Below are 238,002 nucleotides of genomic sequence, written 5' to 3'. Positions count from 1 at the left end.
GGGGCAGTTTAGAACAGAGTTGAGGAGGAACTTCTTCACTCAAAGGGTGGTGAATCTCTGGAATTCTCTGCCCGTTGTAGTGGTGGAGGCTACCTCGCTAAATATATTTAAGGCGCAGGTAGATAGGTTTTTGGTAGGCAAGGGGATTAGGGGTTATGGGGAGAAGGCGGGAAAGTGGAACTGAGCCACTTCAGATCAGCCATGGTCTTATTGAATAGCAGGGCAGGCTCGAAGGGCTAGATGGCCTACTCCTGCTCCTATTTCTTACGTTCTTATGACAGTTTGGGCACATTCACCTCTGTAAAACACTTAATCCGAATGTCAGTGACCAGCAAGTCTATACTGGTATCAAAGCTAAAGGAGATCCTAATTTTTTAAATCATGGAATCATTGTGCTGGTCTTTCCCACTGGTGGACATGCCTGCTTAACCGTTTCTAAACCTCTCTTGCACTTCCCTCTCCTCCTCTGCTTAAAACACGCTTCTTTTTCCAAGTTTCAGTCACTCTCTCCTACTATCTCCGCCTTTAGTTCAGTCTTATGCCTCTGTCAAGTGCTTCAAGATTACAGGTACAATATGAGTGCAAGTCATTGTTGCAGATAAAATAATTTCAACATTATAGTATTTCCCTTAAAGTAGGAGAAAGAAAGGAAAATATTCCTGCAAAAGCTGACTGATACCCGAATGACAGGATGAGCTGGATGTTTGGAATATTTTATTTGTTCTTTGCTTCTTGTATTCAGACTGGAATAGCCAGCTGGTTGTTTGCCCATGGGCCTTACAGGCTTTTGAAATTACACTGGCTACCAATTTTGTGTTGTATGAGCTGAGTTCAGCAGTGGGGTAGCAGCTAGATTAGAATAATGGACTTTACTATTTTAGGGGGGTTGGGGCTGACTGCAATTCTCTTTATGTTCACTGCTAGATGTGAACACTTGTGAGCTTTGATGGTGAATATCACAAGAACATAAGAAATAGGAGCAGATAGTCCTTTGAGCCTGCCCCGCCATTCAATAAGATCATGGCTGATCTGAAGTGGATCAGTTCCACTTTCCCGCTTTCTCCCCATAACCCTTAATTCCTTTGTCTGTCAAAAACCTATCTAACTGTGACTTAAATATATTTAGTGAGGTAGCCTCCACCACTTCAACTGGCAGAGAATTCCAGAGATTCACCACCCTTTGAGTGAAGAAGTTCCTCCTCAACTTCGTTCTAAACTGCACCCCCCCCCCCCTTATCTTGAGGCTGTGCCCTCTAGTCCTGCTATCCTTTCTAAGCGGGAAGAATCTGTCTACCTCGACCCTATCAATCCCCTACATTATCTTATACGTCTCTATAAGATCCCCCCCCTCATCCTTCTAAACTCCAACGAGTACAGACACAGTCTATTCAGTTTCTCCGGTATCAGCCTAGTGAACCTTCTCTGCACGCCCTCCAAGGCCAAAATATCCTTGCGCAAGTGTGGCGACCAAAACTGCATACAGTACTACAGCTGCAGCCTCACCAGTGCCCTGTACAGTTGCAGCAAGACCTCCCTACTTTTATATTCTATCCCCCTCGCTATAAAGGCCAACATTCCATTCACCTTCTTGATCACCTGCTGCACCTGCAGACTAGGTTTTTGCAACTCGTGCACAAGGACCCCCAGGTCCCTCTGCACTGTAGCATGCTGCAGCTTTTCGCCTTTTAAATAATAATCCCTCCTACTATTATTTCTGCCAAAGTGAATAACCTCACACTTGCTGACATTTTACTCCATCTGCCAGGTCCTCGCCCACTCGCTTAGCCTATCCAGATCTCTCTGCAGACTTTCCATACCCTCCACACAATTTGCTTTTCCACTCATCTTCGTGTCATCAGCAAATTTCGTCACCCTACACTCAGCCCCCTTCTCCAGATCATCTATATAAATGGTAAACAGTTGAGGCCCCAGCACCGATCCCTGCGGCACTCCACTTGTCACCAATCGCCAACCAGAAGAGCACCCATTGATACCAACTCTTTGCTTCCTATTAGACAGCCAATCCTTCATCCATGCTAACACCTTATCCCCAACTCCGTGCACCCTAACCTTCTGTAGCAACCTTTTGTGAGGCACCTTATCAAACGCCTTTTGGAAATCTAAAAACACCACATCCACCTGTTCCCCTCTGTCTACTGCACTAGTCACATCCTCATAGAAATCCAATAAATTCATCAAACACGACTTCCCCTTAACAAATCCGTGCTGTGTCTGCTCGATCAAACTGTTCTTTTCTAGGTGCCTCGCTACTTCTTGACGACGGCTTCTAGCATTTTTCCAACTACAGACGTTAAACTAACCGGCCTGTTATTCCCTGCCTTTTGTCTGCTACCTTTTTTAAACAGCGGTGTAACATTAGCCGTTTTCCAATCTTCTGGCACTTCCCCGGAGTCCAGCGAATTTTGATAAATAATTACTAAGGCACCCACTATCACCTCTGCCATTTCTTTCAGAACCCTGGGATGCATTCCATCCGGTCCTGGGGACCTTCAGTCCCATTAGTCTATCAAGTACTACCTCTCTAGTGATAGTAATCGCATTTAGGCCCTCATCTTCTACCCTCCTTTTATCTTTAATATCCGGCAAACTATTTGTGTCCTCCTCCATGAAGACTGAGGCAAAAAACTTATTTAAAGCCTCAGCCATCGCCCACCGCTAACCACCCCCCCCCAATCCTCCAAGGGTCCAACGTTCACTCTAGCCAGCCTCTTCTTATTTATATATTTGTAAAAGCTTTTACTGTCCTTTTTTATATTTAGTGCTAGTTTAGCTTCATACTCTTATCTTTATCACCTTCTTAGTCATTCTTTGTTGATTTTTAAATCTTTGCCAATCTTCTAATCGCCCACTATTTTTAGCCATTCTGAACGCATCAGCTTTTAATTTAATACTCTCCTTTATTTCCTCCGATAACCACAGCTGGTTATCCCTTCTCCTACAGTCCTTCTTTACCATTGGAATATATGTCTGCTGAGTACTGAAAAAGATCTTAAAAATCCTCCACTGTTCCTCAGCCGTCCTACCAACCAATCTGTGCCCCCAATCTACATTCGCCAATTCCGCTCTCATCCTATCATACTCCCCTCTGTTCAAACAGAGGACACAGGTTTGGGACCCAACTTTCTCATCCTCCATCTGCACCAGAAATTCAATCATACTATGATCGCTCGTCCCAAGAGGATCCCTCACAAGACGTTCCCTAATTCTACCTGCCTCATTACACAACACCAGCTCTAAGATAGCTCGCTCCCTCGTAGGTTCCGTCACATACCGTTCAAGGAAACTATCCCGAAGCATTCCAAGAACTCTTCCTCAAGCCCACCACGTCCGACTTGGGTCATCCAATCAATAAAAAGAGTAAAGCTAAAATCAAAGAAATCCCAAAGATCTTTTTCTTTTTAAAGAAAAATATTTATGGGATGCGGGTGTCGCTAGCAAGGTAAGCATTTATTGCCCATTCCTAGTTGGCCTTCAGAAGGTGTTTGTGCCTTCTTGAACTGTTGCAGTCCCTGAGGTGGGGGTAGGTACATCAACTGTGATATTAGGGAGGGAGTTCTGGGTTTTGACTCAGTGACAATAAAGGAAGAGTGATATATTTCAAGTCAGGATGGTGAGCGACTTGGAGGGGAACCTCCAAATGGTGGTGTTCCCAAGTATCTGCTGTTCTTGTCCTTCTATATCGTAGTGGTTGTGGGTTTGGAGGGTGCTGCCTAAAGAACCTTGGTTGCTTCCTGCAGTGCATCTTGTAGATGGTACACATGGCTACCATTGTTTGTCAGTGATGGAAGTATTGAATGTTTGTGGAAGGGACAGCAATCAAGTGGGCTGCTTTGGCCTGGATAGTTTCAAGCTTCAAGTGTAGTTGGAGTTGCACTCATCCAGTCCAATGGAAATTATTACATCATACTCCTAAGTTTTGGGGCGTTAGGAGGCGAGTTATTTGCTGCAGAATTCTGAGCTGTTGCTTGATCTGGTAGTCTTTGTATTTATATGGCTAGTCCAATTTAGTTTCTGGTCAATGGTAACCCCAGGATGTTGATAATGGAGGATTCACTGATGATAAATGACATCGAATGTCAAGGGCTTTTGAGCAGACCCTCTCTTGTTGGAGACGGTCTTTGCCTGGCACTGTGTGATGTGAATGTTACTTGTCACTTGTCAGCCCAAGCCTAGATATTGTCCAGTCTTGCTGCATTTCAACATGGTTGCTTCAGTTTCTGAGTTGTGAATGTCAGTGGCTAGACCAATATTAATTGCCCATCCCTAACTGCCGTTAACAGGATCGTGGTAAGTCGCCCTCTTCAACTGCTGCAGTCTATGTAGTGTAGGTACACTCACACTGCAGTTAGAAAGGAAACACCCATATGAATATATTCAGTTAATACAAAAAGCATAATAGTACAGATTTGTGACCTAGGAGATAATTTACGTGTTGCATTGGAAGATCTGGACATGGTTCTTCATATTTTGTGTCTATCTTAACAAAATGAAGTGCACACCCTAGTTATAAGTGGGAGCAGCTTTTACAAACCGGGAGGTCAGGTTGGGAGGGAACCTGTACCAATGTTGTTTGGGTTTGGTGAATAAATTTATGCCAAGATTGGCTCTAGATTTCTCTGTTACTGGGGTGGCATGGTAGCACAGTGATTAGCACTGCTGCTTCACAGCACCAAGGTCCCGGGTTTGATTCCTAGTTTGAGTCACAGTCTTTGTGGAGTTTACATGTTCTGCCGTGCCTGTGTGGGTTTCCTCTGGGTGCTCTAGTTTCCTTCCACATTCTGGTCTTTTAGGTGCATGGACCTGAGCAGGCGCTGGACTGTGGCGACTCAGGGAATTTCACAGTAACTTCACTGCAGTGTTAATGTAAGCCTACTTGTGACTAATAAATAATAAACAAAATACTCAGTGAATGAACAATGGGTTGTAACAAAGATAACTGCAGACATTATAGTTGAGGAGTGTGATATGTTGATGGAATATATATAACAAGGGATGAAATATTAAGGGGTTTTCTAACTGTGTAATTGGGCTTTCAGCCAGTCCTCGTGAAATTAATCCCAGGCTCTCAAGAGAGGCAAGGCAAGAAATTGCAAAGACTCTGACCATCATTTTCAAATCCTTTCTGGCTACAAGTACGATGTACACCGGCACATCCACATTACAAGTATGATGCCAGAGGATTAGAAAACTGCTATTTTTTTTCTATTCATTCGTGGGACCTGGGCGTCACTGGCTGGCCAGCATTTATTGCCCATCCCTATTTGCCCTTGAGAAGGTGGTGAGCTGCCTTCTTGGATCGCTGCAGTCCATGGCTGTGGGTTGACTCACAATGCTGTTAGGGAGGGAATTCCAGGATTTTGACCCAGCGACTGTGAAGGAATGGTGATATGTTTCCAAGCCAGAATGGTGAATGGCTTGGAGGATAACTTGCAGATGGTAGTGTTCCCATTTATCTGTTGCCCTTGTCCTTGGATGGAAGTGGTTGTGGGTTTGGAAGGTGCAAAGGATCTTTGGTGAATTGCTGCAGTGCATCTTGTAGATAGTATTCACTGCGTCTACTAAGCATCAGTGGTGGAGGGACTGAATGTTAGTAGATGTGGTGCCAATCAAGTGCATTGCTTTGTCTTGGACGATGTCAAGCTTCTTGAGCGTTGTTGGAGCTGCATCCATCCAGGCAAGTGGAGTGTATACCAGCACACTCCTGATTTGTGCTTTGTAGATAGTGGATAGGCTCAGGGGAGTTAGGAGGTGAGCTATTTGTTGTAGTATTCCGAGTCTCTGATCTGCTCTTGTAGCTACTATGTTTATATGGCGAGTCCAGTTCAGTTTCTGGTCAATGGTAACCCCAAGGATGTTGACAGTGGGGGATTAAGTGATGGTTACACCATTGAATGTCAAGGGGCAGTGGTTAGAGTGTCTCATATTGGTGATGGTCACTGCCTGACATTTGTGTGGCGCAAATGTTACTCACCGCTCGTCAGCCCAAGCCTGGATATTGTCTTGATCTTGTTGCATTTGAAATTAACTGCTTCAGTATCTGAGGAGTTGCAAATGGTGCTGAACATTGTGCAATCATCAGCAAACATCCCCACTTCTGACCAATGTCGTACCATTGATTGAAAGGGAGGTATAATTACCAGCTGAAGCTAAAAGAGTAGGTGAGATTTTGGGGAAAAAAATCCATAATTTGAAAGGGAAGAACTGTCAACATGCATTTAAGGCAAGATGTCTGAAAAACCGAGGAATCTAGAACACGGGGCAAATTTCAGGATAAGAGACAGGTCACTTCTGATGAGGAGAAATTTCTTCAAAGGTCATATCTTTTGCGAATTCTCGACCCCAGATATTTCTGAATGTTCCATTTCTGAATATATTTAGTGCTGCAGACAGATAGATTTTTGGACTCAGAAGATCAAAAAATGTGGGGAGTGGCCGGGAAAGCAGAGTGAAAGCTTAGAGTCAGCTGTGATCATATTTAATGGTGGGGCAGGCTTGAAAGGCCACATGGTTTACTTTTATTTTATATTAGTTTTAAAGTTTATTTATAAATGTTACAAATAGGTTTACATCATCACTGCAATGAAGTTACTGTGAAAATCCCTTAGTCGCCACACTCCAGCGTCTGTAAATAGATTGTATAGAAATGTAAACAGATTTAATTTTTCTTGAGATGGCAACAAGCAGGGTTAAAGAGGGTAGCACATTTCCAATTCCTTTTTGAAAACCACCTCTGAATCTACCCAAGCTGTAGTTTCTCCTGTCTCCCACTCACTCACCATCATAGTCTTGATTATCTTATGATCTTACCACCTGGAAGCATGGATAATGTTTCCAGACAATATTAAGGCCACATGTCTGGGACCAAGATATTGGGCAGAATTGTGGCCAACAAGGAGGTCACTATGACAAAAACTAGTGCAAAGCAGAGAAAATTACCAAGATCTTGTGAGAGCTGACCAACTCTCACTGAACCATGACATCAGCAATGATCTGCTTCATTACACAATAGGACCAAGATTATAAATTACTTCACGACCTCTCACTGAACAACCACTCCACTAACTAATACTTGAAGTCACATCTGATACTAAAATGTTCACAAGTCTCTCCATCAATTAACTAATCAGTGGATTCTCAAAAGATGTTTTCAGGGAACGTACTGAACATTATAATGAAAAAGTAATTGGATAGAGGCAGCGGACAGTCCAGGTACTTCACACAATGGAGTGTTACAGATTGAGGCTGCTCTGACTGTCATTACAAGCTGTGACATTTCATGTCCATGACATTTCTTCAGAGCTGGTAATATAATAATTACTGATGCCACTGCTCATTATAAAACCCTTTACTCCTGTAACAAAGGACAAAAGAACTCCTCTGGTGATAAATTAAAAAAGCATTTCTTTTCACATCTAATAACCAGGTCACCTTGAATCTCTTCATTCCCAAAGCAGATTCAATACCAATACTATCTCCCTCACATGGCAGTTGGTCTGCATATTTGTACCAAACTGGGCGGCAATAGGATTGTAGATCATCTTGAAGCCTGATCTACCATTTAACGAGATTATGGCTGGCCTGAAACCCCAATCCATGTTGCCTTTGCTCCATATCCCAAATCTACCACTCTCAAATTTAAAATCAACTGTTCCAGCATCAATTACCATTTACAGAGAAGAGTTCCAAACATTTATCACCCTTGGTGTGTTTTGTGATTTCATTCCTAACAGGTTTAAAGTTTATATTACATACCATATGCCAAGACTGCCCCACTATGGATATAGTTTCTCCTGAGATACTGGATTTGTTTCCTTTAAGAATACAGAAAATTGGGGCAGGAATAGACTGCACAGCCCATCAAGCCTGCTCAGTCATTCAATAAATCATGGTTGCTCTATATCCCTTAATTTCCTGAGACACCAAAAATCTGTCAACCCCAGCCTTAAATATATTCCACAATGGAGCATGCATAACCCTCTATGGCAGAGAACTCCACAATCTATTGAGTGAAGTAATTTATAATCTTGGTCCTATTGTGTAATGAAGCAGGATCATTACTAATGTCATGGTAAAAGAACCTCCGGGAAATAGTGATCATAATACCATTCAGCTCCATATTAAGTTTGAGGCTGCCATGTACCAACCACACTCAAGAATCGTAAGGTCTGAAAAAAAACAATTACATAGGTTGAGGGAGAACTGGCTAAGGTTAATGGGATAAATAGACTAAAAGATATGGAAGTAAATGAACAGTGGGAAACACTTCAGATTCTTCAACCAAAATACATTCCATTGAGAAACAAAAACTCAATAAGAACTACCTGTGGCTCACTCAGGAAATTAAGGATACTAGGTTAAAAGAAGGAGCTTACAATGTTTCAAGAAAACAGGACCAAGTCTAAAGATGTAAGGATTGTTTTAGAAACCTGCAGAAATTGATGAAACAGGGAAAAAAAAAGCATGAATAAATAAAACAACATAAAAAGATTGTGAGTGCTTTTATAAGTATATATTGAGCAACAGCGGCATAGATAGGGTGAACAGTTGGAAGATCTTTCCCAGGGCAGAAATGACAATTGCAAGAGGCACAAGTTTGGTTGGGGGGTGGTGGTAAGAGGAAGTTTCAATAGAGATGCGCGTGGCGGTTGGGGGGGGGCGGTTGTAGAGGAAGTTTCAGTAGAGATGCGTAGGGAAGTTTTTTATTACAGTCTGTGGTAGGGGCCTGAAATGCACTGCCAAGTGAGTTGTTGAGGCAGACACGTTAGCGACATTTAACACTGATTTGGAAAGACGTACGAACAGATGGGGAATAGAGAATACAGGCGGTTAGTCTAGGTAGGACAATGTGATTGGTACAGGCTTGAAAGGCTGAAGGGCCTGTTCCTGTGCTGTTAATGTTGGTGCCTTAGAAGCAGAGATAGGATAAATCATCATGGAGAACTAAGAAATAACAGACGCATCGAACAAATGTTTTGTGCCTGTTTTCACAGTAGACACAAGTTTCTTACCAGAAATAGATAGTAACTTAGGGGCTAAAAAAAGCTGAAGAAATAAACATCAGCAGAGAAAACACACTAGTGACAATATAAGGAATCAAAACCAACAAATCCCCAGGACGCAATGGTCGACACTCCAGCATTCAAGAAGAGATAGCTTAGTGATACTGGATACATAAGAACATAAGAAATAGGAGCAGGAGTAGGCCATCTAGCCCTTCGAGCCTGCCCCGCCATTCAATAAGATACAATGGCTCTGGGTCTCCAAAATTCTTTAGATTCAGGAATCATTCCATGACATTATATAGGGAACTCAGAAGATATTCACTTTGGTCATAAGAATACAAATGAAACTTGTAAATGTTGATGTTCAAAGAGACTTGGGTGTGCCTGTAGACCACAAATCTGGCATGCAGGCACTACAAAGAATCACAAAAATAAAACAGCATGTTAACCTTTATTGCAAGAGAATCAGAGTACAAGGATAAATGGATCGTACCACACTTGTACAAGGTTTTGTTGAGACCACAATTAGAATACTATTTGCAGTTTGGTCTCCACATTTAAAAGATATACTTGTATTGGAGACAGTACAGCAAAGGTTCACTAGATTGGTACCTTGGGTAAGGAAGTTGTCCTATGATAAAAGGACATGTTGGGGCTTTTATTGAGTTTAGAAGAATGAGAAATGATCTCACATACGTTGAGATGGTTTCTGCCTGTTGGGGATCTAAAAATCAGGGCAGTCTCTGGATAAAGAGCTGATCATTTAGGACTGAGATGAGGAGAAATTATTTCACTCAAAGAGTTGTAAAATCTCTGGAATTCTTTACTGTGGAGGGTAGTGGATGCTCTATTGCTGAATACATTCAAGGCTAGGAAAGACAGACTGTTTGGTCTCTCAGGGAATTAAATGTAGGAAGCAGGCAAGAATATGGAGTTGAAGCCCAAGACTGACCATAATCTTATTGAATGGTGGAGTTAGCACCAGGGCCACATGATCTATTCCTGCTCCTAATTCTTAATTCCGTGAATGTCTGTATAGGCTGTTGTATGTTTATTGATGTCTCTTTTTGACATCCACAGGCGATTTGGTCCGCCTTGTTGGCCAATAAGGGGCATACACGGGGTGGGTTGTGCGAGGGCTGCTCTTGGATGTTGCTTCGAGAGTTGCCTAGTGTTCCATATTGTTAGTGTGCGCTTAAACTGGACCAATTGACGGGCATCATGACAACTCAGTGACGATCACTGTTTGCTGCGCAGTTACAGGGACTTGGGTCGTTGTCTGTGGGAGTTTGCACATTCTCCCCGTGTGCTCCAGTTTCCTCCCACACGCCAAAAACGTGCTTTTAGGCTGATTGGTGTTAATAAATTGTCCCTAAATTGGATCTCCCTTAATCTGGCACACATATAATTCTCTAAATTTGCACCCTTTTGTTGTGGAGACTATAACATGTAGACAAAAGTTGTAGGTAGAAGGACTGGAATGAGGCATTCACAGTGTTAAAATGGGTGGCATGAGCTTGTGGGGCTAAAGGGCCTGTTTCCTGTGCTGTGTTGTTTTTTGTGTTCTCCAGTTTTAAATGATTGGCTCCTTTGGTGGCATGGTAGCACAGTGGTTAGCACTGCTGCTTCATAGCTCCAGGGTCCTGGGTTTGATTCCCAGTTCAGGTCACTGTGCGTGTGGAGTTTGCACATTCTCCTCATGTCTGCATAGGTTTCCTCCCACAGTCCAAAGACGTGCGAGTTAGGTTGATTGGCTATGCTACGAAATTGCCCCTTAGTGTCCAGGGACGTGTAGGTTGGAAGGATTAATGGGTATAATACGTAGGGATATGGGGGTAGGGCCTGGGTGGGATTGTGTTCAGTGCAGACTCGATAGGCCGAAGGGCCTCTTCCTGCACTGTAGGGTTCTATGATTCCTTGATTTTTATCCTCAAATCACCCCAAATACATCACTGCAGAACGGTTAGCACTATTGCCTCAACAGCACCAGGAACTACCCTCAAAGATTAAAACAAAAGCACCAGGAACCCAGGCCTGATTCCCAGCTTAGATCAATCTGCGTGGGTTTCCTCCAGGTGTTCTGGTTTCCTCCCATACTCTGGTTAGGTGCATTAGCAATGTTAAATTCTCCCTCAGTGTACCTGAACAGGCGCCAGAGTGTGGTGACTAAAGGGGGGGGGGGGGCATTTTCACAGTAACTTCAGTGCAGTGTTAATGTAAGTGTACTTGTGACACTAATAAATATTAAGCTTTGAATAATAGACCCCTAATCATCAGACCGCCCCCAAATAGTTTGTAACTTAAATTATTCTAAATTGCACAGAATTCATCCCATATTTAGGAAATCGCACTTTGGAATTTAACTCTTCCAGCCCCGGTATCGTGTTTAGCAAATTCACCGCTCTCCTTCCAACATAATGCTTCTTAAGGTCTGGTGCCCGGAGTTACTCCACAGGATTCTAAGCGTGGTGTAACTCAAAGCTAAGGGAACCAAGTCAGGCATTGGAGACTTTGAGTTATATTTTGAAGAGGCCGACCATTGTGTCTCCGCAGCCCGCCAACAGCCTCACTCACCTGCTCTCTGCAACCGCTTCACTCCTAATGGCGGCCGTCGCCGGGAGCCCGTCAACCCGAGCGGCGCGCGCACACAGGAAGTCCCGCCTCCCACGCGCGCATCAAAACCCGATTCCGATTGGCCAACACCGCGGCCAGCTGTTGGGCACCTTGACTCCGATTGGCTGGCGGTGCTGTCACTCCGGGTGACGCCAGGGCGCCGTTGCTAATGGCCGCCACCATCCAGGTTTGGTTGGTCCTCATTTCCTGCGGTGAGGGGTTGCTGTGAGAGCGCTCACCCAGAGACAGGCAGAAAGAGAGAGGTAATCGAGGGAGGAAGAAAGCCAGACTTAACGGTATGGGGGGGAAGGAGGAGGAGGAGGCGGCAGGCCGGCTGTTCAATCACTGCAAGTGCTAGGCCCGGTCCTGTGCAGCTACTGATGCACCCAGGGTGAATGAATCTGGAGTGATTTTGCATCCCCCCCCACCTCACCTTGGGTTCTCCATTTAATATAATGCGGCTGGCTCCCTTCACCCTCTCCTGCCATTGAGTCTCCTGGAAGGGACCTGGAAGATGCCTCTCCAGTGTTTCTGCCTGGCGGCACAGGCTCGTTTCGACTCAAAGTGGCTGAAGACGGATTTGCAGGTATGAAAATTAAACAGATAATTATTTCCATTCCAGATGGAATCCGTAATCGAGGTTAATGCAACTGTGATGATATCTACACACCCAGGTCCAGGGATGTAAAATAAGGATAATAAGGATAATGAGATGATGTGTGTGTTTGGTTGGGTGGGTGAGGGATGCAGATGAATGCAGCGGGATCATATTCTTTAGTTTTTCCTGCAGGCAGGCAGCCATGGATTTGGATGGCTCTTTTCTCCTCGTTACCAAATCTCCCCCCTCCCCCTCCTCTCCCCTCCCTCTCCCCTCCCCTCCTTGCTCCTGTCAGCTTCAATGATGGAAATATGAATTGTGATTGAGAGGATTTAATATATAATAAATGGGCACTTATATTCTCTTGCGTCTTGTATGGGCTGTTGTATTGTTCTGAGTTCAGATTGCATCTGCTTCGGGGTGTGTATCACCAAACACTGCAAGCAGTTACCAGGACTGAAACATTATACTGTATTTAAAAGATCAGTATGTACTTTCACTCAAATGTCCGTTAGGATATTTAAACAATTACATTAATATCAACAAAATATCAGTTGCTGCACGTTATCCTAATTTTTGGATTTTAAGTAGACCTCCATTAGATGGAGGTAGCAAGGTTACAAGCAGTTTTTTTTAAATGTGTTTTCTGTAGAAGTACAACTAACAGGTTGCCCTCTTTATCAGACATTCTTTGTGGAAGGTGTATTTATTGTGTTGAATTGTTTGCATGCATTGAAAACATTCAGAAGGTATTCTGTTTGTGGCCCCTGAGTGGGAGAAAAGGGATGGCCAATGTTACTGAGGTGAACAGCGAATGGAGTGAATTTGTGATGTGAATAAAAATTAGCAATTTGAAGCATACAGTAGTAATGTAGCATGTGTTACACATTACTTTGCTATGGAATATTAAGGTATAGATTTGTATTTGCTCTTCCCCATGTATTGAATTTTAGTGAAGGAAAGGCTTTTGGCAGAAATGTACTACAGGGAGAAAAATTATAATTGAAAGATGAGTTTATTTTTTTTTCTTCAAAAATTTTGCTGCTTTAGTTTATTTTCTGGCATTTAATTATAACAGGGAGAAAGGAGAGGAATGAGAGCAAATCCTGTGTGCAAGACAGATGATGCACACTGAATTATAGTCAGAGTTATATTGGAGTTTGCAACATGGAAGTGAGTTGCTTTGACCTAACCAGGCCACGTTGTTGATGCTTATTAACATATCTTTCTTATTCCTCTTTCCTGGCTAAACTATTTGTACATTTTGACAGGGGCTCTGTTTTAGTCACTTATTCTAGTAATGCATGGAGTCTTACAACCCGTTGTGTAAAAATGAGCAGCACGGTGGCACAGTGATTTGCACTGCTGCATCACAGGGTCCCGGGTTCAATTCCGGCTCAGTGATTGTTTGTGTGGAGTTTGCATATTCTCCCTGTGTCTTTGTAGGTTTCCTCTGGGTGTGTTCCCTCCCACAGCCTGAAAGACATGCTGGTTAGGTGCATTGGCCATGCTAAGTTGTCTCTTAATGTCAAGGGGATTAGCAGAGTGAATATGTGGGGTTACGGTGATAGGGCCTGGTGGGATGTTCTGTCAGAGAGTCGGTGCAAACCCAATGGGCAGAATGGCCTCCTTCTGCACCGTAGAAACTCTTATTAAAATAAGTGAGGTTTCGAATGCATGTTTACTCTTGTGCTTCACTTGAAATCTCTGTCCTCTTGTTTTATTCCCCGCAATCACTACAAATGATCCTATTATGTGGGAAGAACTGAAAATGTGAAATGGGATATGGAGAGAATGTGGAAATATGGCATTGAGATCGAGGATCAGCCATGATCATATTGAAAAGTAGAACAGATTTGAACGTATAGACATATGAACCAGGAGCAGGAGTAGGCAATTTAGCCCCTCTAGTCTGCTCTGCCATCTAATGTGGTTGTGGTTGATCTCATCTCGGCCTCAACTCCACTTTCCTGCCTGTTCATCATAGCCCTTCAAAATGTTAGTAATTAAATCTCTTCCTTAAAAGTCCTGGCATTCGACATGCTCTGGCAGAGTGAATTCCACAGTCTCGCAGCCCTTTGAGAGAAGTAATTTCTTCTTACCTCTGTTTTAAATCTGCCACCTCTTATTCTAAAACTATGACTTCTAGACTGCCTGCCAAACATCCTCTGTATGTCTACTTTGTCAATGCCCATTATCATCTTGTATACCTCAATTTGAACTTATCTCATTATTCTAAACTCCAGGGAGTACAGGTGTAAACTGCCCAACCTCTCTCCATAAGACTAACCCCATATCTCTGGAAACAATCTAGTAGAGAGCCGAATAGCCTGCCCCTGCTCAGATTCTCTGTTTCTGTTGAAATTTGGCGGGGCAGGTGGTTTCTATCATTGGTTCTATTCTCCAGCAACCACTGAATGTGCAGACTCTTTATAGTGCAGTAGAATATCCCAAGAAAGAGATATTGGATGCTGGCAGGTATTGAAAGGAGTGTAAGGAGAGGTGACTGAAAGCCAAGTCAAAGAGCAGATTTTTCAAAGACTTTTGAAAATGGGGGAAATTGTGGCAAGCTGAGGGTGATTTTGGGGGACCGCTTCAGAGTGGAAGGCCATGATGCAGGGGGATGGTGAAGTGGAGCAGTGTTTGCTGGTGATGTCTGGCGATAGTAAGTTTGCGTATGTAAGAGATGGAATGAGGTAATTAAGTGGTTGAACAACAGGGATAAGTGGTGACACTCGAGAATAACAATGGAAGAGGATCTTGGGAACGAATTGAAGTATCAGAATCCTTACATTGCAGAAGGAGGCCATTCAGCCCATCAACTCTGCCCCCACTCTTTGATATAGGATCCCACCCAGACCCTTTCCTGTAACTCTATGCATTTGCCCCACTAACCTAAACATCCTGGGACACTAAGGGTAAATTTAGCATAATTCATCCACCTGTCAGTCTTGACTATAATAGATGAATGATGAGATCCTAGAGGAAAATATTCCTGGAAATGAGCAGGGTATGGATGAGTATTTCAGTGACGGGATCCTGAGACTGATGTGGAAAATTCACAATGTTGATGATGACTGGATGTTTGAACAGGGATGAAGGATGTTTGGTTCAGTCCAATGTGGGGTGGGATCTGGGTACTAGCTGATGCCTTAGAGGTTCAGAAAGAGTCAATTGAATACATTGATTATGACTGACCATTTATAGATTTTATAGAGAAATGACCATGATATTGTCATGCTTTGTTAATTTGTCTTTACAAACTTGGTGTAAACTGTTTTAAATGCATATTGATGAACTTAAAAACATGAAGTTAGTTGATTGTTGTTGTATTTGGAATAGCTGTTGTTGAAATAAACAAACATTTACAGAAAGGTATTTTAAACAAATGACATTTGCTGCGAATGATCTTTTCCTGCTTGCAGTCTGTCTGTAATAAACTGGGTTTCGTCAGAACCCATTAATAGACCTTCTGAACTTGTGGTCCCTACAGAATTTCCCTATCACAGAATAACTGTTTTTGTTGCTCAATTCTAATGCGAAACAAAATAAATGGTCCTGAAAAGTGAAGCTTGCTCATCCTTTGTAAGATTCATAAAAGAATGTTGATTATGTTTTGACCTGATTGTAATGGGATGGAGCAGATTCAACTGACGTGATATGATTTTTTTTTTATTTTCGACTCATTTGAATAAAAGACTGAGAGCATTGACTTTGTTGTCAGGTGGGATTTTTTGGAAAACAATATCTCTTCCAAAATTCTAACTTGTTGCAGAAAGTTAAATTATATTACTTTATTTAAAATTTGATGGTATTCAATTTAAGTATGAAAGCAGTGTTCTGTGGGAAATGAACGTATTTTCTTGGAAACTGAAATGCTCCATTTATTTGTTTTTCTGTTCCCATATTGTGCATTGTAAGTAAGGCAGCACCATCACCTGAAACTCAGCCCATTGTACCCTTTTAGTATAGGGTTAACCACTGGGCAGCATGGTGGCATAGTGGTTAGCAATACTGTGTCACAGCGCCAAGGACCTGTGTTTGATTCCCAGCTTGGGTCACTATCTGTGCGGAGTCTGCATATTTTCCCCATGTCTGTGTGGGTTTCCTCTGGCTATTCCGGTTTCCCCTCACAGTCCAAAAGACATGGTGGCTAAGTGTGTCGGCCATGCTAAATTCTCCCTCAGTGTACCCAAACAGGCGCTGGAGTGTGGCGACTAGGGATTTTCACAGTAACTTAGTTACACTGTTAATGTAAGCCTACTTGTGACACTAGTAGATAAATAGACTCGGCTGTGGACCATCTTTGATCTGCTCAGTTGCTTCCCACTACAGTTTTGTTGTCTTTTAATAGACCCCACAACACACGTCAATTTTGTGTGATCTGTTCTTGCTATTGCATCTGCTATGCCAAAAATTTCATTTTGAGAAATCTCTAATGGTAACTAGCAATGCAGTAATACATTTAAAAAGTATTTGATATACAAACTGAGGTTTAGTCCTTGTTGATATTAGTTTCCTGAGCCCAAGTTTTCATTTTGTTCAAACTGTACAGATACCTTTACTGGTCATTTTGCTTCTGTAGCCTTGTTTTGTGAAGGGGAGAGTTTTATTCTTACAGTCGATGATCTTTCAACATCAAAGTACAAGTATGTGATTTTTCCCTTTGAGGTATCTTGGTGGAAAATGTTGTAGTTAAAAAATGTGACTGATGTTGTTGTGATTTCCAGCTGGTCCAACTCAAAAAAGAATTGTTTTTATTGTATCTTAAATATTTTGTCTTCACAAACTTCCATGATGGGTTATAAATTCTAACTGAAGGGGTGGCACAGTAGTTAGCCCTGCTGCCTGACAGCACCAGGGACCTGGGTTTGATTCCTGGCTTGGGTCACTGCCTGTGTGGAGTTTGCACATTCTCCCCCTGTCTGCATGAGTCTCCTTGGGTGCTCTAGTTTCCTCCCACAGTCCAAAGATGCGCGGGTGAGGTGGATTGCCCGTGCTAAATTGTCCCTTAGTGCCAGAGGAACTAGCTAGGGTAAATGCATGGGGTTAGGGCCTGGGTGGGATTGTGGTTGATGTAGACTTGATGGGCTAAATAACTCATTCTGCACTGTAGGATTCTCCAAGTATGTTACTGATGCACTCACAAGAGCTACTTTGAGGATTTCACCAGCATGGTTTTTTTAACAGGCACCTTTAGGATTTCACCAGTTCTTCTTTTGTACATACACCATGTAGGTTTACCAATCTATCCTGTAGGATCGCTCATCAGATCAGCAGTGCTGGGCTACACAACGCATTGATGTCACAGACTGATGAGTATAGTTGGGAGGTGAACCTGCAGCATTTGATCTTCAGAGCTGCACAGGTGACTCTTGGATAGCTTGTCAGGGCACAATGTTACCAGAGTTGTCCACTGTTGTTGAGCTACCCATTGCGTATGGGAAAGAAGGTGAGGAATGGTTCCACAACGTGATTTCAGTCTATTGTGATTCAGGGTTAAAAAAATCCTAGAGAAAATCCGAATATTTTGAGAGACATACAGTGGCAAGGAAATCTTGAAGAGCTGACAGGTATGCTTGAAAAAATACCTTTATTGGATACATAATTTTTTTGATAAATCTTTATCTGTATGCCATCACAGCTCAGATGTGCTTCGTTTAACATAGCTCAATCTTGAGGAAAATATTGAAGGTGGCAATGAAGGACCAGGAAAATCAAGTAGAACATCAATCACCAGGGAATATACCAACTATTCTGAACTTTACGATATTATGAGGTAACGCCCTTCCAGAACTGAGCTATTTAACAACTGCAGCTCAAGCAAGCGTTGCATTTTTTTTTTATCTCCTTAGAACTTCTGGTGAGCCATTGTGATTATGTAAGGCCTACAGTGTAACTAGTCCAGTTCAATTATGCTCTACGGGCATTCGCCTTTCCCATTTCACATTGTCAGCTACTTAAATTGTCAACTTGCATGTTGTGAAAGGAAACCTGATTGCAGAGAGAGAGAACAAATATTTAACTTCCGCCATTGGCCAATTTCTGTTTATATCTGTAAAGAGACAACTGAGCCCATGAGAACAACTGGAGAAATTATACCTAAGTACTCAAGTCCCTGCCAAAGATTATTGTGACAGTTGATGTGAGTCTGGCCCGTTGTCTTGCCTGTGAACTGCTTTTTATCAGGCCTGGGGATCTGGCTCCGTTCCAGAGTGGTTGTAAAAGGAAACCAGATTTTACTTTACAAGTGTTAGCATTAAGCTTGTGGGTTTATTTCAGTCTCAGTATCCACCTGAGACCCGTAGCTGAAAGTTAGCCCCTCAAATGACTATCTAGCTTTTCTTGAATAGTTCTTATATCAATACAGTACCAGTAAACTAGAGAAGCATCTCAAAATTGTTATGTGGTCTGGTCTGGAGAGATAAGCCTTGGGTAATATGTTGTTGTTTTTCCAGAATGCCTTCCAAAGCTTGCTGAAATCCTTGGAATAGTGAACATAATGATTCATGGACTTTTTTGAAGTCAGCAAAAGTTACAGAAACCAGTGTCCTATGTGTTGTAAACAAGCCCATGAAAAATGCTATTGTGTTTTGGATCACGTTAACGTTGAGTCAAAAGATCATGAGGTCAAAATATTTTTAAAAAGCTGGAAAAAACCCAGCAGGTCTGGCAGCATCTGTGGAGAGAGAAACAGAGTTAACATTTCAAGTTTGATATGTTCTCAAGAACTCCATGGGTTCAAGCCTGACTCCAGAGACTTAACCATGTATTCTGACAATTAACTGCAGCATTGGGAGTGTGTTGGTGATGGTGCTGTTTTTTGGGTGAAGCCCCCATTTGATGGTTCAGTTGTGCTTACGTACACCACCAAGCATTTGGAGGGGGGCAGAGGGGTTTGTCTTGTGTCCAATTGTTATCCTGCACTGGCAGAAAAAAAAGTTAGTTGATTATTCATCTAATTATTTGTGGAGTTTTGCTGTATGCAGAAAGATTGCCCGGAAACACGTTGTCTCATTCTGCTGGAAACTTTGACACCCAGCTTTCGACCCTGTCACCCTGTATCCTTCCAACTGGTCACCAACTTCGTCCCTTTCCCTACCAGCTAAATGAGGCTGAACCAGAGTATTCATGAGAGTTAAACCTGAGATTGCTTCTGACCGCATATCCATCCCCAAGACTGCCCAATTCCACATCCATCACATTGTCCAATCACCTCATTTGCTGCTGAAAGTGTCATCCATTCCTTTGAACATGACCATTTCAGTACTCTCCTGGCTAGCCCTCCATCTTCCACCTTCCATTAACTTGATTCATTCAAAACGCTGCTGTCTGTATCTTAAGTCATACTTCAGAAGTATTGTCTGTAAAGCATTATGTGATGTTTTGAAGGTGTGAGACCTGCTTTATAAAAGCATATTTGGAAGCTTCCTCTGCGTAAGTTGTAGTCTGGCCCTCACCATTATTGAATAGATCACAATCGAACATATATTTGCATTTTGGCTAAATTTATGAGGTATGGGTGTGTGTGTGTGTGTGTGGTGGGGGGGGGGAAGGGGAGGGGGGTTGGCTGGCACAGATGGGAAGCAAAAGGTAGGAAGAGAAGAGGTCTTTGTCTATTATATAAGAATGTACCTGTCTCTGAGGATAAGGTTGAAGTTAATAGCAAATACCTCACACGTTGCTTGAAGAAGAATCTTGTACAGTTTTTATTTCTCTTGATCCTGTTTGTACCCAGTCTCTAAACAAAATATTCTAATGAGCTAATATTCTAATTAAAGGCAGTCTGCTTATGAGAGAACTACTCAAACTTTGCGGGTCACACCAGTGTACCCACTAATTGTTCACGTGCCTTTCAATCTGCTGATGGCAGATTCTAATTTGGGATGCGTCCTGGACAGAGGGTGTATTGGTAAGGACAGCTCCTTCGAAGTTTTCACCTCCGTGCAATTCAAATGGAATGCCAAGAAGTAAGAAACAAAATGATACAAATAATGTTTAAGATTTATTGGCTGGCCTGATGGGTCTTGTGGTTTGGAGGTGGCTCACATTCATCACATTGCCACATGACTTTCTGCATTTTATTGAAGTGCATCTGATCTTTAAAAGTTGCTCAAAGCAATTTGTAGTTACATAATCATTACTTCTTGAATGAGCTGTTCCATGTAGAAATAGTGTGAATGAATTGATTAATAAATGACAGTATGTTCCCCACCACTTTATGCTTGCTTCAGGCCACCGCCACAAGTGTCAGGCAAATACACTATTTGTCATTGCAACTGAAGTCAATTGCAAAGATGTCATTTATAACACGTTTAGGCATGCTGGTTATTTTGGGCTTTATGAGAGGTAGGATCTTTGTCACAACAGTCACAAGTTGCCACCAGCCTGCTTTAATGGTGAATTAATTCAACTGTATAACAAAGATAAAACATTTACTGTTTGACTCTGATGCACTATAGCAAGAAATTGAGTCTGCAAGGGACTCTGAAGCAATAACAATTAAAGATAGTGACCTGGAGAAAATCCACAATTTTGGTTTTTGTATGCAGACTTGGAGGGTACCATCTTTCAGAATAGATTGCTACATGAGTAATTGCTACTTTTTCAATAGTTAAACTGTATTGTCACATATGTATGAGATTATATGATTAAATAATGCATTTGAGATAACTATCTCAATAACTGATTTCATGTTATAAAGTCAATATGCAATTTATCTTTAGTTTTAAATGACACAGGGGGGACTGCAATTTCTACCTTTAAATGTGAAAATTCCTCTCCTGAATGGTCAGTAATTTTTATTCCAAGTTTAACTATGGCAGATGGGAAAAGTCCCAGACTTGACCCTGGGGACCTGTTGCATTGTCTGACCTCAGTCTGTGGTATCTCGGGTGGCATGGTGGCACAGTACTTAGCACTGCTGCCTCACAGCTCCAGGGACCCGGGTTCGATTCCCGGCTTGGGTCACTGTCTGTGGTGTTTGCATGTTCTCCTCGTGTCTGTGTGGGTTTCCTCCGGATACTCTGGTTTTCTCCCACAGTCCAAAAACATGCAGGTTAGATGAACTGGCCATGCTAATTTTCTCCCTTGGTGTACCCGAACAGGCGCCGGAGTGTGGTGACTTGAGGATTTTCACAGTAACTTCATTGCAGTGTGAACATAAGCCTAGTTGTGACTAATAAATAAAAATAAAGTGTGTCAGAAAGGTGCAACAATTGATGCCTGTGCCTCTGGGTTGGTGTGGGAAAGTTGGCCGGGTTTCCAGTTCCTGATTTCACACAACTGATCCGTGTTATATGTTGTTGGTGATGATCTTGGTAAAGATAATATTCAATTTGTACATGATGAGAGTACTGATTTGTTTCCTTCGTATTCATGTCCAGTGTTTAACCTGAATCCCCAGGGCTTTAAATTTAATGAATAGCATGCTATTTTATCCAAAGCCTTTTGGAAGTTCGCACCTCCTATCATAATGTTTCTCTCAATCCATTTGGTTTGTCAGCAGAATAGTCAGGCAAGATCTTTGTGAATACACGTTGGCTGCTGTTGTTGATCCTTAAGCTTATTTCTACTAATCACTTAATTTAATCTATTATAAAAAATAATGCAAGCTGATGGGTCTGTGGTTGCTTATGTCAGTTTGGTCAATTTTGAATATGGATACCACGTTAATCTGTTTTCAATTGAGTGAAAACTTGCCAATGTCCATCTACTCCCTCATAATGATTCTTGATGCCTTGCGTACCTCTCTATCTATTTCAGCACACTGAGATAACTGCAATCCCTCCAATATGATTTCTTTGTTTTGAGTCCCCTTGTCTGCCTGGGACTGATGTTCCAAATTTCTGTACTTTAGGGATTCTGTGATGCTAAAATGGGGGAGTCAATGATTGAACCTGATGTATGTTGACAAAAGGGCATGTGGCTGATACCTTCCCTTGTGTTTCATGCGTATTTTATGGTTTGTGCTTCTTCTGTAATGGCTGCTTTCCTGTAATGCTTAACTTTAGCTGCTGTTGCCTTTTTCTGGTCCTTTTACCCCAGTTGTATTGTGCGTGTCTTCTTCAATGCCGAGGCCGAGTACAGGAGAGAGATAGAGAATCTGGTGAAATGGTGCGATTACAATAATCTCTTCCTCCATGTCAACAAAACAAAGGAAATAGTTATCAACAGAATATGTTGGAAAAACTTAGCAGGTCTGACAGCATCTGAGAAAGAGACTAGAGCCAACGTTTCGAGTCAGCTTTGACGAAGGGTCATCTAGACTCAAAATGTTGGCTCTATTCTGTCTTCACAATGTTGTCAGGTCTGCTGAGTTTTATCAGCATTTTCTGTTTTTGTTTCAGGTTCCAGCATCTGCAATATTTTGCTTTTATTTATTTGAGACAGTCATCGACTTAGGGAAACGTAGTGGAGGACATGCCCTTGTCTACATCAACGGGGATGAAGTGGAAATGGTTGAGAGCTTCAGGTTTCTAGGTGTCCAGATCACCACCAATCTGTCTTGGTCCCTCCGCACTGACGCTATAATTAAGAAAGCCTACCGAAGCCTCTACTTTGCTGGAGGCGAAGGAAATTCGGCATGTCTGCTACAACTCCCTCCAATTTTTACAGATGCACCATAGTAAGTATCCTTTCTGGATTTTTCACAGCTTGGTATGGTTCCTGCTCTGACCAAGATTGCAAGAAACTATAAAATGTGAACATTGCCCAGTCCATTATGCAAACCAGTCTCCCATCCGTCTACTCTGTCTATGCTTCCCGCCACATTGGAAAAGCAGCCAGCATGATCAAGGACGCCACGTGGCTCCGACATTCTCTTCCACCTTCCTCCATCGGGAAAAATATGCAAAAGTTTGAGATCACACGCCAACCGACTCAAGAACAGCTTCTTCCCTGCTGCCATCAGACTTTTGAATGGACCTACCGTGTGTTAAGCTGATCTTTCCCTACACCCTAGTTATGACTGTAACACTACATTCTGTACACTTTCCTTTTCTATGTATGGTATGCTTTGTCTATATAGCACACAAGAAATAATACTTTTTGTTGTATGGCAATAAATCAAATTAAATCTATTGTAGTCATTTCAATTGTGCTTGCCTCGTGAGTGCCTTTGTGTTTTGGGAATGTTTTTATCCTGTGACTGAGAGATGTTCCGCTTGTTCTCAACTAAAGCATCATTGGGCAACGTTAATTTATTTGCTGCCACATTTAATTGCACTTTAAAAATGATATACTTGGCTCCTTTTTAATTCTTTCATGGAAAGTGGATGTCATTGGCATTTAGTGCTCATCTCTAATTGCCCTTGAGATGGTGATGGTGAGCACACTTCTTGAACTGCTGCAATCCATCTGGTGCAGGTACATACAGTGCTATTAAAAAGGGGGTTACAGGATATTGATCGAACATAGTGAAGAAATGGTGATACATTTCCAAGTCAAGATAATGGTAGCGTGGAGGAGAACTTCCAGATGGTGGTGTTCCCATGCATTTGTTGCCCTTATCCTTCTATGTGGTAGCGTTTATGGGTTTGGACGATGCTGTTGAAGGAGCTTTGGAGAGCTGCTGCAGTGCATCTTGTAAATTGTACACGCTACTGCTACTGGGAATGTTTAGGTTGGTGGATGGCATATGATCAACTAGGCTGCTTTGTCCTGTTTGTCAAGCTTCTTAAGTGTTGGAGCTGAACTCATCAAGACAAATGGCGAGAATTTGATCACACTCCATACTTGCAGCTAGTAGATGTTGAAGAAGCTTTGGGGAGTCAGGATGTGAATTAGCTTTGTAGTCATAGTATTTATGTGACTGATCCAGTTCAATTCCAAAGTTCCTTTTGGTTTTGGAACTTTGACTAGGGTTAATTGTGTGGACTATTCTCAACAAGCTTCCTTTACAATTTAGTCTGCTGGTAAGATCATTAGTTTCCCCAGACAGATCTGGGTGCTGGTGCTGGTGCTGGTGGTGGTGTGGTGTGAGCACTGGTCTATTGCTTCCATCTGGAAAAACTCTCCCACACAAGACTTCAACTCAAATCCCACCTGGACAAATGAATGTGAATCATTGGACACGACAAACAAGTACCTTGTCTCAAATGTGACCCAACAGATGCCTGGTTTCAATCTTCCAAAGAAAGAGTGGTCCACCCTCAACAGGCTCAGGACTGGCTACGACCCCTCTTTGGCTAACTTCCACATTGGGCTGTTAGTGGCAGCCCCCGATGTGCTGTAGGAGAGAGCAAACTGTGTGTCATGTCATTAGAAGAGTGTCCAATCCACACCCAATACAGCGGGACCAGAAAAAAACTGCTTGTTTTGGGGAGTTTGCATTCACCAAATAAAAAAAAGTTCAATTTCTGATTAATGGTAACTACAAAGCTGATAATGAGGTATTCAGTTATGGTAATGTAACTGGGGAGAAGGTTGGATTCTCTCTTGTTGGAGATGGTCATTACTTGGCATTTACGTGGTGTGAATGTTACTTGCCACTTATCAGTTCAAGTCTGAATGTTGTCCAGATCTTGCTGCCTATAGGCATGGACTGATTCAGTATCTGAGGAGTCATGAATGGTGCTGAACATTTGCAGTCATCAGTCAACATCCCCACTTCTGATCTTTTTGTTCGAAGGAATATAGCTGAAGACAGTTGGGCCAAGGGTAATAACCTGAGCAACTTCTGCAGTGATGTCCTGGCACTGAGATGACTAACCAACAACCACAACCAAATTCCTTTGTGCTAAGTATGACTCCAACCAGAGTCATACTTAACTTTCTCCTGATGCCCATTGACTTCAGTTTAGCAAGGGCTCTTTAGTATCATGCTATGGCCAAATGCAGCCTTGATGTCAAGGGCAGTCACTGCCTCTCACCTCTGGAGTTCAGCTCTTTTGACTCACGTTTGGTCCAAGGTTGTAACACCTTAATGAAACCAAACAACATCGGTGAGTAAATCCATTGCTGTGTTAAGTGCTGCTTGATAGCAACATCTTCCCATCACTTTGCTGATGATTGAGAATGGACTGATGGGGCAGTAATTGACCAGGTTGGATTTGTCTTGCTGGGCGTAACTGGGCAATTTTTCACGTTGTTGGGTAGATTCCAGTTTCATAGCTACACTGGAACAGCTTAATTTGGGGTGGAGCTGGAGCGTGAGTTTTCAGTAATGTTGCTGGGATTTTCATGGCTTTGAAGTACCCTGTACCTTCAACAGTTTCTTGTTACCACATGGAGTAAATCAAATTGATTGAAGGCCAGCCTCTGATGCTGAAGGTGATTGCAAATGCTCCTGTATTTGGGTATTTCTGATTTGCAGACATTAACCATTGCCTTTTGTCGACAGCTTTGACAAAGGGTCTTCTCGGCTCGAAACGTCGGTTCTTTGCATGCAGATGCTGTAAAAAGTCTGACAACACCAGGTTTTAGTCCAACCTATTTATTTGATAATATACTCACAAGCTTTCGGGGTTAGCCCCTTCGTCAGGTGAATGGAGAGTTCTGGCCTCAGGTTGGACTAAAACCTGGTGTTGTCAGACTTTTTACTGTGTTTACGCCAGTCCAACGCCGGCATACCCACATCATGCAAATGCTGCCAGACTTGCTCAGATTTTCCAGCATTTTCTCTTATGGTTTCAGATTCTAGCATCCGCAGTAATTTTGCTTTTATTGGTAAGGCCACATTTGGAGTACTGCGTACACTTCTGGTCTCCCTGCTCGAGGAAGGATATTATTAGACTGGAAAGGGTGCAAGAAAGATTTATGAGTATGTTACCAGGACTGGAAGGCTCGAATTGTAAGGAGAGACTGGATAGGCTAGGACTTTTTTCCCTGCAGCATAGGAGGACAAGGGGTGATCTTAAAGAGGTTTATAAGATCATGAAGGGCATAGATAAGATGAATGGCCAAGGTCTTTTCCCTCAGGATTGGGAAGTCCAAAACGAGAGCGGAACGATTTAGAAGGAACCTGAAGGGTTTCGCCCAGAGGGTGATGCGGATATGGAGTGAGCTGCTAGAGGAGGTGATAGAGATGGATACAATTACAACATTTAAAAGGCATTTGGACAGGCACATGGATGGGAATGATTGAGAAGGAAATGGGCCAAACATAGGCAAATGGGATTAGTTCAGTTTAGGAAACCTGGCTGGCATGGATGAGTTGGGCTGAAGGGCCTGTTTTGTGCTGTGTATCTCTGACTGTATAACATATCTGCCACTGCAAATGTTTTACTTGGACAGATTTAAAAGCAGGTTATAGTAAAAATTGGAATGTTATAATTTTTCACTGAAGTAACATTGAGAGTTTGCTGTTCTTAAACTTAATTGAATTTCTTTCAAAGTAATTAGAATTGTTCAAAGTAAGATTCCGCTTTTTTGCCCTGAAACATTTTCCAGTCAGATTTTAGTACCGATGACAATATTCCATGGACAATTTCAGTTTTAATTGCAACTTTCATTGATTTGATAGCTGCTCACAATCTCTGGTGGAGTTGAGATTGTCTGCCCATAGTTCAGTTGTTAACTTTAGTAGCTTGCTGAATGCCATACTTTTCTAATATTGCAGAAATAATAAAAACTGAATACCAAATTAAAAAGTGCACAATTTACTAAGTTTAGGATGTGATTTTTGGGTGTGTTCAGTCAGATTATACAAATAGACTAATGAGATATTAATAGAAAAAGCTGGGAATACTCAAGGAGCAAAGAACGCTTGCATTGATATAGCACCTTTCACAGCCCCTGGGCATCCCAAGGCACCTTAGAGCTCAAGAACCACCTTTTTAATGCTTAGCTATTGATGTGATGAACAAAATGTAGCAGCGAATTTGCACGAAAGCATCCACAAACAACTAGGGATGATAACTGGGTCATTTGTAACCATGATGTTTCTTCAGGGATAAATTCCAGGGTGTTTGGGATAGCCCCCTTGTCATAGAATCATAGAACACTACAGTGCAGAAAGAGGCCCTTTGGCCCACCGAGTCTGCACTGACCACAATCCCACTCGGGCCCTACCCCCACATTCTTACATATTTTACTCGCTAATCCCTCTAACCTAAGCATTTTAGGACACTAAGGTGCAATTTTAGCGCGGCCAATCGACCTAACCCGCACATCTTTGGATTGTGGGAGGAAACCGGAGCACCCGGAAGAAACCCATACAGACACGAGGAGAATGTGCAAACTCCACACAGTGACTCGAGCCAGGAATCAAACCCAGGTGCCTGGAGCTGTGAAGCAGCAGTGCTAACCACTGTGCTACCGTGCCGCCCCATTGTCACGCTTTAAATTAGTGCTTTGGGCTTTTTTGTGTTTATGTGAGAAGGTAGACAGGGCCACTGTTTAGCATCTCGTCCAAAAGGCGGCACTTTTGACAGATCAGTACTGCTCAAGCCTCTGGGATGGAAGTTGAGCCTATAATCTTGTGCTTCAAAGGCAAGATTGAACCAAAGCTTTTGCAAGACAGAGCAGCGGCATCTCGGGGAGAGAGAAACAAAGTTGACATTTCAGCTTTCTAGGCTTTGGAAAATGTTACAGATGTAACAGGTTTTAAATGAGTACTGGAGTAGGAGAAGTGGAGAGGGAAGAAAAGAACCAAAGGGGAGGTCTGTGATGAAATGGGATGCAGGGCAAACTCAGCACCTGTCTGTATAAATGAGAGCAGTAGTTATGAGCTGAAATATTTGAACTTAAGAATCTGTAAGAAGGCTGTAAAATGCAGAATCAAAATGAGGTTTCTGCTCCTTGAGTTTCCTTTTGAGCTTCAATGGAGCAGGTAATGAGGCCCAGATCAGGGTATGACGGACAATCAAAAATGGCAAATGATGGGAGGATCATTGTTGCACTTACAAATTGAACAGAGATGTTCTGCAAAGTGATTATCCAATGTGTTTTTTTTTCCCCAGTGTAGAGGAGACCGCAATGTGATTAGCGTGCTAAATTGAAAGAAGTAAATGGCTGCTGCTTCATCTGCAAGGAATGTTAAGAGTCTTGGATGATGGGAAGGGATGAGGTGAAAAAAGGACAGGTATAGCACCTCCTGCCCTTGCGTAGGAAGGAGAGGTGGTGTTACAGGTGATGAAGGAAATGGACCAGGGTGTTGTGAAGAAGAGCGTTCCTGTAGGAATGCTGGGAGGGGTGAACAGGCAAAGATGTGTTCGGCAGTAACATTAACATGAGACTCACTTTCAAACATAATCATGTAATATTGAGATAGATCTGTGGCCTTGTTTAGGACTATTAGCTTCAGAGTTAAACAGTTTATTTATTAGTATCACAAGTAAGCTTACGTTAACACTGTAATAAAATTACTGTGAAAAACCCCTCGTCGCCACACTCCGGTACGTGTTTGAGTACACTGAGGAAAAATTTAGCAAGGCCAGTTCACCTAACCAGCGCGTCTTTTGGACTGTGAGAGGAAACTGGAGCGCCCGGAGGAAACCAATATAGACACGGGGAGAATGTGCAGACTCCACACAGACAGTGACCCAAGTGCTGTGAGGCAGTAGTGTAACCACTGATGCCACCGTACCTCTCCTGTTGGAGAGCTGCTTGTGAAATTGGGTCGATAGGAACTGAGAGGATCTCAAAGGGATGTGTAAATACTCTGCAGGAACCCAAATAGTGCCTCTCAAAGACATTCCCAAAAAATATAAATGTCAAAAAAGAGCAGACACACTGTCTTTTTCTCCTTGTTTGGCCAATTGTGATGCTTCAGTTTTGAACCTTGAATTTTTGGTCTGTGCACCTCAGTAACATGAGTGAAGCTTAGATCCAAGTTTTTTGTATTTTTGTTTTTAATGTCTGCAGCTTAGGTATCTATCTTGTTCTTAGAACTCAAGCAACATGGGTTTAATTCTAACCGATGGAGGTAATATGAAGCCTGTGACTGTGAATATTTTTGTAGGTATTTGCTGCAGGATTATGGTGCTGGTTTCTTAGCTTTGGCAGATGATATCTGTTTTGCAACATAATAACTTGTTGCCAACCAACAAACTGATGAGCGGGATGTGACCTAAAATGAATGCAGTGCAGTAACCGGTAAAGAAGTTTTGGTGCAACGTTTTATAATTAGTTTTAAACATGTAATTGGTAGATGTTTTAATTTCTCTTAAATTTGTAGCTACAACCCAGGAATGCGAGCTGAGGCAGTTCCATTGGTAGCACTGAACTGTAAAATTGGCATTGTTGTGTGGTGTGTTTTTGACGTAGCAGTGATACTAATGAGTTACACATAGTTCAATAGCACAACATAGTTAAAGTTAAAGGTCGAAGATAAGCACGCAGATGCAGCAGACGCTAAAGAAGGCAAATGGTATGTTGGCCTTCATTGCGAGATATTTTGAGTACAGGGGCAGGGATGTGTTGTTGCAGCAATACAGGGCCACACCTAGAGTATTGTGTGCAGCTTTGGTCTCCTTTTCTGAGGAAGGATGTTCTTGTTCTCAAGGGAGTGCAGCGAAGGTTTATCAAGCTGATTTTGGGGATGGCGGGACTGATGTAAGAGGAGAGATTGACTAGGTTAGGATCGTTTTTGCTGGAGTTCAGACGAATGAAGGGAGATCTCATAGAGACTTATAAAATTCTAACAGGACTAGACAGGGTAGATGCAGGGAGGAAATTCCCAATGTGGGGGTGTCCAGAACCAGGGCTCACAGTCAGAGGATTCAGGGTAGACCATTTAGGATGGAGGTGAGGAGACTTCTTCACCAAGAGTGGTGCGCCTGTGGAATTCATTACCATAGGAAGTAGTTGATGTCAAAACATTGAATGTATTCAAGAGATGGCTGGATATCGCACTTGGGGCGAATGGAATCAAAGGTTACGGGGGAAAAAGCAGGATTAGGCTATTGAGTTGGATGATCAGCCATGATGGTAATGAATGGCAGAGTGGACTTGAAGGTCCAAAAATGGCCTCCTCCTGCTCCTATCTTCTATGTTTCTATGTTACTTGGATTACTGGTGTGAGAAATGGAATAAAATGGTTTTGTCTATTTAGTAGGTGCTTACTTTTGAATTGTTGCCAAGAGGTGGAAGATTAGATGAAACATTCAACCATAGAATCCCCACAGTGCAGAAAGAGGCAATCCTGCCCTTTGAGTCTGCACCAATTCTCAGAACATTCAATCCAGGCCTCCCCTCTGCCCTGTCCCTGTGTATTTGCCATGGCCAATCCATCTAGCCTGTACATCTTTGGAAGGTGGGAGGAAACTGGAATACCTGGAGGAAATCCACGCAGACAGTGGAAATTGTGCAAGCTCCACATAACTTGTGGAGGCCAGAATCGAACCTGGGTCCCTGACTTTGAGAGGTAGCAGTGCCAACACCAGGCCTACTGTTTATATAACTTGCACTTTTACAGGAGGTTACTTTCACTGCTCTGTATCTGCTTGCAGTCACGATGTGGAGATGCTGGCGTTGGACTGGGGTAAACACAGTAAGCAGCCTCACGACACCAGGTTAAAGTCCAACCAGTTTATTTGATAGTAAACCCACAAGCTTTCGGAAACGCTGTTCCTACATCAGGTGTGTATAAATTTACACACACCTGTGGGTTTACTATCAAATAAACTGGTTGAACTTAACCTGGTGTTGTGAGACTTCTTACTCTGCTTGCAGTCCTCAGACATAACAGTGAAAGCCCCTTGTGATCCAGATTGGACCTCTGTCTTAAACACATTCATTGGAACCTTATCTTTTCTCCATATTAATGACATAACTGGAGATATAAGTCTCTACTCCCTTTTGTAGCTGACACTGAGTTGTGTAAATGGCGATGGAACAGAACGTTTTTAAAATTACATGTTAGGATGCGGGTATCACTGGCTGGGCCTGCATTTATTGTGATCCATCATTGCCCTTTAGAAGGTAGTTGTGAGGTGCTTTGAACTGCTGCAGTCCCTGAGGAGTAGGTACACCCACAGTGCTGTTGGGGAGATCCAGATTTTGACCCAATGATAGTGAAAGAACAGTGATATATTTCCAAGTCAGGACGGTGAGTGACTTGAAGGGCAACATCCAGGTGGTGGTGTTCCCAATTATCTACTGCTGTTGTCTTTCTAGATAGTAGTGGTTGTGGGTTTGGAAGGTGCTGCCTAAGGGACCTTGGTGAGTTCCTGCAGTGCACCTTGTTGATAGTACACATGGCTGCCACTATTCGTCGGTGGTGGAGGGATTGAATGTTTTTAGAAGGGGTAGCAGTGAAATGGGCTGCTTTCTCCTGAGTAGTGTCAAGATTCTTGAGTGTCGTTGGAGCTGCACTCATCCAGGCAAGTGGAGAATATTCCATTGTACTCCTGACCTATGCCTTGTAGATGGACAGGCTTTGGGAGTTTCAGGAGGTGGATTACTCTCTGCAGGATTCCTAGCCTTTTGCCCTGTTCCGGTAACCACAGTATTTTATATGGTTAGTTCAGTTTTGTTTCTGGTCAATGGTAACCTCCAGCGTGTTAGAAGTGGGATATTCAGCAGTGGTATTGTCATTGAATGCCAAGAGGCGATGGTTAAATGCTCTCGTGGAAGATAGTCATTGCCTGGCACATGTGTGGCATGAACGTTACTTGCCACTTGTTAGCCCAAGCCTGGATATTGTCCAGGTCTTGGTGCATTTGAATGTGAACTGTTTCAATATCTGAGGTGTCACAAATGGAGTTGAACATTCTACAGTCATCTTCAAGCATCCTCACTTCAGACCTTCTGATGGAAGGAATGTCATTGATGAAGCAGCTGAAGATGGTTGGACTCTGAACACTACCCTGAGGAACTCCTGCAGTGCTGTCCTAGAGTTGAGATGGTTGACCTCCAACCACCACAACCATTTCCCTTTGTGACAGATATGGCCCCAACCAGTGCAGAATTTTTTCTGATTCCCGTTGACTCAGTTTTGCAGAGACTCCTTGATGCCATACTTGGTCAAATGCTACCTTGGTGTCAAGGGCAGTCACTCACACCTCATGTCTGGCATTCAGCTCTTTTGCCCATGTTTGATCCAAAGCTGTAATGAGGTCAGGAGTCGTGACCCTTCTCAAACCCAAAGTGAGCATCCCATGAGCCAGGTTATTGCTGAAATGGATGTAGACAGATTGAGTGGGAAAGATCCACTTAGATCTTGGACAAACCAGATCTTGTTTAATAGTGAGACGCAAGGAGGAGCAAAGAGATTTCAGTGTCCAATTACATTAGAATGGGGTAGGAACTGGATTTTGTAGTCAGTGATGAATGAACAGTCTTTGCTTTTGTTATGTTTACACTTCCTATGGACGTTTTATGGGGTTTTGCAGTGGAACTTGTGATTAGAAAAGCATTTTGGCATAGTGCCTTCATTTTGGGGTGGTGGTAGTGTTGCAGTACTGTCACGGGACAAGGAATCGAGAGACCCAGTGTAATGCTCTGGTGACCTGAGGTCAAAATCCTACCCTGGCAGACAGTGCAAGTTGAATTAGATAACAATCTGGAATTAAAATCTAATGATGACTTATGCATCCATTGTCGATATTTGTAATTTGGGTCACCTAATGTCCTTTAGGGAAGGACGTTAGCTGGCCTGGCCTACATGTGACTCCAGATGCAAAGCAATGTGATTAACTCTGACATACCTCTAAAATGGTCTAGCAAGCCACTCAGTTCGAGGCCAATGAGGGATGGCAACAAATGCTGACCTCACCAGTGATGCCCACATCCCATGAATGAATAATAAAAAAAACTGTGACCTGCATGAGCAGGATAAGCAATTGTGTATCCCCATAGCTGATCAGATTGAAGAAGCACGTTGGCACAGTGATTAGCACTGATGACTCACAGCGCCAGGAACCTGTGTTCAATTCCTGGCTTGGGTCACCTATCTGTGCGGAGTTAACACATTCTCCCCGTGTCTGTGAGGGTTTTGTCCAAGTGCTCTGGTTTCCTCCCACAGTCCGAAAGACATGCTGGTTAAGTGGCATTGGCCATGCTAAATTCTCCCTCAGTGTACCCGAACGGGTGCTGGAGAGTGATGACTAGGTGACTTTCACAGTAACTTCATTGCAGGGTTAATGTGAGCCTACTTGTGACAAGAGTAAATAAACTTATAACAATAAACGTTAATAGATACAGAGTCTGAACAAGGAAGTTTGGCTGCAATAGTTAATATCAGTGTATGTATGAAATGAGACTTGCAAAAGTTAATTTTCAGTGAAGGAGAAGCTGTTTAAAAGTAAAATAGCATAATTGATTTTAAGAATGTACTTGCATTGGAGTGGGTAACCCTAACAGTTATTTTGTATCTATTATATGACAGCAGCAACATTATTGCAGTCCATGTTTTTAAATGTCAAGTCTCTGGATGAGTTAAGGTTTATTTATTGGTGTCACAAGTAGGCTTACAATTACACTGCAATGAGGTTACTGTGAAAATCTCCTAGTTGCCACACTCTGCTACACCGAGGGAGAATCCAGCATAGCCAATTCACCTAATCTGTACATCTTTGGACTGTGGGAGGAAACCGGAGCGCCGGAAGAAAACCCACGCAGACACAGGGAGAACGTGTAGACTCCACACAGACAATGACCCAAGCCGTGAATTGAACTTGGGTCCCTGGCAGCAGTGTGCCACTGTTACTGTTATAGTAAAATTTCACAATGAGCAGGACAATTCAGATAACAGCTTCCTGATTTCTTTGTTTAACTCCACGAGTTAAATGGGTGGCATGGCAGCACAGTGGTTACGGGTGGCACGGTAGCGCAGTGGTTAATGCTGTTGCTTCACAGCGCCAGGGACCCGGGTTCAATTCCAGCCTCGGGTCATTGTCTATATGGAGTTTGCGTATTGTCCCTGCGACTGCATGGGTTTCCTCCGAGTGCTCTGGTTTCCTCATAGTCAAAAGATGTGCAGGTTAGGTAGATTGGCCATACCAAATTGGCCCTAGTGTCTGGGGGATTAGCAGGGTAAATATGTGGGGTTATGGGGAGAGGGCTTGGGTGGGATTATGGTTGGTGCAGATACGATGGGCTGATTGGCCTCCTTCTGCATTGTAGGGATTTGAAGAAACTATCTGTGTGTGGGTGCTGAAAATTGCAGTCTAATAAGGGTGACTGCTAATTTTGTGGCAGATTTTGCAGTAATGTTACAGTGTGTAGGTATATTGAACAGGGAACCAAGTTAGCAGTGGAGTGTTATCTGGTTTGACATAGTTAAATCTGGCTTTTCAGAAAGTGATTTTGAAATGTTAGATTTGAAAAATCTGAGTTTATAATGATGAGTGGTATAAATATCAAATTAGCAGGCTGTTTTGTGAATCATCCTGGCAGTAAGTAAAAGGTGATGATAAAAGGATGCAGAAGACCATTATAACAGATTTGCCTTTCTGTAGCTTTCACTGCGGCTATTGCGCGTATCACACTTGAAATGCAATATTCAACAACAAATTACAGCTGAAGTGGTAAGAAGTGTGTGGATGACTGAGCCATAAATGAGAATGAAAACAACCAATCAAGAAGTTCAAGCACTCGATAACAGTGAGCAAGTAGCTACCAATGGGTAGGAATAGAAAGGAAACTGAAGAGAGCTCTTCAAATATTTTTTAAAAACTTTCCATTTTGCTTTCTCACTAAACTGAGAAACATAGGTTTAAGCTGAGCATCTTTGATTACAAAAAGATGAAATAATACATAGTTCATGGGAAAACAATTCAGTGAACCATTTTCCTTTGTGTTTAAAATGTCTACAACGTTCTGTGTTAGAGGTGAGTTACTCGTTGGGGCTGCAAATCATAGAAGAGCTCAAAAAGAGTACAAACAATTTCCAGAATACATTATAAAGAAATGGTTAGTACTGTACAAATCCTAGAATCTAGATAAATAAAACCCTTCTTTCAAACTACCTTGTTTTGGAGTTTATGGGCATATTATATGCTCAAATGTGAACCAGGACGTGCGCTTGTAAATCTCTCCCTTTCCGCCAATTCTTCTGTGATGGATAAGGTCTAATAACAGGGGTGAACCAGGATATTAAGCAGACACCTGAATTGTTTCCTTCAAAGCAGGTATCACACAGGGAAACATGAACTTTCCAGGTAGCTTTAAGAGGAAAAGCGATGTAGATAGTTGTAAAAAAAAATGTTTTGGGGCTCGGGGTGTGGGGGGGGGGGGGGATCTCTCTATTTAGAAACACAGGATCCCTACAATGCAAAAGGAGGCCATTCAGTCCATCAAGACTGCAATGACAACAATCCAACCCAGGCCTTATTCCCATCACCCCACGTATTTACCCTGTTAGCCCCCCTGACACTAAGGGGCAGTTTTAAACACCTTTGGACTGTGGGAGGAAAGTGGAGCACCCGGAGGAAAACAATGTGGACATGGGGTGAATGTGCAAACTCTACCCAGACAGTGACCCGAGGCTGGAATTGAGTCTGGGTACCTGGTGCCGTGAGGCAGCAGTGCTAACCACTGTGCCACCATGCTGCCCTTGAGTTGTAGCACCGGAGGTGTCCATCATGGGACTCTAACTCTGGTGATCCAAAGATCAATTTAATTTATTTGTTTTGAAAGAGGACACCTAAAACTGTAGGTAATATCCCAAAGCACAGTGACGTATAGAAAGTAGCTCAGCAAAGAGCAGTAGTGATTATGCCCAAAACGTTGCAGGAAAAATGAATGAAAGACAACATGTTCAAATATTTAAAAAGTGAGATAATGGCTTAGAGAGCAATTTAATAATCAGAGGACGCTTGAGCTTCAATTAAAACTTGGCAATAAAAAGAATTTGTTTTTTTCCCCCAACATTAATTCTAGATCTGGTATTGGCTTTTGAAAATAGCTCATCTTGCTTCAAAGTTGCTGTTTTTTTAAAAAGAGGAGAGCTTTATAGAACTTGAAGAATGAGACTGAAGGTTATAAATCATGAAATGACCTGAACACAAACAGTGAATTGTTATATGAAGGAGCAAGCAGTTGGCTTTTATTTATTCAGTACTTAGCAGCATAAAATGGTGCTCAGACTTTGCTTCAACCTTATCTCTAATTCAGTTTTATTACATTTTTTTTAATATTTGGCAGATGGCATTGTATTCATAGAGGTTCTTTCAACTTATCTACGTATCTTCTGGTCGGCTGAGACAATTGGCATATGACCGCATTCATCAAGTGGGCAGAGTGAATCCATCACCCACTCAGTCAGGTTCCCCACTGGCCCAAGATTCCTGCTTTGTGCTGAGTTGTGAGTTGTGGCAACAGAAATGAAGATCTATAATGGATCTATTTAAATTAAAAAAGCTGCCATTCTAAAAATTCCTGCATGGCCCGGTGGCATAGTGGCTAATGCTGCTGCCTCACAGCTCCAGGAACCTGGGTTCGATTCCCAGCTTGGTTCGCTGTCTGTGTGGAGTTAGACACATGGAAAACGTGCAATGTGAGTTTCCTCCAGGTGCTCTGGTTCCCTCACACGGTCCAAAGATGTGTGGGTTAGATGCATTGGGCATGCTGAATTGTCCCTTAGTGTCAAGGGATGCATGGTTAGAGGGGTTAGCAGGGTAAATACGTGGGGTTACGTGGATAAGACCTAGGTGGACTTGTTGTTGGTGCAGGCTTGATGGGTCAAACTGCCTTGTTCTGAACTGTACGGTTTCTTTCTATACAATAATGTGTCGGTCAGGTTGGCTGTCAGTGGTGCTGCTGTCAAGTTGGGCACTCAATTTTGTGATAATACTGCTGAAGTGGGATGTTTAACATGTACACCAAAGGATTGCACTATCAACACAATGCAATGTGTCCTTTGTCGGGCATTCCATTGTTTCTGAGCATTCATTCGAAGGATAAGTCTGTCAGTAAAAAAAGTTTAACTTTCTGGATTTAAATGAACATGATTTCATGTGGGGTTATTCTCGTTTATAATTTTGGGGATGGGGGGTGGGGTGCAGGACCAAATTATTGTCATAAGGTCACATCAGTGAAGAATGGCGGATGCAGCACTGACCTCTTTCTTGTTCCCCAAAGCCATAACACTTTCCATGTAGAATCTTTCAAATTATAAAAAAAATGCTTCTTACTAATACAAAGGGTCCCAGAGATTAGTTTCATTTTAGTTGGGGGGGAAGGTATGAAGCGTAAGAATTCATTTTTGGGTCATTTCTAACTTACCCTTCAGTATTGCAGACTCTTCTGTCTTGACTTGTGAAATTGAGGGATGTTAAACTATTAAAAATGTATTACTTAGTCACCTTTTTTATCTTACTTTTTGTCTCAGCTTGCCTTCACCCGAGATGGACTCTGTGGACTTTGGAATGAAATGGTCAAAGATGGTGAAATTGTTTATGCTGGCCCTGAAGCAATGCAAAATCTCAATGATTCATTAACATTGAAAGGTAAGACCTTCAGTGTAAAACTAATATTTTTCAAATGACTGTCTGTGGTATGATGCTGCTCGATTTTCAGTTTTCTTTCCTCCACAGATAGGATTTTGGGATTGCTAAACATAGAAAGGTTGCCAATGAAATTGTGCAACATTAAAAATAAGACTGCAGGAATTGGGTAACAAACGTGCTAAAGTCAGATGTGAAATGTCACAATGTTTGTTTTCAGACCGTTGGAAGTTATACAGTGAGGTTCCTTGGGTTGGTCGCACCACTGCTTTCAAATCAAATCAAAATTAAGATATTAATGTTCAAGACTTGCATGCGAGGGGCACAAATTGAAAATTTGCACCTGCCACAAAACTCGGCGATACTGTGGACTATGAGGAAGGTAATGGTATACTTCAGGAGGACATAGATATGTTGGTACATTGGGTAGACACATGGCAGACGAAACCCAGTTCAGAAAAGTATGAAATGATACATTTTGGAAGGAGGTGTGAGAATAAGTGATATGAAATAAAGCGTACAATACTAAAGGAGAAGGAACACTGCTACCTAAGGGTATATGTGTATAAAGCATGGAACTGGCACTAGTTAAATGTGCGGGATTCTGGGCTTAATATATTAGGACATAGTGTATGAAAGCAAGGTGAACCTTTCATAAAACACTGATATGGTCTCAATTGAAATATTATGTCCATTTCTGGGCACCGTTATCTAAAAGGTTATGAAGGCATCCGAATGGGTGCAGAAAAGATTTGCAAGAATGTTAGTAGAAATGAGGGACTTTGGATATGTGGATAAATTGAAGAAACTGGGCCTTTTCTCTTTGGAGAAGAGATGGCTAAGAGGGGTTTGATAGAAGTGTTCATTTTTTTGTTTGTTCATTTGCAGGATGTGGGTGTTGCTGGCTAGACGAGCATTCATTGCCCATCCCTAATTGCCCTTGACAAAATGGTGGTGAGCTGTGGCCTTGAACTGCTGCCATGTGGCGTAGGTACACCACAGTGCTGTTAGGGAGGGTTTTCCAAGATTTTGACTCAGTGGCAATGAAGGAATGGTGATTCTAGTTCCAAGTCAGGATACTGTGTGGCTTGGAGAAGAACTTGCAGGTGGTGGTGTTCCCAAGTATTTGCTGCTCTTGTCCTAGGTGGTAGAGGTTGGGAGTTTGAAGATGCTGTCAAAGGAGCCTTGGTGAGTTGCTGCAGTGCATATTGGAGATGATGTACACTGCTGCCACTGTGCATTAGTGTGGAGGGAGTGAATGTTTAAGATGGTGGATATGGTGTCAATCATGTGGGCTACTTTGCCTTGAATGGTGTTGATCTTCTTAGGTTGTTGGAGCTGCACTCATTTAGGTAAGTGGAGGATCATCTATCACACTCCTGACTTCTGCCTTATAAATGGTGGGCAAGCTTGGGAGTCAGGAGGTCCGTTACTTGCTGCAGAATTCCCAGTCTCTGACCTGTCCTTGTAGTCACAGAATTTATATGGCTGGGCTCATTCAGTTTCTGACCAGTGGCAGCTGCCAGGATGTTGATGGTGGGGGATTCAGCGATGAATATTTAATATCTAAGGGGGTGGATAGATTTTCTCTTGTCGGAACTGGTTATTGCCCTGATTGTTGTGTGGTGTGAATGTTACTTGCCTCTTACCAACCCAAATACGAATATTGTCTTGGTCTTGCTGCATTTAGATATGGACTGCTTCAATAGAATATAAGAGCTGGAGTCTAATGTTGCAGTTGTACAGAACGTTGGTTAGGCCGCATTTGGAGTACTGCGTCCAGTTCTGGTCGCCTTACTACCAGAAGGACGTGGAGACTCTGGAGAGAGTGCAGAGGAGGTTTACCAGGATGTTGCCTGGTATGGAAGGACTGGGGTATGAGGAAAGATTGAAGAAATTGGGGCTCTTTTCCCTTGAAAGATGCCGACTGAGGGGGGACCTAATAGAGGTATATAAGATTATGAAGGGTATAGAGAGAGTGAACAGAGGTAAGCTATTTCCTATAATACAGACACATAGGACAAGGGGCCATGGACTTAACATGAGGGGGGAGAGGTACAACAAAAATATTAGAGGGAGGTTTTTCACACAGAGAGTAGTGGGGGTATGGAATGCTCTTCCAAGTGAGGTGGTGGAGGCAAACACGCTAGAGTCCCTTAAGAGTAACTTAGACAGGCACATGACTGAGTTGGAGATGGGTGGATACAGGAGATACTTTTAAATAAAGGTCATTAGCATTGGGGCGTCCCTGGTAATGTAAATGGGTATAGTATGATAATAATGTTTTTTCTCTTTTCATTCACAGGTTTTAAGTCGGTCCACCTCGTGTCCAACGAGGGGCATACACACGATGGGTCATACTGGGGCTGCTCTTGGTTGTTCGAGATTGGCCTAGTGCTTCATGTCGTTAGTGTGTGCCTAAACTGGACAAGATACTGGGCAAGACGACAGCTCAGTGACTATCGCTGATTGCTGTGCAGACACATGGATTTGGGCCGGTGTCTGTGGGAGTTTGCGCATTCTCCCCGTGCTTGCGTGGGTTTTCTCCGGGTGCTCCGGTTTCCTCCCACACCCCAAAGATGTGCTGTTAGGCTGATTGGCAGAAATAAATTGTCCCTAAATCAGTTTCCCTCAATCTGGATGGCCATAAAACAATAGACAGGGGTCGTGGGTAGAGAGGTGGACTGGTGGTGTTGAGATGGCGGCGTGGGCTCGTTGGGCCAAAGGGCCTGTTTCCCGGGCTGATTTTTGTCCTTTGTTCTTTGTTCAATATCTGAGGAGTCATGAGTGGTGCTGAACATTGTACAATAATCAGCAAACATTCCCACTTCTGAAATTTTAATGGAGGGAAGATCAGTGAGGCAGTAGAAGATGTTTGGACCTGGGATACTACCCAAAGGAACTTTTACAATGATTTCCAGGGACTGAGGTGATTGATCTCCAACAACCACACGTATCTTCCTTTTATGATAGGTTTGACTCCCACCCCCAATTTCACTTGACGCCAGTTTTCCTCTGGCTCCTTGATGCCACGCTCAGTCAAATACTGCCTTGATGTCAATGGCATTCACTTCCGTCTGTCTTCTTACATTTAGTTGTTTGTCCATGTTTGGACCAACACTGTAATGAGATCAGGAGCTGAGTGATCCTGAGGAAAACGATGAGGAGTCTGGATAGAGTAGGTAGGGAGAAACTGTCCCCAGTGGTGGAAGGGTCAAGAAACAGAGGGTACCAATTCAAGCAAATGCACAAGAACTAAAAGTCAAATGAGGGAAACCATTTTTAGTGCAGCGAGTGATTCGGATCTGGCATTCTCTGTCTGAGAGTATGGTGGAGTCAGACTCGATCGTGACTTTCCAAATGGTAATTACCCAAATAGAAAAAAAAATTATTGGGCTACAAGGAAAAAGCTGGGAAGAGGGATTAGCTGAGTAGCTCTTGCACAAAATTGGTATGGACAGGTGAACCAAATAGTCGCCTCCTGTGCTGTAACCATTTGATGATTCTAACTTGGTCTTTCAAAAACTAGTTCTTTTCATGTGGGAACAACTGAGATAGCTGTAAAGTACATCTGTCTAAAAGAGCAGATAGATAGTCAAGTCGACTGCTAAATCCCTGTACCGGAGTACGCCAGAGAGACTGTGCTTCTCTTCCCTTGAGACAAAAAGGACTTTGATGCATAACTCTTTTTGCCTTTCTTTTTGGAAGGTGTGAAATTTGTTTTGATTCTTATGCCTTCACTTGGTATTGACAGTATTAAACAACTTAATGATTTGTGCCTTGGCTAGTTCTCAAAGTGCTTATAGGCCCACCTTGAAAAGATTGGAGAAGCATGTGTGACAGTGATTGCAGAAGACACCAAAGTCCAGTTCTGATTGCTCTAGATTATGCTATTGTATAATTAGATACTCAGTAGTGCTGACATACTTCAGACGCTCAGACTATGTACAGGTGTGGCGAGCACCACTGCAACTGAGAGACCTGACAGATTCTGAAGTAGTAACAATGTGTCATTGGCTATTTAAAAGTGAGGTAGCTTATGATATGTGAACCTAGTCCAAACCTTTGTTTTTCCACATCTTGTACCTTTTTGAGATTGTAGGAACTGGCTCAAAGTTGGTTAATATATTAATCAAATTACTCTGCTTCTGGCATGCAAGTCTCAAGCAGCCAGTGAAAACATCAATCTGAACTTAGCTGGTTTGTTGAGATCAGATGCTAGCAGACCTCCTTAACTTTTACTGTATTTTAAACTTGATCTTTTGAACTAATGCTAGTCTTTGGGTTTAAAAGCACTGATTCATTGTCACAAAAATGGGCTGCACCCATTATGTCAATCCATAATAGTAGCACAAGAGGCATGTAGATGGCTCTTTATGTGCTTAAAAGACCTTTGTTGGCAAATGTGCCAGCATGGTGTACTGGTGCCATATTTTTACTTTGTACATGATACCAGATACCCTGTGAATGTAAACCTGGAAGAGCTGCAAAATGCAGCTGTCCCATTGTGACCTAGCTTTAGAATGTGGTAACAGGAGTTTTCAGGGTATCTGAGGTGACTGAGACTTGGGCCATTGCCCTATGAAAAACATCTGAAAGTAATGTGGCCTGCCACAATGCTATTGTTGCAATTGGGAATTCATTGCTGTTGTGCATTCAAGTTGTTCCTCGTTGGACAAGGAACTGACCATGTGACATTCTGATGATGTTCTGTTCACCCATCGATTGAAAAAGGAGGGGTGTTGGTGTGTGGTTGTGGGGTGGTGGGTAGAACACATGGGGTGGTCACTGTCATACATGATAATGGAAATTTTCCTTAAAGCATTTTGCGATGTATGAAAAGTTTAAATGTCAGGAAAGTAAGGGCAAGTATACAAAGCAACTGAGGACAGCCAACTTGTACAAGATGTCAGTGAATAACCAAGGCTGTAAATACCATTTTGTGGGACTCGCACAGCAAGTATGGAGATAACAATATGGCCAACAAATGAAAGAACTTCAGAAGTTATCTTAGCTAGGATTTAGTGTGCATAAAATTACTTATACTCAAGGACTTGATGCCATTTACCCTGCAGAATTTATCCAGAAGTCTAGAAGGTCGTATGAGCCAATGGTTCAGTAACTAGTTAAGATCCAGGTTGATTACCATGATAAAAGGTGAATTACGTGCTCTATTATTGGATCCTGAAACTTAGGTTTGTGTATTTTAGTTTGGAAGGGAGAACTGGTTGAAAAATTAATGTGATATTAGTGGCCTGGCACCACAATTGTTAGTGCTGCTGCCTCAGCACCAGGAACACTGGTTCGATTCCCAGCTTAGGTCACTGTCTGTGCGGAGTCTGCGCATTCTCCCTGTGCCTGCATGGGTTTCCTCCGGCTGTTCCGGTTTCCAAAAGATGTACTGGTTAGGTGGATTGGCCTTCGTGTACCTGAACGGGTGCCAGAGTGTGACGATTTGGAGTTTTTCATAGTAACTTCATTGCAGTGTTAGTGTAAGCCTACTTGTGATGCTAACAAAATATATCTAAACTTTAATTTTTGACAGTTATTTTGGATACCTAATATGTTTTTAGGCAATATAGGCCCTGTTTTAAACCAGTTGCAATCTTTGAGGAAGTGACCAGACAAGTGGGGGTGACAATGCTTTGGTTGATGTTGCATCACTTGCCTCACAAAAACATTTAATGATGAAACATTATTAGCTATTGGTAAAAATTAGATCTCATGAGATAATAATATGCTGCTTAGATTGGATAGTTTTCTGGCTGAAATCATGAAAGCCAAAAATTGTTAATGGAAATTGCTCTTGAAGAAACCAGAAGATGACTGGAGATCCCTACTGATTATCAGTAATTATCTAGAGGAAGCCTTCAATGCAATGAGTCATAAAATCGTGGATGATACAATGAAAGGACCGTAGGCTGTTCTCCCCCATTTTAAGAGAGAGCTGACTGGAGGTGATTTAACCTGAGGGTCACCACAGCTCAGGTGAGGGGCAAGGTTGAGAAAACGGGCCTTCAGGAATAACCTCAACCAGTACGGGAATTAAACTTGCGCTGTTGGCGTCACTCCGCATCACGAGCCAACTGTTTTACCAACTGAGCTAATGAACACAAAGATGTGAATAAAGATTAAATTGCCCCTCTCAATATCTCCTCCAGTGTATCTGCATCAATCTTAGTGTCTTGTCATTTCTGTGTGAAGTGTTGTGGGCATAATGGCACTATATATTGTGAGACACTGCTTCTTACCTGCACAATCCCTCTATGTTTTGTATTTTAAGATTGCATTTTTGAAGAGGAGAATAAGTAAACACGTTTCAAATTGGTTAATCTTAAAGGCTCCTCCTCTTACTTTAGTTATTGTGTTTTGTTATAATCCACTAAACTATGGTGCTTTATTCCACCATCATGTATAGTGAATCTGCAGGTACATTCTGAGCCTTAAAATTTGTTTTTTCTTTCCCCTCCCTACCAGAGGACAATAATGAATGTCAGACTGGATCAAAGAAAGATGAGCAAAACGACAAAGAAAAAAAAGATGAGGAAGAGACACCGACATCCACATATCGAGCCAAATCAATTATTGAGTCGTGGGTTTGGGGCAGACAACCAGGTAATAAACAATCTGTTCTAAAGAAGAGATGTACTAAACTTGAAATATTAACTCTGTCTCTCTCTCCACAGATGTTGCCAGATCTGTAGAGTATTGTCAGCACTTTCTGTTTTTATTTCAAATCGCCAGCATCTGCAGTGTTCTGTTTTTAACTAATAAAAATTTTGAAGGCTCCTCCAGTGCGTACAATACATTCTTAATTATACTAGATATTAATTATACTTGTACATTCAAGTTTTAATGCTTTTGGAGCATGGCATTGCTTTGTGTTTATCCTATATCTCTGTTGCAAACTTATGATCGTGAAATGTCTTGCTAATTTAAGGTCTGCCAGCCGACGGAGTCAGTGTTACTGTGCTCAGAGTTAATTTTTTGCGAATTAAGTTTGAATTTATTCTGAATTTAGAAAGTATATTACTGCGGTTACTTGAATATTTGCAATCCATTACTCTACTTGATCCCGATTCACTATTGAAGAATCAATTTTAAAATGTACTTCTTCCTCTCCTTTACTGTGGAGGCACAGCATGGTGGCACAGTGGTTAGCCTCACAGCACCAGGGATCTGAGTTCAGTTCTGGCCTTGGGTGACTATCTGTGTGGCATTTGCATGTTCCTTGTGTATCTTCGTGGATTTCTTCTGGGTGCCCTGGTTTCCTCCCACAGTCATAAGGATATGTATGTTATGGAGATTGGTGGGGTAAATACGTGGGTTATGAGGCGAGGGCAGGAGGGTAAGATGCTTTGTTGGAAAATTGGTGCAGACTCAAGCGGCCGAATGGCCTCTTCCTGCACCACAAGTGTTCTATTTTTCTATTTTAATTCTGTGGTTTGGGTTTTGAAAAAAACCTAGCATCCCATATCTGTTTTGACAGTTTTAACAGCATGCTCTCTTCGATCGGATTTATACATTGCTTATTGTCCCTGACATGTTGGTGGGTCAGGGCCGAGGAGTACTTCTAACGCTTAGTTGTTAAAACTGCTTATGAGAGAAAAATCGCTTTACAAGAGCGGAGCAGATCTGCAATGTTGATTGCTTCCTCTCTGAGTTATGTGCCTTTGCTAACCCACATGACCGGCAGGCATGAGACGTGTCTTTCTTATTTTGGTTGGATGCCATCTGTTCAGCTGATTTTTGTGACAGGGTTACCCTGGGCAACAGTGTGTCTGGTAAGGTCACTGCTTAGTTCATGAAAACATTGAGATCTTCCAAATGCACTGTGCAGGGCTGATAATGCCGTGGAGCAGCTGCTTGTTGCATAGCCGAAATTGAGTCACAAGACTAGTCTAGCTGACAGATCTGTTAAAAGAACATTAGCACGTGATGGGTGTCAACTTGGTGCTATTGCCAAGTTACTAGCTGTGTACAAATTAACAGAAGACCATAAACTTACATTTTATGCTATGTTATATGCTGTTTAAAAGAAAAAAAAGTTTTCTATACAAGTTAATGCAGTTGGTAGTTTCTGGAGGCAACTCTTTTCTAACCTGATTCCTTTTTATTCATTAGTATTTAAACTTGCTTTTAAAATTCTCATCAGAAGATAAAAGTTCATTTTAAATTCTTAAATTTTGAAGCTAAATACATTCTTATTATGATACAGTTTTGTAATGTTCTTCTTGCATAACAAATTCTTATTGTAGATAAGAATTTCAAGCAGTGTGTCAAGTGTCATACAGGCTAGTTCCTGGAAACTGCATTGCAGCAAAGTTATGACTTGGCTCAGATGTGACAAAGTTGACAGGATTAGGTAGCTGAACTCTGGCCCATTAACACTTAACTATTGAGAAACTGAAGGAACAATTAAGAACCAACATAATATTGTATTTCTGAAATCTATATATATTAAAAAAAGGAGCTTGTAATACAGTGGCATTGTATAATTTTTTTATTCATTCGTGGGACACGGGCATCGCTGGCTGGCCAGCATTTATTGCCCATGCCTAGTTGCCCTTGAGAAGGTGGTGATGAGCTGCCTTCTTGAATCACTGCAGACCACGTACTATGGGTTGACCCACAATGCCATTAGGGAGGAAATTCCAGGATTTTGACCCAACAACTGCAAAGAATGGCGATATATTTCCAAGTCAGGATGGCAAGTGGCCTAGAGGAGATTTTGTTCCCATGTACATTGCTGCCCTTGCCCTTCTAGATGGAAACAGTCATGGCTTTGGAAAATGCTGTCTAAGGATCTTTTTTGGTGAATTGCTACAGTGCATCTCGTAGATATACACACTGCTGCTACTGATTGTTGATGGTGGAGGGATTGAATGTTTGTAGATGTGGTGCCAATCAAACTTTATCCTGGATGGTGTCTTAACTGTCGTTGGAGCTACCCATCTATACAAGTGGGGAGTATTCCATCACACTCCTGACTTTGCCTTGTAGATGGCGGATAGGCTTTGGGGAGTCAGGAGGTGAGTTACTTGCTGCAGTATTCTGAGGCTCTGACCTGTTCTTGTAGCCACTGTGTTTATTTGGTGAGTCCAGTTGAGTTTCAGGTCAACGGTAACCCCAAGAATGTTGATGGTGGAGGATTCGGTGATGGTTACACCATTGAATGTCAAGGGGTGGATATTGGGTGTCTCTTATTGGTGATAGTCATTGCCTGACATTTGTGTGGCGCGAATGTTACTTGCCACTTGTCAGCCTAAACCTGGATATTGTGCAGACCTTGTTGTATTTGAACATGGACTGCTTCAATATCTGAGGAGTTGCGAATGGTGCTGAATGTCATGCAATCATTGACAAATGTCCCCCCTTCTGATCTTGTGATGGAGGGAAGGTTATTGATGAAGCAGTTCAAGATTGTTGGGCCTAGGACGCTATGCTAAGGGATTCCTGCAGAGATGTCCTGGAGCTGAGATGACTGACCCTCCACAACCATCTTCCTATGTACCAGGTACTCCAACCAGCAGAGCGTTTTCCCCCTGATACCCATTGATTTCAGTTTTGCTAGGGATCCTTGATGCCATACTCGGTCAAATGCAACCTTGATGTCAAGGGCTGCCACTTTCACCTCACCTCTTGAATTCAGCTCTTTCATCCATGTTTGAACCAAGGCTGTACTGAAGTCAGGAGTTGAGTGACCCTGGCAAAACCCAAACTGGGCGTCGCTGAGCAGTTGCTGCTTGATAGCACCTTCTAACATGTTACTGATATTGGAGAAATGAACTCCTGTTTATAGATTGAATCGGTAGTTCCGATAGGTACAAGTTACTGAATGAACAAGAGTAATGTGATTTGTAAATGACACTCTGTCTGGCAAACCTTTCTGATTCATAGAATTGGTATGGCACAGAAGGAGGCCATTTGGCTTATTGTGAATGCACTGACTTTCTGAATGAGCAGCTCACCTAGTCCCATTCTCCAGCCTTCTCACTCTAACCCTGCATGTTCATTCTTTTCAAATAATAACCTTGCCTCTACCACACTTGAGGCAGAGCATTGCCAATTCAACCATTTTGCATGAAAAATTTTTCCTTAATATTAATATTATTTCTTGCTTAATAAAAGCAAATTACTGTGGATGCTGAAATCTCAAACCAGAAGAGAAAATGCTTTTACAAAAGGTCATCTGGACTTGAAGTGTCAGTTCTTTTCCTACAGATGCTACCAGACCTGCTGAGATTTTCCAGTATTTTCCCTTTTGATTACTTCTTGTGAATTACGTGAAATGTATGCCCCGTTTTTCTGGACCCTATCTACTCTGTCCAGACTCTGCATGATTTTGAACACCTCGATAAATCTTATTTTGACCAAGGAAAACATTCTCCTCCGATCTGTCTTGATAACTGAAGATCCTTATCCCAGTAAAAGCAATTATTATTGTAAACCTTTCTGCACTCTGTCCACTCCCTTCACATCCTATCAGTTGATAATTAAGTTGTTCTTCCTCATTACCGAAAATTCAACTTGGCAACATTTTTCTTCTTTTGTTCGAGCTGGAACTCTTCCTCCCAATCTTCTCACTCTGCCCTTCCTCAGTATGATGTTTCTCTCTCTTTTTTTTGTTCTGCTTCATTTCACTTTATTCCCCTTCTCTATCTGTGTCTGTCTTCTCCTCTTTGCTCCAGTTTGCTGACAATTTTGGGGAATTTGTCTTTTGATCTTTTCTGTCCTCCTTTCTTAGCACCTCATACCATCTCATCCTCTCATTTCTTTCTGTCCTCTTCTCTATTTTACCCATTTTCCTATCTTGCTCATCTCGGTCTCTTATCCCTCTGGTTCTCTTTTTCCTCTTAATCCCCTCTTTTTTTCAAAGTTGTCCGCCATTGTGAGCCTGAAATTCAAATTTTTTATTATTCCAATATACAATTGAAATAAATAAGATGTATCTATTTGCTGCTTATTTTAATTTTTGCTTATTTAGTGTAACCTTATTCTTACTATTCTGTACTTCACACTTCAAAAAGTGCTTTATTTGATATAGTATGTAATACCAGCCAAAGAAAGGAACAGGTAGGTGGTTGCTGTGTCCTGGTCCAGAAGAGAACTGGGAAGCTTCTTCCGAGTCGAGGGGGAACAGGAATGAAGTTTGTGAGAATTGGTCCCTGGTTAGTGGGGAAACAATGGCTGGAATTTTACCGCCATGTGCACCCCAGAATCGGGGAGGGCGTGGCTCACAGAATGGAATTCTCTGTTGGTCTTGGGTTGGATTTTACGAGCCTCGCCCGAGCTCCAGCTCCTAATTTACATATTCATAGAATCATACAATGCAGAAGAGGCTTTTCGGCCCATCAATCCTGCACCAGCTGATCAGAAACACCTCCTGTCCCTCACCTTGAACCTATGTCCTCTCATGACTGACCCTTCAACTAAGGGGAACAGCTGCTCCCTATCCACCCTGTCCATGCCCCTCATAATCTTGTAAACCTCGATTAGGTCACCCCTCAGTCTCCTCTGCTCTGATGAAATCAACCCAAGCCTACCCAACCTGTCTTCATAATTTAAATCCTGGTGAATCTCCTTTGCACCCCCTCCAGTGCAATCTCATCCTTTTCATATATACTTCAGAGTCCTATGGATTCAGATTTGTATCCTTGTGCCCGATTCTCAAATGTGCTAGATATTATTGAAGGTATCTGTCAATTTGGAATGATGCATATTCAAAGCATCACTTAAAGTTTTGAGTGGAGGCAGGGAATGAGGGGGAGAAAATTATTTTTCTGTCTTGGTTTGTCCTGGGTATTCTTTTCTTAGTAAAAAGTCTGACAACACCAGGTTTAAGTCCAACCGATTTATTTGATAGTACACTCACTAGCTTTCGGGTTAGTTCCTTCGTCAGGACTAACACGAAAGCTAGTGAGTGTACTATCAAATAAATCGGTTGGACTTAAACCTGGTGTTGTCAGACTTTTTACTGTGCTTACCCCAGTCCAACGCCGGCATATCCACATCATATTCTTCTCCTGGATGAACATGAAATAGGTTATTGGAACAACCTGTAGTGTTACTCTTATGTCAGGCAGCGTTTGGTTGTAAAGCTTTTGTAGGGAAGGATGCAATAGAATAACCTAGTGAAAATTTTGTACTTTAATATCTCATTCTACAAGAAATGCTCATCTCCATTTGTAATTTACAATGATCTCATTCTACAAAATATACTGATCTCCCATTGTTATTTGCGATGATTTTTCTTTTATTTCTTGGAAGTAATGACTATGATTGAATTTTCTTTGTAGATGTGAGCGAATTGAAAGAATGTCTACATGTACTTGTGAAGGAGCAGCAGACGATTGCTGCACAAGCTGCAACCACAACACTCTCCGGGATAAGACTGAAGCAGAGATTGGCAGTGCTTGAACGATACTTCATTGCACTGAGTAGAAGCGTACTCTTGGAACAAACAAATGTTAAATGGAAGAGCATTAATGTACCTATGCCCGTTGCAGACAAAAAAAGGTATATTTCAGGGCTAACATAGTCTCAATCTTACGGAAAAGAAGGGACAGTCTATTTAGCTGCATTTGTTGCTAACCCCCTTGCTCATGCTAGCTCTGAGCCCACATCATTGTCTCCAGTTTTCTCATTTTGTTTTGCAGCTTACCTTGTTCATGAGATTCACCATTGTTCCCTTTACTCTGTTCCCTCTAAACCTTTCACCATCCTGTTTCTCATTCTGGCTCCCATGTGAGTTGGTGTTACAGATAATTCCCTCTCATCCAGAACTGACCCCCTCATTCAGAAATTTAGAACATAGAACATTACAGCGCAGTATAGGCCCTTCGGCCCTCGATGTTGCGCCGACCAGTGGAACCAATCTAATGACCCTCTAACCTAAACTATTTCAATGCTATCCATATGCCTATCCACTGACCATTTGAACGCCTTTAAAGTTGGCGAGTCCACAACTGCTGCAGGCAGGGCATTCCACGCCCTTACTACCCTCTGAGTAAAGAACCTACCTCTGACATCCATCCTATAATTATCATCCCTTAATTTAAAGCTGTGTCCCCTCGTGTTAGCCATCACCATCCAAGGAAAAAGGCTCTCACTATTCACCCTATCTAACCCTCTGATCATCCTGTATGCCTCAATTAGGTCACCTCTCAACCTCCTTCTTTCTAACGAAAACAACATCAAGCCCCTCAGCCTTTCCTCATAAGACCTTCCAACCATACCAGGCAACATCCTGGTAAACCTCCTCTGCACCCTTTCCAATGCCTCCACATTTTTCTTATAATGCAGCGACCAGAACAGTATGCAATAGTCCAAGTGCGGCTGCACCAGAGTTTTGTACAGTTGCAACATGACCTCACGGCCCCGAAATTCAATCCCTCTACCGATAAAAGCTAACGCACTGTACGTCTTCTTAACAACCTTATCAACTTGGGTGCCATCTTTCAGGGATCTGTGCACATGTACACTGAGATCTCTCTGCTTGTCGACACCACCAAGAGTCCTTCCATTAGCCCTATATTCTGTACTCCTGTTACTCTTACCAAAGTGAATCACCTCACACTTTTCCACATTAAACTCCATATGCCACCTCTCAGCCCAGCTCTGCAGCTTATCTATGTCCCTCTGCAAACTGTAGCATCCATCCTCGCTGTCTACAATGCTTGTTGTTATCTTCTTCCTCTTGATCCTTGTGTCCTTTCAGTGTCTGCATGGGTTTCCTCTGGGTGCTCTGCTTTCCTTTCACTCGCCAAAGATGTGGAGGTTAGGTTGATTGGTCATGCTAAATTGCCCATTAGTGTAGGGGTGTTAGCAGGGTAAATATGTTGGGTTATAGGGGTATGGCCTGGGTGGGATTATTGTTGGTGCAGGCTTGATGGGCTGAATGATCTCCTTCTGTACTGTAGAGATTCTATGATCCATAAGTTATCTCATCATCTCTAATCTCTCTTTCTTTTGTTGAGTCTTTGTTGCCTCAAATATGTATCCATCTCCCTATAACTTCACCTTTTGAATCTTTCCAATCAGGCTTTGAGCCTTGACCCAACACAGGGTCACAAATGCACTGACTGTGGTCACAGTATACCATTCCACCTTGACCTGTCTGCAGCTTTGGCGCATTTGATCCCACCAGCATTTTTCAGTACTCCCCCCCCCCCCCCCCCCCCCCCCCCTCGCCAATAGTACTGTTCTGGTTGATTCCATTCTTAGCTATCTGAACACAGCCAGAACATCAAGGCTCCGCTTTCAAATCTTGCATTAATGTCTTTTGGAGTTTCCTAAGCATTTGTTGTTCCCCCATTCCTCTTCCTCGGCTATATGTCCCTTGAGGACATTATCTGTAAACATGGAGTCAGCTTTCATATGTTTGTTGACAAAACCCAATTCTACCTTTCCACCATTGCTGTTGATCTTTTTACTGGCTCTATCTAACATCCAGTATTTTGAAAAAAATACAAATTAAGTATTATTTGATTTATATCTTTAATTTCAAATTCACTGCTACTTACACAGACAGAAAGATGTTTGAAGTTGGATTGTTTTCCACTATTCCCATTTGATTCTAGACCTTCGGTTAACCCCTGGGAAAAGCCAATGTTGCCTACATTATACAGATGGAGGGTCATTTTTAACCTTGTTAACTTGGATTTCCATTGGAAATTAAATTTAAATTTCATATTTCAATGGAATTAAAATTGAGAGTTCTAAAATGAGCTGCTGACTTTCCTATTTGTCTGTTTTATTCTCTTTTGAACTCTTCTGCTTTGCTGATGGTTGAAATGTCTGTACTGCTGAAAATATGGCCGTACAGCCATCTGCAGGTCAGCACTTGTGAACTGAATTTGCATAAGATTAATTGCAAAGCCAGATGCACATTGCACCTCCAATTGCCTTACATTGAGTTGGAGTAGGACTGAGAGTTTGTATCAGTGCCATTAGTTAAAGGGTCTTTGGATTTTTAAAAGATGTGTTTGCAAATAGTTGGGTATAATGTTGATTCTTTCCTTTTGAGAATTTGTACACAAATATTGTTCATAGTTTCAAATGTTTCAGGCTGAAGTAGCTGTATTACTAGTTTAAATTTGCAGGTACAGTTTTAAAAATTCATTATTGGGGTGTGGGAATCTTTAGAAGGAAATGCATTCATTGCTCATCCCTAGTTGCCCTGTTTATGGCCTCTGAGTGCCTTGCTAGGCTAATTTAATGGACTATTCAGAGTCAACTATGTTGAGCTGAGACTGGAGCTACATCCAGGCCAGGACGACAGATTTCTTCCCCAAAAAAAATTAGTGAACCAATTACAACAATTTGCAAAGAAGGTAACATTCGAATAAGAGACCAAGAACAGAATAAAAGAAAATTAAAAGTAACGTTGAAAAAAAAATAAAGCAGAGCAATGAAATGAACTAAACTTAATAAAAACTATTTTTGTCTAGCTAACCTGATTTATACATTATAAAAACCCATTAGAACGCTTTGCCTAATGTATTGTTAGGTTCTACAGAACGGATGAATCTGTTTTTTTAGTCTAAACATTAGCTGAAATCATTTGGGATATTACGGTTGACCTTCATGGTTTCCAGGTTATAAAGTAGAAAATTGGCCAGGGTTCTTTTCCTGATTGTTACCATGACTGATAAAAAGGGGGTATGGAGCGTGATGGTTTCAGATTAACGTAGCCTCAGATTTATTAGTGAAGCGCTGCATCGTAGGGTGGCAGGCTGATATTCTAACTAAGTTTACATGCGATAAAAGGCCATGTTAAATAATGGAGGCCAGTTGCTCTTTGATGGGGAGTACCATTGACACTCATGGAACTATACTGCCATGAAAAGCTGGTGCGTTTTAGGAGGCAATTGAAGGAAAAAATGGCTTAATTTGCTTTGATGCCAAACATTTAAAAATTTTTGTGCATGTTGCCACTTGTCATTTTAACTTTTTTTTAATATTAGTTCTAGGCCAGTTGGGAAAGGTGTTGAAGGACTTGCCAGAGTTGGATCTAGAGCAGCACTATCGTTTGCCTTTGCATTCCTTCGTAGAGCTTGGAGATCAGGTAAGGGCATGTTGTGCTGCATGATGTTGTAGAGCCATTTTTTTAAACAGGCCTGAATATAGCCTTTGCCTTTGTTTGTAAACTCCCTGAAGAGAGTTTTCTGTCTGTTTTGATATGAAGGTGAAGATGCAGACCTGTGCAGTGAGTTACTGCAGGAATCTCTCGATGCACTTCGTTCTCTCCCGGAAGCATCATTATTTGATGAAGGCACTGTATCCAGCGTGTGGCTTGAAGTTGTAGAGAGAGCAACAAAATTTCTCAGGTCGGTTGTCACAGGGTAAGTTGGTATGAATTGGCAAGCTAAGTTTGATATTTTGACGAGAAAGGAAATTGGTTTTTGTGGTAGTTAATATTTGCCTTAAAATATCTGTTGTTCTGCAGTGATCTTCATGGAGCACCAAGTTCTAAGGGGTCAGGGAACATTCCACTTCAAGACCAGCACTTAGCTCTTGCAATACTTCTAGAACTGGCAGTACAAAGGGGAACACTGAGGTAAGAAATGCAAACTAGTGTATTGTTTATGGCCAAGTTGCCTTCCAGAATCCTGCAGCTGACCGTTTTATTTCCAAGCAGTTGGTGACCTAGTGCTGTCTTCGTACTGAAGTGGGAAGCAAGGTCTGAAGTTAATATGGGGCACTGGCTGACAATCTCCTAGTTAGTTCCGTCTGTTGAAAGGACTATACATAACATAGGCTTTAAACATTTGTTGTGGCCTCTATTTGTGTGCATGACAACAGGGTTTGCAACGTGTCAGGGAGGCCTGTGGGGTTTTGATAATCAGGGAGATCTGCTGGCACCTGTCACTTACCCATCGCCACGATTACAATCTGGAGCCATCTGCCGTACCAGCAACAGGCTTCAGGTGAAACCTGGGAGAAGTCAATGGGAATGATCACAGCCATGTCTTTTCTCCAGTGGTTTGTCAATGCTAATTGTTGCTTGGGCCATACAAACTACATTTGTTAAATAAATGCTCAGGATTCTTCAGTGAAGTCCCTAAGATGACTAGTTTCATCCCGTCCTGCAAAAGTGATTCCACCTCAAAAATACTTGCTCAGCTTCGTGTGTCTTGCAACAGCCTGAGGCTGCGAAAGATGCTATAAGAATGGAAGCTGTTTCTTTTTCTTCCTTGCTGTAATTTGATTTTTGGCCCCTTGTTCTGGATTTTCTTGATAGAGGGAAGAGTAATTTCCTGTCTCTTCTAAAATTCCTATATTATTTTAGCCATCTTATTCAAATTGTCTTGTAATAGTCTGATCTTTAAGCCTACTTCTTGGGTATCACTCTGGTGAGTTGTTGCTGGACTGACTTCAAGTCTGTCCTTCCTAAGGTGGAATGTCCACAGTAGTTCACAATATCCCAGTGAAGCCTGACCCAGCTTTGTGTATAATTTCAATAGTATTTCATTAATTTTATGACAAAGCTTGGCACCCAGTTAGTTTTTTTCAGTTGCCTTTCGGTTTCCTTCGACCAAGTTATGGATCATTGTTTCTGTTCTCTGCTTTGGCCTGTCATTTGTGAAGTACCATGGGGTGTGTTCTATTTTAAGGCTGTTATATGAATGCAAGTTGTTGTTGTTGTTGTTGTTGTTGTTGTTGATGATATACAGGCTTAAGTGTAAGGTGAGAATATGAGGCAGCTTGAATGTGACAATTTCTATGGTTGAATGGCCAATTAATGCTTGAAATCTAATCTCACTTGAAATGACCACTTCGGTCGTACCTCTGTACCTTCAAGACAGAAGGGGAAAAAACACGCTTGTATAGTTTGCTGGTGTTACAACCCAGTTAGGGACCAGGAAAATTTTGTTTAAAATATCTGTATCTATCTACAATATCTATCTTACATTCTAAACATTCAGAATTAACAAGAAAAAGGTAATTGAATACACCACACTGCAATTAAATGGTAGGTATTACCAAGGTGGATTCTGTGGGTTTCTCAGCAACCCAATCAAATGTCAGTGACAACTTTTGGTCACAAAATCTAGTTAAAACACTTTTTCCCTCACCTGGAATTTCTGCTCTTCACGTTTAACAATCTAACCTCTGAATTTCCTCAAAGGCTGCCTTGCTTTGGACTGCCTCAATGACTGCTGACCTCCCAATGATTCAATCTCTCCTCCTGAGACTGCATTACAGGAAATTCACAAAACTGTGCTACCACATCTAATTACCAGCATGCTTCCAGCTCTTTCACAGATTGTTAGCATCGCTAAACTGGCACTAATCCACGGTTTTTCCGAACTCCAGTCTTCTGGCTGCACCAGGCTATTATTAGTACTTAAGACTTCTCTGTGAGCTGCAAACCACATGAGATCCAAACTGTAACAAACTCCCCTGCCAGCAAACACAAAAAAAACCTCCTTGAACTCCACCCATTTCCATGACGACTAGTTTTTCAGAGTTTGCTGAATGCTTTCAAATTAATGTAGCTCTAATTTGTAAAACAGTTCCACTCTCTGGGTTTCGATCATTGCACTGTTTCAGGCCTCTGTTTCTATATTCTACTTCTATTAACTAAATTCGGATAATGTTCTAAATTGCCATTTTCTTTGGGTGTTCTGGAAATCACTAAAGCCCAGCATTTTAGTTGCTTTACCTTCACAATAATTTTCCCACAACTAAACATTACCTCTAAAGTATTAACATGAACCATAAACTATATATTTATAATACAGAATACCTGACTTTTTGTTGAACCAAAGACTTAAGCAAAATAACATTGATGTACAAGTTAAGACAGTAAATGTAGACTAAAATTAAATTGGTTTTAAATTGTGGAAAATTAAAATGTTTTTATTTGTTCCTGATGAAAAATGGAATGAGTGAATGATGCTTGATCTATAATGGCTATTCAAATTTCATCTTATTTTTTGAAGTATTGACAAACTATATTAAGTGTGAGAGAGAACATTGTCTTGAGTTTATTGAAATTTTGTTTCCTTTTATAGCCAAATGCTGTCCGCAGTTTTACTACTCCTGCAGCTTTGGGAAAATGGAACCAGAGAAACAGACAATGAAAGATCATCACAAGGCACCAGCGCACCACTTTTACCTCTTCTACAGAGATTCCAGAGCATACAATGCAGTAAAGATTTGCCAACTGCAGATGAAGAGGTACAGGTACACTTGTGAAGATGCTTTTAGTGACATGTCAGCCAAGTGTTTCATGCTTTTGCCTTACACGACTGGTATGAAATATAAAGAGCTCCATGAACCCATGTGTGCGTTTTTGAGCATTGCTTAGAATATGATCATATCAGGCTTGATTGTTCATCCTCCTCACTCCCAGTCTCTGTTGATGGCTGAATGTAACATTTGTTTCATTTCATTGACTCCAGTGGTTCAGAGCAACATGAAATATCAATGAAGTGAAATGCATCCATTTGAATTTACACCGGGGAATCCTGGATTAGAAATGCATTTAAAAAAAAATTAAGTCCCAAGTTAAATCATGGATACTGGGGAGTAGAACAAACGCTGCATTTAAAGTATTCTTGCAAAATTGAGGATAAGGCAAACGGAATGTTTGTAAGCTTGATTCCCGCAGCTTTTGTTTGGATATTAAATTGGAAAAGGAGGATACAGATCATAGGTATCCAGCAACATATTCCTTGGCTCAGAAACGTGAAAGTATTTTTGGGACATGGAATTTATTGACCACAGCAGTTAATTTAGTGCTGATTTCAAGAAACACCAATTACAGAATTCTGATGTTTGCTATGTTTTGTTGTCTTTTTTCATCAGTTTTCATTTCTGGCTTCTAAATGAGCCAGTCATTGACTACAGTTTTAGTTGTGAAGGTGTTAAGTGTGAATTTTATAATGCCTTTCAGCAGTGTTAGTTGTCAGGTGATGCAGCTATTGTGTGATACAGTGACTGATATCCAATATTCCATTTCTAAGCAATCAGTCCTCTCCTATATCATTTCATTCCGCTTGACAGCTTGGTCTAAAATTGTGTAAATGCAATCACAGCAATGGGAATCAAGCCTAAATGTGCAGTGCGGAGACTTGAGTTTTTAACTGTTGGCAGGTGAATCATTACGAACAATCCCTAAGCCATGAATTCCTTCATAAAGTCAATGTCACTGGCATATTGTTTAATGGCATATTAGATTCATTTATTAAGACATTTACTCCGCAGCTTGTTGTGCTATACCTGGTCTGGAGGTGCTTGTTAATGATTGATCATGAGTTCCCTCCCAAAAATTCAGGGGTTTCTGTTTTGAGTTCTTCAGCACTTTGTAACATTTGAAATGTAGAGTCATAGAGACGTACAGTATGGAAACTGGCTCTTAAGCCTAATGGGCACACTTGGTAGGTGGCATGGTGGGTAGCACTAATACCTCACAGCATCAGGGACCCAGATTCAATTCCTGGCTTGGGTCACTGTCTGTGTGGAGTCTGCATGTTCTCCCCATGTTTGCGTGGGTTCCCTCGGGTGTTGCGGCTTCCTCCCACAGTTCAAAAGACATGCTGGTTAGGTGCATTGGCCATGCTAAATTCTCCCTCAGTGTACCCGAACAGGGGCCAGAGAGTGGCAACTAGGGGATTTTCACAGTAACTTCATTGCAGTAGTAATGTAGGCCTACTTGTGACGCAAATAAACCAAACTTGTCCCTGCCAGTTTTTTACCATTAAGCTATGATGTTTAGTTGGAACTCCTGTCTCAGCTACTTGATAATTCTCTGGTGTTTTTAAAAAAAAGTTTCTCTTAGCCCCTCTCAAACTCTTTCATTTACTTATTTATGTGTAGATTTTATGGCATTATTGATGGCACCTTGTTTTGGACCATTCAACTACTGGAAATGGTCACTTTTATGTATTCTGTGTCATTCTTTTAAAATTTTAAACTTTTCTATCATACTTCCCTGCAATGATAAAAATCCCAATTTTTGAAATCTCTTTTCGTATTTGTTTTTAATTCAACTAGGCAGCATTCTTCAGAATCTGTGTTGAACGAAGCCCTCATATATGAGATTCACACCATAATAAGCTCAAAGCTACATGTGGCATGCTAACTGAAGTCAGCATTACCTCTTGGCTTTATACTCTAAATCTCTGCCTAAAGCAAGAATAACCTTAGCATTTTTACAGCATTACCAACCCTTTAATACTCCAAGATCCTATTATTCAAAATATAAGCACTGCTGTTATTTTGGCAAAATGCATCATCTCACATTCATCTATCACTTCTTAACCCATTTCTCCACCATATCACTATTCCTTTTTAGCTTCTTTTAGTTTATCGAATAACTAACCATATCACTTATTTTAGTATCAGCTGTAAATTTTGATAGCACTTCAATGTTCAAATCATTGATATTCACAGTAAGCAGACTAGTGTCCAAAACCAAACCCTGTGGGACATCAGTGTGCTTAAACCACTCTGAGAAATGGCCCTTAACTCCTACTGCTTTTTACCTTTTGAAACTGTTTTTAAATTCAATTTTCAATCCTGCTATTAATTTAATTCCCCTTCATTCTTCTTCAGTAATCTTGCATGTGGCGTTTTGTTAAAAGCTTTCCTAATGTGAGTGTCCATTACATTGGTTGCATTTTCCTGTCTGCCATACCAGTTAGCTTTTAGAAGAATTCTAAGACAACGATTAATCATTTTGAAACTTGTACTGTCTGCTAATTATTGTTTCTTTATACAAATACATGAGAAGAATGAAATTTACATGTATTTGGATAAAGAAACAATAATTAGCAGACAGTACAAGTTTCAAAATGATTAATCATTGTCTTAGAATATTTTCACTGCTGCATTCATTAAATTTACTAGTCTTTAATTATCCGATGGACTCCATCTTTTTTTAAAAAGAAGTAGGACATTGGCCACAATCTATGCCTGTGGTTTGCAGCTTCTGAAAAGAGGCCTGAAATACAATATCTGCAGCCAGTGCCATTTCCTTCCTCAGGACCAAGGGACATAACCTGCAGAGCCTGGATATTTTGTTTCCTTTAGCCCAACTAATTTATCTAAAACTTCCAATTATTCACAGTAATGTTGCTCATCTCACTCACAACCTTTTCGGTTTCATCTTTTTTTTAATATCCTTCACATTTAATAAAGAGTGATGCAAACCACTTAAATACTTTGGTATTTTTAATCATAATTTACAGTTGTCAGTCCTCTCTTCTTATAGGTCCCACTTTGCTTTAGAAATTCTCTTTGTATACTTATAAAATGTTTTACTCTTTTTGATCTTAAACGATGTTTCTTCAGATTCCCACTTGACCTTCGTTATTCTGCTTACTTTTGTGTATTCTGTAGGTTTTTGGGGATTATTATTCCGCACAGCTTCTTCAATATTAATTGGTGTCTAAATTCTTTAGTTATCCACAACTTCACGAATGCTACTGGTCTTTTTATTGGAGATGGCAGAGGGGGAGTTTACTCATTTGGTATCTTTGCAGTCTCCAACAGTCGCAATACAGTCTTGGCGTCAACATTTCTTTCCACATTATCTAACCCAGTCTTCGTCTTAGATTTTCTATGGTAGTGACTTATTCTCTTTCTAATTTAGTCTTTTAAGTCTTCTTTTGATATTGTGGTGCTCAGGGACATTTAACTCATCCCCTAGCATTGTTTGTTACCCAGAACAAGTTTTAACATCACCTGATGAAGGCGTCCTCAGTATACTTTAGGAATCTCATTTTTCCATTTGATTGCTCAAATGAGCTTGTAATCAAAATTTAGTTCTGTACTTTTGCCATGCAATATGTTTGAATGATAAATGCCATTAATGTGCTTAGTATTGAAAATTCATGAAGTAAATAAGAATATTGTTGTTTATTTGCTTCCAGATACTGGGAAATCCTTTGAGCCCAAATGAATGTTTTTTGAGGTATCTTACTTTACCCCAAGATAATGATTTGGCCATTGATCTACGGCAGACAGCAGTTGTGATTATGGCTCACCTGGACCGTTTGGCAACTCCCTGCATGCCACCCCAGTGTAGCTCTCCTCCATCTCAAAAGGTAAAAATATGTCTAAATAACGTCAAAAGTCTCAACCAAGTTGTATAGAAGCATCCAATTCAAATTGAATGTCACACATTCTGCAATCCAATCTGTAATTTTTTTTATTAATTCATGGGTCATGGCTGGTCAGCATTCACTTCTGATCCTTGTTGCCCGAGGGTAGTTGGGAGTCAACCACATTGCTGTGGCTCTGGAGTCACATGTAAGGATGGCAGATTTTCTTCCCTAATGGACACTCGTGGACCAGATGGGTTTTTTCTGACAACAGTCACCAGTAGATTCTTCCAAATATTTTTATTTAATTCAAATTCCACCATCTGCTGTGCTGGGATTCGAATCTGGATCCCCAGTACATTAGCTGAGCTCCTGGATTAATAGTCTGGCGGTAATGCCACTAGGCTATTGCCTCCCCCTGATTTTATAACTAACAAATGAAAGTGCCCAAAGAAATGGAATAGAACAATCTTTTTGTACACCTTGATGATATTTCTGCTGAGGTTATGCAATAGATTCAAGGAAGTTGGTCTTCAATCCCTGGAGACTCTAGGCACCCCTGGAGTGTCTGGAACCCCAAACAGTAGTCATGATGTGGATGTGCCGGCGTTGGACTGGGGTAAACACAGTAAAAAGTCTGACAACACCAGGTTTTAGTCCAACCAATTTATTTGATAGTAAACGCACAAGCTTTCGGGTTAGTCCCTTCGTCAGGTGACAAAGGGACTAACCCGAAAGCTTGTGCGTTTACTATCAAATAAATCGGTTGGACTAAAACCTGGTGTTGTCAGACTTTTTACTGTGTTTACCCCAAACAGTAGTCAGTTCCTGCTATGTACTCCTGGTTTCAGGATCTGTTCTCAGACTGCCTGAAGTTATGCTTCTCATCAAAATGGGCAGAGCAGGTCCAGGTTGCAACCAACTCCTTGTTATTGTAACAAACATGAAGGGACAGTTAAACATGAGAAGATTTTTTAATGAAACTGCACAGAAAATACTGTAAATATGTAGTAATTGAGTCAGCATCTGTGGAGAGTAAAGATGAGTTAACATTTCTGCTAAGGCTTCTTTCTTCAAAGCAGTTGCAGTTTTTTGCTTTTTATCAACACTTCGCGCTTGTTAGACTTAAGTTCTGTTATCAGACATTGCTTGCTCTTAACTTGAAATGAGAATTTGTGAAGAAAGGCAAATACTAAGAAGGTTTCTTCTGTTGATTTTTGTGGCAGGGATCTTTGCAAGAAGTTCTTGGCTGGGGGCTGCTTGGCTGGAGAAGTCAAACAACTGTGATTTGTCCCATTCAATGTGAAGGTATTGCTAATCTTGGAGTGATGCAGATTGCCTGTGCTGAGAAATGTTTTATTATTCTGTCGAGGAATGGAAGGGTTTACATGCAAGCATACAGCAGTGATACACTGGTAAGTTAGTGTTTTTATTTACTGTTCAATACTGGCTTTGACGTGTAGTAGCTCAAATGATGCAGTCCAAAATAGAGATGAAATGTGATGCATGTTTAAGGTGCGATGATTACCGAAAGTAATTCCTGTGGAATGTTTGTTTGAGAAAGTGTTGTATGGTTTATTTTGGTGGGGCATTCTTTCGCGAATCTTGTTTTGTTGCAAAAGAAAATCATAACCATTGCAGCTGCTTTCATATTTACTGAGAGCTGGCAAGGCAAAATTCACGTGATGTAATTTCTTTTGTTAAAGGAAGAACTTGAATTTTATTATAACACCTTTCATGTCCTCAGCTAATGAATTATTTTTTGTTCTAAAGGCAAGTGTAATATGGCACACTACAATTCCCCAGAAACAGCAGCTGAGAGAAATTACCAGTTAATTGGTTTTGTTGGTTGAATCAGACATTGAGAACTAACCCTTCTTTGGGGGAAAAACAAAAACTATAGTAGTATCAGATGCATGAAAAACTGTTTCGTCCAACTGGCCCAGTTAGGTGTTCACCTGAAATTCTAAACACGCTCGGGCTTCCATTGTGTGAGATAAAGAGAAGTAATGTTATTCTTCCAGATACTCATTCAGACTCGCTCTCTCCAGCTTCCTCCCAGGGGATGCTTAATACTTGTTCATGAATAGCCAGTGATAGCTTTGGGGCCTTGCAGGAACTACTCTTTAGAACCAAGTCTCCAATTGGCAACCAGTTCAGTTGGATGTACGAAGAAACGGTACCCAAAATGACAACCAAATGCACTCTAGTACAGTAAATCCAAACTGCACAATAACATTTGCAAACGTGCAGACTGGAGGGACTGATTGTGGACAAGTCCCCAGGACCGGATGGAATGCATCCAAGGGTTCTGAAAGAAATGGCGGAGGTGATAGTGGATGCCTTGATGATTATTTTCCAAACCTCGCTGGATTCCGGGGAAGTGCCGGAAGATTGGAAAACGGCTAATGTTATGCCGTTGTTTAAGAAGGGTGGCAGGCAAAAGGCAGGGAATTATAGGCTGGTTAGTTTAACATCTGTTGTAGGTAAAATGCTAGAATCCGTGATCAAGGAGAAAATAGCGAGGCATCTTGAGGAGAATTGTTTGATAGAGCAGACGCACGGTTTCGTTAAGGGGAAGTCGTGTCTGATGAATTTATTGGAGTTCTATGAGGATGTGTCTAGGGCGGTGGATAGAGGAGAGCTGGTAGATGTGTTTCTTGATTTTCAGAAGGCGTTTGATAAGGTGCCTCACAAGAGGTTATTACAGAAGGTCAGGGGGCATGGAGTTGGGGGTAAGGGTGTTAGCGTGGATAGGGGATTGGCTGTCAAGTAGGAGGCAGAGAGTGGGGGTCAATGGGTGCTATTCGGATTGGCGGTTGGTGACTAGTGGAGTGCCCCAGGGGTCGGTGCTGGGGCCTCAGCTATTTACCATTTATATAGATGACCTGGAGGAGGGAACTGAGTGTATGGTGTCAAAATTTGCTGATGACACCAAGATTGGTGGAACGGCAAATTGTGCGGAGGGTGTGGAGAGTCTGCAGAAGGATCTAGATAGGCTGGGCGAATGGGCCAGGAACTGGCAAATGGAATTTAATGTTAGTAAGTGTGAAGTTGTCCATTTTGGTGGGAATAATGGTAGGAAGGACTATTACTTACATGGCGAAAAACTGCAGCATGCAACGGTGCAGAGGGACCTCGGGGTCCTTGTGCATGAGTCGCAAAAACCCAGCCTGCACGTGCAGCAGGTGGTCAGGAAGGCAAATGGGATGCTGGCCTTCATAGTGAGGGGGATTGAATATAAAGGTAGGGAGGTCTTGCTGCAACTGTACAGGGCACTGGTGAGGCCACAGCTGGAGTACTGTGTGCAGTTTTGGTCGCTGCACTTACGCAAAGATATTTTGGCCTTGGAGGGAGTGCAGAGGAGGTTTACTAGGCTGATACCGGAGTTGAGGGGGTTGAACTATGAGGAGAGGCTGAATAAACTAGGCTTGTACTCGTTAGAGTTTAGAAGAATGAGGGGAGATCTCATTGAGACGTATAAGATGATGAATGGGATGGATAGGATAGAGGTGGAGAGACTCTTCCCGCTCAGAAAGGACAGTAGGACTAGAGGGCACAGCCTCAAGATAAGGGGGGGACAGTTTAGAACGGAGTTGAGGAGGAACTTCTTCACTCAAAGGGTGGTGAATCTTTGGAATTCTCTGCCCGTTGAAGTGGTGGAGGCTGCCTCGCTAAATATATGTAAGACGCGGGTTGATAGGTTTTTGATAGGCAAGGGGATTAAGGGTTATGGGGAGAAGGCGGGAAAGTGGAACTGAGACACGACAGATCAGCCATGATCTTATTGAATGGCGGGGCAGGCTCGAAGGGCTAGGTGGCCTACTCCTGCTCCTATTTCTTATGTTCTTATGTGATTGGCCCGCATATGGCATGATCAGGCCTCTGACTTTCAGGAACACATCCAAACAGAATTTCCAGCCCTTTTGGGGATTCGGGGATCATATTTGCATAGATTCTCTAATTTGTCGATTCACAATTCCTGCAATTAACTAGACCTTTTGAGTGCTTGGGCCCAGCACTTAAAGGGTGAAGCAGTGCTTTCACTTTTCCTGCTGGTGTCCTCAAAGCTCAAAGTTTATCTAAAGTTTATTTATTAGTGCCACAAGTCAGCTTACATTAACACTACAATGAAGTTACTGTGAAAAACCCCTAGTCACCACACTCTGGCGCCTGTTGGTGTCTACTGAGGGAGAATTTAGCATGGCCAATGCACCTAACCAACATGTCTTTGGGAGGAGACTGGAGCACCCGGAAAAACCCAAGCAGACAAGGGGAGAATGTGCAGACTCCGCACAGACCCAAGCTGGGAAACAAACCCGGGTCCCCGTGAGGCAGCAGTGTGAACCACTGTGTTGCCCATATGATTGGAATCACAGTACAAGGCATGTGCATAAGGTCATAAGATAGGAACATAGAAGAAAAGAGCAGGAGAGGCCTTTCAGCCCTTTGAGTCTGCTCTGCCATTCATCACAATCATGGCTGACCATCCAACTCAATAGCCTAATCCTGCTTTCTCCCCATAACCTTAGATCCTGTTCGCCCCAAGTGCTATATCTAGCTGCCTCTTGAATACATTTAATGTTTTAGCATCAACTATTTCCTGTGGTAATGAATTCCACAGGCTCACCCCTCTTTGAGTGCAGAATATGTAAGATCATAAGAAGCAGGGGTAGGGCATTAGGCCTATTGAGCCTGTTCAATAAGATCATGGATCATGGCTGATCTTGTTTTGGCTTTAACTGAATTTTCTTGCCTGTACCCCATAACCCTTAACTCATTGGTCAAAAACCTAACAGTGCTTTGAATATATTATGACCCAACCTCCACATCTCCCTGTGGAAGAAGGTTCCAAAAAAACTAGCGACCCTCAAGAGCAGTTACTCATCTTCATCTTAAACCCTTCATTTTTAAACTGTGTTCCCAAGTTCTCAAATCCCTACAGGGAGAAATATTCTCTCAGCGTCTACTGTGTCAAGTTCCCTTAGAATCATGTATGTTTCAATAAGATTACTTCTCACTCTAATGAACTCAAATGACTGTAGCCTCAACCTGCCAAAGTTTCCTCATAAGACAGCCCCTTCATCCCAGGAATCAGCCTAGTGAACCTTCTCTGAACCACAGTTAATGCAAGTATATCCTTCCTTAAGTAATGTTAAGAACCTCGTTTGAAATGCAAGGGCATCTCAAATCCCAGGAAGGAAACTTGGAACACTGGTTCTTAATTATTTAACTATTTATTTTTGGAAAAAATGTGAAAAGAAGAGATGAAATGTAGTGAGGAAAAGGGTCAGTCTTGTAAATTAATCAGATAACAAAACGTTTATTAAACTTTAAAGCCTAAAGAAAAGCAACAGTAAAGAACAACATCTACAATTGTTGTAAGTAATGGTTAACCAGCAGTGTGCTTAAATTACCCTCCAATCTAAAACTATCACTTTGTTAAACTCGGAGAATACACTGTCCGGAAAACAACATCCTATAGGTTTTAATACTATGAGCCAAATCCAACAAATAATTGCCACACCGGACCTGTAACTTTGTTTTGGTGTCTTTGAATTTAGACTAGAATATATGGGGTCTGACACAGACAGATTTTCTTCTGCTTGCCTTCATGCCTTGATTCTTGCCTTGATTCTCAGAGCTCTGTTTTGCAATGGGGTGTGGCTATGATCTAGGTCCCTAGGTTGCTTGTCCTGCTACTAGGCTCAACAAACATAAAAATAAGAATGTTAAACTCTAGTTACACAGGACATTGGTGAGGCTACATTTTGAATACCATGTGCAGTTTTGGTCTCCTTATTTAAGGAAGGGCATAAACGCATTGGAGGTGGTTCACAGGAGGTTTAATAGCTTGATGCCTAATTTTTAATGACCTATGAGCAGTTTGTCTTGAGGAAAGGTTAGACAGACTGGGCTCGATTCCACTGGAGTTTACAAGAGTGAGGGATAACTTGATTAAGTATATAAGATACTGAATGATCTCAACAATGAGAACTTAGAAAGGATGTTTCCTCCTGTGACTGAGTGCATTCTCCATTTAAATAATACTTGTTTTATTCATCCTGCCAAAGCAAATAACTTCATATCTTCCCACAATATGCTCCAATTTGCCAGATTTTTGCCCATTCATCTATATCCGTCTACAACCTCCTTATGCTTTCACAGTATACCGACCTATCTTAATGTCATCTGCAAATTTAGCTACCATGCCTTCACTTCACTTACCTAAGTCATTGAGATAAATTGTGACCCCTGCGGGACTCCATTTGTTGCATCCTGCCAATCAGAAAAATACCCATTTTTGCACACTGTTTTCTACAGCCAGCCAATCTATCCAGGTTAATATGCACTACACCATGAACTTTTTTTTTGCAATAACTTAGACAGATGACAGATCCTAAAGTTTCTCTTTTTTTTCAATCCCTTTCACACTGGGAATGATTTTGATTTTTTTGTTGCCATTCTTAATAAATTTATGTTTCTTATTAATCTTTTGCAATATTGATATCCTTGCAGCTTTATCCTATCGTAAACTGATGGGCGTATGTGGTGTTTGGGTTTGGTTCGGTTTTCAGAAATACACTGGTATGCTTGCTGTTTTAGGAATAGTAGACTTGTTAAAGGTACGCTTAAGGGTTACTGTGCTGGTCATAATTTCTCTATTTTTAAACAGGCACCTCAGTTGGTTCAAGGACTTGCCTCAAGGAACATTGGAAAAATTGCAGCGCACCCAGATGGTCAACATTTTCTGGCTTTGTCTGCAGCTGGAGAGGTTTTCTCTTGGGGCTGTGGTGATGGTGGAAGACTTGGCCATGGCGATACTGTGTATGTATTAGAAAACCTTTCAATTACTTTGATACGATTGCCGTGAATAACTGAATAGGTGTTGTGAAAGAAGTTGAGAAGACCTCAGATGATTGTGTTTGATGGTATTCATTAGTGTGAATTTGTGTGCTTGCCAAAGTGAACAATGCTCATGCCAGGCAATGTTACTCTTAATGAATTGGCGAATCCTGTGCCAACCGCTGCAGAAGATGCAAAGTGAAACACCACCTACTCAGTGCCAACAATATGTATCAGCCGCAGTTTGTTTTAATTGTATTAGAGAAACACCTTCCTATTTCTATCGACATCAATTCTATGTCCTCTGATATTGCCAACTTGATGCCAATTAGTGCCAAATATGGAATATTTTTGTGTTTTTTAACCTACACCTCTTGGAAACTGGCATGAAACAGGAAAAGTTTAGTTCACACATTTAACACTTAGTAAAGAGGAAGGATTGGGTTAGAACTTCATAGAGCTGAAAATCACAATTGGATTGTTAGTTCACTCCTATTTGCACTGGAACGTAGCTGCACCTTTATCTGACCTGACTCTGGCAGGGTGTGAAAAGTGCAGTGCTACTGTTCAGGAATTCTCTTGGTCAAGCACTGGGGCAAGTGAAGCCACATGGCTTTTTTGACAAGATTAGTTGCCATTAAGTAGTTAAGTTCAAAGGGCTCCACCACTTTAAGAACGTAAGGAGAAGATAAAGCATGTACGTTGGTGAGAGGTGGGGGGGTGGGATTATTTGGAAGAGTAGTGAGGAGCTGGGTGGTGGCATAGTGGGTTGTCAGGTGGAACAGCAATTGTTATAGGTATCCAGGTGTTAGAACTGGTTTCAATACTTCTACCTCTCCTGGGTAACTATTCTACTAAGAGAGTAGGAACCATCCAAAATCTGTGTTTTAAATTGGGGTATTAGACAGTTTCCAGTGCAGGGTAATTGCCCATTGGACTTTTGAACTTCCCAGATAAATCCTGTGGCATACTTATGTGGGAATCTATTGGGGTATCTTCTGGTTACAACCACCCCCACTCTGAGATCACAAGTCATGTGCCATTGATGTTTGAGTCCAGAGGTGAAAGGGCAGTATCGTTTCCATTAGACTCCAGACCAAAACAATTTTTTAAAACTTAAGGATTGCTTGAGAAGTCAAGTTGGCTCTTTATTACTTGTGTAATTTAGCCACAGAATCCCTTCAGTGCAGAAAGAGGCATTTGGCCCATTGAGTCTGCACCAACTACAGTCCTACCCAGACCCTATTCCTGTAACCCCACACTACTGTTACCCTGCTAATCCCTCTGATACCAGGGTCAATTTAGCATGGCCAATCAACCTAACCCACGTATCTTTGGACTGTGGGAGGAAACTGGAGCGCCCGGAGGAAACCCACGCAGACATGGGAGAATGTGCAGATTCCACACAGATAGTGACCCGAGGCCGGAATTGAACCTGGGTCCCTGGTGCTGTGAGGCAGCAGTGCTAACCACTGTGCCACCATGCTGCCCTGTAATCATGTAAGTTCAATGCGTTTTTAATTTTTCTTGAAATTTGCCCTCCTCTGGCATCTCCATGTTAACTGGATCAAGACACGGATTTTCTTTATTGAGAGAGTATATTGACTTGATTTTCTTTATTGAGAGTGTTTATTGACTTGTTCAGTCATGCAACTCCCCTCCCAGATGCCCAGTGCCCCAGCTATCCCCTATCTATATGTGCTCAAGGGCAATTAATACCCATCAGGGTTTCTCTTAACCGTAACAATGTAATTGACATAGCAGTCCAGGAAATGCTGGACAGTACGAAATGTCATCCATTACATTGTTAAGGGTTGTTAATGTCAATTACATTGTTAAGGTTAAGAGAAACACCTGATGGATATTAATTGCCTTTGATATTCTATTTTCAAATTTTTGTCAATGGTAATCTGATAATTGCTGTCGACTTGAAATACAACTCCTTCCTCCTTAAATCTAAGGTTGACTGGAAACCCTACCTACTATTTTTCATGTTGTGACAGAATTAAACACTACCAGGCCAGACGTTATGTATGGTTCCATATGATAAAACATGCATTCCAGTGACAGTGAACAGTTCTTTATGTATACAGACAGGTTTAAAATCTTGGTAAATTGGTTCAACTACTCGATAAAGTCAGTATAGATTTGTCAATATAAGAGTGTGTTAGAACAAAAAAAACTAAAATTAAACTCTGATCTGGAGCTGACAGTTTACCAGTACACTAAAATTATTATTTAGTTGTGTTCTAGAACATAAAATTATACAGGAAGTGCTTTAATATTCGCCTCATTGTGCTCTTTTATACTTTGTTACTTTCATTGAGAGGTATTAATATTTGGTGTGTGTTGCTATGCTAATTGAAGTCATTAACAAACCTCATTTATTTAAAAACTTGTAAATAATCTATATTTACGAAATAACTTTTTTTGCAGTGTGTTGAATAAAATGAATTTTGTTTTATTACGTTTTTGTGTGCTGTCAACAGCTCCCTTGAAGAGCCAAAAATGGTAGCTGCCTTGTCAGGAAAGCAAGTGGGAAAGCATGTTGTTCATGTCGCCTGTGGAAGTACTTACAGTGCAGCTATAACCTCAGAAGGAGAACTGTACACATGGGGAAGAGGAAACTACGGCCGGCTTGGACATGGTATGGATGCAATTTGTCTGCTGGAACGTTTATTCTTATGGTGACAGATATGACACAGTGGCACAGTGGTACTGCTGCCTCAAAGCTCCAGGGACCCTGGTTCAATTCCGGCCTTGGGTGACTGTCTGTCGGAGTTTGCACATTCTCCCTGTGTTTACGTGGATTTCCTCTGGGTTCTTCAGTGTTTCTCCCACAGAGATGTGCCGATTCGGTGGATTGGCCATGCTAAATTGCCCCTTAATGTCAGGGGATTAGCAGGGTAAATATGTGGGGTAAAAGAGAGAGGGCCTGGGTAGGTTTGTTGCAGGCTTGATGGCTGAATGGCCTCCTTCTGCGCTGCAGGGATTCTGAGACATATTTCCTCTTCTCAATCGTGGATATTGCAAAAGGCAGCATTTTGGTTTTCACAGTACCGTGCCAAATGCTTTAATTATTCAAAACCAAAAGTTGTTTTGGATGTTTCTAAATTTTTAATATTTTTGGACATTGAATATCTTCATAAGTTCTCTTTATTTGGCAGAGGAGTAAATGAGTTCTTAAGGAAGTCGCAGTGTCATGTTGCAACTGTACACAACTCTGGTGCGGCCGCACTTGGAGTACTGTGTGCAGTTCTGGTCCCCACATTACAGGAAGGATGTGGAGGCTTTGGAGAGGGTGCAGAGGAGGTTTACCAGGATGTTGCCTGGTATGCAGGGGAGGTCCTATGAGGAGAGACTGAGGGATTTGGGGTTGTTTTCACTGGAAAGAAGGCGGCTAAGAGGGGATCTTATAGAAACATATAAGATGATTAGAGGTTTAGATAGGGTGGATGGTGATAGCCTGTTTCCTCGGATGGAGAAAGCTAGCACGAGGGGGCATGGCTTTAAATTAAGGGGGGGTAGTTATAGGACGGATGTCAGGGGCAGGTTCTTTACCCAGAGGGTGGTGAGGGACTGGAATGCCCTGCCTGCTGCAGTTGTAAATGCGCCTAGTTTGGGGGCGTTTAAGAGATTGGTGGATAGGTTTATGGACGAAAAGGGATTGGTTTAGATTAGTGGGTCAATGTTTTTTTAAAAATAAGACTGGTCGGCGCAACATTGTGGGCCGAAGGGCCTGTTCCGCGCTGTAATGTTCTATGTTCTATGTTCTATGTTCTTAAGTCTTTTCAGGATATATATGTATTCTGTGTTGGTGCAGGCTTGATGGGCCAAATGGCCTCCCTCTGCACTGTAGGTGTTCAATAAGCTGTGAGTAAGCCTGACAGTTGCATCAATCAAAACTGACTTCTGTAAACCCCTGCAGTATGAAACACCTAAGAAGGCAGATATTCTTGGGGGAAAAATTTCTGTTGGCTGTGACAGCTTTGTAAATAGGTTTTGTAAGTGTGTTTGACTTTGCTGGAAGTAATATCTGATGAAAATCTCAGCCTTTAGTTTATGTCAATCTCTGGGGAAAAATAAGGAAGAGTTTTGCATGAGCTGGTTCTCCTTTCTTTGATGGCTTAAACAGAATCCATTAAAAATGTTTGCGTTACTTTTAGCAGCAAAATTGGAAAGGTACTCTTTATAAATATGTTTATGGTTTTTGCTAAACTTGGTGAACAAGAAAAATCTCCCTCATTTTAAGAGTTTTATTTTTAACATGTGATTCCTGTTTTTGTAATTTCAATTGAGAAAAAAAAGTGTAAGTGTTCAAATTTTTTAAGCTTAACCTTAACTATCTATGTCTTCTCAGGGTCCAGTGAAGATCAGACCACACCCTTACTGGTGACTGGATTGAAAGGGCTGAAAATTATTGATGTTGCTTGTGGCAGTGGGGATGCCCAGACACTAGCAGTGGCTGAGAATGGTAAATAACACAGGTTAATTTTCAGGCACAATTCAAGTTTAACTGCAACTACCATACAAAAGGCTGTAGGGACACAAGAGAAAGTGTTAAAAGGCAAATTCAAGGCTGATATCACAATTTAAATACTTTTTGCAAGTAACATTCATGCCAAGGTAATGATTGTCTCTAAGAGAAAATCTCGCCATCTCCTTTTGACATTCAGTGTGGTTTACCATTATTGAATCCCCCACTATCAACGACCTTGGGGTCACCATTGACCAAAAACTGAACTAGGCCAACCATTGGAATATAGTGACTAGAAGAGCACATAAGATGCTAGGAATTCTGTGGCAAAGCTCTCCACTGCTCAAGTGTTGTCGGAGCTGTATCCCTGGATGAGTACAGCACCAACAACACTCAAGAAGCTCAATACCATCCATGACAAAAGCAACCTGCTTGATTAGCACCCTATCCACTTCCTTAATCACCCTCTACCACCAGCCACAGTAGCCAAAGTGTGTGCCATCTACAGAATGCACTGCAGCGAATCATTGTGGCTCTTCCAACAGCACCTTCCAATCCCGCAACCTCTACACCTCGAAGGACAGGGGCATGGAAACATAGCCACCTGAAAGTTCCCCCTCCAAACCACACAGCATCCTGACCTGGAACTATTACGCCATTCTTTTAATGAAGCTGGGTCAAGATGCTGGAACTCCCTGCCTAACAGCACTGTATGTGTACCACATAGACTGCAATGATTCAAGAAGGCAGCTCCACTACCTTCTCGAGAGCAATTCGGGGTGGGCCCTAGCCAATGATGCCCACATCCCATGAATGAACAAATTTAAAAAAAAACCTACTAATTATGCTTGTGCATTATGTTACTGGCTGCAGAAAATACATTTAACAACATGTGCTGAACTTTCTTGTGAAGGTTTGTCAGTTGTCTGGAAGGGTACTTTTTAATGATATGATCCATTACTGTGTAATTGAATCATTCTCCTGTTTCATCAGCAGTTTTGGCAAACAGGAGTAGCTACTTGTGATAAGCAAACATTTGATACTGTGGTGTATCCCTTGCAGCTGTTATTATGTTTCATCGTTGATATCCTTGTAAAATAAAATTGAACTGTAACTTGATAGTGCATGATGCTTCTTGAACAACTTGTTTCAAGAGGAAGACGTGAGCTTAATGTGTGCTTTTAATTTCTGTGCAGGCCAAGTATGGTCCTGGGGAGATGGTGACTATGGGAAATTGGGCAGAGGTGGCAGTGACGGCTGTAAAACGCCTAAGTTGATCGAAAAGCTTCAAGACCTTGATATTATAAAAGTGCGCTGTGGCAGCCAGTTTTCAGTTGCAATTACAAAAGATGGACAGATTTACACCTGGGGGAAGGGTGACACGCAAAGACTTGGACATGGAACTGAAGAACATGTGCGATATCCCAAACTATTGGAGTGTCTTCAGGGTTAGTATTGTTTAGCTTCAGCTCATCTGATGCTGAAAGCCTCATTCATTCCTCCTTTACCTCTAGATTTGAATATTTCAATGATTTCCTGGCTGACCTCCCATCTTCCACATTCTGCTACCTGTGTCAACTCGCATTGAATATCAATCGCTCATTACCTTCTTTTTGCCAGCTTATATTAGGTTCTGGCCTGGCAACGCCTCGATTTCTTTGTTAACTCTTACCCTCGTTTTTAAATCCCTCCATGACCTCACCTTTCCCTATTAATGGCAAGCTCCAGCCCTACAACCCACTGAGATCTCCACACTTACAATTTCAACCTCTTGCTTATTCCCGATTTTTAATCACTCTTCTATTGGTGGCCACGTCTTCAGCTGCGAGTGCCCCAAGCTCTGGAATTTTGTTCTGCAAGCTCTCTGCTTCTCTCGTCAAAGACTGACTTCTTTTAAAGCTTTTGGTCACCTGTTCTAATATTTTCCTTATGTGGTTTGGTGTCAAATTTTGTCTAATAACACTCTCACGTGGCACTTTTTTTGCTGATGGTACAATGTTGGTGGCTATATGCATGCAACTTCTTCTTGTTATATAGAATCTTCTCAAAACTTGAGAATACGCTTGTACTCCTGAAGGCTGAAGTGGACAAATTGGTGAGTAACGGAGCATCAAAATCCCAGCTTCAAGGCCGGTCTGTATTGAAATATGTAATCTCACTAGTAGGTGCAGTTCACCGTAACAGGTTTGTGGGAGTGGTTTTGCTCCTTGACCGTTGTTCAGTCCTTCCTGTTAGAAATGATATGATATAAATATTGGGTGAGGAAAAATATCACCAATCAAAGAGCCTGTTGTTTCAGTTACCCCATACAGAATGGTGACTGGCAGGGTCAGTATATTCAGTTTTGAAAATCACTGTTTTTATGCCTGCAGCGTACCAGAAGCATTCAAAGCAATAGTTCATTCTAAGTAAGTAAATCCACAAAATAATGTTCATTCAGCAATGTTACAATGCTAATTCGCTGAATTCAACTTTAGCTAATGTTCAACAGACTGTGGAGGTTGGAAGGAAAAAATCTGTCAAGGTTGGTAAGAAGGCCAGCATAAATCCCATTCTTCCTTCTCAGTGAAATAAATTTATAAATGATCCCGTGTACCATTTGAAGAAGAGCAGGGGAGTTCTCCTATTGATCTAGTCAATATGCACAGTGGATAGCACTGCAGCCTCACAGTTCCCGGGATCTGAGTTCCATTCCCGGCTTGGGTCATTGTCTATGTGGAGTTTGCACATTCTCCTCATGTCTGTTTGGGTTTCCTCCCACAGTCCAAAAGACGGGCTGGTTAGATGTATTGGTCATGCTAAATTCTCCCTCAGTGTGCCCGAACAGGCACTGGAGTGTGGCAACTGGGAGATTTTCACAGTAACTTCATTGCAGTGTTAATATAAGCCTACTTGTGACTGATAAATAAACTTTAAATAAACTTTAAATAAACTTTTGATGTGCATTCCTCAACTGAAGTTAAATAGATTATCTGGCTGTTTATTTTATTGGTATTTGTGTGCTTTTGCCATGTGTATTTTGGCTACCGCATTTGCCCAAGTGAACGGTGGCTGTAAGTTAAAAGTATTTAATTGATCATGAAGCACTTTGGGACCTGTTGAGGTGCTATTTAAATATTTACATTTGTTATTCTATTTTCTTTATGCAACTGAATGTTATCCTGAGTGATTGATTGAGGGATTAAGCTAGAAGTGTTCCTGATTATTTAACTTGATGTCACAACACATGGTATATTTTTGTATTTAATAAAAAAGCATGCATGCCAATCATCTTTAACTTGTTAGCTCTTTGGTCCTCATGTCCACACGCTTAGATCCAGCGAGGGGGAAAGAACAAGGTGTAGATCAATTGCACGCAAATCTCTCATTTTTAAATCAATGGTTGCAGCAATTTTTGTAAAAAAATTAGTGTAACTTGTTTATCTATAAAGCGTGGTGTGGCTTGATCTAGAACATTTATTCAGCATTGTATCAGCTGTGCTCATTTAGTTCCCTTTTTGAACAGTTTTATAAGAGATGGGGCTGGGATTTTCTTGTCCCGCCTGCCACTGATAACTTCTGGTCCCACTGAAAGTCAATGGACTTACCCATCAAACCCCCTGTGGTGAGTCCCACCATGGCATGGCTGGAAAATCCCAGCCAAGAAAACATCCAGCGTTGTCCAAGTTCATGATTCAATTATTTGTGGCTTAGTACAGAACCTAGCAGAAGTTATTTGTAAATGTTTAGTCAGGCAACTGTTTCTGATTCACCGATTTGTACTTGAGTTATTTGTGCAAATCTATGTATTTATAATTGTCTATGCTTTTTCATGTCAACAAGCATAGTTCCATTTGGATGCCTAACCTACATGAGATGGTGGCTAACTTGTAATTTTGCTGGACAGAGACCCAGGATTATGTTTTGGGGTCATTTGGTTTAAATCCCAGCATGGCAGCTGGAGGAATATGAATTCAATTAATAATCCTGGAATATAAAGCTGGGCTCAGTAACCATGAAGCTATCATAAAAACTCATCTGGTTCACTGATGCCTTTTAGGGAAGGAAATCTGCCTTCCTTACCTGGTCTGGCCTCATGTGACTCCAGACTCCCAGCAGTGTGGTTGACTCTGAACGGCCCACTGAAGTGGCACAAGAAGTCCAGGTTCAAGGGTATTTGGGGATGGACAACAAACTGTGAAGCGGTGGCATCATGGTTAGCACTGATATCTCACAGCGCCCAGGACCCGGGTTTGATTCCCGGCTTAGGTCACCGTCTGTGTGGAATTTGCACATTCTCCCCATATCTGTGTGGGCTTCCTCTGGATGCTCCGGTTTCCTCCCACAGTCCAAAGATGTGTGGGTTAGGAGCATTGACCATGCTAAATTTTCCCTCAGTGTCCCAGGATGTGTAGGTTAGAGGGATTAGCGGGATAAATATCTGGGGCTGCAGGGATAGGGCCTAGATGGGATTGTTGTTGGTACAGACTCGATGGGCCAAATGGCAGCCTCCTGCCCTGTAGGGATCCTAGGAAATGCTGGCCTTGTCTACATCCCATGAATGAATGAAGAATTTATTTTTACTCATCGGACTTAGGTGGGCAGCTCCTTTTGACTTCCACTGAGCATGTCTTCAAAGTTTTAACATGTAAACCTAATATGGTTTCTTCTCTATTGAAAGTATACGGGTACATGTAGATCCTCTTCAGATGCTGAAAAATGTGTTTTATGGGTTATTGTGTTTGATTGCAGGTAAAAAAGTAGTTGACGTAGCTGTTGGATCCACACACTGCATGGTACTGACTGAAGATGGTGAAGTTCATAGTTGGGGCAGCAATGATCAGTGTCAGCATTTTGATACTCTGAGGATAACCAAACCAGAACCATCTGCGCTGCCAGGCCTGGATACAAAGCACATCGTTGGTATTGCTTGTGGGGCTGCTCAGGTAAAATGTCATTGAATTTCAAATATACAACTGTCCCTTAAGTGATATATTTAAAAGAAAAGTTTCAATTACACCCTCTTTCGTATTGGCAGTGAGATTTCAGTATCGGTGAGAGCAAGACGTTTTCATGCAGTATTCAGTTGAACCATGGGAAAAAGCATTCATTAGTGGCATAGTGGTATCATCACATGACGAGTACTCCAGAGACCCAGGGTAATGCTCTGGTCATCCAGGTTCGAATCCCACCATGCAGATGGTGAAATAAGAATTGAATAAAAATCTGTAATTGAAAGTTTAACGGTGATCACTGAAACCATTGTCGATTATTGGAAAAACCCATCTGGTCTTTTAGGAAAGGAAATCTGCCATCCTTACCTGGTCTGGTCTACATGTCTCCAGATCCACAGCAGTATTGTTAAATAGCCCCTCAAAGGCAATTAAGGACGACAGTAAATGCTGGCCTGGCCAGCGATGCCCAGATCTCACGAATGGGTTAAGAAAAAGTATCAAGACATTAATTCAATGATGTAGTACTGATAGCTACGATTTCTTTTGTAGTGATCGTGGTGGGATCAATTTCAGGAAATGAATAATTTCAGTTTTTTCTCATTCATTCAGCTGGACCAGATTCAGGTAGATAGCCAAGCTATCATGTCTTGGGAGAATAAGGAAAGTCTGTCGTGACGGACCAAAGAACAAAGGAAGACTCATTTGACCATGCCCTAAAATATTTAAGCAATTCTTCCTGAATTGTTTCCACACTTTCTATACTGTCTGGCCTATATGCTCACCATTGAGTTCTGATGAGACAGAAGGACTGGAAACATTGGCTGTTTTCCCTCCCTGTACGTGCTGCTGGATCTGCTGAGTTTTTCCAGCATTCTCTGTTATTTTGGATTCTCACAACACCAGGTTAAAGTCCAACAGTGGTATTTCAAATATACAACTGTCCTGTTATACTTTAATCTGGTGTTGTGAGACTTCTTACGGTGCTTACCCCAGTCCAACACCGGCATCTCCACATCTTGTTTTGGATTCCAGCATCCACTGTATTTTGCTTATTTTATGTTTCAAATTTTGAGGTGTAAGAATTATGTCTTGTTTCTGTGTCAGTAAAATAACAGTATTGCAGCTGCACAATTTGGCTTTATGTATAAAAGCATTTTCTGTTGCTTTAGAGCTTTGCTTGGTCTTCATGTTCGGAATGGTCCATTGGCCTTCGTGTACCGTTTGTTGTGGATGTTTGCCAGATGACATTTGAGCAACTGGATTTGCTGCTGCGGCAAGTATGTGAAGGAATGGATGGTAGTTCAGATTGGCCTCCACCACAGGAGAAGGAATGTATGGCCGTAGCAACACTCAACCTACTCAGGCTACAGGTAATGGGATGTCTGCACCTAAATCCAGAGTTGTGCATTTTAGTTCACAAGTGTTTACCATTTTATTAATGATAAAGGTAGCTCATTAAGATTGAAATTACTCAAGAGAAAACAATGATTGCTGAATTCAATTGTAAAATGTGATTTTCTTCTAAAAATTAAATTGTGTTAGGATTCCTATAGAAACAAGTAATCATTTCTGGAAAGAAGGTGAATTTCCCAGTAATTGGGGAAGGAAATACAGGACAAGATTTTAAATTGTAAGACTTGAATTGTAGCAAACAAACTAAAATTAAGATGATATTACTTAACAAGCAACTAATGCACCAAGCTAAAGGAAAAGTACTTTAGTGTTATCTGTCTAAAGCAACTTAAATGTGTTCTGAAACCATTTTACTTCGTGCTAGCTCCTGGTAGATGTTTTTGTATGTAGCATTAATAGCCAAGTTCCAAGTCCTAAGTTACTCCGAGTGTACCAGCAGACTCCCTTCTCCCTGCCATGCCAGGTTGAATCTTCCGCTGTCCTTTGTAAATTACTTGATTCGGCCTGAGTATCCCAGAACTGACTTCCACCTGAAGACATATCTCGATGATCCATATTCCATTAAATTTCCAAAAGTTCCGTCTTCCATTTTCTTCTCTTCAAAGGGAGAGCTAAGTCTCACCAGCCTCCTACTTGATTGCTAGCATAAAAAGTGTTTCCCTGCTTTTGACAAACAAAGCTTCCTTTTTGCCAGCCCATTCACTAGCCCTGTTGTGTGCATTGTTCCTTCCCTGGACCATTTTGTCTCCAAAAAGCAGATTCTTTTCTTCCTGTGTCATGGCATGAAAACTTCCACTTTATTTTCAGTAAAGTTCTGCCAGGGTTACTTTCTCACAAATTTGACTGTTTCCTGCCTCCATTCGCAGTCTGGGAACTTGTGGGATAATACACTGTTCTTGTTCGCCAACAAAAGAAGCTCCAAGCACAATTATGCCAGCCTGAACAGAATAAATTAAATGCTTTTACTAAAATAAAACAGTTGAGGGGAGGCAATGGCATAGTGGTATTGTCACTGGACCAGTAATCCAAAGACTCAGGGCAGGATCTGTGTTCAAGTCCCATCAAGGCAAATGGTGAAATTTGAATTCAATAAAAATCTGGAATTAAAAGTCCATGGTGACCATTGTCGATTGTCGTAAAATCTCATCTGATTCACTAATGTTCTTTAGGGAAGCAAATCTGCCGTCCTTACCTACGTTTGACTCCAGACCCACAGCAATGTGGTTGACTCTCAAATGCCCTCTGGAATGGAGGGCCCTTAAGGACATGTAATAAATGCTAGATGCACATCCTGCAAAAAAAAACAGGATTAATTTTCCTCTACTTTTCTTTCTTTTCTTGCAATCAGGGTATGCATGGTCTTGCTGGATAACTGTCCAGAGTGACAAAACTGTAGACAGATCTACCAGCATTCTTGTCCTTCCTCCGTAGTGAAGCACAAAGCAACACTTGGAGATACTGGCCCTTCGACCAGGCATTAGTTAAGACTATGGCTCTGAAATATCAGTAACAATATTCTAAAAAATTTGAGAACTATCTGTAATTTGCTGGGATAATATTACTAGCACCTGAATCGCAATATTAGTAAAGCATTATACTGTACCTGTACTGTAAAATACTGGTCAGGAGTTACTGTACTCTGTAAATCACTGTAACCCATGTGGAGGTCCAGATGCCACATGTGCAATGTGCGCTTCTTACTGCAGGAAACGCACCACAGAAATCTCTGCTTTTCCATCTTCTAAATGGCACTTTTTCTTTATTTTGGGTACAGTACAGGTATAAACTTTTCAAGTTTAAATAGATAGGTGAAGATTTGGGGCTGCAATGTATACAAGGACCTTTTTGCAGGTAAACAGATTTGCAAATGAAGAAGTCACGAATGGTGGGACCGTGCTTGCAGGCTTTGGTTTCTTTCTCTATGACAGCCAGATTGCAGGGTTTAGCTCCATGCAGAAGTTTAGTTTGAGCACCATTTTCTCTCTCTTGCCGCCCGCCCCCCCCCCCCCCCCTCCCCAAACACACACACACCACCATCAACAACATTCTTGTTTTACCTTGGGTTGAAGGAGACATCTTTAAACGTAACTATCTTGTAAAATGACAAAGCGGCATCTAGACTCGAAAGGTGGCTCTATTCCCTGTCTGCATGTGCTGTTAGACTTGCTGAGATTCTCCAGCATTTTCTGTTTTTGTTTCAGATTCCAGCAACCGCAGTATTTTGCTTTTAGTTTTTGTCTTGCAACATCATGCATTTGTAAGCATGATATCATGTAATCTCAGTTCTTAGCTATGCATTGCCTTGACTATATATTGGACAAATGGTCTGACCAGAATTAGTGTTTTTAAAAGAAATATAATCTTGTCTTTTAAAGTTGGGAATGTACGAGTAGGGGAGGGAAGGAACAATAGCCTAATTCTATAATTTATTTTTATTTTCTATTCTAGCTTCATGCTGCCATTAGCCATCAGGTTGACCCAGAATGCCTTGGTTTGGGCATTGGCAGTGTTTTGTTGAATAGCTTGAAACAGACTGTGGTGACTCTTGCCAGCAATGCCGGAGTACTAAACACAGTCCAATCATCTGCACAGGCCGTGTTGCAAAGCGGCTGGTCTGTGCTGCTCCCTACAGCAGAAGAAAGAGCTAGAGCCCTTTCGGCATTGCTACCTAACGCAGGTAAGGCTGTCTTTTTTTTAAGGAATATTGGTACTGAAACGAAAACAGTTAATTTCCTAGCAGTGGTCGGATAAAGCATGTTCTAATGTACGATGAAACTCTCATCTACTTTGCCTCAGCAATACGCCTCAACTCCCAATTCCACTAATGTACCATAGGGTTACTTTGACAAGGTTGCCAATTGTTGCCAAACTGGGGACAGGATTTAACATCCTACAGAACCTTGGTGAGATTTGCTTTTTGGGTCCATTTGAACCGAAGTTGCAATGGGCAAAAGGTCAACATCTAATTTGCTGGACCACTACGCAAATACTTGAAAATTTAAACCTGTGAACATTTTTATGCATGCTCAACTCTATTTTCATTTTATCGCGATTAAGTTTCAGGGAATGAAATGAATGTAAGTCCGGGCCGCCGATTTATGATTGATCTTTTGGTGAGCAGTCTGATGGCAGATGGAGGCTTGGAGTCGGCACTAAATGCTGCAATTACAGCTGAAATTCAGGTAAAATAGCCCATTAAATTTAGAGTATTCCTGTATGCAAACAGTCATTGATTATTTTGTGACAGGGAGTATGTTAAAATAGTGGTTATGTTACTGGTCTAGAGATTCCAAGCCTTCCTGGATTAACGATTGAAGACATGGGTGGCATAGTGGTTAGCACTGCTGAGTCACAGTGCCAGGGATCTGGGTTCAGTTCCAGCTGTAGATGACTGTCTGTGTGAAGTTTGCACATTCTCCCTGTGCTCGTTTGGGTTTCCTCCAGGTGCTCTGCTTTCCTCCCACAGTCCAAAGTGGCACGGCACAGTAGCACAGTGGTTAGCACTGCAGCTTCACAGTGCCAGGGACCCGGGTTTGTTTCCCAGCTTGGGCCACTGTCTGTGTGGAGTTTGCACGTTCTCCCTGTGTCTGCGTGGGTTTCCTCCGGGTGCTCCAGTTTCCCCCCTCATTCTGAAAGATGTGCTGGTTAGGTGCGTTGACCTGAACAGATGCTGAAGTGTGGCGACTAGGGGAAATTCACAGTAACTTCATTGCAGTGTTAATGTAAGCCTTGCTTGTGACTAATAAATAAACTTCTTAAAAAAAAGTGCAGTTCAGGCGGATTGGCCATCCTAAATTGCCCCTTAATGTCTAAAAATGTGTAGGCTAGGGGATTAGCCATGGTAAATGTGAGCTTATGGGGATACAGCCTGGCTAAGACGTTCTGTTGTAGAGTTGGCACAGACTTAATGGACCGAACGGCTTCTTTCTGCGCTGAGATTCAATGACATGAGTTCAATCCCTATCCTGGCAGCTGGGCAATTTAAAATCAATTAATAAGGATGCAATTAAAAAAGATAGTATCAATAGTGGATATGAAACTAATAGAATGTCATTAAAATCCATCTAGTTCACTTAAGCCTTTTAGGGAATGAAGTCTCCTGTCCTTACCCAGTCTGGCTTTCATATGATTCCAGACTCTCGGCAATATGGTTCCCCTGAAATGGCCCAGCAAGCTGCTCAGCCATATTCAAGATGACAACTCACCACCACCTTTTTATAGGGTAGTTAGGGATGGGTTAATAACAGCTGGCCTTGCCAGCAAGCCCTCATCCCATAAATAATTAAAAAAAAATATACAGGATAAGTGCAATTTGTGCTTTTCTGTGTGAGACACTGTCATGGAACTGGTTGTGGATGAATTAGCATAATCATTGAGTGAATGATATTTAAATAATTTTTCTACATAACGTGCAATCTGAAGATGTCACTTTGCTTCATTTCTTCAGAATCATCTCCATTGACCGTCCAACTAGACAAACCATATTCTGCTTTAAAATAGTTTTCTTTATATGCACATCACTTTCTTTATTTCTCTTTGAGCTATCTTTTCCTTTTGTGTGTGTCTGGGTGTCTGAGATACTATTCTTCTTCCATCTAAAATAAACGGTGTCATCCGACGTTTCACCAGCCAGACAATAATCTCTCAACCAAAATTTCTGATGTTTCTCTAACACGAATTGTCACTTTACCAGCTGAAAGCACTTGCAAAGTTATCCAGAATCTATACATATGTACTGTTAGTTCATGTTTTAATTTGTGTTTTGGTGTATTATTGAAGATTAGAAGTAAAAAGACTACTGTTCACAGAATCCCTACAGTGTAGGAGGAGATCATTCAGTCCATCAGGTTTGTATCGACCACAATCCCACCCAGGCCCTATCCTCATAACCCCACTTATTTACTCTGCTGGTCTGCCTGACACTAAAGATCAATTTAGCATGACCAATCAACCTAACCTGCGCATCTTTGGAGTGTGGGAGGAAACTGGAGCACCTGAAGGAAACCCACGCAGACATAAGGAGAAGGCAGAAACTCCACACAGACAGTCACCCGAGGCTGGAATTGAACCAATGTCCCGGGCGCTGTGAGGCAGCAGTGCTAACCATTGTGCTACCATGCCACCCAAAATTCTCTTTCTTTCTGAATACTTGAATTTTACTTCATGCTGCAAATATTGCCCTGTATTCCACTGATAAACTTTCAATTAACTGGCATTGCCCATTCCCCTGCTGGTGCTGAATAATAAAAATTTTACTCTATATCTCCTAGTTGTTGTTACTCAAGCAGGTGTGTCTAAATTATAGTTCTGCAGCAAATGTTTATTTCTATACATGAATATGAATCAATGGGTCACTTGCTGCAATTACACAAGGTTTAGTGAGACCATACCTGGAGTTCCATGTGCATTTTTGGTCTCTCTCCCTAAGGAAGAATAGACTTGCCTTCCCTGGGGTGCAGCAAATGGTTCACCAGCTCGACTACTGGGATGAGTGGGCTGCTCTGTGACTAGAGATTGTGTTGAATGGGCCTATACTGTTTGGATTTTAGAAGAATGAGAAGTGACCTTATTGGAAAAATGCAGTTTTTGAGAGAGCCTGACAGGGTAAACTCTGAAATTGTTTCCCTTGGCTGGAGAGTGTGGAAATAGCCTGCTCCATCTCAGGATAATGTGGCAATTATTTCAAAGCAAGATGAGGAAATATTCCTCTGCTCAGAGGGTTGTGAATCTTTGGAATACTGACTGAACATCAGTGGCTCTCTGGGATGTGTTGAGTGTATCCAAGGCTTTGATTGGTAAATTCTTGGAATCTGAAGGAAAAAAGAGACATGGAATTTGGAGGGAAAGTAGAGCTGAGGTTAAAAATCATCCATGATCTTATTAAATGATGCAGCAGACTTGAAGGCCTGTAGAGCCTGCTTCTTCTATTTCTTATGTTCATATGTCCTTTTTGAAAACACTTTTAATATCTCAGAATACCAAAACAAATGTTTTTGGATTTCTGTTATAAATTATTCATAGGAAACTGTTGTAACGTGTTAAACTATTTCCTGACATGGCACATTCTCCATGTGACTGCTTGGGTTTCCCCTGTGTGCTTTGGTTTCTTCCCACAGATCAAAGATATGTAGGTTAGGTGGATTGCCATGCTAAATTTCCCCCTTGTGTCAAAAGATCACAGAACCATTGAAACCCTACAGTGCAGAAAGAGGCCATTTGGTCCATTGAGTCTGCACTGACCACAGTCCCACCCAGACCATATCCCTACATACTTACCCACTAATCCCTCTAAGCTACCCAAGTTGGGACACTAAGGGGTAGTTTAGCATGGCCAATCAAACTAACCCGCACACCTTTGGACTCTGGGAGGAAACTGGAGCACCCGGAGGAAACCCACGCAGACATGAGGAGAATGTGCAAACTCCACACAGACAGTGACCCAAGCCAGAAATCGAACTCAAGTTCCTGGAGCTGTGAAGCAGCAGTGCTAACCACTGTGCTACCGTGCCGCCCTAGCTCGATGTGTAGCTTAGGTGGTAAATGCACAGAATTATGGGGATAGATCAGGAGAAAGGGCCCCGAGTGGGATTTTTTTTAGAGAATCTGTGCAGAGTCGATAGCCCGAATGTCCTGTTTCGGCACTGTAGGGATTCTGCCTGACCTGCTAAATATTGGTAGGATTTTGCAATTTTATTTAGATGTCAGGCGTTGCGATAATTTGATTTTGTATTAGTGATTGATTCAAGCAAGTGTGTTTATTTGGATGAGCAGCAGTTGTATCAGACCGACAACAATTGTTTTTGTCTGTTAAATAACCATGAATTTTTTTCAAGGACATAGAAGCTAAGAAAGAAGCACAGAAAGAGAAGGAGATAGATGAACAGGAAGCCAATGCTTCAACACTCCATCGGAGCAGAACACCGTTAGATAAGGATCTCATTAATACCGGCATATATGAGTCTTCTGGGAAACAAAGCTTGCCACTTGTTCAACTTGTGCAGCAGTTATTGAGGTACTGATAAAAAAAAATTCTGTTGTATTTCTGTTTTCTTCCACCTCAGCTTGTTCCCTATCACTCCCGCAACGAACAATGTCTGCTGAAATATGACACATACTCCAATACTTGCCCCAGTAATTGCCCTTCATATGAGATAATGAGTGTTGGCAAACGAATGATTTGTCAGGTATTAGGAGTAAAATATAACATCTGTATTTTATACTTAAGAAAGATGGAGCATGGTTTCAGTTTCATTTTTCTTTGTAAGTTTGGTGTTGGGAAATCTCTAGAGGGCTTCTTAGCAAAAAGGTCACGTTTCAGGATTTGTTTGTATGGATGCATTTTTAATGAGGTTTTACGACCCTTGAAGTGAAGAGATGGATGACAAAGAGGCTAGTAGTTTACTGACTGGGGGGCAGGGAACGCAAAGTAGGAAAAACTGCTATCGCCTATTGACGGGTCCAGTGAGGCACACGCGTGCGCGCACAGACAGAAAAGAAGTTCAGAGTGTGTATGTCATAGTGAAGACAGCAGTTCTAAGCGCTCTGCTTAAGAGATACTACAAGACATCAGGGGTGCTGAGTTTAGGGAATTTGTGTTTACTCTGCAGTTGAAGGAATAGTGAGTTTTGGCTGTCTCAGGGAGAGATATCAGGAAATATATCCAGTGAATGCTCAGACAACCACTGGAAGAAAATCATTTGCAACTGGGCCAGCCTAAGCAAGAAACCTTTGTGTTAAGCTAGTGATGTTTTTGTGCATGTTTGTATCTAAGGGGTTAAAAGGAATCATGTGAGTTTGAATAATATTCTGGTGTTTATATTGAGATCTTTGCAATCTTTTTGTTACGTGTAATAAAGATCATTTTTTTCTTGTTTGAAAAATATTTTATTCTTTACATTAAACGTTCATCAGTAGACTCTTGTGAATTTTTTCAGGAATCTTTGTCCACATTTTCTTAAGACAGATGGGATCTATCAAGCCTGTTTTCACTCTGGGATCTAATTTGTCCAGCATTAACATCAGCTGGGATTTTAACAGAGGGAAATGTACCAGAACCTAATTGTGCCCCAAGAACCTTTGGGAACTGTGTCCTTCTTGTTAAGTTATCTGTCTTGAGTATGCTAATTGAAGGGGTGTTGTGATTCTGTCTCCAGATTATTAATGAATGGTATCTGTTGAAAGTTCATGTGTGGGTATCAGCAGCAGAAACAACAATTTATATTTAAGTAGCGCATTTAAGATATTAAATAGGTTTGATGACCAAAAGCTTGGAGTGTTATGGTTCAGGTTGGAAAGTTCAAAAGTATTTTAAGTGATCTGCTTGAATCGTACGTTTTGCATCTTGAATTTGACTAGAGTAAGCATGAGATGTTTCACTTCAGGTATGGTTCAAGTGACCCACTAGGGAGCTTTTATCAAACAAAGCTTATTTAAGAATATATTTGATATGTATTGTGAGGAAAGTAGCAAGAATGTTTATTAATTACAAACAAGAAACAAAACAATCATGATAATATATAACCATTAACAAAGATCTTTGCAATGTTCCAATCAAATGAAAACAAATCAAATCAAATCAAGCCACAGATGAAAGACCTTTTTCACAGGTTTAACGCAGCACAGACTAATGCTCACATGATACTGGGATTGAGGCTGTTAGCTGAATTCTGCAGTTAAATGCTCTTGAGACTCAGAACAATTTGAAGACAAGACAGCTTCCGAAAACATCAGGGAGATTCCGGCCCAACCCTCAACAACAGCAGGTTCAGGAAAACAATATCTTGTTTTCAGGTAACCTGCAGAATTTTCAAAACAACAGGGAGAGAGGGAAGATACTTCTTTTTAGCTTGCTGCCCCTTCTAAAACTAAAACTGCAGCTCTAAACTGAAAATAAAACCCACTGAGAAAGAGTGTCCAACAACACATGACTGTCCTCCTAACAGTATTGTAAAACTAATCCCATAGTAAACACAAATAACTCCATTTAAACCACTTAAGTAGCAATAAAAGGACTAATCATAGTCAGCCCTGCAACAACAGCATCACTGAAGCTGTGAGCTAAGAAACCACTGACTGCGAGAGCTGCAGAGAACGTGAATTAAAAAAAAAAATTCTTAAAGGTACACGAACATATCAAGAGAATGCCTTTAGGGACTGTCTGAAAGGAGGAAAGAGGTCGAAAGTTGTAGGGAGGGAATTCCAGAGCTTTGGGCCCAAGCAACTGAAGATACTGCCACCAATGGGAGAGCAATTAAAATTAGATATTTACAAGAGATCAGAATTTGAGGAGTGCAGATAGTTGGAAGGTTGTGGTATTGGAGGAGATTACACATTTAGGAAGGGATGGGGAAGGACCATGGAGGGATTTTAAAATCATGTTGCTTGACAAGTAGCCAATGTAGGTAAGCAATCACGGTGGTCATGTGAGAATGGGACATGGTGCAAGTTAAGACATAGGCAGCAGAGTTTCGGATGACCTCAAGTTTGTAGCAGGAAGAATGTGGGAGACCAGGCAGCAGTGCATTAGAATAGTCAAGCTTTGAAGCAACAAAGGCATGAATGGCAGCTAATGAGCTGAGACATGGGCGAAGTTGGGCTATATTATGGAGGCAGGCTTTAACAGTGGTACAGATCTGAGGTTGGAAGCTTATATCGAGGTCAAATGTGACATCAGGGTTGTGAACAGATTGGCTTAATCTCAGATGCTTTCAGCGGAGGTTGGGTGGCATGGACAAAAGTGCAAAATGGGAGGTGTTCAAGCATAGATCCTTGGGAGAATCAGAGGTAATAGAACAGGACTGAAAACTATTGCCAATTATTATTTGGCTGTGATTAGAAAGACAGTAATAGAATCCAATAAGAGTAGTCTCACCCAGCTGGTTGAGAGAGGAGAGGCAGTGAAGGAGGATGGTGTAATAAGCTGTGAGAAAGGGTTGATTAGATGCATCCAGAGTTAGGCTCGGCTGTCATGCTTTCTGTGAGTCACAATACCCCACATATGAATGGTGGCTATATGGGAAAAGTGATCGAAGATACCTAGCATTCAGCAATAACTTGGCATCTGAGAAAGGAAGGCTGAAGCCAGCACTGGAAAGTAAAAAGGGAAGAGAAAAAGAAAGTAATGCATCTTAAAATTATGTTGAATTGTTATTTTTTTTTCGAAAAGAAACATTGCTTCGCAAAGCATCGCTAAATTGAAGGATGTCACTCGCCACATTTCTTCTTCTTTGGACCATGAGCACTTCAATCAAGAAAGGTCAGCTTCTTTGGATCTGTTGCTGCGATTTCAGCGTCTGCTAATCAGCAAACTTTACCCAGGTGTAAATTTCAGTTATGAGACCAATGGATATAGTAAGTGAATTTCTGATAAACTTTCCTCAGTACAGTTAATGAGCTACTTACATGATGCAAATCTAGCTTCTGAGTCACACATCATAGAATGCCTACAGTACAGAAGAAGGCCATTCGGTCCATCAAGGTTGCACCGATAATAATCCCACCCAGGCCTTATCCCCGTAACCCCATGTATTTACCCTAGCTAATCCCCCTGGCTCTATGGGGCAATTTAGCATGGCCAATCCACCAAACTTGCACTCTTTGGACTGGAGTCAGTTAATTCAATTGAACATCACATTCAATTTGCAGGAATGCTGCAATGATCCAAGTTTAATTTGGTTGAAGAAAATGGCAATTGTTATCTCAACTCTCCTATTGTCAAAGGGAACAATATGTGCTTTATCTGAAATGTTACAGTTGTTGGGCATTACCTTGTTTAATTATGCAAGTTTTAAGTTTGATTATCATTTTAAAAGTTAGGTGACAAATGTCCTTAATTTTTAGCTTTTGCACAAAAGATGTGTTTTAATTTTTTCGGTTTTAATATTTGAGATTTGAAATTGATACCCTAAGCAGTAATTATCATGTCATCTTTACAGGTCCTGAGCTTTTAGGAGTGGGCTCGTTGCTTAAAAAATATATTGCCCTTCTGTGTACACACATAGGAGATATTTTGCCAGTGGCAACCAGCATTGCTTCAACTAGTTACAGGCATTTTGCAGAGGTGTCTCGTATTCTTGAAGGAGATTTGACAGGTAACCAATTATTTCTTTTCAATAAAGAATAATTTAGGAGTTAGTGCATCATTTCTCAGTGCACTTGAAATATACAATTGGTACAACTGATGCATTATAGAACACGGCAACACTTTTGCAGCTGTGTTGAAGATTGATCTAAAACATAAAATTATCAGATGTATATAAGTTACTGCCTGACCTGCTGAGTAATTACAACATTTTTAGCTTTTCCTTTAGATTTCTGACATCTGCAGTTTTCCATTTTTTGTTCAACCAATGTAACATAAGTTCAAAATAGCAATCAGGTGATCATTGCTTATGAAAGTCTAGCAGTTCTGTTATGGGGCCAGTAATATAAGGATTTATGCATATAAATGAGAGAATGAGAGTTCAAATTCCGTCATCTTTAAAAGGAATAACCTGGAAGTAAAAAGCTGATGTCCATAAAAATGACCACACCTTGTCAGTATTCTGTCTCAAGACAATAGTCTGTGTTTTAATGGTCAACTCTGTGTTTACTTGTACCTGGTGTGGCTCAGGGCCCCACTTTGGAAAGGCAGCCTGTGCCAGAATTGCTTCAGTGGAAGACATTGGGCTGAGAAGGTGTAAAATTTGTTGACCACTTGTTTTCCCTGAGCCGCCCTCTTGGCTGGCTGAGCTTTCTATTTCTCCTTGCCTCTTCCAGACAGTCAGCTTCCAGAGTTCGCAGCTGTCAGTGACTGTCTGCGTATTGTCGATAACCATGAAGTTATTGTCTGTGGTAAAACCTCACTGCCTTGTGTTTTCGAGAAGGAAACCTAATGTTCTTATTTTTTCTGGCCTATGCGTGACTGCAAATTACTCTTAATTATCTTTTGAAATGGACCAAGTTCATTGGACTTGAGAGCAAGGATAGGCCATTCTGCTCAGCAAGCCACAGTTGTCATTTAGTTGCATTAAAGAAGGTGGCTCACCACCCACATTATCGGGACATCTATGGATAGGCATTAAATTTCAGTCTTGACAGTAATGACTTTATTTGACACTACCAGACTTCTCTTCCTCTGCTACAATTTGGGCTAATTCAAATTATTCGTCATTCAGGTTGGCTTCAATAATGTACCTTATATGACAAGTCTGCACTTCTCATCTGATCTATTGTGTTGTGTGACTGCCCCACTACTTCGCTCTAAAGTGATGGAAGAGCACATGCTGTCAAAAGATGCAGTTCAGGCTGAAAGTGCTCATTGTGTTTATGAAGCAGTAGAGGTCTATAGAGGCAGAAATTTCAAAATTTGCAGATGGTATCGAAATTGGAAGTATTGTGAACTGAGAAAGACAGAAATTGGCTTCAAGGGAACAGGCTAGTGGACTAAGATGGAATTGAATGCAGAGAAGTGTGAAGTGATAACATTTTGCTGGGAAGGACACTTGGAGACCATATAAGTAATGGGCAAAATTCTCAGGGGATGTACTATAGCAGAGACACTTTGGGGTTCTCTGTTGAAGATGACAGGGCAGGGTAGTTATGTAGTTAAATTATTCATAGGGATGTGGAATGCCAAAGCGGCAAAGTTATGATCAATTTTTATAAAACTCCGGTTGAGCCTCAACTGCAGTATTGTGGATGTGGAAAAGAGGGTGCAGAAAAGGGAATGGATCCAAAGATGAGGGACTTCACTTACATAGGTAGATTAAAGAAGGTAGGGAGATTGGGACTAATGGAGTTGCTTTTGCAGAGAGCTGGCAAGGACTAGGCGGGCTGAATGGCTTCCTGTGTTGTAAGCAGTCTACGATTAAATTCATACCATCTATTCCAAAAATAATAAATTCGAATCTCTGAGTTCTGTTTGATAATTTCAGAATAAATTTGAGTGAAGGAATATGAAATGATATCCTTCCCAATTAAATGAACCAAATGTGTTCATCAAAATTAGTGTTAAAGAGACCTTTACATTGTACTAACTGAATTAATTAGCAATAATTTCCCATTCAGTTCTTGCATGAACACTAAATGGCTTGATAAACAATTGTTCTTTGATAATTCAGGTACCAGATTTTGCACTGATTTTCTTTCCCCCTCTTTAGTCCAGTTTAAGAGCATGTTTATTTTTTGTCCAGCTTTTGAATTTACATGCAAAAATATTGGTTGCCCTTTTTTTTACAGTTATATCCCAGTCTGTTCAGATTTTTAATTTGGGTTCAGCAATTAAAATATTTTGCAATTAACTGTACCCATTAAGGATAAAGGGATTGTGCGGTGTTTGAAAATGTAAACTTTTGGTGTTTTTTTCACTTTTTCTTTGAACTTTCACCCTGTAATAAAATGAAGTTAGTGAGGGGAAGAAAAAGCATCAAGCGCTGCATGTGCTTAAATTTAATATAAAGTAACTTGTCTTTAAGAGCACAATTTCAACTTTGGTGAGTGAGTTAATGGATAGCTACAATGGAATGGATTTATTATTGTCACATGTATTAACATACAGTGAAAAGTATTGTTTCTTGCGCTCTATACAGACAAAGCGTACCGTTCACAGAGAAGGTAACGAGAGAGTGCAGAATATAGTGTTATAGTCATAGCTAGTGTGTAGAGAAAGATCAACTTAATGCACGGTGAGTTCATTCAAATGTCTGACAGCAGCAGGGAAGAAGCTGTTCTTGAGTCAGATGGCATGGGACTTCAGACTTTTGTATTTTTTTGCTGACAGAAGAAGGTGGAAGAAAAAATGTCTGAGGTGCGTGGGGTCTTTGATTATGCTCGCTGCTTTGCCAAGGCAGCGGGAAGTGTAGAGTCTGTGAATGGGAAGCTGGTTTGTGTGATGGATTGTGCTACATTCAAGACCTATTGTAGTTCCTTACGGTCTTGGGCAGAGCAGGAGCCATACCAAGCTGTGAAACAACCAGAAAGAATGCTTTCCATGCAGCATCTATAAAAGTTGGTGTGAGTTGTAGCTGATACGCCAAATTTTCTTGGTCTTCTGAGAAAGTAGATGGTGGGCTTTCTTAATTATAGTGTTGGCACGGGAGGACCAGGGCAGGTTGTTGGTGATCTGGAAACTTAAAAACTTGAATCTCTCGACCCTTTTTACTTTGTCCTACAGTGAAAAGTCTTGTTTCTTGTGTGCTATATAGACAGAGCATACCGGTCATAGAGAAGAAAACAAGAGAGTGCGGAATGTAGTGTAACAGATGCTTCTGTTTTGGCTGTAATGTTCTATTCTGTTTTTTGTTTTGACTGTAGGAGTACTGCTCCCTGAACTGGTGGTTTGTGTCATGCTGCTGCTCACTAAAAACGCTGGACTGATGCAGGAAGCCGGCGCTATCCCTCTGCTGGCTGGATTGCTGGAACATTTAGACAGGTTTAACCAACTGGCGCCCGGCAAAGAAAGGGACGATAACGACGATTTAGCATGGCCTGGAATAATGGGTAGGTCAACTTAACGTAAAATAATGGACAAACTTGGCTTTAAAGCGATTGGCAAAAGAGCCACAGGTGACATGAGGAACAGCATTAACAAGTGGCCAAGGTCTGGAATGCACTGCTTGAGTGTTGGTGGGGCAGATCCATTTGTGGCTTTCAAAGGGAATTGAATAATTATCTGAAGAGGAAACATTTTTGGGGCCGTGGTGGTAGGATGGGACGAAGACTGAGTTGCTCTCACAGAGAAACCAACATAGACTTGAGGGGCGAACTGACCATTACTTGTGCTGTAACTGTTCCACGATTCTAAAAAAAATACTTGAATTGAAGTCAAGTTGTCTGTCTTTTAAAATTTAATTGTAATCTAGAGATTTTTTAAATTGAATCATAAATTTTTGTAATGTATGGTTTTGCAGGTTCATTCTTCACAAATCACAGCTCGCGGAATAATGAGGAGGTTACTCTAATTAGGAAAGCTGATCTTGAGAATCATAATAAAGATGGTGGCTTTTGGACAGTTATTGATGCAAAGGTTTATGACATCAAAGATTTCCAGACACAATCATTGAGTGGGAGCAGCATTCTCGGTGAGATTAATTTATAATATTTCAAAAAGAATTTCCCTGATTCCAGTGAATGTGACAAGTTAGTTCACTCTGATTTGATTCAACCAGATCTGAAACACACAATTTAGTGTTATCATTCCGTGTTATCATCCAGACAAAGTTATTACACTAGAAAAAGTTATTGTAGGATGAAGTTATTACACCAGGGGTAGCAGTATTTATATGGATGGGCCAGAAATTGAACTAGATAAACCATATAAATACAGTGGCCTCCAGAGCAAGTCAAAGGCTAGGAACACTGCAGTGACTCACTTTCTGACACTCCAAAGCCCTGTCCTCCACCAACAAGGCATAAGTCAGGAGTGTGATGGAATACTCTCCACTTGCCTGGATGAGTGCAGTTCCAACAACACTCAATACCATCCAGGAAAAGCAGTGATTGCTAACCTTTCCACAAACATTCAATCCCTTCACCACTGACGGATAGTGGCAGTCGTTTGTGCCACCTACAAGATGCACTGTAGGAGTTCACCAATGTTCCTTTGGCAGCACCTTCCAAATAAATGACCATTTACCATCTGGAAGTATAAGGGAATGTCACCTGGAGGTTCCACTCCAAGTCACTCACCATCCAGATTTGGAAATACACCGCCTTTCCTTCATTGTCAATGGGTCACTATTCTAGAATTCCTTCCCTAACAGAATTTTGAGTTTACCTACTCCTCCAACTCCAGCTGTTCAATAAAACAGCCCACCACCACCTTCGAAAGGGCAACAAGGGATGGACAATAAATGCTGACCTGGCCAGCGACACCCGCATCCCATAAATTAATAATAAAAGAAATTTCAAGCTCCACATTCCTCACTAGTCTCTTCTGACATGTACCATAAACACAAATCTAGACGTATTACATATACAGAAATGTTAACCATACTGAACCTTTTCTAGAGCCTGATGGATCTTTTGCTGCTCAAAACAATCTAAAGAACCAGTCTATAAATGTTTCTTAACCATAACTTGATGAGTGCTTTGAACAAAAGATGCTTCTTTTGCCTTCCCCTGGATTTTAGGCAGGCAGCACAGCAATATTATTGTTGGCTGCTCAGCTAGACATTAATTTGTGTTGTTATGATCAGGTGTGAGGCAGTGAACCGTCTCCTTTTGATTCTGTTCCTTAGACAGTGACGAGTTTCAATGGAGCTTTCAATTACAGGAAATGCCTCTCCCTTCACATTCCCCTGAGGGTGATTTGTTTGTTCTTTTCTTTCAACTTGGAAGGCAGCCTTGCATTTTTAACTTGTCTGTTCTGTTTCATTTCAAATTGCAAAACTCCTGGTCAGTTGAAAGTTTGAAAATCTTATTTTAGTAATTAGAAGGGTGTAGCTGTGTGGCAGTGTTCAAACTTTAGACTTATCATTCAGGCTAGGTTATAACACCAAGAGTAGCGGAATCAACAAACTCTTCACTGATTCACTCACCCTGGTACACCCAGCACCCTGGCATCTCCACATCATTACACCCAGCAGTAACATACTGCTGCTCAACCTGGCCTAGGAGCTACTGCAAGCACGCTGTAGATCTTCATTCCTCGGAAATTATGAGGAGATTTTTCTGGAGCATTGAGACCAGTACAGCTCAAGTCGCTCCCTGTGTTAGCACACTTTGAATTTCCTGATGTTTATAGGGGAAACTTCGAAGAACACCACTAGCTGGCAATTAGCCCAGTGCCCTCATTGATGCACAATGGAGGGGAGGGGTGGGGTTGGGGGGGCGGGGGTTGCTGGGGACTCATATGTGATCTGAATACAACAAATTGATTGCCGCCTCATGCCAGTGGTGGGTTGAGGGCACAGAATTTGGAGTAATGGCAAAAGTCAGTTTCCCGCCAGCGGAATTTTGTTCTCCTGACTTTCATGGAGGTTGAAAGGCTGACCTATGTTGGGAAAAACATTTGCATCTCGTGAGTGTGCATTAAAAGGCCAACTCATCAGAATTTGGTTCTTCCTGCTCATTAAGTGCCCTACCAGAGGATAATTAGAATGCTGTGTTTCCCAACCGTATATGTGTGACGTTTGCTGGGCAGGTTTCACTTCGTCAGCTACTTGGAGGTATGTAGATGCTTCTCATGCCCATCTTGAACAATGTTGCTGCGAGACTTTGGGTGCTTGTTTCACAAGCAGCACCAAGACTGGGCATGGGAAGCAAGACTGGCTTGGAGAAGGAAGATTTATGCTGGACTGGGAATGGGTGGTGGACCATGGGAGTTATGGGGGAGGTGGTGGGTGGTTTGGGGGACAGACTGAGGCGTAGGTAGAGGTGGAACACAGAAGAGAAGGGGGAAGAGGGAGGCACAAAAGGGGGCAGAGTGGAGGTAGTGGTGGTCAAGAGGCAGAGTGGTGTAGTGAGACACTGTCCTGGGGCAAGAATTATAAAACTGTCCAAAGAGGAGTCATGGATCGCCCTGGAGCTAAGGCCATGCTATTGTGGGCAGTTATAACACATTATCCTGGGATTGAAGTTAAGGGCAGTTATAACAGATTGTCTTGGGACTCAAGCCGTACTATAACAGGTTGTCCTGGGGCTGAGGCCATGCTACTAGGAGAGATGGAGCAGATTGCCCTTGAGCTGTGCAGGACATATTAGGGGGCTGTGGATGGCATGCATGTATTGCACAGGGTAAGGCCTCCCTGGTCACTGACGGTCATGCACAGTGTGGTGCGTAGAGTGTGGTCAGTGAATCAAGGCATTTGGTACTGAGGGCTGGGATCAGTACTGAGAAGCAGAGGGCATAGAACATTGATGGGATGTATCTGCACTTAGCACATGGACAAATTCAAAGTCATAAGGGGTGTGGTCGAGTTTCTTGGTATGGGTCTCTGAAAATGAGGGTGCAAGTCACCTTGGAAAGGGAAGATCAACGAATGACTTGGGGACATCAACATTGAAGAGAATGGGAAGGGAGCAAAGATATCCACGTGCACTGTAATGGGGTCAAGGTTGAATACTTACAGGAGGGATGAGAGTTAGGAGGTTGTGACTGGAGGAAGATGGGAGGAAGCTAGTGGATGACAGGGTGGTCGGAAGGTATTGGTTGTGCTCAAGTTTGCCTTCAGACAGTAACAATGCAATTGAAAAAATTTATGAGAGATGGATCGTAAGTTGAGGGAGGAGTTGTCGACTACAAGTTGGGCTGATTAAAGGAGCACCCTAATAATTATCCGCTTGATATTGAGAACGAGGCCGAACTGGGTACTGTTTTCGTCAGTCAAACGTCCATTGAAGGAGTATTGCACCTTCACCCATGGTGTACATTCATACAACAATGCATTAAGGTTTGGGGCTAGTTTTGGGCTGGTCTGATTGGATACTCCCCTCTGACAAATAGGGAGAAAGATCAAACAACAGCAGGACCATTCCTGCTGGACAGAAGCTACATGTGCACTCCTAGCCTCAATGCTCTCACTTTAATGGTCTTGGCTGTAATAACAAAACTGTCCAAGCAGCTGGTGAAGTAATGACTATTTACTTACAGGAAGAGAAGATTATTTGCAAGAAATATTTACAGCAAAACAACAGCAAAATCTTAACTATTAGGACCTGCTTGTTCAGGCCCCATTTGTGTGTTTTAGAACCCACTCTCCAGCTCCAAATCAAGCACTCTGCTGCCTCATTGGCTGGGGGATATTTGAGATTTGCCTAAACCTCAGATGCGATGGTCATTTGAACTCAGAGGTCACTGTGACATCCTTCCTTCTTCAGGCCCTCTACTAATCTAAAGACCTTGATGTCAGTATCTCAGTCTATCAGGGGACTTCTGTTTGCATTGAGGGCAACAGAGTATCAGAATTTCTCTTGGGGTTGTCTTGCTCCAACCAGCCTCTCCATTGGCTTCTATTGGTACAGGGGTATCCAGTACTGTTATTGCTTTGGCTTCTGTGCAAGTTCATGATGGCCTGGTTGGAGATCTCAATGTTTTGGTCAGTAATGACGCTGGGCATATTTACGGTTGGCAATGCCACTGGTTGTGGTGGAGGCTCCTTTTTTTCAAATTGCCAAAATGTTTCCTCAGAATCTTGCCCTAGTCTCTCCCCTCAAATAGTACTCGTCCAGTCTTTGCAATGACAATTCCTGAGATTCAGCTAGGATTGCTCCCAAAGTTTCTCGTGAAAACTTAATCTTTGACCTGAAGTGAGAGCACTGCCTTCAAGGAGCCATGGTTTGTTTTTATGGGTACCTTGCCTAAACTGCACCCTGACTGCCAAATTTGGAGAAATGAGGCTTAGTCTTGTATACAACTGACCACCCATTAGTAGTTCTGCCGGGGCTATTCCCATCATCAAATGAGGGATGATTCTGTAGGCTAATAAAAATCGTGCGATCTTGGTATCCATGGACGCCGGTGACTGCTTTTTCATTCTGGATTTGGAAGCACACGTAGCTCGTTCCGCTAAACCGTTTGATGATGGGTGGTATGGCGTTGTTTTGATGTGCTTAATACCATGAAAAAGCATGAATTTCTGAAGCTCCGTGCTGGCAAAAGCCATACCATTATCTGAAACCAGGACCTCTGGTACTCCGTGATGTAATTTTACAAGAGATAAGAGTGGATTTCATCTGGTATCCATTCATCCTTTTACCAATAAAATAAATTTAGAACCCATGAAAGGATCTAAAAAAATCTGTGTACTGTCCCCCAAGTCCTACTTGCCCATTTGATGGGTGCAGAGGGGCAGTGGTGGTAAACTTCATTCTCCTTGACATTGGCTATGTTGTTTGACTGTTTGTTATGTCCGTGTTGATGCCAGGCCACCGCAAATAACTTTTTGCCAACATTTTAACTTTTGAAATGGTCGGATGGGCACTATGCTGTTCCTCTATTTATAAGCACCTTCCTGGATTGGGAGCGTCTCGTCATGATCCACAGAGGATTACACCATACTCGCAGCTTAGTTCATTTTTTTGAGCCAAGACTTCATAGCTTCTGAAGTTTGACAACAAAACTTCCTGTTTGGTATCATGGCTTGATTTCTGATATTTCAGAGTCTCTTTGTGTCCAAGTCCTGATCTGTTTTGTAGATATGGGCAGTTCTTCCAAGAAATTCAAAGTCATTACGACGACTGTGGTACTGGTGGGGGAGTTGAATTTATGGGCAGTGGTAGGCAGCTTAAAGCTTCGGCGTTGTCTATCCAGGCTCCAAGTCCATGATCCAAGGTGTATTCGTATGCCAAGAGCAATAAGGCCCAATGTTGCATTTGGGTATGGGAATGAGTTGCTTTATCATCTTTGAATAACCATAATAATGGTTTATGGTCCGCCACAGGGCAGCAGTGTGGCACAGTGTTTGGCATTGCTACCTCACAGTGCCAGGGATCTGGGTTTGATTTCTGGCTTGAGTCACTGTATGTTCTCCTCATAATTGCATGGGTTTCTCCGGATGTGTGAAAGATGTGCGAGTTAGGCGCTTTTGGCCATGCTAAATACTCCCTCAGTATACCCAAACAGGTGCCAGAGTGTGGCAACTAGGGGATTTTCACAGTAACTTTGTTGCAGTGTTAATATAACCCTACTTGTGACACTAATAAATAAACTTAAAACTTCAAAAAGAAAACATTTGTGAAATGCCCTGTATGTACATATTGGTGAAATTTTCTGATGCCAAAAGTGACTGCTAATCATTTTTTGATTTGGGGATACCCCTCTTCTGCTTTGGAGATGGTCTTTGACATGTAAGCTAATGGTCTGTCTATTCCTTTCTTCCTTCAACTTGTGGGAATGTATGGCTCCAATTCCAAATGGAAATGTGTCACGGGTAAGGATAGGCTCTTTATAGGGATAAAATAAACCAGTAGACTCATTGACAGAAGTTGTTGCTTCACCTGATTAGAAACCTCATTTTGAGACACCTTTCAAAACAACCTTTGGTATTTCTTCCATAAGATGTGCAGAGGTACTAACAAGCTGGCTAAATTTGGAATGAATTTACCGTAAGCAGGGTGGATTTTAGCTCTGCAGTATTCCTGGGAGCAGGTGCTTTACTTATGGCTTTCAAGTTTTCTTCTAAGGGGCGCAATTCTTTTGCGTCGACTTTGTAACCCAAGGAGGTCACCTCATTGGCCTGAGAAGTACAATATTTCTGATACACTCCAGCATTCGTGAACCCTTTTAAATACCACCTCCAAGTTGGCTTAAGTGTTCCTCCTCCTTAGAACCAGTGATCAGCGCATCATCTAAATAAATTGCAACTCTGGATAATCATGATAAATTTTCCATTGCTCACTGAAAAATTGTGCAGGTCATTGATACTGCAAATAGTGACCAGATATACTTGTACAAGCCCTTGTAAGTGTTAATAATACACCTTCAGAATGACTCTTCTAATTCATATTGTGAGTAAGCATAGATCCTCAATTTTGATTATGGGATATCTAATTTGGACACTTGATTGATAGTTAACTTGTAATCCCTGCAATTGTGGACCTGTTTGCCCGGTTTGATGACGGGAATGATAGGTGTGGCCTATTATGCAAACTGCACCATCTTAAGATGCCCAGATCTTCAAGGTGTTTAAGTTGTGGTTCCGCCTTTTCCTACATGGAATAAAGGTCTGGTCTTGCTCGGAAGTACTTCAACATGGCTTTCAGGATCTGTGTGTATCTTAGCCTGGAATCCCTTTATTTTTTCTAGTTCTTGGAAAACATTGGGATATTGTTGGATGACTTTGCAACACTCAACTTGAATATACCATCCAGTTTAGCAACTGGAATCTGTTCCTCTACATTTGGCTTGGTCCTTGTCTAAATACAGCAATAAGTAGGAACTGGATGTACAGCTTTCTGGGAGCTACCGGAGCCACCATGGTTCCCTTGATTTTAAGTGCCTCCCCTGCGTAAGAAACTAGCCTGGCTGCAGTATTTTGCAACCTCAGTGGTTGGATACCATCCTGTAAGTTATGAGTTTGTTTTCTGATGACAGTTGCCAAAGCCCCGGTATCCGTTTTCATTTTCAAAGGACGTCCATTCACTAGCAATACCAAAGTCAATGCGGTTCAGTGTCAAGACATTATGCTCAGGTGACTGGCACTCCTGTGGAGTGATGCTGGTTTTTGTCTCTTTCCTGAACTACTGCTACATTTATGCCTTAGGTGTCCTGAAACACACTTCATCCCGAAACGTGCCCTTCCCTGGGACGTAGTTAACCCCACATCTGAAACTGGCTTCCCGGCTTGGAGATGGAGGGCGAGCCTTCAAGGGGAACACGCAATGATATCTCAAATGCTAGGAGGAATGGCAAATACAGGCTGCTGACAGCACTGCCTGCTTGAGGGCTTTGATGCAAATAAAGAAAAGGGCCTGTTGCTGTTTGGACAGTCCAGAGAAGGCTGTTCCCCAGAGGAACAAGAGTCAACAGGGCTCAGGAAGACCCAGATGAGAAAGGACCAAGTCCACAAAGAGACTTGGTTTGACCAAGGGTCTCACTCATGGAGATGATGAAAAACAGTGTTGCAGATACCTTCATTTGTCTTGGGATGTGGTAGCTCATTTGGCATATCTACCATGAGGGACACATGCTGCAAACTGGGAGGGCATTCAATGGCGATTGCATTTAAGGCTACTGCTGGACTCAACTGTCCTGCCTGTGGATCCTTCCAGAGTTCATGTGGGGATTTCTGCAGAATTTTACAATTGCTGACACATCACATAAAGGAGGTGACTGATGCCCTTTCTAATAAAGTTCACCATTATTTCCAGTTCCACATGGATGAAGTAAACTAGGCTGCCAGCTCAGTGGGATTCACAGCAGTCTCAAATTCCTCAAAGTGCAGTGCACCATCGACTGCGCTTAAGGGGCTTTTAAGAGGTCCTAGCAGCAGCTGCCGAGATTTTTTAATAGGAAAAGTAAAGTTTATTTATGAGTCACTAGTAAGGCTTACATTAACACTGCCATCAAGTTACTGTTTAATTCCCCTAATCACCACAGTACGACACCTGTTTGGGTCAATGTACCTAACCAGCACATCTTTCAGAATGTGGGAGGAAATTGGAGCACCCAGAGGAAACCCATGCAGAAATGCGGAGAACGCACACACACACTGACCCAAGCTGGGAATCGAACCTGGGTCCCTGGCGCCATGAAGCAGCAGTGCTAAGCACTGTGTTACCATGCTGCGAGAGATTTCACTCTCTCAAAGACCAGCTCAGTTGCGATTTCAGATAGCAGATCGTGCCTGTTTGTGATAGGTACCCAGGGAGCTCTTAAGTCACTCACAGGCGCCACAGATCTTTGAGAGCTCTCAGTTAAGACGATTGGCTCCTTGGTGATAAGAGGTACGCCCTAAAATCATGGCTAATAATGCCATTCGTCGTCCAGAATGTATCTGGGAGGAGAGATACAATACTCCACATTTAGCAACAAGGTCCTTAATAGGGCAGACTATTAGCCTCCTTAAAGATGTTTCAGATGGCTGGACCAATCAGCTGGGGTGCTCCATTACTCACCTTGGAGGGTGTCCTGCTTCATCAGTGTTGCGTCCTGCACAAACTAGGGCGATGGGGGTGTTTCCAGAGGAACACATGGAGCAGCCAAATGTCTCCTTGGACAAGGAGGATGTTGAAGGTGCTGAATTTGCAGAGGGCAAGAATTCAGCCAAGCCACATGAGAATGCTATTACACATGAATGTTGTGAAAGATGTACCCATGACATATTTACTAGATTCTGGAAGGAGCAAGTTGAAAATAAGTTGATTCAAGTGCAGTTCTCCTCGTGCGTTGATGCCGGGGAGGCAACTTGTTATAAAAAGTCATCAATCTGAAAGTGATAAGAGGAATGATAAATCACTTTGAACCGTAAGAATGGGGGCATCCTTGGAAGGCTGGGGAGTATCTGGCCACTATATAATGGGGTAAGCATTTCATTAGCGCACATCCTTAAGCACCACACACTGACATCAGATAACACAGTAAACAATTGCTGCTCTACTCTATTTCTTCATCCCAACTACAAAGAAGGCACCAGTGGAATATTTCCATTCCCCACACTAGCCATTCTTTATAATTGTGTGTATGACTGAGAATTATAGCAGAGAATTATAACCTTTCTGCTATAGACCCATATTCAGTGGAGAATTAGTGGATACTGTCAAACTTACTGACTTTGTAGGTGTCTGCTAATGCTATTTGTATACTGGTGTAAAATGGTAATGCCCAATTACAGTGTCTGTTTGCAATGCTATTGGTAGCTAATAAGCTCCAAACAAGCTCATGCAGAGTGTAATATATTGATTTTTTTTAATGTTGTCAAGCACCCAATGATTGGGAAAGGACAAGTGAGAAATTAGCCTGATTTATATGTATGGAATATTGATTAACTGAGCTGCAGGGCAGCATGGTGGTGCTGTAGATAGCACTGCTGCCTCAAAGTGTCAGGGACCCGGGTTCAATTCCAGCCTTGGTTTACTGTGCAAACTCTGCAGAGACATTCTCTTCGTATCTGTGTCGGTTTCCTCCAGGTGCTGCCGTTTCCTCCCACACTCCAAAGATGTGCAGGTTAGGTGGATTGGCTGCGCTAAATTGCTCCTGGGCATCCCTAGATGTGTAGGTTATGTGGATTAGCCGTGGTAAATGTGTGGAGTTACAGGAATAAAGCAGAGGGGATGACCTGTGTGGGATATTGTGTTGGAGAATCGATGCAGACTTGATGGATCAAATGGCCTCTTTCTGCATTGTAGGGATGCTATGGTTCTAGTTGGTGGTTCAGTAAAATTGTGTCATTATGGTCAGGGAGGAAAAGGAACAAGTCTCCCATCAGACAGTCTAACTGACAGAGTGTTCTAACTCTGCTTATGTAGTTTTGCTTTAACAACTTTGTCACCCGTGTCCTATTTCTTCAAAGGAAAATTCTTATCAATGTCTTTAATTTCTTATGATTCTTAATTTAAACTACACTAAAATTTGTGGCCACTTTTACTAATGTACCACTATTGACTTTTTTTTCTTTTCGTTTTTGCCTGGGACAGGTACTGTTTAATTTACATGTCGACCAGATTACTTGCCTACTTTTGGGCATGTAAGTATAGGAATTTTGAACCCATGTAATGAGATCTGCCTGCCAGTATTCCTTGTTTGTATTGTTGAGTCGTGGAAGATTCCCACTTTTTAGGTGTGGAGATATTAATGGTATATGTCTTCCCCACTTCATATTTGCCTCATCTTTGCTGATAAGAGCGTGTTTGATTGCACTGATGGGTAAGTAGGTGGCCAGCGACCTTGTGGCTAGAGGTGGTTGTTTTGAGACTGTAACCCTTAGGAAGGGGAAGAAGTGCTCAAAATTTGTCTCTATTTTGTATTAATTGAGACACAAACAATGCAATCGATCCCAATTGTGAAGAGGCTGACAAACTAAATTGAGTATCCATTCACCCAAAGGACCCGTCCCAGATAAATGAGCTTGCTTTGTTAATCTAGACAAAGCCAACAGGGTTAGTATTTTAGAAGTATGCTTGTTACTGGTAGAATGTTTCTTCATTTTAAATGGTGGTGATAACAGGGTACTTTTGCTTTCAGCTCAGTTTGCTGGGGAAGATCCAGTGGTTGCATTGGAAGCTGCTCTCCAGTTTGAAGATACTCGTGAATCAATGCAAGCATTTTGTGTTGGCCAATATGTGGAGGTACAGAAACATTTTTAAAGCTGTGCTAAGATCTATTCCGTTGTTGCATCAGTATTTTAATGAATAGGTTAATTGTCCTTGATTTCCATTTTTAAGAAAGTTTCTATTACATAATATGCCACTTTGTAATGTAAGCAAAGTCATTAAAACATTTAATCGTACTTCGGATTGAGTAAATTTTTTAAATCTATTCAATAGCTTTTTAATCTCTTTCCTTGTCTCTCCAATATAGCCGGATCAAGAAGTGGTCACCACACCTGACCTTGGCAGCTTGTCTTCACCTCTGATTGACACAGAAAGGAATCTCGGTCTCCTCCTAGGATTACATGCATCGTATTTGGGAATGAGTACTCCTTTGTCATCTCTGGAGGTCGAATGTGGCAGTTAGTATGCTGACAATACATAATACACAAAAGCCCTTACTCTCGTAATACTTTGAGGATCGCTGATGTTTCTGTGTCAAAAGCATAAAAATGATTTAACTCTGCTATTGGTAATGTCTCCTTCTCTGGTGGAACATTGGCCCACGTCACGTGACTTAAAATATTCTGTCTTGAGTCTTACAAATTTGGCTCTTCAAAACATAAGCTTCGTAATTTTGAGATTGCACTCTTCTGCAGTTTGGGCCTCACTGTATAGTTTCTACTTTTTTTTTGTATGTGAATGTCAGGTGGGTACCTTTCTGCTTAACTGTAAAAAGGGCGGCACAGTGGTTAGCACTGCTGCCTCACAGCATCAGGGACCTGTGTTCAATTCCCAGCCTGGGGCACTGTCTGTGTGGAGTCTGCACGTTCTCCCTGCGTCTGCATGGGTTTCCTCCAGGTGTTTCAGTTTCCTCCCACAATCTGAAAGACGTTCCAGTGAAGTGGGTTGACCCAAATGGGCGCCAGAGTGTGGCGACTAGGGGAATTTCACAGTGACTTCGCTGTAGTGTTAATGTAAGCCTTACTTATGACAAATAAACTTTTACCGTTAAACTTTAAAAGAGTAAGTTGCAGAACCAATGATGATCAATTGAAGTATAAAGACATTGTGGCATTTAGCGAGGCTTGCTTAGTTTGCCCTATTTAAATGGAATCTCCTGCTGACTATGGAACTAGATTGACCAGATGGCCTTGCAGCATCTGTGACTGCCATTATGCTGATCAAAGGACACATGTGAAATTGAGGGTTGCAAAAAGAAACTACAGATGGGTTTTCAGCTATTTTTGAAAGTTGAGAGAAATACAGCACTTATCAGGTTAAGCTTGCATTACTGCTTGAAAGAGCTCATCAAGCTCTCCTATTAATGCAAAAATTTGCAGTTATTTGTAGCATTAATACAATTTTTATATTTAACAGAGTGGCTGCAGTCTTCCCTTTTCTCTGGTGGCTTGCAGACAAGCCAGATTCATTACAGCTACAATGAGGAGAAAGATGAGGACCATTGCAGCTCCACCACCACTCCAGACAAGGCCAAACTCTATGTACGAAATTTAACCCTCGGTGATCACACGCAGCCCTTCCTGCAGGCGATTGCAGACAACAACATTCAAGACCATAATGTAAAGGTGCGTGTTTCAAACAAAGGCATGGTTAAAAAAACCCTACTCTGCCTATTGCTGCTTTTAACCAAGATTTAAAATAGTTAACCTGTACTTTCTACAATTTAACATTAAGATTTGGTATTAATTTGCACAGAAGTTCTTGTGTGGATGAAAGGACAGCTGCAGTACAAATTTCAAAGCTGTGGTTGGACAGGAGAAATCGTGATTTGAGTTGATTGCTTGTCTTGTGTGACGAGGGCTGACCACTTGCTTCAGCATGAGTTGATTTAAACTGAACTTAAAGTAATTGTAGAATCAATTCGAGAAACTGCCCTGATTAAGGCATCAATTTACTGCTGCTCACTGTGGTTGTGACAGCTGATACTGATGTGCCTGAAATTCTGGGTACATCTTGATGAGCGCCCACCCATGAGCAGGTGTAATTGATGTAAATTGCTCTCCTGACCTGGGGATGTGACTGGGATATTTGCTTGGGCAAATTGTTTTCTCTGGTGCAAAAGCCAATCAACCCACTTGCTAGTGGGATGTTATACGTTGTTATCTTGGTGGATACCAAGTAGAAACTCTAGGCCGCTGTGTATGTAAAGGTTGCTTACAAATTTATGGATGCTCCTGTGAAATTGAGCCTGCTTTGAATATCATGTGTTGAATGATGTAATTTGCTTTCTTAAGTGCTCTAAGTACCCTACTTAGATGGGAGTTAACTTACACTGCTGTGTATTACTGACATGATTTATTAATTCATGGAATGTGAGCGTTGCTGACAAGAACAGTGCTTATTGCCCATCCCTGATTGTCCTGGAGAAGGTACCTTCTTGAATGCAGCTGAGTGACTCGAAAGTTCATTCGGAAGGCAGTTGAAAGTCAACCACATCATTATGGATCTGGAGTCTTATAAGGGCCTGACCACACAGATTTCCTCTCTTGCGCTACGTTAGTGAGCCAGATTTTCTTTGATCTGGCATTTTCATAACCACCATGAAAACTCAGCAGATCTGGCAGCATCTAGGGAGAGGGAAATAATTATTTTTAGTCCAATCTGATTCTTCTACCACTTTTCAGTTGTGAAGAAATGTAAAATAAAAGCAAAATACTACAAATGATGGAATCTGAAGCAAAAACAGAAAATGTTGGAAAAGCTCAGCGGGCCTGACAGCTTCTGTGGAGAGGAAATAGAGCCAACGTTTCGAGTCTAGATGACCCTTCGTTAGAGTGTAGAAATGTGATGAGTTTGATGCGATGTGGAGCATTTGTCTATGTCAAAGGTGCTATGTGAATGCATGTTGGTGGTCGTGCTGCTGCTTATTTCCAACAGATCTTTGTGAACGAGATGGCTCTCATACTCTAAAGGCATCTAGTTGATATTTTGGACGTGGGATTAGGGGAAGAATGTATTCAGCCAGTCCACCTTTTTTGAAAAGAGAAACCAAGTATTTTAAAAATTTATTCCCAGGGTGTGGGCTTTGCTGGCATGGTAAACCCACAATGCTGTTAGGGAGGAAGTTCCAGTGACACTGAAGGAACATATTTCCAAGACAGGGTGGTTGGGTGGCTTGGACGTGAAGCTTCAATGGTGGTTTTCCCCAGGCACCTGCTGCCCCTTGTCCTTTGAGATGGGGAGTGGTCATGGGCTTGGAAGGTGCTGTTTAAGGAGCCTTGGTGAATCCCTGCAGTACATTCTCCCTTATTGCTGTAGATTCCCCTTTATTGGAGATGATCGTTGCCTGACACTTATGTGGTCACATATGTTACTTGGCACTGTCAGCTTGAAGGTTGTATTGGTCTTGCTGCATTTGGAAATGGACTGCTTTAGTATCTGAGGATTTGCAAATGGTGCTGAACATTGTGAAGTCTGCAGCAAATGTCCCCACTTCTGACCTAATGAAGGAAGGAAGCAGCTGAAGATGATTGGGCCTCAGACACGACCCTGAGGAGCTCCTGCAGTGATTCTTGGAGCTGAGATAATTCACCTCGAATAACCTCAACCATCTTCCTTGGTGCAGGTGTGATCCCAACCAGCGGAGAGTTCCCCCTGGTTCCTGTTGACTACAGTTTTGCTAGGGCTTCTTGATGCCACATTATCAAATGCTGCCTTGTTGTCAAGGGTGATCACTCTCACCTAACATCTAGATTTCAGCTCATTTGTCCTTGTTTGGGCCAAGACTATAATGAGGTCAGGAGTTGAGTGATCCTGGGGGAAGCCAAGCTGAGCAGTGAACAGATTATTGCTAAGCAAGTGCCACTTGATAGTGCTGTTGATGACTTCTTCCATAGCTTTGCTGATGATCAGGAATCAACAGATGAGGTAGTAATTGACCTGGTTGGAATTGTCCTGCTTTGTGTGTACAGGACACAACTGGGCAATTTTCCACATTGCCGGGTAGATACCAGTGTTGTAATGTACTGGAACAGCTTGGCTCAGGGCGAAGTAAACTCTGGAGCACAAAGTGTTAGTGCTGTTGCTGGAATATTGTCAGGCCCCATAGCTGTTGCAATATCCAGTGTCTTCAGCTGCTTCTTGCTGTCGTGTTGAATGAATCAAATTGGCTGAAGCCTGGCATCTGTGATGTTGGGGACCTCTGGAGGAAGATGAGATGGATCATCTACTTGGCGCTTCTGGCTGAAGATTGTTGCAAGTGCCCTCTCTTTTGCACTTATGTGTTGGACTCCCCCATGAATGAGGATGGGGATATTTGTGGAACCTTCTGCTCCGGGGAGCCACATTATAGAGGTTGAAACTTTAATTTTCCCTTTAAAAAAGAGTATAAGATCTAACTCTTGTTTGCTCAAACAAATTAGAAACTTCTTCTAATCATAGAATATCATAGGAATGGCTTTGCTGAACTTTTTGGTTTGGAATGGAATTTTGTGCACTATTCTATAAATCATCTTTTTGTTTAATACCACAGTTCCTGTATTATTTTGTTTATATTGACTTGCTTATGTTCGATTGGCAGGATTTCTTGTGCCAAATAGAGCGCTATTGCAAGCAGTGTCACCTGACTACACCGATCACTTTCCCTCCTGAGCATCCTGTGGAAGACGTAGGGCGATTGCTGTTGTGCTGTCTCCTGAAGCACCAGGATTTAGGTTAGACCCTTTTGCTAACTCTGAAACTTCTGTTCCTGAAAATAGCATTAGTTTTAATAATTTGTATGCATATGCTTAACCTCTGAGTCTTAAAAACCAATGTCAGAATCATTTTTTTGCAGGTGGCAGGCATTTTTACGTCTGAATAGATCTCATATTCCAATCTTTTAACCCTTATTATTTACGTTAAACACCTAGAGCTTTCAAAGCACTTTTCACTTATTATTGTCTGCTATTTGAGACTGTAGCACAATGTTCTTATTGATTTGTAATTATGCCATTTCTTCCCATCCATGTGGTCCTTTTATTAATGTCATTGGCTTGTATGCCACATGTATTAGCATATAGTGAAAAGTATTGTTTCTTGCACGTTATACAGACAAAACATACAGTTCATCGAGAACGAAGTGAGAGTGCAGTGTAGTGTTACAATCATAGCTAGGATGTAGAGATAGATGAACTTAATGCAAGGTAAGTCCATTCAAAAGTCTGACAACAGCAGGAGAGAAGCTGTTCCTGAGTCGGTTGGTACGTGATCTCAGACTTTTGTAACCTTTTCCCAATGGAAGAAAGAATGTCTGGGGTGCATGGGGTCCTTAATTATGTTGGCTGCTTTGCTGAGGCAGCGGGAAGTGTGGACAGAGTCAATGGATGGGAGGGGGCCCGGTTTGCGTGATGGATTGGGCTACATTCACGATCTGTGAGGCAACAGTGCCACAGTGGCATAGTGCTAGCCCCTGTGCCAACATACCACCCTGTGCCGCTCCATTTAGTGAGGAGGCTTGCCAAAGGATACAGCAGGATATAAATCAACTGGAAATCTGGGCCTAAAGATGGCAGATGGAATTTAACCTGGACAAATGTGAGGTGATGCAATTTGGAAGGTCTACTGCAGAAAGTATACAGTAAATGATAAAGCCCTTAGAAATATTAGCATATAGAGGAATCTAGGCATGCAGACCCAAAGTTCCCTGAAGGTGGCAATTCAGGTGGACAAAGTGGTCAGGAAAGCATATGGCATGCTGACCTTCATTGGTCGGGGTGTTGAGTATAGGAATTGGAAAATCATATTTCAGCTGTAAAAGACTTTGGTTAGGCTGCAATGGGAGAATTGTGTACGATTCTAGTCACCACATTAACAGAAGGATGTTGATGTGTTGGGAAGGGTGCAGAAGAGATTTACCAGGATGTTGCCTGGTTTGGAGAATGTGGATTATGAAGAAAGATTTAGATTGGTGTTGTGAGGCAGCAGTTCCAACCACCGTGCCACCCCGCAGGAGTAGTTGGGAGGGCGCTGGTGTGGGCTGGGCAAACCTGGTCAGTTTAAAAAGCTGCATGGACGGAGCTCTGTGAGTATATTATTTCATTTTCAGAATGCTCTAAAAATGTCTGTTTTAGGAGAGAAAAGATAAAAAGCAAATGCAGAGATTGGGAAATGTAAATTAAATTACAGTATAATGCCTGCTAAATTTTAAATGATGGACCGCTATTGTACAGTGAATCTTGCGCTCAAATAACCAGATGGTTGATGAAAAAAAATTATTTAATTCGTTTTTTAGAGAGGGGTGGTAGTGGCTGTTTGAATGTAGGATGTAAGTTTTGTTAGAATCCCAGCTGATAGCTCTGGATCGATAAAGGCCAGCATGCCATACGCTTTCTTGACCGCCTTGTCTGCCTGAGTTATCACCTTCAGAGAACTTTGGATCTGCATGCCTAGATTCCTTTGTATGCTAATACTTCTGAGGGCTGTACCATTTACTGTATACTTTCTTTCTGCAATAGACCTCCCAAATTGCATCACCTCACATTTGTCACATTCGTGGCATGGTGGCACAGTGGTTAGAGATCCCAGAGCTCAGTAGGTCGTAACTTTTATTTTTTTGTTCAGAGACATAGGTGAACAGAGTTGCTGGACTGCTGATTAACTTTTAACAAAAGAACGATTAACTGTAGTACGTTACTCCTTCATTCCAATGACCCCTTCACAGATACACACAGATCCAAAAGGATTACAAAAGTTACAAAATATTTTATGCTCTATTGTTCTCAGTAAGTACACAATCCATGTAAACCAATAGGCGACGTGTGGCCAAACACACTTGGAAAGGTGCCACTCCAACTTCTGTGTATTTCTCATCAAATCGCCTCTGATGCCTCTACCACTGTTGCTCATTGTTCTGATTGGAACTCTGACTTCCACACGAGTGGAAGAACATATCTAGAAATCTTGTCCCACGTAAGTCTTTCTCTCAGATGCCTTCACCAAAGGTCCGCATCCAGGATTTCAACCTCTTTCCTCTGCTCTGAATTGCCACATGCATTCAAGCTTTCATAAAAGCTTTCATGTACCCAACTAGGCCAACAGAACACCACTGCTTCACAGGCTGTATTAAGGTGTCACCAACCTAAGGATTGCTTCAGATGTTTGGTTTCTCACTAGCCAGCCTTGCCAGGTCTTCGTCATGCAGCTCTGTCTTTAACTGGGAGCTCTTTTCTGCCTTTGTCTTCAAGTTTAGTGAACAATACCTTGTTTCAATTGTGATTCTTTGTCCCTCTGACTTCAGTATCCCTGGAACTTTTCTTTTCATCCCCTTGTTTCTAGAACTATTTATTCTTTAGCTATGGGACTTGCTTTCTGCTCCTTACTCCATTGTCTTGCCTATGCTGGCATATTTTTGAGAGCTGCTTTCTTCTCCAGATACGCGGTTCGAACTGAACCACCCCTTTTCAGTGCTTCTCAGTTTGGATCCTTGGTTGCTAAGCAACATTTAGTTTCTTTTATCTCTATAATTGTTTTTGCATCATAGATCTTTGATTACAACGCAAGCACAGTTTAAAGTGAAACAAAAACCCACAAACGGGCAGGTACCTTTGTTTAACATGAAGCTTGCTAAAGTTTGACCCTTTTCTTACCACACAAAGCACAAAAACACAAATTTACTTAAACTTTTACCTTTATTCCCAATGCCCACAGATATAAATATCCATTATTTAAGCTAGTTTCCTGACCGTTTGATATGTTCCCCGTGACCTTGGAGTTGCTGATCGCAACCATGTTCCTGTTAGGCATTGAATGAAACCTCCTGTTACAGAATGACTTCACCCTCTGGCTGAAATCTAATGTGCTTTTCTTCCCTATATTTTCTTGATGCAGGCCATGCAGCTTTGTCTGTTATTAATCAAAGTGCCCTAGGAGTGGAGCAAGGAAAGCTTAGGGTTTTACCGAAATCAGTGGGTGATGTTTGTCGAGTGGTATATCAAGCCAAATGCTCTTTAATAAAGGTGAATAATATATTTTATATACATTTATAAGCCACTTCTTTAATACTTTCAGTGTTGCTTTGAAGTTGCCATCCTGTTGGCCATGTTATTTATTGCAATCTGATTGATTTGTTGTACATTTAAAACCTAGACCCACCAAGAGCAAGGACGCTCGTACAAAGAGGTGTGCGCGCCAGTAATTGAACGTCTGCGATTTTTGTTCAATGAGCTGCGGCCTGCTGTCAGTAATGACCTATCTATTATGTCAAAGCTGAAACTACTAAGCTCATCGCCACGGTGGCGTAAAATTACCCAGAAAATCATCCGTGAACGGAGAAGGATGAGAGGTAACTCTGAAGGTGCCAAGGGCCATGGGGAGAGTGCAGGGGTATGGTTTTGAGATGGAGGATCAGCCATCAGGGCTAGGCCTTTCAGCCGACTTGAAGGGCTGAATGGCCTAGCCCTGCACGTATTTTCTATGTTCTTCTGCAAAAGTAATGATTATCCCTCTTGGAAGATGGATAAATAAAACATACAGAAGGCCCGCATGAAGTCTGCTTATTTGCACTTGTATATCGTGCGTGTGTGTATGCTTTGTTTTTTAACATAATATGCATGCACAAAATATAGTTGTAAAATAAAAGGCAAACATTTAATCAAAATATGATGAAAATAAACTTTATTGAAGTAATGTTTAGGAGGAAAATTTCAGTTTTTCAGAAAGGGAACCGCAGTTAACTTCATGGCAATATCTTTGTTAATATTAACTTTAACCATTAATTTTTAAAAATATTTTTGTATAGCTTCAAGTTCTTCATTGAGAATCAAACATTTAATCACTTATTAGTTTTCCCACAAAAAGTACTATGTTGAAAATTGGATTTAAACATTCCACTTTTAGACAAATGACTGCAAAGAATACCATGAAATAACTACAGAATTGATTTGGTTTAGTAAAATATTAACAATATTTTGTCTTTTAATGTCACCTTAACCTTCTGGGTGACAGAGGAAGTAAATGCAATCAGTTGACCCATATTGACCCTGTAGATTTTTTTAGTGATGCAAGCTTAGTGATTTAATTGATAGGCTAGGTTGTGCAAGTAAGCAGGACTCCTTAATCCCGACTAAACTAGTAAACTAGTTTACAATTTACTAGTTAGCTAATGGTTAGCACCAGGGACCTGGGTTCGATTCCCAACTTGGGTCACTGTCTGTGTGGAGTTTGCACGTTCTCCCTGTGTCTGTGTGAGTTCCCTCCTAGTGCTCCAGTTTCCTCCCACAGTCCAAAGATGTACAGATTAGGTTCATTGGACATTAAAATTAACCCTTAGCATCCCTGGATGAGATAAGTTAGAGGGATTCTAACTAAGTGTAAGAGTAACTAAGCAGGGGTAGGGCCTTGGTGGGATTGTTGTCAGTGCAGACTTGATGGGCCGAATAACCTCCTTCTACACTGTAGGGTTTCTATGATTCAGTGAATACCTAATACTCCATGATAGCATCGGTTGAAACTAAGGTGCAGATAGTCGAGTTCACTGCTACAATTCTGCCACCAAAAACCTGGCTCAAGAATTTTCATGATTTGCACATTTGAATTAATATTGCTTGATGTTTGTATTAATTTTTTATGCAGAAGTATTGCATTCATGAGTCTTGTTATATTTGACTTGTAATTTTAAAACAAAATTGCACATCTTTAGCCCACATTGAATATTTATGATGATGATTGCGAATGTGCTTCAGTTTCTTTATGTTCTGATGCACCCTGGCTTTTTGTTTGTGTATTTTTAAAATAAACTTGGTCCCTTTTATGGAAAGTGACCTGTGGTCTCTCCTCTGAGTCTGTTCTTGGTGCTGACTATGTGGCTACTCTTCACAGTTCCAAAGAAGTCTGAATCTGCTGATGTGGAAGAGTCCAAAATTGAAAACAGTGAGAGTGATATGGAAGATTCTTGTGTTGTGCCACTTAGTCCTGGAGGTGTGGATAAAAAAACCATGCCAGTGAAATCAAAGGTAAGATTGGTATCCTTATCTGAGGGTGGATGTCATTGCTATAAAGTGAATACAGCGAAGGTTTACCAGGCTGATTCCTGGGATGGCAGGTCTGACATATAAAGAGAGAATAAATCGGTTAGGATTATATTCACTGCAGTTTAGAAGAATGAGGGGATCTCATAGACACTTACAAAATTCTAAAGGAGTTAGATTGGGAACATTTTTTTTGAATCTACCCTATGGGTGAGGAATTCAGAACTAGGAGTCATAGTTTAAGGATAAGGGGTAAACCTTTTAGAACGGAGGTGAGGAGAAATCACCAAGTGGGTGGCGAATGTGTGGAATGCACTATAACTTAAACTTAACCTGACTATGACTTAAACCTGGTGTTGTCAGACTTCTTACTATGTTTACCCCAGTCCAATGCCGGCATCTCCACATCATGGAATTCACTATCACAGAATGTAGTTGAGGCTGATTTCAAGAAGAAATTAGATATAGCTCTTGGGGCTAAAAGGATCAAGGGGTATCTGGGGGGGGGGGGGGGAGGTGGAGAAGAGGCAGGAATCAGGATATTGAATTTGATGATCAGCCATGATCATAATGAAAAGCGGAGCAGGCTCGAAAGGCCGAATGGCCTATTCCTGCTTCATTTATACTATGCAATTTATAAACTCGGAAGTTGTCATTGTGTCTGTGAAATTTGAGTTTGGAAACAAACGCTGAAAATATATCAGCATATATCATTCTGAAAGATAATACTTTTTATATCTTACTGTCAACTAAATTAGGTTTCATTTGTATTCTTCAACTATTTTAATTCTTTCTTGTTTCAGAATCAAACTGAGCAAGTCTTTCTTGCCTTTTTCCCCTTCTCTACATACGCTCTGTTATTTTAATTGCACATCTTTTTATCTTTCTTTATGTTCTGTGTATTCAGTCTTTTTTCTCACTCATTCCAATTCAGGCGTTGTTGGAGACTTGGTATATTATTGTGGGGAGGTGATGGCGTAGTGATATTGTCACTATCTGCCGTGGTGGGTTTGAATCCCAGATGGTGAAATTTGAATTCAATAACAATCTGGAATTAAAAGTCTATTGATCACCATGAAACCATTGTTGATTGTTGTAAACAAAAATTCATCTGGTTCCTTCATGTCCTTTAGGAAAGGAAATCAGCCACTCTTGATCTGGTCCACATGTAATTTCAGACCCACAGCAATCTGATTGACTCTGAAATGGCTGAGCAAACCACTCATTCAAGGGCAATTAGGGATGGGCAATAAATGCAGGCCCAGACCTCAATGTCCACATGCTCTGAAGGGATAAAAAAAATGACAAATATGTTTGGCTGTAGACAAACTCATGTACTTGTGAAATTTTGTATTTTAATTCTGTAAATAACATGCCATTCTAATTTGAATGATTTATTCTGTGTTGTGATCCAGGATAAGTGGCAACCACTTCTTTCTTCTGTAACAAGTGTTCACAGATACAAATGGCTAAAACACAATGTTCAGAATTCCTTTCCACAATCGGCATTGATGGCAAATATACTTGACTTTGCATTGAAGGAAGAGCCAATAGATGTGGAGAAAATGAGAAAATGTCTCTTAAAACAGGTGAGGCAGATTTTATTGTAAGGTTATAATATTGAGAAGATTGAATTTACTGTTACAATTCTTCAACTTGAGGATAAGTTCCAAATATTTATTGATCTGTTGTTTGCTTTTGCAGCTGGAGAGAGCTGAAGTTCGACTGGAGGGAATAGACACAATGCTTAAACTGGTATCAAAAAGTTTTTTGCTTCCATCAGTGCAATATGGCATGTTATGTGGTTGGCAAAGACTCATCCCTGAGGGGATAAATATAGGGTAAAAGTGCTTATTTTTAATTTTCTTTTAAAGGATCACTTGTATGTGTGCACTCATTTGAAAGTGGGTAGAAACTGAGAGACCATCTTAGCACAGTTTATGGCAGATATTGTAATTCAACATCAAGTCATCTACTGTAGAAATAATATCCTTGGAATTCAGCAATCTTGCGATTCCATTTTTATTGCACAGGAAACAAATTTCAATGTTCATTGGAACTTGGAAAAGTGAACAGACCTGTTGTCAGAGATCCTGGGTACCAGAAATCTTAGGCACTGTTAGTTGACTTGAGTCTAAACAGCACGAGAAACCATGCATAATCCAATACGAGGCCTTTAATGACTTGTGCACAAGGAGAACCACTTTACAGTTGTCCTGCAAACGTTTCTGAGGTTACAGAAAAACAACCTAGCAATTAAATTACAGCAAATCAGAAATAAGCAATTTTTTCGATTCTTCATTTGTATGCATATTCGCCAATTAAATCTCGGCTTTTTGCCCTTTCTCATTTAATGAAAAACTGACTTCTGCTAGTCCTTCACTTGCATAGCATGTCCCCATATCTTGCCTTCGGCATTTGTTATTGAAAACTCTGATCTTGCTCATCCTCTGATGAAGATTGAAAAGCAGAATGTTATGGGGCCTACGCAGATGAAAATTAGCCTGTTTGTGCTGAAATAGCAGATGCTGACTCCTTTGAAGATCAGTATGCTGATAAAAATTTTCCACTCCTGTTACAGAGAAGGCATGAAACTTTAATTTGAACAGTTTAACTTCCACACAATTTGGCTTCCAAGCTATGAAACTTCAATCTGAGCATTTTAACTTCCACACAGTCAGACCAACAGCTATTTATCAGTTTGACCACAGCAGGTGCACACTTACCATACAAATAATAGATCTCAGTTGTATATGCACTTTAATTTCTACGATTCACACAGGAAAAATAAGTGGGAGATGGGATTGGATGCCATGATGGTCACAGTTGCACAGCAGCAAATTAGGGATGTGATAATAGGGTGCTTTGAAAATTATAATAAGATTTGGCAGAGTTAATTAAAGGAAGTCATAATTTGACAATTTAGAGTTTTTTAAGGCTGTAACTAGCAGGATGGCTACAGGGGCATCATTAGCTGTAGCAAATTTGGATTTTCAAAGGCATCTGATAAGGTGCTACCCGAGATTGTTACACAAGACTGGGGATTTGGGACCATGCATTGGCCTGGATGAGGATTTGTTAACTGACAGAAAACAGAAAGTAGCAAGGTGTCATTTTTGGATTGGCAGATTGTAACCAGTGGGGTGCTGCAGTGATCAGTGCTGAGGCCTCAGCTATTTCCCATCTGTATCAATATCTTATCAGAGGGGACTGTGTGTGATGTGAATTAGCTGATGTTACAGAGATAAGTGGGAAAACACTGTGTGGAGGGCACAAACAGGGTGTAAAGAGAGATTGACAGGAGTGAGCAATAACGTAGCAGTTTGAGTATATCGTGGGGAAAATGGAAATTATTTGCTTTGATAGGAAGAATAGAAAAGCTGACATTTTAAAAAGGTACAGTAAGAAGTCTCTCAGCACCAGGTTAAAGTCCAACAAGTTTTTTTTTGGGAGCACGAGCTTTCGAAGTGTTGCCTCTTCACTCACCTGATGGAGGAACAGTGCTCCGAAAGCTCGTGCTACCAAATAAACCTGTTGGACTTTAACCTTGTGTTGTGAGACTTCTTACTGTGCCCATTCCAGTCCAACGCCGGCATCTCCACATCATTTTTAAAGTATGAAAGTCTAACAAATGTTGGTATTTAGAGGGATTTGAGAGCCCTTGTAAACAAATCACAAAGTTAACATGCAGATACAACAAGCAACTCAAAGACAAATTGGGTGTTAATCATTATTGCCAGGCATTTAGAGTAAAAACAAATGCTAGAATTATACAAAATTTTGTGAGACCACAGCTAAAGTACTGTGTGTACTATTTTAGTCTCCATACATAAAAAAGGACATATTCGCCTGCTATGGGTTGCAGCAAAGGTTCACTAGATAGATTTCTGGGATGAGGCAGTTATCTTATGAGCAGTGAAAGGAATTTTATTGCCTTGAATTTAGGAGCAGAGGCAATCTCTTTGACATGTATCCGATTCTGGGAGAGCTTGACAGGTAAATTCTGCAAGGCTATTTATCCCTGGCTAGGCAGTCTAGAAACCTGAGGGTTACAATTTCAAGAGAAGGGTTCAATCATTTTTGACAAATTAGGAGAAATCGATTCACTCTATATATCGTTGGACAACTTAACTGGAAGGACAGTGGAAGCTCAAATATTGAGTATATTCAACACCAAGATCAGTAGTTTTTTGGACACCAAGGTAGTCAAGAGACGTGGGGTTAGGATTGGAAAGTGAAGTTGTGGTAGAAGATGAACCATAATCTTGCTGTAGGCTCAAGGGGATGTATGGCAAACATCTGTTCGGATTATGTTCTTATTTTCTTATTGACACAGCTGTGATGGATTGACTTCTTGTCTTCTGTAATTGTGTAACTAATTAAGAATTTCCTGCCTTGTGTTATAAGGCCATGATTTAACATGACCGCAAGTCCAACATGTGGTTCAGTGCTTTTACATCTTGCAGGGTTAGAGAATAGGAGAACCTTAGCAGTCGCTTGGTTTGGACAGGAAGGGAAGGATTTGGCACCGACTGCTAGTTTCAGCTTTTGTGGCAAAGAAGTCACAAAAGTTGTTTTTGGAGATGAGGGTGGAAGAGCTGGGGAAAGGTGTTTAATGTGTGTAGCTGATAGTGTAACAAAACATTTCAGTTGAATTATTATACACAGTTATTCTCCCATTTAGAGTGCATTCTAATAGCAAGTTTTTGTTTTAGCGCAGTTTATAAATGATGAATTTTAGCCAAATAGTACTGACTCCATTTTTGATTTAGGATGGTTACTGTGCATGTACTGTATTGTAATTGCGCATTCTTGGTCTGTTTCTTGTTTTAACAAACCACCTTTCTTCTGATCTCTATGCTCCTTCTTGCTCACAGCCTCTATCTCCCAATCTCCTTGCTGCTTCCCTTTTGCTGGCAGTGGCTCGGGTAGGGGCAGTGAGCAGGAAGCAACAAAGGGCAATGGGACACGGATGGGAGTGAACGGAGCGGTGAGATGGTAAAGAAGTGGCAAGCAGGAGAGAAAGAGGCGGTTGGGAGGAGTGGCAAGAAGGAGAGCCTAGCCATGGTGGGAAGTGAGGGGTCTGTTAGTAAGAATTATGAATTAATAGGAGTACTAAGTTGAAAAATGATTTTTAGGCCATTTAGTTTCAAGGCAGTCAATAAGTTTAATGTAAAAATTATAGGTTAGACATAATTTTATATGGGGAAAGTGATTTTTACTTAGCACAATTCTGTTTAACTCGCCGTTTCTTTAGGAACACATTAGGAATGCTGAGCAAGTGTTATCTAAGAAAAAAATTATATAGAATGTACAACACAGAAACAGACCATTTAGCTCATTAAGTCTATACCATTATTTCTGCTCCATTTGAGCCTCTTCTCATCCAGTTCTGTCAGTATATATTCTGTCAGCTTCCCCTTGGTGTGTGTATCTATACAATTGGTGTCAATGACTCCCTGTGATATTAAGTTCCACATTATTCCCTATCAGTATACGTAATACAGATGCCCTTGGGGTTTTGGAGTTTAAATTTGAATGTCTGTTTGCAATGCTGAATTAATTGATCTCTTCCGTAAAAAGGCTATGATCAGTGGAAATGTGTACCATCCTGGTCTTATCTTCACATCCTCTTTGACCACAGGCAAAGTTCCAGAGAACTGGAGAGTAGCTCCATGCTACCTGTCACTAACTAGTTCTTTTTCTTCCAAATGTGTGTGTATATACTGTCCCTCAGTATCTTCTCCAGAAGCTTTCCCACCATTGACATCAGGCTCACAGGCCTATAATTTCCTGGATTATTCCTGTGCCCCCCCCCCCCCCCCCCCCCCCACCGCCCAAACAAGAGAACAACATTAGCTATTCTCCAAGTTTATTTAGAATCATGAGCTTTCAGAGCACAGCTCCTTCATCAGGTGAGCACTCCAAAAGTTTGTGATTCCAAATAAATCTGGTGTTGTGAGACTTCTAACAGTAGTTTATATGGACTTTAGTATGGCGTTTGACAAGGTCCCAGGTGGCAAACTGGTACAAAAACTAAAATCACATGGGATTTGGGGGGGAGGGGTTGCTGCTGGATAGGTGGATACAGAAATGGCTTGGTTATAGAAGACAGAGTAGCGGTGGAAGGGTGTTTTTCAGAATGGAGATCTGTAGCTAGTGGTGTTCTGCAGGGATCAGTGCTGGGACCTCTGTTTGTAGTATGTATAAATGACCTGGAGGAAAACGTGGGGTGTCTGATTAGTAAGTTTTCAGATGACGTGAAGATTGGTGGAGTTGTTGATATTGCTGGAGATTGCCAGAGGATACAGCAAGATATACAAGATTGGAGACTTGGACACAGAAATGGCAGATGGAGTTTAATCTAGACAAATGCAAGATGATGCATTTTAGAGGATCAAATTTAGGTGTGAATTATGCTGTAAATGACATTAGGAACATTAACATACAGAGGGGTCTAGGCGTTCACAGTTCCCTAAAAATGGCAACACAGGTGGCCATGGTGCTTATGGCATGCTTGCCTTCATCAGCTGGGGCATTGAGTTCAAGAGTTGGGAAATTGTTTTGCAGCGATATAAATCCTTGGTTAGGCTGCATTTGGAGTATTGTGTGCAGTTTTGGTCACTTCACCACTAGAGGGAAGTTTTAGAGAGAGTGCAAAGAAGGTTCACTAGGATGTTGCCTGATCTTGAGGAAACAAAGAACAACCCAGCACGGGAAACAGGCCCTTCGGCCCAACAAGCCCGCGCCGCCGCATCACCCTACACCTATTCTACCCTGCGTATCTACAAATAGAACCCCTGACTTAGCCAGATTCAGGGGAGAATAGTGTCAATTTGGTAAAACCAATCAGCCTAAGAGCACATCTTTGGGGTGTGGGAGGAAACCGGAGCGCCCGGAGGAAACCCACGCAACCACAGGGAGAATGCACAAACTCCCACAGACACAGGCCCAAATCCATGTATCTGCACAGCTAGCAGTGCTAGTCACCGAGCTGTTGCGGCGCCCGTCTACCGGTCCAGGATCAAGCACACACACCGACACGAAGTACTAGGCCACTCCCGGAACCTCCAGGAGCAGCCCACGCACGACCCACCGTGTGCATGCCCCTCGTTTGACAACGAGGTGGACCTCCACCTGCGGAGTGAAAAGACAAAAACGTTAATCACAAGCCTGTCTTTCCGGTGTCTCCCGAGGTTCTAACCCTTATTCAATAACCCCTACCATAACCCTCCATCCTCGTTTCACTCATGTGCCTATCTAACTGAACCTTAAACGAGTCCAACGTTCCCGCCTCCACCACCCCACTCGGTAGCGCGTTCCATACCCCCACTACTCTCTGCGTAAAGAACCTTCCTCTCATATCCAAATTATACCTCTCCCCCCTCACCCTTAAATCATGTCCTCTTGTATTCGTAACCAATCTAGGGAGCAGTCTCTCACTATTGACCCTGTCTATTCCCTTCAGTATCTTATATACCTCTATCATGTCACCCCTCAATCTCCGTCTTTCCAAAGAGAACAGTCCCAGTTTCTCCAACCTTTCCTCGTAACCCAACCCCTCCATGCCAGTCTTTTCCAGCATCTCCAGCAATTTCCTTTTAACCCTCTTGCCTATGTTGGCCCTTTGAAATATCTGATTGATCTCCTACTCCCTCCTTGATTCTATCCCTATTATCCTGCAAACTTCCCTCATGAGTAAGACCATTAAAGGCTGCATAGATTAATTGACGACTAAAAACAAATGTTAGCAATGAGGAGAGGTTGAATAAACTAGGATTGTTTTCACTAGAGAGACGGAGGCTGAGGGGAAATCTGATAGAGGTCTGCAAAATAATGGGAGGCATAGGCAGGGTGGATAGTCAGAGGCTTTTTTTTTTCAGGCTGGGAGTTTCAATTACAAGGGGATGCAGGTTCAACATGAGAAGGGGAAAGTTTAAGGGAGATGTGCGGTGGAAGCTTCTCACGTGGAGAGAGGTGGGTGCCTGGAACGTGTTGCCAGAGGACGTGGTGGAAGCAGGCACGTTAGCAACATTGTAGAGGCATCTGGATGAGTACATGAATAGGGAGGAAATAGAGGGATACAGACTGAATAAGGGCAGAAGTTTTTAGTTTAGTTAGGGCAGTATGATCATCATGCTTGGAGGGCTGAAGGGCCTGTTCCTGTGCTGTACTTTCCTTTGTTCTTTGTTTTAGAAAGCTCCTGCTACAGCACAATAACTTAAAATTTGGTGTCCATGAATCTATTGTTCAGCCTAAAATTCCCTGTGGGTCTTCATCTGTGAATATGTGAAATTTGTATTTTCAATTTAGGATATTGTATGTACTGAGGTAATGGTTGGTCTCATGTAAGGGTCAATCTCTGATCTTTGACTAATAGATCCAAACTCTTTGTACTTGACACCTGCTCACTGTTGAAGTCAAACCTGCATTGGTGCAAACCTACTTGATGGAATCATTGAATATCATAACTGAAGATGACTGTTCATCTTCTCATGTCTGCAGTGAGGAAGACGTGATGTCAAGACTACTGCCTCACTGCTTTGTGTTGTGTTCTTGCCAGTCTAGCCCTGTAATATGGCAAAATGATCTCAAGAATGAACGGGAGATACATTCACCGATTCAGACTTGAGGTGTTTGAGATTGCAGAGCAGATAGATAATTGCGCAGGAGCTATCAAGCTATTGGAGAAGAACATTGGAGATTGGAGGATGCTGTCTTCACAGCTTGGACAGATAGCTAAGAGTAAATGAGCAGAGGGAAGCCTAGCACGTGGCCACAGTTGCAGAATGAAGCTGAAAATATATCCGTGAAAATCGCCAGAATGAACTTGCAGATCTATCTGCGGATCTCTCTGAATTTTCATTCTGAAACAAGCAAGAAAATTAGGGATTGCAGATTCCACAGATGGTGTACCAGGTTTATAAAGCGAAAAATTTTGTACTGCGACAAAAATTTCACAGCATCTGCCAGGAAAACTTGCTGACATGCTTATGGCATTGCAGCGGTTTATAATCAAACATCTCCAAAAGAGATACAGATTGACCTGTCTTGGGAACATCAACAAGACACCCATGAATTTTGACTTGCCAGTCAGTCAATTGGTGAGCAAACTTGGAGAGAAACCGTGTTGGTGAAGATAACTGACCATGAAAAAGAAACTAAATGAAATTGTATAAATTTGTAAAAATAGGTTTTGCTTTTGATGAATTTAGGGTATGAAATTAATGTCTGTTTCTATTTATTTATTCTACAAAATCAATAACAAGAATACTTTTTGGTTCCTTTTGTGCCACTTTTGGGGTGCAAAGTTGGCAGGACCAGTCTCTGACTTGTTAAATCTGTATAAGTGAGATGATGGATTTCAGCCCCTCAAAGATTACTCATGTAAAAGATGACCCAACAAGACCATAAGACATAGGATCAGAATTAGGCCACTCGGCTCATTGAGTCTGCTCCACCATTCAATCGTGACTTTTTTCTCATCCCCATTCTCCTGCCTTTTCCCCATAACTTCTGATCCCCTTGTTAATCAAGAACCTATCTATCTCTGTCTTAAAGACACTCAATGACACGGCCTTCTGTGGCAAAGAATTCTACAGATTCACCACTCTCTGGCTGAAGAAATTCCTTCTCATCTCCTGTTTTAAAGGATTGTCCCTTTAGCTGAGGTTGTGCCGTCTTAATCTAGTTTTTCATACTAGTAAAAACATCCTCTCCACATCCACTCTATCCAGGCTTTGCAATAAGATTCCCCCTCATCCATCCAAACTCCGAGTACAGAACTGGAGTCCTCGACCATTGAGAACCCTGTACGTTTTGGCTAAAAGTTCAGTCTTAGACACTTGACTTTTACATGATTATACTGTAATTTCTAGGCTTGACTGATTTGTGAATGATTTCATGACACAAAACTTGTGCTTTGAAAGAAAATGTAATCCTGAAACGTAAGCTGAATTAAAGGCCTGAATTTTGGGCCGGTAATGATGGCGAAACTGCTGCCATTCACTGTTATTGCTCTGAAATTGACAGCAATTTCTGAAATACATACATAGTTAAATGCAGAAATCCAGGAGTTTGCTGCCAGTGATTCTACATTTCTCTAGAGAGTGTGTTATCGGGGTACTTCCTGAATGCGATTAATTAGAAATTGTTGAACTGACGAGAACTTTTGAGTCCTATATCTTCAGCCTTGCTGCAAAAATCCTTGACAAAGTTTGTACCTTGTTGAATGAGGTGTAACTGGATTTTTAACCAGCCTCACTGACCCTGAAATTGTTACATTTGCTAAATGTTGGATTTCTCCAATATGGTAAGAAACTCCACACTTCAATATTATTTTAAAGTTTGTGCTGTTTCAGCGTCCACTTCGGTCAGTGGCGAGTGTTGTTGCTTTGCCGCTGTTTGCAAAATCCAGTCCATTGAATTTTTTGTCACCTAATCTGTGAAGTTTTAGTACGTTCTCCCTGTGTCTGCGTGTGTTTCCTCTGGATGCTCTGGTTTCCTCCCACAGTCTGAAAGATGCGCTGGTTAAATGCATTGGCCTTGCTAAATTCTCCTTCAGTGAACCCAAACAGGCACGGCAGTATGGCGACAAGGGCATTTTCACAGTAACTTCATTGCAGCGTTAATGTAAACCTACTTGTGACACTAATAAATAAACTTAAAGCTTAAACTAAATGTTTTCATTATCTGATTTTATTTCTGTTCTGGCTTCACACTAAAATGAAAATCCTCTGTTTAGTGAACCTGTTTCAGACTGCCTGAAAGATGTGGATCTTATACCACCATTTAACCGTATGCTACTTGAAGTTACTTTTGGAAAGCTTTATGCCTGGGCTATTCAGAACATTCGCACAATGCTGTTGGATGCACAAAGCAGATTTGACGATCTAGGTAAGAAAGTGTTATTCCTGAACAATATAAAGAACTCGTTAACTGCCACTTTCAGTAGTATGAACTATTTGTTGTTTGGCAAAAACAATGCTATTATTCACAGAATCATAGGATTACTACTGCACAGAAAGAGGCTGTTCTGCCTGAGATGTCTGCGTGGGCTCTCCAAATAAGTAATTCACTTTGTGCCATTCCCCAATTATTAAATGTGCTTAAAATCTGGCAGGGGTTGAACTTTGAGATTGGTTTGGTTTATGCTGGGAAAATTCTAGTTAGCTGCAAGACTTAGTTTTTAGAAATGAACATTTTGAGGCCGTCACACAATTAGCTTGTTATCTTTAGCTGATGGGGACACCTTGTTTGACATTTTAGTGGTTCAGAATGGTAACTACAAAAAGAGTTGCCTAAAATACTAGCCTGATTATTTTCGATAGCTTCATAAATAAAAATCTGCTCTGAAATATTTATATTTTCATATTTATAATATTTGTGTTCATAATTTGTATAATATATATTTATAAATGCATTACAAATTGAAGCGATAAATTTAATAGTTGACTAATACCAGACAACTTATTGGTGTGTGATTGGTGCTTCTGCACTTGCATGTTGTTACATGAATTATGTGTGCCCAGCACAATACGGGAGTTGATCTCGGCAATATGGAGTATATTATTTTAGAGCATTTCCTACACCAGCAAGAAAGAAACCTAGTGTATGAAAGGTATACACTTCCCATACAATACACATCATTTTTTTTTATGCAGTATACTGTTAGCCCTGTCTTTTCACAAAGTGAATACACATTTAAGGATTTTAATGGCAGTTAGTGGAGAAAAATATGGAAACTGCAGAAGCAGACAATTGCAAATTGAATCCTTTTTAACTAAGATCCTGATGGTGTGGTGCATTCATTACATTTAAGCTTGTTTCAAATAATCAATTACAAATAGTTATTGTATGCAACAGATTTATGAAAGCAAATGTATTTACTAAGACTTGGTACAGAGAAGCCTTGACCATCTGTTTCTATTGTGACGAAGTATATTAATTTTTAGGCATTAGTAACCTCTGACACATTTTATTCTTGTGTAACTGATGGACATACTCAGTGGATGTTGCTAACTCCTATTTTTAGCACCCAGGCATGAGTAACCATTTAATAAAAATATTCCTTCCAACTATTTATTAGAACAGCAAACATTTTGCAATGATTGAATGATATTGAAAGTTAATAAAATTGGATGCAAGAGGAGCAATTAAGGTTTTAAAAAAGATGCAATTTGATTTTTTATATTTATAGCATATGTGTCTTCTGGAATTGCATTCAGTGATTCAAGGCTAAGTTATCTTTGGGTAACATGGGTCAAGAATAATTGGGCTAGAAGACACAGATGAAATTGTCCCCATTTCAAGTTATTTTTAAAAGTATATTCAGAGTTCCTATACCTATATCGCTGGTGGAAAATGTCTTTGCAAACTTGTCATAATATATTCTAATTGCACCTTCATGGCATTGATAGTGTGGTAGTGCATGGTAACGGCACATGACAAGTTAACGCAGGCAGTTTCCATTATAATTGTAGGTATAGGAATTTATAATTTAAAAAAAAACTTTGGAAAGTTTGTGTAAATGTAGGATTGTTAATACATCTGGAAAGGAATGAGAGAAGAAAGAAAATTAAAGTACATAGTAGAAATAATATACAATGTACTTCCAAAGATATCTCTGGGAGAAAGTTATATGCAAATCATTATTGTTACTGATGCAGTTGCAACCATTTGCTGTGTGAATGTTAAATGGAGGCAAATTAGGTTGGCCTTAAACCCCCAAGATAAATGCTGCAAGGCATAAAAAAATTTAAATATTAGGGAGAAATTTCCATATTTCTAAATTGGACAGTGACAGTTACATAGGTGAAGGACTTCACAGACAATAAACCATTTATGTTCACAAATAATACCCACAAGGGCGGCACGGTAGCACAGTGGTTAGCACTGCTGCTTCAGAGCTCCAGGGACCTGGGTTCGATTCCCGGCTCGAGTTACTGTCTGTGTGGAGTTTGCACGTTCTCTTCGTGTCTGCGTGGGTTTCCTCCCACAGTCCAAAGACGTGTGGGTTAGATTGATTGGCCATGCTAAAATTGCCCCTTAGTGTCCTGGGATGCGTAGGTTAGAGGGATTAGTGGGTAAATGTGCAGGGATATGGGGTAGGGCCTGGATGGAACTGTGGCTGATGCAGAATCGATGGGCCGAAGGGCCTATTTCTGCACTGTAGCGTTCTATGGTCTGAATTTTAATGCATTTGGTTTGAACCATTGGCAGAACTGCAGCGTTTATAGTTTGTAGTTCACCTTCCTGTGCACTGCATAATGTTATCCATGTTTCATGATGTTTTATCTGTAAGTTTAAAATGTAACATGTTACATTTCCCAGCACTAATACAGAATTTACAGTAGATTCAAAAGCAAAGCAAATGGAATTCTTGATGACTACTTTATTGTAATGAGTTGTTGCAATTGCTGATTGACAACACGCAGCCAATGTTGCATGTCTTTTTAGCGCACACACAAAAGTGTTACAATTATGGGATGGTTCCACTTGGACACCAAGTTATTAATTACTTTCAGTGGATCTTAGATACCTGACCATTACAAAAGATTGACCGCGGACTAGTTTGTGGTGCAGAAGAATTACGAATCGCAAATGAATGATGCTAATTGCAAACTTGCTTTCTTCTTAGGCATGCAGTCTGTTCCGCTGCAGACCTTAACCAATGAGAATCCTTCAGCACCAAGCCTTGGTACCATCCCACAAGCTCGCTTCCTGCTCATCATGATAAACATGCTGACGCTTCAGCATGGAGCCAACAGTCTCAGCCTTCTGCTAAACTCTGGTTTGCTGGCACTGACTCAGACAGTTTTGCGACTAATAGGTCAGTGACAAATAAATGCTCCAGTAGAAATCTCTGATTGAAGAAGTTTATTCTATATGGCCACGCCTTCTATAGTTTTCCCTATCCTTGTGAATTATGTAAATGAATATCGTTGACCTGTGTTTGAAGTGTTGCTTAATGGCATGCAAGATGTAAAATTATATCCTTTAGGATAGTTGGAACAGGGCAAAGTTGGAACTTTTTCATTACTGTTTGAATGTTGAATAATTTAAAATTTATTCTTCAACTAATTTCTAAATGCAAAGTGGATATTACAGTTATCCCACAAAGGAATAGCATATGGGAATTCTGTAACCAGAAGAAATGTTTATTTTGATGAGATGGTCCCTTCCCAATACCCCACTGTCCTCACCACCCCATTTTCAATCTAGTGTTTGTCAACTGTCCTGCTGTGCATGTTCAGTGTTTTCTCATGATCCAGAGTGAAAGCTTTTCCCTTTATTGTCTCAGAAACGTTTGTATCCTGCTCTTCATTACTACTTTCGTCTTCAAAACAGTTTTTGTCCAATAGCCTGAGTTATGTCACCTTAAAGCCACTTTTAACCTGAAGAGAACCAATTTATCCCCCCTTTTAACCACAATCCCTGCCCTCCCACAACCCCAACACCCCTTCCCATCCACCTCCACAAGCATAGCCATTGGTTAGTTGTTAGCTGATTATTGATGGCGATGTTGGAAGATCTTCATGAGCAGCTTATCGACATGAAAAACAACGAAGCCTAAAGGTTCCACACAATTTTAAAAAAGAGCCATGTGAGAGTGGATTAAGTGATTGTAGGGGATTTACTGGCAGTGATAAAGATTGGGATGGAGCCACATGAGACACATGTTATGGGTTGAACTATAGAGGAGTTAAGTTTGTCGCTGTGGCGAAGTCTAGAAGGCAGATGAAGGGTAGTGTGACATGGTGACAATCTCTCTGCTTGGTGATTTTGATGAGGGCAATCCTTGTGCTCTGGGCAGGGTGGCAAGTGGATTTGTGGAACTTGACCAGGAAATGATGGGAAGAAGTGGGCACAGATTTATGTGGGGTTATAAATAAACCATCTCACTATGTTTGGTTTTCTGTTTTTTTAAGATATGATTCGAGGCCTGATATTGAGCTCTTTTGTCTTGGCCTACATAATATCTTTTTCTTTCCTTCTGACAATTTGGACAAGAAGTGGGCTCCATTTGTTCTGAAAATTATACAGGTTGTAATACAATTGAATGTTGTTTCACTGCACAATCTGCATGGGAAACAGATGATAATCCTTTTTACAAAAAGGATTTGGGGCTCTAAATACCTGTGAAAATTAAATTATTCTCTTGTAACTTATAAGCAGGCTTACTTACTTCCAACTTGCTCTAATGAGCTGCAATTTTTCAGAAATAAGACCGACACACTTGCCAATATTATTGTAATCCCCTTCAAGCTTAGAACTTGTTTCCCAATTTTGCAGAAGATTTTTGAAGTAATTTACTTTCTTTACCTTTTGGCTTTGTTGAAATTCTAAAGCAGCCAGTTGTTCATCCGTAACTATGTTTGAATGCTATGCATTTTATACCAAGTTTTTTTCCCCTAGTATGCAGTGATTGTCGGGGTTAACGATTCTCCTCTTGCGATTAGCATCGCTTTCCCTTGCTATATATAAAAGTGCCAGGAATAATAAATGATGCCATCCAAAAACAACCTCAATACCAGTTTATAATTCAAAGAAGCGATTTGTACTTTCAGGAACAGGATCGTCCATATCAAAATTGGAAAGAAACAGATTTAAAGGTGGGGCTGTGTTGTGCGCATGCGGTAAGTGTGCACCTTAGGAATTATGGAAACATTTGGATAAAGAGATGTGCGGTGCTTTCTGTTTCCGTACTTGTATGCAATTTTGAACATTTATTTTTGTGTATAATCTTATGCACATCTTTGTCACTGATCTTGAACAGAGTGATATAATTGGGACCCTTTGAAATGTATCTTTTTTCTGTCTGGAACTGGTAGTTAATATAACCTAAAGAAGTAGGAAAAGGCGTAGGCCACTTTGCCCCTCGAGCCTACTCTGCCATTCAATATGGTGTACTTCAGCTCCATCCTCCTATACTATCCCCCACAACTTGATACTTTTAGTGTCCAAAAATCTGTCAATCTCTGACTTGAATTGAATATACTCAACGAACAAGCATCCACAATTCTCTGGAGCATAGAATTTCCAAAGAACTTTCTGAATGAAGAAATGCATTTCTCATCTCCATCCTCAATGGCTGGTCCCTTGTTCAAAGACTTCACAGCCAGTAGGGGCACCTTCCTGTCAAGTCCCTTAAGAATTGTATGTTTCAGTTTGATTTCCTCCTATTCTTCTAAACTTCAGGAATATAGGCCTCATTTACTGTTCCCAAAAATTGGCCTGGTGAACCTTGCCTTTCTTCAAAAGCAAATGCATTCTTCCTTGGGTAAGGAGACCAAAAATGAACAGTACTCCAGGTGTGGTTTCACCAAGTCCCTGTACAAATGCAGCAAGATTTATTTATTCTTGTATTCCAAACTTTTTGGAGTGAAAGCTAACATTCCATTTTCTTTCCTAACTGCTTGCCATGTCTACTATTGAACTTTCATAAACGGATGCCCTCTAAGTACTAACGTTTCCCAGTCCATTGGTTCCCCTTTATCCATCCTATTAGTTATAACCTCAAAAAAACACTCAGGCAGATGTATCAAACACATTTTTCTTTCATAAACCTGTGTTGGCTCTGCCTAATCATACTAAGATTTCCTAAGTGTCTTATTATCACTTCCCTAATAATGGGTGAGAGCATTTTTCCCTAGCATTGATTCAGGCCAACTGACCTATGGTACTCTGTTTACTCTCTCCCTGCTTTCTGAAATAATGTAATTTTTTTTACTTTGCAATCCTCAGGGACAGTTCTAGATTCCAGAGAATTCGATAAGGATCAAAACCAATGCATCTGCTATTCTGTTGCTTCTAAAACTGTAAGATGTAGGCCATTGGGTTGAGTGAGTTTGTCACTGTTAGCCCTATTAATTTCTTCAGTACGAATTATTTACTAAAAATCTTAAATTCCTCGTTTTTCATTAGACCCTTGGTTCCCCACTACTTCCAGGATATTTTCTGTCATGTAACATCAAGACAGATAAAAAGTATTAACTTAGCCATTTCCATGTTTCCCCATTTATTTCTCCTGTCTCCCTCTAAAGGGGCCCACATTGACTCTCCCCAATCCATTTTCACATGCCTATAAAAGCTTTTACAGTTTGTTTTTATGTCTCTCGTTAGTTTACGCTCGTGTTCCCGTCTCTCTTTGTCAACTTGTTGGTCATGTTTTGCAGAATTTCAAAACCATTCCAATCCACTAACATATCATTCTTTATGGCAACATTATAAGCCCTTTCCATTAATCTTAAACAATCTTGTTTGTCATGGTTGGGCCACTCTTCCTGTGATGTTTTATTCCTTGGGGGAATGTCAGTTCATTGCAAATTATGAATTAATTCTTTAAATGTTTGCTATTGCCTATTTAATATCATCTTAGCAACTTACCCCTCATACCTGCACAGATAAATTGGTTCATCTTCTGTACTGATTTCATTGAGTTGTACTTTTGCATGGTATGCCATACCGTCCTCCCGTAACACCTCCCTCATTCTCCAGATCAATAGGGTGGCATTTGCTTAGATGCGCTATTATGTTGTATTACCAAATGTAGCCAGAGGATCTCCAGCAGTGATTTCTCTTCCTGCCACTCCACTGGTGGCGAGCGGGATAGGGATTAAAGGAACATAATACATGATGTGAGGTGGGATATGAGCCACACAGTTTTCGTCAGGTGAAAGATAACTAACTGACGTGGAGAGCATCAGAAGGCTGATGGGTAAGAAGAAAAATATACGTATGAAGATTTATTTGCAGAACGGTTGATAGTAGAGACGAAAGTAAGCAATCTTTGTTCCCAAGAAGCTGGTGAGTGGAGGTTCATCTCTGAATTAAGTAGAACTCCCACGTGGCAGAGAATCTAGTGCAGTGTGACATATTAGCTGAGGAGGCAATAGAATCGGTGGCAAGGAGCAGAGTTTATGATGAAGACCAATGTTAATGTCTTGAATTTTTCCAATGGAGATGATTGGGCATCAGTTAAACAGTTGATGACACAAACTCAGTAGAATGGTTGAAAGCAGTGATGGAGGATGAGAGGCAAAAGCATTGCTGGAATTTTTCTTGTGCCAATTAAAATTGAAATTAAGCCTAGGCAGCCCTGCAGTCACATGGAGCTGATTAAGAGGACAGAAATTGGAGGAGAATATTGTGGTCAGTGATGTTGAAGGCTGCAGAAACAGAGCAGGGAATATGGTAGCTTAGCTATAGCCATGGATTGTTATTTATGAATTTGGTTAGGGCTGTATTGTGAATGTCAAAAATTCAATGTTGGAATTTAAGCAGTGAGCAATTGGAGGGTTGGGCAGAGCTGGAAAGTAACACCATTGAAGGACTTGGAAGATAACATGTGGTTAGGGATTTGGCTGCTGGGTCAGTGGGGATGAAGGAAGATTTTTCTTTTTTGAAAAAGAGATCTGGTGATAGTGGCTTTGAAAAGAAGAGGGGTGGCGATGGCCTAGTGGTATTATCGCTAGACTATTAATCCAGAAACTCAGCTAATGTTCTGAGACCTAGGTTTGAATCCTGCCATGGCAGTTGGTGGAATTTGAATTCAATAAAAAATAATCTGAATTAAGAATCTACTGATGACTATTAAACTATTGTCGATTGTCGGGAAAAAAAGCCATCTGGTTCGCTAATGTCCTTTAGGGAAGGAAATCTGCTGTCCTTACCTGGTCTGGCCTGGAGTCATTATCTACCGTCCTTATCTGGTCTGGAGTCATGCGATTCCAGAGCCACAGCAATGTGGTTTTTGCAGAGGACCAATGGAAGACGAATAGTACATTGATCTTTCCCAGAGAATTTGAGTATAGGTATTAAGATGTCTTACTGCAATTACATAGAGCCTTGGTGGGAGCACACCAGGACTGAAGGCCTACCTTCTTAATCTTGCCCTTTGCCTGAGGTGAGGTGATCCTCAGGTTAAATCAACACTAGATGACCATCCTATGGTCATCCGGGACAGTGGCAACTTTATCTTTTAGCTTTACACCTGGAGTATTCCACACAGTTTCCTTACAGAAGGAAAGATATAATTAACTTGAGGGAGTGCAGTGAAGGTTCACCAGTCTAATTCATGGGACAGTGGATTGTCCTATGAGGAGAGATTGAGGAGACTGGACCTTTATTTTCTGTAGGTTAGAATAATGCAAAGTGATCTCATTCAAACGTACAAAATCCTTACAGGGCTTGACAAGGTAGTGCAGGAGCAATGCTTCTCCTGGCTGGCGGGAGTTCGAAAGCTAGGTTTCAGATTAAAGGGCAGACCATTTAGGTCTGCGATGAGGAGGAATTTCTTCAGAGGGTTGTGAATCTTTTTTAGGCTGTGGAGGCTCAATTGTTGTGTATGTTCAAGACTGAGATTGATTGATCTTTACACGTTGAAAACATCAGGGGATACAGGGATCATGCAGGAAAATGGTTATGACATAGAAGAACCACCCTAACCTCATTGAATAGTGGAGCTAGCTCAAAGGATTGAATGGCTGAGTCCTGTTCTTATTTCTTACATTCCTATTAGAACTGGGGTATAGTTGAGCCATATCTGGTAATGAAATGATTAAGCCAGTTAGATGGCATCTCTGCTCAAGTTCATGGAATCCCAAAAGTGCAGAAAGAGCCCACTCAAGACTGCACCAACAACAATCCCGCCCAGGCCATATCTCTGTAACCCCATGTGTTTACACTTCTAGTGCCCCTGACATTAAGGGACAATTTAGCATGGCCACTCAATCTAATCTGCACATCTTTGGACTTGAAGGAGGAAAATTACACTCTTTGGACTTGAAGGAGAAAAGCTGTGGTCCTAACGGGGGAAAAGACACATATGAGAAACAGTGAAGGTTTTGCTAAGTATGTCAAAAGTAGGGGTGAAGTGATGGTTGACCAAGTCTGCAACATCAGAGATATTACGGTAAATGAGGGGTATGTAGTGGATGGCTTTTACTAAAAGCACGTGAGGAAGTGGTCTGAATGACCTTGTCAGTGATTGAGCTGCAGTGTCAACGATTGAGCTAGTGTGTCAGGGAGGTCGTGAAGGTCAGCAGGAGGTGGGAATGGGCCACAAGTAGAGGTCAGAGAAACGCATAGAGAGTTTTAGGAGGGTGATAAACTTTGAAGTGAGAAGGTGGTACCGTTTGAGGTGAAGATTGAAGATGGCTTGGGAATGGTGTCCGTTGATGGGGAAAGGAAGGTGGTAAGATATCCAAGAGATTTCAAGGTGAAAAGGATGGAAGACAGTTAGGTGCTGTGAATGCAAGGAGTCGTCAAGCTGCCAGTTGAAAATGAAGAGCATGCTGCTATGCAGTGGACTGGGGAGGACAAGTGATTGAAAATGTAACCTGGCTGAGAGATTTTGATGTGAGAAATGGTGTCACTTGTTATAAGCCAAGTTTCAATCAATGCCAGGGCATCAGTATGATTACCTATATTACATTTCTTGATTTTTGTTTCCTGTTGATTAGAATAGGTTTATTTTAAAAGAAATGAACAAGTGCTGACTATGTAGGAAGAACCTATTTAGAATCGGTTATCATGGTAGCTAATGAGAGCCTAATGTTCACGCACTGTAAGGAAAGGCATCGTCTCTGAAGGGCTCTCCTTTTATGATGTTGACTCACTTGCACTGTAGTTCTTTCAGATCAGCTTCAAACCAGTTCTGTAATTCATCATTTCCAAATATTTGCCTTGGTAGATGAAAGGGAAATAAAAAGTTAATTCTGCTTTTCTTATATCCTTTGAATAAATCAATATTTGTGCATCCCTTTTTAAACAGGCCATTGTAAAAGGAGCTCAGCAGCTAACCTTAAACCACATGAAAGGCACTTTTTGTTTTTGCCACTATATAGACTAAAAAAAATGCCATCAAGCAATGCATACAGTGCATTCTCCGCTTCTCCATTGCTAGTTGAACAGTAGACCCTAAACAAACATTGTTGTCTAAAGAAATGAGTATATTGTTGTAAGACAATGCAAAGCATGTTAGTTTTAGTTATTTGTTCAGTCTCCTTATGGAAATGAGTAGGCCATTGATTCACTGAGCACTGATTTGCTCAAGACTTATTTCCTTGTGACTGAGTGATAGACTGCTTTGAACTTCCATGGATTGAGCTGTACTCACACTTCTCGAGCAATGCACAGTTAGCATTTCAAACAGTACTGTTGCAAACACGTATGCATGCCCCTTCACACATTTAGCTCTCTGGTTAGGGACTGGCGCTTTTGAAAATTTGTATGTCTTCTGTAAACTCCTCCTCATGTTTGCAGTGGCACAGGGTGTATGGTGGTACAGTGGTAAGCACCGCTGCCTCACAGCGCCAGGGACCCGGTTCAATTCCTGGCTTGACTCATTGTTTGTGTGTGTCTGCACATTCTCCCTGTGTCTGCATGGGTTTCCTTCGAGTGCTCTGGTTTCATCCCACAGTCTGAAACATGTTTTGTGCATTGGCCATGCTAAATTCTCCCCCAGTGTACCCGAGCAGGTGCCGGAGCGTGGTGACTTGGGAATTTTCACAGTAACTTCGTTGTGGTGTTAATGTCAACTTACTTGTGATTCTACCAAATAGATAAACAATTGTCCTCCAACTTTGAATTAGATTTCTATGTTAAATCTTTTAGTTAATCAACTTCCACGTTGGAATTTCCATCCATGCCAATTTCAAATCGTATGCATCTTGCCTGCAGGAATTTCCAGCATAAGCCACCAAATCTGCCTGTGTTATCTGCTTATGTTCCCAATTTTCTCAAGTACGTGGCCCGATATAGATTTTTGAACAATTAAATACTGTAAAGTGCTGCTGCAGGAAAATCTGGCTGCCTGGTCACCCATGCGTTCCAGGTGAAATTCTAGAGTCCTGAACATCAGTTCAGATAATATGTAACCTGTTTTTGAACTGTTGAATGCTGACTAGTAATCAGAACAACAGCTTGCAATTTATGTAGTGTCTTTAAAATAGAATTCTCCTAAGGTGTTTCACAGGGACATTATCAAATACAATTTGATAGTGAGCCACATAAGGATGTATTAGGAGAGGTAGAAGCTAGATTTTAAAGAGCATCTTAAAGGTGTAGCTATCAATGGTGGAACTGAACAAACGCAGAGAACTTGTATCACAGCTTGGTATAGCTCCTGCTCTGTCCAAGACTGTAATAAGTCGTGAATGAAGCTCAATCCATCACACAAACCAGCCTCCCATCCATTGACTCTGTCCACACTTCCTGCTGCCACAGAAAAGCAGCCAGTATAATCAAAGACCCCATGTACCCCAGAAATTCTCTCTCCCACCTTCTGTTGGAAAAAATGTACAAAGTCTGAAGACATGTACCAAATGACTCAAGAACAGCTTCTTCCCTGCTGCTTGTATGGATCTACCTCTCATTAGGTTGATCCTTTGCTACGCCCTAGGTATGACTAACACTATATTCTGTACTCTCTTGTTTCCTTCTCCATGTATGGTTTGCTTTGTCTGATGCATGTAAGAAACAATACTTTTCACTGTATACTAATCCATGTGACAAATCAGATCTTGGCAGGTTCTATAGCTGGAGGAAGTTAGAGATACAGTGGAATGAGGCTGTGAAAGTATTTGAAAATAAGGATGAGAATTTTAAAATTGAGCCATATTTGGACCAGGGACCAATGTAGGTTGGCAGACATGACTGATGGACGCATGAACTTTGGTGCAAGATAGTATGTGGACAAGGAAATTTGGATCAGCTCAATTTTACTGAGGTTTGCAGGTGAGAGGTCCAGGCAGAGGAATATTGGGATGGTTGAGTCTATTAATATGATTGAGGACTGCAACAACTGAGGAGTTGAGGTAGGGTTGAAAGCAGGTGATCTTACAGAGGAGGTTGGAGGTCTTGGCTGTGGAGCAAATATCTGCTCACAAGCTCATCTTTTGTCTCTGGAACATGATCTTGCAAATTGCCCACTTTGACATCCAACGAAAATCAGGATGAGGCATGGAATCAGTGGGAGGAAACAGAGATTATGCTCTGGGCTGCATTCTGGTTTTTCCCAGCTTGCCATGGCACTCCTCCTGTCCCTACCTGCATTTTATCTTTGTTTCAGTGAATTTATGATGAGAAACAGAACTAATTGAGGCCAGCAGTGGTGCTCTATCACTGTGTGCTTCAGTACCATACAATGTAGTTTAGTTTGCCATTGAAGAAAATGTAGTGGAAACATGGAAAACTCCCCCAAAAAACCATTGAAAATTTCAAAACTGATACTGTGGGGAAGATTATTTATTTCATAGAATCCCTACAGAGCAGGCCATTCGGCCCTTCAAGTCTGCACAGACCACAATTCCACCCAGGCTCTATCCCTATAACTCTACATATTTACTCCACTAATCCCCCGACACAAGTGTCAATTTTTCCCCTAGCCAATCAACCTAACCCGCACATCTTTGTACTGTGGCAGGAAACCCACGCAGACACGGGGAGAATGTGCAATCTCCACACAGACAGCGGCCCGAGGTTGGAATTGAACCCAGGTCCCTGATGCTGTGAGGCAGCAGTGCTAACCACTGTGCCACCATGACGCCCAGTGATTAGCGCTGCTAATCAATTTGTTTGTTCTTTCATGGGATGTGAGCATTGCCAACATTTATTGGTGATCTCTAAATGCACTTGCAGGGATATTTAAGAATCGACCACATTGCTGTGGATCTGGAGTTCCATGTGGGCCAATCTTGGTAGGAACGGACATTAGTGAACTAGATGGGTTTTTATGACAATTGAAATGGTTTCATGGTCATAGGTAGTTGCAGATTTTTATTTGCTTTTGCCACCTACTGTGTGGTGGGATTCAAACCTGGGTCTCCAGAGCATTACCTTGTGTTTTTGGATAACTAGTCCACTAATACCACTATGCCACTACCTTCCCCATGAAGCAATTAAGAACAAGGGCAGGTTAATGGAGTTAGGATCTAGATTGCCATGATCTCACTGAATGGCAGAATGGATTTGAGAGCTGTGTGACCTACGCCTGTTCCGATTGAAAAGTACCCACCTTTATTTCCTGATTAACTTTGACATAATATGCATTTGGAGTTGCAATGGATTTGACTTTCCCTAACTTTCAGTATTCAATGCTTATGTACAAACATTCCTCACTACCTTTGCATTGGTTTTGTTACTCTTTATTGACTTTTATTTTGCTTGGAGTTTTCACCTGAGCATCTGTAGCTACCTCAGCAAAGATCTAGGGCAGGAATACAAAAATGCCTTGAAATATCACAGCCCTGAGAATAACTTCAGGCAGCTACGAGGAAATAAGTAGTTTTAAAGTAACAGCATCTGTGTTCCCTTGTGGTCTGCAATTAATCTTTTGTATAAGGAAAGTAAAGGATACTTAAAGAACAGTGTGGACCATATTTTAGTCCAACATTACCAGTTTGTAATTGAAGCATGTTTAAGAATTTGGCAAGAATTCTGGAAAAATTGTGTCACTTTGCATCAAAACAGTCTTAAACCTGGCATTGCAACCATTTTCTTTCCTTTAGGCCCTGCTTCTGATAGTGGTGAGGATGATATTGGCACATCTCTTCATGGCGCCTCAGCCACTGTTTTGGAGGAGTCGAGAAAGGAAACCACACCAGTTCCGCTGCCTGTCTCTGGCCCAGAGCTTGCGGCAATGATGAAAATTGGCACTCGGGTGATGAGAGGTGTAGACTGGAAGTGGGGTGATCAGGTACAGAGGCAAACTACAGTGGCCTACTATGAAACTATTGGGAGTGCCTAGGATGGAATTTGTCTGTTTTGGCCTATTTCACTTTAGCAGGGAGGGGCTGGGGAAAAGAAGTTGGGGCATGACTGTTTCTGATTTAGCTAACTGTCCGTTTTGTGTATATTGTTTTAATTGACTGTATCGCACAGTGGGTTAACATGCTGTTGTTTTAGTTCCATGCGTTGTTCTACTATCATTTATATCTAGCTGTAAACTTCCTTTTGTTCTGTGATGCAAAAGTTACTATTTTAACTTGAGATGCCAAGTCCCAGTATGACTGAAACACAGCTGGGAGATCTTCTTAGATACTTGGGCTTGATACTGCATGAAGTTTGGTTTAGGTTTTCAAAAAGGGCTTAAAGGTTTAGTTGGATAAAGCTCCTGAGCATTTTATAAACATTTTCCTCAACTTTCCATGACATTTTTACGTATCCATAAAGTTTAGCAAAACTACACCTAAAATGTCAAATGCCTACATGTCTGAAAGAAATTGACAAACTGACTTTCCCCAAAGGTAGGGGAGACTGAAACTAGAGGGCATAGGTTTAAGGTGAGAGAGCAGAGATACAAAAGTGTCCAGAGGGGCATATTTTTCACGTTGAGGGCGGTGAGTGTCTGGAATAAGCTGCCAGAGCTAGTAGTAGAGGCGGATACAATTTTGTCTTTTAAAAAGCTTTTAGACAGATACATGGGTAAGATGGACATAGAAGGATATGGACCAAATGCGGGCAATTGGGATTAGATTCGAGGTTTTAAAAGAAGGGTGGCATGGACAAGTTGGGCTGAAGGGCTTGTTTCCATTCTGTAATTCTCTATGATTCTATGACTAAGAGAGGCTACATCAATATCTGGTATGGCAATTGAGGGAGTGGAGGGTGAGGTGAGGGCTGGGTCATATGACTGGAGCAAAGAATATTCCTCTGAGGTTGGAATTTTTAAAAGTTAACTTATTTGGGATATTTTGAGTTCCTTTTTTTTCCCTAGATTCTTGTCTGTTGCTAGTATGTTGTTAAATACTCCGCTCTATTCCATTATAATCTGAACCACCTCTATCTAATCAATTTTCTGCTAAAGAAATCCTTCGGCTATCAGCTTTTTAAATTTAAAGATGAAAAAAATGTAATTTAAATGAATGTTACAAATGCATTTGACTGGCCATAGAGCTGTTACTGCAACACAAGTATTCTGTTTTGTTTTTAGCCTTTTTAACTCTGTAATTTCCATTGCAAATTCCTCTTCAGGATGGACCGCCTCCAGGATTAGGACGTGTGATTGGAGAATTAGGGGATGACGGCTGGATCAGGGTTCAGTGGGACACTGGTAGCACCAATTCCTATAGAATGGGAAAAGAAGGAAAGTATGATCTGAAATTAGCTGAACCACCGCCTGCTGCACAGCCAGCAACAGAGGATTCTGACACCGAGGATGATTCTGGTACGTCATAAAATGCTCAGTGAACTATTCAATGAAAGTCTTCAGAAAAGCAAATGTAGGCTTGGTACTTTGGTAGGAATAATGGTAGGAAGGACTATTACTTACGGGGCGAAAAACTGCAGCAGGCGATGGTGCAGAGGGACCTCGGGGTCCTTGTGCATGAGTTGCAAAAACCCAGCTTGCAGGTGCAGCATGTGGTCAGGAAGGCGAATGGGATGCTGGCCTTCATAGCGAGGGGGATTGAATATAAAAGTAGGGAGGTCTTGCTGCAGCTGTATAGGGCATTGGTGAGGCCGCAGCTGGAGTACTGTGTGCAGTTTTGGGCGCCGCACCTGCGCAAAGATATTTTGGCCTTGGAGGGAGTGCAGAGGAGGTTTACTAGGCTGATACCGGAGTTGAGGGGGTTGAGCTATGAGGAGAGGCTGAATAAACTAGGCTTGTACTCATTAGAGTTTAGAAGAATGAGGGGAGATCTCATTGAGACGTATAAGATGATGAATGGGAAGGATAGGATAGAGGTGGAGAGACTCTTCCCGCTCAAAAAAGACAGTAGGACTAGGGGGCACAGCCTCAAGATAAAGGGGGGGGCGGTTTAGAACGGAGTTGAGGAGGAACTTCTTCACTCAAAGGGTGGTGAATCTCTGGAATTCTCTGCCCGTTGAAGTGGTGGAGGCTGCCTCGCTAAATATTTTTAAGACGCGGGTTGATGGGTTTTTGATAAGAGAGGGGATTAAGGGTTATGGGGAGAGGGCGGGAAAGTGGAACTGAGCCACGACAGATCAGCCATGATCTTATTGAATGGCGGGGCAGGCTCGAAGGGCTAGATGGCCTACTCCTGCTCCTATTTCTTATGTTCTTATGTACTTTTTTTTGAGGGGAAATAACGTAGCGTCATGTGCTGTTTTTTAGACTTGATCGTATTTGCTGTTTGTGTGCTTGCTGCAATATTTTTGAAGGATAGTTGGCATTTTGATTTATGCCGAGTTTTGCTTCGGGTTATATCATGAGGAAATGCTTCGAATCTGGCGTGCCACAGTGGTTAGCACTGCTGCCTCTCAGCTCCAGGATCCCCGGTTCGATTCCGGTCTTGGGTGACTATGTGGAATTTGCACGTTCTCCCCATGTCTGCGTGGATTTCCTCCGGGTGCTTGGATTTCATCCCACAGTTCGTAAGACGTGTGGGTTAGATGTGCCAAATTGTCCCTTCGTGTCAGGGCAATTAGCAGGGTCCTTGATTATGCTGGCTGCTTTTCTGTAAGGCAGTGGGAAGTTTAGATAGTGTCAATGGATGGGAGGCTGGTTTGAGTGATGAACTGGGCTTTGTTCACGCCCCTTTGTAGGTTATTGTGGCCTTAGACAGAGCAGAAGCCATACCAAGCTGTGGGGCTACGGGGATGGGGCCTGGGTGGGAATGTTGTTGGTATAGGCTTGATGTGCTGAATGGCTGCCTACTGTACTGTAGAAATTCTGTGATTCTAATCAAGAAGATGAAAATTTAATTGAATGGCATCAAAACAGTTTGTTGTACATTATTGTAGAAACTTAGTGACGATTTGTTTTTCAGCTTCTTTGCATTGTCTCTTCATGGAAACAACAGTACCAATTTGGACTAATTCTGTGTGCTGTGTACACTGGGGCTTTCTTCACATTTTGCAAGGGTGAGAAAGAAAGGATCCTGGAATTTAGAAAACTAATGAACCTAATTCCTGTGATGCTGTTTTTCTTCACAGAAGCAGAACCCATAGAGAAGAACACTCACCCAACTGTGATGCTGTTGATGGGGACGGTAAACCTTCTGCAAACCTTGTCACTCTCTGCTGGAATTCACTCCGACCTAGTTCAGAATGAAGCTACCAAAACACTCTGTGGGCTTTTGCGGATGCTAGTGGAGAGTGGTGCATCGGATAAAACAAGTAAGGCACAATAAAAACTTACAAAAGCACAATTCCATTCTCCTAATGATAAACAGAGAAGTAAAAACAATCATATTCTGAATGCTGATAGCTTAGTTTTCTTTATATGATATATTGGTGTATATGAGGGCAGATTTGCTTTCTCAATTTTAACCCCTAACTCCAGCCTCATTGTGGGAGCTGTTTAATAGAATCCAGGCTAATTTCTCACAGGAGGGATAGTGCGAGTTTATAGTAATTATGCTTTAAATTTTCAGTATGTGTAGACATCCTATATTAAACATAATTTGCTTGTCATGAGCATAATCCCGCAACAGTTCAAAATTCACCTGAAGCAGCCAAGAATCATCTAGAGCCAATCCTCTCGAAGGGCATCTGAAAATTTGTAGATTGTGCCTCCAACACTTGTAGATCATTAGTTCCAAGCCCAAACATCTTCAACTGCTTCATCAATGAAGTCAGAATCCATCATAAGGTCAGAGGTGTGGATGTTTGCTGATGGCTTTGCACAATTTCCAGCACCATCTGTGACACTGCAGCTCCTGAAGCAGTTCATACCCAAATATAGCAAGATCTGGACAATATCAGGCTTGGGCTAACAAGGGGCAAGTAAAATTTGTGCCACGCAAGTGCCAGGCAATGACCATCTCCTACAAGAGAGAATCTAACCGTCATCTCTTGACATTCAATGGCATTACCATCGCTGAATCCCTCACTATCAATATTCTGGAGGTCACCATTGACGAGAAACTGAACTGGAAATACTGTGGCTCCAGTATCAGGTCAGAGGCTAGGAATAACGTGGTGAGGAAGTTACCTCCTGGATTCCCCAAAGCCAGTCCACCATCTACAAACCACACGCCAGGAGCGTGATGGAATACTCTGCACTTGCCTGGATGAGTGCAGCACTCAAGAAACTCAACACTATCTAGGATAAAGCAGTTCACTTGATTGCTACTCCTTCCACAAACATTCACTCCCTCCCCCACCGATGAACAGTGGCAGCAGTGTATACCATCTACAAGATGCACTGCAGGAACTCATCAAGACTCCTTGGGTAGCATTTTCAAACCCACGACCACTGTCATCTAGAAGGACAAGATCAGCAGATTCCTGGGGACATCTTCACCTGGCAGTCCCCTTCCAATTCGCTCACCATTCTGACTTGGAAATACATTGCTATTCCTTCACTGTCACGGGGTCATAATCCTGGAACTCCCTCCCTAACAGCACTGATGTACCTACACCTCAGGGACTGCAGCAGTTCAAGAAGACAGCTCACCACCAACTTCTGAAGGGTAACTAGGGACGAGCATTAAATGCTGACCTAAACATCAATGCCCACACCCTGTAAAATGAATTTAAAAATTAAAATAGTTGGGAATTTTTTCCTCGCAAGGTTAAGACTTAGAAAAGAACTAGCCCTGATTGTAAAGAGGATCAGGATTATTAAAAGAGTAATTATATTGGTAAAATAAAAGTTTTGCATATCTAAATATTGAGTTATTTGAAGCAGGAGATTACATGGATACTGATTTTTGAAAAGTGTAAATGGTAGCACTGAAATGTGGGAGTAGCTGACTTTAATCCAATGTCCTGCTTTTTTGTTAAACTCGATGGCATGCTTTAATTCCTCTTCTGTTGATCTCCTGCAGGATCAGAAAACGTCTCCATATATGGAGAGGTTAACGTTTTCATGTTGTTGTTTCTAGCTTCTTCAATGAACAAAGTAGTGTACCGAGAACAGCACAGGAGCTGGTGCACACTGGGTTTCATCAGAAGTATAGCACTTACTCCTCGAATGTGTGGTACTCTGAGTTCATCTCAGTGGATCAGCTTGCTAACTAGGATTGTTGAAGGACAACAGTCGTTCACTGCTGTGTCACTGCAGCGACAGGTGAGAACTTCCATCGTACAAGTCCTTTTCGAAGGAGTGAAAGGCCAGTTGTGTTTAGCATATTGTTGACATAACGTACTATTTGTCTGAAGTAGCGTTTTTGTCCCTCCAAGTCTTGATACTTCACTATCTCTGCTCTTCAAACTGAAAACTGTTAACATTGGCAAATGGGGCATTTTTGTTTGTTACATTTGTAGATGTACCATAGCCTCGTGTTGAGGAAGATGTGCGTTAGATTCAGTCTCAATAGTCAGGGTTTTTATTTTTGGTTTACTAATGTGAGGGGAAAAATTATGATTTGAAAGAACCATAATAATTTCCTCAATTCATTTACTTTTTTCTGAAAGTGCAGACTTTTTTGGGGTCTTCAGTTGCCCTACAATCTTGTCCAGGCATGCAATATTTGTGTTGTGAGGTGGGACAGTGTGTGATCAGCATGTGTGACTATGGAGGATACTTTACTTGTGCCCAGTTCTGCGGTCACCTGATGCTCATACATGCATTTTCTAGCACCAATCACAATAATTTTGGCTAATTATTTTCCTTCCCTCTCCCATCTTCTTCTCAACTCAGTGGAATGGAAAGCCACAGACCCCAAAAAAGTCAGCACTTTCAAAAAAAGTAAATGAATTGAGGAAATCATTATGGTTCTTTTCAAATTAGAATTTTTCCTCTCACATTAGTAAACCAAAAATGCAAACCCCGACTATTGACACATTGAATCTAACACACATGAAAAGCCACTGTAAAGCTCCGACTGGGATCAAATGCTACAGCAGTAACCATGAGGCCTTGTGTTACACCAGGAATAATCTTTATTCACTAGGTTATCAAGAGAACAATTTACAACTTTGGGTAGCAGAAATGCAGTTAATATGTTTTATAAGGACTATAAGAACATTGCCAACAACATCCTAGAAGCTTGATAGCACCCTGGACAAAGCAGCAACCCATTCACTCCCTCCATCTCTGGTGCACAATGGCAGCAGTGTATACCATCTATAATATGCATGACAGCAAAACTGCAGTCAACAGCACATTCCAAACCTGCGCCCCTTGCCACAAAGAAGAACAAAGGGAACAGATTCACGGAAACACCACCAATTACAAATTCCCATTAAGTCATGCACCATCCTGACATGTAAGTGTTTGCCGTTCTTTCAATATCACTGGGTCAAAATCCTGGAACTCTCTTTCTACCAACATTGTGGGTCTATCTACACCCAATGGTCTGCAGAGGTTCAAAAAAAAAAGCTCACCATCAATTTCTCAAGGGCAATTAGGGATGGACGACGAATGCTGGCCTAGCCAACAATGCTGTCATCCCATGAAAGAATAAAAAGAATGACAAGATAGGAGATTATTGGAGAAGATTAAAGGGCATGGAATTAGAGAAGGACGATAGAACGGAATCAAACATATTGGAAGGGAGAAATAGTATGAGTTTTCGTGGATTCATGTTGGTATTGTGCTTTTTGTAAACATGGATATTTGCTATTCTATCTGTGCTAGATCTTGGCCCTGCGCTTGTTGCAAGCAGTCCTCCCTTTCTGGGACAGAGATGAACGATCAAAAGACATGAAGTTTCTTGTTGAAAAGCTGTTTGTTTTTTTGGGTAGTCTTCTGAGCACCTGCTCATCAGATCTTCCACTCTTGAGAGGTGAGCGTCCTTTAAGACTGGCACACACTTGTCAATTAATCAAGGAATATACATGTAACGTTTTAAAAGTAAAAATGTATGGTTCTGGTTGTGTTTTCACAGATGGAATGTTGAGAAGAAGGAAGACTCGACCTCAAGCTTCTCTGACTGCCACCCACAGCAGTACACTGGCAGAGGAAATAGTTGCACTATTGCGAACACTTCACTCTCTGAATCAGTGGAATGGACTTATCAATGAGTACATTAATTCTCAGCTAAATTGCATCAGTGAAATCATGACAGATAAAGCACCAGAGGCAGTAAGTACAACATTATATTTCTTTGCACCCAATTTATTTTTCGCCTTTATTCTTGTCTTGTGCTTATACTTAGTGTAGGAGACAGAGTTGATTTTATGTCTGGTTGCACCAGTCAGTGCAGAAGTACAGCTTTAAAAATTTTAAGCTTAAGTTTTTAAATTTATTTATTAGTGTCACAAGAAGGCTTACATTAATATTGCAATGAAGTTACTGTGAAAAATCTCCGAGTCACCAGACTCCAGTGTCTGTTCGGGTACACTGAAGCAGAATTGAGCATGGCCAATGCATCTAACCATCAAGTTTTTCGGACTGTGGGAGGACACTGGAGCATTCAGAGGAAACCCACGCAGACATGGGGAGAATGCGCAGAGAGTGACCCAAGCTGGGAATTGAACCCAGTTCCCTGGTGCTGTGAGGCAGTAATGTTAACCACTGTGCCACCATGCTGCCCATGTCTTGCCTCTAAGAATAGGAATTACGATCATAATTCCTATTCGGAGTAGGTGAAACCAGCACATAAAAAGACATGGAAGGAGAAAGTTATTCCTCCTTCTCCTCATCCCCACCTCATTGTGCAATCTGCAACCCATGTTAAGTTGCCCTTGTGTTCTTTTATGGCTCAGCTGCATTTGTTTTGATGTTTTAGGGTAACTATATGTTACATCATTTTAAACGGGATCAAGGTGTTCCACATTTCTGACTTGAGATCAAGGTTTGTTACTATGGTGTATCGACATGAGTATCTGTGTGGCATCAACCTTGTGCTCAATCAAATGTAGAATCTTATAATGGTTGCTCCGATTTAGAATAGAATCAGAATCCTACAGTGCAGAAGGAGGCCATTCGGCCCATCGAGTTTGCAGCGACCACAATCCCTCTTAGGTCCTATCCCCATAATTTCATGCATTTACCCTAGTTAGTTCCCCCCGATAATAAGGGGCAAGTTAGCATGGCCAATCCACCTAATCTGCACATCTTTGGACTGTGGGAGGAAACTGGAGCACCTGGAGGAAACCCATGCAGACACAGGGAGAATGTGCAAACTACACACAAACAGTGACCCAAGCTGGGAATCAAACCTGAGTCCCTGGTGCTGTGAGGCAGCAGTGCTAACCACTGTGCCACCGTGCCACCCTATTTCTCCTCAAATACCTTGCCAAATTGTTTTTTACTCCCAGTGTAAAGTTTTTTGACACATTTTTCTGTAGGTGAGTGCCACAGAAATATTTTTTGCTTTGTTATTTTTCTACTTTATGAATCCCAGCTTTACTCTGAGGATTCTGAATCTGGGATTTGCTTCCATTGGTTGTCTGGTTGGGACTAACATAGAATACAGTGGTATTGAACTTGTCACTTGCTAGTTCGTCTCTGACTGTGCTATTGTTTACCCTTGGGGAAGGAGACTCTGGATCATGGGTTATGAGGATGTTTGGCTGAGGTTTCATGCCAGGCAATAAGATATTATTGTGTGTCTTTGCAGACAGCTTTGGAAGATTGCTTCCCTGATTCGGAGAACCCAGAGATTAGTGGACTGATGGCAGTGTTGGCTGTGATCGGTGGAGTAGATGGACGCCTGAGATTGGGTGGTCAGGTGATACATGAAGAGCTCGGAGAGGGAACCGTGGCTCGTATTACCCCGAAGGGAAAAATTACAGTACAGTTCCACGACGTGCGAACATACAGAGTTTGCCCTTTGAGTCAGTTACAACCGGTAGGTGCTATGTTGCTGCTCACCCCTTCCCCTGCCCAAACATATTGAATGTTTTTGTCTGATTGGTCAGCCCCTTATCCAAGTATGAAGATATGGCTTCGTATTTTTTTTTCCTCAGCTCCCAATGACCGCCTTCAGTGTTAATAACTTGCCATTTGCTGACCTAATGCTGTCTGTCTGGGCCCAATTGGTGAATCTAGCAGGGAGCAAGCTTGAAAAGCAAAGTGTGAAGAAACCGAGCCAGAGCCTCACAGGTAACTAAGATATTAGCTTTGGCTTTTGTTCTGAAATAGCAGAGTGCAAAGCTGAACTGTAAGCAAGGTAGGTTAGAAAAATTAAACACAGGATGCTTGACAATATACAAGTACAGTGACTCCTATTAAAGTGGCTCAGTAGGATCATAAAACCCCTACAGTGCAGAAGGAGGCCATTTGGCCCATCAAGTCTGCATGATCCTGACAGCATATCTCACTCAGGCTCTCTCCCCTGTCCTATCCCCGTAACCCTACACATTTACCATGGTTAATCCATCCAACCTACACATCTTGGGACACCAAGGGGCAATTTTACCATGGCCAATTTACCTAAACTGCATATCTTTGGATTAGCTTAGTTCTAGGTTGTTCTATTAGCAATCGTGAATCTTAGGCCAGAGTGCAGCCAGCAATTAAAAAGATGAACGGTGCATTGAATTGAGATTTGTATTAGTTTTAGTTACAATTCCTTCCTCAACACTACTGAATTTGTTACGTAGTAGCATCTCGGTGTACTTCGGACCCAAACATTCTCCCCTGACCTTACTGCAGTTTGGATCTTTTTCAAATTTCTCCCCCATACTTTGAGACCTCAGTGGGTGATGTATTGAATTCTTGTTCAGCATATAACTATATATCCTTAGATGGGATAAGCTTTTTGCATAGCTTCCTGTATTATTTTGGATGTGCTTTTTCATAATAAAATTGCTTTCCTTTGTTATTTGAAATGTAATTCTGCTGCCCATGAGGTTGACCGTTTCAGTAGAGACGTGCTTTCTGAGTTTAGTGTTAACACATGTTTTCTTCCTTCCCTCATTCAGATCAAGTGGATTTATATTTGCTAAGATGCCAGCAGCTGAGGTTGTATATACTGAAGGCAGCACGAGCCTTGCTCATGCATCAGGATAAATTGAGACAGATTCTTTCACAGCCAGCTGTATTTGAAACTGGGCCCCTCTCCACAGGTATGGACCAGCAAGTTACCCTTTATCTCCCACTGCATGGCATGCCCTCTGAGTATTTGACTCCATTTGAAATCTCTATCACATCTAATCCTTCACGTGTGGGGTTGTCTGAGCGGTGGGCTAAACTCCACAATCATCTGAGTGAGGTGAATCATCTCACCTCACACTCAGATGAGTGTGGGGTTTAGCCCTTCTGCAGAGACTTTATCAGGTAGCTTGACATTTCAGCGTTGCACTGAGAGAGCTGCTGTCATTTCGATGAGGAGATGTAATGATAAATGTAAAAGATTCTCTTAGAAGGCAAGGGAAGATCATCCAGGGCCTGACCAACATTAATCTCCCAATCAATACCAACTAAAAATAGTTCATCTGGTATTGAACCGATTGCAGTTACAGGACCTTGCTGTGTAGGAATTGCCCATATGATAGCAGTGACGACACTTCAGCACTTATAAATAGTTTGTGAAGCATTTGGGATGTTCCATGAATGTGAAAGGTACAGGATAAATGCATTCTCATTTCCTTTCCCCTTTCTCTTAACCTCCTTTCTGTACAAGTCTTTGAAACCCTGTTAATTCGCAAATACTATTGAGTTAATGTACTTTTAAGTGCATCAAAGCTGTTGGCAAAGTAAAAACAAGCAGGAGGAAAAGACCAGCCATCAAGCAGTCTCTCATACACAGAATTCCTGGCGCACCATGACCAGGCACTCCCCTCTGCTCTTACGGCTATCTAATCTCTTGGGAGAAGTGAAAAACACTCAGGAAAATTCTTCCTCGTAAAATCAAAACAAATTCAGGAAGTCACACGGACGAAGTGTTGTGTAGGGATCCTCTTGATCACTTTCGCTTTAGTATAGACTAAATCAAAGCCTAGTGAATTGAGTTCTATTGTTACTATCTTTTAGCCTAACTTTGAAGTTTAAGGCCTTGTTAAATGGAATCAACATCTGTAGCTAAGCATTTACCTTTGTGCAAAATGAGAACTGTTAAAAACTTTGTTGTAAATTTCAAAGTACTTTTGGAATTTTGACACTTGATACGGGATTTAATTCTGCATTTATTTCAACACTCACACTTTTTGACCATCACTGATACAAAACCAATGATTATTTTAAACCCCATTCTTAGAGACTGCCCTACAACCAGGTCCTGACATTTGCAGTACCAAATCTAGTTCTCCTATTCCTGCAGCTGAATAGCACTAAGATAATTGACTGTATTTAGTAGTTCAAGTGCCAGAAACATTCTTAAGAATGCCAGTTTCCAAGATTCCAGTCCAATATGCGATGCGTGTTTTCTTGGACCTAATATTTTTATTAATGTTTATTTAAATACCACCATTTCATCTCTTCCTTTCAGAGGATGCACCAGTTTCCTCTCCAGACACTGCTGACTTTTCGCCCGAGGGACCACAGCCCCCATTGATCTTACTCCAGCAACTGCTGAGTGCAGCTACCCAGCCATCACCAGTGAAAGCTGTATTTGACAGACAGGAGCTTGAGGTTTGATTTTTAAGCTTGTCCTATTAAACAAAAGTCTGAATTTTTTTTTATAAAAAGCGCTCTAATTTTACATAGAATCCCTGCAGTGTAGAAGAAGGCCATTTTGGTCCATCGGGTCTGCGCCCAACTCCTGTGAAAGATCATCTTACCCAGGCCCACCCCCTTGCCCAATCCCCATAACTCTGCACAGTTATCGTAGATAATCCACCAAACCTGCACATCTTTGAACTGTGGGAGGAAATTGGAGCACCCGGAGGAAATCCACACAAATACGCAAACTCCACACTGACAGAAACCCAAGGCCAGAATTGAACCCGGGCCTTTGGCGCCATGAGGCAACAATGCTAGCCACTGTTTCACCATACCACTACACACTATAGTTAAGAAAGTCCAGCGATGCCTCCACTTTCTCAGGAGACTAAGGAAATTTGGCATGTCAGCTATGACTCTGACCAACTTTTACATATGCACCATAGATAGAATTCTTTCAGGTTGCATCACAACTTGGCATGGCTCCTGTTCTGTCCAAGACCACAAGTAAATGTAGCCTAATCTATCATGCAATCCAACCTCCCATCCATTGACTCTGTCGACACTTCCCGCTGCCTCAGCAAAACAGCCAGCATAATTAAGGACCTCGGGCACCCCGGACATTCTCTCCTCCACCTTCTTCCGTGGGGAAAAAGATACAAAAGCCTGAAGTCCTTCTGCTGTTAGACTTTTGAATGGACTTACCTTGCGTTAAGCTGATCTTTCTCTACACCCTAGCTACGACTATAAAACTGCATTCTGCATTCTCTTGTTTCCTCTATGAATGGTATGTTTTATCTGTCTAGTGTGCAAGAAACAATACTTTTCGTTGTATGTTAATACACGTGACAATAATAAATTGAATCAAATCAAATCAAAATACCACCCAATTTTAATGGACCATTTGTCGTGAGCTTATCACAAATTGTCTAGCAAGTGTTATAGTGCCAGTGAGCTGAGGGTGCTGCATGCGTGCTTGAAATCGTTTCATCAAAGTTCCAGTCCTAGGAACCGAATGTTTTCATTCAGCCTATTTGCAAATGCTTTCCTTTGTGTTGATTTGAATAGGAAAGTATTTGCTGAGAGGCGATACTTATTGCTTATCGAATTTGGAAACATGTCATGCTACCTCCCAGCTGAAACATAAATAACACTGCCTGTTGCAGATGGCTGCTCTTCATTCAGGTTATTTGTGAGAAATAAGAGTTCTCAATGGAATAATCCCGGAAAAAGTACACCGAGATCTCTCTGCAGCTTGATTAATGCCTGTGTATAATTGGTCTCTGTTCCCCCATTGTCCCACATTTTGGATCCTTTCTCAACTCTTTGCTGGCAGAATGTTAAATTTTTATCAAACTTCCAATCTTAGAAGGCGATTGTTTTCGTTCGACTTGTTTGCATTTCCTTAGGTAACATCAAAATAGGCAGCTTTTGAAGAGAGAAAGAATTGAAGGATATGGTGCAACAGCAGGCACGATCCCTGAGAAGGGTTGCAGTGTTTGAGTCTCGTAGCTTTCTCTTGGCCTCATTTTTGTAGCACTGATTTTCCTCTGCTCAGTTAATAGTCGCAAAACACACACACAAAGCTCTGAGGAGTTTTACACGAAAGGCCCCCTGGCACTTTAAAAAAAATTGCTGACATTTGCATAGTGCATTTTGCAACCACCAGACATCTCAAACTGCTTCACAGTCAATGAATTACATTTTAAAGTGTAGTCATGGTCCCACTGTGTTAGTCAATATGTACTGAGCAGATGACCTGATAATTTAGTTTTGTGATGTTGAGTATGGAATAAATATTGGCCAGGACGCAGGGGATAACACTCCTATTTGTCTTTGCAATAATGTCATGTGATCTTTTACGCCCACTCAAGCAGGGAGATGGAGCCTTTGTTTAATGTCTCATATGAAAGGTGGCCTTTCCCACATTGCAGTGCTCACTCAATACCACACCAGAGTGGCAGCCTTGGAGTGGGACTTGAACCAAGAGCCTTGTGACTCAGAGACATGAATGCTACCACCTGAGCTTGGGGAATGAGACTGTTACTTCCTTATGAGATATAAGTGAGGATCAGCAAATGCAAACAAGATAAGATGCATGCAATTAACTATACAATGTTGTGTCCGTATACAGATGCTGCTAGCACCTTGTCCATTTGGGGCAATATCAGGTGCAAGTGGGCTTCAGGCCTTGTTCTCAGCTCTGTTTTGTGGCTGATTCCACACATAAATTAAAAACAAACTGCTGCAAATACTCAGCCGGTCTGGCAGCAACTATGGAGAGAGGAACCAATTTAATATTTCAGTTTGATACTCCTTTCAGCTTTAAGCAAGAGAAGGTAGTGGTGGTGATCGAGGAGGGGCGGGGAGAAAGGTCCATGACAGGTTGGAGGACAGGAGAGATTTGATTTATTATTGTCACATGTATTAGTATACAGTGAAAAGTATTGTTTCTTGCATGCAATACAGACAAAGCATACCATACATAGAGAAGGAAACTGTGGCGTAGTAGTAATGGTACTGGACTCGTAGACCAAGGCATCTAGGTTAATGATATGAATACGAAGGTTCAAGTCCCACAATGACAGCTGGTAGAATACAAATTCAATTAATCTTGGGCGGCAAGGTAGCTTAGTGGTTCGCACTGCTGCTTCATAGCTCCAAGGACCTGGGTTCGGTTCCCGGCTTGGGTTACTGTCTGTGTGGAGTTTGCACATTCTCCTTGTGTCTGCGTGGGTTTCCTCCAAGTGCTCCAGTTTCCTCCCAGAGTCCAAAGATGTGCAGGTTAGGTTGATGGGGCAATTTTTTTTAGCATGACCGAAGTGTCCTGAGGTGTGTGGGTTAGAGGGATTAGTGGATAAATATGTAGGGATTTGGGGGTACGGCCTGGGTGGGATTGTGGTCTGTGGAAACTTGATGGGCTGAATGGCCTCTTTCTGTACTGTAGAGTTTCTATGATTCTATGATTTCTATGAAAGGAGAGAGTGCAAAATGTAGCCTTACAGTCATAGCAAGGGTGTAGAGAAAGATCAACTTAATGAGAGGTAGGTCCAATCAAAAGTCTGACAGCAGCAGGGAAAAAACTATAGTGATAGGTGTGTGACCTAAGACTTTTATATCTTTTTCCCGATGGGAGAAGGTGGAAAAAATTATGTCCATGGGGTCCTTGATTATGCTGGCTGCTTTACGAGTCAGCAAGAAGTGAAGATGGAATCAATGGATGAGAAACCGGTTTGAGTGATGGGCTGGGCTTTGTTCACGACTGTTTGTAGTTTCTTGCAGTCTTGGGCAGAGCAGGAACCATACCAAGTTGTGATACAACCAGAAAGAATGTTTTCTATGCTGCATCTGTTGAAGTTCGTTTGAGTCATAGCAGACAGTCTCCTTGGAAAGTAGAGGCATTGGTGGGCTTTCTTAACTATAGTGCCCATGTGGAGGGACCAGGACAGGCTGTTGGTGATCGGAACACCTAAAAACTTGAAGCTCTCGACCGTTTCTGCTCCGTTCCCATTGATGAGACGGGCACGCCCTCCACTACGCTTCCTGAAGTCGATGATTTAAAGACAAAAGGTTGTTTACAAGAGGGCCAAAGGGAGTGCTAATGGGACAAGTTTTAAAAAGGAAAGGTATGGGCTTAGGAGAGTTATGAATGGTACAATTGTTGTTGCCCAAAGTCAAAATAAAGAACATAAAAGTGAAACGAGAGGAAAAAACCAAACCAGCAAGGAAATATGAAAGAAAATTGGGCTGTAGTTGTGAGCTATGACTGACTATTGAGTCCAGAGGACTGTAAAAGTGCCCATTTGGTTCAGGCCACGTTAGATGGAACTCTCCTTGAGTGCACTCTATCTGACTTCAGATAGGGAGGAGAGGATACTGTAATATATTTTTAAGAATTCTTTCATGGGACAGGCTATAAGGCCTGTATTTGTTTCCCATCCCTTATTGCTCGTGAGAAGGTGGCGAAGAGCCACTGCCTTAAATCATTGCAGTCTATCTGGCGCAAGTAAGCTCTCAGTGCTGTTAAGAATGGAGCTCCAGGATTTTGGTCCAGCAACAGTGGAGGAATGATCGTCTGGTTCCACATGTTGTATCTTTGTTCATGGAGTTTTTGTTATGCGTTTTGGTCTTCATTATATCTCTTTTTTGTTAGGCGGCAGCCCTTGCTGTTTGTCAGTTCTTGGCAGTGGAGTCAACCCATCCGTCTACACCTGTATTTGATGACAGCAGCTCAAGTGAGGCTACAACACCTGTTACGGTGCAGCCTGTACGGCCAATAAAACACAAGAAGCGCAAGCCTTCTCCCCCTCCACCTTTACCCATTGTGGCTCAATTAATGGAAATGGGATTTGGCCGGAAGAATATTGAATTTGCATTAAAATCACTTACAGGAGGCTCTGGAAATGCTGCAGGATTACCAGGTAAAGATTTGCAATGTAAATAAATCCATTTTGACACTAGCAAGCACTCTTAGAACTTGCATTCAAATGTTGTTTTAAATAAATGTTTGGTCCAGACCTAAGTAAAGAATGGACAGTTGGACAAGTGTAACACGACTGAGTATAATGTAGGAAATAGTTGTTAATGAGTTAATTAATTTGCATATAATAGTCAACATCTTTTCTCAAAGGTAGGGGAGTCTAAAACTAAGGGCCATAGGTTTAAGGTGAGAAGAGAGAAATACAAAAGTGTCCAGTGGGAGTGTCTGGAATGAGCTGCCAGAGGTAGTAATAGAAGTGGGTACAGTTTTGTCTTTTAAAAAGCATTTAAACAGTTACATGGGTAAGATGGGTATAGAGGGACATGGGCCAAACGCAGGCAATTGGGACCAGCTTAGTGGTTTAAAAAAAGGGAGGCATGGACAATTTGGGCTGAAGGACCTGCTTCCATGCTGTAAACTTTTATGACTCTGTGCTACACTAAAATATATCCCTACAACTGATGTTTCAGGAACTTCCACTAGAAGTGTACTTGGGCATTCGTTTGCAGTTTTTAAGAATATATATAATTAAGCTCAGTAAAGTTTATTTATTAGCCACAAGTAAGGCTTACATTAATACTGCAATGAAATTACTGTGAAATTCTCTTTGTCCTTGTATTGTCCTTGCTCTTTTGTTTATATCCTCCATGTAGAAGTGAATAGACTGGTAATTTGCAAGACCTGGTTTCATTGAGAGTTGTAATTCCTGCAATAAAATCTATTGTATGTATGCATTAATAACTTTAAATGCACAGCCACCAGTCTGTGAAATAGCATGTTAATGGTAAATATTCTGCAGCATTCACTGGATGCTAGATTATTGTTGCCACTGGAAGTGGAGATGTACAAAAATATGCTCTCTTTTGAAGTAAATGTCAGCTCTATCTTACCTAGGATGAAGTCATCATCATCATCATGTAAACCTGATCTTTTGGAAGAAGAATGTTTTAAAAATTTGGGATGGGAGTTTTATTGAAACTAGTTGTTTTTATTCTGATGCATGATGTTTTTAATGTTGTTGCTGTGGAATACTGTGGTAACTAAAAGCCAAACCTATTCAAAATGTGCAAATTTCCTGCTTAATATGTAAACAAGTTGTTATAATCCCAGTTGGTGTTCTAATTGGACGGGAAGATCCCAAAATGGATCCCTGGCTTAAAAGGCCATAACTTTTAGTTTTTTTTATCAAACATGGAGGAACAGAGTCACAGGACTGCTAATTAGTTTTAACAACATTTATTAAGCATGAAAAATTTGGATTATGATAAAATACTCCTTTTACTCCCTCATCTCCTTTGCTTAGCAAATACGCACAGGTTTTAAGATTAACATGGCTGACACATTTAAGGCTACAATGGTCTCATTAACATACAGTCCTTTTGATGCATGCAAAATGACTGTGATCAAATACCCAATTTAAAGTCAAGTTGTTGTCTGTGATCTTCTTCTGAATCCTCCAACAGGTTGTCAGGTGAGAGTTTCCAAACTCTACTTTCAAAAATACGCTTTAAAAAATTCTCTCATAACTATGCTTAGCAGTTTTCACTCTGAATTCCAATCCAAGTTTTACAAATTACTTTTATACAAAGCATCCACTTTACTTTTAACAGTGAATCCAGTCCAGGATTTTATACAAACTCTTTTAGGAATTATCTGTCTCGATGGTTTTTACACAAACTCTGAGATCCAGCCAGTGATTTCCATAGTTATTTCAACTTGTGTTCTGCACAGTATAGTGAAATCACATAAATCTGAAAATCACTTGATCCAAGATGGCGCTGGAAGTGGCAGCTTCTTGAAAGCTGTGTCCAGCATACCCTTTAATTCTATCTTTTCCTCTTGTTCTATGCTTCTAAAACTTTTAAATTCTCTAACAATGACTTTTGAATGGACCTACCTTGTATTAAGTTGATTTTTCTCTATACCCTAGCTATGACTGCAAAACTACATTCTGCAGTCTCTTTCCTTCTCTCTGTAGGGTATGCTTTGTCTGCATGCTGCGCAAGGAAAGTACTTTTCACTATAAACTAATACATGTGACAATAAATCACTTCAAAAGTCTTTCTGGCATCTCAGCCTTCCTCTAAGCTCTGTCTGTCTTTGCTAAACGGTCTATTTTCGTAACTTTAAGCTCAGACTGCTTGGAAACTTTTCTTCTTTTCTCTCCTTTAACAAGCTGCTCTTTAGATAACCATTATTCCATTGTATGGTTTTTTTTGTAGCAAAGCTGAGATGTTCCCCTCTAGCTTTCTAAACGTAACTGCTATCAGCAGAGCTATGAATACTGCCTTCTCACGCTCTCATTTCTCCAAATGAGCTAGTTTCTAGTTAAAAACTAAAAGCCCTTTTTACCGTACAAGACCCTTTTTTTATTTATTCTTCACACTGTAGCCCCCTCTAAGCACAATAGAAACACAGCTGGAACTTTACCAACTCTGACACACATCATCACCGTTGCCCACTATGTACCCAACTATAGGTCCCTTCTCGGCATAGAAACATTAATTTAAACGCACTTAAAACTATACCTTATTTGTAATGTTTACCCCTAAAAATATAAATCTCTTAAAAATTGATTGACCCACATTGAGAAAGAACAACATTAATGCTTAGGTAAAAGTTTAACTTGAGATAAAGTTGAAGGGTAGCCTCCGATCTCTTGCATGCATGTCTGCTTTCATTTACACGACAAAAGTAACATCAAGCCCAATTGCACTAGAAAAGTTTACCATCTATTTTTGTCCCAAATTTTATTTCAAAGGTGTGGAAGCATTGGTCGGTTGGCTGTTAGATCACCCTGATGTACAGATTGCAGAACTTTCTGATGCGGAGAGCACTCTATCGGAGTACTCGGATGAAGAGATTCTTGAGGAAGTAGAAGAGGCTGAAGCTGCTTACGCTGTGATGGGTCCTCAAACAACTCTACCTAATGTAATTTTGAAACAAGGTGTATTTAGCAGACTTGAGTAACATTGGAGAGCTGATGTTCAAGTTGTATTAACATAATGTTCTTAATTTTGTAGCCTTGGGCTGCTGTAGTGACTGAAAGCCAAACCTATAAGAAACGTGGAGATTTCTTGAGTAATGATGATTATGCTGTATATGTAAGGGAGAATATTCAGGTATGGATTGTCCTGCAGTTTAAATATTGATCTATTGTATTTGGCTTTCTATGTAATGAACATTTTTAATATTAATTGCAGTAAGTTTAGACTACACCTTATATTGAGCTTCATTTTACCGTGCAGGTGGGAATGATGGTCCGATGCTGCAGAACCTATGAAGAGGTTTGTGAGGGAGACATGGGAAAAGTAATCAAATTGGATCGAGATGGGTTGCATGATCTAAATGTGCAGTGTGACTGGCAGCAGAAAGGTGGCACTTACTGGGTCAGATACATCCATGTTGAACTATTGGGTAGGTGCACAGTGTATTAATCGGAAACACCAGTACTAGGTAACAGTTAATTGCCCTTGCTCTCTTTTAAAATGCAATTCAGGACATGTTTAGTTTTCATTGCTTTCTTTTCCTTCAGGTTTCCCACCACAGAATTCTACCTCCCACATAAAGATTGCCGATAAAGTACGGGTTAAGGCTTCAGTTACCACTCCAAAGTACAAGTGGGGATCAGTTACCCATAGAAGTGTGGGAATTGTGAAAGGTAAATGAGGCATGCTTGCATTCTCGCCTTTTGCTTCCCCAAAAATAATCACGCAGACTGTGCAGTATTTTGATTCACTGCATGGAAAGTTGGTACAATATAAGCAGTAGAAATCCATTGTAGGTTTGCGATGATGGATTTAATAATCTTCCTTTTTATTTCAGCATTTAGTGCCAACGGGAAGGATGTTATTGTTGATTTCCCTCAGCAGTCTCACTGGACTGGTCTATTGTCTGAAATGGAGTTGGTACCCAGTATTCATCCAGGAGTCACGTAAGGAATTTAAAAAAACTTAACCAGACTGATGATTTTTAATCATGTGCTTTTCCATTTTAAACAAGAAAAAGGGTGTAGTTCCTATGATGAGAATACTAACTTAAAGCAATTGCTCTCCTGTTTCCATTGAAGGGGTAATTTTTAAAAATGGACAATATACAGTTTGGTTTGTTGCGATTGATGAAAATAAGTAAAATATTTTTAATTTATTACATTTTCACATAGTTTTAACAGAACTTCAACAGACGTATGGTGGGGTGGGGCATGCAGAAGCTTAAAGAAAGAGGGCTTTAAAGAGTTTATCCTGTGAATGTAAGGTTGTTCTGTAGCATCTCCACTCTGTTCTAGCTTGTGTGTATTACCGTTACAGGTTATTATTGCCATATCCTTTCCAGATCATCCTTAAAGACAAAGACTACCTTAAACTTGATTACAGTAGTTATACTCTGAGGAGCCAGTTGGTGATAGTGCTGTAATCAATCTTTCCTCAACTTTACATTTATTTACAGAGTATTACAAGCATACACCATCTAATTGAACCACAGTAGTTTCAATACATGTCTCTTTTCTATGTGCTCAAGAGAAACTCCAATCCCAAAACTTTCATTGGCTTTCAATATCAGCATTTATTGTCCATCCCTAATTGTCCCTGAGGAGATGGTAGTGAGCTGCCTTCTTCAATTGCTGCAGTCCATCTGGTGCAGTTGCACCCATAATATTTCCAGAAGGGAGCTCCAGGATTTTAACTCAGCGATAGTGAAGGGATTACATAGTTCCATGTCATAATAGTGCCTGGACTGGTAGGGGACTTGCAGGTGGTGGTGTTCCCAAGCATCTGCTGGCCTTGTCTTTCACGGCAAGTGTTGAGGGTTTGGAAGGCTCTGTTGAAGGAGTTTGAGTTGCTGCAATGTATCCTGTCCTTGGTACACATCACTGCCACTTTGCACTGGTGGTGGAGGGAGCAACTTTTTACATGGTGAATGGGGTGCCATTCAAGCAGGCAGGATGGTGTCAGGATTCTTATGTTGTTGGAGTCACACTAAATCCAAGCAAGTGGAGAGTATTCCATCACACACCTGACTTGTGTTTAAAATAAGGGCCCATCCAATTAGGACAGAAATGAGGAGAAATATTTTCTGAGGGTGATGAGTCTTTGGAACTCTCTTGTCAAAAGGTGGTGGAAGCATAATCTTTGAACATTTTTAAGGCAGCACTTGATAGATTCTTGATAAGTGAGGGAGAGAAACGTCACCAGGGGTCAGTGGAGATGCGGTTTTCAGGTTACTATCAGATCAGCCACGGTATTATTAAACGAAGGAGCAGGTTCAAGGGACCGAATAGGCTACTCTGACTCCTAATTCCTATGTTGTGGATGGAGTGGATTGATGGAGGCTTTGGGGAGTCAGGAGGCGAGTTACTCATTGCAGAATTCCTAACCTCTGACCTGCTGTTGTCGCCATTGTATTTATATGACTAGTCCGTTTAAGTTTCAGATCACTGATAAACCCCCAAGATGTTGGCAGTGGGAAATGTTATATATTTCAATAAAATCACTTATCATTGTTCTAAAATCTGCTGTTTGTAGGTCTAGTACACTCATTCTTTTCTTTATTGGAAATATGAGGTAAATAATTCCTTGCTCTTTCACGACTTACGTAAGGCATTTGAAGAACGGGGCCTCCTATTTAAGTGGTGTGCCTGCCTTAACTTCTTTGGACGTTTAATCACAATGAATGAAAAATGACAAACAGGTGTACATTTTGTTATTATCATGAGGGCATTGATTTTTAAAAGTTAATGTATGTCCATTGATCAGTCTTTGTTTTACCCTGTTTTCTTATAAAACACAGGTGTGACGGCTGTCAGATGTTTCCAATGAATGGGCCCAGGTTCAAATGTAGAAACTGTAATGATTTTGACTACTGTGAAAACTGCTTCAAGACTAGGAAACACAATGCAAGGCATACATTTGGTAGAATTAATGAACCAGGTAAGAGGCACTTGGGGGGATATTCGGGAATGTGCTAATAAAACTTCAGTTTGTAATAGAACAAAAGAAACTCAGCTTAACACATTGCACCATCTGAATATTACTCCAAGCTTGCATTGGAGTAGGGTGACTTGGTAGCACTGCTGCCTCACAGCGCCAGGGATCTGGGTTTAATTCCATCCTCGGGGTATGCAATGTGTGGAGGTTGTACACTCTCCCCATGTCTGCATGGGTTTCCTCTGGGTGCTCTGGTTTCCTCCCACAGTCCAAGATGTGTGGATTAGGTTGATTGGCCATGCTAAATTAACCCTAATGTCAGGGGATTAGCAGGGTAAATATGAAGGGTGATGGGAATAGGGACTGGGTGGGATTGTGGTCGGTGCAGACCTGATGGGCTGAATGGTCTCCTCCTGCAATGTGGGGATTGTGTGATTACAGGTTTGACCCCACTATGTCCTCGCTATGCCAGAAGTGTAAAGTGAAGTGGGGGATTGCCTGCTTTGTTTCTGTGTTGATTTGTGTTACCAACTGTGTTGGTAATTTTCTTTTTTTCTCTCTCTCTTTATACATGTATTTGAAAATGATCTTGCTGTACTTTACTAATCTTTGTACGTTATTTGTATAAAATGCACAAATCTTCAATAAAAATGTATTTATAAGATATTACTATGTAACATTATCTAAAGTTGGCAGTATGTCATTTTGGTAAGGATAAGATTTGTTTAAATGAAATATGAAGCAATCGTTTTATAAAATGTTTTGCTTTCTATCCGTAGTTTCATTTTAAGCAGCTGTGTGGGTAAAAGCCAATTAAGTTTCACTCATTAACTCTCCAAGTCTATAGATTTCCTTTGGACACATCTTTTTCTTTGATTATGTATGCTGAGAAATAAGGTTTTTTGTTCGCCATTTTGCCCATCCAACTGTATGACAATAATCATTTCTGTATTGGTTTAAAGGACAATCACCAGTATTTGCTGGGCGTTCAGGGAAACAACAGAATAAGAGATACAGCTGTGAGAGAGGAATGTTGCTAGATGACTGGTCAAGGATTGTGAAGAACTTTGGAGTTTCCTCGTCTGTTAGTCAAGCTTCCCGCCTGATTGATGGCTCTGGGCAGTGCTGGCAGTCTTCAGGCTCACAAGGGAAGGTAAGTGAAAAGTCACTTGAATGGTTGGTCATGCTACCTTGCACATTTATCTTCTGTACACCTTAAGGGTAGATCCGCTATCCACTGGTCATCTCTCTGTTCATTCAGATTTTAAGTTGCATTGGTTATGATCTTACTCAGTTCTTTATATTCTGGTTTCAGCTGGTTTCCCCCTCAGTTGGAAAATTCCCAAAATGTTTTTTGCTTTGAGGAAGCTGAATATATTGATCATCTGTTCCCCCACACACTCGCACATATTCACACTCACACTCACTCACACACACTCGCTTTTGAACCTGGATGCTGAAACTATGAATCTGGGGACTGCTTGTTCCAGTCCGGGCCACTGGTGCTGCTGGGACTATAAAGCCAATCAGATTGGCTGGCAGCTGTCTTGAGGTGGGAGTTCCATCCAAGTGAAAAGTGCAAGTCCAGTTCCAGCTGGTTAATGCTCCTTGGAGTGGAGCTTCAAGTGGCAGGGCAGGAAACCCTGCGATTTTAAAAATTCCTGTCCCCAGAGTTAGGATAATTGGATCATTTTCAGGTTGCCAAGCTGTAACAAATAGAATGCCAAAGGGATCTGTGCTGGGGCCTGAGCTATTTGCAATCTATATTCAGATGAAGGGACTGAAGATATTTGCTGATGATACAGAGATGAACAGGAAAGGAAGTTGAGAGGAGGATATAAAGTGCCTGCAAAGGAATAGAGAAAAGGAAGGAGTATAAAAGTAGGGAAGTCTTGGTACAACTGTTCAGAGCACCAGTGAGTCATTGGTGATTTACTGTGTACAGTTTTGGTCTATGTACTTGAGGGATATACTTGTATTGTAAACCATTCAGAGAAGGGTCACCAGGTTGATTTCTGGGGTAAAGAGGTTGTCTTAAGCGTAAAAATTGAGCAGGTTGGGCCGACATTTGAGCTGATCTTATTGAAACATATTATTCTGTGGGTTGATGCTGGGAGGATGTTTCACCTTGTGGGGAATCAAGAACTAAGATACATTATTTAACAAATATGGTGTTACCCCTTTATAATAGAGATGAGGAATCGCTTCTCTGAGGGCTGTTAATCTTGAGATTTCTCTTCCGCAGAGGGCCATTGTATATATTCAAGGCTGAATTAGATAGATTTGTGATTGAGAGAGGATTCTAGGGTTTTGGGGGTGGGCAGGTAAGAACGTGGAGTTAAGGCCATGATCTTATTAAATGGCAGAGCAAGCTCAATGGGCTGAGGGGCTGACTCCTATTTCTTATGATCTTATGAAAAATCATGATCTTTTTCGTCAACAGGGTTTATCCGTTACCTATCAGATCCACTCAGTGTCTTACATATTTTTAATTTGGTTTTGGAAAAAGAGGAAAATGCCAGAAATTGGTGAATGAGATTTGAGTATGGATAGCACAAGACTTCAGCATCACATTGAGTCCCTTCTCATTATATATTTTTGTAATTGGGTTTTTATTGTTTTGTTGATATGTTATCCTCTGTTGCAAGTAAGGCCTTTTGCTTTGTGATTCCTATTGTTGCCTTCTATCATTATGCTTTGTTTTCAGCTGAGAATCCTTTCAGGGGCACTAGTTTCTGAGTTATGGTCATCTTTGCTGTTAATTATCCTGAGAGTTGTACTTCTGGGAACAAATTTCTAATTAATTGTGCTGTTACGTTGCCCCTGCATCCCCATTTTGCATCCATGTTTTCAAGAGGAAAATGCAGGGGAATAAATGGTCTCTCTTTAGCTGGTATAGCCAAGTCTGATTTTTAAGAAGTGGTGAAACTGAATGCATATGCGATTAGTTGGATGGAGCGTTCTGTACAGCTCACAACTGATGCTTGTTCCTGTGTTGGTTGAAAGGGTTAACTTCCTGAAAATATATTTTAGAATCTCTTATTTGCGCGGTTTGTTGCATTTCAATTCTCTGGTATCCAGGACTTTTCAGAATTAAATGATATGATCAGTTCACCAACCTTGTTTGCTGCAGCAGTTTTGGCTTCAATGTCGTTCTCTTAATCTGGCGCTTTTACTTTGCTAGCACTGGATTCGCTTGGAGATCTTCCCAGATGTCCTTGTTCATAGACTAAATATGACTGTGGATCCTGCCGACAGCAGTTACATGCCTTCATTAGTTGTTGTCTCGGGTAAGCTAAGTATCTCAAAGTGCCATTTGTATACTCCTGTATTCACTTGGGTAAATATGTTTCTGATCAAAGACGTGACCATGCTTCATTTCAGGTGGAAATTCATTAGATAATCTTATTGAGCTGAAGACAATCAATATCACCCCCACAGACACCGTGGTGATGCTTCTTAATGAATGTGTGGAGGTATGTATTCTCGGAGTTTTTAACCTGTATCCACAATTGCTGTAAGAATAAGAATGGGCCAGATTCTCTGGCCTCCCAGCGGGAGGTGGCACGTTGTTTGCTAGTGACGGGATTCTCTGGTCCCACCGCTGTCAATGAGAATTTCTATTGATGTCATCTCATGCTAGCAGGAAACCCACGGGTAGATGTGTGCTGCCAATGGGATTGGAGAACTCCAATGGCGTGAACAGCTGGAAAATTCTGGCCAATGTGTTTTATCGTTTACTTGTGTTCTCTACCAACTCCTACATTAAGTCTAGGTAACCGGTGGAAATGATCACAAATGCATCCTTAGTTGAGACACAACTGTTTTAGAAATTTGATGGACTTTCACTCCTGGGCAGTACCATCATTGTCATTTTTCTATAATAGTGAAACATTTACCATTGAACCGGTCTCTGTTTTGCAGTAAGCACTATATAAATCATTTATACACATTTTCAAGGCCACGTGCTCAACCTTACTATCCCCAGCAACCTCTCCACACACTTGGTTTTGATCACAGACATGGTAAGCTATGACTTTGGGCAGGATTTTATGAGCCCTTACAGACTGGGCTAGCTGATTAATGGCCACTTAAGGACCTTTGCACACTTGGCTGCAATTTTCAGCTTGGTGGGAGGAGGTCAGTGGTGGGACTTTCTCCTGAGGGTTGGATGTCCTGCCCCAGACAATTAACACATGTAGCCTAAATGACGGGGGGTGGGGGGGTGGCGGCAGCTGGTGTTGATGGGCTTCAATGTATTCCCTATCCTGCCTCTGCAAAAATCCTACCCTGTGTCTCAGCATTGCAAATTCAATGAACCATTTCAACCTCCACTTCCTTCTGCATCTGAAGCCTGAAATAACAAACAAATTCCAAAAATTACAAAGTTAATGAAGATACTAGACTTCAAGGATGAATAGGATAAGTGGCAGATGAAATTCATTTAGCAAGATACAACCTGTTTCACTGGGAAATACCAAATCTAAGAAGGGACTATTTCTTCAAAGCAAATAAAATTAAATACATGGCAGATTCACGAGATCTGAATTTCCTGGTTGAAATGAGTAAAGCAAATCAAATGATTGATCAAGTATTGCCTTCTTAATTAATGTTGATATAATGAATGGATTTCCCTGCATAACTACCTCCAGTAATTCCTCCTTTAAGATCCTCCGTTAAACACTTCTTTGGCCAAAAATTGTTCTGAATGACCTCCTTCAACAAGCAGCTCATTGATTATGCCTCTGAGAAATGTCTTAGGAGATTTTCCTTCCATGTTAAAGGTACTATATAAATGCAAGTTGTTTGTGTCATTATTGAGAACGATGTAGCCATGTGCAGTGTCTGCTTTATGGCCATTCTATGATCTCTGAAGCACTTTCTCATGAAACGCATAGCCTTTGAGAAACAAAGTATTATAACCATGGGTATTTATGTGACCTGGGCTGAAGTGGCAAGGCCTAGTCTTCATTGCCCCTTGCTCACTGGCGTTGGGAATCTTTAATTTGGATGTCCAGGTCTTTTCCATGTACTGTAGGTCCACCCACTGATTATCTCTATTTATACCATTAAGGATGAACGGATATGCACAATCCATCTGTCTATAACCATATATTAATAATCTTGTGTCAGCATGCACTTCCTGACAACTTTCCCATTTACTGTACTTTTTATGGTTTTTCACCTTGTAGTTCTGTTTTCTTATCCCTGTCCAGTGTAACAGAGGTGGCCGTTGCTAGTCAACACTTGGAACTTAAGTGCTCAGACAACAATGTTCTTGCACTTTGATAAAACTGTGGACCTCAATTAATTTTTAACCATGCCTCATTTTCTCAGCAGCACAGGTATATTGAGATTGCAATCAAACAGTGCAGAAGTTCTGGGATTGATTGTAAAATTCATGGCTTGAGCATTGTGGGACGTATCCGGGCAGAGGATGAGGATCTTGCTACAAACTTCCCTTTCCTTGCTTCAGATAATGAGGAGGAGGATGATGATAAAAGCAATACTGGAAGGTACTAAAATTCTGTGCTTACTGATAACTGCTGTAAATGATGCAGGAGGTTGAAATTATTTTAAAAGCAGCTTCTCTTCTGAAATAGCTTAATGGCACACCCCTTTTTTTTTGCTTCTCTAACCTTGAAGGTTCTCCAATGCCGCAATGATTTTTCCTGAAAATATTAATATTAAAATACTAATCTTAAAATTTGCGAAAGTACTTTATAAAACATGTTGAATTGCAAATTACAGTGTGCAAAAAATTCAACTTCTCTCCATAAGCACGTTTCCACTTTGAGGTATCTCAGTCCAGTCACAATACTCTTGATATTTACCATGTACGTTCCAAGTCAGGCATACAACCTGAGGGCAAAACATTTCAAATTGAAAATTCTGGGAAGGGCAATAGGGTTCAACTTTTCTTCATATAGCAGGTTCCTCGCCAAGATGCCTCAGAGTGATTTCAATACTCATGATATTCACACTGTACATCCCATGTCAACTATGCAACCTGAATTAAACTAGCAGCTTAGTAACGGAGGAAGGAGACAGGCTAACTCTTACATAGAAGAACTTGCCCTCAATTCCGCAGTACCCCATAGTATCATTGATCTTATTGGGAAGTTAAGACATGGAAGCTCACAGATGCAGACTGCCTATTGAAATGCCTGGCTGCTCTTAGAAACAACCTATTCTGTGCAATGTTTTTTAGCATCTTTTTGGACAGACTTAGCGAGATGCTGCATAAATGCAAATTCTTTCCTTAACCCACTTCTGGAATGTTGATTTTCTTTTTGCTGTAACAAATAGGTTGAAAAATCCATCTATCTATAAACATGTATTAATAATCTTGTGTCAGCATGCACTTCCTGACAACTTTCCCATTGAAACATTCTTGTATCCACAATTATATTGGGATGACTGAATACACATGTGTAAGGCTGTAATTACAACCTTCTGCCAATGGAAGTGCTGAAGTACCACAACAATTTTACATGGGCAGTTTTCATTGCAAACGAGATGGATTTATTATGAAAATACAGAATTACAAAATTTAAACTGGTGACTGAATAGCAAGTTTTGGGTCCAATTATCATTCTTGCCTTCATACTATTTTACCATCATACCACACTTTGTGTTGGTTGCCTATGTATCCAAGGCCACTGAGGATTAATACATTACAAAGTTTGTGTACAGCCATAGTTCCACAGAGAGAGAGAAATTTTCCAAGCCTTAGGGAATTGGAGAGATATGGGGAGCAATCAAAGTAGAGTTCAAGGTGCAGATCAACCATGATTGTATTGAGTGGTAGTGCAGGCTGTACGGGCTGTATGGTTTACTCTCCTTATGTTTTGTTACAATCATAGAATCAGTGAAATCCTACAGTGCAGAAGGAGGCCATTCTGCCCATTGAGTCTGCACCGACAACAATCCCACCCAGGCCCTATTCGCGTGACCCCACGTATTTATCCTGTTAATGCTCCTGACACTAAGGGGCAACTTAGCTTGGCCAATCCACCTAACCTGCACATCTTTGGACTGTGGGAGGAAACTGGAGCACCCGGATGAAACCATGCAGACACGGGGAGAATGTGCAAACCCCACACAGCCAGTGACCTGAGGCTGGAATTGAACCTGAGTCCCTGGCGCTGTGAGGCAGCAGTGCTAACCACTATGTGCACTGTGCTACCCCTGTGTTCCTGTAAGCATTGCAATTACTTCCTGTCACACTTTAGTCTTTGCATTTTACATTTTTACTCATTGAAGGGATTTGAGTGTCACTGGTAAGACCACCATTTATTACCCATCCTTTTAGAAAGCAATTCTCAGACTTGAAGTGAGCAAAGCCTAGAAAGTCTGTCTGTAATTTTAAATTTATTATATGGAGCTTGCAGTACATTGATAACTCCTTTTGTAAACCTATCTTTCCATTATGAAAGTTCCTGATTTTTCATTAATGGCTGTGGCAGTGATGTATTGCCACATCTTCCTTGATAGGTAACATCCATTGCTTTAGTCAGAGTCCTGCAGGTTGCGTGTATATATAGACCGCTTTTAAATTACGATCCTGCGGTTGCATGGCCCCCCCCCCCCCAACAAGTTATTTTGTTTCTGTTCATACTAATTTTGATCTTTAAAAAATTTAACATTTAAATACATTTTTATTTATAAGAATATATTTCTGCTCATCTTTATTTCTGCTGGTGTCTCATTTGAAAGATGGCACTTTTGGCAATAAAGCACTTTCTCAGTACTACACTGAAGTGCAAGTGTGGATTTGTATGCTCAAGTCTCTGCCTGGAGGGTGAATTGCAAGCAAAGCCCACTGACAAACCGACTAGACACTCAAACTAATGCATTATGTTTGTCATGGCACTGATTGGAATTGAACAAAGCTTTGTGTTATGACAGTTTATGTTTTATTGGGTATGTATTAAAATCCTGAGGTGAAACTTATCCTTGTATAATGTAACTTGAGAAATAATGTTTTCTTTCTCCCAAGCCTTGTCAGGAAGAAAGCATCCGGCATAGAATCTGCGGCCACTATTAGAACAAAAGTGTTTGTCTGGGGCCTAAATGACAAAGACCAGCTCGGAGGACTGAAAGGTTCAAAGGTATGATTACTGGTTTCTGTGGTATTTCTGTTGTCTTTTTTTTAAGCAGCTTGAATTAGATAATTATCCTTACATGTCATGAATTCATTCAAAATTGTTCGCTGTAATAAAGCTACTGAGTCCTTAATTATTTTTCATATTGCCCATTAAGGTATATAATCCATTATCTATTTCTTCAGTGTGGAGGAAAGCATAAGATGGAGCATGTTTAATCCTTTGAATTATAAGTTATAAATTGTCTGCACTCCCTGTGTGAATAATTTAAAAGAAGATTTTAAAAGAACTTTCCTGTTGTTTACTCATTGGTCCACTTTACCGCATATTGGGTGAATCTAACAGCTGTTTTGCTTTCCTCTTCAGATAAAAGTCCCCTCGTTTTCTGAGACGTTGTCAGCTTTGAATGTCGTCCAGGTTGCTGGTGGTTCCAAAAGCCTTTTTGCAGGTAATGAGACATTTTAGATTGCTTTTCATGCCACAGAAGTGTACAAATTTGTTTCCAACTTTTGTGTCCAACTCATCTTTCATTCCCTCATCACATATCTTCCGCTTTTTATGCCTTTTAGCTTTGACTAAGGGTCACATGGACTCGAAACGTCAGCTCTTTTCTCTCCTTACAGTCCTTGCAGATGCTGCCAGACCTGCTGAGATTTTTCAATGTTTTCTCATTTGGATTCAAAGTCCAGCATCCACAGTAATTTGCTTTTATCTGAAGAAAAGTTATTGGCCTAAAACATCAATTTTTTTTGTTTGTCTTTTCATGACACTATCTTATCTGCTAAATATTGCCAGCATTTTGTGTTTATGTCAAATACAAACACAAAATAATGCAGATGCTGGAAATCTGAAATAAAACTGGAAAATGTTGACAACATTTAGCAAATTAAACAATTGAAGAGAGAAACACAAAAAAGTTGATGTTTTAGGCTAACAACCTTTCGTCAGATAAAAGCAAATAACTGTAGATGCTGAACTCTGAAACCAAAAGAGAAAATGCTGGAAAACCTCAGCAGGTCTGGCAGCATCTGTAAGGAGAGAAAACAGCTGATATTTCAAGTCCACATGACCCTTTGTCAAAGCTAAAAGGCACAGAAAGTGGGGGGGTATTTGTAGTGCAGGGTGAGGGAATGAAAGATGAGTCATTGCCACAAAAACAAGGAGAAAGGCTGCTAATGGCAGTCCATAGAGAGAATAAAAGGTGTGACCGTTTGTCAGAACTGGATGATCCTGGAAAAGAGATTATTTTTCTTAGTTCAGACATTCGTTTCCAACATTGAATACTCTCAAGATCAGGTATTTTATATTTCCACCTGTATGTCAAATTCATCACTATTCAAGCCCATGCAATGTGAATTATTTCAAAGCATTATTACAACTGTATGTCTTTTTGAGTCACCAGTGCCAGCCATACTTCTGCTGCATCTGAGTGAAATGAATTGTGCCAAATGGGGACCATTTTTGTACTGTTCCCAACATTGTTTCTATTAGAAGCTAGGCTGAGCTTTCTTAACTTATTTTGCTTGGGAGTTTAGTAGTGGGGAAACAAAAGGCGTTTGCCTTAGCAGACGGAATTGGGTTATAACGCCAGCCAATGAAGTAAAGAACAACATACTTTATCTGTAACCCAGACCCTTTAAAAGTACAGTTCATTTTTCAATGAGGGGCCGAGTGGCCTACTCCTGCTCTTAATTCATATTTCGTACTATATTTGATTAAATAAAGTGAAAATGTCTTTTCCCATAGTTTAGCTTAGCTAATTGCCATTTACTTCAAATCACTTTGATTATGAGCATTGTGTGCTGACTGTAGTCTTGTAATTTTATTTTGAATTTCAGATTTGCAAGAAGTCTGTATTTTAAATGACCTCTTAATTAGACTGGTTTCCATTTTCAATTGTGCTGGCATTCCTACTGATGCACTTTGTAGACATCTGCGTCAGCATTCATCTGATTATCTCTTGGAGAAGAATGCCTTCAGGCAGATTTCAGAAAGCATCAACCATTGTGAAGGTTTAGCTAATGACTTGGAAACAGGCTACCAAAAGTCGTGCTTTGTCAGTTCAGTTGCCTGGACCGGTTGTTTTCAATCAATAAGGTTATCATTGTTCTTTGCGGATGGATTGACCAAAATATTTTATTCCTTCTTGAGATGCAGTGGCCCTGAGAAGCATTATGTCATGAAAGTTCTCATTTTCTGCTTTCCAAGCTGTTTTGCTGTAATAAGCACTCAGTGTAGAATCGAGTGATCTAGAAGCGTTGAGCGTACTTGCCTTGGCTTTTTTCTAAAACCTCTATTTACAAACCTTCATTCCTCTCTCTATCCTTTTAGTTCCTTTCTGCCATAACTTGGATAGATTCTATTCATCTGTGTTGGGAAGTCTAATATGACTAAAGTGATGCTAACATATTATCATCACACTTCTCCTCTTCCTCAAATGTGCTGACTGTAGTATTCTATGATTCTGTGACTTCTTGGCAGCTCGTGTTCTGCACGTGTAAACCTTCATACTGAATGTGGCTGTCTACAGTAAGGAAGGGGATAAATTACCACCAAGCTCAATTCCATCTTTAACATGACGTTAATGAATACAAATTTTTTAGCAAGTATCATATATCCTGTCGCGTGTTGCAGGCAATTTTGATGCTTCTATCATTGTCCTCTTTAGTTCAACTAACATGCAGCATACCATGGATCAAGCATGGGGCACTGAATCATATAGAACAGAATCAGAATGGTCAATGTGTTTTCTCAATAGAACAAAATATTTAAAAGGATAGTTTCTCTATATTCCTCTACTGTCCCCTCAATTTATGGGTGTTTTTATTTGTTCCCATGATATGGGCATCAACGGCTAAGCCAGCATTTATTGCTTGCCTCTAATTGCCCTTGAGAAAATGGTGGTGACCATCTTCTTGAACCACTGCAGTCCAGCTGGTGCTTTTGGAAAGAAGTTCTAGGATTTCGACCCAGCATCAGTGAAGGAACAGCAAAATAATTTCAAGTCAGGATGGGGTGTTTCCCTTTGAGGGAACTTGCAGATCGTGATGTTCTCATGCATCTGTTGCCCATGTCCTTCCAAGTGGTAGAGATCGCAAGTTTGGGAGGTGCTGTCGAAGGAGCTTTAGTGATTTGCTGCAGTGCTTCTTGTAGATGGTCCACAATGCTGCCACAGTGTGTTAGTATTTGAGGGAGTCAGTGTTTAAGGTGATGGATAGGGTGCCAATCAGGTGGGTCTCGGGTGATGTCAAGCTTCTTGTGTTGTTGGAGTTGCACTCACCTAGGCAAGTGGAGAGTATCTATCACACTCCTGACTTGTGTCTTGGACATGCACTGGGGAGTCAGAACATAGATTATTCGTGCCAAAATTCCTAGCCCCTGACCTGCACTGACAGTCACAGTATTTACAGGTACAGTTTTTGGTCAGTGATAACCCCCAGGATGTTGATAATTGATACAATGATGATAATACCATTGAATGTCAAAAGGAGATGGTTCGATTCTCCCTTGTTGGAGATGGCCATTGGATGGCACCTGTATGGTGATATACCAATGGTATGGTGGAACATGTAGGCAGCAGAATGATTTATATGGCATATTCTGTTCTTGGAAACAGTTACGGTAACAAATTGCAATAATTTCCTGTCATTATAGATTTGTTTGAAAAGGTCCTAAATTTTAAACTGCTTCTGACAAAGCAAAAAATGTATGTGTGTGGCTCACTTTGAGCTTTACATTGCAGTTACAGCGGAGGGAAAAGTCTATGCCTGTGGAGAAGCTACAAATGGAAGACTTGGACTTGGAATATCCAGTGGGACGATACCCATCCCTCGACAGATCTCAGCTCTTAGTAATTATGTTGTGAAGAAAGTAGCTGTGCATTCAGGTATGTACAACAAAGAACAAAGAACAACCCAGCACGGGAAACAGGCCCTTCGGCCCAACAAGCCTGCGCCGCCGCATCACCCTACACCTATTCTACCCTGCGTATCTACAAATAGAACCCCTGACTTAGCCAGATTCAGGGGAGAATAGTGTCAATTTGGTAAAACCAATCAGCCTAAGAGCACATCTTTGGGGTGTGGGAGGAAACCGGAGCGCCCGGAGGAAACCCACGCAACCACAGGGAGAATGCACAAACTCCCACAGACACAGGCCCAAATCCATGTATCTGCACAGCTAGCAGTGCTAGTCACCGAGCTGTTGCGGCGCCCGTCTACCGGTCCAGGATCAAGCACACACACCGACACGAAGTACTAGGCCACTCCCGGAACCTCCAGGAGCAGCCCACGCACGACCCACCGTGTGCATGCCCCTTGTTTGACAACGAGGTGGACCTCCACCTGCGGAATGAAAAGACAAAAACGTTAATCACAAGCCTGCCTTTCCGGTGTCTCCCGAGGTTCTAACCCTTATTCAATAACCCCTACCATAACCCTCCATCCTCGTTTCACTCATGTGCCTATCTAACTGAACCTTAAACGAGTCCAACGTTCCCGCCTCCACCACCCCACTCGGTAGCGCGTTCCATACCCCCACTACTCTCTGCGTAAAGAACCTTCCTCTCATATCCAAATTATACCTCTCCCCCCTCACCCTTAAATCATGTCCTCTTGTATTCGTAACCAATCTAGGGAGCAGTCTCTCACTATTGACCCTGTCTATTCCCTTCAGTATCTTATATACCTCTATCATGTCACCCCTCAATCTCCGTCTTTCCAAAGAGAACAGTCCCAGTTTCTCCAACCTTTCCTCGTAACCCAACCCCTCCATGCCAGGCAACATCCTGGTAAACCTCCTCTGCACCCTTTCCAGAGCCTCCACGTCCTTCCGGTAGTAAGGTGACCAGAACTGGACGCAGTACTCCAAATGCGGTCTAACCAACATTCTATACAACTGAAGCATTAGACGGCAGCTTTTAAACTCTATACCTCTTCCTATAAAGGCTAGCATTCCATAAGCCTTCCTGACAACATTCTCCACTTGTGTCACAACCTTCATGGATTTGTGAACCTGCACTCCCAGGTCCCTCTGTGTTTCTATACTCCTAATTTGTCTACCTTTAATCACATAGCTCCTCTCTACATTATTCCTTCCAAAATGCATCACCTCGCATTTGTAGTTGAATTTATTTTTAAAGCGTTGTGCTGCAACTTGTTAAAATATATTAACCGTATATTTCACATTGTATTGCAGGTGGTCGTCATGCAATGGCTTTAACTGTCGATGGAAAGGTGTTTTCCTGGGGTGAAGGAGATGACGGAAAGCTTGGACACTTCAGCAGAATGTAAAAAAAATACTTATTTCCCCCCACACATTTTGTGCTGCCAGATTAACTCTGATGTTGTCAAGGCTAAAATTTTAAGCTTAGCTTTTTCCAGGATTCCAAGTAGCTTTCCTACATTAACATGGGGAAAAATTAACCAGGTGTCTTTTAAAGTTTTTTTTAACATTACCAATCCTTCTCCAACCTCACATCTTGCATCCCCTGATTAAGTAGGTTTCTTTCACTCTTTCGTGCCTTCGTCAATGTGGTTTTTCTACCCATTTCTCCATCATGGTTGGTCTTGGCAAGAATTCCGTGTGTGTTTTGTTTGAGTTACATGCTTGTTTTTGTAAAGTTTTTCTTTGCTCCCTGTGCAAAGTTACAAGGACAACACGGTGGCACAGTGCTTAGCTTTGCTGCCTCTCAGCGCCAGGGATCTGGGTTTGATTCCTTGCTTGGGTCTGTGTGAAGTCTGCACGTTCTCCCCATGTCTGCATGGGTTTCCTCCTGGTGGGTGCTCTGGTTTCCTCCCACAGTCTGAAAGAAGTGCTGGTTAGGCGCATTGGCTGTGCTGAATTATCCTTTCACATACTGAACAGGCAGTGCAATGTGGTGACGAGGGGATTTTCACAGTAACTTAATTGCAGTGTTAATGTAAGCCAACTTGTGACACAATAAATACATTTTAAACTTGACTTGAAAGATGCACCTGATGACAGCTGAATATATGAGTTAGCATTAGAGAATTGAAATTTTAAAAATTAGAACATTTCATCTTTAGATTATTGTACTTCTAAGAGTCCCTTTGCACAGCAACTGCAGAGCAATTTTGCTTCCTACCAGCACTACAAGTCATCATTCAAACTGACAATAAAGCAAATCAGTTTTAGCCTTGACACCACATTTGCACTTCGGATTTAGTGTGTGTGTATGAAGCTGAAATTTCTTTATAAAGCTACTAAACTGAAAGCGTGAATGCGTTATCATAACCTACTGTATAATGTGTAGTATCTGAAGTATACTTCAAATTATCTTTGCATTTTAAAACAAAATCAGAAATTGCATGCTGTTTAAAAGCATTAATATATTTAAGGTTTTCACAGGACCTGCATTAATAACAATGTTAATTTTCTTTCTCAAAAAAAAACACACATTCAGGAATTGTGATAAACCAAGATTGATTGAGGCATTGAAAACCAAGCGTATTCGAGACATTGCTTGTGGGAGTTCTCACAGTGCTGCCATAACCTCCAGTGGTGAACTGTACTCATGGGGTCTTGGCGAGTATGGCAGACTTGGACATGGAGACAACACAACACAGCTAAGGCCAAAATTGGTAATTGCACAGTCTTGTAAATTACATAGCCAATAGTTCTTTCTACTTTGCTTTCAGGAAGCTCAAGCATCTGATACTGTTACATAAGAACATAAGAAATAGGAGCAGGAGTAGGCCATCTAGCCCTTTGAGCCTGCCCCGCCATTCAATAAGATCATGGCTGATCTGTCGTGGCTCAGTTCCACATTCCCGCCCTCTCCCCATAACCCTTAATCCCCTCTCTTATCAAAAACCCATCAACTCTCGTCTTAAAAATATTTAGTGAGGTAGCCTCCACCACTTCAACGGGCAGAGAATTCCAGAGATTCACCACCCTTTGAGTGAAGAAGTTCCTCCTCAACTCCGTTCTAAACCGCCCCCCCTTTATCTTGAGGCTGTGCCCCCTAGCCCTACTGTCCTTTCTGAGCGGGAAGAGTCTCTCCACCTCTATCCTATCCATCCCATTCATCATCTTATACGTTTAAATGAGATCTCCCCTCATTCTTCTAAACTCTAACGAGTACAAGCCTAATTTATTCAGCCTCTCCTCATAGCTCAACCCCCTCAACTCCGGCATCAGCCTAGTAAACCTCCTCTGCACTCCCTCCAAGGCCAAAATATCCTTGCGTAAGTACGGCGCCCAAAACTGCACACAGTACTCCAGCTGCGGTCTCACCAATGCCCTATACAGCCGCAGCAAGACCTCCCTACTTCTATATTCAATCCTCCTCGCGATGAAGGCCAGCATCCCATTCGCCTTCCTGACCACCTGCTGCACCTGCAAGCTGGGTTTTTGCGACTCATTCGCCTTCCTGACCACCTGCTGCACCTGCAAGCTGGGTTTTTGCGACTCATGCACAAGGACCCCGAGGTCCCTCTGCACCGTCGCCTGCTGCAGTTTTTTGCCACGTAAGTGATAATCCTTCCTACCATTATTCCTACCAAACTGGACCACCTCGCTGTTACTTCAGAGATGTAGACACTGCTGGCTAGGCAGGCACTTATTGCCTATCCCTAATTTTCCCTGAAGAAGGTGCTGGTGAGCTGCAGCTTTGAACCACTATAAATAACACTGCTACAACTGAATGGCTTGCTTGGCCATTTCAGAGGGCAGTTAAGAGTTAGCCATATTGCAATGGGTTCGGAGTCACATGAAGGCCAGACCAGATAAGAGCAGCAGCTTTTCTTCCTTAAAGGACTTTCATGAACCAGATGGATTTTTATAACAAGCGACAATGGTTCCATGGTCACTGTTACTGAAACTAATTCCAGGTTTATTAATTGAACTTAAATTCCACCAGCTGCTGTCGTAGAATTTGAGCTCGTGTTCCCAGAGCGTTAGATTAGAGTTTCTAGAATAGTAAACTTCTTGTGTTTTAATTTGATTTAATTTATTATTCTGACATATATTAGTGTACAGTAAAAAGTATTGTTTCTTGCATGCTATCCAGACAAAGCATACCATTCATAGAGAAGGAATCAAGAGAGTGCAGAATGTAGTGTTACACTCATAGCTAGGGTGTGGAGAAAGATCAGTTTAGTGTGAGGTACGTCCATTCAAAAGTCTGATGGCAGCAAGGAAGATGATGTTCTTGAGTTGATTGGTAGGGGACCTCAGACCTTTGTATCTTTTTCCCGACAGAAGAAGGTGGAAGAGAGAATGTCCGGGCTGTGTGGGGTTCCTTCATTATGCTGGCTGCTTTGCCAAGGCAGCGGGGAGTGTAGACAGAATCAATGGATGAGAGGCTGGTTTCTGTGATGGCAAGTGTGAGGTGGTCCACTTTGGTAGGAATAATGGTAGGAAGGATTATTACTTACGTGGCGAAAAACTGCAGCAGGCGACGGTGCAGAAGGACCTCGGGGTCCTTGTGCATGAGTCGCAAAAACCCAGCTTGCAGGTGCAGCAGGTGGTCAGGAAGGCGAATGGGATGCTGGCCTTCATAGCGAGGGGGATTGAATATAAAAGTAGGGAGGTCTTGCTGCAGCTGTATATGGCATTGGTGAGGCCGCAGCTGGAGTACTGTGTGCAGTTTTGGGCGCCGCACCTGCGCAAAGATATTTTGGCCTTGGAGGGAGTGCAGAGGAGGTTTACTAGGCTGATGCCGGAGTTGAGGGGGTTGAGCTATGAGGAGAGGCTGAATAAACTAGGCTTGTACTCGTTAGAGTTTAGAAGAATGAGGGGAGATCTCATTGAGACGTATAAGATGATGAATGGGATGGATAGGATAGAGGTGGAGAGACTCTTCCCGCTCAAAAAAGACAGTAGGACTAGGGGGCACAGCCTCAAGATAAAGGGGGGGCAGTTTAGAACGGAGTTGAGGAGGAACTTCTTCACTCAAAGGGTGGTGAATCTCTGGAATTCTCTGCCTGTTGAAGTGGTGGAGGCTGCCTGGCTAAATATTTTTAAGACGCGGGTTGATGGGTTTTTGATAAGAGAGGGGAGTAAGGGTTATGGGGAGAGGGCGGGAAGGTGGAACTGAGCCGCGACAGATCAGCCATGATCTTATTGAATGGCGGGGCAGGCTCGAAGGGCTGGATGGCCTACTCCTGCTCCTATTTCTTATGTTCTTATTGGCTTCATTCATGGCCTTTTGTAGTTTCTTGATCAGAGCAGGAGCCATGCCAAGATGTGATACATCCAGAAAGAATGCTTTCTATCGTGCATCTGTAAAAGTTGGTGAGAGTCATAACTGAAATGCCAAATTTCTTTGGTCTTCTGAGAAGGTAGAGGCATTGGTATGAAACCAATAGATTAGAGTAGCTGATGTAAATACTGAGGCATTTCTGCCCTCTGGTTAGGAAAGCAGAATGATTATTAATTGAAAATATCTTTCTCCAAGTTGGAACAGAATTCAGATGAGTGGTCAAATCCCGATTCACCTGTTTTCTCTGCCGCGGCTGCCTAACCTGTTGAATATTACCGTTTTCTATTTTAGTAACCTTTGATTTTCTTCAAAGTAGTTGCAATAGCCTTGTATAGTGATCCTATTATTGCTTTAAGATTAAAGAGGTATCATTTTCACTTTGTAGGTGAAAGTTCTTCTGGGGCATAGAGTCATCCAGGTGGCGTGTGGAAGTCGAGATGCACAGACACTAGCACTAACTGATGAAGGTAGGGGAGATGTTGCTATTTATAGCTACAAAATCTTCCACTGTGCAGTGCCTCTAGTTTATTTGTATATTGTTCTGCAGGACTGGTATTTTCATGGGGAGATGGTGACTTTGGAAAGCTGGGACGTGGAGGAAGTGAAGGTTGCAATGTTCCACAAAACATTGAAAGACTGAATGGTCAAGGGGTTTGCCAGATTGAGTGTGGTGCCCAGTTCTCTTTGGCGCTTACAAAACCTGGTGTGGTATGGACCTGGTAAGTTTAAATTTAAAAAAAATTACCGGGTAATTATTTGATTGTCATATTAAGTAGATACATTGACCCAGATCCTCTGATGCTGCAACTGTGTGTCTGGACTCCACAGGACGTGCTGACGTACACAAAGGCACAGACTTACGTGGGAATTTTAGTTTCTGGAGCTCAGATGTGCTGCTCTGAGCCTTCCATGGATATCTCGAATGTTTTCAAGGGATGTAGCTCTCCCGACGTGGACTTGGTCTCAATGCCCACTGGCTGGTACAGAAATTTATCCCAGGATATTTACATCTGTAAATCATAGGTGTGGGATCTAGGTGGGAAGAGACAATAGAAGCTGAATCAGGAAGGCTTTTTTCACATAGTTATAAGTTGAACAGTCTGACATTCTTCAGGAGAGGATTGTATGGCCATACAATTAATGCAATTAAATCTGTTCCATTCCTTAATTTTTCTTGTACTCAGGGGTAAAGGTGACTACTTCAGACTAGGCCACGGCACTGATGTTCATGTTCGGAAGCCACAGGTAGTGGAAGGTCTCCGTGGGAAGAAGATTATTCACGTCGCTGTAGGTGCATTGCACTGTCTTGCTGTCTCTGACACAGGACAAGTAAGTGACTATATTTGTTTAATGAGCGGGTATTTGCTAAGACATAATTCAGACTTGAACTTAAATTTATTTATTAGTGTCACAAGTAGGCTTACATTAACTCTACAATGAAGCTACTGTGAGAATCCCCTAGTCACCACACTCCGGCGCCTGTTAGGGTGCACTGAGGGAGAATTTAGCATGGCCAACAAACCTAACCAGCACGTCTTTCAGGTTGTGGGAGGAAACCAGAGCACCTGGAGGAAACCCGCACAGACAGGAGAACATGCAGACTCTGCACAGACAGTAACCCAAACCAGAAATCGAACCCAGGTCCTGGGTACTGTGAGGCAGTGGTGCTAACCACTGTCACCCTTGTGCAACATACAACAAAAAAAATACTTTTTTTTACAAATGAGAATTTTGTAGAAATTCTCTAATCTCTTCAATTTATTGAATCATGACTTTTCAGGTGATGTGTTCATTTTCTTGTCATTTTTAGTTACCATTTTTCGCAGGTCATAACATGGAAGTTGAATCATTACACAAAGCATTTCAGCATGTTTATTTATTCTGATGCTTTTATAATCATTTCTGCTAATGTTCAAGTTGTGCTTTCATGGTGAATAATGCAGAAGGATTTTCAATCTTTTGTGACAAGATTTTTCTGTGCAGCATAATATAGAACAGTGCACTTCATGACATGTCAAGTGTGACATTCCAAATTCTTGGCTTTAAAACCAATCTGTTTTTCCCCCTCCCCCTCCGCTATGACATTCTAGGTTTATGCTTGGGGTGATAATGACCACGGCCAGCAAGGAAATGGAACCACAACAGTAAATAGGAAACCTACCCTTGTGCAGGGTCTGGAAGGACAGAAAATCACCCGTGTTGCCTGTGGTTCTTCACACAGTGTAGCATGGACAACAGTGGATGTGGCAACACCATCTGTGCACGAGCCAGTCCTTTTCCAAACTGCTAGAGATCCTTTGGGCGCTTCTTACTTGGGTAATGTTTTATTAATTGTGGCTTGATAACTATGTAATTGATCTTCTTGTGAAAGATTTTTGAATGCCAATACTCCTATAAAATTTAATCAGAGAGGTGGGCATATGTACCCAAGAGTAAGTATAATGTCTAGAATTTGTGTGTTTCACTGCCTGTACTTAAAACCTGGAATAATCTATTTTAGTATTACTTCCATTAAGCAGAAATGTGGATTTGTGTATTTATTTTTGTTATAAAGCTGTGCTGAATGGGATACCTACTTTAAATGGTGTTCCCAATTCTCATTTCTACTCATTAAGCACGTGACAAATTGTTTATGTAATGAGTTGCCCAATTCCATGTGTGTGGTATAAATGTAGGACTTCTTCGATTTGGCCAATTTCACGATCATAATTTATGTTTTATTTCATAGATTCATAGAATCATACAACGCAGTAAAGCCCTTCGGCCCACTGACTCTGCACCAACACATTAGAAACAGCTGAACTCCAACTTAATCCCATCTTCCAGCATTTGGCCCATAGCCCTGGATGTTATAATGTGTCCAAGTGCTCATCCAGATACATTTAAAGAATGTGAGGCAACGCATCTCCACCGTTCTCACAGGCAGCGCATTCCAGACTGTACTCACCCTTTGGGTAAAAAGTTTTTCCCCTCATTCCCCATTAAACCTCCTGCCCCTGATCTTGAACCAATTTCCCCTCTTAACTGACCCTTCAACTAAGGGGAACACCTGCTCCTTATCCACTCTGTCCATGTATCTCATAATCTGGCACACCTCGATCAGGTCACTCCTCAGTCTTCTCTGCTCCAACGAAAGCAGCCCAAGCCCATCCAACCTCTCTTCATAACTTAAATGTTCCATCCCAGGCAGCATCCTGGTGAACCTCGTCTGCATGTCCTCTAGTGCAATCACGTTTTTCTGCTAATGTGACAACCAGAACTCCGCACAGTATTCTAGCTGTGGCCTCGTTCTATACAAAGTTCTATACAACTCCAACATGACTTCCCTGCTTTTTGTAATCTATGCCTTGATTGAAAAAGGCAAGAATCCCATATGCCCTTTTCACCACCCTAATAGCATGCCCTTCTGCTTTCAGAGATCTGTGGACAAACACACCAAGGTTCCTTTGTTCCACAGAGCTTTCTACTATCATGACGTTCATTGAATACTTGTCAAATTATTCCCTTTTAAAGTTATCACCGCACGTCTTTCAGGGTTAAATTCTATCTGCCACTTCTCTGTCCATTTGATCATTCCGTCTATATCTTGTAGCCCAAGACACTCCACCTCACTGTTAACTACCCATTCAATCTTTGTATCATCCACAAACTTACTAATCCTACCCCCCACATAGTCATCAATATCATTTATATTGAGTATTTAAGAAACGTTTCCTTTAAAAAAGCATTTTATACCTTGTCTGTGAATCTGAATTGTTTTAAATGCTCCTTCTTCTTCATCTGAAGGAAGAATTTTGGATTTTGGAGATCATGATGACTTTGCTGTCATTTGTAATTCCATCACTCATTCCTTCCTAGGTGTTCAGTCAGACCTGGACTCCGCTGCCATCAGCAACAAAATTAGTGGCTCAAGCAGTTCAAAACCCAATCGCCCTTCCCTGGCCAAGATTCTACTTTCTTTGGATGGGAACCACGCCAAGCAGCAGGCGTTGTCCCATGTGCTGACAGCGCTGCAGATCATGTATTCTCGGTAAGAGTTCACAACTAAATACTATTGCTTAAGTAAGTCATTTCTGATCCTTAAATAAATAACCAGAGATTCTTGGTTATCTGTCCATGACAGAGAGGTCCACAATCTGGCAACTCTTGTGTCCTAATTTCTGAGAAGCAAATCAGTGACCCAAATAAAAATACAGTGGTCGTTGTGCAAAATGTTTTGTTTTGCTACACAGCTCTAGAGAGACCGAGCAGAGCTTGGTGTTTGTAATAAAAACAGAACATGCAGGAAAGACTCAGTAGGTCCGGCAGCATCCGTGGAGAGAGAAACAAGGTGCAGTTTTGAGTCGGTATGACTCTCCAGAACTGAAGAGGGGCAGAAATGTGATGGATTGCAAGAAATGTGATGTGATGGATGCATTGGAGAGGGGAGTGGAGAAGATGGAGTAGAATAGAAGGTCATGAATAGGTGGGACCTCGAGAGAAATTGACAAAGATTCATGGACACAAGACAAAAGGAGTGGTAACTAAGGAAGGTGCTAATAGTGACATAAAAGTAATGTCACAAAATGTGTTAATGGTAGAAAAAAAGTTAGCTGTCATTGAAAGCAAAACACACCACACAAGGCCATGCGGGGGAGAGGGTTGGAAAAAAAATTATCAAAATGAAGGACAGTGTTCATGGTCTGGAGTTGTTGAACTCAATATCAAGTCCAAAAGGCTGTAAAGTACCTAATGTTTGTCCAGTTTGTACTGGGCTTCACTGGAACATCGATGCAGAGCAAGGACAAACGAGGACAAGTTGGTGAGTTCAAACAGCAAGCGACAGGAAGGTCAGGGTATTGCTTGCAGAGTCAGCGAAGGTATTCCGCAGAACGGTCACCCAGCCTGCGTTTAGTGTCCTCAGTGTAGAGGAGACCACATTATGAGCAGCAAATATAGTAGACTAAATTGAAGGAGGAGCAAGTGAAACGTTGCTTTACCAGAAAGGAGTTTTTGGGGCCTTGGATGGTGAGGATCTAAAGAGACAAGTGTTACACCTTTTGCAATTGCGTGGGAAAGTGCCATTGGAAGGGGATACTGTGTTGGGGTGATGGAGAAGTAGACTAGAGTGTCACGGAGGGAGTGGCCCCTGCAGAATGCTGATGTGGGAAGGGGTTGTTTCATGGTGACATCATATTGGAAATGGTGGAGGATGATCCTTTGAATGAGGAAGCCGGTGGAGTGAAAAGTGAGAACAAGGGAGACCTTAGCATGACCCTTGAAGAGAAAGGGTGAGGACAAAATTTAGCAATTCTGCTTCCAATTTCTACCCCTCTCTCATCTTTACATGGTCCATCTCCATCACCTCCCTCCCCTTCCTTGACTTCTGTCTCGGTTTCTGCTGATAGACAATATTCATTATGAGCCCACTGATTCCCACCATTACCTTGGCTACAGCCTCTCAAATCTTGCTTTCTGTAAGGACTGCATCCCATTTGCCTAATTTCTCCACCTCTGTCACATCTGTCCCAGTGCTGCTAACTTTTATTTCTGTTGCGCTCACACTATTCTTGACCTTCTATTCTGATCTCTTGTGCATCATCTTGTCTGTCTTTATTCATCTTGATGATCAACTTGTTTCTCTTTTACAACAGTTATCTCCTTTCAATTTTTCAACATAATTAATTGTTTTCCTCATTTCGATAACTGGCTGTTTCCTTTGTATGTTAACATAATTGGATGGGGTTTTCTGATCTCTCATTTGACAGATTGTGACTTTGTATTCCTCCATTATAATAGGTGGAAAATTACACGTTAGCAAGCCCAGACATACAAAACTACAATCACATTTTGTTTTACTGATTTAAGCTTCCCTTTTATGAGGATTTTTGATTAACTTATTTCCCTGCAGGGATGCTTTGGTAGGAGCTTTGATGCCAGCCAGTATGATTGCGCCTGTGGAATGCACATCATCATCTCCTGTACCGCCAGCAGACTCATCTGCAGCCACAAGCCCAGCTGGTGAGGGTGCTTCAGAAGTGCCAAGTGACAGGGAGGAGAGACTGAGTCCAAACCCTTGGCAGGACAGAAGAGGGGAGGTGAGAATATAACTGCAAACCTTGGACGGTTGTTTGACACTGGGTAGGATTCTCCAAGTTAACATTTGAAGCATGAATGTAGTGCCAAACATTTGGGATCATGGGTTGGTGCGAAGATAAAAATGAACCATGTTTAGCATTAGGCCATCGTTCAAAATGACGAGAAGGGAATTAACAGCACGTTTACCAGCGGATTAATCCTTCACTGGCTTTCACTCCCTTCTCCACCCCACCAAATTTCTCTTGGATAGAAGATAGAAAATGATATTTCACCACAGTTTAAACGATATCATTTCTAGTGTAGACATCTAGTTGGTTGCTGGAAAGCAGGAAATGCCAGTTCACCACCTTTATTCAAAAAATAGGACATTAACAAACCAAAGAGCTTAGCCTAACAAGTTGGTGAAATTCAAATGTGATGGACATTTCAGCTTGAACAATTTTGTCCTTAAAGAATTGTCTCCCCGACTTTTATGTTCTACACTGTACTATTTTGGGACCTTTTAATCCTTTTGAGACTTTCAAGAACTATTTCTCAGAACTCTAAAAGATGCTGTTTTGCCCCAAAGGTTGCACCCTCAGAGGAAGCTGTCACGCCATCGTCTGCAGTAACACCCTCTACCTCAACTACCTCTGCTCGTCCTTTCATTCCTGTAACTGATGACCCTAGGGCTGCCAGTATCATCGCAGAGACCATGACCAAAACAAAGGAGGTAATTGATACAACGGCAATATAACGGAAATGATTTACTAAGGCACGCTGAAGCATGATGGTGCATTGTGTCGATTATGTCTAGAGTTTAGTGAGCAGTATTGACAAATTAATAGCTTGGGTTAGAATCAATCCTTTTCAGGTGTTTGGTGGGAAATGGCTGCTCTGATATTTTTCTTTTGGATGTAAGTAGTGGTTTTCGCATTTTCTGTCTCGTTCAAAAACCAGGTCTATATTGTAACAAGGTAGCATTGTAGTCAGTGACCAAGAGAAGTTCAAATTCGTCAGATTTTGTTAGGCGGGTAAATATTGTTGCCTGCTTTGCTAGAACTAAGCCAGGAAAGTGAGAGAGCTTTGAATAGAGCAACTGGAATATTAATTGTTGACTGTACTTTGAACGAGACAGTAAATGGAGGATGCACTATATAAATTTGAAAGGCAAATAAATAAATATTTTAACTGTTTTGTCTTCCATATTTTAAAGAAAAGTGTGCAGTTTTCATTTTATTCAACTTCAAAGTTTGAAATGATGTTTTCCTTTTCTGCTGAAAGGATTCCGAAAACCAAACAAAGTCATCAGGACCAGAACCGCAGCACTTGGATGAATTCACAAGTCTGCTTGTGCCAGATGACACCCGAGTGATGGTTGATTTGTTGAAGCTGGCCGTGTCAAACCGTGCTGGTGAGAAGGGCAAAGATGTCTTGTCAGCTGTGCTGTCAGCCATGGGCACAGCCTACCCACAGGTAAATACAAATGCTTCAATATCATCAAACAAAGTTGTTGCTTGATAACCCAGACAGCAATGTGCTGCTTCTTTTTCAACATGAACCTTCAAATTGCTGAGTGGGATACTCACATGAGGGTTGAGATTTTTTTTTAGTATTTATTGGTGTCACAAGTAGGCTTACATTAACACTGTAATGAAGTTACTGTGAAAATCCCCTAGCTGCCACACTCGGGTGCCTGTTTAGGTACACTGAGGGAGAATTTAGCATGGCTGAAGCACCTAACCAGCGCCTCTTTCAGACTGTGGGAGGAAACCAGAGCATCTGGAGGAAACCCATGCAGGCATGGGGAGAACATGCAGATTCTGCACAGGCAGTGACCCTGAATCTGGTCCCTGGCGCTGTGAGGGAGCAGTGCTAACTACTATGCTGTTTTAATGGAAACATTTTTTTCTTTAAAATAAGAGGGTGAATACCTTTGTTAAGATACCTAGCAATGTAAGGACATATTAAGCACTTGTACGCGCAACACCCAATAATTTCAAATCAATTAAGAAGTGCCATGTGCCACCTTTTGGGAAGTAAAAATACTAGGTATGCCTTATTTAGTGGCAACTGTCTTGAATAGTCTGTTATTTAATGTGTTGGAAGCAACTGTTTAGAAGTACAACACTTGTTCTGTCCAAACGTCTTGGCTGAAGGACAGGGAACAGAACTTTGTTTTTTTTATTGAATGGGTGATCTCTTAAATTTTGCTGAAGTTTGCTGGCTGCTTGTTCTTTTTCTACTCGCTCTGGAAACAGCAAGTGATGGTACAGTTCTGTGGGTAACAGCTGTCAGCCAGTACTTTGCCCAGTGGCTATTCTAAACATCTGCAGTTCCCTTTCCCTAACTGAGTATTGACGAGGGATGGAATTGATGATCAATGACTCTTTATTTCATCCTGACTTTGGAGTAACATTGCACTCTGCACTCTCTCCTTTTTTGTCTCCTATGTGCTCTGCGAGCGGTATGCTTTGTCAGTATAGCGTGCAAGAAGCAATACTTTTCACTATATCCCAATACAGGTGACAATAATAAATCAAATCAAAAAATCATGTTATTAAATCAAAATGGTGATTTCAACAAATTTGTGTTAGGAAAGATTTATGAATTGGAATTATGATATTTAAAATTTCATCTGTAGCATTGGCTGACACTAATGATGACATTTAATGATTACATGTTGAAATTGCATCAGCAAATTGAGGATAAGTTGAAGATTAAGGACTGCAAATTTAATCAATTAGATCTCTTGTAACTTTGGCAGAGTGGAAACTGTCTGTTATCGTAGTGGATGGGTTAGTGTTCTTCATATAAAGTTCAATGTATTGTAATCATGAACCTGAATCTGTACCTATCTTTTCTCCCTTGTTTACTGGAGTCATTAAAATATTTTTATTTGATTTTGCCTTTTGAGTTACTAAATCTTTAAAAGTTGGATCGGCCATACTAAATTGCACCTCAGTATTGGGGGGACCAACTAGGGTAAATGCATGCGGGTAGGGCCTGGGTGGGATTGTGGTTGGTGCAGAGTAGATGGGCCAAATGGCCTCCTTTTGTACTGTAGGGATTCTATGATTCAAGCATTTGAAGCTTGTTAACCTCAATCGTGTCAATTAAAATAAGAATGTACATTCTACTATAAAATTTTTCTACACTATGTTTCAGTAACTATATTGGAGTCATTGTTGCCCTTCATTTTTGAGGCAAGCTTTCATGATTTATTGTCTGATGGCCTTTTCTCATTTATTCTGAGCTTTTTTTATTGGTCCATGTCCTTTACTTGTCCCTCTTCTGATTTCCACTCTGCAGGTGGCTGACATGTTGTTGGAGCTGTGTGTGACCGAGTTAGAAGATGTGGCCTCCGATTCTCAAAGTGGGCGCCATTCTCCTCAGCCAGTGATAGTGGAAAGCAGTCACCCGTACACTGATGACACATCCACCAGTGGGACAGTGAAAATACCAGGTATCCACCTCATGCAAGTATGTTGGGTCAGAGGTCAATGATGTTAAATGTTTGGTCACAAATATCTCTTGTCACTTTTCTGTACTTGGAATTGTTACAAATACATGGTTTACAAGATTATTTTGGGACTGTGTCCTTAAGTTAGGGAAAATGAAGGGGGATATGTGACCTGCTCTGAATTCTGCCTGTGGTTGTTAGGGATTAAAGGAGGGCCAAGGTTATTTTACTGGGAAGAAAATGCAAATACACCTGTAGACAAAGACAAACATTTAGACTGATAATGTATAGATTGTTAGTCTCGAAAGTCCCAGGAAGGGGTTAACAATGTCAGGTATTGTGAACAATTATTCTGTTCACTTAATTTGAAGATAGAATAAAGTTTAATGAATAACTATTCAGTATTTCTATCTGAGTACAAAGCTCTTGTGGTTCATGTCAGGAAGATGAGCTTTGAGTGGGGAAGGCTGCATAGGAGGCCATTGGATGACCAGATAATATATATATATCCCTGAATTTGCCAGGCCAATCAGTCTGCCAGAATCTGGAAGAAAAAGAAGGAGCAGATAAAAGCAGCAAGTCTCTATGGTTCACCGTGTGGGAATAGGGTGGGAGCTCGAGGTTGATTGGAAAGACCAAATTTGTGATGATTTCGAACCAGGCCGGAAAATTTTGTTCAGTTTGAGGTAGAGAGAGAATCTCCAGGAAAAGCACTCATTGTGAAGTACAGTTTTGGGGTAACAAGTTACCAGACTGGGAAAGGAAAAGCGCAGACGTAAACCTTGGGTGCTAAGAATCACTTTGGACTGGTTCCAGGAGCATTAGGTCTACTTAAGAGACAATATAAGGTACAACTGTGGAGTGGCATTTTCAGTTATGTTAAAAGTAAAATGGGAAAACGCTATTAAGTTGTCTAAAGTATAGATTGCCTACTGACATAGTGTTCAGTTAATGGTGCTTTTAGTTTGTTTGTGGCAGTCTTAAAGCATGAAATCTTGTTGTGTCGTCGTTTCGACTGTTCACTGAAAGTTTAAAATCCTTTTTAAAAGTTATTGCCCTGTAATGGGATCATAATAGAATGAATAACTAATCCATGGAAGGAAAGTTAAGATGCACAAGCATATAAGTGCAAGCTCTATCTGGGTAGATTCTCAGTATTTCATAGGCTGTTAATGCATTTCTTAGGGGCTGAAGGCCTGAGAGTTGAGTTCGACCGGCAGTGCTCCACAGAGCGCCGTCACGATCCATTGACCATAATGGATGGTGCCAACAGGATTGTGTCTGTTCGATCAGGTACTAACTTTTATACATCCGAACTGCTTTCATGTGCGTGTGATTACAACTTTTCTTTTGATCTTTATGGCTGGAAGATTGATGGCATCTCTAAACTGCCTTCCTTTCCCCTCTCTCTGCATAGATTCTCAGCATTTCATAGGCTGTTAATGCATTTGTGCTACTTTTGTTTAGTCTATTGGAAACTTTTATAGCATTGGAAGCTTCCGGGCCAGAAATCTTCTTGAACAACGAAGGGCACTGTGCCATATAATTTTATTGGACTTCTTATTTAGAGTAAAACAGCTTCTGGTCATGCCAAGTTCAAATGAAAGATTCAGTTAATTTGGCTAAGAAATGACCATTTGGAAAAGAAATGTAATGGAGGTAAACCGGCTACTGAGCAAGGTTTGTGCAGAAAATCATTAATGTCGCACTGAATGGAATCTAGTTCATAGTGATTTTATGAACTAAATTTCATTCAGTGCAACATTAATGATTTTCTGCAGATTCTCACACATTTTTCGCTTACTGTGGGTGCCCAGCATTGAAAGGTTAAGAACCAGATAAGCCAATAATATACAGACAAAGAACTCTTTTGTTTCAATCCTAATTTTTCTCCCTCCATCTTTTCAGGTTTAAACTCTCTATAATATCACTTGCCTCCACTCCTATCTGCTGTTGAAACCCTAATCTATGCCGTGGACACTATTTCTAGCTTGGGTTGTTGCCACAGCCTGCCCGGAGGAATCTAACCAGATCTAATACGCTCTTTGTTTTACACACCATCTGATTTGGAGTCAGTGGAATGTAAAGTCAAACAGCCTATAAATGAATGTCTGATCTGATCCAGTCATATCAGTTTCAGGCTGGATTGGTTGGTTTAAAATGATCGGTAACCGTACCGTTCAAGGTCCCTTTGAAGTGACTTTATCATGTATTGGAGATGCTGTTCATTTTTGGAGGAAAAGGCTCACAACTTTTAATTCCTATTGGTCTCTTCTGACTCGTTCACATAAGAATCGTAAGAACTTGGAGCAGGAGTATGGTGGGCAGCATGGTGGCACAGTGGTTAGCACTGCTGCCTCACGGAGCTGAGAATCTTGGTTCGATTCCAGCGTTGGGTGACTGGAGTTTACATGTTCTTCCTGTGTCTGTGTGAGTTTCCCCCCTCAGTCCAAAGATGTGCTGGTTAGGTAGATTGATCATGCTACATTGCTTCTGAGTGTCCCAAGATGTGTGGGTCAGATGGATTAGCAGGGTAACTGTGGGGTTTCAGGTATAGGGTGAGGCGGTGGACACGGGTAAAATACTCTGTTGGAGAGTTGGTGCAGACTTGACGGCCTCCTTCTGCAATATAGGGATTCTGTGAGTCCCAAGTTCAGGCCCTCAAATCTGCTCTGCTCTGCTCTTCAATACATCATCCAGAACAAAGCAGCCTGCTTGATTGCTGCCCCTTCCACAATCATTCAATCCTTCCACCACTGATGGACAGTGGTAGCAATGTGTACCATCTACAAGATGCACTGCAGGACTTCACAAAGGTTCATCAGGCAGCATCTTCCAAATCCACAACCACTGCTAACTAGAAGGACAAAGGCAGCAGATACTTGAGAACACCACTGCCTGGAGGTTCCCACCAATTCATAGAATCCATACAGTGCAGAAAGAGGCCATTCAGCCCATCGCGTCTGCACCAACAACATTCCCATCCAGGCCCTGTTTCCGTAGCTCTACATATTTACCCTGCTAGTCCCCTGACACTAAGGGGCAATTTAGCAATCAAACTAACCCACACATTGGGCGGCATGATGGCACAGTGCTTATCACTGCTGCCTCACAGTTCCAGGGACCTGGGTTTGATTCCTGGTTTGAGTCACTATCAGTGTGGAGTCTGCACATTCTCCCCGTATCTGTGCAAGTTTCCTCCAGGTGCTCTGGTTTCCTCCCACAGTCCAATGATGTGTGGGTTAGGTTGATTGCCATGCTAAATTGTCCCTTAGTGTCCCGGGATTGTACGTTAAAGGGATTGGCTGAGTAAATATGTGGGGTTTCGGGAATAGGGCCTGGCTGGGATTGTTGTCGGTGCAGACTCAATGGGCTGGATGGCCTCCTTCTGTACTGCAGGCTTTCTATGAACTTGTATGAACCTCATCTTTGGAGTGTGGGAGGAAACCGGAGCGCTCGGGGGAAACCCACACAGACACGGGGAGAACGTGCAAATTCCACACAGTGACCCAAGCCGGGAATTGAACCCAGGTCCCTGGAGCTGTGAGACAGCAGTGCTAACCTCTGTGCTGCCCAATTCAGACCTGACTTGGAAATATATTGTCATTCTTCACTGTTGCTAGGTCTAAATCCTACCTAACAACACCTGTACATGTATCTGCATCTCAGGGACTGCAGCAGTTCGCCATCACCTTCTTTAGGGCAACTAGGGATGGGCAATAAATGCTGGCCTAGTAGCGATGCCCACATCCCACAAATTAATTTTTTAATAGGATACAACGCTATCTTTATATTCACTTCTTCATGATTTGTTTAAAAACATGACAAATGATTATTCAGTAAATTATAATTTTCTTACCAGGGACCCTTTCTCTATTGCTTTATATTTTAAAGTGACGCAAAGTTTTATTTTGTATTCTGTCACCGACAGATTTATATCTTTTGGGCATTTTGTAACTGGAAAAATGGGAAGAGCAAAGCTGGGTCAGAATGCAGTATAAATATTTGGAAGAATAAAAAACACCCACACAGAATCTGTGGCTGCACATCTTTAAAGAAAAACGTGAATGGGGTTTCTACTGACTGCACAACATTTTGAATTTAAGACAGCAAATCAAACAATCATAGAATCCCTGTGGTGCAGAAGCAGGCCATTCAGCCCATCAAGCCTGCACTGACAACAATCCCACTCAGACTCAATCCCCGTAATCCCATGTATTCACACTGCGAGTCTCCCTGACACTAAGGGACAATTTAGCCTGGCCAATGCACCTATCCTGCACATCTTTGGAGTGTGGAAGGAAACCAGGACACCCAGAGGAAACCCACACAGACACAGGGAGAACGTGCAACCTCTACACAGGTAGTCACCCCATGCTGAAGTTGAACCGAGGTCCCTGGCACTATGAGGTAGCTATGCTAACCACTGTGCCACCGTACCTCCCAGAAAGTTATTGGCTGTCATAGTGTAATAAACTTATGTCCTGCATTTGTAGTTTAATTATGCATTGGCTATCGCAGGTCGGGAGTGGTCTGACTGGTCCAGTGAGCTGAGAATTCCCGGTGATGAGCTGAAGTGGAAATTTACCAGTGATGGTTCTGTGAATGGCTGGGGATGGCGATTTACAGTGTATCCAATAATGCCTGCTGCAGGTAATGTGTGCTTCTGTATTTTTCCATTAGAAAGTAGATTGGTAAGGAAGCCAAACAGCCCTGAAAGCAAAACTTTATTTGTACTCATTGGAGTATGTTTTTACAACAATTGCTAGAAAGTGGTACATTTTGAGGGGTTCAAATATTCAGCATTATGGTATAGAAGGAGAATCTTTGGCCCACTGTGTCTGTGTTGGCTGAAAAAGAGCTGTCCAGTCTAATCCCAACTTCCAATTCTAGTTAAGTACATCTGTAGGTTATGACATCTCAAGTGCACCTCCAATTGTTTGCCTCTACCAGCCTTTCAGACAGACAGTTCCAGATCTCTACCACCCTCTGGGTAAAAGGATTACCTCTCGACTACCCTCCGCTCCTTTCTCCAGTTAATTTAAATCTGTGTCTCCTGGTGCTTGACCTCTCTGCTGTCGTACTCTATCCAGGCCCCTTATAATCTTGCGCTTCACAATTTAAACTCCCCTCAGTCTCCTCCCTTCCAAAGAAAATAAACCCAACCTATCCATTCTTTACTCCTTCCTAAAATTCTCCAATCCTAGCAACAGCCCCATAAACCTCTTCTGTACCCGCTCAAGTGTGTTCACTTCCTTTCTGTAAGGCAGTGACCAGAACCATATGCAGCTGTGGTTTAACTATCATTTTGTACATCTCTAGCACAACCTCCTTGTTCCTCTCCTCTTGTACTAAATCAATAAAGAAAAATATTCTGCATATCTTCATGATCTCCTTATCTACTTAGCCTGCTTCTTTCAGAGATCTGTTGACATACACTCCTGTTACTCTAAACTACTTAACAAATTGCCATTTATCGTACATTCACTTGATTTGCATTTCTTCATTCTTTCCTGGATTGAATTCCATATGCCATTTTTGATTTGATTTATTGTTGTCTGTTTCTTGCGCGCTATACAGACAAAGCATACCCTTCATAGGGAAGGAAAGGAGAGAGTGCAGAATGTTACACTCATAGCTAGGGTGCAGAGAAAGATCAACTTAATACGAGGTAAATCCATTCAAAAGTCTGACAGCAGCAGGAAAGAAACTGTTCTTGAGTCAGTTGGCACATGACCTCAGACTTTTGTATCTTTTTCTCGACGGAAGAAGGTGGAAGAGAGAATGTCTGGGGTGCATGGGTTCCTTAATTATGCTGGCTTTGTTGAGGCAGCGGGAAGTGTAGACTGAGTCAGTGGTTAGGAGACTGGTTTGTGTGATGGGTTGGGCTACATTAATGACCTTTTGTAGTTCTTTGCAGTCTTGGGCAGAGCAGGAGCCATACCAAGCTGTGATACAACCAGAAAGAACGCTTTCTATGCATCCAGCTTGCTACTTCCTTCTGGATCCCATGTGCTTTTAATTAACTAACCCTGTGGGACCTTGCCAAAAGGCTTGCCATGCGCTGCTGTCAGAATCCTTGAATTGAATATGCCTTTTTTATTTACGAAAATTTGTGAGGTGGTGATTAGATAGATGCTGTTTTGTCTTCTACAATGGCAACATTATTACCCACTGTTATCATGGTTAGTATCTACTGAAATTTTTTTCATTGGCTGACCACCTATCAAAATTGTGTCCTTAAAATTTTCAACAGTAAACCTCCTGGAAACATTTTTTGCTGCATGCAATCCTTTAGCCCAAAAATGCATCAGGAAAATGCACCATCTCCTGGTCAAAGCAGAATTAAAATCAGAGCAGTCCAAAATTCATTTGTCTGCTCCTCCTATTTGGGAACTACTTGCCGCTTATTCTGAGTGCCATAGTTGAGATCATGAATGCTCTGAAAAATCACAAGGTGTAAACTTTTTTTATCACTCCATGAGTTTTGTGAATCTGTGTTAGAGCTTTCATAATATGGACTTGCTTAATCATGTAACAGTAATCTATATTTGTAATGTTAAATGTTTCTGAATAAACATCTTTGGTTTTGGCTTACCATATATTTTGATTTTTGTTGCGCTGTAGTTATTCAGTCAATGTTTTTTTTTAACTATTTGGATCAGGTCCTAAAGATCTTTTGTCAGATCGTTGCATTCTGTCATGCCCTTCAATGGATTTGGTTACCTGCCTACTGGATTTCCGATTAAGCTTTGCATCAAACAGAAGTATTGTGCCCCGTTTAGCTGCCTCTTTAGCTGCCTGTGCTCAGCTGAGTGCACTTGGTAAGTATTAAAAGGTGAAATGGAGAAACTATTCATTTGTTGGGCATTGTGAAGACTGCAATGTATTAACAACCTTTTACTTTATATAAAAGCTGCTAGTCACAGGATGTGGGCCTTGCAGAGACTGCGCAAACTCCTGACAACCGAGTTTGGTCAGACTATAAATATCAACAGGCTTCTTGGGGACAGTGATGGAGAGTCTCGATCTCTGGTATGCTGACAATCCAATTCAGAATGTAGTTTAGATATTTGCTCACTTGATGGCTCTTTGTTCAAAGAAGTCCAGCATTGTTTGCTCACTTTGGAGGTGCCTTTTCTTTCAGAGTTTTACTGGGACTGCTTTAGCTGCGTTAGTCAAAGGTCTACCAGAGGCTTTGCAGCGTCAGTATGAATATGAAGATCCTATTGTAAGAGGCGGGAAGCAGCTCCTTCATAGTCCATTCTTCAAGGTAGTCATGTTCATATCTGTGTATTAAACATTTGGAAGTTGAGACTTAAGTGTAAATGTTTTCCTACCTTTTCACACACAAACTTTCCAACGTTCCGGTAAATAAAGATACAAGCAGCGGGTCTTGAGTTTGACTCCTGGGGCTGGATTTTAGATTTCCCTGCCGGTTGGGCTTTCAATGGAGAGGCAGGTAAAATAGGTTGGGTGGCTCGCCCACCACCTTCCCGCTGATCCCCATTACATGCTAGATGGGTGCAGAAATTGACGGCCCACATGCCAGTATATAATTAAAGGTTAATTAGGTTTGTTAGCAAACCTATTGTTCAAAGTAATAGGTGGCCTGCAGCATAATACAGCTGGCATGAGCAGGTCGCTTTTTGAACTGTATGAAAAAGGGCAGGAAGGAAAGGGAAATGGGGTGGAGGGGGAGGCAGGGGGATTATCTTATTTGGGGTTTGTTCTGCAAGTGGTGGAGGCAAACCAAACCCCCCGCCCCCTCAAATGTCAATCCCATTCCCCCTTTCTTCCATGGCCCACGAAGCCTGGCTCTGCCTTGGACTCTAGGATGCCTCCCTTCCCCCATCATTGCTGGAAACTTGCCTTTCTGTGTCAGCCATAATCTTTTTATGCTATTTCGTGCAGCACCCAGCATTGAGTCCTGGTGCTGCTGTGACTGATGGAGTTGCTGTTTGATTAACAATTCCTGAGTTCAGGACCTTCTGCTGAGGGGTGGAGATCTCGCTCTGGACCAAAATCACCTGCTTCAAGAGTGTAACGGTTGTGGGATGGGCTTGTTCTGGCCAACCTTCCTTCTGGAGGTCAATCAACGCTGAATGTTCCCTGCGGTTTCAATGTCCTCTCTATAATGGGATGCAAACTGTACTCATAATTATTATTCATTGTTACTTTAGATTTGGATTCTTGAGAACCAGTTTATAAAGCTGAGCATTCTACCGGACTTTGGAGTGGCTTTAGTTACGAAATAAATAGGTCATTTACTCCTGAAGAAGTTGACTGCGTTTTTTTTGGCAACCTGCTTAGCTTTTAGAATACCAAAACCGTTCATTGGAACGACGTTGACCAGAAAACGAGAGCAAATGGGCTTTGTTGGGAAAGATTGTTGTTAAGCCATGAAAGAATAGCAAGAGTAGTGGAAAAACTAGCTGCCAATGCCCTTAATACAACTGATAGTTTCACACTGTAAATGTTCTGATTGTCAGAGTGAGTGAGTGAGTCCTCTTAGAAGCATCAGACAAACTGTTAAATTTATGAGAAAAATTCTGGGATGCTGGAAATCTGAAATAAAAGCAGACAATTCTCGAAATACTGAGCAGATCTGGATCTTTCATCAGAACATTGTAATTAAACCTCATGACCTTAAGCATTAACTGTTTCTCCGCAGAAGCTGCTGAATATTTCCAGCATTTTCTGTTTTTATTTCAAACTTCTTAATTTATGTTTATTTATCAGTGTCACAAGTAGGTTTACGTTCACACTGCAATGAAGTTCCTATGAAAATGTTCTATTCGCCACATTCCTGTTGCCTGTTCAGGTGCACCGAGGGAAAATTTAACATGGCCAATGTACCTAATAGCACATCTTTCATGTGGGAGGAAAGTTGGGCACCTGGAGAAAACCCATGCAGACATGGGGAGAACATGCAGACTCCGCACAGAGAGTAACCCAAGCCAGGAGTTGAACCCAGGTGTCTGGCACTGAGGCAGCAGTGCTAACCACCATGTCACCCAAGTCAAGGGAGGGTGAATATGCCGAGAAACAATTTTACGATACTTTTGCTGTATAACATCGAAACTTACCACTGGCAGCCAGTTATCATAATAGCATTAGCAGGGCTGATGTATGCATTTAAAGATCGGTGCTATAAAATTTACAAATTTAACTTAAACTTACAAGTTAATAAGGCTTTGCAAAATATACTTTCGTGAAGATCGTGCACCTTTTCAACAAGTTGAAAATATCTTCTACTGGTGAAATAGATGGAAATCATTGCTTAATATCCAGCCAGTCACAACCTTCATCCCTTCACTACAGATTCTTATGAGTTTACAGAAACAGTTTAGATTGAAGTTAGTACTTCAAGGCAATCAAATGTCCAGTAATACTGTTTCCATGCATTTGTGATTCCTGATTTTTGTCTGAAGATGAAAGTGTAAAGAAATTTTTACTGAAGCAATCCTTTGTTTTGCAGGTATTGGTCGCTCTAGCATGTGATTTGGAGCTTGATACTCTACCTTGCTGTGCTGAGACACACAAGTGGGCTTGGTTTAGAAGATACTGCATGGCTTTGAGAGTTGCTGTGGCTCTAGACAAGAGGACGTCATTGCCAAGGCAGTTTCCTGATGAGGTAATGAATATTAGGAACACTGAAAAAAACCCAGTCCTTGTCTATTGCGAGAGAACATTCAACACATTATTTTGCAACCCTTCGAATTGGCTTTGAAATTTGGTACAATGTTAACCATCTATGCACTGCTCACTCTTTGGAACTAAATTGTTGCCTCTGAATCTCAAAAACTCTACTAATTTTTGTATTGTACCCTAGATTTTCTCAGGGTTAGTTTAGATTTCCATCTATGAACAGGGTGAAAAATCTGGCCCTCTGTATTTAAGTGTTGATCAGAAATATGGACATTAGTTTCTCATGTTTGATTGTCACAATGAACAGTGTTAAAAGAAGATGGTGGTAATTCCTTTGTACAGAAATTATTATGCATGAAGAAGGCTGTTTAACTCATTCAAATTCATCAATCTAGAAAGATGTACTTCATGTATAAATTTGTGAATAGTTATACACCCACCGAAGCACAACATAGATCAAGATTCGAATGTTATTTCAGATTCCTAAATTTCGTCCTGCATTTGGCACAGGTAGCAAAAAAAATCCGTGAACTAATGACTGATAATGAAAATATGGATGTTCTCCATGAGAGCCACGATGTTTTTAGAAGAGAACAAGATGAACAACTTGTCCAGTGGATAAATAGGTACTGAACCTGTAAATGTCATTATTTAATTGCAAGTAGAGAATATTCAAGTTAGTGATTGTTATCATTGACATCAATATTTATGTATAATAGTAGATTAATGTGCTTTTAAAAATATTTTGAAAGGAACATTTTTCTGATTTTTATGTCCCTAATTTTTTTGACATGATCTTGGACATAGTAGTGAGCAACTTAACCCATGACAGCACTTTTACTGCAATTATTTTTCTTCTCTTTCCAATGAAATATAACGATGTCAACGTTGTTTTGTGCTTTTTTTCCCCTTCTGTCTTCCCCCATCTTCTCTGCTTCTCGATGGGCAGTGCAAGGTGCCCAGTGGCCATTGCCAGGGTGCTAGGCTGGCACTACCCAAGGAGCACCACCCCCCCAACCCGAGGAGGCCTCAATGGCCTCTGGTTCTACCTGCTGAGGCAACACGACTGTTCCTCGTTCATGGTGAGCAGGTGTTTTCCTCACGGACGGAACCTCTCCCAGCGAGACCAAAAAGGAAAGTGAGCCCAGTCATTTGAGTACTTGGCTCACTAAACCCATGCAAATAAACATTTTAATAAATTTAAATAATTTATTCAGCCTCTAGCCCATTTCTGGTGAGAGGCTGACTGTGCTGGAAATCTGATGCCAGTAAGATCGCGAAAACCTAGAAATCGGGTGCAATCTAGTTTCTTGGCTCTTGCACGATTTTAAGGCAAGGATAGATACATTTTTGAACAGGAAAGGAATTAAGGGCTATGGTGAGCGGATGGGTAAGTGGAGCTGAGTCCACAAAAAGATCAGTCATGATCTTATTGAATGGCGGAGCAAACTCGAGGGGACAGATGGCCAACTCCTGCCCCTAGTTCTTATGTTCTTACCAGCTCACTTCGCCCATCGATGGGAGAACCAGTAAAATCGTGGCCATAGAGTACAAGAGCAAAGAGGTTATGTTGAAATTCAAAAAGTCAGTGGTGGTCTCACTGGAGCATTGTGTCCAAGAAAGGTGTGAATTCATGAGAGAGTGCAGGACAAGGTAGATAGGGAAAATGTTTTCACGGATGGAAAGATCAAGAACACAAGGGCACAAATTTAAGGTAATTTTCAAAAGAAGGCATGGCAACACAAGGAAAAACATTCACACACAGTGGGTGATTAGGACCTGGAATGCACTCCAAGAGAGTGGTGGAGACAGGTTCAATCGAGATATTCAACAGTTGTTGCCTGAAAAGGAAGAATATGCAGGGCAATGGAGAGAAGGAGGGTAACGGCACTAGGTAAACTATAGAGAGCCGGTGCAGACATGGTCTCATTCTGTGCTGTGATTCTCTCAAGGTACTGACAACTGTATTAGTTGGGGTCATGGGTTCTGTTTTGTGCAATAGAAAATCAGTTAACCTTTTTAATTACATCGATGAGATCATTAGCAGAAGTCCATCATCCATCCTGTCTTGGCACCAAGCGTTCAGAATTCAAATCATATTGACTGATTTTACTGGGAGATTTATGGACTGAATGATAGTTGGGGGGGAAAATCTGTTCTCGAAGTCTGTTTGTTTTACTGAGAGTTGATAAAAGCAATTGGATCAAAGATGTACGGGTACCTTAAATGTATTTTTCTTTGATAGGCGGTCTGATGATTGGACCCTTTCTGCTGGTGGAAGTGGAACTATCTATGGTTGGGGTCACAACCACAGAGGTCAACTGGGGGGTATTGAAGGTGCAAAAGTTAAAGTTCCAACACCGTGTGAGGCGTTGGCAACCTTAAGACCCGTGCAGCTAATTGGTGGGGAGCAGACGTTGTTTGCTGTAACAGCAGACGGAAAGGTGAGTTTTCAAGTGTCCTTTATTATGACTGTCAGTTAATGCTACCTTGTTTTGAAGCATACATATGCTATAGTCATTTTTGAAGTATAGCACTGTAAATCTTCAAGAGGCTCCAATAGAACCTTGAAAATATTATTTTTGTTTCATCCATAGCAAAATTAAACTGTTCATACTATTTTGCATTGTTTTCAATATTTGATCAGTGATGAATCAGAAGGAATCTGGCTGTGTGGCAATAAAAGTACATTGCATGAGTAATTCTATTTCTTACTGTGTTATTATTTTAGTTGTATGCCACTGGATATGGAGCTGGTGGGAGACTGGGAATTGGAGGAACAGAGTCTGTATCTACCCCCACTTTGCTGGAATCCATTCAACATGTTTTTGTAAAGAAGGTGGCAGTGAATTCAGGAGGCAAGCACTGCCTTGCCTTGTCATCTGAAGGAGAAGTCTACTCTTGGGGAGAGGCAGAAGATGGCAAACTGGGGCATGGGAATAGGAGGTAAGTCGGAGAGTTCTGAAGCTGGGTTGGGGGGATATTTGTTTCTGTTGTGCTGTTTCTTAATTCAATCTTTAATGATGTAGAGACACTGGAGAAAGTGTTTGGAAATTTTGGAAGGATGATTTGGAAATATGTGGGTAAACATAAAGGAGATCTAGAATTTCCTGATTCTCTTGAAAAGTAATGGGAGGTCTCTAAAATTATGAGAGGTTTTGACAGAGTGGATACAGAGAGAATGGTTTCCTCTTGTGGGAAAGAGCTAGAGGCCATCAACATACATTGGCCACCAAGAAATCCAAAAGAAGAAAGTTCTTTGCACGAAGAGTGGTGAGAACATGCAATTCACTACCACAGGGAGTGGTTGAAGAGAATCGTCTAGGTACATTTGAAGGTAAGCTAGACAAGCATATAATGGAAGATTTAGATGAAGAAAGATGGCAGAAGACTCAAGTGGAGCAAAAACAACATAATTGACTGCTTGGACCAAATGCCCATTTCTTTGTCGTCTTTCAAGAGCTCAAGTCACAGCCCACAGCATTGCTTATCCCAGTGACTGGACAAAGGTCTGCATTGTACCATTGGGAACAGCCATTTAATTTCTCCCCTTCTATATTTTTAAGAGCCAACAGAATTTTCTTCCAAATCCATTGTTTTAAGGAGGTAACAGTGAGGGCAAAGGAGAGCAGTGTGCAGTGAGATGTATGTGGACCTTAAAAAAAAGTTTGATAAGGTGTCCTCAAGATTCAAGAGTGAAACTGTGGCTTTTGATAAACATTAATGACTTGGACTTGTGGGTGTAGAGTGCAATTTCAAAATTTGCTAATGACACAAGACTTAGGAGTGTGGTAAACAGTTCTGAAGATACCTAACTTAACACAGCAAAGTGTTAAGTTAGTGCCTGGAATGGGTACAACTGAAGTGTAGCCCCGTCCTGTCCCTATTTCTCATGGTTTTAAATATCTGAATCTTTTGGTCCAGAACTACAATAAGAGCCCTGTTCGATTTTGAAATGTTCACCATTCACAAGAGGGAGATAAGTTATTGGGGCTAGGCAGCAATGTGGAGTTGGTATTAGAATTGGATCAGCCATGATCTTATTGAATGGTGAAACAAGCTTGAGGGGCTAAGTGGCCCACTTTGTTTCCTGAATTTTTTAATGTTTTGTTTATCAGTTTTGAGGTGATTCATTTTTTTTCTTAAATGAGGATTGTCTGTCCAGAATCTTTAATATGTCTGTTATTGCTCAGAGGCTCCCCCTGTTGACCATATGCAGGCACCACAATTTGCTGTGCACAAACCAGTGCTGCCCTCATATTGCTGGAGCCTATCTGATTAACTCCCATTGCAAAGCATGTTTATCTTTCACCGCTTCACCATTTACAAGTTTTAGCAGGAATATAACCCCATGAATGATGGGACTTTACTGTTTTAAGTACATTATTTTCCACTTCTTTCCTTTCTAAGCTAGCTACTGTCGTGCAAATTCCAGTTGGCCAGAAATAAAAACAGGAAGTGCTGCAAGAACTCAGATCTGGCAGCTTTTATGGAGAGTAGAATAGAGTTAACAATTCGAGTCTCAGTGACTCTTCTTTAGTCTCAAAACCATAACTCTTGGTTTCTCTCTCCACAGATGCTGCCACACCTGTTGAGCTTTTCCAGCATTTTATGTTTTTATTTCAGATTTCCAGCATCTGCGGTATTTCGTTTGTTTCATACCTTTATGTACACTTTTTTTCCCTTGAGGGGGGAGGGAGGGGATGTATTGGGAGGATTAACAGGCAGTTTATCAATCTGTTTGAACCGCATCAATGACACTGCTTTCATGGCCAACAAGTCCTGAAGTGGGACTTGAACCCAGAACATTTGGTTCAAAAGCTCGCAAGTTAGCGGGTGAGCCAATCCATTTGGGACACACTTCACTGTAGTCATGTGAGGCTGCCAGGTTGGCTGATGAGAACCGTTTACAAATTGGTTGCATGAGCTGGTCCATGTTAGTGGTACTTACTTCACAGCAACAGGTAACATCTTGTTTCCGTGATCTGCTCCATGACATATTCCAACTAGCTACTTCCAGCTTTGACTGATGGATGGCTTATGTTTTCAAATTGTTTGACCTTTGGGATGTAAGAAATGTTACTAAGTGACCATTTTAATATCACTGAGAAACTCAGTGGAAAAACACGTATTTCATTTGACTTTTGCCTCTTGCAGTCCCTGTGACCGTCCTCGTGTTATTGAATCACTGCGTGGTATTGAAGTCATTGATGTTGCTGCTGGAGGAGCACATAGTGCTTGCATTACTGCAGCAGGAGAGCTTTATACTTGGGGCAAAGGCAGATATGGAAGACTGGGACATGGGGACAGTGAAGATCAGCTGAAACCAAAGTTGGTGAGTGCTACTAATTAAAACCTAAAACAGTGATGATGATGAAATTCGCATTCCTATGTTGTTGTTACATTTATTGAGATAAAAATTCAAAACAATGTATATTTATATGTTTACCACTATTCTACAAATGCAGCATTCTGGATTTGAACCTTAATCATTGCTTTCATTTCATCTGAACTTCATGGCCTTCTGTGTCACATTTTTGAGATTTTTTTCCTCAAAAACATAATTTTTATTTCCTTTCAGCTGTTTAAACAACTTTATTTGTTTCACACTTAACTTATTTTGTCTCGAAAGCACGTAAAATCCAAATTCCATCCTGCCTGGGGGTTTTGGTGGCAGGAAGGACTGGAGGGAGAATCTCACAGCGAGCAGAGAATCTGGCGGCAAGCAAAGAGTCGTAAACTTGCCACCATAAAAACAGTTTGCAATTCTCCCAACAGCATGAAGTTGCCATGACTCCTACATCCTGAATCACTCCCAGATACCGAGATGTTGGAGGGGCCAGAAAGCCTGCATGGGGATAAGGGATACCCACTGAAACACTGGCTGACCCCAGTGAATCGCCTTCGCAGTCGTACCAATGACTGGTAACACACTGCTCACAACTCCACACACTCCCTTTATGGAGCAGACTAGAGGATGTTGGGAGCTACTGCTCAGGTGCTTGCACTGCTCAGCTGGCTCACTGCAGTACACTCCAGGGAGCGTTTCCGCCATGACTGCAGTGTGTTGTGCCTTTCACTATCTGGCTATGCAAAGAAGTGAACCCTTGCCAGACAGTGAACTGGAGGAGGATGAGAGCTCACTGGAAGTGAAGTTGTCGGGTTTCAGGAAGCCCAAGGGTGTTGTTGAGGGACGGTATGCGCATGCTGATACCATGGAGGAAGGAGGAAAGACATGGGAGAGGTGCCCATGATACAGTCATTGCTGACAGGTTCCAGGAAGAGTAAAACTAAGTGAGGTCATATGGCCACATCTCCCCTAGCCATCAAAGCCATTCCCTGTCATCTCATGATATGGTCAAACAGTTGCTGAGAGAGCGAGTCCCTTATGTGTTCTGGCCTCATGACTCGTTAGGGCATGGTCTCGGCTTTGGTCAACAACTAATGCGCTTAAAGCCCACTGAGCAACAACATCGATGCGAGACAAGCCTTGATGTTTCTGCCACCGTATAAAGACACTAAGACTGCTGTGACTGAAATGAGAACCACCCTCGGAATCTCATCCAAAAATCTTAGGTTCAGGTGGAACTACTGAGGGGACCTGAATGCTGCTAGAGTATCAGTGCCAAGGAGCTGTCCTTGCTCGGTGCTGAAGGGTGAGGAAGAAGGTTTAGAAATGGTTCCATCATATGCTTCTAATCAAAATTTAAACACATCTCCCTGACGAAAAGCACACAAAACTTTTTAACTGAGGTTCACAATGCATGAATGGTAATCTCAGATGGGATGCCATCGTTGAATAGGAGGATGGCCAGATCTTGGCATAAGAGGATTCTAAAGTATGAATTCACAAAGCCTTCAATTGACCAGAACATTTACACACCCATTAAATAATTCCACATTAAATCCACAACTTACCACCTTCAACATCACCCTTGCTTGCATGAGAAGGAAGTAAGTAAAAGTGACTTTTAGAGTACCTAAGCAGCCCACTATTTTGATTTGCTAGCTGGGTTTGGTGTGTGCAGGAACTGTTCACCTTGGTTGAGTGCACAAATCAAACTGCTTGGAAATCCACACCCATCCACAGTGTTTTCATTTGCCCAGTATAGAGGTGAGAAGGATCAGGAACCCCTCAGGAGTACTGTTTAACCTGCTAAAGTCATGTAGCTTATCCATATAAAATAAAACTCCTGCAGATTTTGGAAATCTGAAATAGAAACAGGAAATGCAAGAAATACTCTTCCAGGGACATCATGACCTGAAATGTTATCTCTGGTTCTACAGACAGCACGTCTGACTGGCTGAGTTTCTCCAGTACTTTCTGTTTTTATTTCAGCTTATCTATATGTTGCACTGAGTGTCCATTGTCAGGCGTTATCTTTACAGTATTGAGTTCAGCAAATTCAGATCATAAATCTGTGCTCCAGTTGTTTTGGATAGCACTACTATTGCCTTTTACAATTCTTCTGGGCCCTTCTTTTGCTTCGTAACTTGTCCCGTTACCCCAACCCTGCCTTAACCACCATCCCTTATGTCATTTAATCACCCCTGTCTTCCACTCTAGCACAACAGAGAAAAGTACCACAAAGTAAAGTACAGCATACAAACAGGCCCTTGGATGCTCCAAGCCTGTGCCGATCATGATGCCCTAACTAAACTAAAAAAAATCTTCTGCCCTTGCTCGGTCTATATCCCTCTATTTCCTCCCTATTCACATACCCATCCAGATGCCTCTTAAAAGTGACCAATTCCACCACCTCTTCTGGTAGCGCGTTCCAGGCACCCACCACTCTGCGTGAAAAACTTCCCCCACATATCTCCCTTAAACTTTCCCCCTTCTCTCCTTGGTCCTGTGCCCCCTTGTAATTGAGACTTCCAGCCTGGGAAAAAGCCTCTGACTATCCACCCTGTCTTTTCCTCACATAATTTTGAGGACCTCTATCAGGTCTCCTAGAGTCATAGAGGTTTACAGTATAGAAGCAGGCCCTTTTGGCTCAACTTGTCCATGTTGCCCCTTTCTTTTAACCACTAAGCTAGTCCGAATTGCCCATGTTTGGTGCACATCCTTCTGTACTCATCTTACCCACCTAACTCTCAGTTCTTTTTAAAAGACAAAATTGTACCCATCTTTACTATTACCTCTGGCAGCCACCTGTGTGGGGGAAAAAATTGCCCCTCTGGACCCTTTAGCATCTCTCCTCTCTTACTTTAAACCTGCAGGGGCAGGAATGGATGCTGCAGGTCCCGGGGTTTAAATGTTTTAGTCGAAGTAGAGAAGGAGGTAGAAGGGGGGGAGGGTTAGCATTATTGGTCAGGGATTGTATCACAGTGTCAGAGAGGAGGTTTGATGAGGACTTGTCTGTTGAGGTAGTATGGGCGGAGATTAGAAATAGGAGAGGAGAGGTCACCCTGTTGGGAGTCTTTTATAGACCTCCTAAAAGTTCTAGAGAGGTTGAGGAAAGGATTGCGGAGACGATCCTGGTTAGGAGTGAAAGTAATAGGGTAATTGTTATGGGGGATTTTAACTTTACTAATATTGATTGGAATTGTTATAGCTCTAGCTCGTTAGAGGGGTCAGTTTTTGTGCAAAGTGTGCAGGAAGGTTTTTTGACTCAGTATGTAGATAGGCCAACTAGAGATGAGGCTATATTGGATTTGGTGCTGGGAAATGAGCCAGATCAGGTGTTGGATTTGGAAGTTGGTGTGCATTTTGGTGATAGTGACCACAATTCGGTTACGTTCACCTTAGTGATGGAAAGGGATAGGCATGAACCTCGGGCCAGTGGTTTTAGCTGGGGGAAGGGTAATTATGAGGCTATTAGGAGAGAATTAGGAATCATAGGTTGGACTAGGAGATTACAGGGATTGGGAACGTCCGAAATGTGGAGTTTTTTCAAGGAGCAGCTACTGCGAGTCTGTGATAGGTATGTCCCTGTCAGGCAAGGTGGAATTGGTAAGGCTAGGGAACCGTGGTGCACCAAAAAAGTTGATTCGTTGGTTAAAAAGAAAAAGGAGGCTTATGTTCGGATGAGACGTGAGCACTCGGATAGTGCACTAGAGAGCTTTAGTTTGGCTAGGAGGGAGTTGAAGAGCGAGCTAAGAAGGGCTAAAAGAGGACATGAGAAGACTTTGGCTGATAGGGTTAAGGAGAATCCTAAGGCGTTCTATAGGTATGTCAAGAACAGAAGGTTGGTTAGGGCAAGGTTAGGGCCAGTTATAGATGGCAGAGGGAAGTTATGTGTGGAACCGGAGGAGATTGGTGAAGCATTGAACCAATATTTCTCTTCGGTGTTCACGCAGGGGGACATGGATATAGCTGAGGAGGACACTGGGTTGCAGGGGAGTAGAATTGACAGTGTTACAGTTGATAAGGAGGATGTGCTGGATATTCTGGAGGGTCTGAAAATAGCTAAGTCCCCTGGTCCGGATGGGATTTACCCCAGGATTCTCTGGGAGGCAAGAGAAGTGATTGCAGAGCCTCTGGCTCTGATCTTCAGGTCGTCGTTGGCCTCTGGTATAGTACCAGATGATTGGAGGTTAGCGAATGTTGTCCCATTGTTTAAGAAGGGGAACAGAGACTTCCCCGGGAATTATAGACCGGTGAGTCTCACTTCTGTTGTGGGCAAGGTTTTGGAAAAAATTATTAGGGATAGGATTTATAGTTATTTGGAGAGTAATGAGTTGATTGGAGATAGTCAGCATGGTTTTGTGGCGGGTAGGTCGTGCCTTACTAACCTTATTGAGTTTTTTGAGAAAGTGACCAAAGAGGTGGATGGGGGTAAGGCAGTGGACGTGGTGTATATGGATTTTAGTAAGGCGTTTGATAAGGTTCACCATGTTAGGCTTCTGCACAAAATGCAGATGTATGGGATTGGGGGTGATCTAGGGAACTGGATTAGGAATTGGCTAGCGGATAGGAGACAGAGGGTAGTGGTTGACGGTAAATATTCATCATGGAGTTCGGTTACAAGTGGTGTGCCTCAGGGATCTGTGTTGGGGCCACTGCTGTTTGTGATTTTTATTAATGATCTGGATGAGGGTATAGTTGGGTGGATCAGTAAATTTGCTGATGACACCAAAGTCGGAGGTGTGGTAGATAGTGAGGAAAGGGTGTCATAGTTTGCAGGAAGACTTAGACAGGTTGCAGAGCTGGGCCGAGAGGTGGCGGATGGAGTTTAATGCAGAGAAATGTGAGGTAATTCACTTTGGTAGGAATAACAGATGTGTTGAGTATAGGGCTAACGGGAAGACTTTGAATAGTGTGGAGGAGCAGAGGGATCTAGGTGTATGTGTACATAGATCCCTGAAAGTTGGGAATCAAGTAGATAAGGTTGTTAAGAAGGCATACAGTGTCTTGGCGTTTATTGGTAGGGGGATTGAATTTAGGAGTCGTAGCGTTATGTTGCAACTGTACACAACTCTGGTGCGGCCGCACTTGGAGTATTGTGTGCAGTTCTGGTCCCCACATTACAGGAAGCATGTGGAGGCTTTGGAGAGGGTGCAGAGGAGGTTTACCAGGATGTTGCCTGGTATGGAGGGGAGATCCTATGAGGAGAGGCTGAGGGATTTGGGGTTGTTTTCGCTGGAAAGAAGGCGGCTAAGAGGGGATCTTATTGAAACATATAAGATGATTAGAGGTTTAGATAGGGTGGATAGTGATAGCCTTTTTCCTCTGATGGAAAAATCTAGCACGAGGGGGCATGGCTTTAAACTAAGGGGGGGTAGTTATAGGACAGATGTCAGGGGTAGGTTCTTTACCCAGAGGGTGGTGAGGGATTGGAATGCCCTGCCTGCTGCAGTTGTAAATGCGCCTAGTTTGGGGGCGTTTAAGAGGTCTGTGGACAGGTTTATGGACGAAAAGGGATTGGTTTAGGTTAGTGGGTCATTGTTGTATTTTTTTTAACTGGTCGGCGCAACATCGTGGGCCGAAGGGCCTGTTCTGCGCTGTAATGTTCTATGTTCTATGCCCTCTTTTAGATTCCCTACCTTTGGGAAAAGATGTTGACTACCTTATCTATGCCCCTCTTCCCACAGCCTCCATCCTTCCAGTGAAAACAATCCTAGTCTATTCAACCTCTCTTCATAGTCAATACCCTCAAGACCAGGCAACATCCTGGTGAACCTTCTTTGCACTCTCTCCAAAGCTTCCACGTCCTTCTGGTAGTGTGATGACCAGAACTGTGTATAGTATTCCAATTGCGGCCTAACCAAGGTTTTATATAGCTGCAGTAGATTTCCCACCTCAATACTCTGGCTGATGAAGGCAAGCATACCATATGCTGCCTTCGTCTTGTTTTTTCCCTCCCTTTCGCTTTCTTTCCCTTTCTGTACCTCCTTATGTTGTTACATTTTTGAACACCTTCCAGTTTTTATGAAACGTCATCACCCTTAAATGTTGACTCTATTTTTGTTAATTATTTCCATGTTTTGCTTTTGTTTCAGATGTTCAGAACCTGCAGTATTATGCTTTTGTATTAAGCTAAATGGATTTAAAGAAAGATTTGAAACATAGAAAGGCCTATTTGGCCCATCACATCCATCTAACGGAAAAAGGGCTATTCAGTCTAATCCCATCTGCTTTGCCTCAATAACATACATTACATAAAATCCCCACCCTCCCCCCACAAAGTTCAGCAGAACGCCAACTGAAAATGATCTTACCCTTGCATTTCTCACTTTTGATAATCCAAAATGAAAGTACTTCCTTGCCTGTGGAGCTGAATATTATTTGAGTTGTCCATACACACCAGGCAGACTTCTTTCCTGTGTGCTGTAGATCAGAAGGCTCAACAAGTGGCACAGTGGTTAGCACTGCTGCCTCACAGCTCCAGAGACCCGGGTTCAATTCCGGCCTCGGGTGACTGTCTGAGTGGAATTTTCATGTTCTCCCCGTGTCTGTATGGGTTTCTCCTAGTCCCACAATCCAAAGATGTGTGGGTTACCTTGATTGGCCATGCTAAATTATCACTTAGTGTGCCAATAGGAATTGGCTGTCACTGTTGTCGGTGCAGGCTGGATGGGCCAAATGGCCTCCTTCTGCACTGTAGGGTCGAAGAAGCAGAAGCTGCCATTTTTGTTATTCTGAATACGACAGCCATAATACGTGGTGTCCAGTTGAATGCATTTCACTCTGGCCTCTATTGTGGATGGTGCTGTGCACAGTTGTTCTCCTAGTGAATTTGAAATTGTGTTTGTTTCTCAGGTGGAAGCACTGCAGGGTTACCGGGTCATTGACGTTGCATGTGGAAGCGGAGATGCACAGACTCTGTGTCTGACCGATGATGACATTGTCTGGTCCTGGGGAGATGGAGATTATGGAAAGCTTGGAAGAGGAGGCAGTGATGGCTGTAAAGTTCCAATGAAGGTACAAAGAGTTTATAAACTGAGGTTTCATCCTAAATTCAGATAAATCCATACAAATTTGATGATATAGGGGAGAAATTAATTCTGCATGGACTTATCCTCGATTCACATGGAGCAGAAAATGGTAGTGTATTACTGAATATTAATGGGGGGTCCAATTCCTCTTCACCCTGTGGTTTTTGTATAGCTATGATCTGGGGCAGCTTACGGGGACTGAAGGAACACCATTGCTGCTCTTGGCCCACAAGCAGTTCTTTAAAGGCATTTTGCTTCTCCTGGAGTTCTCCTCATCTCCTTTCAGCTACCAGTTATCGTGAGGCTTGGCAGAGCAGGTTCAGTCATTGGCTTCCAGTCTCTTAATATTACCCATTGCCCTGTCGCCATTGCGCCTGGAAGTGTCAGGTTTGAGGTGGACTGGGTCTTCTTTCAGATTTTAAAAAAAATTGCAACATCTCACCTGACCCAGTCCACCTATTTTTTTGAGGGTCAAACTTCACCCTGTTAAATCATCTTCTGGAGTTTCTGTTCTCCTTGGAAGTATCTAAGCTTTCGTAGCATGAAGGAAACTGAGCAGATAGCAGCGATCCTAAAGTAAGTAAAATTTATTTTCGAATCTTCGTGTCAAGCCAGGAAGAGCTGCTGTTGCCCCAGTGGACTCCTTTCCACTCATGTTCTCCTTTCCATGCTTTGATTCATCTAATCTGTTTCCTTTCAGTTTATGTAGTGCATTATTGCCAATATTGCTCCTCTTGAGGTCTTTCTTTTGGTATAGAGCCCTAGGGTTGAAGATCCTAAGGAGGATGATCTTATCTGTCATGGTGAGATTTGAATGTTTGTCCCTGGAACATTACCTATGTCCTAATCCGATCATTGCTGCACTTCCAAATTTAATGTTTAATTCGATCTTACCATATAATCCTACAGTGCAGAAGGAGGTTGTTCGGCTCATCAAGTCTGCACCAACCACAATCCCACCCAGGCCCTCTTCCCGTAACTCTGTGCATTTACCTAGCTAGCCCCCTTGACACTAAGGGGTAATTTAGCGTGGCCAATCCACCCAACCTGCGCATCTTTGGACTGTGGGAGGAAAGGTCCTTCACAGCAAGTGACAACTTGTCTCATTAAGTTATTGTATTGACAGCACAGAACAGGCTTCCTGTGTGTCAAGCCTCCATTCAGCACCTCTCTGCCCTGGAGCAGTAGTCGTGCCACTGATTCAGTTGCAATATAGAGTGCCTTCAGTTCCTGAGAATGATAACAAGCAGCCAGATCTCCATTGATTTGACTCTGGAGATCTGGCTGCTTGTTATCATTCTCAGGAACTGAAGGCACTCTATATTGCAACTGTGCTGTCAATACAATAAGTTAATGAGACAAGTCGTCACTTGCTGTGAAGGATTTGTTGTGAAAGTGTGGGATCTGGACACTGGCCACCTTGTATCTGAATTCACTAGAGCGCATGGAGATGCTGCTATAACTTGCATGACTTTTGACATCTGTGGGAGGAAACCCATGCACGCACAGGGAGAACATGCAAACTCCACACAGCCAGTGACCCAAGCTGGGAATCGAACCTGGATCCCTGGCACTGAGACAGCAGTGCTAGCCACTGTGCCGCCGTGCCGCCCCTATTTTATTCTCCCTTATTTGCCTTGTCTTTCAGATTTGAACTTCTGTGTGTTCCTGTCTGTTCGCGTCAAAATGGTTTTTACTTACCTCAACAACACTTTTATGTTAACCCAAAATTTCACACACTTGCAATCTTGATTATTTAATCTAAGAATTTAGAGGAAATAAGTCACAAAATATTTGTATGAGGCAAACTCGAGAGGCCCCTTTCACAAAGCAGGAATCTACAGAGGAGTCCATTCTCAACTACCTGGAGACTGATTTTCCAGTGTGCTCTGTATTGGGTCTGACTGCTTGCTTTCAACTCTGTACTACTATTCTTCTAAAAAAAAACTTGTTATTTATTTGAAATTCATTGTTTCAGTGTATTTCTAGTTTACTTATGAACTGATAAATGTATGAATAAAGCTGACAACTTTTGGGATTGCTTCTATTGACGTTTCTCATTATTTTCTGCAAATAGATTGACTCCCTAACTGGACTTGGTGTGGTTAAAGTGGAATGTGGATCACAATTTTCCGTGTCCTTAACTAAATCTGGATCTGTTTACACCTGGTATGCATATATCTTTAACAATCTGTATTTGTGATATTCAGCTGCTTTCATCAGCTCCTGTTGACCTGAATGAAAAGTATTTGTGTACACAGTGGAAATGAAATCTTTTTTAACCTTCTACCTTAATTTTAGCAATCTTAAGTTTCTTTGCTATTTGCTTCATAGAGACTTGACAAGTCATTTTGCAGGTGATCAGCATCCATTTTAGTAATAATAGAAACTTGCATTTACGTTGTTTGCTTTAATCTCAGGAAAATAACATTTCAAGATACAGAATAAGTGCAAGTAAAATATAGCTCACGTGCAGAAGCAAATATTGACGAGAGGTAACCACCAAGTGGACAAAAAAGTGAATTTTATGGAGGGTCTTGGGGAAGAGAGAGAAGTGGAGAACAGGGAGAATTTAGGGAGGCGATACTATGTTGTGAAGTTTAGGTAGGCATGATTCAAAATGGTCGGGTGAAGGGGTTAAGCAATCAGCCAGAGTTTGGAAGGGGAAAGAGGGCAGAGTTTATGTCTGGAGGAAGCTAAAGCATTGGGGAGGATAAGGCCATGACTAGATTTAAATACGTGAGAATTTTAAATTTGAGATGTTGGATGACTGGGAGGCAATGTACAAAGTGCAGCACAGGAACAGGCCCTTTGGCCCTCCAAACCTGCACCGATCATGATGCTTGCCAAGATTAAAACCATATGCGCTTACGCAGAATCCTTCCATTCCATCCTGTTCATGTATTTGTCTAGATGACCCTTAAATGCCGCTATCGTACCTGCTGCCACCACCTCCTCAGGCAGTACGTTCCAGATATTCACCATCCTCTGTGTTTAAAAAAAAAACTGTCACACATCTCCTCCAAAATTTTCCACACACACCTTAAATCTATGTCACCTAATACTTGATTTTTCTATCCTAGAAAAGGGTATCTGACTATCCACTCTGCCCATGCCACTCATAGTCTTGTAAACCTCTATCAGGTCACCCCTCAACTTCCATCATTCCAGTGAGAACAAACCGAGTTTATCCGACCTCTCCTCATTGCTAATATCCTCCAGATCAGGTGACATCCTGGTTAAACTCTCCGAAGCACCCACATCCTTCTGATAGTGTGGTGACCAGAATTGCACACAGTATTCCAAATGAGGCCGAACCTAAGGTTCTGTACAACATTACCTGCCGAACCTAAGGTTCTGTACAACATTACCTGCCAATTTTTATACTTAATGCCTCGAACGATGAAGGCAAGCGTGTTGTATGCTTTCTTGAAACCCTAACCTACCTCTTTTGTGGGTCAGCAAGGTTGGAAAGGATAGAATTGTATGAGACTTGATAAGTGCTGGGATACAGGCAGTAGGTTTTGCGTGAGTTGATGGTGAAGGGCAGGACAGCATTGAACTTGTCTGGTGGAATTTTGCCATTTTTGCCAAAAGTGTCATTTTGGTCAGAAAAAGCAGAATGTGGCCTGCTGCCTGCTCTGCCAGATTTTCCCACCATATCTTATGACAAAAAACATGTAAAATCTGGTCCCACGATGTCAGCTCACCCCGTCAGCAACTTGGGCAAAGGATGCCCTGAGATTTAAAAACAAAAATCACATTAGCAAAAAGGAACACTCCATGGACATGGAACCCCTCAAACCTCCCCCCACACCACAGAACTTCTACCACCCCACTGCCCCCACATTATGGAACCCCAGTAACCTCCCCTACAGAACCACCCTCTCCTGGGCAGAGCCAGGCTATTGCCTGGGCATGACTCTCCCTTCTCCCTGGTGGATACACTTATCTGTGTACCTCTGGTGGATTGTGTTTGTCAGGTGCACATTACAAAGAACAAAGAACAACCCAGCACGGGAAACAAGCCCTTCAGCCCAACGAGCCCGTGCCGCCGCATCACCCTACACCTATTCTACCCAGCATGTCTACGAATGGAACCCCTAACTTAGCCAGATTCAGGGGAGAATAGTGTCAATTTGGTAAAACCAATCAGCCTAAGAGCACATCATTGTGGAAGACCTACACACCGATGGTCGATATTATGGAGGTGAAAGTAGGAAACCTTGGAGAAGCAGAGGACATAGATCATAGAACCCTACAGTGCAGAAAGAGGCCCTTCGGTCCATTGAGTCTGTACTGAACACAATCCCACCCAGGTCCTATCCCCATATCCCTACACATTATACCCACTAATCCCTCTAACCTACGCATCCCTGGACACTAAGGGTTAATTTCTTAGCATGGCCAATAAACCTAACCTACACATCTTTGGAATGTGGGAGGAAACCGGAGGAAACCCACACACACATGAGGAGAATGTGCAATCTCCACATAGACAGTGACCCGAGCTGGGAATTGAACCCAGGCCCTGGAGCTGTGAAGCAGCAGTGCTAACCACTGTGCTACCATGCCGCCCGATATAGTTTTGGAAGCTCGACTCTAGATCAAATGGATTGTTGAGACTCCAGGCAGTTTGATTCAATCTGCAAGAGTAGCCAGGAAGGAGAACAGAATTGTTGGCGAGAGTATATAATTTGTGGCCAAAGATGATGTTTTTTGATGTTCTTGATGTTTAGCTGAGGAAAATGAGATAGAGGACTGTATGTAAGTCCTGTTGAAGGTCTTGTGTGGTGAAGAGGTCTTGGTCAAACTTGTGCAAGAAGATGTTGGCGTATTGAGATGCAAATTTGGTCCCCGTGGCTGCTTCATGTGTCTGGATGACGAACTGGTTGTTGAAGGTGAAGACATTGTGGTCCAGGATGAAGCGGATGAGCTGTAGAATTGCATCTGGTGATTGGCAGTTGTTGTTGAGTACTGAGGCAATTGCAGCAATGCTGTCGTCTGTGGGGGATGCTGTGTAAAGTGCCGAAGCATCCATTGTGACGAGGAGTATTCCTGATTCAACTGCTCCATGTGTGCTCTGTAGGAAGTCCGTACTGCCACAACAGAAGCTGGGTATTCCTTGTATGATGCGTTTCAGGATACCCTTGACGTAGCCAGAGAGGATCTCTCACAGGGTCCCATTGCCTGATACAGTGGGATGGCCGGTGTGTTGGCCTTGTGTATCTTCGGGATAGTAGAGATCTCCAATGCGGGGAATACACGTGATGAGAGCACGAAGAGTTCTCTGAAAGTCCGGATCAAAGGTCTTGATCAATCTGTTGAGTTGGGGGGTGTGTTCTTTGGTTGGGTCTGTGGGTAACTGTCTGTAGTGTTCCTCAATCCCTCCAGAAGGCCCGCAACTTGACTTATGCCCAAGTCATCAGGAGATGCGTCAATACCAGATTCATCAGCCGCACTCATAAGACAGCCCCGAACATTACAATGCCATCCGCTCTCTCAAGACCAACCGCAACATTGAAATCAAACCAGCAGACAAAGGAGGGGCCATTGTTATACTGAACAGAATGGATTACTACAAAGAAGTGTACCAACAACTGAACAACCAAGGACAGTCTCTGTGGCATAATGAATCTCAATCCTGAAAATTTCAATTGAGGATCCAAAATCCAAAATTCCACCATTCTGTGTGAACATGCGCTAAATAGCTTAGCTCTTATTTTAAGATTATACCATCACTGGTGCAGAGTTAGTAAAGCCTCCATGTCTTTATAATTAAAAGAAAAAGATATTCTTTTTAGTCCTTTCAAAATGATTAGATGGATACTTTTCAAAAGAATCTCAAAGGATGGAATTCTCTCATACTCCCTGTTACTTCCAAATGGCTGCTCCTGTTCCTATCATCTGTGTTTCTCTGAGTGGTATGAAAGTTTACCTGAGCAGTTCAGTTCTTCTGCTTCCCACTTATTCAGGCACCTTCCTCTTGTGTAACATAGTTCAATACCACTGTCCCTTTGTAATCACCTTGTCAAGAAAAACTGCCTCTTACTTGAGAAATGGGCATCTTGCCCTTTATGCTGCAGATCAGAATAAATACTAGCACTAGACCAGCATTTATACCTCAAATAGATCATGCCTAAAATTATCTGCTCATTATTACATTTGTTGGAGGGGCCTTGCTATGTACACCTTGGCTATTGTGTTTCCTTTATTAGACCAGTGACCACACTTCAAAAGTAATTCATCAGCTGTAAAGAGCTTTGGGATGTTTTACAGTTGTTTAAGATGCTACATAAATGCCAGTCTCCCTCCCCAACTTCCTCCTCCAACCTATCCTCAGAAATTCAGCAGTACCGTTTGTTTTTAAACTAAGCAGTCAAACTAATGATGTACTGTGTAATTATCTGGCTTTACAGGGGTAAAGGTGACTACCATAGGTTGGGTCATGGCTCTGATGACCATGTCAGAAGACCTCGACAAGTCCAGGGTTTGCAAGGGAAAAAGGTGATCGCAATTGCAACTGGATCCTTGCATTGCGTGTGCTGTACTGAGGATGGTAAGATTTGTCAGATTTGAAAGCTTTTAGATAAACTAATGCAACTACAGCACCAATAGGAGTTTATTACATTTTAATTATAAAATGGATTATTGGCTGTAATTTACTGTCAGCAATATTGTTGTATATATGAAAGGTTAAACATGCATTTATAAAATTCCGCTCCTTGTTGTTTTAATGGGTACCAATCTATAATATTGGTTTGTGCTTTTATTAAAATTTATGTAGAGAAATTTGCTTGGTAGATGCCAAGTACTTGTATGTTATTCAGTGGCAATAATTCCCAGGCTCCTTTCTGTCAAATATGTTGTGCCTTATTTGTTAGCTCAGCTGAACCTGCATTCTTTGGTCACCCCTTTTTAATTTGCCTCGTTAGGGATAGAAGGCAGGTGGGCCAATTTATTCGTATTAGGAATAGGGATTTTCCTTTTCCTTCTGAGTGACTGATGCCCAAGAGTTTGTGCTTAAAAAAAAAATTGTATGAAGTTTTAATTGGGGATTTGGAGGTCACTTTGGGAAGACTGGGAAAGAGGTCACATCAAAAAGACACATTTGGTTTTAAGTTCATCCCTGAGTTCTTTTAAAATAAATTCCAGATAATATGGTTTTACTCTTTTGAAATGTGTGCTTGTTTTAAAATATGTGCGTATACTAATTTCAAAATTTGAAATGATGGATTGGTTTTAGCCTTTATAAGGTGATCATTTACATTTAACTTCCTTTAGTTCTTTTTCAGTGAAAATGTTATTTCTCGATTGGGGATTGTTATGGTTCAGGTCAGAAACTCCAGAGTGTTTTATGGAGCCTGCCTGGATCATAAGTTTTGCTAAGATAAGCATGATAGCTTTCACTTCAGGTATCATTCAAATCACCCACTAGGGAGCTTTTATCAAACAAAGTTTATTTAAGAATACAGTTGACATATATGGAAAGAAAATTAGCAATAACTACTTTCAGTTACAAACAAAAACAAAACAACCATGATAATGTCTTAACTATACCTAAGATGTTTCAATCAAAGCAAAACCTTCTATAGACAAAACCTTTTAAACAAGTTCAACACAGCAAAGTCTATTGCTCATGTGAGACTGGAATTGAGACCTTTGGTTGGAGAATTGAAAACTTACAGTCTCGTAAGTTCAAGTAATTCTTTTTGACACATGCAGAACAGTTTAAAGTCAGAACAGCCTCCCAGAGCTATAGGTAGACTTTGGTCAAGCCACCAACAATAGATTTTTTACTCCAGGAAGGTTTTTAACTAACCCACAGAATTTTTAAAACCAGGGAGAGGCAGAGACTTTCCAGCTTGCTGTCCCTTCTAAAACTCAAAACCTGCAGCTCCAAACTGAAAATGAAAAAGCTCTTATCACCTGACCTGCCGACCAGTTTTTTTTCTAACAGTGCAGAGTCATAAACATCCCAGTAAAAATAAACAAACCCCTGTTTAAGCAGCAAAGAAAGGATGCCTCCAATCAAGCTGGCAACAATGACATCAGCTAAGGCTGTGAGCTGCAGAGAGCATGATTTAAAAAAAAACTCTTAAAGGTATAATAACGTTACATGATGAAAAGTGTAGTTTGCAAAAGCCATTTAAACTCCATAGTATAATGTGCACTGTTGAATTTTGGCCTTATCTGTGGCTTGATATTTGGCATTACTCTGGAGTCACAGAGTAAAGCAGATAACTTAGGCTGGCACTCAAGTTGAATACTATTGCATTGCCAGAAATGCTGTAGTTAGGACAAAGTGCTGAGGTCCCATCTGGCCAAAAGAGCCAATGCCGCTTTTCAGCTAAGAGCAGAGAAGTATCTCTGGTGTCCTGGCCAATATCTGTCCTTCAACCCCACTTGATCAGGTTTCCTGGTTACTTTTTCTTTGCTCTTTTTGAAACTCTCTTTCTTGTATTACAACTTCGACCATTCAGAACTTTGCTAGCGTTGTTAATCATAGAATCCCTACAGCGCAGAAGGAGGCCATTTGGCCCATTTGAGCTTGCACCAACAATAATCCCACTCTGGTCCTCACCCTGTAACACCATATATTTACCCTACTACATTTAGTTTCCTTTTACTTCTTTTTCAGTGAAAATATTATTTCTTGATTACGGATTATAATGGTTCAGGTCAGAAATTCCAAAGTGTTTTATGAAGCCGGCTCGGATCATAGGTTTTGCACCTTGAATTTGGTTAGGATAAGCATGATATTCTTCAGGATATTCAGAAAAACAAGCATCCTTTCATTAAAGAGGAAGCATTTTCAGTTTGTCGAATTAGCTTATTTGAGCCTGGTGATATTTCCAGTGCAGATTGGCACCCTTAGGCTAAGGCGGGAGCCAGACCTCCGTTCTTTGTAGTTTGTGTGGTTGGGTGGCAGCTGAAGAAGGATTGGGCTCAATGGTTTTGTTCAACTCTTTCCCCCACTCTATTAAACAAAATGCTGTTGCTCGCTACCCAGCTAACTCCTCGACAGTGGCCAACTGGGCAAAGCACTGGAGGCATTGATCACCTGTAGATTAAAGTGGTTTGCAAATGAGGGGATTAAGGATGAAAATTGTTGAGAGGAGAGGAAAGTGCAAATAAACTATATTTCCTCTGACCCATATTATTGAGCCTTGTAAAAATTTACTTTTTTATTAAGTTTTCTTTTTCCTTTCTTAACAAGGAGAAGTTTACACATGGGGAGATAATGACGAAGGGCAGCTTGGAGATGGAACCACCAATGCCATTCAGCGGCCTCGCTTAGTAACCGCACTACAAGGCAAAAAGATAAATCGTGTTGCATGTGGGTCAGCCCATACCCTGGCGTGGTCTACCAGCAAACCAGCTAATGCAGGAAAGCTCCCATCACAGGTTAGTTAGTAGTTAATAGGGGAGGCATCAGCGTAGTGGTATTGTTGCTGAGTAGTAATCCGGAGACCCAAGGTAATATCCTGGCACCTGGGTTTGAACCCCACCATAGCAGATGGTAAAATTTGAATTCAGTAAAAAATCAGGAATTATAAAAAGCCTAATTGTTCAACAGATTAACGAACGAGATGGGTTTGCTTTTCAACAATGTCCTTTTGAGAAGGAAATCTAAAATCCTTGCATGATCTGGCCTACATGTAACTTCAGATCCATGGCAATGTGATTGACTTTTAACTATGCTTGGGATGGGTAATAAATGCTGGCCCAGCCAGTAATGCCCACATCCCCATGATTGAATAAAGCATTGGTAGTTAATTTAAAATGTTTTTTAAGTTGAGTCCACAGCAGAATGTGTTTCGATAAGGTGTCCTTTGAAGTAATCAGGCCATCCCTGATATTCCTTACCAGTTGAGCTCATGGGCTCAGTCAGAATTGTCTAGGCAAACATGGAATTGAAGTGAATATATTTAACAAGGAAGAATTTGAATCTTGTGCCCACTTCTAACTGCCTGGTTGCTAAGTGGTTTTAGTTCAGTTGGGCAGCACGATCAGTGCAGACTTGGAAGGCCGAATGGCTTGATCCTTGATCTTTCTTCTTTGGTGTCAGCAATGCACTGTCCATCTTGCTCAGGCAGTAGGCTGTGAAAGTTTCAGTATTACTTAGAAGTCAGAAACTCAGAAAATTTAATATCTTTTAAAAGTGAGACTTGTAAATCTGTGAATAATTCTCTTGTGTTTAAGATTCCAATGGAATACAACTACCTCCAGGAAATCCCAATAATCTCACTGCGAAATAGACTGTTACTCCTGCATCATATCTCTGAACTCTTCTGTCCCTGTATTCCGATGTTTGATTTGGAAGGCCGACTTGATGAAACTGGGCAAGGCCCATCAGTTGGACTCGATACTTTACGTGGAATATTAATATCCCAGGGCAAGGTAAGACCCTGTATTGTCGGGGGGGTTCAGCTTTTGGGGAATTGCTGCCTTTATCAAATATCCTGTGCAGTGTAGAATAATAAAGACGGTTTGGCCCCATTTTCACTGTTTCAATCAGTATCACTCACAGCACTAGCAGAAACCATGGGCAAGTTATGTCTTGAAATGTTAATATTGGAGTACTAGCATTGGCAGGAAAGGTAAGCAGGTTATCTTACAGCAGAAATGTTTTGTGGAAGGTTGTTTCCACTGGTTAACAAACTGATAAGAGAACAGGATTGAATGATTCTCACTTGAAGACTACAGTGGGTGGGCGGGGTGGTAGTTAGAGGAAATGTTAACAGAGGTTGTTAGAATGTGGAATACTTTAGTACAAGTAATATGGAGACAGAGAGCAACATAATCTAAAATAAAATTAGATAAGTACTTGAAAAGGGAAGAATGTAAGAGGTTATTGAAGAACTAATGTGGGGGCAGTGACTGAAACAGTATTTTAATGCCATGATTTCAGTGGGAACAATATTTATGAAGTCTATTTCCTTACGCACAGGTTCTAGCAGTGTTCTGACCACTTCTTCATTTTATTGCAGGAGGCTGCTTTCCGCAAGGTAGTCCAAGCGACAATGGTCCGGGATCGACAGCACGGACCTGTTGTGGAGCTTAACAGAATCCAGGTACAATCATGCAGCAAACTATCCAGTGAAACTTTAAAACTGGAAGCTTATAGCTGCTGCTCTTGATGTTTATACCTTGAGGGTATGCGAGCAATGCATTTAGGCAATAGCGCATGATCACGTTTAATTGGGTTCTTCTTTTATATTGGGAGCCAAGTACCACTTACTCAATCTAAATTTCAGTTTTTGTGGTTGAATAACTTTCTGTCGAAGAAGGTTGTTTTTGTTTTTCAATGAGTTTAGACATTAATGTGGTTGGACAGCTGATTCTTTCCTTCCATTTTGCAACCAGCACTAGTTACATCTTTTGATCTGAATTGCTGAGGACATTGACGTGTGTTCTTGTGTTTAGCTACTGCTGTTTCAGAAGTCAGTAAGATGCTCAGTATTTAATCGTGATAAAGAATGCTTCTAACTAAGAAACCTGGTAAAATGACAAGACTTATTAGTATAGGACAACACCCAGGGTCACTGAGAGTTGGAGACAAATCAAGAATTGATGCTTAGCTTTTAAGCTTGTAGGAGGAAGGGAAGACTAAAGGGGACTCAAAGTTGGGATGTAATGAATTTTAGGAGGAGACAGTGGGGTATGATTGGATTTAAGGCAAAGGGGAAAATATGTGGGGGATATTTATTTGCAGCTTTAGCGCAAAAGGAAAGTGTTCAGAGCAAAAACCATAGTATCAGTAAAATAGAGAACTAACAAGATTTTGATGAGAGGGAGGAGAATAAATTGAGTTTCGAGAAAGGTTTATCTAACAGACAAATCCTTCTTGAAAAACCTGCCATAATATAGGAGTAATATTGAGTTCTGCTATATTGTTTACATTGTATCATAATACTGTTGTATAGTTTAATCTCTGCTAATATACTGCTGAGAAGCTCAGTACTGCAGTACTGGTTCTCCCATATTATTTCTCAATCTATCACTGTCAACCTTATTACCTTTTTATATATAGTTCCACTTTTCTTGCACTGAATGTGACCGCTGTAAAATACAAGACGTTTATCATCTGGAAAACGATTATCAAGTACAATCAAGTTAATATTAGATTTAAGGAAGTAATTTTTCAATACTTCAAGTCCATGGTCTGGTGTTTAGAATCATAAAATCCTGCAGTGCTTAAGGAGGCCATTCGGCCCATTGAGTCTGCACCGACCATAATCCCACCAGGCCTTATCCCCATAACCCCATGCATTTACCCTAGCTAGTCCCCCTGACACTGAGGGGCAATTTAGCATGGCCAATCAACATAACTCGCACACCTTTGGACTGTGGGAGGAGCACCCGGAGGAAACCCATGCAGACAAGGAGAGAACATACTAACCCCACACAGTCATCCAAGGCCGGAATCGAAACCAGTCCCTGGTGCTATAAGGCAGCAGTGCTAACCATGGTGCCACTGTGCTGCCCTGGATCTGATATTCCTTGGGTTTTCACGATACTTTGCTAGAGCTAACTGAATTACATGAAACACTATTGGTCCTTGGTCTCTTCTGTTTAAAATGCTTGCTATTCCAGGATCATCTTAGAAAACATCTCTGTCCTTTATCCACTACCAATTATCATTTTAACCCCTGCATCCTACCCCTCTGCCACCTACATCCTATATTGCACCAAATCCTGCTGCCCATTTTCCTTGTTGTTGCTGACATATATTGGCTACATTTTGGCCCCCAGAAGCCTCAGATGCAAAATTCTCATCTTTGTATCCAGATCTCTCCAGGACCTTACCCTGTCTTCACCATTTCTCTGGCTCTGTGGCCATCATTGTCAACTTCAGCCTCTTGCGCAACCTAAAATCCCTTCACCCCTCCATTGTTCAATGTGCCTTTAGCCTTTCAAGCGATGAGTTTTGAAATTGTTAACTCCTCTATCTCTCCTCCTTTAATGTTCCCAGCTGTTTACCAAAACTTTGAGTTACACATCCTCATAACATCCTCGGCTGAATGTTGACTTTCATCTGATTAAGCTTTTGTGAAGCAGTTTGGAATGTTTTTCTGCAGTAAAGACACCATATATAAATGCAAGTTCACATTTACAACTATCTGAACTTTCCACTGATCGTATTTCATATCAAATTGGCTTAATTTATTTTGCAATGCTGAAATTTTTACATGATGCCTTATGTATCGCACATGTACGTCAGCCATAGATCAGATGGTAGCACTTTCAGCTTTGTCCAAAAGCTATGAATTCTCATTCCATTCCCAGACTCAAACTCAAGAGTTAAGGCTGACACTTCAGTGCAGTACTGTGGGATTGTTGCAGGTGCCGTTTTCCAGATAAGATATTAAACTGATGCCCTGTCAGCCTTCTCAGGTGGATGTACGATTTCGAAGAAGAGCGTTGCAGTTATCCCCAGTGCCCTGACCGATATTTATCTCTCCATTGGCATTATTAATAATGGATTATCTGGTCATTATCATATTGTTGTTTGTGGGAGCTTGCTGTGCATAAATTGGCGATGTTTCTGCATTACAACACTTTAAAAAAAAACTTCATTACCTGTAAAGTGCTTTGAAATGATGTGGGGTTGAAAAAGCTCTTTATAAATGCAAGTCTTTTTTGTATGTAGAGGTGCATCTCAGAACATTTTTCAAGGGGGAGAAGTGGTGGACACCAAGAAGGGAGTGAAGGTAGATAACATAGAAGCATGGTTAAGGAGATTGCTATTAAAAGCCTAGCTGTAATCAGAGAGTAAAGTCAGATAGTTTTGGACCATGGTTTCAGAGGAGGATAACATAGGGGCAGGATTTTCTGGCTGTGCTCGCTCCAAAACCGGAAAATCCTGCCTGAGGTCAATGGACCTTTGTGTGGTCCACCCCACTACAATTCACATGGCAGGTACGATGGAAAAATCTCCCCCCCACCCCGCCCCGCCCATAGTGTCTGGAAAATTATCTTATGGCATGGGAGCAAGCAGTCAAACCATGTCTAAGCAGTATAAACCGTTGTGTGAGGCTGAAGAAGTTTTTACATGTTGGATGCTCTCATGTTGTGGAGGTACCTTGGAACGTTTTACTGAAGTACAGGGAGCCAGTGCAGTTTATTGAGAGCAGGGATTATGGATGTGTGGGTGCGGGCTTGGGCCACAGAGTCCTCACTTGGCTGAAATTTATAAAGGGTGAAGGCAAGTGAGGAGAAGATTGCAGGAACTGATCCTTGAGGTGGAGAAGGTTTTAGTAATGGTTTAGCGATGGTGAATGTGGGTGGAATGAGGCTCTCTGCTGACATTTGAACCTTTCATATGCCTCTTGAAATACATGACTGGTCACATTGAAACTTTTTAAAATTTATCCTTTGGTTGGATGTGGGCATCATTACCAAGGGCAGCTTTTGTTGCCCATCCCTAATTGCCCTTGAACTTAATGGCTCACCAGGTCATTACAATGAGCAGTAAAAAGTCAACCACGTTTCTTCATTGGTACTTCAATTTTATCTTTGTCTTTAGGTCAAACGTTCCAGAAGTAAAGGAGGATTGGCAGGTCCTGATGGCACAAAGTCTGTTTTTGGTCAGATGTGTGCTAAGATGAGCTCGCTCAGTCCTGATAGCTTATTGCTCCCTCATCGAGTCTGGAAAGTCAAGTTTGTTGGTATGTTTATTTATGTAACTAAACTTTATGCTTATTCATTATTTGTGGGAGACAGGTGAAGAGAGGGAGGTGAAATGATTTTTCCTCCATTCTTTCCTTGATGGTATTTTTAAACGTCTATTCGTCCATTGACTCTATATACGTTGCCCACTGCCTCGGAAAAGCAGCGAGCATAATTAAGGACCCCACGCACCCTGGGCGTTTTCTCTTCCATCCTCTTCTGTCAGGAAAAATATACAAAACTCTGAGATCACGTACCAACCGACTTGAACAGCTTCTTCCCTGCTGCCGTCAAACGTTTGAATGGACTTATCTCGCCTTGATCTTTCCCTACACCCTAGCTATGACTGTAACGCTACACTCCGCACACTCTCCTTCTCTATGGATGGTATGCTTTGTCTGTATAGCGCACAAGAAACAATACACGTGACAATAATAAATCAAATCAAACAATCTTTTGTTGTTGATGAAGCTAGCTTCCAGTGCAGTGGGAGCCCAAGAAAGTGATTGTAATAAGAACAGAAAAGGGGGATTTTCCTGTCCTACGTGTCATGGGAATCATAGCAGAAAGGGGTGGGGACAATCATGAAAAGGTCTATCGACCTCAGGCAGGATTTTCCAGTTTTGTGGTGAGCACAGCAGATCCGACAACATCTGTGACAAGAGAAACAGAGTTAATGTTTCAAGTGCAATATGGCTCCTCTTTGGAACATTTAAACCTCACTTCTAGATATATGCAGCTGGTACCCAAATGGATTTGAGTCCAGTACTCAACCATCTTGACCTCATACAATGTTGAATTATTTTTCTGTCCCATTTGTTTCATTGAAAATTACCATCTTGTACTGTAGTTTTATTAGCAATTAGAATCAATGACTGTCATATCTTAGTGCTTGCGTATGCAGTTTTTCCTACCTCCCACTGCCACCTTATTGAGGCATGGCTAATGCTACTTGAGATTTCATGGACTTCTGGTACTTTGACCAAGTGTTCAATCTCCATAAGTGCGAGTGCAGTAAACCATTTACTGGAAAGCGGTAATCTTGACCTGCCTAACATCCACATGTGCACTTTCACCGCAAATTGCTGTATTGTAACTGGGTGAGTGCCTAGACTGACTTGTCCCTACACCTATTTTTTTAATGGTCCAAGGTGATTGGAGATATTTGTAGCATCTTAGCTGCCTTTCCAACTGAGATTAGCTAATCTAGGATAACACTGGTGATTCTTTGGCCAAGGCTCAATGCAGCACCTGAGCCATTTTGGGAGCTAGGTAAGGAGGTTTAGGAGGACATCTCTAACGAAATTGGTGCCATGCTTCCACTATTCTCAAGAATTTTCATGAGTGAACCTGGAATAATATTACTTTACTTCTTTAGAAAAGGAATTGACCAGGCAATAAAGAAGGGAGCTTCATCTCAGACGATTGAACTAAAATATATATGAAAAGACAGAGAAATCTGGAGTTTGCACATTGTCCCAGTGGGTTTCCTCTGGGTGCTCCGGTTTCCTTCCAAAGGTGTGTGGGTCAGGTTGATTGGCCATGTTAAATTGACTCCAGTGTCGGGGGATTAGCCAGATAAAATGAGTGGGGCTGCGGGAATAGGGCTTGGGTGGGATTGTGGTCAGTACAGACTCGATGGACAGAATGGCCTCGTTCCGCACTGTAGGGATTTTATGATTCTAGGAAATCTGAGTGAAACCTGGAGTTTTTAGATTGTTTCCTTTGTGTTTACTTTCTCGTTGACTTACTTACCTACCTGTCTTTTTCTCTGCCTTCTTCATTCCATGACCTGAGACTCTCGTATATAATAGAGTCAGAGAGGAGCACTAACTCAGATAGGTATCTGTGCCACAAAGCTGTTAAATTGACAGCGTTGCTGGATGTTCTTTGCTGTCGAATAATAATGTTCAGCTGTAGAGTTTGAACAATGTTCTTTGTCACTAATGTCTTCCATTAGCATGTGAAATTTACCAAACATGTAACTTAATAATTTTGGTTGGTAAGGAAAAGTCACTTGTTGTTCTTTTGTTCAGGTGAGTCTGTGGATGATTGTGGCGGGGGTTACAGTGAATCGATTGCAGAGATGTGTGAAGAGCTCCAAAATGGTTTGACCCCGTTGTTGATTGTTACCCCAAATGGAAGGGATGAATCTGGTGCCAACCGGGACTGCTTTCTATTAAATCCAGCAGCCAAATCACTGCTGCACATGAACATGTTCAGGTTTCTAGGTATGTGGTTTACTAACACAGCTTTATTCATATGACTTTGTGAGTTTTCATCCTTTTTTTAAACCACGCGTGCGTGCAAATTCAAACGACAAGCGTTCTTGATAGTCCCGCGAAATCCATAGTAACACTCGACTATACAGCCAAGAAAGTTTGCATATTTGATTTTCAGGTTTTCACTTGGGGAAAGAGGTAGTGGCATTACAATTGCTACGTGAGTTGCTGTCAGTGCGAGCTACTGCTCCTGATCTCTGTCCACTGATACTAAAGATGTGCCCATGCTGGTTGAGACTGGAACAAAGTGTGGCTGAATAGCCAATTGGCACTTACCATCAAGGACACACAGTTGATGTCAGGTGTTAGCTGGTGGTGGTCTCCCTCGGATCTGACTCCACTGCAGTGGAGTACTGTGCAGCACAATGGTTAGCATTGCTGTCTCACAGCACCAGGGGCCTGAGTTCGATTCCTGGCTTGGGTCACTGTTTGTGTGGGGTCTACATGTTATCCCCATGTCTCTTTGGGTTTCCTCGGGGTTCTCCGGTTTCCTCCCACATTCCGAAACATATGTTGATTGGAGTCATAGAATCATAGAATCCCTACAGTACCGAAGGAGGCCATTCGGCCCATCAAGTCTGCACTGATCACATCGCAAACAGACCCTATTCCCATAACCCCACACACTTACCCTGCTAATCGCCCTGATACTAGGGTCAATTTAGCATGGCCAATCAACTTAACCTGCACTTTTTTGGCATATGGAAGGAAACTGGAGCACCCGGAGGAAAACCAAGCAGACATGGGGAGAATGTGCAAACTCCACACAGACAGCGACCCGATGCCAGAATTGGACCTAGGACTCTGGCGCCGTGAGCCAGCAGTGCTGGCCATGCTAAATCCCCCTCAGTGTACCCAAACAGGCGATGGACAGGCAACTAGGGGATTTTCATAGTAACTTCATTGCAGTGTTAATATAAGCCTACTTGTGATTAACTCATAGAAAACAAATCTCTTAGGAATCTAAAAATTCTTAATTCATGCAAGATCAGAATTACTGCATTTTATTTTTAACTTTTAATGACCTTTCAGAAACTGAGTATTAAACTTTGTACCATGCTTTTGGATCCAGTATTTGTCGCAGACACTGTCAATGGAACATTTAAATGAAACAACTGAGAATGGGGCACTTTCTTACCACTTTGTGATCTATTTTATCCTGAAACTTTCCATTATGCTCTCTATTGCAGGTGTGCTTTTAGGCATTGCTATTCGTACTGGCAGCCCTCTGAGTCTCAATTTGGCTGAACCTGTGTGGAAACAGCTGGCAGGAATGAATCTAACAATCGCTGACTTGAGCGAGGTACATTCTGACACATCTACCTATGTACATTTGTTATAAGTGAACACACAGTTTTTTGGCTGTATTGACCTCTCTGCCTTTGAGAACAACTACCTCCTCTTTACTTCCCCTCTTTTCCCTAAATTCCTCCCTGCAATTTCATGTTCAGAGTTGCAAAGGTCATTTCCTATTTTGGTTATGGTGCACCACCCCTCGCCATCATCCTTGCAGCCTTTGATAAAGTAACTGCACCATCATCCTCCAAAGCTTCTTCTCTGTTTAGTGTGGTGGGCTGGTCTGGCTTGATTACCCTCCTGTTCTTTAATATAGCCAGGGCTGTCAGCAATGGCTTTACATTCTCTCTCTGCGATGTCCCACAGATTTTTTTTTAGTTGCCACCATTATGCTCGTTGTAAAGGCCAATAATTTTTAAAAAAAGAAATTTGAACTTCCAGTTAAACTGAAAGGATAACATGAAAGGATGTCATGTTTTAAAATGTTTACTGTAACAAACAGACTAAATGCATTACTGACTAAACACTGTAACAAACAGACTAAATGTATTACTGACTAAACACCATTCTTATAGGCAACTTATACTTGAAACTATAGAGCAGAAATTTTAATGCAACCAAAAACCCACAATTGGGTACATTGTGCTTTAAGTAAATATTCAATTCTTTCAAAATTAGATAAAAATGATTCTCCTGAGGGTTTATTAGCCCAGTAACCTCTAACCAAAGAACTGTTCTTTATATCACTGGAGATCCTCCCTCTTGCCCAAGCTCGGCTAATCTTCCAGCTTTGTTTTAGCTCCTCTTAAAATTTGATCTTTTCAATCTGAGCAAGAGCTTCACTCGTATTCCAGCACGGTGAATGTTAAAGATCTTTGTTCTCTAGCTGCTCTCTCTTATTCTTGCTCTCTCGTGGCTGAATTGTTGGGGCTATCTTAGACCATTAGTGTCTCAAAGCCCTTTTCCATGGCAATATGAATCACATGGGTCTTATATTCAGGTAGAAATGCTGATTCGCTATCCTTGAGAGCCTAACCGTTTTTCTTCTTGGAAATAAATGGACAGTTTAAAGCACAACTGTTTACAACTTGATGTTGTCAATTTTTTTTGGAACTTTGGAGACTAACCCTATCCACTGTTAGATCACAAGCTGCTGCTGTTTTTTCCAATCCTAAAAGCCTTGCATCTTCCCAGTAAAACAATCTGAGCCCCTTTAATTTCTAACTATCAAATTTCCCAGGCTTGCTATAAGGCAGATTTCAGGATACGTCACATGACCCTCATTCTTTTTTTCCCCTTAAAGTCAATATTCCAGTATATAACCATGTTATAAATCTCACAATTGAGAGACTTCATCAGCATTATTAGTCTGCTTGTCTGGCATGCAGTCTTAGATGAGCTGCAAGTTCCTCCATTTAAACCATTGACTATATAAGCCATTGTCAGGACCCCTGCTAGAAAGCAGACTTGGTATAAATGGCACATTTTTAGTTTGGCAAACTGTAATGAGTGGAATGCCGCAGGGATTAGTGATAGTGCCCTAATTATTTACAATATATATTAGTGACTTGAATGAAGGAAATGGCTACGTTGTAGCCCAGGGTTCTCCAACATTTTGGTCCCTGGGCCAGAATTCATCCACCAAAGGTTTCTATCAAGCCTGCTAACCAGATTCAAATCCCAACGATTGATTGAAAGTGGCTCTGTCACCAGGAATTTGAGGACCTGTGTGTCTTTGGGAGGTATCCCAGCATTCCTTTTCGTGAATGCCCACGCTTTGTCTCTGGTTGGCCAACACTGCATTTGACATTTAAGCCCTCTTTGACTCTGAACTTAGCTTCTGAACTCTGTATCCTTTCCAAAACAAGGATCACTTGCTTCCACCTCCGTAACATCATCCATTTCTGCCCCACCCTCAGTCTTTACGCTGTTGAAGCCCTCATCCTTGATTTGCCGTCTCTAATGTCCCATCGAGCTAGTTTTCCGTACTCCATCTTATTCAAAATTCAGCTCACCTAAAATTCTGCTACCCAGACCCAAATCCTTCTCACGTTGGCTCCTGACCCCAAATTTAAAATTTTCACCTTCTGTAATTAATTTCTACAACCATCCCTATCTCTAACTTCACCAGTCACACAGGCCTCAGGAAGGCTCTGTCTTCTAGTTTACACACTCTACTACTTTTATACACCATTTGGCAATTGTACCTTCAACTATTTTGGCTCTGAACAATAGAATTTCCTTCCTAAACCCATCGGTCTCATCACTTCTCCGTTAAACTCACTTTTTGAAATCCCAACATATCTGACTGAGCTTTCAATCACCCCTTCTAATATTGCCTCCTTTGACACAGTGTCATAAGAACATAAGAAATAGGAGCAGGAGTAGGCCATCCAGCCCTTCGAGCCTGCCCCCCCCCCCCCCATTCAATAAGATCATGGCTGATCTGAAGCAGATCAGTTCCACTTTCCCGCTTTCTCCCCACATCCCTTAATAATCCTTATGGTTATGGGGAGAAAGCGGGAAAGTGGAACTGATCCACTTTTCATTTTTCAATCTGACTTTCATCTGATGCTTATATGCAATTCCTTAGCTTTTTGTTTACAGGAAGGGGATATTATATATGTATGTAAATGTGTGTATACATTATATATGCAAGTTGTTATGCATTAATGCTCTGGACGCCTGTGAAGAAAATGTAATTTTAGTCCATGTTCTTACACTTAGGTTGACAAAGACTTTATTCCTGGGCTCATGTACATCAGAGATAATGAAGCCACGGCTGAGGAATTTGAGGCCATGGCTTTGCCCTTCACTGTGCCAAATGCGAGTGGTCAAGATATTCAGCTGAGCTCCAAGCACGCGCATATTGTTTTGGAGAACAGGGCTGAGTATGTTAGGCTGGCCATAAACTACAGGTAAAGTGAATCATTCGGTAGTATTGCCTTTCTCCAGTAATGACTTGTCGAGTTTATAGTCATCTCTAGTATTGTAGTCGTGCATGATCACTGCATCATGAGGTGTTGCTATTGCATTATTTTAAGGAGCTAAAAGTTATGTTTAATAAACAGTTCCAGTAAAAGTGTGCTCTGCTCACTGAGTTACAAGGTTCCAGGGTCATGTCCCACCCCAGTGTTTGAGGAAGGCTAATGCTCCAATACACTGAGGCGGTGCTGTACTTCAGGAGGTGCCTTCCTTCTGATAAGATGGAGAAAGGAGATCCCATCTATCTGCTTGGGTGAATGTAAATGATCCCATTGCACCATCTCAAAGATGAGCAGTGGACTTCTCCCCTGTGTCCTGGTCAATATCTATTTCTTGACCAGCGTCACAAAAACAGATTATCTTGTCATTATCACATTGCCGTTTGGTGGAAGTTTTCTGTCGAAATAGAAATAATGTTTTCTACATTATAAAAGCGACTGCACTTCAAAGGGTTTAATTGGCTAGAAAATGCCTCGGGATGTGCCATTGTGAGAAGTGTTATATAAATACAAGCCTTTCTTTCTTTCTAAAAATATCTTTTCTCATTTGGCGTTCTTTGTTTTGTTGCAGGCTGCATGAATTTGATGAGCAGGTTGCTGCAGTCCGGGAGGGGATGGCGAGAGTCGTCCCAGTGCCTCTTCTTTCTCTCTTCACTGGCTACGAGCTGGAAACGATGGTACTTTATTCCTTCCGACAGAGTCTAAACGTCTATCTCTTGCCAGGAGTGGACAGTATATGGTTAAGATATTGGATGGAGTTTTTCCAAAAACTCAGGGGTGTGTTCTGTGCCATTATTGTGAGGGGCAGGGCCTAAAGACACCAGCAAGCCCAACTCCACAGAGATATGGGTGCCCCAATTTCAGCACCACTTTAAAGATCCCTCCCCCATCATCACCGGGCAACGCAGTGACACAGTGGTTAGCACCGCTGCCTCACAGTGCCAGGGAGCCGGGTTCAGTCCCCAGCTTGGGCCACTCTGTGTGGAGTCTACACGTTCTCCGTGTCTGCGTGGGTTTCCTGCAGGTGCTCCGGTTTCCTCCCACAGTCTGAAAGACGTGCTGGTTAGGTGCATTGGCCATGCAAAATTCTCCCTCAGTGTACCTGAACAGGTACCAGAATGTGGCGATCAGGGGATTTTCACAGTAACTTCATTACTTGAGACATGAATAAATAAGTAAGCTTTAAAATACTGGCGTAGCCTGCTCCCCAATCACTGGCTTTAGGTCTTCAGGGCAGTGTGCTGTCATGTCCCTGACCACCCAGAGGGTTACGTCAGTCTCCGAGCCCCCCGGTGTGGTCATCACGCTGGCCTTTGTTTTTGGAGAAAAGTAATGATTCCAGCCGGCATTATATCCTGGCTTGGATCACTGTCTGTGTGGAGTCTGCATGTTCTTCCCTGTTCTGCGTGGGTTTCCTCCCACGCCTGATGTTTCGGATGATATGGTGTTAAGCTGGTTTTGAATATTTAAATGAATGGTAATCAGGTTCACACCCTTGCTGGCCATGAACCTGATGATGTTGTCAGCGGGGGAGCAGGGATAGATCTCATTGAGAACCCCACCCCCGCCCAGCTCCGCAGTGCAAATCCCGTTCTGGCTCTCTCACGAGAGTTTCCGGCCAAAACAAGTCTGGAAAATTGCCTCCATTTTGCTTTCAGTTGGTGGGGGTTGTAGTTTGAATCAACTAGGGACGGGGAGGGAAGTGGAGTTGAGGCCATGATCTGATCAGCCATGATCTTTGTGAATGGTACCGTAGGCTAGAGGGGCCAAATGGCCTACTCCTCCCGTCCCTTATGTTGAAACAAAAAATTGAATGTGGAACTTCAATCCGCGACACTGTTAAAGTCGATTATCAGTTTGTGCTAGCTTTGTGAATAATGTAATGGGCTGGATTTAGTAGTAAGAAAAGGCGTCCTGAAAACTGGAGGGAGAATCCATTTCAGCAGTGGTAGTGGTTTAATTAATCCCTATTAAGGATGGCACGTGTCCCCAAGAGCTGCCAACTATATCATTTAGTATTTATCTATTAGTGTCACAAGTAGGCTTACATTAACACTGCAATGAAGTTACTTTGAAAATCTCCTAGTTGTCACACTCCAGCACCTGTTCGGGTGCACTGAGGACGAATTTAGCCAATACACATTGGACTGGATTTTCCCATCTTTTGGGGGACAGGCTGGGAGATGGGAGAACTCGTAAAAAAAAAGATTTCGGACTGTGGGAGGAAACCCACGCAGACATGGGAAGAACTCCATACAAACAGTCCAAACTGGCAGTCGAACCTAGGTACCTAGTGCTGAGAGGCAGCAGTGCTAACCACTGTGCCAACGTGCCACCCATCAATCAAGGGATGGCAGCTTAGCAATAGCATTGGGAGTGGGCGGGGCCACTGATAGGATTGCGGCAGAAGCAGGAGGACATGTGGGAGGATATGCTCCTTCATAAACAGCTAAGTGATGATGGGGATCGTCTGTAAGGTAGGAAGCTGGTGGGATGCAGAAAAGATTTACGTGGATGCCGCCAGGACTTGATGGATTGAATTGTAAGGAGAGGCTGGATAGACTGGGACTTTTTCCTCTGGAGCGTAGAAGGCGGAGGGGTGATCTTAGAGGTCTATAAAATAATGAAGGGCATAGATCAGCTAGATAGGCAATATCTTTTCCCAAAGGTAGGGGAGGCTAAAACTAGAGGGCATCGATTTTAGGTGAGAGGGGAGAGATACAAAAGGGTCCAGAGGGGTAAATTTTTCACACAAGTGGGTGGTGAGTATCTGGAACAAGCTGCCAGAGGTAGTAGTAGAGGAGGGTTTAATTTTGTCTTTTAAAAAGACTGTTACTTGAGTAAGATAGGTATAGAGGGATATTGGCCAAACACGAGCAATTGGGACAAGCTTAGGGATTCAAAAAAAGGGGGTGGTAGGAAACAAGTTGGGCTGAAGGGCCTGTTTCCATGCTGTAAACCTCTATGATCTGGCAAGGAGGGGTGTGATTTGTTAGGGAAGTCACTGCCATTGCTCTGTGTTGGTCATTGCTGTGGGGGGAACACTTCTTTGGAATAAAATGTGCCTGAGAAAGAGGACCCCTGTCTCTGGTGTCCGCCCGGAGGATGCCAGGGTTTATGTGACGGCCAGCCCCTGACCCAACTGCCCCACTTAGTTAAGTGCCAGTTGAGAAAGGAAGAGGCCCTTAATTGGTCATTTAAGTGGTTTATTTGAGCCCCTGCCATGAAAGGCCATCCACCACCTTCTCCACTGTGGGCAAAGTGTCCTGGCAGCGAGAGAGCGATAGACATGCCACCCCCAACCTTCCCCTAGCTGTTCTACGAGCTCTCCCATCTCCCAGCCTGTCCCCAAAAGATGGGAAAATCCAGTCCAATGTGTCAGTCCCTTGTCAGTTGCTGTGAATGAAATTCGATTATCTGCAGATTTGTAGAAACACAGAGCTCTCGTCTCTAATTGAATATATTTTAAAATCTGGTATCTAGTGAAGATCCAGGGAGGGGAAGTCCAGCAGTAAGAATTTTTTTTGTTGCAAGAGATTTTGAAAATAATTAAACTATTTTTGTAGTCAGAAGTCAAATGTCAATATAAACTTTTGAACTGTTTGCATTATCAATATTAAAGTAGTAAACTATGGAAAAGACTTGATAAACTCGATGGTGCATTCTGTCCTTTGTAATGTTTTACAGGTGTGCGGAAGTCCTGATATTCCACTGCATCTTTTAAAGTCTGTGGCCACATACAAAGGAATAGAACCGAATGCTCCATTAATTCAGTGGTTCTGGGAGGTGATGGAATCCTTCTCCAATACTGAGCGCTCCCTGTTTCTACGTTTTGTGTGGGGCCGTACACGACTGCCGAGAACAATTGCCGACTTCCGAGGGCGGGATTTTGTCATTCAGGTATTACCAGTTGATAAAGATAAAGTTAGATGATGGTCCAGAGGTGCTTGAGCTTCTTATTTCAGTGTCAACTGTGGCTCAATTGGTGGCATTCTCACTTCTGGATCAGACAGTTGAGCACAGAAACCCTCGCTGACACTCCACCGCAGTACTGAGGGAGCGTTCGACTATCGAGTTATTGGCTGGAAAATAACCTTGGTTACAAAGCTGCCTCCACCAGCAGCCGAGAGCCAGGCTTCCCCACCCCGATCCTCCCCCCCGAGAAATGATGGATATAGGTGGAGGGCTGTCACTGCTTGTGGACATGTAACTCAGTATGAATCTTCTCTTTGAGGAAAAGGGACCAAGGAGAGAAACTGAAACAGAAAATGGTGGAGGATGATCCTTTGAATGTGGAGGCTGGTGGGATGAAAGTGTGGACAAGAGTAACTCCAGCATATTTCTGGGGAGGGAGGAAGGAGAAAGGCTGAGGGGAAAAGTGCGAGTGATGGGTCGGACATTGTTGAGGGCTCTGTCAACAGCAGTGGGGTGAAACCATGTTTCAGAGGGAAAAAAGACATATCAGAGTGCCGTTTTGGAAGGCAGCATCATTGGAACAGAAGTGGTGGAGAAACTGGGAGATTGGAATGGAGTTCTTTATTGAAAGTAGGGTTTGAGGAGGTGTAGTCGAAGTAGGTGGCAGAATAGGTGGGCTTGTAGTAAATATTGGTAGACAGTCAATCACCAGAAATGGAGACAGAGAAGTAAGGAAAGAAGGAGAAGCGTCGGAGATGGATGACATGAAGATAGAGAGTGGTGGAAAATGAAAGCAAAATTGTTAAATTTTTCCAGATCCAGATGAGAACATGAAGTGACACAATACAGTCATTAATATAATGGAAAGGTTATGGGAGGGAGCCTGATTAGGACTGGAACAAGGAATTCTCCACATACCCCACAACATGGGCGTAACTGGGGCCCATGTTGGCACCCATAGTTACCCCTTTTATTTGGAGGAATCCAAGGAGAGAGAGGTTGGAGGAAATTAAAATCTGAATGCCCTTAAATAGGGCAACTCGTGATGGCGTATTGGTTTGATTTTCTGGTTAATGTTGGCTTTGTTTCATTACTTGTGACAGGTGCTGGACAAGTACAACCCTCCAGACCACTTCCTTCCCGAGTCCTACACTTGTTTCTTCTTGCTGAAGTTGCCCAGATACTCATGCAAACAGGTGTTGGAGGAAAAGCTGAAGTACGCTATTCATTTCTGCAAATCGATCGACACAGATGATTACGCTCGCATTGCACTGACTGGAGAGCCAGCCGCTGACGACAGCAGCGATGACTCTGACAACGAGGACGCGGACTCTTTTGCGTCTGATTCCACACAAGACTACTTAACGGGCCATTAGAGACGGGAGCAAAAGAAGAAATTGACTTGAGATCAAGCAGCACCTTCTTTGGGTGTACGTCTGGGGGCACCAACATCGTTGAAATATGCTGCAGGAAATTCGGTTCTCTTCATAGAACAAAAATGTTAGAATAATGTGGAAAATTTAGAGTTCTCAGAACCACAGCGGACAAATGTAATTATTTATTGCTTTCCATAGCTGGCTAATAATTTAGAGCCAATGTGTAATTTAGAATATGGTACTTTATCCCTCACCAAACTCCAAGGCATATGTTTTGTTTGGCGAGGTTTTACTTTTGTTGCACAGTGCTACACGACCATACGTACACACACACACAATTAGATTTGCGAGCCTCTTGTTTGTGTTTACTAACTTTTTTTTTTAAAATGTCTTTTAGTCCAGAGGTAATATAGCAACATGAAGTAGCACCCAAAATGAGTCTCTTCAGTCCTTTCACTGTGGTAGGGTGCGATGTCAAGTTGTTTGGGGGGCTCAAAATAATTGTTGTGTTATGTGCATTCCCCCCCTCTACCCCCGCTGTATATTGAGATAATGTGCAACAACTGAACTAGTATAAATACAATGTAAGCTGACTTTATTAGCCGTGTTTGTTTATATGACAGTGAACATTTTGAATGTTGTATCATTTAAAGTTCGATATTCTTAAAAAAAAAGTAAGAATACATTTCAAATCGTCTCAACTCTTATTACTTTAGTTTTTTCTTTTCCTGAAATTTTAATATTCTGCTAAATGTGCACAGATTAACTTCACTGTAAGGTATGAAGGCAGCCATTCAACAATGTACATAATTTGATAATTGTACCATGTATACACATGAGGTAAAGTCATTCATTTTCTTGTGAATAAAACATTGGTTTAAACAAATTGAATTGATTCCCAATTCTTAATCTGTGATTGTCCACGTTGCTGCTGTTAGTCCCGCGGATTGGCGTCACTGGAAAGGCTTTCAACAGAATTTATTTTATTCAAGAACAATAAGCAAGCTCTTTTGTCCATTGAGTCTGCAGCACCATTTTGATAGCCGTGTAACAGTACCTAGATGTCAGCTGTGACTAACTTTCCAGTGTGGGATTGAGAGTGCTGGTTATTGTTTTCCCCCTTAGTCACCATCACCAAAAATGGATTATCTGATCGTTACCACACTGCTGTCTGTGAGACTTTACTTTGCACAATGATAGAAATAGATAGATACACTTTCAGATAGACACACTTCCGGCATGATCGCACTTCTCAATTAATTCATCACTTGTGAGGTATTTTAGGACACACCAAAATCCTGAAAGGTGCCATGTAAATGCAATTTTTTCCTTTTTATTTTCTTCTGTTTCCTGGCTAATTCTCCATTTCCCATAAATAAAAGCAAATTACTGCAGAAGCTGGACAAAGGGTCATCTGGACCGGAAACGTCAGCTCTTTTCTCTCCTTACAGATGCTGCCAGACCTGCTGAGGTTTTCCAGCATTTTCTCTTTTGGTCTCCATTTCCCATAATGCCCTTTGAAACACGCAAATTCCTTTTAAATCTTTGGCTGCCTAAAAAGGTTTGTCCTACACTGTCATGATACTTTGTGTGAAGTTTTTTTAAAAAGATGTATTTTTAACAGGTATAACTTGATGCCCTTTCTAATCCCATTCCTCAGTCATCCCTTTATGACAAACGTGACAGGACCTAACCCTGGTGCCTGTTCACACTCAACTCATCCTGTCCATCCCTAAGACCACTTCCACCTTTCCAGTGTTCCCCATCTCGTCTCAAGCCTGAACTTTAACACTTTTAGGTTTGTTTCTCTGCTGCCCCTCCTTGTTGACTTTGCCGCCACAAATTCTTACTGTCA

At 41.7% G+C, this 238,002-nt stretch overlaps 1 protein-coding gene across 10 annotated transcripts; it reads left to right on the top strand.

Annotated features, from left to right (window-relative positions):
• The first annotated feature begins 11,795 nt into the window (after positions 1–11,795).
• On the top strand, positions 11,796–237,038 carry herc2 (HECT and RLD domain containing E3 ubiquitin protein ligase 2). Of its 10 annotated transcripts, none has more exons than XM_080197610.1 (93): positions 11,796–12,222; positions 37,451–37,568; positions 44,043–44,180; positions 49,865–50,084; positions 53,534–53,634; positions 53,755–53,896; positions 54,016–54,126; positions 56,588–56,759; positions 60,452–60,625; positions 61,849–62,037; positions 67,299–67,450; positions 69,958–70,115; positions 71,829–71,942; positions 73,142–73,393; positions 76,677–76,870; positions 78,049–78,249; positions 80,741–80,969; positions 81,350–81,474; positions 85,126–85,304; positions 88,458–88,642; positions 89,227–89,382; positions 92,585–92,770; positions 93,181–93,351; positions 103,893–103,996; positions 104,229–104,379; positions 105,338–105,546; positions 108,501–108,633; positions 111,788–111,915; positions 112,046–112,241; positions 113,777–113,910; positions 115,341–115,514; positions 115,630–115,766; positions 124,670–124,821; positions 127,565–127,756; positions 129,495–129,563; positions 138,438–138,625; positions 139,903–140,095; positions 141,826–142,008; positions 143,721–143,905; positions 145,418–145,565; positions 145,668–145,864; positions 147,345–147,575; positions 147,694–147,829; positions 148,651–148,794; positions 150,156–150,298; positions 154,482–154,749; positions 157,570–157,739; positions 157,832–157,930; positions 158,057–158,225; positions 158,344–158,469; positions 158,634–158,742; positions 160,596–160,735; positions 161,695–161,885; positions 163,917–164,022; positions 164,117–164,208; positions 166,070–166,248; positions 168,735–168,846; positions 169,207–169,288; positions 172,583–172,726; positions 174,037–174,127; positions 175,265–175,442; positions 178,452–178,533; positions 178,614–178,785; positions 179,251–179,395; positions 180,157–180,382; positions 181,925–182,096; positions 183,957–184,143; positions 184,713–184,856; positions 185,408–185,599; positions 187,436–187,589; positions 188,772–188,879; positions 192,108–192,239; positions 194,252–194,410; positions 194,503–194,621; positions 194,734–194,859; positions 197,068–197,223; positions 197,748–197,863; positions 199,483–199,681; positions 199,969–200,183; positions 202,395–202,572; positions 209,443–209,604; positions 211,696–211,787; positions 216,038–216,177; positions 218,839–219,026; positions 219,825–220,022; positions 220,613–220,696; positions 224,152–224,293; positions 226,331–226,525; positions 227,767–227,879; positions 230,600–230,790; positions 231,428–231,533; positions 234,544–234,756; positions 235,875–237,038. In XM_080197610.1, the coding sequence occupies exons 1-93, from the start codon at positions 12,151–12,153 to the stop codon at positions 236,145–236,147; spliced, it is 14,601 nt and encodes a 4,866-aa protein (XP_080053736.1). In that variant the 5' UTR covers positions 11,796–12,150; the 3' UTR covers positions 236,148–237,038. The 10 variants fall into 10 exon arrangements, with proteins under 10 accessions (XP_080053736.1, XP_080053735.1, XP_080053734.1 ...); XM_080197609.1 differs by having other exon boundaries at positions 53,755–53,911; positions 56,588–56,753; positions 166,073–166,248; XM_080197608.1 differs by having other exon boundaries at positions 53,755–53,911; positions 56,588–56,753.
• The last annotated feature ends 964 nt before the right edge of the window (positions 237,039–238,002 follow it).

Source organism: Carcharhinus amblyrhynchos, chromosome 10 (genome assembly GCF_965287045.1).
Source record: "Carcharhinus amblyrhynchos chromosome 10, sCarAmb.v2.hapA, whole genome shotgun sequence".
NCBI lineage: Eukaryota > Metazoa > Chordata > Chondrichthyes > Carcharhiniformes > Carcharhinidae > Carcharhinus > Carcharhinus amblyrhynchos.
Note: the sequence above shows the minus strand (reverse complement) of the source record. Positions and strands in the feature narration are given on the sequence as shown.

What these genes read in the sequence shown, in the direction of transcription:
- herc2 (XM_080197605.1), top strand. Translation starts at nt 12,151, where the DNA reads ATGCCTCTCCAGTGTTTCTGCCTGGCGGCACAGGCTCGTTTCGACTCA. An exon ending in CATACAGCAGTGATACACTG is followed by an intron (nt 62,038 to 67,298) that starts GTAAGTTAGTGT and finishes ATTTTTAAACAG; the next exon opens with GCACCTCAGTTGGTTCAAGG. An exon ending in CTTGTCCAGTGGATAAATAG is followed by an intron (nt 197,864 to 199,482) that starts GTACTGAACCTG and finishes TTTCTTTGATAG; the next exon opens with GCGGTCTGATGATTGGACCC.